Below are 223,684 nucleotides of genomic sequence, written 5' to 3'. Positions count from 1 at the left end.
TCCAAGTTACTTACTTTGATTGTGGAGCTAATATGCTTTGTATGGTGGAAACAACAAAAAAAAACAAAATTTAATTTTTGTACAAACTCACTACAGTAACAATTCCTTTGAGCATAGTTAGAAAGCTACAGTCGGTTTCCAATGTATAGTGACTTTAAGCAGGTCTTTCATCTTGAGAACTTTATATAGCATAGGATGTGTGACTTTGACTCAAATATTTATACAAAATGCCGCATTTTTCTAGGTAGTCATTATGTCCCCTTTCCAAATATACTAGACTTTGAATTCAAAGCTACATTCAGCTCATAAGAACTCAGCTCTCACTGTTGCACTACTCACCGTGGTCATCTTGCAGTTCATAAAATCAAAGCTGCATAAAGGTTGTAATTTTGCAGACATAATTTTCATATTTAAATTTACAGCTAAAGGTTAAGCGCTTCGTGTAAGACTATGCATGAGTTAACTTGAGAAATGCAGTGGAAACATTTCAAACACTTTGGTTTGGAGAGGCATAAAAATTCTTCAGCAGCTGGGTTTAAACACAATTACAAGAACTGATTTATTAGTTTTGTTTTTTGAGATTTTAAAATATTTACATTCAGAGAGTTTATTTCTGATGCTTTTTTAAAAGGTTTTTGCTTTGTCCTTTGTTTTTTTTCACCCAGAAAACCTCAGTAATGAGCTTGCATGTTTGCATTTAGGCTGCATCTTAGCAAAAGTAGAAGTAACATTTTTTGTCTCTTATCCACCTAAGCAGGGCTTAAAGAAGATCAGCTGGGATGAATAACACACTTGTGCTCTGTTGAAACCTGCATTTGTCAGCGGATTGTCAAATCTTAAAAATGCAAAGTAATATATTTGTGGAGTGGAACATGTGTGTCAGGTTTATAATATTTAGATAGCAGACACCTTTAAGAAAGACCTACATTCATCCACCATTTCCAAGACCTTAAACCACTACATTCAGAGTTAGCAAAGTGAAGTCAGTACTTAGTTAGGTCTTTGTGATCGGTCTGTGTTGAATTTCAAGGGTTTAAAGCAGAAATCTTCTTTTAAACTAAACTAAACAAAACAAAGAAATAAGTCTTTAAAAACGCCTAAGATTAAGGGTTTTATTAAGTATTCATATTATTCATATCGGTGCCATGGTTGAGGGAAAACCCATTGATTACTGATGAATTCTTATGTTCTCCAGACTCAAAAACCTCACCCTTTCTACATTAACAAACCGCTTGTCTGTCACCAGCGAACACTAGATTGGAAAATCAGCACACATGCCTGCACATGAGACTGGGTTTTATGCCTCAGGTCTGTACGCCAGGCGACCCCACAAATCCCTCTCATCTGCCAATCATCAAACATGGTTTAAAGAAGGGGAGGGTTAGAGATTAAAGAGACCAGATATCAAAACCTGCTTACATCAATCCCTGCAAGGTGTTCTCCAATCACGAAAAGCCTCCCTCTGCATGGCACTACTGCAGATGAAACAGTTGATTGACAGGTTCTCATGCTAAGAGTTTAGGTACATATGTCAGAAATAAGAAGAGCTGAGGATTAGTTTGCAAGCAAATTGTGGCACAAAGGCATAATAATTGAGAGAAGCAAATGATTTTCGTCGTGGTAGATCTCAGTGATCCAAACGCATGAATCTGAATGGATTGCTGCTTAATTAAGAGCTACTTTTAACACAAGACTGACAAAATATTTACACTGAGTGCAATCGAAAAACGTCCAAATTAAATGAGCCAGCAATGGTCCCTGTTAACACCTTTAACACTATAACATATATCCTTGTCAACTAATCACATTATTTTTAGCCATAATAGCTGTAAAACTGTCAGGAAGGAAATGTCTCTCCACTGGGCTGCTACCAACAAACAGCTACTAAATGAGCTGTCATGTACTTTCTTTGACCAAACACCCACATAAGAAAAGACATCAACTTTAGCTCTACTTTGTATTTAGTGCCAATTGACAAATGCTGGAACGCTAACAGGCTCATTTAGGACCTGGAAAACATCAGCCTGTTTCCACTGCCATTGTGAGAGCAATAGCATATGTAAAGGTTAAATTACACTTGCAAATTACGACCTCACTGGGTTAACACTTTTTATTGTTGTAATTAGGCACTGATTTAGCTTACAGAAGTTTACTATGCTCAAATTTCGACCAACGCTTTGTTTAAAATCTACTTGAGATATTAGAGAGGAAGTGAATCTCTGCTTCCACGCTAAAACTGATTTCTATTCCACCATCCTTCATTACTCAAAATACATGCACTGACACAAATTATAACATCAGTAATTTACCTTAATGTAAATATATTTCTAATCACAAGTGGTTGTGTTATCTTCTGATTACATGGCGGAACAAAGTGTTGATGTAGTATTTGCACATTGTTTTCTGTTAAGTCTATTGTTTCTCTTTGAGTTTTGGAATAAAGTCAGTTTATTCACTTCAGAATAAATGGAACTGAGTGCTATTTATGATTTCTTAATTTTACTGTACTTTCAAAAGCACTTTACTATACAATGTGCATTACAGGAAGAAGCCAAAGTGCCCAGGAGAAAACCTAAATAAGCACAGGGAAAACATGCAAACTGCACAGCGACAGGCCCGGAGAGCATTATTATCTGAAAGTGTTAACCATTGCACCATGATGCCATGTATCTCTGTGTTTTTGTTTGTTATAGATCATCCATAAAATAACTAGAGGACGAAGACAAACTGAAGATATTTTTAAATGCCAACATCAACAAGTAAGAAATTGTACTGTACTTCCAGCATAGCTGAAAGAACTAATTTAGAAATGCACTTTTGCAATATGACTTCAGAGTCCCTAATTTAAGCTCAAATCACAAGTCCAATGAACTTTGACAACGAGACACCATAATCAGCTGACATGTCGTTTAAGGCCTATGGGAGTGCTGCCCAAGGGGAGGGGTGGTTTCACAGTGGGTTCACCCGAAACCTTGGCCACTGTCGTTCGTCTGCTGTCCTGCAGGTGGTTCCTGCTTCTCACTGGTCCTCTTGAAGCCTTCTCTCATGGTCATGGTCTGCATCTGCACCTCAGTCAATCCTTCCATATCTCTCATGTCACGGTCTCTGCAATTTTAAAATGAAAACTTCCCTGGAAAACCCTCTTTTGCCCTCAGTCAGCTTATCACAATTGGACATGCACAATAAAGTTGTGCATAGTCTCTTAAAAATTCCCAGGGCTTCTCCCCTGGAGTAGTTTCACTCCGGGCCCTGTTGTAAGAAAAAACATTAGCCAGTGTGTCCTGCTGTAAATCATGTGATTAACCACGATTAACCCTCTGCTGTGGAAAAAGTGATGTAGATGTTAGCGCAGCGCATCTGTATGCACACTTTCTCACAGTGACCTCTGCACTGTAAACCATACAAGGTCATGAATAACACACCGCTGGTAAATTCACAAAGACACAGAAAGTGGTAATTAAAAGGTTAAGTCAGCACGGCCCAAAAGCTCATGCAACCTGTTGCTGTCACCTTTCTGCTCCTGTAAGTAAGTAAGTAAAATTTATTTATATAGTGCTTTTCACAGATAAAAATCACAAAGTGCTTTACAACACAGAAAATGGGAATATACAGTGGGGCAAAAAAGTATTTAGTCAGCCACCGATTGTGCAAGTTCCCCCACCTAAAATGATGACAGAGGTCAGTAATTTGCACCAGAGGTACACTTCAACTGTGAGAGACAGAATGTGAAAAAAGAATCCATGAATCCACATGGTAGGATTTGTAAAGAATTTATTCGTAAATCAGGGTGGAAAATAAGTATTTGGTCAATAACAAAAATACAACTCAATACTTTGTAACATAACCTTTGTTGGCAATAACAGAGATCAAACGTTTACTATAGGTCTTTACCAGGTTTGCACACACAGTAGCTGGTATTTTGGCCCATTCCTCCATGCAGATCTTCTCGAGAGCAGTGATGTTTTGGGACTGTCGCTGAGCAACACGGACTTTCAACTCCCGCCACAGATTTTCTATGGGGTTGAGGTCTGGAGACTGGCTAGGCCACTCCAGGACTTTCAAATGCTTCTTACGGAGCCACTCCTTTGTTGCCCGGGCGGTGTGTTTTGGATCATTGTCATGTTGGAAGACCCAGCCTCGTTTCATCTTCAAAGTTCTCACTGATGGAAGGAGGTTTTGGCTCAAAATCTCACGATACATGGCCCCATTCATTCTGTCCTTAACACGGCTCAGTCGTCCTGTCCCCTTGGCAGAAAAACAGCCCCATAGCATGATGTTTCCACCCCCATGCTTCACAGTAGGTATGGTGTTCTTGGGATGCAACTCATTATTCTTCTTCCTCCAAACACGACGAGTTGAGTTTATACCAAAAAGTTCTACTTTGGTTTCATCTGACCACATGACATTCTCCCAATCCTCTGCTGTATCATCCATGTGCTCTCTGGCAAACTTCAGACGGGCCTGGACATGCACTGGCTTCAGCAGCGGAGCACGTCTGGCACTGCGGGATTTGATTCCCTGCCGTTGTAGCGTGTTACTGGTCCCAGCTCTCTGCAGGTCATTCACCAGGTCCCCCCGTGTGGTTCTGGGATCTTTGCTCACCGTTCTCATGATCATTTTGACCCCACGGGATGAGATCTTGCGTGGAGCCCCAGATCGAGGGAGATTATCAGTGGTCTTGTATGTCTTCCATTTTCTGATGATTGCTCCCACAGTTGATTTTTTCACACCAAGCTGCTTGCCTATTGTAGATTCACTCTTCCCAGTCTGGTGCAGGTCTACAATACTTTTCCTGGTGTCCTTCGAAAGCTCTTTGGTCTTGGCCATGGCGGAGTTTGGAGTCTGACTGTTTGAGGCTGTGGACAGGTGTCTTTTATACAGATGATGAGTTCAAACAGGTGCCATTCATACAGGTAACGAGTGGGGGACAGAAAAGCTTCTTACAGAAGACGTTACAGGTCTGTGAGAGCCAGAGATTTTCCTTGTTTGAGGTGACCAAATACTTATTTTCCACCCTAATTTACGAATAAATTCTTTACAAATCCTACCATGTGGATTCATGGATTCTTTTTTCACATTCTGTCTCTCACAGTTGAAGTGTACCTCTGGTGAAAATTACTGACCTCTGTCATCATTTTAAGTGGGGGAACTTGCACAATCGGTGGCTGACTAAATACTTTTTTGCCCCACTGTAAAAACAATATATCAGTAAAAAGAAACATACATACATCCACCCTTTTGTCACTGTCTAGGTGGAGGTGCAATCTTGCATACTGGTGTCCAGTCAGTCAACAGTCAGTCCCCTTTTTTTATTTGCTGACAGTAGAACCTCTCGTGACGCAATACGTTTCTACTGCCAGCAATGACGTCATTTCAAAAAAAAAGAAAAAAGAATTTAGACGGGATTACCTCGCTGAATCCTTTTTGACAGGGACTTGTTTTCTGATTGTCCCAAATAAGTGGCTTTCTCCCGAGCCCATTTTAATTTTGGAGAAGCTCACTTGCGATTGTTCAACATGTTGTGTAGCGCTTTCGATTCCGATCTTGCAGGCCTGCTTGAAAAAGAGAAAATTGCCAAACAAAAAATCTCAGTGCACTGTTAAAATCAAAAAATATGAAGGCCTCTTTTTAGAAGTTGTCTAAGCATACTCTTTTAGAATAATAGATCTGGTTCAAAGTGGTACCAAAGGAAAATGCATCAGTAAATCTCCAAAACTTTCATCCACCAGTCACACCTTGCACAACAGCAATATTCTATTAGATAATGAGTGTTTGGTTTCCCCCATGTACCCAGATGTGTGTCATGATAAGACCTCCCTCACACATCAGAAACAAGAAACTCAATCTATTTGGTCTCCACTCATCTGACCCCCCTGCAGCATTCTGTTCACCCCTGCAATGATTCAATCATCCCTCCCCAAAAATAATACTAGTTCACTAGTCTATGTATCACTTCTTAACCCACTAAGTGAACCGGACAAGATGATGGTAACAGAAATGCTTAAAATGCTATTTGGTCTTCATGAGCTTCATTGCATGTGTGTTTGTAAATGGTAAATGGCCTGCATTTGTATAGCGCTTTTCTAGTCCATAGGACCCCAAAGCGCTTTACACTACATTCAGTCATTCACCCATTCACACACACATTCACACACTGGCGATAGCAAGCTACATTGTAGCCACAGCTGCCCTGGGGCACACTGACAGAGGCGAGGCTGCCGGACACTACTGTGTTAGTAGGATTAATGCATTTTTCTGTTTGTGTAATTTTTGTGTACCTCTCCTCTTTGCGGTGCTCCAGACACTTTTCAATTCTCCATGCAAGGCAGTCGTTTTTACTCCCAGTTTCCTAAACCCAAATTTCATTCCCACACAGCCTTCCTCCATGTTCTCCCCTGCTCCTTCCACTGTGGTCTCATCTCATCTCCCCCCTTGCAGCAGTCTAGTGAGAGTCAGTTGCCTTTCAGCTTTGTCCTGTGTCTTTAACACTCTCATCTTGCCATTTTTGCACTGAAAGTGGCAAATGTCCAACTCAGGCAGTCTTTTCAAAGGTCCATTCACACACAGTGAAGGTGCAGCTCGTTGGAAATGCACATCCATCCACCCAGTCATGATGATGCCATTTTTCTCCTTGCTGTCGCCGTCTTGCACAGCTGCTGCTGCTGAACCTTTTCTTCACTGCTCAGGATACTGCTGTGAGCTCTTGAGATCCATCTCGTTGGTCTGGAACTGCATTTCTTGTCTTCAGGGAGAGATTCTTGGAGCTTGTGTTCTCAGGGTGACAAACACATGGAAGTTAAGCTGTAAAATAATTCAGCCAAACTTGGCTTGAGTGTTTCTAATCAAGTTAACCTATAATTTTCTTCCGACTGCTGCACGTGGAAAATTGATCCGGGTCTGCTCTTCACCTGCAAGTGACACACTGAGACATTTTGATCATTCTTCTCACTGCTTGAAACAACACATCTCCCCTCTCTGGTTCTGAACTCCCCTTTCTTAAAATCCCAGAGAGATTTTAGTTGTTCTACGTTGAAAAACACCAAACCCTCTTCCTATTTTTATTGCCTATTTTTTATCAACAATTCTGCTAAAAAGAAATTTTTCGTGTGTCCACCCTAGAGGAGCTGGTGGCCTGCAGTACCACCTTCTCCCTCTAGTTGGAAACAACTTTTACACACATTTCTACACTCCTCTCTCTTTTTTTTTTTTTTGTTCCCCATTTTCAACATTTTGTAACCCCATTTCTCACTGTTTTTACACACACATCAACTTTTCCCACACAACCATTCTCTGCAATCTTACACACCACACATTTACTCAATTCTTACCATACAGTCACGCATTGAGTTTTGTCTCTGGCCGCCCGGTGGAGCGCTGCTACTGGATCTAGATCCCATATTTACATTCAGAGCGTCCCCTGCAATGGCCTTCTTCCCTTCTCGGCAGAAAAGTGCTAAAATACCGTCACTCCACACACTGTATTGTGCAGACGTGATTATCAACGGTGGACTCGAACCACCGTTCCCTGTGATGGACCGGTGTTTTTGCAATTACTCTGGCAGACGACTGCTTTTCTTTTGCACAACACCGGAACCGAACACAAGCCTGGGGACTCGAACCCCAGGATTTTCCTTCCGGAGACTCGAACTCCGGAGCAGCAAGCACTTCACTGCTCGGCCAGACAGAAAAACTCCTCATAACTGTATACAAAGTTAGCTACAACTCACCCATCTGCAGGGGTCCCCTCAAAATGGTCTCGGTGGTGACTGAAACACACGGCTCTGTGACTCCTCCATTTCCTTTGCTTCAACAGCCGGTAGGACAAAGGTACCTTTTCCCTCAGGGGTGATCAGCCCGTCCACGGAACCGTTGTTCAGCAACCACACGGACCGTCCCATCTGGGTCGCCATTTTGTTGTGGAAGTTTTCTATTTAAATAAAGCCTGCAGACGAGTGGTGAGCGGTAGCTAACATTCTTTAATCCAAACACACAAAGACAACAGACAACCAAGCTTGATGGAGCGCCTACATGACCACGGGGCAGGGTCAGCAGAGTCTCACTGAGCCTAGCATGGCTCTCAGTTAAATACCTTCTCCAGGAACAAAAGGCAGTACACAGCTGTTTCACACCGTAAGGTTCACACTCCCTTGCTACTTCCCAGAGTCCTCGAAGAGACAAAAGACTCTGGTCTGCTTCCCCCAACTTCCTTACTACACCCCCACCATTTGTCTTCAGTATGGGTGTCAGACATGTTAAAATCCAGTGGCACCAAGGCATTATACAAAAATAATGCGATTAATACATAAATGAAAGAAATTCCTATACATGACCCACACCCATTTTCACACCTTGGCTCGTATGATTAGGTAGGGCTTAAAATCTGGGACTCTTCACCAGTTGGTCTTAGAACTGAAGAAGCTTCTCGGATGAGAGGTGAAACATCTTCAAGAAAATTAAAGAAGTCCGGACGCTTTTCTTTCCAAGCTCCTAAGACTATACTGAAATATAATTTTTCATTCCTATTGAATGGCTGCTTCCAGCCTTCCACCCTTTTCTCCAGCTCCTCTAAACTAAACACATTTTCCTTTGGCAGCCCACACTCACTGCCTGAATTACTCAGCCTCAAAATCAGATACCGTCAAGAGTATATACTTTAGGGAGTATTCAAAAGCTCACACTTATCCTATTTCAAGAAGTTGATTCTGACAAACTCTTCCCAGTGAGCCTCTTCATTATCCACATGTCCATCTACACCCACTTTTCTCCACTGATGCATCTCCCATGTCAGTTTCTGTGTTCTTGAGGGTGATCTAGCATCTCTCTGAAGTGACTGCTATTGCTCTGCAATGATGCAATGGTGTAAACACCTATAACTGCACTGTGCATTTTTAGTGTTAGATTAATGTGTATCTAGTACTTTTCATATAAACAAGCCAAAGCACAATAGACTCATACCAGACTGATACTGTTTTTTCAGGTAATATGAAAAAATAAATAAATAATGTTTTAATTTACAACTCCTAGCACGCTGTAATGCTATTCAGCATAGGGTTAAAGGTTTAATTATGTTTATTTTTATTGCATTACACAGACATGACCAAACACAAAAAATATATGTCTTGGTAAAGGGAGTTGCGAAATGGAAAGAAGCAGATAAAAAAGAGACTTAAGAAACAACTCAATTCATAATGAGCGATATCATATGTGAGTAACGAGGCTTTGATAAACATATAGACCTCTACGTGCAAACAGTATTTGCAGAGAAGCTGTCAAAGTTTGAGGAGCTCAGCGGATGAGTCATTTGCTGTATGGAAATGAAATGGAGCAAAAATGGGTCCCTGCTCTACCTTCTAAAACCTCCTACAATAAAAATTAGCATCTGAAAAAAGCAAACACTGTAACTTGGCTGTCCATGAAGAGCTTTAAAACTAACATTTGAGTTTTACTAGAGGGACATAATAGCCTGGGTGGAATATTAAATCTGATGCATTTGGTGACTGGTGAGAAGGATCTCACATTACGAGCAGAGCATGGCTATAGGGAGCGTTTGGAAGCCAGGCTGTCCTCACTGCCTCTGACGTTCTTTAACCTCTTTTTGTGGCTTTGAAACCTCATGTCTTTGGCCTGCAGTCACTCTCTATTTATGCAAGAAAATAAAGAAGAGAACGCTGCCCCTCCTAAATCTGTAAACTGCAATTAAGCTAAATTCCAAGTTTATTTCCAAAATGCCGTCCTTGCTCCAGACCATGTGAGAGACTAGAGTCTAAAATTATCACACTTTTGGTCAGAAGGCCAAGATGAAGCCAAAGCTAGGACTGTCTTCTCACAGGCCACAGGATCACAAAGACGATTTGTGGCTGAAACTACTGTAATAAAAATTTGTATGGATATGATTCAGAAATATATATCTATCACATAAAACTAACGTTGCATGGATGAAAATGTGCAGACTGAAGTGTTCCTGCTTTTACCAAGGGGACAAATGAAAAGAAAATTTGATGGCATCTGGCTAAAATGAATGAGCTATGCCTATTGTTTAATAATCCACTCAAGCTCTGAGAAACCAGTCTCGTGCAGTGAGACAGCTTAAGTAAAGGCATCCAGCTCTTCTAACCATCTACATTCAAACAAAAAGCAGTCCACGTGCAGCAGCACATCTCTTTTCTGTCTCCCTGTGTCCCTCTCTCTGTCTCTTTCGCTCTGTGTCTCTCCATCATGTGTTTACACATTGGTAGAGTAAGTGCCAGGGCTGTAATCGGAAGTCTACAACCGTGTCATTTGGAAGACTGTTGTCTTTTCCTGGGATCGTGGTGGTCAGCAGAGAAAAACAAGATTTACATCTCACAGGGAGGGGCAAAGCATCAACCATGCATTATCCCCTATTGGCTGTGGTCAAAGATGGGCGTTAACATGTGGGAGAGGTAGACGAAAAGACGAAAAGTCAAAATTTACCCATGGGAGAAATTTTTATATCAAACGCTGCAGAATCTCGTGAAAAAAAACGGGGTTTGTGTCACACTACTACTACTGAGCATATCCAGAGCACACATTTTCTTCTTGAGTCATCAAACAAGGTATGTGGTAGCACTTACTGGCATCATATGCTGTCAGGCTTCAAGAGACACCACTACCTATAAACAAAAGAGAGAGTCGAGTGTAAATACAGTTCATAAAATGCCAATCTGTGGTCTTGGAAAAGAATGAGGGTATTTCTATTTTTATTCATTTTTTTGTTTTCCATTGTGATTGCCTTTGATATCAGAGCAGCTTTCCACTTTCATTTGGAAATAAAAAAAAATAACAACCAGTGCTTAATTAAAGCTTCCTCTACAGCACTTTTATTACAGTTTTGTTTACTTCTTCACAGTGTTTACTGTTTATTTCTTCTAAAATCATGAAAGATTCACCAAGAAAGGCCTTCTTTCACCTTCTGGAAAGAATTAAACAAAGATGCTTAGAGGGAGCTATATTTTTCAGCATGATTGTCTAAACCTGGCAACATGGTTAAAGACAGGAAGATTATAAGATATAGAAGCCTGAATGAAACCGATATACCTTTTTCATCCATATCCAGCATACTAAATATTTTAACAATAATGCTTAATTCATAGGGAATAATCTACTCAACTCCACAGTTGAATTTTCTTTACCAGTTATCACATATTTACACAAAAATGTTCATGATGTGGAAATGTTACTGAAAAGCTGATAATACTGTGTTCATTACATTAATATATGGAAAAACTGTGTTCTGACTGAAAAGCAGCAAAAGTCAGATGCCCCAGCAGTGCTATGCCCTGCTTTCAGATGACTCCAGCCAGACAGACACGCTTAATCCTACACAGGTTCAAAGCTACGCCACATGTGGCATCAACCTGACAAGAATAAAAGAAAAAGACTCAAAGAACAAAGAGACAACTGTGAGTAATGTACTCACGTCTGTTTTTCCCAGCTATGTGTGCGCGTATGTGTCTATTTATACAGATAATATAATTCACATTTCATTGGTGGGTGTGGGTTCTCTCAGCAACCCCACAGAGAATAATATGTTCTTTTTCTTGTCTGTGATTGCTGACTAAGTTTGGGAAACCATGCTTTTTTTTGTAAACATGACTCACAAAGCTGTATCCCCCACCCCATGAAACACAGAGTTGATCATCCAACAATGCAGGGTGCTTACTAAGACCAAACATTCAAAGAGCAGGCGCTCACATATTGAGAAAAAGCAGACATGAATATGATGACACATAAACATTCCTTCCCTTAGATAAATAAAAAGTATTGGTTGTTTAAAGCATTTTGTTCAGTGTGCGTGGAGCTCAACACGTTTACTCGTTCGGCTCCTTCATTTAAAGGACCTCTTAGTTTCTTTTACCATTTCAGCCAAAGATGAGATGAGTAACTATTTTTCAAAACTAGTTTCAAAGAGCACAGACAATCCTAAGGTGTTATTTAACACCATTCACCTGCCGTGCCATTTTTTATTTTCAAAAGAAGATTCAGAAAATGTTGCAAATTTCCTGTGTAGAAAAAAGTGTCCTTCAGTTAGCCTGTTATTTTAAAAGGTAATTATTATTCTTTTTTTTTTTAAACCAGTTTCTTTACATGAACTGATCAAATTAGTTGACTCAATGAAAGTATCCACATGCCTTCTTGACATGTTACCTGCATCTTTATTGAAAAATGTCTTTCAGTCTGTCTGCAATTTCTGTTTCTGGCACATTTGCTCCATGTTCAGCACATTTTGAGACAGTTTAAAGACATTTGTTATCACTGCTATGCAGATGACATTAAATTGTATATCTTTTTTAAGCCTCAAGATGTTTCTAAGTCCTCGTATAGGTATGTAGATTCTATTAACCTTGAAGTAATTTTTTACTCAACTCCCTCTTTGCTCTTCTGCAACTGCGCTCTGCTTCGCTCTTGCTTTTATCACTTTATTGCAAGTTGAGTTCCACACTGTTAAATGGAAATTATTATTCATGCCTTTATTTCATAACACCTGGATACATTTAAATCATTATTTACTCATCTTACCAAAGATTATGCTGGACCTCTACAGGTTGTTCAGAATGCTGCTGTAAGGCTCCTGATTAAGTCTTCTAAGTAGTCACATACAGTCCAAATCAAAAGTTTAAGACCACTTGTAAAATGGCCAGAAAATCTTATTTTTCATGCATTATTCAACCATTTTTCAACCATTTTTCATGGTTGGATCTTAAGAAGGTTCCAAGTAGAGCTTCAAGATGCAACAAAAAGAAATGGGAGTGAGACAAAACATTTTTTTAGCATGCAATTTACTGAAAACAACGCTTAAACTGAAACAGGCTGTTTTACAGCTGATCAACAGTTTAGGACCACATGTCTTTAAAAGGCCAAATCTGTACAAAAATGTGAATTCATTATCATTTTCTGTCAGGTAGCCAGACTGTCATGATGTTCTGATGGCAAAGGCAAAAAAACTTTCCGTTTTTGAACGTGGTCGGGTTATTGCATAAGCGGGGACTCTCGCAGTGCTATCGCTGCTGAGGTGGGACGCAGTAAGACAGTCATTTGGAATTTCTTAAATGATCTTCAGGGTCACGGAACAAAACAGTCAAGTGGAAGATCCCCAAAAAATTCACCAGCACTGAGCCAGATGATCCAATTGGCTGTCTGTCAAGACACTGGGCGATCCTCAACCCAAATTAAGGTCGTAACTGGTGCCACCTGCATAACCATCAGACAGCATCTGAGCCTAAAGGGCTTTAAAAACAAAAAACGTCTTCAAAGGCCTCATCTGACACAGAACTGACTGTTTGGATTTTGCAAGAGAGCACCAAACAGAGGAATTTGAAAGGTAGAAGAAAGTTTTATTCTCTGATGAAAAAAATATTGTAACCTTGATGGTCCTGATGGTTTCCAATGTTACTGGGATGACAAGAATATCCCACCTGAGATGTTTTCAATAATGCTCTACAGTGGAAGGGGGCGCCATAATGGTCTGGGGGGCTTTTTCCTTCAGTGGAACAATGGAGCTCCAGGAGGTGCAGGTGCATCAAACGGTCGCTAGCTATGTCCAGGTGTTGCAGAGAGCATCCATCATGACTGAGGGCACCGTCTGTGTGGTAATGACTAGGTTTTTCAACAGGACAATACAATACACAATACACAAGGACAAGGGACTTCTTCCAGGAGAATAGCATCACTCTCTTGGACCATCCTGCATGTTCCCCTGATCTAAATCCAATTGAGAACCTTTGGGGATGGATAACAAGGGAAGTTGCCCTTCGTGTGGCCCTGTTCACCATTTGGAGAAACATTTCCCTTTACCTCGTGGAAACGCTTGCATCAAGCATGCCACATCTGGGGCTCTTCTCAGCTCTTCCCAGGAGGGTGGCACGGATGCCCCTTCGATGGTCCTCCTTGGGCTCTCGCACTCTGGGGCCTCTGGATGTCTGGGGCCTGGATCTCCTCCATGCCTGCTTCATGCCCTGGGGGACAGGGCTATGGCTCTCTACATCCTCTAGCAGACCATTACATGGGGAAACCTTTTGAATACAAGCGCGCTGATCCACACAGGTGTGCACACGGGTGTTCACTGTTCATAGACATACACTACACCTCTATTGGCTGCTATTTCCAAGCACATTGTGCGCTGTCGGTCCTGCTTGCTACACAACAACATTCAATATTTAGTATTTACTGCTGTTTACACTTAGCTACATTAACGTGATGGTGTTGTGCTTTGTATGTTGCTCAGTTTTTTTTTGCTTGTTTTCTCTTCTTTTTCTCTCAACAGGTGATCCAGGAGATTTTTTTTTCTTCTTTCTCTTTTTAAGTGCCCTTTCTCACTGTCCCTCTTCCCTTCTGTTTTTCTTTTCCTTCCTCTTTCTTTCTCCCTTTCCTATCCCTCAGTCATGTCTGTCCCGTCTGTAACATCTGAAAATAAAATAAAATAAATAATAACAACAAAGGTCGATCAAATGGACCAATACGGCAAGGCCGTGATGATCCATTTGGCAAAGTAAATCCATTGGGTATCCTTGACAACAATTCTGACGGCTAAAGAACCAAATGGGACAGGCAAAAAAAAAAAAAAAAAAAAAAAAGCATGCCACAACGAATTTTTGAAGTGATGAACAATAACAGTGGAGCTACTCATTACTGAGTTCATGGAACAGGTTTTTTTGGAGGTGTGGTCCTAAACTTTTGATAAGCTGTAAAGCAGCCTGTTGCAGTTTAAGCATTGTTTTCCATAAATTGCATGCTCAAAAAAATGTTTTGTCTCACTCCCATTTTTTCTTGTTGCACGTTAAAGCTGGGGTTTTTTTTTGCCATTTTTCAAGTGGTCTTAAACTTTTAATCGCGACTGCAACACTGTTGCTAATTCAGTTGCATATTACCTTGTCAAGGGTCCTTGGCATACAAGAAAAGAACAAAAGGAGACTAAAGGTTTTGCAACAGTGGCTAGCATATTTTATAAATAAAATTTTACTTACTTAATTACCTTTACTTTATGTTGAAAATTAAACAGGTCAACCAGCTCTCGCTGGTCATTCAATAAATGCAAGATGAGCTTAAAGTACATATGAAATGATCCTCATAATCAATTGCCTATTAAAACGTGTCAAAAATGCATGCTTAGCAAGATCACAATGTGGAATATTTGAGGCTAGAGTTTCTCTTCTGCTGTAATAACATTCAGAAGTTTATTAATGCTGTTTTTTGAATTAGATAAATACCACATATAGACTAAGGATCATAGACTAATTGAAGGTGTGACCCAGTTAACTGTCTTTGGGTAAGAGGACCCAAGCAGGCCCTAAAAAGGCTTGTAGTGAGTGATCAAACTTGTAAGGTACCCCTTTTTCCAAGTGCTTGACTATATCATATAAAAAAGAGAGCAGTTTGTAAAAATAAATAAATTTACAAGTACAATAAAAGAGTGAATAAAAAAAAAAGATTTATTCTGAGAATTAGGCTCAGGCACATTCTCAGAAATACTATCCAAACATTCATAGACAGTGAGCCATAATAAATGGATTTGAACACGTCTAGTGGGAGTTCATGAACATCTGTGCCACATACTGCATCACAAAACAGCAGTTCTATTTGAATTATGACCATCTTCACTGTAGAAGGTAACACAGCACTCAGCTATTTTAAATATAATTTTGGATTTCTGCCACATTAATATTGTCATTATTGTTTTCTGCACATTACCAGTGCTGGACATATGAATGTGCTACCACATCCCTGCACTTCTGTGTTTTTGTGTTTACATCTGAATATACACACAGCTGGGCGCTTGCAATTTATGCCCATTAACCTTGTGCTCTGGGACCACCCCAGCATGTTGGAGTGTGAAGGTAAACATTTACCAGTGAATTCAGGAGGGGGAAGCTCTACTGGAGTGTTGCTGTATTATGAAGGCCAAATACTGCTATATTCAATCCAAACAGTCAATGTGAGAGCCAGGGGACTTAGAGGCCATGGTTTAAAAAAAGAGATGTTAAAAAACAAATCTGTATTTTTAACAACTGCACATATTTCATTTTGACCTAGTTTATATCACACAAAGATAATTTGCATATATCCACGCGTCTAGTGTGATTGTTAGATAAAAAGCACTTTGCTGTAGAACGTGCTTGTGTGAATGAGACATGCTGTATAAAGCACTTTAAGTTCTCAAGTAGAGTTGAAACACACTATTTGCCTTTTACTCTGTGAGGAAACACAATCACATCATAAAAGAGCATGATATATGAAACTCAAACATAATGTTTTAGAGAGACACTATGCAAACATGTTTTTCCGCCACAACAGGATTATGTGACTTAATGCATGAGACATTCTGGCATGTCACAGCAAGAAAAGCACAGGTGTAGAAAATATATAAATAATGGCCACACTTGATTTAGGAGTGTCAGGATTCTGAATCTCTGTAAGCCAGCAAACTATCATAAATAACTGAGACACCAGAATGGATCCATTATGTTATTTGTCCACCCATGTTTTTCTCCTCTGTGATAACTCAAAATTATCTGCACATACCATAATTTGTCACGTAGGCTATATCCCAAATATATATCCCAGTCACATTCTGGCTTGTTCCCATTTCCTTGTTGGTATTTGTTAAGCATGACAATAATGCTCACAAACCAAGCACCGACTGGTTGACTGATTTTCTAGCCGGGGTCAAATCAAGTAATGTGAATTTTCTGAAAATATGTGGTATGTGGGCAGAAAATCTGAGGTTTGGAACCAAGCTTTGATTACAGTAGGTAAAGCAACTGTAATAAGAGGGCCAGGGTAAATGTAAAATTATACTAAATTTCATGTTCATGTTAGTTAGGCACAGATGTCCATGTGCAGCCAACGATTTATGACTGCACAAGTGCACTGCGGAGGCACACAATGTAGCATAAACAGAACCGCATGTGTGTCCACATCCATGACTGTTTCTGAGTGTATCAGGGTCTTTAAAAACTGGAGTGCTAACCTTACTGGTTTATGACCTCCTTATGAACTTGTGACACCATACTGCATGTCTGTGATTGATGTTTGCTTTAATCCTTCATTCCCCAGGTTTTCTTTTTCTATTTCTTTAGGACTTCTAACATCCAGAGTAAGAACAACTGTTTAAGGTAACTAAAAATAAAATTAAGGAATCCATATATATAATCCACATATTTCTTACATTTCGTTTGTCATTTTTTTCAAGTAGGAAAGTCTGCACCAGAACCAAAGACACAGACAGCACATCCTAGTCGTATCCAGGCAGCACAGACACCCAACAAGAGGAGGCCACAGCACTGCACAAGCCAAGAAACAGATCCAAAGCACAGGAAGGACACTAGGCGGCATAACCAGGGTGCTGGGGCACACGCTCAGTGGCACAAGATCACCCAGACCTGTATGGCGTTATTTTTGTGCCACTATTCTGAGCGCACTTAAAAATAATTTGCAGGTACAAGTGTTGCATTTTGAGAAGAAATTTATTTTGAGCGAAGAAAAGCTAAATTTGAGTGAACAAAATTCATTGCTGCGTGCAAAAAATGTATTTCAGTGTTTGCTATCATCCATACACACACACAATAGCAGCCCCTCTCGCTCAGTTTTTGCATTTGCGCTTGCTCGAAATATGTTGCTTGCGCTCTCAACTTTTCTGCCCGTGCGCGTTTAACTCTTTCTGTACACCGTTATATTTGTGCCACAAAACCAGCCAATCACAGACTTGGATGCAAACAAAATCTGATTGGCTGTTTTGGTCTCCAATCAACTCAAAATGACGAAATGCAATATCCCAGAATGCATTTCGTCCAAAACAGCCAATCAGAGTTTTTTTCCATCCAAGTCTGTGATTGGCTGGTTTTGTAGCACAGTTGAACGCACTTGGGCAGAAATGTTGAGAGCGGAAGCAACACATTGCGAGCAAGCGCAAATGCAAAAACTGAGCAAGAGGGGCTGCTATACGGCTTTGGAGCGTGATGTCACGGGGGTGGGCGTGGAAAGGATTTTGGCCTGATGCGCCATTTTCTGGGTCCAAACAAAGCGCAACCCACAAAGGAGCGAAAGCACACACAACAGCCATGGTTCGTACTTGCTGTGTGGTCGGCTGCAATGTTCGACCGCACAGCCGACACAGGAACAAGCTTAAAAAGGGTTTGTCTTTTTATTCTTTCCCAACCTGGAAGCAACATGAGGGAGCTCATATGGCAGACCTTACCAAACAAAGGCGTCTAGCCTGAATAGCAGCCGTGAGACGAGTTGATATCCAGTTCACTTCCATCTCTAGATATCACTTAACTTACCGGACATTTTCATTCCGGTAAGTTCTATATTATCGTTGGTGGTCTCGGAGGTTATAGAAATTGCGAACAAACATCGAATGGAGTGACTTTGCAGACATACGTGCTATGTAACGATTTGCTAATTCTTTCGCACAACTGTAGGGAAGCCTGCCTATGAAATGTATCTTGCCCGATTATCAATGTGGTAATTTGCATCAACTTTACAATTATGGGCACATAATATGACAACGAGATTTTAGCAGTTCATTGATAAATGTATAACATCAACTGTAGTAGGGTGTGAACCATGGCTATTACACTCGATGCACTCCAGCTGACTTACCTTGGTTTGAATGACAACGTACTCACAGTGAAAATAGCCAAATCTTGCACCCAGCCGTTTGTAAATTGGATGTAAATAAATAAATTTCTTCTCAAAATGCAACACTTGCACCTGCAATGTTTTTTTACGTGCGCTCAGAATAGTGGCACAAAAATAACACCGTAGACCTGTCCCCTCACCATCCCAGGACAGAGCAAAAGGTTACCCCAAGCGAAAGAGAAGGAAAGGAGAAAGAGAGAGGCCGTAACAGATTTTCTCCCAACACCAAACAATGCCACCCAAGTCAGGGAAGCATAGGTGCGGCCCTCAGATGAAGGAAAGAAATACCTTTTCATATGACTACAACTGCAGTTCAGGCAGCCCAAAGGCCCATAAAGCCAAGCTGACGGGAACCATATTTCTTGCATTACTGTTAAACAAAAACTGAGAACATTTCAGAGGTAGATCCTACAATAATACATACAGAGAAAAACCCAACAATCATACAATCCCTCATGAGCAAGCACTTTGGTGACAGAGGGAAGGAAAAACTCCTTTTTAACAGGAAGAAAACTACCGCAGAATCAGGCTCAGGGAGGGGCGCCATCTGCCGTGACCAACAGGACATCTGCCAGGTGTGGGGTATCATTTCTAGGCACAATTTAGGCTGCTTTGTAGCAACTGAGCTTTTTTAAAATGCCATAGCCTGCTTGAATATTCTTGCTTACTATGTCCAAACCTTGTTTGCAAAAGCGCATTTGTTGCATGTCACAAAGCTTAAATCATCTCAAACAGATTTCTTGAATATGAAGTAATTTCTCAGTACTCAAATGGCCTCCACAGACACCAGATCTCAATCAAATTGAGCTCCTTAGGGATTTAGCTTGCATGATGGATGTGCAAATGTGCAAAAGTATATCCAACACTTTGTTGAATCTATGAAATGAAGAACTCGTCTGTTTTGTCCTGAAAACAAAACAGGGTCCAACCAAGTACTAGCACGGTGTACTCATGAGTATCAGTGTGCTAATATAACTTATAAAGAAAGGTGATGTGTATTTTCCAGTAGATTTGAACTCAAACATATAATGGTACCCACAGTAATGACTGCCTGTGGAAAATCTTCACTCACTTTCTGTTATGATTTGGTAATGAATCAGAGTCATAAAGGATGCAGACAGACACACCACCCACTGTGAACACTACACTTTCAAACACCTTCACCTCAGTATTGTACAGTCAACCTGCTGCTGATTCAGACATTACATGGCTTTCATCTAATTAAAAGATATCAGGCGTTTGACTCATCTCTGATGAGAACTGATTCATTAAACCTTATGATATTTTTATTAATAGCGTGATACAGCTGTTGTAATCTCTCGACAGACTGTCTGACTCTGCACTGTTTCCATATAGTATGTGTTCAGCATTCAAGTTCCATCTGGCAATAAAATGGCAAATGAGAGTGGAAAAAATAAAAAGCTAATAGTGGTTCAAAGAAGCAGGGATGGTATAAAAGTATTGATTGAACAAAATAAACTAGTAAAGTCAACAGAGGAAAGGATAAAGTAGTTTGTCACTTCCTTGCAATGTAAATAAACAACCACAACAGATGTCCCTGCTTCATATTTACCATGCCAGCTTGGTTCTCTTATTGTGAGCAGAAAGCAAACCCAGTGTAGTCAGTGCCTTTCCCAGTCAAATCAGCATAAAAAACAAATGTCCACTTGTCATCACCGTGAGCAATGCTGAATCACAAAAAATGCCACAAAGGGACGTATCAAAAGGAAGAAAGTACCACAAACTGTGCAGACCTTCCAAACAACTCTATCACATTAACAAAATCTCACTCGAAGCCAAATTTGTTTGAGTCACAAGGACTGGTTACTGTTAAGCTTCAACTCTATCACCAGTGACTCACCACTGTCTGGAGAACTGTAGACTTTTAATTGCCTTCAGGTTTCCCATCACAACGGCCTAATGATGACCTGTAGGTTGCATTAGCACCCACTATAGACCACTAGAATCATTTGCATGGGCTATTGGTGCCATTCTCAATTTCTTTCATTACTCTCTCTGGAAAGCTTCGTCTCACAGACAATTTAATGCAGTTGCCTTTTACGCATTTTTACGCCACTGCATGTCTGTTTCTGTTTGCTGGTGTGCAGAACAAAAACAGATGGGGGTCTAAGAAGTTCCAGGAGGGTGCTTGACTAAGGTTTGCAGTGTTTTCATGTTCACCCAACACCTTTTAACTGTCCCTGACACTTCCCCATGTCATATACATAAGGCAAACAGGCCTCGCGGCACACACATCTCTCAGCCCCCCGAGGGTTACATCTCATGAGCTTTTGGGTTGTCAGTCCAGATAACACAAACCATCATAACACTTTACTCCACAAACCCAGACTCTATCCCTCTGGCTATACTTTGGTTAACCTCTCTATCACGCTCAAGCCTCTGGGTCCTGCTGTTATCCAGACACAAACACACAACCCACACAGCCAAAATCATAAACAGAGAGTAAAAGCCAGACTGCACAGCAACTCCAGCCAGGCACAGACCAGAACAGAAATACTAATCTTGTCTTTTCTTCACTGGTCAGTCCCTCGATGTTATTAACCATCTATCTCTGTACTAACCATTCCCCAAGACAAAAGCAGACATCCATGTATCTAAACAGATGTGTGTGACTGCTTCAGACTCCAATACAGCTGAACTATCCTAAGCTGAGAATCAGGCAGAGATCTTCTGTCTGTCAGACAACTAACAAAACAGATGGATCTCAAAGGGCACTTGAGAATGAAAACCTCTTTCCTGAGCAAAAAATATACACACCAAAAACATTATCGCCCTCCAGTGCCAAAGAAAATGTCTGCCCATAAATAGAAGTTTAAAAAATGCTAACCAACAAGTGGGTCACAAAAGGGCCTTTTCTATGAATGAGCATTTGGCTGGACTGCATAACTGCAAAACACAGACAGGGCTGGACTGGGACAAAAAATCGGCCTGGGCATTTTGACTAGAGACCGGCCCACCAAAAATGTGACGTCATTCAGGGGTAAGACCACAAAGGATTCTGGGAACTTGTGGCAAGAGGTACTAGCACATGCAGGCTTTCAATTGAACTCAGTTACACAGCGATAAAAAGAAACACAAAAAATGGCAAGAAGCTGTTGTATTATTAACTGCAATAGCCGGTGTTGTGCCAAAAAGTGATTGTCTGCCAAAAAGTGATTTCCGGTATTTGCCAAAAACTGATTGCTCGTATTAAAATAGCTATAAGTAACTTGTTGGGCTATAATATGTGAAACATTTGTCAAATGCATCCCTCATGGATGACATAAAGTCATCTCTCCATCTCCATCTCTCTCTGCTGCTCTTCTGTCTCCTCTGTCAGAGACTTCTCCACTTTTGATGATAAATCAGCCTGGTGCAACATGTAAGGATTGGCACAATTTGTTAAGATTTTGAGGAGTTTGAAAAACTAACCTTAAGCATAAAATAAAATTTACTATCAGTAACTTCATAGCACCCGCCCAGCAGTATATAAGAGAGACACGTATGTGAGAATGCTGTTTGTAGATTACAGCTCAACATTCAATACCATCGTTCCCTCGAAGCTGGACAGGAAACTGCAGGATCTAGGACTGAGCAGCTCCCTCTGCAGCTGAATCCTTAACTTCCTGTCTGACAGACGCCAAGTGGTCAGACTGGGCAGCATCACCTCATCCCCCATCACACTGAACACTGGTGCTCCACAGGGGTGTGTACTGAGCCCTCTCCTATACTCACTCTACACCTACGACTGCACAGCCACTAACAACTCCAACATCATTGTGAAGTTTGCGGACGACACTACAGTGGTGGGTCTTATCACCAATGGTGATGAGATGGCTTACAGGGAGGAGGTCAGCGCCCTGACCCACTGGTGTCAAGACAACCATCTCACCCTCAACGTCGCAAAGACAAAGGAGTTGATAGTGGACTTCCGGAGGTGCAGAGAAGTACACACCCCCATCACCATCAACGGCGCTGCTGTGGAGAGAGTGAGCAGCTTCCGGTTCCTTGGTGTACATCTGGCTGAGGATCTTACGTGGTCAGTACACACAAACAAAACAGTGAAGAAGGCGCAGCAGCGCCTCTTCTTTCTCAGGAGACTGAAAAGATTCGGCATGAGCCCCCGCATCCTCAGGACCTTCTATCACTGTGCCATTGAGAGCATCCTCACTCGATGCATCACCACCTGGTACGGCAACAGCACTGCTTACAACCGCAAAGCTCTCCAGCGAGTAGTGCGGTGCTCTGAACGGATAATTGGAGGTGAGCTTCCCTCCCTCCAAGACATCTACAGGAAGCGGTGCCTGAGGAAAGCGGGGAGGATCATCAAGGACTCCAGTCACCCCAGCCATAAACTGTTCAGACTACTTCCATCAGGAAGGAGGTTCTGCAGCATCTGGTCCCGTACCAGCAGACTGAGAGACAGCTTCTTCCACCAGGCCATCAGACTGCTGAACACGTCATAGACACCTCAGCTTCACTACTGGAACTTTAACATTATGCACTCCATACTGTACAGTAATGCCACTGTTTTGCACATGTCTCAACTCTGTATATTTTTATATATTTTATTTATTGTTTACTCTATTTAATTTGTAAAATATGTGTATACACACACACACACACACACACACACACACACACACGTAGAAAAATATTTAGTATACACATCCAGAAATGCATATACTATTATATATTGTACATATATTTATTAGTTTCAGATGTAGCCATTCTTGTATTTTGCTTGTTTACATTATTGTATTTTGCACAACTCTGTTGCTTGTGAAGCTCGCACACAAGAATTTCACTCACATGTGCTGTACCAATGTACCTGCACATGTGATGTGACAATAAAAGTGATTTGATTTGATTTGATATAAACTCTGTCATGCTAGCTAGTACGCAGTACCAGTTATTCTAAGCGACTGTAAAAAGTCAGCACAACGAAAACAAACTGCAACTAAACTTGGTTTATATCTGGCACAGATAGACAGCAGGTCATAACTTCTTACCTGAAGTTCAGTTGCTCTGCCACTATGAGCGGTGTTGTGCCAAAAAGTGATTGTCTGCCAAAAAGTGATTTCCGGTATTTGCCAAAAACTTTATATAACCTTTATTTATGCAGTTAAAAAATCTCATTAACATTAAAAATGTCTTTTGTAAGAGTAAGTTGGCCAAGAGGACAGCAGAAATGGCAGCAAATAGGACAATAGTTCTGTAAAAATATTTTAAGTGAGGATAAAGGACCGGATTGGTTATAATGTAAGTACAATAACACAGAGCTGTAAAGATACTTGAAAAAACAGATAATTTTTTAATTCTATATATAATCCCTTTGTAAACGCTGTTCACCGAAGTCTATTTACCAACATACATAAAGATATTACACATAAAAAAAATACACGGAAACATTGGAAATCAGTTTTTGGCAGGCAATCACTTTTTGGCACAACACTGGCGGCCGCCTCTGTCTCTCCTCCTCTTGCCTCCCCTTTCCCTTATCCACCTGCTGGCCTCCACCACTTGCTGATGTTGCTAAATCTGTGGAAGCTATGCCATAGCTTCCACAGATTTATGGCCATAGCCATAAACTGTTCAGACTGCTTCCATCAGGAAGGAGGTTCTGCAGCATCTGGTCCCGTACCAGCAGACTGAGAGACAGCTTTTTCCATCAGGCCATCAGACTGCTGAACACTTCATAGACACCTCAGCTTCACTACTAGAACTTTAACATTATGCACTCCATACTGTACAGTAACGCCACTGTTTTGCACGTCTCACTCTGTATATTTTATTTTATATATTTTATTTATTGTTTACTCTATTTAATTTGTAAAATGTGTGTACACACACACACACACACACACACACACACACACACACACACACACACACACACACACACACACACGTACGTAGAAAAATATTTAGTATACACATCCAGAAATGCATATACTATTATATATTGTACATATATTTATTAGTTTCAGATGTAGCCATTCTTGTATTTTGCTTGTTTACATTATTGTATTTTGCACAACTCTGTTGCTTGTGAAGCTCGCACACAAGAATTTCACTCACATGTGCTGTACCAATGTACCTGCACATGTGATGTGACAATAAAAGTGATTTGATTTGATTTGATTTAGCTACCGCCAAACAATTCAGTTATTTTTACACATTTGGCAGCGTCTGCCTGAAGGGCTTGTTTCTTTTTGGCCCTAAGTTTTTCTGCACCTCCTTTCCTTTTTTTGTTCTCCATTTTCTTTAGTTCGTCTATAAGATTGCTAAACAAGGGGGAGGGTGCATCCGACCTCCTCGGCTGTAATTGGTCCAGCCCAGAGTCGATCATGACCAACTGGCCAATCCAACACCTTTAATTATTTATACCCTTCCAAGTGACAGCTCCCAGAAAACAAAGGACTTTTCAGAACAAGAGGGAGGAGAGTCTCTATTGAGTGGCAGTTGGCCTATGGGGCATAATCATTTTGCTATCTTCTGAGAGGGCCAGAGCCCTTTAATTAAGTTGGAAAATATTTTTGCTGGTTGTTTAAAAGTCACATCCTGTTGGCCAGCCATCCTGCTGGTCTCACCACTAACATCAAACCCAAACCACACAAACCCCTATTTGAATATCTACACGAAAGTTGATGATCATTTCAAGAACGATCCTACATCTCTCTCTTTCAGTAATTTTCTTTTTGTCTCTTTTAAATATGCCTTGTGATCTTTACCCTCACTGCTCTCTCTTACTCGCACTGCTTCATCAGCTGCGTTGATTAGCTGTTCCACAACAGGGCTGTTAGAGAGTCTAGACGATTGTAGACTAAGGTGGGAGTACATACACACCCCGCAACCACACTCGCACTAATGTGTAATCTCTGAGCGCACTGTGCCCCGAGCCGTTATGCCGGGCGAGTTTTGTCAAGGTGGCTGTGGTATTTCCATCACTCTGTGTCATTACAGCAGAGCTAATACCACTTTGCATGCCCTCGGTGTCCCACCAAAAGAATTTATATATACACAGATGCAATCACATCTCAAACCGCAAGCATTCATTTTCATTTAAGCTCATCTGTCTTGTTACGATGCACAGAACAGGAAAGATTTGAACTTTCTGATCCCATTTTACCATTTAGCGCACACAACACACATTTCTATACTTTTGAGGACACTCTTCACACTCTGTAGCTCTAAATCCTAACCTGAAACTATACACCTGGCATTTACCATTGGCCTTAAATTAATACTACCTTTATTCTAACCTAGTCTCACCGTCACATTCACAAAGACCTCAGACCACACCTCAAATGATTCAAGCTAATATGACCCCAGAGACCGCGGACCACTATTAGTAAGGCACTGTGATGTTATCTGAAATCCATAAAAGTGTTCCTTGTTAGCACTCAATCAAGTCCTCATAGGACCCAGGGAAAAGGGGAAAAAAAACACCCCTCTGGGCCTTGAGCAGACAAGCAGTGAATGCAGACCTTTAGACAGCTTAATTCATTACCCCGGGGGTTAAGGGAAGGGCTAAGCAGAGGGCACGATGTGACTTTGAAAAGAAGGAGAAGCCAAACTGAACCACAGCTGCATGCTAAAATATGGGCTTTGTTTCAAGAAATAGTGGCATTATCAAAGAGAAAGACAGTATGTGAACACACACACACACGCACACACACACACACAATACACATGTAATCATAACCACAAGAAACAGTCCCGTGTTTATCCGTCTTTGGCAGCAGTGACTTCCTGAGGATACGGACGATTTTTGTTTGACTTCAAACAGTGCCTCCCTCTTTCTTGCCCTGTCCTGTTTCCTCCTGTCTATCCCCCTGTCTCACTCTCTGTTTTTAGTATATTCTTCTTTTTTTTTTTTGCTCTATTTCCTCCTCATTTCCCCTTTTCCTCCACAGAAAATCAGAAGACAAACTAAAACATGGAGACAGAAAGAAAGACAAGTGGAGGAAATGGCAAAGCTTATCGGCAGTCAGAGAGAGGGACAAAGCTACTGTTCCCTGCTGCTGACTCCGCCTAGTCAAACCAGCACCAGCCATAACTTATATCCTTACCCCAATACTAACCGCAGACTCAACCCAAAATTACCATCTGCCAAGCATGACAATCTTGCAAGCCCACCCACAATTCCAGTGAAGCTGCTACCTCAAAGCAGGACAAAGACCAACAACTACTATCTCTGCCACATTCAGCGCACTGTAATCAACCAGGTCTCTGGGAATTATTGAGTGTGTGTGTGTTCAGATAAGGCTGAGAGTGCATACGCAGGTGCGTCTGTTCATTTATCAAACCAAGGGTGTTAAAATAAATCATGAGCAGGTGTGAGTGTAAAAGAGATACCGGACATGCTGCATGAACGCGCACCACATATCATGTCAACCTCTGCCAAAGCATAGAGTCTTTTTAACCGCAGCACCTGATAGCATCACTGCCTCTGGTTACACTATCAAGCTCCCTTAGAAGCTGTGGCAGAAGCTACACGATCATATCTGTGTTGTTAGGGTCTGCCAAATTTGTTATGAAGCACTGATATAAGTATGTGTGGTAAGAAATCAAGAAAGGAAACAGATCGAGAAAATACTCAACGATCATTGAATCAGCTCATCAATCAGTGTGTTTAAGCAAATAAGGGCAGACTTTATGCTGTTTATGGTGTACTGCTACTGTGCATCATGCCAAGTCATAATTAAGATGATTTATAGGTTGTTAAATACATTCATTCTCACTGAGCACCGTGCCAGCATGTGACAAGATAAGCCAGTCTTTTTGATAGTGAATCTGGTGAGATTAATTTCCCGTGGTATCTTAACTGTTGTTATAAGCGATTGGACCATTGTCATCAATGTACAATGTACATCAAACTTAAGAAAACAGCTTGACAGTTGATTGGCTGTAATGTGGAAACTAACTAACAATGATAGACTGTCAAATTTCCTCCTGCAACTGAAAGTAAACAGAGTTACAGCTTTACTTACTTTGTCTGACTGTTTCAGTAAAGCACCTGCTTCTTTTTATTCAATAGATTGAGGTTTTACATTTCACCACTGATAAAAAAAAAACAAAAAAACAAAAACAAAGTGCAACATTAATGTAACATAATCTGCAATTCAAGTTGCTAGCTGTCACACCTTTAGACATTTTTATGATAGTACTAGATGAGACGTGCCCTATCAATTTGATTTCTGCAGCTGCAAAATTAGAGCTGGGCGATATGAGATTTTTTCATATCACGATATGTTTTTTTCATTTCAGGCGATAACGATATCTATCACGATATAAGCCAAATAACTATATTTGTAAGATTTAAATGTGCCGTTGCTCACAAGTAAAATGTGAAATAATCAGCAGCTTGTTTTTAAATATTTATTTCCCATAATAAGTTCAACAGGGTAGATGTACTTAAGGAACATGAGACTTTTTCAGATAAATAAAGGCAAATATTGCAAACTACACAAAAGGCAGCCGCTAAAGCGTTTAAGTTTCAAAATAGAACAAACAAAACAGACTAAATTGTCAATTCCACTTAGAAACAAAATATTAATTCTAAAAATAAATCTTAGTTTGTTTTACAGAAGAACAGACAAAACTGACTAACTTTTGTCAATATCAAATAAACTGAGAACTAAAAGGAAATTCTCAATTTCTCCTTGTTGTATAGCTTAACTTTTCAAACAGTTTTAACAGTTACTTTAGTCTGACAAAAGCCGAATGACGAATTAGCGCTTCCAGTCAGAGACTGAGGCTACGTCCACACGTACACGGGTATTTTTGAAAACGGAGATTTTCCGTTTTCGTTTTAAAAAAATAATCCCGTCCACACATAAAGGCAGAAATGAAGGAAAACGCTGCTATGAACATGCCAAAGCAGCAGGTGGCGCTAGATTCCTAACCGTGCAGAAATGTTGGCCAATCAGAAGTCTAGAAGCCTCGGTGGGAAAAAGTAAACAAAGCTGGGGCATAGAAGCAGAACCGAGTCGTATGTGTGGACGGACAGTAACTGTGTGTATATGTAAGCATTTAAACACTGCAGAGAGTACAATTAACAGTAACAGTATTGTAGAAATTCATTTCACCGAAACAATAACGCGGCGCAGTGTGACGCATGCACCAGTTTATTGTATTTCCAGACTTGCTTTCAGCACAATTTACAATTTACAGTGCACGCTACTCTGTTTTTTGTCAGACTTGAAATAGCCGAAATACCTTCACACTACGGAACTTCTATGGCTCTTCCGTTCGACAATCTCTCCGGCATTGGAACCATCATCGGTTTTCTCTTCGGTCACGCTCGGTTGATTTTTCTAGTCGGCACACTCATTTCCTCCATTATGCGCTGGCTCCATTACCCGCTGGCTGCTTCCCAAACAAACACACGTGCGGCTTGGCACTTGTGCTGTACGTAGCAAGTCACGCGACGTGACTGCGGCTGTGATTGGTTCGGCTCTGCGCTACTGAATTTGGATTGGCTGACCTTTTTTTTTTTTTTTTTTTTTTTAAAGAGGACAAGAGCGGCGAGGTCTATCGCGATAGCTTAATTTCTCTATCGAGTAAAAGTTATATCGCGATACATATCGTTATCGTTCTATCGCCCAGCTCTATGCAAAATACTTTGTGCAAGATGTAATTTTCTGCTGCAAAAACACCAGAAGTAGGATAGAAGTAGGTTGTAATGGTTGCTGTATCAAGGTCATTTTGACATTTATCTACTTCAGGGCTTCAAGTCCTATTACTGTGCATGATGATTCACTATAACACTATAACACATGGTTTCATGTGCTAACATCCCACTGTTGACGCTGAGTGCATGGTAATGTTGCCATTACCTCCACATCAGTGACAAGCTGTGCTATGGATCGTGTCTGTACAACAGTGGTGTTGGACAGCAGCCCACATTCTGCCTTGTGTAGGATTTTCATGTGACACGTGCACACAGAAACAAGGCTTACTGGCTTTTCTTTTGGCCTGTCAAGCAAGCGAATGGATTTTAATGCCAAACAATCACAAATAGGCTATAACACTTTCATGGCTTAAACCTTCACATAGGAAAAAGTGAATGGTAACTACTAATAACATTTTTGCTTTTTAATCAACAGCAAGTCAGTATGTTGGTGTGATAATGGTTACATACACATAAAACCCTATAAAACAAACAAAAAAAAAATTAAAATTTTTATTTAGATGCAGTGGTAACACTGTATCACACTTTCTTCACATTTTGAATGTTACTTGTCAGCTGTAGTCTCCCTGTGTGAAATTTCCTGGGCACTATGCCTTCAAAGACATACATATTGCAAATATTGGTTGTCATTAATTGGCCGTAGCTATGAAGCTCAGCGTGGATGGTTGTCTGTCTCTCTGTGCAAGCTCTTTGATAAACTGGCAACCCATCTAAGATGTAACTTGCCTCTCGCCCTGTTGTTGGGTGATGGGTGGAAGATTTACATTTCTTTATCTCCAAATCATATGACACTCAGCAGTTAAACAGCTGACTGACTTGCAAGACGCATGACTTTGTTGCTCTGTAATGACATACAGTTTCCTAAACTATGAAAAAGTGCATCTCTGCACACAGTTAAAAGATTTTCTTCATTCGAGCATTGCCTAAAGAATCAATTGCAACTGTACTCAAACGGAGAAAAACACCAGCTTCTCCTGCAGAGAGGTTGTGATGCTTTGTACTTTATCATTATGTTAATGATTTTAGATTGCTTCCACTTTTGTCTATTTGTCTGACTTTGATTTTTTTTTTTTTTTTTTTTTTTGGGGGGGGGGGGGGGGGGGGGGTTGTTTTTGTTTTTTTTACAAGAGCTCTTTGTTTAATAGTGCATCTGCACACAATTATACCTGCACCACAACCTCATGCAGAGAGATAAATAATTGTAATTTTCTGAATAAGCAAACCATCCCCTCATTTTAAACTTGTGCAGCTTGTGAGGCCTTCCTTGCAAAGCCTCAGAGAGCTTCAGCTCAGGAAAAGTTGAGCTGACAACTGCACTCTTGGTGTTTAGGATTGTAAACGTAGAAATACCTATCTGTTCTCTACAAAAGACACCAGTCTCAGTCCCACTGTGGCCACTGCTCTCAAAAATAACAAGCACGACCTCTTCCATTGTGACACGGAGTTTCACCACCTACGCATGGCCCTCTGGCAAGTTTGCATTAGTAGGAGGGCCTTGATGATGTGTTGGTTGTATGTGATATTTTACCTCTGTTTACAAGAAATCAAGATAAAAAAAAAACAAACTGCAAACAATACTTTCATCTTAGAGGCGTGGACTATTTAAAAAAAAAAGTTTGTTCAAAATTGCATCCAAACAGAATGGAAATGAATTTGGTTATTTTTCATAGTTTTCCAGGAGTGCAAGAACTCTGGTGGTGCACTCAGCTCTGGGTGGATTTCTTATTCAGTTAGTCACATGGGCTCATGTGTGTGTCTTGGCTCTACCTGCAGTGAAATCGAGATGAAAAATGAGCAGAGACAGCAGGCTACCTGTTATCACTTCAAATATTTTCTTTCCACATACCCAGAGTTTAACTTCAACAAATAACTGCAAATTAGATTAAATGCAGCTAATGCCATTTAAATCTCTCTCTATTCAGATATGATGATCTACATGTCACTGCTCAGCTGAGCAGTAAAAGCGCTATAGCTCACTGACGAATTTAAACATCTGACAGTAATTAATACAAAAATATATCATGTGATTGATATTTCATAATTAATTCCATGTTTCCATTTAACAAGGTCTGCCAGTGTTCAACAGATGTTACCATACTTATTAACACAAGTTAATGAAAACGTAGCTGAAGTCGCAGCAGAGAATCATTTAAACATTGCTTCCAGTCTAATAATTATCTTTGCCTCAATTGTCTTGACCATGGGCCACGATACACTTACAAACTGTCCAGGGTGCACCAGCGTGCACCAGTGTGCCCCATGCGTCTCACTCAGTAACAACCCCCCAGAACCCAGAGTTGGATGAGAAGTTAAGAAAATAAATGGTTGGATGTGTCAACAATGGTGAAATGGAGAAAAAGCAAAGACATAGTGGCAACTTGAACACAACCATCTGCTAATATCCCATTGTTGAGCCTGAGTATGTGGTAATGTTGTCATTACCTCCTCATCAGTGGCAAGATGTGCCATAGATCACGTCTATACAACAGTGGTGTGGGACAGCTGCCCACATTCTGCCTTGTTTAGGATTTTCATGTGTCATATGCACCCAGAAACAAGGCTTACTGGCTTTTTTTGCCTGTCAAGCGAGTGAATGGATTTTAATGCCAAACAATCAGAAACAGGCCGCATCCTGCACAGAGGAATTAACCTGCCAAAATCTCTGCCAAAACAAACAACTGCAACACACCATGAAGTGATGCCACAACTGATGCACTGCAATGCTTTGCATAGAAAATGGATAACAGCATGCAGTAGATCACCTCAGACTCTCACAACCCTGATAATCAGAAGCTATCTTGCTGCCATGTGATTAACAGAAGCATGGGGCCCTATTCATAAGAGTGTTAAACCACAGGCAATGGTGATGACAAGACGCCAGCCAATCAGAACAGAGGCTCAAACAGGGTTATGCAGTATGTTTTATAAGAGATGGTTTCTAGCACTGTTAGTGATTCCTGCTAATAAAAAGCCACCAGGGGCCTTCCTGTTTTGTCTTCACTGTGCTGTAAGAGCTGACAATCATTCAGGACTAAAACATTCTTCAGTGTGTTTTCTTTACCTAGGCAATAACTCCTGTAACCTGACCTCTGCACACAACTTAGAATATACCTCTCCAAGGGCTCCAATAAGGAGTTAAAATTCAAGCCATAAATTGGAAGTTTTTGCTCAGTGAGTGTGGAAGACCAGGAGTGACAGATGACCTTTAGCGTCCAAAGAGCTGAAAAATAGATTATAGCGAGCATGCAAGTAAAAGCTTTATGAAGGCTGGAGATGATATGTAGATGTAAAACATCTGAAAGCAATTTTAAGAACCTTTAAAGCTCGACACCTTGCAGGAAAGCCAAAATGAACCATCTAAAATTTAATAGTACTATATTTTCAAGCGAAAAATAAATCTATAACGGCAGCATAACGTATCTGTTATATTAACAACAACAACAAAAGAAAAAAGAAATAGAATGTCATGGCTGAAAGAATCTGTAATTAAGCAAGCTCAACTAATTTTGCAGCGACAATCTTATTTTATTAACCTTGCTTTGAAATAATTGTAAGTGGGAAGTGTCATGGATACCAAAAATATTTTCCCCCATTGTTTTTCCCCACATGGAATTGTACTTTTTATTACAGCCACAATACTATTGAGCCCTAAATCTCCTGAAAAAATGCACAGCGCTACAGGGTTATGCCTGTAAACGTTTTAGCGTCTTTTTTGGGAAAATATGTTTTTCTGTCCATTCAATATGCCAAAACAGCACATTTACAAGTTAAATTGCCCCCGAGCCTCAAAAGAGTTTCTGGACCCCAGGGTTCCAATCAAGAACTCTGTGTGGCGCATAAAGGAAAATAGCAATTTTTAGAAACACTAGACCCTTTTTCAAGTACGTAATATTGAAAACAAGTGATAGGTTTCAATTAAAAACAGACTTTTGAAAGTCCTGTTTTAGAGATGCACTTGGAAGTAGACAAAGCAACAAATAAGTGTGGGTGCTTTAGTTTAACTGTTTATTTCAGCTTTGCAGTACCAAAAAAAGCCATTTCAAAGTTTCTGTCTGTTAATGAATTCCTTGCATTAGTGTGAATGATACCATCACAATAATCACTGTGAAAACAATTCCTTTATTTACTTAAACATTACGTGGGAGAGCATCAAAACATTTAGAAATATGTAAAATGGCCTTTACGATTAAAATCTGGAGAAAAAAATGTTTATCTGAACAATTTACTGTTATTTACAATATTTACTGTATGCATAAAATAGATGTTTACACAATTTGCAATTGGTACTGTCACATTGTTTGACGGAATAGAATCAGACAGCATGTAACAGCATTAAAAATCCAGGTGGAAATGCATTCAAGCATTGATGCACAGATGGTTATTGCTTGAACAATTGGAAGAATTGCCACAAAGTCCCAGAGGCTGAAATTAAGCTATTTCCATTTAGAATTTAAAGTAACTGAGGAGACAAACGTATAACAGACGGCATGTGGATCTTTTTCAGCTGTAAGCAGCATCAATGACAGCAGTCAGAACTCAACATGGACTTAAAGTAATAGTTGAGACTGATAAATATTATAGCAAAGTCATATCTGGTTAGCTCAGCACAAAGGGTTAGGGTTAAAAATAAATACCTATTTTATACAGATGCTGATTTGAAGCACGAAGGTGCCAAAAATCTGGCACTGTCTAGATTTTTAATGCCCAACATTGCCACCACTGGCAACACTGTCTGTTGGCTGTTGCAAGAAATATCATGCAATCTTATGATACAGTTTTTAACTGGCATCCAAGAGATTTACACAAGACATTTTACTGTTAGTATTTTTAAACTATAGCTGCTCTTGTAGTGGATTATAAGAATAAACGGTCTAGTTTTAAACAGCATTAAGACGGGAGCTTGATTTGGATGACATCTGAGTACACAGTGAATCCATCGTCATGTTCAAAGAAAGAATGAGCCTTGCAAAGTGACAAATTATCATACCTGAAGCAGCCATCAAAAGATGGGTAGACTGTGGATATGAAGAGATGGACATAGTCAGGCAGACTTTGGTGTTTAAATGATGCTTAAATATGGGAAGAAAATATCCCCCAACACCCTTACACCACCACCACCAGCAGCAGCCTGTGAAAATTGCAGCCTTGGTTTTCTGTTCTTAGCTGACAGGAGTGGCAGCTGGTGAGAGCTTCTCGCTTCTCCTGGTGTAGCTCACCAGCTTCAAGGATCAATGTGTTGAGCATTTAGAGATGCTCTTCTGCATATCTTGGTGGCAACAACAGTTATTTGAGTTATCGATACCTTCCTATCATCTCAACAGTCCGACTGCTCACAATAACGAGGCATCTTCACCGAGAGAACAACTGAACTACTGCTCCTCTGAGGATATTTTACTTGCTTCAAGCCATTCTCTATAAACTCAAGAGATGTTTGTGCAGCATCGTGTTGGCACCCACAACCATACCATGTTTAAAGTCACTTAAATCCCCTTTCTTCCCTATTCTGCTATTTGATCTTCTGCAGGTCATCTTGACCATGCCTACATGCCTAAATTCTTTGACTTGTCATGTAATTGGCCTGAGAGTAACTTGTTCCTAAGTGAGGAAAAAGTTCTGCTGCTTTGAACAATGCTTGTCAGCAAAATCTGCTACTGTAGTGACTCACCTACAAAATTTGAGAACATAATGACATTAGAATATAAAATTAGGAGACATGTATATTTCACTGTTGACAAGTTGACAGCCACAAAGTGGACATTTAAAATGGTCACAAAAGCTTACCAAGTTGGATAGCTACGCATAAAGAACAACAAAGGCTTTCTAGAAATATCAACAGAAACATATTACTGTCTGACAGGTTTAACTCTGAAAACACACTATGAGAAACACACCACATCAATAAATACTTCAACCCAAACCACAGGAGAGATAAATAGGGAGCAACAACAAAGCTCACACATAAAAATAACCCAACTCAGGATGAGTACAGAGCCAAAATAAGTACTGTTACTTAACAGAAAAAGGCTAGTGTTAAAATATGCTACATGTAGCTTTACCCATTTAAATATACATAAAACTGATTTTCTGCAAGATAAACAAAAGTGTAAAGTGTGCATTTGTGTCCCGATTAAACTGGAGGACAGTTAACAGGGTGTTAAACAGTTTCTGGAATATTTATGCAGAATAGAAAGAGAAACAAGGTAAATCATACTCATATCATTGTGGTGGTTTTAGGTCAGACCATCTCTCATTTCTCCACTACTGTTTTCAGAACTGTGACTCTAACTGTGCCAAGGTCATGGGTGAGGGCCCAGCATCTGATTTGGTTGTGCTGACATTCACTTACTTTCCCTCACCAGTGCCTTTGTTTCTCTTGCTCACCAGCTCTGTCTTTTCCTAACCCATTTCCAGTCGCCCGTTGAATTACTGCCTCTCATCACTCTTCGCATTAGCCACCGCTGTTTTGAAGTTAATGGCACTGGAAGAGTAGTTAATGTACAAAACAAGTTAAAGGCAGCATAGCGGTATTATTTAAATATTGTTCACAATCAGAGAATTAATACAAACAGCCGTTCACAAATGATTAGGCACATTCTACAATACTACACCGCTGCCCTGCATCTCATGCTGACATCTTAATACTTTACAGAAATAAATAAACAAGCAATGTGCCTTAGAAAGGTTTATTTACTGATTTCATTCAATTCCAGTGTGACCCAACAAGTCTCTCTGAAAAGCCCCGTAGGTATTGGTTTGTGAAAGAGTTCAGAGATAATCCCAGAGTATTAGTTTATATTTACTAATTAGGGATGTGGGATGTTTATGTGTTATTCTACTGGCGATGGCGTTTTTGTGTTTCAGGCAGGCTAATCCTTAAAATAACAAACAATTTGTCCACAGCAAATGATATTCCAAGAAAAGCGTGCTCAGATAATATTCCCTGTGTGGCTGCATATGTCTTATGCATACGTCAACAGTGTGTTTGATTTTCAAAGATTTATTACAGTGGTTTCTTTCATATGACAGAACTGGTGTTACCGAGAGGATTAGATGTTTCTGACAAGATTTGTTCTGACTAAGCAATCCACCGATTTTACAACACTATAATTCTGCCTGTCACTCATACACAGACACACACGCACATATATATACAGAGAAGCTGACAACACTACACTAACTACTAAGAATTCTGCATCTCTTAATCACTTAACAAAGATTTTTGTGAAACTAAATACAAAGGCTGAGAGAAAACACATGATCAGGTAGTGATTGAAGAGAAAAAATAAAAAGGAAAACACCGTTATTGTAAGTTGTGTCACTGGATACTTTTTAACCATAATATCAGTCATACAAATAAACCTTTGGTCGCAGATTACAAGAAAGCAACTGGACTACATATAAAAACATGTCATCTCATTACAAATGCACAACATATAATGCTAAACAAAATATGAAATATGCCAACATAATTCATACAGTTAATTAAATCTGGATATCCTCCTTTCAGCATTTGAGGTAGGCAAAGTAGGTTTGCTTGCTAGTCGGGTAACAGATTTTATTTATGTAATATTTTACATCACATTTAAAAACAAAACTGCTGGTAAGGACAAATACCATCAACTGTTTGAGACTGAAGAGGAGACTGAGGATATAATACTGTTTAGAATTGTATTAGTAAAGAAACAGAGGACAATGAATTATTATAAACAATTCTGAGAATACTGTTTGACGTTCAGTGAAAGCTTTAATAAGTGAGGTGTAGCAGGGTTGAGAGAGTTGGAATGGTTGGTGTTAAATTAGGTTGAACATGTTAAGCATTCCCTGTCACCCTACGTTTCACACCCTCTTACAGAGCTGTCTCTACGCTGAGATAATACTCTAAACACGAGGTCTTTTTTACACTGTTAATGAGCCATGGCCTGTCTCTCTAACATCTGCTTAGACACAGCTCAAAACTGATGGGCTGTGAGCATTAAATCTCCATTGCATCACAGTTGTTTGGGCTCAGGAACAAAATAAAATGCAAATTGCCACAAAGCATTAACTGTTCCAAAACACAGTCTACAGATTGAAAGCAAGCACGGAGCAAAAGCCAGACAAACAACAGCACTGCCTTCAAATCTCCACGCGAGGACCAAGGTCGGCAAACCACCAAAACACAATGAATTGGACCACAGAGTGACCTCGTGGCCATTTGGATAGTAATAGGTCCAGAATCTCACCACAGGTTAAATAAGAATGTGACCAGACTCCAACAGACAGATCCCAAAACTCAGAGCCAAAGTCCCCAAGACACGATCTTGCCTTGGCTCTAAAGATGGTGTCAAGGCCATGGAAAAGACTACAGCAAAATGTTTTTGAGAAAACCACAAAAGAAGGGGAGATGAATTATATTACAATTACATTGTCTTTTCTACTCACACTCACGGGGCTTCCTTTGGTCATCCTTATTAAAATCTCTATTGTGCAGAAGCAGGTTTAGGTTTAGTAAAATTTTATATATATAAATTTATATATATATAGCTCCTGAAGCTCAGTGAATTATTATTATTACTTTGAATTCTATGGAAATGTTACTTTAACATCATCAAATGGCAAAGACAGGATCATTACTGGACTGCGTTTAAGCCAAAACATCCACAGAGTGTGACTATAGCTGGGAGGCTCAGTGCCAAAAGGACGTCCGGCTGGTGGCATGGGGGTACGCTGTGGCTGGATAATGGCGGACCAGAGGCTTGGAGCTTATCCAGGATATAGTATGAGGTTCTGGATTAAATCCAAGACAGCTGTAGAGCAGCAGAGTCAAGTCCTACAGTAACCTGGATCTGTGCAACCAGACCGCACTGCTGACAGATTTATCAACCTGGACCTGACTTGCCAGGCTGCATAAACTGAAACATATCTACAACTACATCTAACTCGCACATGACACCCTCATCTTGGCCTTCTCTCTGCATTAACTGCTTTGGTTTAGTGTTTTTTAAACTTATTTCTCCCAGACGTTTTACCTTTTTGAAGCAAAGTATACTGTGCTCATTTCCTTCCCTTTGTGACTGTTCTATTTCAATGCAAAAAAAGTTCACTACATATTAACATGTGCAAAATTGAGAACGGTTATGCACTCAGCACCAGTCCATTAATTTCCATGACAGTATGAGTCAATGCTACACCTCATGCTCAATTGATACCTCATGCTGGAGCATATTTTCCAATAACACTGACTTTTATTTTGTAATCCACCAATATTAAAGTACACTTAATATTGCTAGCCATGACTGCAGGCACTCTAAACTGCAGAAATAAGGCTGCATGAGGGGAATGATGGCTGGGAAAGAAGGCAAGAAGTCAAGAAGCAGCTGTGCTGCTGTGGTGAGGCGAACGCTGGGCGGTACACCTGCATGCCTGATTAAGCCATAAACAATAAGGGCTCTGTTTCCACCTGTCCACCTGTCTACAAAGTGGAGCACCTCAGCTCTGTCCAGCAGTCCTGAATTCCTCTCTGCCCCTCCCAAGCTTCTGTCCACTCTGTTCCACTCGATACTAATGCCTCCACATTCTTACACATGCACAAACCTTAGCGGAGAAAATATGTTTGCAAGACTGAAATGATCTTTCATGAAACCTCCCAGGACAGCCAATGATGTCCTTCAGACATGGCGGTTTCAGTCATGTCATGGCCAGTGGGTCACACAATCCTTTTCTCTAAGCTAAACTAGCCTATCTGAATTCCTTATTCACCAAGTCATTCACTCACTAATCACTGAGGGTCACTGAGCTCTGGTGTGCTTCATTAATCCTTTGTTTGTTTGTTTTAGGCATATACACTCATTTATTTTCTAGCTAAATCGCTTCCAGCCCACCCTCACATGAATCACAGGCTCTCGTTGGCCATACTCAACAAGAGAAGCAGCTTCCAAGTCACATAAAGGTGCAAATCAACTAGTCTGCATTGGTAATGTAAAGGATTCTCATCCATCCAAAGAAAGGTTCATCTGTAAATGAATCTGAAGAGGACTTTTGTTACTTGCACTCTGCTCTTTCTGAGACACTGCGCATGTACAGAACGTGTTCTCCAAGCAGACTCCAAACGGATAATAAGCACAACTGTGTGTTTGTGGTGCTGCAGCTGTCCGTGCGTGCCTCATTATAATTGAGGTTTTAGCCATTTTTTTTCTACAACTCCTGCTGAATGTCTACATTAAGTGTCTCATTATGTGGATATTGACTTTAATTAACATTTTCTTCTTTGTTTTCTCTCTTTCACTCTCTCTTTTTTCCATGAAGTTTTAGGCCCTGTTTTTCCTGCCTTATCGTATAAAGTCTTGTTCCTTTTTTCTCCAAACACTCCTTTCCCAGTTATCCCAGTCCTAGTACACAAAATACCTTTCTTTAAGATATCATAATAATAATAAATAAAATGTGGGGGGTTCTTTCTGAGTTATCTACAAGCCAAAACAAAGTTATAGTTTGCTACTGTGATGCAAAATCATTATCTTTTGTCTGTTCCCAACCCATCACTGAACCCACTGAGCCCCCCACATGTCTGGATCCCAGCCTGTGTTACATGAAGAATGTACACAGCACCACAGACATAAATGATGAATGATGTGAATGTGACATTAATGGTTCAAAGTCTTCCTGAGTATGATACAAAGGAGTTTCCCCATATTTCCCCATAAAAGTGCAGCTTGTATGCATTTCTGTCCTATGCAGTTTTATATTTAATGTTTTTCTCATCAAAGATTAAACAGCAGCTATCTCCTTTGTAGTTTTCCTTATCAGTTTTTGTTTGTTAAACATCTGTTTATTATTAAGAAAAAAAGAACAATGGCAGAAGTTCACAAACAGAAGAAATGACATTATTAAATACATTACAAATGCTCAGAATAGATGTTGTTGATTTGTTAGACAGTTAGAGGTTCTCGTCAATGTTTCAATCAGACTGGGATTGTTAATCAAATATCCTGCAAGGTGAATCTAATTTCAAATTTCTTTTCGCATACACTCAGTAGACAGTTTATTAGGTACACCTTGCAAATACTGGATTGAACCTAGTTTTTTTCTTCAGCCTCAGTTTCAGCCTGCTGCTGCTGTAGCCCATCTATTGACATGTGCAACCTTGGTTGCAATAAGTGGTTATTTGAGTTACTGATACCTTCCTGTCAGCTTGAAGCAGTCTGGACTGGTAGTAGATGGTAAATGGCCTGATCCTTATATAGCACACTATACAACATGAGTCATTCACCCATTCGCTTTTCAATGATTGATTGCTTCACGTATCCACACTCTGATGAATGCATCAGAGAGATAAAGCCACAATTTCTGAAATACCCAGACCAGCCATGTTCAAAGTAACTTGAATTACCTTTCTTCCCCATTCTGATTCTCAGTTTGAACTTCTGCAGATCATCTTAACTATGTCTAAATGCACTGGATTGCTGTCACGTGAGTGCAGAGTTAACAGGCAGTTGAACGGGTGTACCTAATGAAGTGGATGGTGAGTGTAGAGAACACACTAGATCAGACCTTTCAGACTTTAAGGAGTCTTGAAGTGTATGGTTATTCCTGTGTAAGTCTTTTTTACTCCTCACTGGGATATTCCTTACTGCATGGATAGATGTGTGCCTATAGGAAATGTGCTTAATCTGTAGCCACACAGGCTTTTCCTCCATGTTAGTACCAAGGAAGCAGCCATGCCAGAAGAGGAAAACATTTAAATGAATCATCAGAAGGTAAAGTTTAAACTGGGAAAAATCTACCCTCCCTGCTATACCTACTTAAATTCTTCTTTGTTTTTACAGCTGTCCAGTTTTAACAGCGAATAGGTAACGAAGTAGAACGTGTTACAGTTTTTGAAATCCGGGGTTCCAGACACAACCCTTTTACTTTCACCATTTTTGCGCCTACACCCAAGCAAGGCTTGTCCACACCATTATTTGAGTTAACGAGCAGCAACAACGCTCGTTGTTGCTGCTCGTTAACTTGCATCATAAACTTGAGTTTTGCAATAGTGTCTTGAAATGACTTTGAAAGTCAGACAAAAAAGATTAATCAAAGTTTTTCATCAGTTTTAATCAATTTCCTCATTCTTTTGGTCAGATTTGGTCACATATAAGGATTTCATTGCAGTCTTATCTGCACTGAATGTCTCAAAACTCTTTAGTGCATAAAGATACCCAAAATGGAGCTTGTAATCTACAGCAATAAGTTCATTCATTCAGCATGCTTAGAATGAAATTTCTCTCACAGAAATTAATAGCAGTGTCATCCGCTGAGGTGGTCTTATCTCTGCCTGAGAAGCCCACATCCTCAACATTAATAGTAAAATATACAATGTGGCCATTAGCAAGGCCAATTTACCCTTGTAAACTCAGTCCCCTGCTGTGTGAGATTGAGACACTTTGCCATTATTTTTACACTCCAGGAGAAAAGTACTCTAATGTAAATGTGCTGTATGTTTATTGGTTGCTCATCAAGCAGGAACCATTGTGTTTATTTTACTTAAACTACTTGCAGATGCAGGATTTAAATCTCTAAGATGACACTGGTAATTTTTGCTAAATTTAGCAACACAAAGAAAAGCAACGGTGGTATAGTAACAAAGACCTGCAATGTTCCTCGATTTTCCCTTTCCAGTTTCCAAAACCATGAAATATATTTTAAAGAAAAACAGATAGTAGCCCATCTATGACTGTAATAATGTGATAGTTTCCAATGCACTTAACATAATCGCTGACATTCTTCCCCAGCAAATTTGCTGAAAACGATTTGCCACATTTTTCCAAAGCAGACTAATGAAAACCTTTCTGGAGAGTGTCTAAGGCTGTATTGTTAAACGCACGCTTTTAAAGCCCTCCTGGCTGTGTACTGTCCCCCTGCCAACCGTATCCACTAGAGAAAAAAAAAGCTTCTAGGGTTCCAACTTGTATTGTTTTATGTGAATCTAATACCCAATGTTAAGCTTATATGGTCCCCAGCTTCCAAGTTCACCATGAACAAAGCATCAAAAACTTGTGTGGTTGGAAACTTTATTATGGCCCAGACTGAAAGAAAGACAGATGAAAGTGGCTGTTTATTCCAATCAGTGATAATCCACTTTCCCACCATTCTCCTTGTTGTTTAAGTCTTTGAGACACACTTTAGACAGACAGACACTTTGTGTGGTCATGGCCCTGTGAGGAGTTAAAGTTGAAGACAGAGTTAGCAGATGTAGTTCAAAAGCAATAAAATTGAAACACAGTTTATAAACCAACTACTTATTTATACTTTATTTGTAGGTTTGCAAAAGCCAGCTACGTAAAGTGCAAAATTCTCATTACCATGTGTGCTTGCCTGCCCTAAAAATACTGCTTAGGTGAGCATTTTTAAAATAAGTACTTAATCCAAAGCTGGAACAAGGAAGATCATTTAGATTGGAGACTGAAGAAGTCACTTGGATGAGCGACGAAACGTTTTCCCACTGAAAACGCTACGTTCAGATGAACAGGATCAACCTTTTCGGATTTATTTACCTGGATGATTGAGCATGCATCAAAACAAGGAAGATCAGTTCGGCACAAAAAATAGTCCGAGGCATCTATAGTGACCTATTCCAGTATTAAGTTACATATACTGCTTCAACTGTCTGCAAAAAAAGACATCCACGATAGAGGGGATTAATTACACAATGAGTTCTTGTAGCTGCTGTACGACTTAATATCACATGACATTAACTGCAATGTAATTTTTAGAACTGAAAAGACAACATGCAACACAGATGTTGGAAAAAATGTAAATATACTCTGCGTTCAGAATAAAATGTACCGAGGCAAAAAGTTCATTCTGCTCTTTGATATCAACAGCACCCCACATCACATGTTCTCCATGAACAAAAAGTGCTTTGGACTCAGAGATCCCCAGTGAAACTTGGAAGGAAAAGCCTCGACTGTTTCTTTATTTGACTTTTTCCAGTCTCTTAGAGAGGAAAAAAAAGAGGGAGACAGCAGAGAGAGCCACTACCTGCTCCATGCACTACACTTCATAGCAGATCTGTCCAGCAGAGAGCAGACTCACTGCGAGCCACATCACGGGCAGCACCACAGACCATCCCTAACTATTTCAGCATTGTGTGTCTGTGTGTGCGGTACAAGCATTTCTCATATTGTGGGGACCTAAATCTCTTCACGGTGATATGGTGAAGAATTTTTGTTTGATGAGGGTGAGGTAAGGTCTGGTTTAGTTTAAATAGTACAGGTCAAGGCTGTGCAACTGGTAGCAGTTAGGCTTGGAGCAATAAAACGAATGTAAGTTGTGCAGAGTGTGTACACATACTGACAGGTGTTTACTTGTCACATAATTGGATTATTGATTAGTGCAGAATGTACGGCATGCTTGTGATCTCAGAGGGTAACTTTGATCGACTCAGTTTCATTAATAGCCCCACTAATACCTGTGATTAAAATCCAATCTTTCCTCCCACACACATTTCAGGTTTCTGGGATAATTATTTGGTTTATTTATCTGTATGTGGAAAAAAACAAACACACAGTCAATATATAACAGTATATGTCTCTACTTTTAAACCTTTTAGTCTAAAAAAAAGGATGTGGAGGAGGAAGAAAAGAGTTGTTGTTCAAAAAAACCCCAAAACAATAATATGTCCCCTGCAAATGTCTCTACCTCTCTCTCTCTTGCTCTTATTCTTTCCTTAATCTGCATTCAGATTAAGGAATGTATCACTCTGTATGCTTTGGCAGCTGATCAGGACTGCCTGGCTAAGCAATGTGAGCGTGGCTGCAGATGACTATCAGCCTTATCTGGTGCTTATTAATCTCCAAAAGGAAGTTCAAGGCTCTTATAGCTAGACTAAACTCAGTGCCTAACCATCTATCCATCACTCAGCACATTAACCACTCCCCCAGCAACCCAGACTACCCAGTTTTCTCTTACGAAGACTGGTATTTTTCATTAAGATCAAAGCTGATTAGCGGGCTCTCTAATGCTCATCTTGTCAAGAGGGGCCTCAGAAGTTTTAATTTTCAGTCTGCAGTTTACAGTAAAAAGGCAACAATCAAAACTCTGTAAACCACATATAGTACACTGTATAGTCTGTGGTCTTTCTGAGTGCAGTCAAAATTACAAAGACAAAAATAGAGAATGGTCGATCATATAGTCTACAGTCATTTTACTGTTATAGTTTCAGAGAGCGTTTAATATGCTTGGCATTAGTTCAGAAGATTGATGGAGCTCAGAAATCACATGTCAGCATCCACAAGTTTTAACTATATGATATATGTTATGTATATTCATTAGCCTGTTTTATTATAAGGAAACAATGATGCTCTTCAAGTAAATTCACATGTTTATTGTCTGAAAACATGGAGATGTCTTCACAGACATTTTCAGAGATGGGTGTTATGGGTCTCACATTAGGGCATAATGTGAAGGAGCTTCCATGTCGTGTGTTTCATGCAAGTTGTCTGACTGATTTAATTGTTGCCAGTGTAGAGTTAAATGGATTTTCAAAAAATAGTGCTGCAGAGATAAACTGGCATAAAACTGTGCCCATGTGCAGCTTATAAATGTGTTCATTCCATAATCCACACATAACCAAAAATATTTAAAGGACTTGTTAAGTTATAACATGTACGAAACCTCCCTAGACTAATTTTTGGCTGTGTGCAAAAACTCAAACTCTTACTAGTTAAGGAAGAGTTCAAATTGTCATTTCTTAATTGCGCAGTGATTTTGAACAAATTTATGTAATTGCTAGTTTAAGAGTTTTTTATATTTTGCATATGTGTTGTTTTAAGGGAACAGATGAGAGTTACTTGTTAGAAAAGGAACATCTGCTCTCCAAATAATGCAATGATTATCTGGAATCAACTGACCATTGCCTTCTGACCATACTATGCACTGTGATTTAGACCAGATTTACACACAGTTCTATCCAGACATCGCCTTATCTGCAATTCCGCACAAGATGGGCTTAAAAACACTTTTGTCCTTTTAGCCCATATCACATAATGGGAAACCACTGGATGAAGAGTCAGCTGAGGTACGACCAGTGAAAATATTCATACTGCCGCAATGTCTCCCCAATCCAAGCCCAACATCTGTTCCAGACAGAAAGCAAGCCACTGCCAGAAGCATGTTCAAAAATGAAATAGCTTAAAACCAATGGAGTAAAAGAGAAATACAAGAAAAGCGAGCCACGAAAAGGGAAAACAAGACAGTCTGTATTTCCATTTGATATCCAGTGCTTTCTTTCTTTTCTTTTCTTTTTTGGCATGGTTATTTTCCAATTGGTTGGGCTCCTATATGGTTCTGAATTCTGAGCCCTGGATATTTTCTACTAGGTGATAAAATCACATTGACATTATAAGGTGCTAATTGCCAGAAGTTGAAGTGAAATTAATGGAAAGAGAAAGCATAAATAACATGTAAATTTACGGGAATGAACATGAATATTTACACAGCAGAAAGTGTGCGTGCATGCGTGCATGTAAAGAGAGAGTATAGCACACTACATAGTACATGCAAAGTATCAAAAAGAAGAATCTGAAGGTTCTTGAACAGGGATCAGTTGGAAAAATAAATATATCTTACATATCTAAAGGTTGCTTTGTGCAAATCTGCTTTTTTGTGTGGGAGGAAACGAGGCTCCTACACCTTATCTGGGCCCTGTGACGAGAGGCTTTGGCCAATCACAGGTCAGATTCATAGAGCATTTTTAAACAGAGAAAAGGCTTGGCGTTAAAGAGAGGACGTTTACCTCGGAGTGCAAGGCAAAAAGTCAGGAACCATTTAGCAGAAATGAAGCACGCTTTGTGAGCTGGTGGCATGGGCAGTTTTCCCATCTTAGAGAAAGATGGCTTTCAGATTCTGGTACCTTTAATCTTATTATTATTATAATCATTTTTCCAGCCTATTTACACTTTTATTTAAAATTTCTTAACTCTCGTTTCAGGAACACTTGGAATTTTGTTTTCAAACACTAATTAGATATGGAAATCGCTTCAAATGATTACAATGATTCTGAAAAAAGTAAGGCAAAAGCATTCGGTGAAAAGCATATTTATTTTAATATTCATTCCACCTCAAGGTTTATTTTTGCTGGGGGTTTTTTTTTTTTTCAATACTTTGCGTTTGCAGAATTTTATAGCTTCATTGTTTCCCCTCTAAAAGGAACTGGACCTTTTAAATAGTTCAGCCACAGGCAAAACATCCAGAAAACTCTAAAGCACGAGTCGCAGTTTGACAGACGAAGCTATAAGTTTCCAACTTACAGAGTCTTTTCTCACACTTGGCAGCAAAAGTTAAAGCCAATTAAAATAGATAAACAAACAATTTCTTAAGGCAGGCATGTAAAGGAGGCTGTTAAAAGTCAGGGCTGGTGTCAACCTTCTAATCTGTTACATCTGTACATAACGACTGCCAGAGACTGGGGAAAGACAACACTCAAACCTATTATTTTCATCCATTAATTGTGGTGCTTTCTGATTTTAAGAAATTGCATAAGATTAGAACTAAAGTCTTCCTTTTTTGTGGACCCCAGTATCAAAAAAACCTTCAATTGAGAGATCCGTGCATCAACTAGATTGTAAGACTGAAACATTTTCACAAAGATAACATTCTTTTTGTCCTACTACTGCTGTAAGGCAACTACACAATAATAAGCAAAATAACAAAAAGATCATCTTAGGAGTAAAACCTCCCTGATAATAAAAGAGAAATATTAAAAGTTGATATAAATCCATTATGGATTTGTTGCACCAGTGTAAACAAGGCAAAATGGTTGCACTGCAAATGTATTTTAATACAAGTGGTCCTCTTGAGCACCCTTAGCATTTTTATTGCCATTGGCCAATAGCCAGCTTGTTAACGACTTCTGATGAATCTAGAATAATGACTCATAGAGTGTGCATATACAGTTTGAGTGCAATTGGACAACCACAGAGTGCACTTAAGGACACATGGCTATTGTTAAGACGCTGGCTGTGATCGCATGGATGGGTGCTTGGAGGTTTGGAGACAGGCAACTGAACCAACTCTGGATAGTGGAACAATTACATGCAGATGGGGTTGGATGCATTACCAGACTCCTGGCTACTAAAATTCTGAATTTCTTTGCAATCAGGTGTTTTGCAGGACTTATATTTAAAGAAAATAAAGAACAGAAAGCTTAACAAAGGGCGAAGAGAAATGACAACTGGAGTTTGGACTGAAATAATAACCTACCACACCCACTCTTTGGCTACCTGCACCTTCCAGAAATTTATCAAGACAGTGATTCAATTCTTTGTCCCCGGGGTGTCACATTAAGAGCAGAAAAAGCAAAAGTTTTTCTTCTGCTTCAAAGGACAGTCCAGGTGAATTTGAGTGTGATGAAACCATGGCTTGAGGCTTGAGGTAACAGGGATGATATGTGTGTTTATTTGTCGGGGTTATGGTGAGTGCATGCTTGAGAAATTATGAGTGCTACACACACACATAGCTTCATACAGCAAGTCATAGCAGGAAAGAAAAGCTCAGATGAACAGAATGTCTGCAAGTGGAAGCAAAGTTCGAACATACCAAGACAAAAAAAATCCCTTAAATATGCTGTATAATAGAAGGAAAATGGAATTTAAATTAAATATGAGCATATATACTGTTCTCCATTACCACCACTGCATATAGTGCTTCTCGTGGGATTTGTCACCCACTGCCAACAGCTTACATAGCTGGGTCATGCCCCATCTCTTCAAAGGCCTTCTGATCTGTAGTGCTTATTATTAGTCTTTGCTTCCCACAGGAGGGCCTGCTGTCATCTGCCCAGTAGCCTCTGTTGACCACCATCCATCTACACACCCTCTCACCAGCAGACCTTTCAGCACAGTCATAAAGGTTCAGGATCTACAGCACCAACACCACGAAAGACAAAGGTCTCCACATCCAATCAAACGTGACCCTCTCTGACCTTTTTTTTCTTAAATTTAACTAAATATTCAGAAACATGTTGATAAATTCTCAAATCATTAGTTGTTTTGACTTTGCTTACAATAGCTGTGCACACTGCAAAGTCTGCATCAGAGCCCACATGACAGAGAGAGAAATAGAAAGTACTTTTAGGGTAAATGTGACTGTTTAATAAAGCATATGTCTCCTAAGAATCTTGTGAGGTATGACATTGGACTTTCATATCCATCTACATTTTTCTCAAAGTACAGAAAAGTATCAAGTGTGAAACTATTATAATTTCCATATATGAACTGCGATGCATGCTTATAAAAAAACATGTGTTGTACACTAAGGTAAACCTAGAGTCTAAAGGGGTTGGGTATATGTGTTTAAGGCCTTTTAAAGGTCTCAGTAATATCTGAGGCGCAAAAGCTCCGCTCAAAGTTTGAAAGCCTCTCTTCTTAGAAAAGAAAACTGACCTATAGTAACTCTGTAGCCTAATGGAAACACGTGATATTTCGCCAAATAGCAAAGAAGTCATAAAGAGGAAAAACTAAGATGAAAATACTGCTTTGGAAAATTTGTTCCTGTGCTGTAACCTGAGAGCCCGAGGTGGATAGTCATCTGGAAGCTCCGTTTACCTTTTTCTCTCTGTTCTACGTGCACGTTCCTGCAAGTGTGTGCATGTTGCCTTTGAGTGTGACCCAATGCTTTCCATGTGTGCACAGGAAAGGCAACTGTCATTTTGTTTTGATGGGACCAGATAGATCACCCATATGTTAGGACCAGAGAGCAGCACCACTGCCTGGTGATGACGCCATCCCTTCCCACAAAGCCCAACATCAACAAAGCAGGGACAGTAACCAAAAGAAGTTGTGTTTTTGACATTTGATTTTCCACTATCTTTCCTTTTTTTCAGGAAAATGCTTGCAAAGTATATTCCCCTTCTGTCTACGATTAATCTTCTAAATACTGGAGGCTGGACAAACTCCAAAAACTGTTGCTTTGATCTTGGAAATTGAGCCTAACTGAAGGAAGGAAAATTTTGAGGCAGCAGATAAGCAAATAAATTACTTAAAATCAAAGACCTAATCTTTAAAATCAGTACACTATGTTTCCAGATCAGTATTACAACATCATATGTAAAGATCCCCCATATGTATGCTATGGAATTGCTTGTTGATTGCTTAGTTTAAAACCTAGTTTTCTAAAAAGGAAATTTTGGCTTAAAGTCTAGAGGTACATAATGGAAAATGAAAAGTTGTCTGTCTATTATAAGCTGTAAAAGATAAACACAGCTGACTTACTAACGACTTCTTTATAAAATTAATGTGGCTCCTGCAAAGAAAAGAGTATAAAGTCTTTATAGTGATAGATTCGTTGCTTGGTTAAGACTAAACAAATAGCGTCAAACTTGTCAATTTTAACATTGTGGTTTCCATGTTATTTTAAATATATTCATAATTTTCTGATCATCAGTTGATCTTGAAAGCCGTTCTCCTGCGTGTCATACACACCCTTAAAAAACACACACACACGCCCTTCACCTTCCCCAAAATAATCCACACGCGGAAACAGTAGTGAGGCCGATGCTATGGCTAAGGGATCCTGGGGCTGTGTGATGTGGAAGCTAAACGTCTACTGTTTCAGAAAATAAACATAACAGGATTGTCCCAGAGTAACACACGTTCGCCAGCAGACAGACTCATAATATTTCCCCCATCTGATGACAGCAGGGAGAGTTTTCCATAGTGATAACAGGAATGTTTTCACACCCTTTAGACACATACAGTCTTCCTCATTGTGGTCAATCTCAAACAGAGAACCTATTTTGGGGCCAACGCACATACAGTTAAACGTAAATGAAGCACGGTCACCCACTGCAGACAGTGACAGAGGATACGCCTGCTGGCCTGGCTGTGATTTTCTCTCAGTCTCCTGGAGGGACTTATCTTGAATTCTTCTTTGCTCTGTTTTAGATCAGCTTGTAATCCCTCTTCTCCATCACTGGAGTCATTCCTGACTTTTTATTTCTCTTTGTGAGCCTAAAAGATCTTTGGGCAAGTGCAAACACCCACATACTGCAACACATAAGCATATGAAATATGGTGATGTACTGTTTTAGAGCAAAGTGCCAGAAACTACAGTTCCCTGAATGGATTGACTCCACAGACTCCCTTGTTAAACTGTCCAAGTTTACAGCAGACATAAACATGTGTTCAAAAAACAGTTTTGGTCTCTACGGCTAATTTCCCCCCTTCAAAGCAACTGCACCTCTTTTGTCAATGTTCATACAAAAGAGTCAAATGTTTGTCCACTAAGCCTGTTTTAGCTGTTGTAGCCGAAAATAACATCAGACTTAATATCACAGTGAACTGCAGGTGCACCTTGGTAACAAACTTATCTGCCCATCTCTGGTGTTGGCTGATAACTTCCAAGCTTTACTCTCACATCTAAATATGTTCAGTATCTTCTTAGCTATACTGTGTGGTGCTTTAGGGCACTGCTGACCAGAAACCAATTAATTTCAATAAATAACAAGCATGCACCTTTAAAAAAAATCCACACAAACTGGCAATGGTCGCAATGCACCGCTGAAGGTTTTAACACATAGTCCACAAAGCAATGAGTGACACTGCGGTGGCTACATCCATCTCAAACATTTTGAGGCTGTATGTTTCTTACAGCTGTGATGAATAGCACAGACTGGCACAGCGGCAGCCATTGATAATTCTTGGAATAACACAGACCAGCCTTCCTCTACATCCCCTGTCAAGCCCAGGCTCTAGTATCACACATACACAGATGTATGCTGTGTAATACACAGACACCGTTCAAAACCACAGTTTCACAATACCACTATGTACATTCAACAGTGAAGCGAGAAGCTGCTACCTGCCAATTTCTTTTTTTCTTGGACTCCGTCTAAGAATATTAAGCTTCCTTTTCTTCACTCTTCCAGCATTAGCATTTGATTAAGTACAGTGACTTGCCCAGAAATGCAAATACAACATCGCGCTAATCCAAGAGCTCAGTAACTGAAACCTTTTGAGATGAGGCCAACAGTGATCAAACAGAACACTGTGCTCCTCTGAGCATTCATGAAGATCTAAATATGCAATTAAGACCCCTGGGGTTCACCTGGCTTTCTGTGCGTTCCACCAGCCCATGTCCCAACAGGTTTAGAGCAGGTGGGAGGGTGATGTTATTCACACCTGACTGGCTTTTTTTTACTCTTATCCTGATACACTGCAAAAACTCAGAATCCTAGCAAGTATATTTGTCTTGTTTCTAGTCAAAATAATGTCTGTGAAGGTTCTCAGTCATCCAGGTCATCGTAGTCAAAGGAGCTTGCAAAGAAAAGCGTCTGGACTTCTTTAAGTTGCTTGAAGACGTTTCACCTCTCATCCGAGAAGCTTCTTCAGTTCTAAGGTCAAATGGTGGAGAGTCCCAGATATAAACCTAGTGGGAGTATCCCCCCACAGAGGGACAAAAGGACCCCCTGATGATCCTCTAATCGCCTGAGCCAAGGTGTGAAACTGGGCGTGGGTCCCAATCAGACAGAGTTTCGGGTGTGTTCATTGTGAAACCTGGCCCCACCTTATCATGCGAATTCCTGAGGTCAGATGGCCCAGGATGTGAGTGGGCATTAAGGCGTCTGGGAAGGGATCTCAAAACTGGATTATAGATGGCAGAGAGTTGGTGTCGTAAACCCCCGCCTCTGTTCAAAGATGGTCGCTCACAGTGGACATAGATGGCTTCTTTCACTCCTCTTTCAAACCATCTGTCCTCTCTGTCCAAAATGTGAACATTGCCATCCTCAAAAGAGTGTCCTTTATCCTTAAGATGCAGATGGACTGCTGAGTCTTGTCCTGTGGAGGTGGCTCTTCTGTGTTGTGCCATGCGCTTGTGAAGTGGCTGTTTGGTCTCTCCAATGTAGAGGTCTGAGCATTCCTCGCTGCACTGTACAGCATACACCACATTGTTAAGTTTGTGTTTTGGCGTTTTGTCTTTTGGGTGAACCAGTTTCTGTCTGAGCGTGTTGCTGGGTCTGAAATACACTGGGATGTCATGCTTGGAGAAAACTCTCCTGAGTTTCTCTGATACACCGGCTACATAGGGGATGACAATGTTGTTGCGTCTGTCCTTCTTATCCTCCCTCGCTGGTGTCTGGTCTTCTTTTCTGTGCCTCTTTGCTGACTTTAAGAACGCCCATTTAGGATAGCCGCACGTTTTGAGTGCTTCCTTTACATGTGTGTGTTCCTTCTTTTTTCCTTCAGGCTTAGAGGGAACATGTTCTGCCCGGTGGTGTAGGGTCCTAATTACTCCAAGTTTGTGTTCCAAAGGGTGATGGGAGTCAAAGAGGAGGTACTGGTCCGTGTGTGTGGGCTTCCGGTAAACTTCGATGTTGAGTTTGCCGTTCTCTTCAATGTGCACGGCGCAGTCCAGGAAAGGCAAACAGTTGTCCTTTGTGTCTTCCCTGGTGAACTTGATGTTAGAGGCCGTGATATTAACGCACATTAACGCTGTGGATAAAAACATCAAGTTCACCAGGGAAGACACAAAGGACAACTGTTTGCCTTTCCTGGACTGCGCCGTGCACATTGAAGAGAACGGCAAACTCAACATCGAAGTTTACCGGAAGCCCACACACACGGACCAGTACCTCCTCTTTGACTCCCATCACCCTTTGGAACACAAACTTGGAGTAATTAGGACCCTACACCACCGGGCAGAACATGTTCCCTCTAAGCCTGAAGGAAAAAAGAAGGAACACACACATGTAAAGGAACCATTAAAAACGTGCGGCTATCCTAAATGGGCGTTCTTAAAGTCAGCAAAGAGGCACAGAAAAGAAGACCAGACACCAGCGAGGGAGGATAAGAAGGACAGACGCAACAACATTGTCATCCCCTATGTAGCCGGTGTATCAGAGAAACTCAGGAGAGTTTTCTCCAAGCATGACATCCCAGTGTATTTCAGACCCAGCAACATGCTCAGACAGAAACTGGTTCACCCAAAAGACAAAACACCAAAACACAAACTTAACAATGTGGTGTATGCTGTACAGTGCAGCGAGGAATGCTCAGACCTCTACATTGGAGAGACCAAACAGCCACTTCACAAGCGCATGGCACAACACAGAAGAGCCACCTCCACAGGACAAGACTCAGCAGTCCATCTGCATCTTAAGGATAAAGGACACTCTTTCGAGGATGCCAATGTTCACATTTTGGACAGAGAGGACAGATGGTTTGAAAGAGAAGTGAAAGAAGCCATCTATGTCCACTGTGAGCGACCATCTTTGAACAGAGGCGGGGGTTTACGACACCAACTCTCTGCCATCTATAATCCAGTTTTGAGATCCCTTCCCAGACGCCTTAACGCCCACTCACATCCTGGGCCATCTGACCTCAGGAATTCGCATGATAAGGTGGGGCCAGGTTTCACAATGAACACACCCGAAACTCTGTCTGATTGGGACCCACGCCCAGTTTCACACCTTGGCTCAGGCGATTAGAGGATCATCAGGGGGTCCTTTTGTCCCTCTGTGGGGGGTTACTCCCACTAGGTTTATATCTGGGACTCTCCACCATTTGACCTTAGAACTGAAGAAGCTTCTCGGATGAGAGGTGAAACGTCTTCAAGCAACTTAAAGAAGTCCAGACGCTTTTCTTTCCAAGCTCCTTTGACTAGTCAAGATAATCTTATCACACTTAAAACAAGACAAAATGAACTAAAGAGTAACATCCCAGTAAGATATGTTAACTTGTTTTTAGACCGTGGATCTTGAAACAAAAATTTTTTCACTCGTTCCATTGGCAGATTTTTCCTCTTATTTTAAGCAAAAATATCTTGTATTAAGTGAAAAAAATCAAGTGAAAAAATCAAGATCCACTGTAGGTGAACAAAGCATTGCCACATATTAAGACACCTGAGAGAGCATGCAAATGTGCATGCATGCTAACATTTTATGAATGCACACAATTAAAACCTCACTGTAAACACAATTTTGAAATATCGTGTTTAACAGCAGGTAACCAACATCTAAAGATTAAAAAGGTTCTGTTATCGTGTGATAATAATTGTTTCTATCACATAAAATTACAAGATAAAAGGAGACAAACAGGTTATTATTAACCTTTTTACATGAGAAAAAACTGCCTGCTGAAAAAAAAAATTGGATGGGAAAGTGTTAGTTGCCATGTGAGAACAAAGTTTATACATATGAATGGTAGAAAAAATGCTGGAAAGAATTGTATTAGATAAAAAGCTAAAAGGTAGCACATGATTGGCTGATTAATTATATGCAAGAAAAAGTTAGAGCAGAGAAATACTGGAGGTTACTGACCAGTGAAGGTTTGGTTTCCAGGTTGTCCTCAGGACATACTATGCCAGCTCTTATTCTGACGTATAACAAATAAGGATTTAATTTACACGTGGCAGTACTGACAATGACTAGAACCAACAAGCTGATAGAATAACAAGACAGCAGTGTGCCCTTGTGTTTCTCTCCAAGAAACACTGAGAAACACATGTCTCTGTTATAGCTTTGCAGGGTTTTCAAACTAAGTTAAAAATATCAGTGCTCAATACAGATGCTATTACTAAAATCAAAAGAAACAATATTTGGCTTACGTAATTTGGTCACAACATTAAAATCATTAAGAGTAAATAACACTGACCATTTCATTGGAGTGCACTGTTCTGTAGAGAAACCTTACTGATGTGAGGCTGTTACTTTAACATTTACCACCTGCCTAAACAATGCTGTAGACCAAGTACTTGTCTATGGCCTCGAACAAGCAATGCACATTAGCACACTACAGATCATGCTCAGAAATGACTCAGTAAACATAATAAATAAGGCACAAAGTCATCTAAGCTTCCCAAATCCAAATCTGCTCCATTGGGGTGGCTGTAGCTCAGGTGGCAGAGCAGGTCAGCCACTAATCAGAATCCGGTTCGATCCCAGGCTGCCTCCTGGCTGCATGCCAAATATCCTTGGGCAAGATACTAACCCCATGTTTGCCTGGTGGTGGTGCCAGTGTCCGGCAGCCTCGCCTCTGTCAGTGCGCCCCAGGGCAGCTGTGGCTACAATGTAGCTTGCCATCACCAGTGTGTGAATGTGTGTGTGAATGACTAAGTGTAAAGCACTTTGGGGTCCTTAGGGACTAAGTAAAGTGCAGGCCATTTACTATTTATCCACAGGATGCCCTAGAGCAAGCCCTATCCATCGAGTCTCGATAACAGAAACAATTGGACAGATGTGCATGCTGCTAATTCCATAGGCACTTACCCCATACCATCAGAGATTCAGGCTTCTGAACAAAGAGCTGATAGCAAGCCAAAGGTTCCCGCTCCTCTTCAGTGTGGGGGATCCAATGTCCATGTTTTTCAAAACACCATGAACTGTGCCAAATCATGTTATCTAATTAGCTGCTAAATGTTCCTCCAGTTGTTTCTTCAACGCACATATTAAACAAATATGTAAGACTGCTTTCTTCCATTTGCGCAACATCTCTAAAATTAGAAATATCCTGTCTCAGAATGATGCTGAAAAACTAGTTCATGCATTCATTACTTCCAGGCTGGACTACTGTAATTCATTATTATCAGGATGTCCTAAAAACTTGCTGAAAAGTCTTCAGCTAACCCAAAATGCTGCAGCAAGAGTACTGACAGGGACTAGAAAGAGAGAGCAGATTTCTCCTGTTTTGGCTTCCTGTTAAATCCAGAATTGAATTCAAAATCCTGCTCCTCACATACAAGGTCTTAAATAATCAGGCCCCATCTTATCTTAATGACCTTGTAGTACCACATCACCCTATTAGAGCACTTCGCTCTCGGTCTGCAGGCCTACTTGTTGTTCCTAGAGTATTTAAAAGTAGAATGGGAGGCAGAGCCTTCAGTTTTCAGGCCCCTCTTCTGTGGAACCAGCTTCCAGTTTGGATTTGGGAGACAGACACTATCTCTACTTTTAAGATTAGGCTTAAAACTTTCCTTTTTGCTAAAGCATATAGTTAGGGCTGGACCAGGTGACCCTGAATCCTCCCTTAGTTACGCTGCAATAGACGTAGGCTGCCGGGGATTCCCATGATGCATTGAGTTTTTCCTTTCCAGTCACCTTTCTCACTCACTATGTGTTAATAGACGTCTCAGCATTGAATCGTATCTGTTATTAACCTCTGTCTCTCTTCCACAGCATGTCTTTTATCCTGTCTTCCTTCTCTCACCCCAACCGGTCGCAGCAGATGGCCCCGCCCCTCCCTGAGCCTGGTTCTGCCAGAGGTTTCTTCCTGTTAAAAGGGAGTTTTTCCTCCCCACTGTCGCCAAAGTGCTTGCTCATAGGGGGTCATATGATTGTTGGGTTTTCTCTGTATCTATTATTGTGCGATCTACTGTAGAATATAAAGCGCCTTGAGGCGACGTTTTTTGTGATTTGGCGCTATATAATTAAAATTGAATTTAAAAATCATTTTTAATACCACTTACTTTTCCAGGCTTTTGTTGCCTCATCCCATTTTTTTTTAATTTTCCTCAAATTCAAAATGAGCTACTATTTTTCATGAAATACACAAATGTCTAATTTTACGCACTTGATATGTTTTCTGTTGTGAATAAAATAAGGGCTTATGAGATTATGAGCAAATTATTGCACTTTGTTTTACCCACATTTTATACACATCCCAACATTTTTTGGAATTGGGGTTGTAGTTATTTTAATGGAAAAATAATGAAATGCAGCTTGTTTACCAAATGTGAAGATTTACTTACATTTTTTTGTATAAAGAAAGCCAATGCTAGTAAAGTTAAACAACACATTTACACTGCGCTGATGCGCACACACACTCTTCATGACGGTTTACATTGTAGGGAAGGGATCAAAACTATAAATGAACACATATGGAATTGTGTAGTAAACAAAAACGTGTGAAATAACACACAAAACATGTTTTATATTTTAGATTCTTCAAAACAGCCACCCCTTGCTTTGATTACTCCTTTGCACACTCTCAATGAGCTTCATGAGGTAGTGAAATGGTTCCCACAGATGCTGAGCACTTGTTGGCCCTTTTGCCTTCAATCTGCGTGTTACGGTCCTGGGTCATTTTGACCCAGCATTTTCAGTTCTTACATATTATGGTAATGGTATTCTGATCCTTTTGTTATGCTTTGTTTATTAGTATTATTCTATGTTCTTTGTGAGGGGTTAGTTCCTGGGTTGTGTCTCGTGTTTAGTATAGGTTCACTTCAGTGTCAAGTGTCTGTTTCTTGTTTCCTGTTTTATTGTGAAAGGTTGTGCCTCATGTCAATGTGTCTAGCTTTGCTCCCCGTGTCTCGTTAGCCCAAACCCTCTCAGCTGTGTCTCCCTCCTGTTTCTCATTCCTTGATGACTCACTCAGTGTATTTACGTCCAGTGTGTCCTTGTGTCAGTGTCGTTAATGTCTACTCACCCTCAGCCTATACTCTGTGTTTTGGTCCCTGATTATCTGTCTGCCAGTTTATATTTTCCCAGTATAGTTTGTCCCCTGTTCAATCTGCAACCTGCAAATAAAGCTGTTTACTTTGAGTTCAACTTCGCCTCACTGAATCCTGCATTTTTGGTCCTTCCTCCCTGCTGGGTTTACGTCAGGTGACTGTGGCAGCCAGGCTATCTGGCTCAGCATTCCATCACTCTCCTTCTTGGCCCTTGCACACCCTAGAGGTGTATTTGATGGGATGGCGTGTCACTGCAGGATGCTGTGGTAGCCATGCTGTTTCAGTGTGCCTTCAATTTTGAATGAATCTCCAACGGTGTCACCAGCAAATCACCCCCACACCTCCTCCTCCATGCTTAACGGCGGGAACCATGCATGTAGAGACCATCTGTTCACCTTTTCTGTGTCGCACAAAGATCTCAAATTTGGACCCATCAGACCAAAGCACAGATTTCCACTGGTCTAATGTCCATTCCTTGGTTTTCCAAGGAATGGACATTAACTTCATTAAGAAGGCAAGACATTCCACAAATGAGCCCTGACAAGGCACACCTGTGAAGTGAAAACTATTTTAGGTGACTACATCATGAAAATCATTGAGATAAGGCCAAGGGTTTGCAGCACTCTCAACAAAGCAAAGAGCAGCTAAAATATTAAACATATTTAGAGTTATTTATCATTTTTTCTTTCTACATAATTCCATATAACTTGCTTCATATATTTGATGTCTTCAGTATGTATCTGCAATGTAGAAAGTAGTAAAATAAAGAAAAAAACATCAAATGAGAAGGTGTGTCCAAGAGATACAGTTTCACTGCAGACAAACTTTAAAAAGTTTTAAAAAGTTTCTTTCAAAAAAATATTTTAAAAACTCCCAATGACTCATTTAATAGTAAAATTACTACATACCTATTCCATCACTATCTGGAAGCACTGTGGTATTCAGTGCAAACAGATCTAACACAAAGCTGACAGCTCCAAAATGTTCTGCATGTACATCATTCATGAGCACACACTCCTAATGTCACTACAATGAGCTGACTTACAGCAGATCACCCAGTGTCTGTTCAGTCACAATGATGGCAGCTAAGTGCACGGACACGGTTGAGCAAAGGCCTCATTGTGGAATAAAATGCATGGTCTAAGCTGTAAGAGAAGAGCTTGCCACATTTCATTAACCTCACATTGAACTGAGCAGATCTGATGAAGTCATAAAGTCCAAACCTCATTTTGCTTTCATTGAAAAGACTTTCACTACAGCGCACAAGTCATCAATCATGTCCGCACTCAGGCTGCCCAGGGGCCAGTATGCGGATACAGCTACACACACAAGCATCCACTGAGACATATGTATATACTCAAGGGCACAAATACTCATTTAGAAGCACTGTAGATTCAGCCATTCTCTATATCACCCTTACCCACCTTTTTTTCTCATACACGCACAGACACACACACGCACACAAACCCATGCACACATCTGTGAGGCAACATGCTTTAATCAGTCAAGCCAAATGGGTTTAAACAAAAACAGTGATAAAGCTTTTCCTTTGTGCTGCAGGCTCTAGAGTGCCATGCACAGTCATCTGCTGAGAAATAAGGAGCCTTAGAGACAAAAATAACCAGTGATGCCTGACGCTGTCTAATCACTTTCTACCAAGGCCTGAAGAAGAAGAGGTTTGAGGACAGACAGACAGGCAGCAATACATACTTAGCAAAAAAAAGAAAAAGGAGGAAATGGAGGAGGACAAAGTAAAAGACAGCTTAGTGTTTATTGTTAAGGTCATATATTATTTATCCATCTATATGAACACAAGAAGAAAACTGCAGAGCTCTGTTGACTATTTTTGGCATAGTTTAAGTAACAGTTTTGCTGAATTTGATAATAATCTCTATTTCCAGCCTTTTTGTAAAAGTGCTGAAAGAGAAAACAGGAAAGAACTAGAGGGGATTTCAAAATATTAATGTGGGAATAAACCCCTGCTTCTTAATGAGGACTGTACAGCTGTGGTTTCAACTTGCAGCCAACTGAGCCTGTTGAGTACATGGAAAAAAGCAAGATAACTGCAGGATTTAACAATCTTAAGATACAGCAGAGTGGAGAAGCTTGTTGGGCCTTTTAAAACCCCCACATCACTCATGCTAACCAGTCTGTCCGTTTCAAGGAAATACCTCCTTACAGCAATTCATTTTGATACATCCACTGGACTTGTCCACTTATTAAAGTGTACAATCTGCGGCCAGCTCTGGACGACTTTCATCATAATTTCCTTCCTTCAACGTCCCAAAAGAACTTAATAATAACTCTGACTATGAGGCCAAGAGCAAAGATAAATATTGTCCATTACTTCGGTTCTCTGGTAAAAGAGAACAAATGTTGCAGCTGAAGTAGCGAGCCACTCTCTATTATACTTTACAGCCTCCACCACAGTGCCCTCTTTAGTGCTACAGCTTCTCAGCATGAGCTGGATGACCTCCCAGAAACTTAGGAGAAGCTTTACATTCATAACCGCAACAAAATATATTGTAAGACAAGCTGGTTTATCATAGATACATTAGTCAAAGGAGCTTGCAAAGAAAAGCGTCTGGACTTCTTTAAGTTGCTTGAAGACGTTTCACCTCTCATCCAAGAAGCTTCTTCAGTTCTAAGATCAAATGGTGGGGAGTCCCAGATTTAAACCTAGTGGGAGTTTCCCCCCACAGAGGGACAAAAGGACCCCCTGATGATCCTCTAATCGCCTGAGCCAAGGTGTGAAACTGGGTGTGGGTCTCAATCTGCCAGGGTTTCGGGTGAGCTCATTGTGAAACCTGGCCCCACCTTATCTATCTTATCTATCACCTTATCACCTTATCTAAGGTGGGGCCAGGTTTCACAAATAGAACTGAAGAAGCTTCTCGGATGAGAGGTGAAACATCTTCAAGCAACTTAAAGAAGTCCAGACGCTTTTCTTTGCAAGCTCCTTTGACTACGATGACCTGGATGACTGAGAACCTTCACAGACATAGATATATTACTTCAGGGTTGGCTAGATTTATGGTAGCTCTCCCGATTAAACTTGAAATTCTCCTCTTCAAACAAGCACTCTGTATTACATCAAGTCTTGGCAAACATTTATGTTTATAATACATTGACTGATTTCATCACTATTCTCTTTACACTACTCATCGCCACGATTGTTTTTAATATAAGTGAACTATGACTAAAGAGACGCAAACGCGTAGGCTGGGAGAGCGCGGTCGCTGGCAGTATGGTGCTCTCGAGCCAAAATCCATTATTCTGTTCTTCAACCGAGACCCATAAACATTTTCCTGTGTTTTCATTTCCGACAGGAAAAGCAGTTTTTAGCAGACATTTGGCATCTCTGACAGACATGGTCAAAGGGTTACTAAAATATTCCACTATTTATACGTTTACATATATAACCAGTACAAGGTTACAAGGTTTATATTGGTCAAGGGTAATCCTCTAGTATGCATAAAATGATATTTTTAATATTAACATATAATATTTATTGATTGACAGTGCATGAATCAGAAGCAGAAAAAATAATAAAGCACATTAGTATTATTTGATTAAGATGCCAGCAGTTGTTTACTTGCATTCCTGAATAAAAAACTTGTTTTACTGGTTGAATGCTATGTTTAATTCATTTCTGACTTCTCAGAGAAATCCACTTTGTAAAAACAGGAATTTAGTTTGTTTTTGCCACAAGTTTTTGCCAGATTTCTAAAATATTTCTGTTTTCTTGTCACGTGGTCTATAAAAATGTGTTAGGCACTAAATATTCTTGCAAAAATATAAATCCACCTGGCAAGTTATTGATTACTGCAGCACTACATTGCATACAATTACGACATATCCAGACATAATAAAAATAATCTGGTCCTTGCAGGTATAGTTCATGTCAGGCTCTATGGACCTCATTTTAAGGCCTGCTGAGGACCAGGTTACTTTTATTACTTGCTGATACAGAAAACCTTAATTTAAATAGGTTGTACTTTCTTTTTACCACAACAGTATAAGAAATTATTCCATGTGCTTGTGTATGATGAAAGTTTATTTGAAAAAAGGCAATAAAAGCCCTTCCTTCTTTCATAAAAAGATCTTTGGAAGTGCTGAGAGGAAAAAGAGCAGGTCCAAGTGCTTTTACCAAACTAAGTGGGTGCTAACAACGTTCCTTGATTGTTATTGTAGTAAACTTTCTCATAAATGCCACACAGCAGAATGGTATATATCTGCATACACAAGTACAACACCTCAAAGTGGCAAGCAGAAACCCTCAGTGGGCAAGTCCTGAATTTTCTTTCTATATGAAACAGTCGCGTTTATTACAGCTCTTGATGTGCAACTGTAGGAGGCTGGGGACAAAACACATCGAGAGGCCATGTGTGTTAGAACAGAATAAAATATGAACGCAAATACAGATGTAGGCCAGCCACTTGCGGCCATGTTTAGACTTCCACGTGGCTGTTTGAGTTGTGTGAAACTGTCGAGTGAGGGTTGTACTGTTGTCACAGAGTTTACATATACCAAAAGTAGTTTTCGTGAGAGTAAAAAAAGCCAGACAAGTATAAGCATAAAGGGGATAAAAAAAAGGGCTGAATCTGGTTTGGTTTACTGCACACTTTTACAATTAGTTCCATTGAGAAGCTGGAACCCAGTACCAAAATTGAACAGGTTCTAATTTCTGGTTTAAATTGCAGGAGACAAAAGTATGATGTTGGTGCTCTTATAAAACACAGACGGACACAGTTGAGAAACTTGGAAGACGAGTCAAAGTTATTGCTGAAAGTCGATATCAAGCAGTTCATATTATACAAGGAGATGAGACAAGCAAGAGTCAAAAGACAGCCTTGGGGGAAGAGGAGGGATTTGGGGATAGAAAAAAGAAAACAACTGATTTGGCTCATTCGCATACGTAACAAAAGAGCCTCTATAAATCTTTCCAAAAGAATATTAGCTGCATTCCTTAACTGTCAACTACTGGCTTTGTGGACAGTTGAAAACACAATTGCAGATCAATAAAAACTACTGAAGTCTTTTCCTTGTGGAGACATGGATTAAGACCCAAGAAAGGATGTAAGATGAATATGGGATGCTAAAGGATAGAGCTCAGTGAGTCTTGATGCCACAGGGAAGGAATCCAACCTGGCCAACAGGCTCTAGAGGATATAGTTCTTTCCCTCTTACTAACCATCATCAGGGAGAGTGCAATCAGCTGTGGTCCTGGAGGAAAATTAAGATGAAGGGGAAAAAACCCAGCACCCCACACCAGGCGCCCCTATGTTTTCCCCTTCTAATTCCCCCGAATCAGTGGTGCCAACTGTTCATTTGGAGAGATGAATAAAACTAACATGGTTGTTCCGGGCAAAGGGACAAAGACAGACATGCCAGTGGTCGAGGCAACTGGCAAGGCACGAGACACCACAGCATCCATCTGAAACCTTTCCTTCTGTTTCTTCTTCTAAACCCAGAGAAGAGATCTGATTACTTTCTACTGCTGCCAGTGGACATAAACACTGCTATACCTCGAGCTATATATGCCATAAATGCCCACGGTGAGAAATAGAACTGCTTTTACAGCAATTTATGTTTAAATGTCATCACAAATTTGCCTACTATGCTGCCCCAAAACCTATGATAACGAGGTTTTAAGTTAGAGTGTTGAAAACCTTTAGAAGTGAGAAAAGTGTGGCTTATGGGCACTTTGAATCAAATCTGCCAGCATTTAGATCAAAGATCACACTGCTGTTAAAAAACACTCTTACGCCCACAAACAGACACAATCCCAACCACTAACACAGTCTGCGACACATCCTTGGCAAGAGAGCACATGCTAAATTATACCCCGTCCCCGCGTACACAGTTAATGCAGATCCATTAATGATTATCTTTACAGACAAGGATCTGTGTCCTCTGGCATTTCTGCATCTTTACTAGTGCAGTATATTTTCTGTACCCTGTTTGAGCAGCACAGTTTCCACTTTGGAGCAACTTTCAGAAAGATTGAAAATAAACATCGAGTGCTACCGAACCTCTGTAATGGTGCTTTCCTCTGAGAGTGTGTGGATGACGGAGCTCTGCTATTTGTCTCTTTTTTATAACCACTAGAAAAGCACCCGCAGATTCAGCTAGATGTTTTGGAAACCATTGAGTTATGGTTTTACCACACTGATGTCACTGTTTAATAGCAATGGTTGTGCTGAATTCTGGACTTTCCTTAAGTGCTTGAATCATCTCATCAAAACCAAAAATGAGGACAGATCGTACTTGCTGTTCCTCGCTGGCCTTCTGCTTTCTACACAATCAACAGGCCATTTATCGAAATTAACTTGTGGGCCAGAACTTCGACTGTGGGTAATGAGTAAATACAAACCAGAGATGTATGGTTGGTCTATGGTTTTTCTGTCACAGTGTTTGTGTTGAGAAACACTAACCTCAACCAGACACATGCACACTCAGCCATTTTTATTCATGAAAATGAACTAAAATAAATTACAGCCTCAGACCTAAAACTATGAACTATGAGTACATAAAAAGCAGAACTATATGGCCTGCCTGTCTGACAGGGTTTGTGTTGACTAAGAAACCCCTGATCTCTCCCTCAGTCTCACTCCATCCATTTCTTCTTCATGTTCTTTCTCTTCAGCTCTGACTCATTCTCCATTACAAGTCCCAGGTCTGGCGTCAGACGAAACACCAAGTCAAAGTTCCTTAATCAAATAAGTAATTTAAAGTCCTGCCTCTTAGTCTCCATGGTCTCCTATTCTGTTGGACTTTTACCATGGTTGCCTCCACTGGAAAGTTAACCACTGGAATACAAGTCTTTAACAATGTGGGTTGTGCACAGTATTGTTATGTTTATGCATACATGGTTTTAATCTTACAGTGGGGGGAGAGAAGCATTATCTCATATTTAGTTTTGTATAAATAAGAAAAGAGCATGTGTGTTAAATTCATTGTTTATGAAAAACCAAATGAAGACGCATAGAGTCAATTAGAGTGCACAAACACACAATCAGGAGATATATCCATAATGACATCATGGACTGAACCATGACATCGTATTACCCATCCAAAGCCTTTCCCTCTTCCTTTGAGTGATGCCAGAGAGAAAAACACAAATTATAAATATTGCATTGGAAGCAGACACTCCTAATCTGTTATCAACAATCGTCTTCGGGCCGGCTGTAAAAACAATACTGGCAGAATTCTTACTTTCCCAATACTCGACAAAGATATATATATTAATATTAAGGATATAAACAAAAACTAACAGCTTGCTTAACCTTTCCATGACACGGGGAAGGCAGTTTACATAATCCGTCTTCTCCCATTTGGACTCAGCCCCGAGGCCATCTGTCCATATTCTAACCTTCTTCCTCCTGCTGCTGCTCTCTCTGACCACTTCAACTGCCACAGCTACTTCAGTATGCAGCAGATCTAACGTGAAACTACCTTTACATTACCATACTTTCTAATTGCTGACATTTTTCAATCTGACAGTTGCGGAGATGAGAGGGGAGTGTAGATTGTTCTGGTTTAGCTCGCTGCTTTCAAGGCTCACTGGGTTGTCTATTATTTCCCTGATGGCCTTTTAAAAGAGGCTCATCCATCACTCCCTGACAGCATCTGTCTCTCTCTAACCTCTCTGGCCTGATATGAAATAATATTTTTAAAAAGTCAAGTCTGTCACAGTAATGGACAGCTCCTCCCACTGGGTGGCAGGAAGTCAGAGCTGTGAAGCGTGTCACTCAAGTAATTCGTCTGTGTGGGTGGTGGGTGTTTGTGTGTGTGTGTGTGTGTATAATAGAAGAAAATGTCCAGGGCATCACAGCAAGAATGACAAGGAGAGACATGAGAAAAGACCCACAGAAAAACTGAGACGTCTTTAACTGAGACTAGAGCTGGGCGATAGAACGATAACGATATGTATCGCGATATAACTTTTACTCGATAGAGAAATTACGCTATCGCGATAGACCTCGCCGCTCTTGTCCTCAAAAAAAAAAAAAAAGTCAGCCAATCCAAATTAAGTAGCGCAGAGCCGAACCAATCACAGCCGCAGCGTCACGTAGCGTGACTTGTTACGTACAGCACAAGTGCCAAGCCGCACGTGTGTTTGTTTGGGAAGCAGCCAGCGGGTAATGGAGCCAGCGCGTAATGGAGGAAATGAGTGTGCCGACTAGAAAAATCAACCGAGCGTGACCGAAGAGAAAACAGATGATGGTTCCAATGCCGGAGAGATTGTCAAACGGAAGAGCCATAGAAGTTCCGTAGTGTGAAGGTATTTCGGCTATTTCAAGTCTGACAAAAACAGAGTAGCGTGCACTGTAAATTGTGCCGAAAGCAAGTCTGGAAATACAATAAACTGGTGCATGCGTCACACTGTGCGCCACGTTATTGTTTCGGTGAAATGAATTTCTACAATACTGTTACTGTTAATTCTACTCTCTGCAGTGTTTAAATGCTTACATATACACACAGTTACTGTCGGTCCACACATACGACTCGGTTCTGCTTCTATGCCCCAGCTTTGTTTACTTTTTCCCACCGAGGCTTCTAGACTTCTGATTGGCCAACATTTCGGCACGGTTAGGAATCTAGCGCCACCTGCTGCTTTGGCATGTTCATAGCAGCGTTTTCCTTCATTTCTGCCTTTATGTGTGGACGGGATTATTTTTTAAAACGGAAAATCTCCGTTTTCAAAAATACCCGTGTACGTGTGGACGTAGCCTCAGTCTCTGACTGGAAGCGCTAATTCGTCATTCGGCTTTTGTCAGACTAAAGTAACTGTTAAAACTGTTTGAAAAGCTCAGCTATACAACAAGGAGAGATTGAGAATTTCCTTTTAGTTCTCAGTTTATTTGATATTGACAAAAGTTAGTCAGTTTTGTCTGTTCTTCTGTAAAACAAACTAAGATTTATTTTTAGAATTAATATTTTGTTTCTAAGTGGAATTGACAATTTAGTCTGTTTCGTTTGTTCTATTTTGAAACTTAAACGCTTTAGCGGCTGCCTTGTGTGTAGTTTGCAATATTTGCCTTTATTTATCTGAAAAAGTCTCATGTTCCTTAAGTACATCTACCCTGTTGAACTTATTATGGGAAATAAATATTTAAATAAAAACAAGCTGCTGATTATTTCACATTTTACTTGTGAGCAACGGCACATTTAAATCTTAGAAATATAGTTATTTGGCTTATATCGTGATAGATATCGTTATCGCCTGAAATGAAAAAAACATATCGTGATATGAAAAAATCTCATATCGCCCAGCTCTACTGAGACTACTTTATAAAAACAAATTTTTATTGGTTAGTGGCTTAACCAAGCTGATGATTACCTCTTTAGATTGAATGATGGGGAGTGATGAAAGCTCTGAAGAGGAAAGCCTCGATAATGAGGACATGCAGCCGTGTGGTACTCAATGCCATGTGTGGTGCCTACTGTAGGGCCCACACAGACCCTGCTTTCAGTCTAATTAATGCCTTTAGGGGCCATATTGCAGCTCCTTTACTGCCTAATGAAAGAAAGATGGCTTTTTGCAGTATTAAGTCTGCGGCTAATAATCCCTCTGTACGTTATTCATCTCTGTCACAATACCCCACTATTATATTCAAATGGTCCATGGAGTTCATATGTACGCATGTGTGTGTATGTCCATGTGCACTGTAGTATTTGTTTGCTCTTGAAGACTTTTACTTGCTATGACAGCACAAGCACATGCACATGTTCTGGCCTGCGCTGTTGTGTAGTTCAACCCACGTGCATCCTGTTCATGCAGATTTATCTTTGTGTTTGTCCATGTGCACATTGCATGTTTGTGTCAGTATAGGCACGCACACATGTACTGTACAGTTGCCGGCAGGGCCTCTACTGTCTCACTAGGTTCCTGTTAAAAACAGACAAGCAGGGCTCACAGTATGCCAAGCTGGCATGCTCCCTGGGATAATGAGAGACTATGGTTTGGTTTGGATTGTTGATTAAGGATTATTCAGCAACACAAACAAGCTACTGTTCAGCCATGTGTGCACACGTGAAGCACACTGGCCAGATTCTTAGAGTACAAAGAAATGTGAAGGGAAAATGTCCTGTGAACATAGAGAAAAAAAGGTAACACTGTAAATATGTAATGCTTATGTCTATATAAGCAGTGGATCAGAGGATTTGGATTTCCAACATTTAAAAACTCTTTATTTCTTTCTATTTGCTGGCATAAGTAATGCCAAACGATTATGCTGTAAAGCCATTGAAAGCAATAGGCTGTTTGGCTAAATGTTACTGTACAATGTAGATATACAAGGCTTACAAAGAGTAGTTTGGGCAAATTTTATCAGAATATTCGATAAAGCTAACAAAACAAAAACGGTAACATTTTACATCAACTTTAAAGAGATACACAGACACCAACTGAAAAAGAAAAAGCAGTTTCTTCACAGCAAAGACCTGAAAATGAACATTTTAGAAACTTGACACATGCTCGAATCACGTCAAGAGTCCCCAGAAGAGCGAAGAGGCAGCGGTCCAAATTCAATTCAAATTTTGTGCTATTCATTAGATGCATTGCTATGATGTGGTAGTAGTGTATAAACGTCCTAAACAGTGTTTCAGCTGAAGCTGTGTAAAAACAACACAAATCACTGCATGAAGGCACCACCCAGAGGAAAAAAAATAAACCGTGACCGATCATTAATTGTGAGTGGAGAAAGAGTTACAGTTAGTTATGTTTGCTACTGACAAATAGTGTATGAAGAGTGAGAATGATTGTGTAGTTACATTAAATGCAGACTAAATTTTGCCAAGGAGCAGTGTCTCAGAAACTGTTTGAGTAAGGAGCCTACAGTTTGTCCAGTTGCAGAATCAGATTTAATTAACAGGAAAAATAAAACATTCCAAGAAAGCTGCTGAAGGCTAAATATACTGTGCAGTTTGTAATTTTTTTGTAATTTTTAAGTTGTAAGTTTGTAATTTTTCTAAATCTGTTCACACAGGATTCACACTTTGAGTTACAGTATTAGTGAAAGCTACTTTCAGCTACTCCCTTTTCATAAGGAGTTGTCACAGCACGTAACTGTGCATGTTCGATTTGCTTGAGTATTACACTGGATGCTCTTGCTCATCGAACCCCGAAGGGGATTTGCGTTTTTGGCTAGAATCAAACCAGTAACCTGTCTCTTAGTTAAAGGACTCACAGCTGGGATAGCTTCTTGCTCCCCCAGAATCCTCAACTGGATGAACTGAAAACAAAAAAGCAGCATGGTATGAAGTGGATTTTGGCATAAGGACTTTATGAATCTATAATAATGACTCTATTTAAGCCACAGCAGAATCTTGGATGTGTCAAAATGTTTATTTAGATATTTAGACTCAGCTGTGTTAAATACCTGAAAGCAACTGCAGGCTTGGGAGGATTCTCAGCTCAAAGTTTTGCTACCACACTGTTGCCTTGTGCATTCCATCTTGCTGTCTGTTTTGGCTGTGCAGAAGGTTACTCAGCTAATGATGTCAAAATTACTCCAGCAGCATATTTGCTGTAGTAAAACACACCTGGCACAGAAGTTGCAACCATGGGCAAATGCACTTCCAGTTCCAGCTTTTTAGTTGGTCAGTGTTTACTTTCCAGTTTTGAAAAATGCTGGTTTGAAAGAGCTTTTTGACAAAATCTGACTTTTGTTAATGTTATAAAAATCAGATTTTCATTTCTATGAAAATAAAATGGTATTTTTTACCCTCCAAGCATCTGTCCAACACACAAGTCTATGAAGCCTGTCAAAGCTTAACTTTTAAAGAGAGCATGTGTGCCAATCAAGTGATTATACTGGGAATTTCAAACCAAGAGGGACGACAGTGACCTCTGAAAGTTCATTAAACAGCTCTGTGTATAAATGAAAGCGAAAAGCTTTCACATGTTTAAAACTCAACTCAAAAAAGTTATTTTAAAAAAAAGAAAAACATAAACAAAAATCATTTATTGCTCAATTTAATCCATATCTAACTGCCAAATAAAAGTTATGAGAGCATGTGACAACGAGTATAAGTGTTTAATAGAAGAAGAATTTGCATATTAGTATCGCTGCTCCGTGTTTATTTTGAGGTTTTTCTGACAGGAAACATTTTTTCATCTCATCGCAGAAAAAGCACAAGTGAGAATAATATTTGTACTGGCAGTCTGTCTATTCAGCTGTGCCAGTTTCAGGGCTGTATTATTGTGCTTTGTTATTTGGCATAGCTTACCGGTACTAGATGGAGGAATCATTAATGTGTTTGGTTTCACTGTTGTGATTACTCAGAAAGTTTGCTGCATTGTATCCACAGATACAGCAAAGCCAGCGAGTGCTAACACTGCGATACTGTACTTTGGTGCAATAGTGCTTTGACATAAACGTTAACTTTAGCAAACTAATATGCTGAAGATGAAAATTTTGCATTGCATTGCAAAGATTTCCTAATCTAATCTGCCAGACAGACCTCAAAGAAATGCTAAAAATTAAAAGTAAAATTTTATTTATATAGCACCTTTCAAGATAAAATCACAAAGTGTTTCACAGAAGCTAAAAACATAAAAACAAAAATCAACCGAAAGCAAGTTTAAAAAGTTATGCTATTACTTTCAATCACCAATGAGATTAGAGTTCACCTAGAGTTCACCGAAGGACATGGGAGAAGTCTGGCTGCATGGCTTTATGCCAGACAAACCATGATATTTTCCTAAATCTGTTGCCTAACCCTCACCAAACGAGTACAAACAAAAACTGGAAAAAAAAAAATATAAAAGGAACCTTTCTGGCAGAGGATCCTGAAAGCAAGCATCAATCACTGACATGACTATTTTAAATTTCATTCATCTTCTTAATAATTCTCATGCCACTTAAATCAAATCTGTAGTGACTATGGCACACATGCAACAGTTGTTAAGATTACTGAGTACTGGAGTACTTGTGATAAAAGAACTCAGACACAGAAAATGCTGACCCGGAGCCTTGCCAAGAACGTGGCGCCTAAGTTTTTTTTAAATTATAATCAAAATCTGTGTTGCAGTTTTACATCATTACACTGCTAATATTGTTTTGTCCTCCAGTCAAGAACTGTGTCTTTAAAGTTCTCGGTTTGATGAACTACAGTAAACAAATTGATTACCCAATTATATTTCCTCTGTGAAGAGGAATACCATGAAGGAAAACTAATCACTCCACACCATGTAGGGTTACTAGACAGTTGTAACTATATATTCACACATTTTATCCAACATTTCTGGTGGAAGCAGCAGAGGGAACCTGTCAGACACAGCAACCTTGTAGAAGTGTAAGGATATAGATGTCTCAGGGACGGGGACAGCAGCATCATTATATGAGCCCCAAGGAAAAATAACCCAGTGCTATTATGCAACATGGCAGAGCCTGGCCAGTGTTTGCCAAAGTTTGTCAAATGGGCTTCAGATAGCAAATCCCACTACGTCCAGCATCTCCACAAGTATACAGGAAATCCAGATAAATACATAAATAAATACGAGTGTTGTATTTGGCAGTCCCATGGTGTTTGAGAATACTACTGTGCATTTGGATTGCTACTTGAAGCTCCCTGCACTGCTGGCCTTTGAGTGTCTATATGGCTCTTTCACAGCATAGAGCAAGACTGAATGTGGGGTTTGATGATCAGGAATGCGATTTAAATGTACCACGCTTGAGGTGTTGAATGTTGAGCTTGTGAAAATATAGCTTTAATATGTTCTCAACATCATTATGCATCATTAATGTTAATGGTGGCAATGCTACAAAGGTCCTCTATTAACACGTGCTTTCATTTACAGGAACACACAACATATATATACCTGGGCATGCAGGAAACCACCACAGATTAAAAGCATGTGAAAATAAGAGTGTCACCTTACTTGTGTCATGCCTACAGTATAGTTTTAGCCATGGGTGAACTGGCCAATAAAAGGCCAGTTCACCCAGTCTCTGGCCATATACACTAAAGCTAGCAAGTGTTTTTTTTAATCTGCGACAATCATACACGTTGTAAAAGACTATTTTTGATTAGACTTGTCAATTATTAACATAGCTTTACCTTTAATGGATAATATAGGCCTCTAGGTGTACAGAGGCCTACTTTCACTAATCTTCATGCCTGTGTGTCCCGGGGAACACCTAATGCAGGTTTACCATGTCGAAAGTCAAATTAAAAGACGAACGAATAATGTTGATCTTTGTCCGCCGTTTAGAACATCTGCGATCGATCACGTTAAATTAGATAAAAACAAATGTGGTTTTGTTTCAGAAAGAAGAGAAGTGAAATGAGAGTTGCTGTTTAAGTTTTCAAAGTCATTTTTTTAAAAGTCTGAGAACCACAAATGAAATTCACATTCAGTGGTGCTTGGGGGCAGCTGAAATCTCAGAGATAGATGCCTCAAAAACCCAATTGGTTTAACCAAAAACATCAGCATGAATACATAATAGCTGAGCTGAGTTTCAATGCAGCATTTGTGTATTTGCAATTTGCAAAAGCCAACCCTTTATAAGATACCAGATTTATGTAATAAAGTAATCACATTCCCCTCTTTGCTTTTTCATTGTCTGTCACCCCCTGAATCTTATATTCTCTGCACTTATTCATTATGCTGTTCAATCTTTAACCGTCGTGGGGGAAAAACAATGCTGATGCTTCAGACTAATAAAGTCTGTATGTTGGGAACGTGCAGCCTGCCAGTTCCCCTCTCCTTTGTTGTGTTATTCTTTGTCCCTGCCAAAGCTCTGGAGAAGAGAAGGGGTGTTGGGTGGGGGGTAGGGGGGCAAGAAATCCTATTGCGAGCGACAGCTGAGACCTGGGACATGTTTTAAATTTGGACACTAATGTTGGCTCTTTTTATGACCCTTCTGTAGTATGTTTTATGTGCCTCCCAAACACTGGAAGGGAGTTTGCATCTCTCTCCCCCTCTCTATCCATCTCATACATCACAATGGAAGCTGGATGTCAGCGCGCCCTGGGTCCCCTGCAACTTTCTCCTGCTCGCAGCAAGTCACAGAGCTCAAAGAGGCAGCAAAGAAGCAGAAACAGAAATCCTCAGATTTATTCCTTGTTAGCAACAATAGGAGCAAAGGGCAACAATAACGTCATCAGCTTCAAAACGGGCCCAACATGCCAAAGCTTTTGCTGACCCTAGCAACAAATTGCTTGGCCTTTAATTAAAAACAGTGCATATTTGTGGACATGAAATTGGATATCTAATCTGCAGCTGTGGCTGGAAAGAAGAGTAAAGACTCAACCACTTCTATTTACCAGTAATACATTTAAGATTATTTCAACTGAAAACTGTTCTTCATCTTGGTTTGTCCTCAGAGGCCTCCAATACATCTACAATCACGACAATAAATATTCTATATTAAATAATAGTCTCAAATGATGTGTTGCTCACCAGAAAAAAAGCGTGATAAAAATCAGATGATGCGTTTCCAGCTAATTGGTTACGCAAATAAGGACCAGTTGCTCCTTAGTCTTATCATTCTCTCCTGGTGAAAACAGGCTCTCACCACAGCTAGATTAATTGTAAACATATGTTAGGAAGAGGTCACCATCTTCCAGTGGCTGCAATTTGGGATTAGTGGAAAGAGTCAAATGGAAAGAGCTTAGCTCCCAATCCACCTTTCACTTAACCACCTCCTTTCCCCAAGCCCTCCCCTTATTTTAAACCCCCTCATTCATTCCCTCAAATCACCAGCTGAATTGTAGACCTTGCACTCGTTCCTACAAGGTCATCGTGGTTTCTCTCTGAGGAGGAACATAAACAAGACAGACAGACACATGAGGGAGAGGGAGGAAAGATGAGTCTCTAGATGCTGGAGACCAAAGCACCGTGGCAAGGAAATGCACTGGCAGTCAAACACTTGGCTCCAACATTAACAATGAAAGGTTGTATTGCACACATAAATGAATACCCATAAGTTTTCTATCCTCTAGGCAAGTACTATTGCAGAGGCATTAATGCAAACAGCTAGAGGGACACCCATGTGCACATGATAATCTCTCACAATCCAGGCTACTGTCATGGTGGTATGAAATCCTGCCAAGGACATGTGAGAACCAACACCAAACCAGAATAAATAAACCACACCGTAAGATTTTCCCTCACTGCAGGAACTCGGAGAAAAAGGGAGGAAAAAAGAAAAATGGAGTGAGTGAAGAGAGACGCTACAGAGGTTTAAAGGGGGGCAAAGCCCACAGCACGCGGCCCAGAGTGTGCCTCGCATGCAACTGCCTCCCACCCACTGAGCAAGTCTCCAACACGCTGTGCTGGCTGGCTCAGACAGAGAAAGTTGGAGTGTACACTGAATGACTAGCACAACTAGAAAGGTGATAAATAAAAAGAAATGATGATAAAAGAGACCCACTCTAGAGCGCATAACACAGGTGGACAGCAGAGATCGGGGCTGCTGATTTAAGAACAAAGGAAGGTGAAGAAGACAGGAAAATGCCAGGGAAAAGTTTCTATTAAGAGGAAATAAAGATAAATGACAAAAACAACAGAGCGCCAAGTATTTCCCTCAGACACTGATGGAAAAAGAAAAAAGAAACAAAAAATCAAGTGAATATTAAGCCTAGTGTGATTACATCAGTTATTTCTAACTGAGAAAACAATCACTGATTCCCTTTACCCAACTGATATTCAGAACAATAGCGATGATTACTGTTAATCAGCACAAATGACTCTTCTTCTCTACTTAAAGAAACTTGTCATCCTGGAAAGTGCATTGTGCAGCCTCAGAGAAAAGCATAACGCCATTAGTTGTGTAACCACATGATAACATCAAAGCTTCTTTTGCAAATTTTGACTATCCAATCATTGGCTATTCTTTCTGATCAGTGTTTAGGCATACTTAAAGGTACAACGATGATTTATAGTACATTATCACATCATCTCTACATCTGTCTTCCAGTCTTACTGCATTTAGAAAATTTAAATTGCTTTCTGCATCGGTATGTTTACATATGTGTATGTGTATATAGCAGTCATTAGGTTATGGTTAAGAGTCTTTTTAGGACAAGGGGACAGAGGACAGTACGTATGGCCAAAAGTTGAGGCAAACCGAGAAAGCAAAGAAAAAACTATATTAAAAAGCATTTTATGGTGATGGGAGGAAGGACAAATGAGGGGCTCTGACTGTATGTGTGCTTTGTGGACAGCGGGGAAGGAGGCCCATGCCTGACCTCAGCTGCCGCTATGGAAATTATCCCACCAATTATCCAGGACGTATTCCCCTACAGCTCCAAACACTCAGCGGCCAGCCTTTATGACCTTAGGAAACTTTCTGTGTTGTTTTACTGTGGTGACCTCACTACAGTTAGCGTGTACTACGGCTCTGCTGGGAAGAGGGACTGCTACAACCTAAAAGCATGACCTCAGGGGAAAGAGACTTTAAAGACCTTTCCAACCTCTATACAGTAGTCAGCAAGCCCTGCAATAAGAACGTCTGCAGGAGGTAAACGATGAGCAGAAAATGTGTTAAAAGTGAAACACTTGTGAGCATTGAAAGGAAAACAGGTAGTCTGTACGGGTGAGTGATTAAGCCTTCGATTATGTATTAACATACAATCAATTTGCAGAAACCAAACTGTTTCTTCCTACTGTTTTTAATCACGTGTTTGTCCTGTGAAACTATTAAAGAGAAGCACAAAAAAAACGGTCAAGTTATCTAAACACACAATGTTGGGAGAAAAATGTGGGAGGTCAACCCCACAATAAGGTTGGACGTAAAGAGCTGTTGAGGAGAAATGAGGTAACAAGACATCACTGATGTGGCTTTACTTTGGCTTATTACAAACTTCTTTGGTCACGAAATAGATGAGATAGCCTCAAATGGGCGACTTAAATCCTGAAACTGATTTGCCAATTGTTCCCAAAAGTGCCAAAAGCCAATGCTTTTAGTCAGGAAGCAGAAGCAGTAACAAAATTCACATGTGAAGGAAAGGGGTGAGGTTGATGGCATGCCTTTAAACTAATACAGTCACACAGAACATGCACAGGGCCATGACAACCAAGCAGTGGAACGGTTAATGGCTCTTAGGAAGCTTTAAGTCATGCTTCTCAGACTGTGGACCAATCACAGTAAAGCAAATGGGTCATCTAAGCCAATGAAATACCATAGCGCCAGAACCAAGGATCTATAACAGAATTCCAGTTTTGTTCACAGAAATGCTGAGAGGCATACTGGAATCAGGCACAGATGATGTTAGTTGCGATTAAAATGGTGACCACACTTACTTTAAATAGTTAATTCATCTGTTAATTTGGCTGTTTGCAAGTAAAACAAGTGCAATTCAAGCTTTGCTTTGCTAGGACTGTGAAGAAATTCTGTTAGTATTTCTCCACAAAAACATCCAGAATATCACCTGTTGACACTGTCATTCAAACAAAGTGTTTAAGACATTTTGCCCAACAGACCCTGTTGTAACACAATAGTTTCACATTCATTTTTCACAGGCAACAGAGCACGATTAATAGTCATCATCCATCCCAGTGAAACCATATGGGCTTATAGGACAGGATCCAGCAATTAAATTACTAACATCAGTCCTTCCATACCTACAGTAGAGGAAACGCTGTAGAAGGCCACTGGGTGGATTTGCTGTGGCAGAGAAATCGAAAACACTGAAATGTGCCAATGGGATCCAGACAAAATGTGACATAAACATCTAGACGTCTGTTTTTGACAATGCGCATGCAAAAGAATAACTGGCCAACAAAGCATGGAAGTGGAAACTTAAAAACAGCTCAAGTTAACAAAGACTTCAGGTCCCACGCAAGAGCCCAAACAAGATAATACAATCAAAGATATACCACTTCCAATGTTCCCTCTAAGCTGCGCGCGTGCACAATTGCGCACTGCTGCGCACAGAAAAACTGTGTTGCGCACAAAAAAAATCCAACCTGAATTAAAATTAAAATTAAAACTTTAATTCTGTTAAGCTCTGATTCTGTTTTGCAGTGTTAGTCAGTAAGTGACTGGCTGCTCCCGTATGGGATTAGAACGATGCCACTTTATCCCATAGTCCAGCCAATCACGCGATTCATATTCGTATATACGCAGCTAATCAACGTTGACAGGCTATGACAGCGTCCTTATGTGTCGACACCGGTGTTTTAGCTAGCAAAGTGGCATGGTTGATGTGGAGTGAAGCCACGTTAATGACAACGTGTACAACCATTGGAGATGTGAGCAGGACAGACGGAACAATTGACGGGAAAAGTGTGGACTTTATACCAGTTTTTAAATTGTGTTGATCGGCCACGTAAAACCAGAGTTATGATAAAATGATATGCAATGTTTGGTTTTCTTCCTGAATACTATAATTTATATTTACTGCAGGAAGAAATGGTAAAAACTTCATTTTATAAGGAAAATGCTCTAAAGCACTCTCCGTCCGTGGAACCAAAAAACCCACCCTTTCCTATTCGTCGAAAAAAGTACCATGTCGACCAATCAAAAAATGATATGGCAACATGGCATTTAGTTGTTTAGGAAGGGGGAAGTTTTAGGGGTGACGGCGGTGTTTTGAGATGTGAGAGATTTGCGACGTTTAGCGCAAATCTTGTGTAGTTAGTGTGTAGTGTAGTCAATAGTTTTGTTGTGTGTGTCAGAACAATGAGGCGACTGCTGAATGTTACAGGTGTTACAGCAGTGATACATCTCCTGTTGTCAGGCCTGCAGGTATCAGGCTGTTGTTCTCCTTAGTGGACAGAAATTCTTTTTTGGAGTAGCACAAATAATTGGTGTGGCATCAGATTTGATGCAGAACACCTGATTGTTCTGTAAATAGTTTGAAATGTTTATTTAAAAAAACGCCTTGGCTGCATTTTTAGGTAAACAGCTGCAAAGAACTTTGCTGCTTGCATAATTCAGTTACTTTTTTGAAGAAGTAACTATATAATTAATTGCCCAACATTGGTCATTATTTACTGTATTTTGCAGACAGAGAGTTACAGGACTCTCTCCCAGACCACAGACTCATAATACAAGTCAGAGCTTTATTTAAAAAAAAGAAGAAAAAAAAGAAAAGAAAGTTGTGTTTTCAAAATTGGAGTTCAAGTTATTTTTGCTTCCAATAGTGTTAACATACTACACAGGCCATGAACAAGATTTTTTTAAATTTTCATTGTAAGTGGGCTAAAGCAGTTAATTAAAAGTAGTCTATCATAAATGTAAATGCTGTAATTTGATTATTTTAATAAACCATGTAACTTGGATGGATTCGATGCTGGCGTGACCACAGTGCACACGTCTGCTGTTGCTCACAGTGGTCCAAGGGACCGCTCAGGGAGTTTGTGTGTTCGCTCAGACACATCAAAAATTAGAGGGAACCTTGACCACTTCTTATCAGCTCAATAGTTGGACTTTCCCCAAACAGTACTGCAATGAAACAGGGCAGTGATGCACTATTTACAAAGTGTTACATCCACCTTAGTATTCCAAGAAGACAGATCCCTTGTGACCACTGAGTAATGACGTCATTACATTAAGAACAACATCAGACATAATGTCATAATCCTTATTGCTCTAACCTTGGCAAACACGGTAGTAGCCACAATTTCTAGTAGCTTGATACAATTAAATATCATGTAAAAAAAACTTGCACCTCATTCATTAGGTCTGTGAATCCAAACATTAGTGAGAACAAAAACAAAGCGCTACACAACTTCCAGTGGTGGCACCCAGAAAAGTATTATGTAATATTTACAGCTAAAGCATAAAGCACAAATCATGTGATGTGATATCAAACACGTGGCGACAAACATCCCTAATATTGACTGAATGATATTCTGAGGAAGTTCATTCATTTCATCATTCATATGGGTTATCGCCATAGCAACACTAACCAACTGCTAACCAATTTCACTAGTTAGGATCACAGCAGTTTTCATGCAATCTGATTGGCTAGTAACTGCCCTGGAACAGTTGTGTAAATTCCATTTGATTGGCTGGGGCTTGTGTTTACATCTCGAAGCAAAAAGCATAATCTACAGTGATCCACAAGTGGAGCAGTGCTGCAGGTCACCCAGTTTCAAGTAAAGCATAAGCATCTGAGACTAGCTAAAATGTCAGGAATGGTTAAATGTGATTGCACTTGTTGCAGAAATTATTCTTTCTTTTGTTTTGTTTTTTTCAACTTTCTGTAATTCTGAGTATAAAAATATGGTAAAAATGGTAAATGGCCTGCATTTGTATAGCGCTTTTCTAGTCCCACCATCATTGATATGATGTTAGTTAGCTGTGGCAACAATTCAAGCCCTGTTTGTTTAAACTTCTATTTGTCTGAAATAATTCCAAATTAGAAATGTACCCATGGAAATGTAAGCAAACACCAGTGGACCGTGTTTCTTTTTCTATTATTTCTAATCAAATTTAGAAAGGTTTTTGTAAGGAACATCAGAGATAATTATATTGGGAAGTCCAAGCTACAAATCCTAAAACCATGTGCATTCAGTTATGACACAGATGAGTATGGGTGCAAACAGTTATATGTGTCCAGTATGGCCTGCATTTGTATAGCGCTTTTCTAGTCCCTAAGGACCCCAAAGCGCTTCACACTACATTCAGCCATTCACACACACATTCACACACTGGCGATGGCAAGCTACATTGTAGCCACAGCTGCCCTGGGGCGCACTGACAGAGGCGAGGCTGCCGGACACTGGCACCACCAGGCCCTCTGACCACCACCAGTAGGCAAACATGGGGTTAGTATCTTGCCCAAGGATATTTGGCATGCAGCCAGGAGGCAGCCTGGGATCGAACCACCGACCTTCTGATTAGTGGCTGACCTGCTCTGCCACCTGAGCTACAGCCAGTATGGGGTTATAAAGAAATTACTGTCACTTTAAAAATAAATAAAATGAAATGAAATAAATAAAGGCATTATGCACTGAAGCAGTCAGTGTAGTGACACTTGGAGCAAAAATGTAACACTTTAATCCCCAAAGACAGAATCCCACCCGCACCAGCACTGTTTGTTTTCCATTGCTATTCAATTTCAGTCAACATGGCAGAAGAGATGAGTAAAAAGTGAAAGGAAGGTAGAAAATAGCTTCAAAATAAATCTCTTTTGGCGTATTATTATATTGGCATGACAGTTCAAGTGATATCAATGTCATAAGCAAGATCTAGTGCAGGAAATGGATAGGGATAAAACTGGCAGTGATTTATTGTTTTTTACTCCTGTCCTCATCACTTACAATACTCAAATATTGTAAATCACTAATAACTTTTTTTACTCTATACACCCTTTTCTTTTTGCCAATGCACTGTTTACACACAGCACCAACTGATGCTGCTAAACCTATGGAGCTGATGGAGCTGATGGAGCTGATGGAGCTGCAGAGCTGGAGCGAGGGAAAGAGCTAAAAGGAGGAAATATAAACTGTCCATTCCTGCTACCAGGATGTAGAACACAAGATTTTAGAACATTATGATGTACAGGCTTAGAGCACTGAGTTCAAGTTCAAGTTCGAGTTAAAATTTTATTCACCACATGCAGTGGTAGGTTGCCCTGCAGTGGAATGAACCCGCCCCCCGACCTTACACACACAACACAGACATCACATGGGGATACAAGTCAGAGAACGGTTGCATTACAGAAAAACCACTGAAATTTACACTACAATGGGAAAGTACGTTGTAGAATTCTGCTCTGTTATTGTTGTTACGGTTTGCATTCGACCATCAGCTGATGCAGAGGGACTGCGTGACATCACGCAGTCCACTGTAGCATGCCTGCTAATCCAACATTTTAGTGGTTTTAAGGTTATGACTGGTGATTTTACAGAACATTACCACCTTTTGAACAGTATTCTAATTGTCTTGGCCTGCTGTATGGAAATTGTGCTAGACACAGACTGTCTGTGTCTATGCCTGTGTCACATACCATACCATACCACCTTTATTTATAAAGCACTTTAACATAAAACCAGAGTTCACAAAGTGCTGTACATGCTAAAAGCATAAGTAAAGAAAATTAAAATGAGATAAGATAAAATAAATAACTAAAAAACTAAAATAAATTGAAACATGTCAAAACAAATTGAGTCAACCCCTCTAATCAATGCCAAAGGCTTCAGCGAATAAATATGTTTTAAGAAGACTTTTAAATTCAGAGAGAGAAGAGGCCTACCTAACATGCAAGGGTAGATCATTCCACAACTTTGGAGCAACTACAGCAAAAGCACGATCACCTTTAGATTTATACTTAGTTTTTGGTACCTTAAGGAGCTGCTGATTGGCGGACCTAAGGGAACGGGGAGGTGTATATGGTTGTAGTAGCTCCGAGAGGTAGGGGGGGGGCAGGCCATTAAGAGATTTAAAAGCAAATAAGAGAATTTTAAAAACAATCCTAAAATGTACAGGTAGCCAGTGGAGTGAAATTAAAATTGGGGTAATGTGCTCAAACTTTTTTGTTCCAGTTAAAAGACGTGCTGCAGCATTTTGCACAACCTGCAGCCGCCTAATGGACGCATCACTAACCCCAAAATAAAGTGCGTTACAATAATCGAGCCTAGAAGTAACAAAGGCGTGGATTACTGTCTCAAAATGCTGTTTCGATAAGATGGGCTTTATTTTGGCTAATTCCCTCAAATGAAAAAAGCTAGATCTTACAACAGCTCTGACCTGGCTTTCAAGTTTAAGATTTGCCTTCTACAACTTGGCATTGAGGAGATATCGGCATTGAGGAAAACATCCTGTCGGTTTCCTGTATCAAAGAAGTTGACACCATCAGAGCTTAACAGCTAATGACTAGTTGCCTTCATATTACTTATGATAAGGTTGCTAAAGAACTGAATCTTGGCCCACCAGAGGCCGTAGGTTAAAAAAAATATATCTTGAACTCCTGGAATCCACATATCAACAAAAAACTGGGAGCAGGTGATATAATCATCTACATGCTGCAGACAGCATGTAGATGATTATATCTGTCTATTCCCATGTAGACAGTAGGCTGCATGGTGATGTGCACCTCTTTGATTTCTTTAGTGTGTTTAAGGTAATTCAGCCACTGCTGTTGAAGGAGAAATGTTGGGAAAAACAAACTGGACCGGTCAGCTAATACAGGTGTACTTTATAGGAAGGGACAGAGCAGGATGTACTTCACAAGAAGACTGAGTTCATTTAAATCTGCAATAAATGCCTGCCGATGTTCTACCAGTCAGTAGCTGCCAGTGTTCTCTTCTACACAGTGGTTTGCTGGTGAGGCAGCATTAAGAATAGGGATGGACTGACTGGTTAAGAGAGCAGGCTCTGGTGTTGGCATGGAGCTGGAGCCCCTTACATCAGTGGCAGAGAAAAGAACCCTCAATAAAATGCTTTCAATCATGGATAACAACAGGAACCCTCTGCACAAAGTATTCCTGAGGCCGAAGAGCATGTTTACCAACAGACTACTGTCATTGTCCTGGACCACTGACTGAGGAACTCTATTGTACCCTAGGCTATAAGGCCCTTCAATGTATCACAGAAAGCAGGAGAGACACTGAGTTTTAAGCATAACTCTCTGCAAACCACAATCAAGACTCTTGATACAGCCTTTATTAGCTCAATGCACATGCACATCTACATTTACTTTCTTCTCCTTAACTTAGTTTTTATTAACAGCTTATTTCAGTTTAGTCAATAGTAGTAACAACTCTTGCACTGTGAATGGATCTTGTTTTGTTTGCCCCTTTTTCTTTTGATTGCCTACTGTTTATTGTGTTTTATATTCTGTTTTTATCTGTCTGTCTGTCTGTCCAGAGTATGTGAGATTTGCTATGACTCTGTCTTATTGGATGATTTGTGCAGTGGTCTGGGAAAAATCATCTGCTTCTGTATATGAATAAGAGCAGTGAGATGGTTGATGTCCACTGAGGATAGCTGCATGGACTAAGTCTTTCTTGGGACAGGGTATGTTGATATGATGGAGGAATGCAAGTACCTGGGCATCCCCATCAACAATAGGCTGAATTGGAACACATGGAGTTGAGCAGGCTGTGTTTTGTGTTTTGGAGATCTGTTTTATCACTCTGTTGTGCAAGTGCAGTGACCTTTGTTGTGGTCTCCTGGGAGAGCAGCATAGCTGATGACACCAACAGAATGAATACATTTATCAGGAACTCTGGGTCTCTGATTGGCTGCAAAGTGGACACATCTGAAGCCGTGGTGGAGAGGTCATTGAACAAACTGTTATCCATCTCGAGCTGTCATGAGCCGAGAAGCAGGGTACACACTGGACAGGTTGCTAATTTGTCGTAGACAGACATCCATTCGGGGAAAACTGGAGTACCTGGAAAGAACATGCAAACTCTAGAGGTGGCCAGATAGGGAATTCGAACCTCTGGTCTTCTGTAATACTACTACTACTACTACTACTACTACTACTACTACTACTACTACTACTAATAATAATAATAATAATAATAATATAGCTGTGGCAAAGCTGTTTCCCAAATTTATGAATCAAAGATTCATCACTATAGATTTATAAATGGCTTGTGCCTGAGTTCTGCTCAGCTGTCAAAGGCTTTTGGGTGGTGTAGCTGTTTTATGTAAGCTGTGTAAAACCAAATAATATAATGGTAATTTTTACTATAGTACATGGGTCTTTTTATTGCTCAAGGTGTATGATTTACATGTTAAATGTTTTACTGCATGTCCATTTTTGCTGTCTAAAAGTATAATCTACATCCAAATATCAATCAGACATGTTGCAGTTTGAGCAAACTAAATTGAAAACACCCTAGGAAAATAAAGTAATAAAACACATAGGCATTTATGAGCTGCTTTAATAATGTATGCATAAAGAGTTCGTTCACAGCATTGGACTGTTGTCCATATAACATTTTCTTTTTCCACAGTTCTATTGACAATAACCCACGGTAATGAGAAACTAAGTGATTCATTGCTTTACTGTTAGAGGTGCACTCTGTCTCTGTATTTCTTTTTAATGGCCTGTTTGATAGATGGCCCAATGCTGTATGAGTATTTCCCACAAAGAGGCAGAGGGTGGAGAAGAGGGTGATGAAGCAATGGGTAGTAAGAAGAGGAAGCAGATATGAAAATCATGAAAGTTAAGGAAAGCTGGTGAAGAGATGTCCATTTATAAAGCCGTCCAGTAAGTTCCAGCATGGGGCCACATAGTGGCTGACCAGTGAAAGTGCCCCAATGAAGGGGGGTACAGTTCAGAGTCAGAAGGGTCAGTCCAGGAGGGGTAAATGGACGTGTACAAGTTCCCTCCAGAACTCTGATTCTTAGAAAAACACGAATAGACCTTTCATTTTTCTTCTTCTCCCAATGCTTCAGCCTTCACTCACTTAGCCAAGGAAATGATCAGTGACTGCTGTTTAAGTGAAAGCAGAGGCAATCCCCATCTTGTACACATATTCATTTGACTACACAGCACAGGGCTGGTCAGTTAATCAAATTTTATTTTCCAACAAAAAGTTTGGCTCTAGTCAATACTGGAAACTCAACATGAAACGATCATTGTGCCACAATTCATGTCACAGAGATAATGTAGCAAAAAAAGCAGCAAGAGCAAAGCCTCATGGGGCTCTTCATATTAAAGTATAAGGTGTTAATTTTATAGTCTGATGTTGTCTTAGTACCGGTACTTAACTTTTGTTCATGTGTGATTTGATTTCCAGTTTAGCTAGCAGCAGGCCATCATGACTGAGGCTATGGTTGCGTTTCAGGAACTCTGGCTACAGTTTTATATCTTAATGCTAAAGAAAGCTGCAGCAGCTGTGCAGGTTAAGGAACACAAGAACTACAAGCAAGAACTGAGAAATCCATTGGTGTACCTGGATCCTACTTTGAGAACCACTGAACTAGAGGAAGTGAATGCCATAACAAGGTTTCTTTTCGTGAACTTTCAATGGAAAGCATTCAGCATGCCCTAAAACTGCTGAGGATATTAAGGTTAATGTGAACTCATTATAGAACATTCATATTTGATAAGTTAGATAATTTTCCAGGTCTAAATCCTCATATTCCCCAAGTAAGCTTCCCTTCCACATTTTTCCACATTAGAATCAGTGTAAAAGAACATGAATGAAAGCTTGACAGGGAAATTCCATATCATTGTGTTTTCCATGCTGATTGCTGCTGCTGAAGCATTCCAGATGAATGCATGCTTGCCTAATTCCACATTAGTCTCTATTACCGAGGCAACAGATTATTTCTCCAAATTAAGCTACCACTTTTTCCCTCTTTCACACTCTTATAGTTGGATATGTGTGCTCTAAAACAAACAAACTTAAATAAATAAGCACATGCATCGGTTCATGCTTGGTTCTCTCTTTGAGAATCACTCCTTAAGCCATTCAAAGCATGGGGACTTTGAATAGCCAATAATGTACAGCTTTCAATGTATGACCTATAATGAAAGTCTCATATGACATGCATTTCACTGGGTGATTTAATGGTTTACAGTTCCTGTTAAAAGCATCCAGCATAACAGAAGGAATAAAATCTAAACATAAATCAGGTCATGGGGTTACCCTGTAAGGTAAGACCCCGCTTGGGGAATTGGGACTATGCACACTCATGCAAACACACACATACTTCAACTTAGACTAAGGATGGATATGCTGCAGAAAAGACACGTCTTGCCAGATATACTGCGGCCTTTACTGCTGTTGGGTTGTGTTCCACTTAACGCCCTTCACTTTTACACACACAATATATCACTCAGCTGCCTCTCACAATGCTAAGCTAGTGGGCCACTTAGCCAATCGATCACTGCGGAAGTCCCGAATGCCACCGGAGGAGGTGTAAGCAGTCAGATCAAACAGACTTTTGGATGACAATAGGGAAAAATCACACGTAACTTGTTCACTTTTAAAATCATGTGCTTACATTGTGTGTGCTGCATATTTAAACAGAAACACCTGTGCCTTATGCATACAGTGCACAACTAATAAGTTCATAAAACTATGGATTAGTATTCTTTGACATTTCCCAGAATATTTGGAATTAACAGTGAGTCTTTGAAGAGATTTGAAGAAATTATTTATTCTCATTAAGTCTGGTTAACAAATCATGTATCTGTCAGCCATTTGATTTGTTGAACTACTTTTGTAACGTATCAGCATCAGCTGTTTATTTTAATATTTGACTTTGATTGAATGTTGAATGCAGATCCAACAGAATACTCTCAAACTTTTTATATAAATCTGGAGCACAGACTCAAACTATACAAGGAAAACATCGGACAAATGCCAGCTTTCAGTAGTGTTACAGAAACATTTGGCTCAACACCAATACGTACCCTGCCCAACATAAAACCCTACAAGTCAGAATACTAGTCTATAAATATGCACATACGTATCAACACCACATTAACACTAAGCTATATCATGTGCTGTGCAGCACATTAGGTCTCTCTGCTGCCATACATAAAACAGATGAAAAAACAGATGAAAGTGATCTATGTATGACGTAACCCGTTTAATTCACACAAACCTCAACAGTGATTCACATATGTGGACTGAGCAGACGCCACAACAGTAGTGAAAGTTTGAAAGCTTGGTGGCACATCCAGAGGGGCAGCAGCTGACTGAACCCCAGCAGACCTCTGAGTCATCCGGCTGAGCAAACAGATGAGGCAGGAGTTTCAATAACGCTGGGCTCTCAGCAAACACGTGGACTTTTGCAGTCCAAAATGCACACTCCTGACAAAGGATTGTGGGTACCACAATAACACTGAAGTCAGAATTCATCAACACTGAATAGCGATGAAGTTTTCTACACAGCATCTAGAGGGAAAACGAAATCAAATTCTTTTAGACCATGTTGAGGAGACAAATGTGTTCCCGTGACCTCTCCAGTGCAGAGCCTTTGTAATTGTTTGTGCATTTAGACGTGATGGTATTCAAGAAAATTGCTTTGTTTTCCAAAGATTATGCCATTGTGCAAACCAGTTTCTCTTAGGAATAAATTCTAATTCTCCACAAATGCAAAAATGTCTGTCTCCTTATTAATGAAAGCTTACCCAGGCTGCAGAAAACAAACCTTAACACCACAGGGTTAGTCACACTTTAGGCACACATCAGGAAAAACACACAACTGGATAACTGTGGTCTTATTCAGACTAGTTTGCCTTTTCTGGCATAGGATTCTGTTAGACAGACATCTTCAGTTAGACCTTCTTTTTGTAGCTCCAAGGCATGGTGGATTAGTCATAATTTAAAACATCGCACCTTCCAGCTAAAATGTAACACATGGCTGAGCACATAACACACAAAATATGCTCACACACTGTGCAAGATCTGTGACATGGGCCTTATGTAACACTATGTGGTTATGAAAGTTCTGTCAATACAATGGCTCCTCTGAGCTTATGACCATTTCTGCTGTGCTCCAGAGGATCAACATGGCAGCTTAGAGACCAAGAGTGCTGTCAGTGATGGATTGTGCGTGTGTGTATGTTTGTAGGTGTACCACTAATATTAGAGTGGTGATTGGTTCTAGCCCATGGAACTATCTCAACTAAGAAGAATATTTTCCTTGTTTAATGAAAAATAAATCCTCAAGGCTGAATAGGAAACTAAATGACTTATTGAAGCAATCACCATCAGTCCTGGAAAATCTGTTTGGAGAATGTTTTAGTGTTTAATCGGTTGGAGGTTTGAATCGGCCGAAAGGGCCTTTATGCATCAACCATCTTAGAGGTGAAGGTGATAAAGGGTAAAAACATTTCACAAAAGGTGGAGTTGTTGGACAGAATAAGATATTAAAAGAATATAACAAAATAAAGTATTGCCAGACTAGTATTAAAAATAAGTATTGCCAGACTAACAGCTCAAACCCCTTAGTCTCAGAACTTCCACAGCTCTTGCCTGACAGAAGAAATGTGAGAAAAGACGTGCTCCCCTAAGATATCTCAGAATCTCCTTGGTAGCAAATAAGCCATAAAATGTAGCAGCAAAAATCTCCGGCATCTGCTTTTCAAAAGGGCCATAAGGGAGTCTTGACTTTCTCTTAGTTACATAAACAATGGAGCTCTAAAGTCTAAATGCCTTTAACAGCAAAGCTACTGCCTGGCCACTGCTTCCTCCTTCCCTCATTGCACAAACCTGTGCAAAAGGTCATACTGACCAAGTAAAACAGAGTCCTACAATCACAGAGAGCGAACATCCCAAACAGATGCATGCACTTCCCAGGGATACACATTGGTGCCATTATTTCAAGAAAGAAAAAAAAACAAGAAAGATGTGAGTTTTCTATATCACCTCATCAACCGCAAACAAGGTTGAAAGCCTAGAGGGAAGGAAAACTGTCATGGTCTACGGTGGGTGGCTGGAGTTTCCATTAGGCTCCTGAACTGACCTGGGATCCGCCCCTGGGCAGGGCCAACTCCAGCTCCTGCACACCTGGAGCCTATTGCAGGCTATCAAGCCAGAGGGATTTAAACCACACATCGATGTTCACTCACTGCCAGTTCGTCATCAACCCATGTTGGTAACAGGTCTTGTGTTTCAAATTCTCGCTGTGATTTATCTTACTAACAAAGACTCTTTTGTACTACAGTTGCTGTACCCACCCTGGCTCACTCCACCTCCGGACTCGGGATACCTAGTGATCATTTTGGAAATCCCTCTGTGCCTCATCTGCCTGCCCTCCTGCCATCACACTCCATCTGGAGCCCCGGATCTCAGGTCAGCCTTTCCACGCCACTCAGCCTCCCCTGGATCTTCATCATCCCCCTCTCAAACACTCCAGGTCCCTAACTGCAAGTAAGAATTGCTGCTCTTATACTGGCCACTTCTGAGCTGCCTTCACTACCTGCCTAACTCCTATATCCTCTCCCCTCAGTGTGACTGTTCCCCACTCAGCTCCGTTCCACTTCTCAGGCCTCGTTCCCTCGCCCTAGCCACGTTCCCCTGGGCACGCCACACCAAGGCTCCACGTCTCGTCATTTTCTGTCTTTGCCACGTTTCCCTCTTTTTTTTTTTTTCCCCCTTGCACTTAACCGTAATAAACTGTTAAATCTACTGTCTCCGCTCTGGGTTTCTGCACCTGAGTCCTATTCAGTACCGGCCATCCGTCGCCGTGACAAAAACAGCCCAGAAAACAAATTAACGTTTGCAGGAAACACTAAATAACATTAAATATCGAAGAAAGAGAGAGGGGAAGGACAATGTCACGCTCCCTTGAACATTCCCAGCTTGAGAACAGACACCACTAGCTCTTGTTAAATTTGTTTGCATCTTTCAAGCAACTCATTGTTTTTAACAAGGCCAAACACTTTCTCAAAAGCAAAAGAATCTGCTTTGTTTTTCATTGAAAGAAAATGGGATTATGAGCGTTTCCCTCTATGGGAGCCAGCAAGCATTTTATTAGAACTGACAGGACATGTCTCTGACTGTGTCTGGGTGGGAGAGTTTGCGTGTGTGTGTGTGTGTGTGTCTGTCTGTGTGTATGTTTGTGTGTGTGTTTACACAGCTGGAAGTAGATAGCAGAACCGCTTCACCTGGCGGTGGTTCCTGGAGTGTCTGCTGTGATCCCATTAAAAAGCAGACAGGCTCTGGAACCATCTCTTCAAAACAAGAGGACTTCACTTACCAAAATATCCCTGCATTAGAGCCCAAAAAGCAAGCCAAATCCCTACAAACCCCTAGTGAATTTACTTAGGGGGGTAAATGGTTCCCTCTCTAAACTTCTGATAGCTGATTGCTCTGGCAGGGTTCAGGTGGATCTGCTGAGTGGCCTCCAGCCCAGTTTCCCCTCCATTCAAGTTTCCACTCAGACCCAGACTTGTCTCCACACCTCTTTCTCATCTCTCTTGCTCCCCTCCCTCCTGACATCCTTCTCCTCAGGCTCAGTCCAAATGCCAAAAACTTTCATGCCAGATTTAGTGCAACTTCCATATCAGTAGGTGCTTAAGCCTCTGTCTGTTCTGTTGTCTCTTCCTCTTTTCTCCGTTTCTCCTTCTCTACTTCCCATCATTACATTAAACCATGGCTGCGCCTGATATTCTCTGCTAGATGTAACTTGTCTTTGAGAAGATATCACACTGCACACAGTTAAAGTGGAGACCAAACCAAAAACAACTTCTCATTTTGATTAATCCTATTCTGCAGAATCTGACTCATTACAAGACAGAGAGGTCCAGAAGTACCAGCTGCCTGCACCTCACCTCACCTGGCCTGCCTGCACACATGCCCGTTTTCTAGGAAGGCAGAAAGGCCTTATGAACTGCTCTAATACAAAGACATGGGAACTGACAAGCCTCCAGGGCTCACTCACTTTTCTAAACAAGACCCTTTCACTATACACGCTCGCTTAGGCAAGCATGCCTGCCCTGAGTCACACTGTGTATGCATGCTTACAAACAGCCACATATCAAAACACACAAGCCATGAGTAGTAGATTAAACATCAATAATATTCTGGTTAATGTCTTGCTCTGTCTTGCAGAAAACAGGAATAAAGTTTATAGAGCATAACCATAATTAGCTTTGAGGGTGAAGTGGATAGGTGCGGTCAGTGAAGACGTCTGAGACACTGAGGCAAGCTGAAGTCCAGCAGGGCCTGCAATGTGGATCAAAGTGGCAGAAAGTGGGACAGTCTCTGTTTTATTAGCCTGCTGCAGCACGCCCTGCTCTGTTTACAGGCCTGATTCAGCTGCACTAAAACCAGACCACTGACTGCTCACTTATCATTTGTGCACCACACAGACAAGAAAAGCTTATATCCATGCATAAATATACAGTGCTAGCTCTTGAAAGCAAAACATGTGTCATAGCTAACAAAGTGAAGCCCCCTTGCATGTATGTAAGTAAATAATAAGAGCTTGAAATCACAGGTTTGAATGAAAACACTGTGTTAGTGGACAGGAGGAGATTGAAGAAATGATAACGACAGAGGTTGAATACAGAAGTATAAGCCTATATCTGCTTTATTTCATTTACCTGTGTGGTCTTGAGTCTTCAGCAAAGATCAAAACTGCAACCTGGGGAACACAAAAAGAAAATATGTTATGCAGATGTAGACATCGACTACCAATAAAATACAGTAGGTCAACCTCGGGCTATTCACAGAACTCTGCAGTGAGTTCAGCAGCTATAAAGTGCGATTAACCTCATCCATTACTGATACACATGCACAATGAGCTGAGATTTACTGTGAAGAATACTGTGAATACTGGTCTACACACAAGATGGTGGTATCATTTTTTTCCTTTTAATAAGAGTGATAAAGCTTCAGTCCTCCTGGGCTCATTTTCCTGCCCAGATCAAACTATGTCATATCTCTTATCTCAAAAAGAGTTTCATGTGCATGCGGACAAAAGGTGCAAAGTGCATAGAAAGTACTTTGCAACAAAGATTCATATGTTTTTTTCCAAGTGCAATATCAATGTGTAAATTAGGGCTGCCACAAACGATTATTTTGATAGTCGACTAGTCACCGATTATTTATGCGATTAGTCGACTAATCAGATCATCATCCACTGGACGTAAAACTACAGCTTATTGCACCAGCAGCATCTGCTCTTATATAACTATCATTAGCTTACAGCTTTAAGCTTTTAAGGTGCTAACTAAAAATAAAGACAAGATGATAGTTTATTCAATTTTAATGAAATTTGCAGATTGTTTCGGTAAAGTTTAATAAACTCCTTGCTATCTAAAATATAACAGGACACCGGAGTATATTCTCCAGCATCTCACACTTCTGATAATCAGCTGTCTGCTTGACGTTTATTCAGCTGTGTAAAAACTATAACTTTAATCTCAGCCAAACCGATTTACTCAGGAACAAATAAAATACAAAAAAAAAAAGCCAAACAACAACATTTTTAATTTATCTAAGTGACTCATATATATTTAACCTGAGTCGCGAAAGACGGCGGTGGGTTTGAAAACAATTTGCCGGGAGTCCGGTGTTCTCACGGCGCTAGTGACCTAGCCCCCGGCTAGCTATCGAGCTAGTGGGTAACAGACGTCTCCGAAAACGTCGGAGCGCTTTTGAAAATATGTGGTGTCCTGATAAACTGAGCCCATATTTGAGGTTTACACAGCTACATTCTCGCCTGAAAATATGTTAAACGTTTATTTTGTGACCCAGAAAGAATAATAAGAGTAATATTAAAACTAACTAGCTACCGCCATTGTTGGAAACTAAGCTGGGCCGCGCTATGAATTCTGGGACACAGCTGCTTCTTCTTCTTCGGGGTTTAACGGCAGCTGGCATCCTTGTACATGCTGTGCTGCCATCTTCTGTTTCAGTCCGTTATTACACTCTTAAATCCTGCTATTATTCCTGCGTCTTTTGCGATCTTACAAAGCTTCAAACGACACGTCGACTATTAAATCAGTCGTCGACGATTTTGATAGTCGACGTAATCGTGACTAGTCGACAAATCGTGGCAGCCCTAGTGTAAATTATAGAGATTCAGAAGATGTCTGGCAATAAAAGCATCAGCGGGGTAAATCTCTTTTGCCCCTTTGAGCCAATCTACTTTACAGTCAGTAGCCGTAGACACGATGTAAACAAACAAGTAAATCAGCAGCATCGACAATTTCAGACACCTCAGAGCAAGTTTTGACTCCTCCAGTGCAAGAGATTTATGGCCCGTTAGTAAAGTGATGCAGTCAAAAACAATTTTAGCTCTGATTTAGCGATTAATGGCTAACAAAATGTAGTGAACAGAAAAAAAAAAACAATGCAAAATTAAAGTAATATTTGATGCGACTGCTTTGCATCATCACTAGTTTCCCTAAGTGCACTTGCACAGTATCGTTAGCAAGTAGGTCATTCCAACCATCCTGGAGAACTTGCTACAGTTCTCCTGTGAATTCAGGCTGTCTCAGTTACTGTTTACTCTTTAATGAATGATTGTGTAATATCGATGTCGGAGATGTCCCTCTGCTCCAGGACTCTTATCTTGGATGATCCTGGGTGTGTGCTACAGACCTAAATGGACTTGAGCGGATTTTTACTATTTGGAAAACAAATGTCAGAAGTGTTATAACCTCACAGTTGTGTTTGACATTACCATGATTCTTAGTTATTAAATTGCCTGAATATATTTCCACCACTGCAATTTGGTTAATCCACTGCAATAGTAAATCTGTCTACAGGCAGACATCTGTATCCAAACACATTGCTGTTTGGTGCAGGCATGCCATGACAATCAAATTGGCTTTCCAGATCACAACGGTACATGTGTTTACCTGCACTTACATATACCCTTAAGAAAAATAAAGTAAATTAGAGCCACAAAACCTGTGAAACCCTTTTATTCCAGATTTACTATGATTCTGAACTTTAAAGCAAGCTGTTAATGAACTTCTGTGCTTGATTTTTGCTTATTCCAGACAAACTTTATACTTTTTACAATTGCATTGGGATATGTGCCACAAACACCTGCACACATTCCACTGATTTACGGCGTTGGGAAATCTGTAGTTAATAGTCAGAGCAGTCAGATGTAGAGAGGCCAAAGAACGGGCACATGCTTAACTGTATGTTTTGAGAAACACACTTTCAATACACTGATCACACGTACATTGTACAGATGCAGCAGAACATGGATGCACACACGTGCCGGACAAACCCTTTGCAATCCTGTTTTGACAGGCAACAGGACTGAGTGTTGGAGATGAGGATGTGTGTGAAAGACTGGGCTTGCTCGCTGTGGATGAAGCTTTGGAACGCACACATGGAACACGTAATTGAATGAGAAATGGTCTCTCGTTGGATCGAGACAGTTTTCTGGCACAGTAATAAAAGCATGAGGTCGGTACAGCCTTTTTGCTGCCTTCATTCTGTTTGCAGCACTTTTATTTGGTTAGCCCCCTTAAGTGCTCCGTCTCTTTCCTCCCGGTGCCAAAGCATGCACAATATCATGAACCTGTGTTGTTCAATACGTTGCAAAAAGTATAAATCAAATCTAATAAAGAATGGAAAAGACTTGTTTCCAGGAGTGAGTGAGACATCGTGATTAGCAGAATGGTTGGCTGTTGCGCTGCTGTTGCTACTCTCCCTCTCCAGTGTCACATTTCTCCTGCCAAAATGGACAAGTGTTGTGCTCCTGGTTTCAGAATTTTATCACAACCATACAGCCACACACAAGCCAGTCTTCTCTGCTTGGCTTCCCAACCCACACCCTGACACCAGTGCTGCCATTCTCACTAACATAAACCACAGGTTGCTAAGAGGAATGAGTCAGTGTCACACTGATGAGAATCCCCATGATATGTGCAGCAGTTGGATGCAAACAAAAATAAATGATAATGAGCATACCACACAAGCATGACACGGGCAAATTGATTTACAATCCATCGCCACAGAGAAATAAACCATATGTGTCAACAAGCTTTTAGCTCTACATGCAACTGGCTGCCACCATCAACAGCACATTTCTCATTTCACTGGCACTCTGGGAAGGTTTTAAAGATCTCTGAAAGGAACCAAAATAATGGCCTATATTATGGTAAAAATAAAGGACACCCTCTGTTAATTCTCATGTCTTCAGGATGTGATTAAAAAATACTGGGGGCAACCAGTGCTACCCCTCAGCCTCCTAGTAGATGCACCTATCATATAAATGTGAAAATCCTATGTAACTTCCTTCTTGAATTCTTCTCAGTCATAAAATTTTCATAAAACTTGACCTCTGACCTTTACCTTGAGGTTAAGGTCACTGAAATTCAAACTCTGAGTTTTTTAATTGATATAGTTATGGTATTAGTTTGAAAATCATAGGCGATATCTTTCTTGACTTATCAAGTTCACAAACTTGGGTATCCACGCCATCTGCCCACTCACCCCCACAGTGGGGTGACCAAAATGTCAAAATCAGCCTTTTATGGCTGAGGGGTAAGAATGATCTAGTCTTAAAATTATGTCAATTAAACCAAAGAGGATCGTTGACAAATACATGACATATTACTGAGCACCATTATATCTTTAACAAAAAGTAGTCCTATTAAAAACTAAGCACACCTCGGTCCCATTAGCTCACAGAATCACCTTTAGATTCTTTTCTTTCAGCAATTCCGTTGCAGATTTGCTGCTGTGATCATTATCCTGTTTCATGACCCAGTTTCAGCCAAGCTTTAGCTGTCAGACAGATGGCCTTACATTGGACTCTAAAATATTTTGGAGTTCATGGTTGCTTGAATATATTCCACTTGTGAATAATCTTTCTCTCTGCATGATGATGGATATCAAATTGTTTGGAAATGACCTTAAAACCTTTCCCAAACAGATGAGGAGAAGACAACTGCTTTTTTATGTTCACTGACGATGTCTTTCCTCCTCAGCATTGAGTTAACAGGCACCTGAATTGCAAAAACATGTGCTTTTAGAGGTGGTCAAATGTGCTGATGATCAGTTAATCAAGTACGCTTGATTATCAGTTTATGTTCTTGATTCCTATGGAAACAGTAAGGATTGACTTTTTCACAGACTGCTTTTGCACTGTGGCTTATTTTTTGTGAAACAAATAATAATTTTCCAATACAATCATCATTTGTGTGGGACTGACATAACATGAAGGAGAAAACTTCCCTCTAACTTACATGGCATGTAAAGTATGATCATGAAATTCCCTAGACAGTTTCAGAGGCGTCATAATGTGAGAAGATTTAAAACACACACCATGTACTAACATTTCGTTTCCGACAAACAGAAACAGCCTCGAAGGGATGAAAATGAGTGGTGAATCATGTGGCCACTACCAGAAAGTGCATCATCCACATGCTTCTGGTTCCAATTCACACCCCACAGACTCCCATTAAAACTGCCGTGGGATTTTCTGACCAGCCAAGTCATCTGTGCTTCAGTTTTGGTGAGAGAAATTCTAGTATTTTATACTAATAACATAGTTCTACATAGTTAGCAAATGTATAGTATATGTTAACCAAAGTTGCCTTTCATGGCTGATAACTTGGCTGACAACTGTTGCCTTCCAACTGGTTTGGGCAGCTCTGCCTGGTAGTGGAGCCTTCCCAGGACCATGATGAGCCACAACTCTATGCCAGACTGTCTTCACTGAGTGTGGTAATCAGCTCAGTGTGTTTAACTATTTATGCTAATAAATATGCATAATACTTCTTCTTTTCTATCTTTGAAGCTTCTTCTAAACTGGAATCCTATCTGCCTCCAATGAAAGTCTTCCCCAGGATTCCAAGCTGTTCTACACTCTCTGTGAAGGAATATGAGGAAGTTTTTGTCTGCTGTAAAACCCTCCACCAGTCCGATCTCTCCGGGGAAGCCTGCTCAGTCAATTCCCCTCCTGCCATGCAACCTCACAATAGCTCTGGTTTCTACTGACCTCTACGCTCCCAACAAAATAGCTTCTTGAACTGAGCCCAGAAAAATTCTAGTTATTTCCCCAGCCATTGGTGCTTACTTTGAGACTACTGTGGATAGGTTGAAAGGTACACTGTCAGCTGTTGGATTGTGCTTTAGCGTCCAAAACCTTACTCACCAACTTTGGCTCACGACACTCCTACTTGCTTTTATACCTCCCATCTAAATATGGTCACCTCTGGCTCCAAAGACACCAACACTGTGGTGGCCAAAACACTAATGCTGAGGCCTCAAAACAGTCCAAGGTGCTTGTTTGTTTTTGATTCACTGAAGTTTTTGCCACTAAATGCTGAGCTGGTTTCCCTTCACTCTGCTCTACTTTTAAAACCTCAGCACAATCAGTATGTTTACATGAACGTAATGCAGTCTGGTCTTCAGTGATTCATAAGAAAAAGTGATTCCGCTTCTTAGTGGAAATAGAGTTGGCACAATGTCAGACTGAAGATGAAAATTGTGGGTGCATATGAGTCAATATCAGGGTAATCACATCACGCAGAAACATTGACTAAGAAGCGCAAAGACAAGTAATATTAATGTTATGTGTACATGGACTATAATATCGTAACTGAAATACACACATGGCATCTTTTTACATCTTGTCATTCAGTTCTCTGTCAAAAGTATGTAATATGCCAACAAAAGCTGCATTAATGTTATTTCAGTCAACATAGATTCACTATCTTGGTTAATGCTAATCTTTACCAGAACGATAATGGCAGAAAATGTTTCAAGTGGGGACTGGGGTTAACAAAAAACAAGAATCAAGGTTACATAAGGTTACATTTTCTGTGATGTCATTTTCCATTACAAACACTGAGAACCACAAACACCAAGGCGCATTTCTTCGATTTGGTTGTTGGTGTAGACCAATTTTGCAGTGCTGACATGAGACCCGAACTCACGAGTGTTGAGAAGGTAATAGTAGTTCTTGGTTTCTTGGCTGCGTGCTTCTTTGTAAATTCTAATTCTGGTATTTTCAGACCCTTTTGCAATCTTTATACTCAATCACTGCCTTTCTTCTCTCATTTGTCTGTAGTTATTGCCAGGCTTTTTATAGATCAAATACTGCCTTGGATGGTCAATTGAATGTTTTCACACATCTAGTGGAGCCATGTGCTGTTTATATGGAAGGAGGTTTCCAGTCTATCTCAAATTCCAACTCTTCTGGCGTTGAATGAGTATACCACATTTCTGCATGTGGTGAAAATCTCAGTATCAAGAATCTTTTCAGATGTCTGTGCTCTCTATACGACTACAGAGCAGAAACACAAGAGTTGGTTGATAACTTTTCTAAACAATGAGAGAATTTCTGTCTCTAAGCTGCAGAATGGAGACAAATGCATTTTCACAAAAATTCATATCAACAAGTTAGCAGATCTCACATCATGTTCATTTTCTTATCAACTGTCTTTGCAGCCGCGAGTCACGTGACACGAGCCTTCTGCTACTTAGACATAGCTGCAAACAAAAGATTATTGATGTGTTTCCCAACCTTAGACCACACATGTAGAGAATTAATATTTACAGGGAAGGAAATGATGGCGGTGTTTACCAGCTTTTATGGAGAGAAGCAAATGGTTCTTGCTTAGGATCCAAAGGTAATGAGTGGTAGCTGTCTGTACTTCCAGGGCACAACTGTGACAGTTGGTTTTACTCACAGGTTTATATCAAGACAGTAAGGTGACAGATAGTGGATTTAAACTGAAAATGAAAAGCAGACCGTAGTTCACTGAGAAAGTTTTTTAATTAACTCCACATTTTTTTCTGGCACACCCAGATGCTCTTTGCTTTTAATGCTATCCATCTATTCTCTCATGTACACACAAAAGCACACAAACACTGAGTCTTTACACTCAAAGCCCAGAACAAGTGTCATCCTAGCAACAGTTTTAGGACTTTGTGTTACAAAAGTAACAACAAAAGCAGGAGTAATGCCATCAATGTTAACTCAATAAGCTAAGGTTTTACTTAAGGTATTACTGTGTGCGCATAGCCTGAAATATTACCAAGACTTCATAGCTCAGGGCATAAATATTGTCCCTTTTAGATCATTGTCACAAATACCTGTGATGCGTATCAGCCTGAAGGGGAAAAAAGCCAAGGTAACAACCACATGCTCTTTAAGTTAGCTCTAAGTCGGAAAAAAAAAATCCAACTGGATAATTCCAGTTCTGCAACTTGCTGCAATAATGACTAAACCAGTATGAATTATTGTTATTCCTGTTTCTAATTAGGTTAGACTCCAGCTTTTTATTGTTATTATTCATCAGATTCTGCAGTTCCACCTGCATTAAAAATACCATTCCAAGACCTAGTGGTGACCCGCAAATGTTTAACACTGCTTCAAGTTCAAGTATTTCTTTAAAGCATAGAAATATAATTGCAAACACATTGAAAAAAAGTTTCTGGTAGATAAGAAAACCTTTATAAAAACTACGTGTTTTGTAGAAAGACCACATTTTAGTTGTTTCACCAAGTAATTCATGTTAATCACGATAAAGAGCTTATTATTCACTCTCAGGCTAAAAGAAGTTTTTTTACAAATGTTATTTTGCCTTTGACATAGCTCATTAAACAATCTCTCTACAGACTACAATCTTGACAGAAGGTTTATGGGAAAATGAGATCAGCATCTGTCTCTGGATGATGATCATGACTGTGGATTTACGCCATGAAGTTCACATAAGGATACTAGCAACAAGTAAGTTTCTGACATGTTTTTAACTGTGTTTTTCCAACAGCATTCTTCTAGATTCAATTATTCGAGCTTCCATCATTCAACTGCAATCCAGATGATAAGTCAAAGACGTGAGTCAGAACAAATTACTAATCTAATCTACAGTTAATAAATAGCAGCTTCACTCATAGCTGGACTGGCCATCGGGCATACCGGGCATTTGCCCGGAGGGCCACTGGCGATTTTTGGTTTTTATGGGCCGATCGTTTTTTTTTTTTTTTGGAAGGGTATAAATAATGAAAGGTGTTGGATTGGCCAATTGGTCATGATCGACTCTGGGCTGGACCAATTACAGCCGAGGAGGTCGGATGCACCCTCCCCCCTTGTTTAGCAATCTTATAGACGAACTAAAGAAAATGGAGAAGAAAAAAAAAAACAAGCGCGTCCATGCTCACAGGTGTACACACGGGTGATCACACCCACAAACTACACCCTTTTTGGCTCCTACTTCAAAGCACACTGTGTTCTGTTGATCTTATGTGCTGCACAATAATGTTTAATATTTAGCTTGTCTGACATTAAGACTTGGATGACTCTTAACTTCTTACACCTTAATGAAAGCAAAACTGAAGTCATTGTGTTTGGGCTTCCTAAAGATCCCAACTTCTCTCTTGACTTTTTGGGACCCCTAACCTGCGATTGCACTTCTTCCATTAAGAGTCTTGGAGTTATTTTTGACAATGCTTTTAAACTTGATAAACAAATCAGCTCTGTAGTTAAGGGATCTTTTTATCATTTACGGATTTTAGCCAAAGTCAAGTCTTACCTTTGCAGGAACGATCTAGAAAGAGTGGTCCATGCTTTTATTACTTCACGGCTGGACTACTGTAATTCCCTCTATGCCGGCCTAGATCGTTCCTGTCTACATCGCCTTCAACTGGTGCAGAACGCTGCCGCTCGCCTGTTGACCGGTTCAAAAAAAAGAGACCACATCACTCCGGTTCTCTGCTCTCTCCACTGGCTCCCAGTTGCTTTTAGGATTGATTTTAAAATCTTACTGCTGGCTTTTAAGGTTTTAAATGGCACTGTACCTTCTTACCTGTCAGAATTCCTTAGTACTTATCGCCCCAGGAGATCTTTGAGGTCAGCCGATCTGATGCTTTTAGATGTTCCCAGGTATAAATTAAAGACAAAGGGAGAGAGGGCGTTTGCTGTGGCTGCACCCAGACTGTGGAACAGTTTACCTCCTCACGTCAGATTCTCCAAAAGCCTAGAAACTTTTAAAACTGCTCTTAAAACTCACCTCTTTTCATTGGCTTTTAGAAAGGTTTAATTTATTTGTTTATTTATTTTTTATTTGATCAGCGAGGTGTTTTACGAAATTGTGTTCTATTGTATTTTTATCTGTATTTACTGTACAGCACTTTGGTCAGCCTTGGTTGTTTTTAAATGTGCTCTATAAATAAACTTGACTTGACTTGACTTGACTAGTATTTACTGTCATATTCCCATATATCATTGTGATGTTGTTTATTCTATTACTCTTGGTCTCTTCTGCTTGTTTTCTTTTTTCTTTCTCAGCAGGTGACCCAGGTGATTGATATATGCATTTTTTTTTCTTCTTTTTTTTTCTGCTCATTCTGTTGGTTTTTGTCTTTTGCCCTTCTCCCCCGTCCCTCTTCTCAGCTGTTTCTCTTTCCCTCTTTCTTTCTCCCCTTCTTTCCCCCAGTCAAGTCTGTCCCGTATTCAGTAAGTGAAAATAAAATGAACAATAAAAGGTGAATCAAATAGACCATTACGGCAAGGCTGGGATGGTCAGTTTGGTAAAGTAAATCCGTTGGGCATCTTTCTTTGCCTTTAGACAACAATTCTGATGGCAAAAGAGCCAAACGGGACAGGCAAAAAAAAAAGAAAAAGAAAATGGAGAACAAAAAAAGGAAAGGAGGTGCAGAAAAAATTAGGGCCAAAAAGAAACAAGCGCTTCAGGCAGACGCTGCCAAATGTGTAAAAATAACTGAATTGTTTGGCGGTAGCTATGGCATAGCTTCCACAGATTTAGCAACATCAGCAAGTGGTGGAGGCCAGCAGGGGGATAAGGGAAAGGGGAGGCAAGAGGAGGAGAGACAGAGGCGGCCGCGCCAGTGTTGTGCCAAAAAGTGATTGCCTGCCAAAAACTGATTTCCAATGTTTCCGTGTATTTTTTTTATGTGTAATATCTTTATGTATGTTGGTAAATAGACTTCGGTGAACAGCGTTTACAAAGGGATTATATATAGAATTAAAAAATTATCTGTTTTTTCAAGTATCTTTACAGCTCTGTGTTATTGTACTTACATTATAACCAATCCGGTCCTTTATCCTCACTTAAAATATTTTTACAGAACTATTGTCATATTTGCTGCCATTTCTGCTGTCCTCTTGGCCAACTTACTCTTACAAAAGACATTTTTAATGTTAATGAGATTTTTTTAACTGCATAAATAAAGGTTATATAAAGTTTTTGGCAAATACCGGAAATCACTTTTTGGCAGACAATCACTTTTTGGCACAACACCGCTCATAGTGGCAGAGCAACTGAACTTCAGGTAAGAAGTTATGACCTGCTGTCTATCTGTGCCAGATATAAACCAAGTTTAGTTGTAGTTTGTTTTCATTATGCTGACTTTTTACAGTTGCTTAGAATAACTGGTACTGCGTACTAGCTAGCATGACAGAGTTTATATACTGCTGGGCGGGTGCTATGAAGTTACTGATAGTAAATTTTATTTTATGCTTAAGGTTAGTTTCTCAAACTCCTCAAAATCTTAACAAATTGTGCCAATCCTTTCATGTTGCACCAGGCTGATTTATCATCAAAAGTGGAGAAGTCTGTGACAGAGGAGACAGAAGAGCAGCAGAGAGAGATGGAGATGGAGAGATGACTTTATGTCATCCATGAGGGATGCATTTGACAAATGTTTCACATATTATAGCCCAACAAGTTACTTATAGCAATTTTAATACGAGCAATCAGTTTTTGGCAAATACCGGAAATCACTTTTTGGCAGACAATCACTTTTTGGCACAACACCGGCTATTGCAGTTAATAATACAACAGCTTCTTGCCATTTTTTGTGTTCCTTTTTATCGCTGTGTAACTGAGTTCAATTGAAAGCCTGCATGTGCTAGTACCTCTTGCCACAAGTTCCCAGAATCCTTTGCGGTTTTACCCCTGAATGACGTCACATTTTTGGTGGGCCGGTATCTAGTCAAAATGCCCGGGCCGATTTTTTGTCCCAGTCCAGCCCTGGCTTCACTCCTACAGGGTGCAAGGGCTCTGAAATCCAGTTTGATGTTGTACTGTTTATGTTTACAGTGAACGTGCAGGATACGTAAATGTCTTAAATCAAAACCATACTGTAATCCAAACCGACATGCCACTTGAAACCACTAGCCTTGACAGCCTGAGGTCAAGTCACACTTATGCAGGAACAAAAACATCACAGCAGTCAGCTTGGAAACACAAACACCATCAACAGCGACACCACAACCCATCCTATCATATATCCCTCCACTAGCAGAACTAGCACGTCCAGGAACCTACACTAAACCACAGGTCCCATAGGAGCTGGGGGCAGAATAAATGAAAAACCAGACACGTCCAACACTACTGTTTGCCTACATAAGACTGAAGCACACATATGTAAAATCAGTACTACTGGATGTGTTTTGACTAAGTTGTAGACATAAAAGTGTATGAGATCATTCTAATATTTATTCATTATTAAAATAATTAATATTTGATCTCACAAAATGAGTCCTTTTGCAGTCCAAACTGCTAGAGCAAAGCAGCATCATATTCATGTTTGTCAACAGCACTTTCTATCATCACTGATCACTACTTAAACCCAAAGGTGCAAGCACCCATCATCTACCTCTAACACTTTCCAGCCTTCCCTTGGCTACTGGACATAATGACTAACCCCCACCAAGTCAGGACTGTTTGTCAGGCACTAAAAAATGAAAAACAAGCACACTAAAAGTGGAGGTTCATTTTTAGATGCAATTGGTTCTGCCAAGAAGTTAAATTTATTAGAAGGTTTGTCCACAATAACACATTAAAACCCTATGAGAGGGTGCATGTTTTTATTCTGCCTACAGTAGGAGTTTTCAATGGAAAGTGGAGGAGGGGAATAGCTCCGGTAAGAGTCAAAGTACACTGCAAAAGTACTCAAGTGGTTATTTACTGTAGCAAGAGTGTGTGCTGGAATTGGACAGAGTCGTGTTCTGTATCTCCGAGGGAGTTTAAGGCATTCGGTGTAGTGGTCAGGCTGGATCACGAGCCAATCTTAAGAGTGTGCCTCGTGTCTCAAACAATGCTTTTGAGTTACAGCACAGTGTTTGAGGTTAGGACATGTGGTTGAGGATTGGTCCAGAGCACATACTGAACTGAACTGTCTGTAGAGGAAAAAAAAAAAACACATAGTTGCTTTGAAGACAAGCATTGAATGGGCTTTACCTTGTGTCTTCTGGTGATGATGTGCACTTGTGTGTTTTTACCATGTCTATCATGATTTCCTCTCATGCACACACCAAAGATGTAGACATGCATGTAAAGGTTAACTTCAGAACCTCACCAATCAACTCAAGTTAACTAGCATACGCTTCAGAGAATCCTGACCACCGGAAAAGGATATGTAGGTATAAAATATAGATATGATTGCATGAAATAGTATGGAAAATATAAAAATCAACTAGCGCTGATGTAGCATTTGTTTTACTGTATTTTCCTGGATGATTGTCAGCCTTTTAGGCCATTTGGTGAAAGTTACTAGGGATGTGTAAATTCTCAGCCATATAGATCTCAGTCGTCTTAATCACTTCCGCTGAAGACAAATGGGTTTCTTTAGCAAGTACGATTTTTTTTTCAAGATTATTTGTTTTAACCTCTCTGAGCTGCCTTCAAGTATTTAAGACTTATGAATGTGCTGTTATCATAGAAGAGTGTCAGATAAGAAAAATCACAGCTTTTTAAATGTACTTAAGCGTGAAATATACAACAAGATTGAGCGTTTCAGTTTACTCTTTGGTGCAAACGCCAAAGAAATGTGTTGCAATGTACGAGAGAGAGCTGGACAATAGATAAAGTTAGCACGCATACACTATAGGCTGAAAATGAGAGCAGCGTTGCTGACTAGAGAAATTAACTATTCTAACTATATCTACTACATACTATATAACTATATCAGAGCATAGTATCTGCTGACTGGCTGACTGGTTCATTGCAAGAACCAACATCACTGAGGAACACTGGCAAAAGTTACGGCAGGACTGGAAATGTTGTTGAGTTATACTTGTTATACGACTCCAACAGGATTGGTTACAGGCCACCTACTGAAGAAATTGTGCTTTTTCTTAGTGTCTCATAAATCTAGGAGAAACTGAAACATAAAATATCAATTTTCAGCTTCAGTGGGCAATTTCAGTGATAGATAGGAACTTATTTAGGCCCCACCTGCTATTTGGAAAGGGGGATACTGCAATAGGTTAGCAGAATAACATTCTCCAGCTCTGCTAATTGGCATACTTTCACATGGGCTGGAATGCTATGATAACATCCACCTCTATTCCCTGAGGGAGCCTTGATCCTGTAGGCGTTTACTGGCTCAAGGGAACATTAACATGTGGATAAAAGCAAGACAGAAGGACTCCTTTATGAATATACAGAGTGGGGGCTGGTCTCTCACTCTTGGACACACATGTGGTATTTGGGTATATCGGCATGCTGATGTTTCTAGCACTGCTGTTTTGATGCACTGGGGTATAGAAGGGGGCTGTGAATGCAATTTCTGTCATTTAGGGGCCTCTACTGTCAGGTAGCTGTCACGCCCCATGCACAGTAGGAGGGGCTATGGGGCAGGGAGACTAGAGGGGAAATGGGGTGGATTTTGGGACAAAGTGTGGCCCTGTCTCTGCGGGGATGGTCACATAGGCACAGGATTGATGGGGTGGTGATGAAAGATGAAGATGTCAGGGAACAGACATGCATTGAGAGTGGGACCAATAAGAGAGGCCTACTGAGTAACTTGGGGGCCCATCATCACCTCCACTCTTTGGCCTGTGCTAAGTAGAAGAAAGTGGGGGAGGCAAGAACGGAGAAAAAGGGTAACTGTCCAGTAGGGTCCACACGCACACGCACATCAAACCACTGTAGGTTTATTATTCTAGAGTGTGACCTGAGCCAGCTGCCCCAGAATCTACAGGTCCCACAGTATGCGTGCAAGCAAGATGCTGTGAATCAATTACTTCTCTATGCTACCAAAGAAAAAAACAACTTCACAGTCTGCTTACGTGTTTCATGCTGGTGGACTGTGGAAAAGAAACAGCAAACATCGCTTCTTTTCCCGTTTGAAGGCCATGACATTTCGTGCCAGAGCTCCATTGCTTGGCTTCATAGATATTTCTGCTACACAGAAACGTGAGACTGATAAGAATCAGTCCACCAAGGTCACACCGTGTACACAGAAACAGAACTTTTTTTTCCCACCTCAGTTCCAGTACCTCAACTCGGGATATTAACCAATACTTATTAGCAATCCAGTACCACTGTTTTTGGTTTATGCATGCAACTTACTGGAAGTCAGTATATTTTATAAAGTATTTGTCATGAATCTGGTCTAAACGACCTTTTTTCTTGCAGTTTAGACAACTATGATTCTCCAAAATTATTCTCACTTAGGGGAGAGTTGAGGTGTTTTTCATTCCTGGCAGCATGGTCTGGCTGTATTCACGGACAGACAGTGAGATGGATGAATTGACTATTGTTTAGGGAGCATGTGGCATTTATGTCAAGGGACAGAGTAACCAGAGACAGACCCTCTCCACATCCCCACCAGGAAGCCGAGCCAGAGAAACTCTAGTCACGTTAAAATAAATTCTTTCCTGTCCAAATTGACACCCTTCTGTTGCCACGGTGTGGCTCTGGTTTAGTTTACAGTAATTTGGAGTCTGGGTGGCACAGGAATGTGGTGAGGGACGGAGACTTGTGGGGCATTTAAGATTACTAACATGCTCAAATTATGGGCTGGGATTCAAACACTTATCGCATTACACATACTCAAGGAGGAACCTGCTTCTAAGATTAATTCTTTTAAAACTGGTGAAATCATCAGCAAAACATTATCCTTTTTCCGTGTGTTTTTTTTGCTCTGACATCTTTTAGATACTGTTGGACTAAAGGAGCATAAAATTAACCATTTTAAGGTAGGGTTAAATGAAGGTGCAAACCTCATGTGAAACATACTGGGCTGTGTCCAAAATGCTTCCTTCTGAAGCTCCCCTTTAAGCTCAGTCAAACCAAATCTCAGCCAATGCATCTGCTCTTAATAAAAAACAATAATCAACCCCACCAAACCAAAAACATCAAGCAGTGCATGTATAGTTTGCAGCAGGTATAGGCTTCTATAGACTGGCCCACCGCAGGAGAGACATTTCACATGCTTGTGAGCAGTTATAGCGGTGGAGTCTGTTCAGGTCAATTTCAAGCCAAGCTAGGTCTACGTGTTATGTAGTCTTCATTTTCTACAGGCAAGATCTAATAAAAGTTTTCCATGTACACAGGGAAGACAGACACATGGTGTTCATAAGGGACATAATGCTCTCCCTGCTAAAATGTAATGAAATCCTCTCAGCGGTGAAAAATTAAAAACACACCAAAGGATAAATGCACACATACACATATAGAGAGCATCTCTCTCACACTCACCGTCTCCGTTTCCTTGTCTGTTCCACTTTTCACCTTTCATCTTGTCCTAATCTAAATTGTCAGCACTCTTTTGGAATTCCATCCATAATCTGAAAACCTGTATTCAAATTAAAGAAGTCTGGAATATAGTTTTTACTTAGCACACTGTCCATCTCTCCTTCTGTGGTTAAGACAAAACAAGCAGGGACAATCAGCAACCCTACAAATCTTATAAATCACTTATACACCAGTGTGAACCCTTTACATAGTGGGGAGAAAGGGTGTAGGTCAGAGAATAAGTCTTAAAACCAAGTTGTATGTAAAAAACAAACAAAAAACAAAACAAACAAAAATGAGAAAACACAAACAGTTGTCACTGAACATTAGCTGGAGTTTAGCAGAATTGTGTAGCGTTAACACCGAACCCAGACAGAAACAAACACAAAGACAGTTGTGCAGTACAATACAGCCAAGCAGTATAAAGCTGATGTTGAGCTATGTAGGTACATATTAATATGAAGGAGTAACAGGCTAACCAAGGTTTATATATAGCAGAAGAACAAACAGAGGGCAGCCAGGCTTCAGGCTGCCACTAAGAACAAACTGTTTCCAATTGCTGAAGTAGACTCTCAATGGAACCCCCCCCCCCCAAAAAAAAAGTCTACATCTCAAAAACCATCCTCCTTCTCCAACTGTGGGGTGCTGATGATGTCTGCAACATGGGCCACTGGGGTTCCTATTCATTTTGATGGGAGACCATGCCAAATGTCAGTGTTTATAAAGGAGGCCTATTATCATTATTACCATTGCGCACTTCCATATGTAGCTGCCCCGGCCATGACCGCATGCAATCTGATTATTACAATAAATCTCTCCAGAAAAAAGGACACAGAGCAGTTCGTTTCTTTATGGCCACAAATCCTCTTTCCAAGGCTGATCAACACATAGAAACTAAAGATCAAATGTGCAGCAAGCGCAAGGACGGGACAGTTAATCTCTCTATTTGAAAGACAGAAACACATCTCAAGTCCATGAAATAGTAAAGGACTGAAGTGTAAGAGTTCACAGACTGCAAGTGGAACAATCTGCACTAACAGTGTGTGACAACAAGGCCAGGTTAGGCCCACAACAGTCATAATGTTGATGCTGGAGCATGAAGTAACCCTGGATGACTCTTAATATATACATGCAGAAATAAAAATACAGAGTGCTTACTGGCTGCTGGGAGATGAGTGAGGAGTACTGGAGTTAAAACACTGTTGTTTTTGTGACGACAGTCTTGAAGAAAAAGAGAGCTAAGATCCAAACACATGTGGAAACTTGCTGTTTTACTTCATTCTTCTGCAGCGTCCTTTTTTACATAAACGGGCAGCTTAATGCAAGCTGCATACAGTTCCAGGTGGAGACACCCAACACAGAAATTCCAAGATAGCGGCATTAAATCACCTGTCAAAATGTACGTATGCACAGGGTATTCAGAGTTCATGTGAGAGAATCCTTCTCTTTTATGATAGCCCAGAGTTTAAAAAATCCAAATAACAAATCCCTTCCTTACTTAAGCCTTATAATTTTTTTTTATAAACTTTAGTAAGTTTATGAAAATAAACTTTGAATGAAATATAAGCTCTATTCTTCAATTTGTGTCTATTTCTCCTGTTTTAAGTACTGAAAATGACTTTTTTTGGACTTGGGTAGACTAGAAAATGCACCTGCTACCGTATGGGGGGTAGCAAAGGTATTTTAATGGAACACAAAAGAACACTAGACGCAGCCTTGGAAAAGATTTATGAAGTCTCTGCTCTCCATCACAGAAGTAAAGGACCAACACCAACATGTCACAAGTCCAAGAGTGTGTGCAATCAGTTTTGAACACATCTGCATTTTTGCACACGGTTCGAGTTAATGACAATGTGTGTATCATTTGTATCTTGAGGCATTGCTCGAGTCTTTTGTGATAGTGGGTGGAAGCCAAGGCCTGGCTCTATTGCTCCATGTTGGATCTGGCTCTGTTTACCTAGTGCTGATGGAGTCCAGATGGGCTTCCTATTACTCGCCTCTCCTTCACAGTCTTGCTCATTCTGGACCAGCAATTCCAGCAGGACAGCTGGACAGCTGGTTCTTAATTGGGAGGCAAGAGATGGCTGATGTTTTATCATGGCAAAGCTGGAAATTGATTTAACTGCTATGTCCTTCAAGGGATGGAAAGGTGGTGTGAACAGGAAGTGACAGACACCAACTGACTTCACCCTTAGGAATGAAATTACTTTAGTGGTAATAATACAACGGACTCCCTTCTGATACACGGCATTTGTAAAATAATTCTACACCACATCTTGTCATAGATCCTATAGTGCCATTTTCTTTTAAGAGAATTTCTTGGGGGCAGGTTTCACACTGATTATGATAAGTCTCGAAAGGAAACTAAGCCTTCCCCTCTGCTACGGAGAAGACGGGGGGCTTCGGGGAAAAATGAGCCCTGGGCATAATGCGTAGATGGTCTCCATCCCCCCCCCCCCCGCTTTTCTCTATGGAAAAGCACTCCTAAGCCCTCAGGGTAATAGCTTCCATGTGCTGAGCCCCTATACTCCAAACAAAACTGTAATAACAACACGGAAAAAAAATCTACGTTACTGCACTGCTTGTCATAGTCTTCAAAGAATGACACTTCAGCTTGACTGAAAGATGTACCTCTGATGACAGCTGAGGCCATAATGTAAGGCCTGGTTAGATATGTCACCGAAAGCCCATCATCACTCTCGTGTGCAGACACCTGACTACATACATATAAGCACATATGTCTCACACACTTATAAGTAATACACTCCAAAGAGGATGTATAGTATATATGAAGCTATGAAAACATTTTACCAGCATGTATGATAAAGTGTATCCAATAGACATACACTGCATTTGATCCGGAGGATTAGAGACAGGTTACAGAAACAGTTTCAGTGACCATTTCAAACAAAAGGAGGAGACACTTCAAACCTTTCTGAGAGTGTTGTTTATGGCATTAACAGGCTACTGTTCTGTCCAACTATAATGTGTCTTTTTGCAGATTTGCAGAATCAAATAACTTCAGTAAAAATAAAACACTATGCAAACGTCTCGAGCCGCTCATTTCTTTATATTTTTCTTCCTAGGAGCCAGACTTTCTTGTAATTTTTTAAACTGCTCTTGTTGACTAGGTCTCCAACTTTTCTAAAGATTTTTCAACTTTTTTCTTTGGGCATATTTTTCCACCCATTTCTGATCCAGTTCTTGTATCTGACCATTTTCAGGAGAACGTTTTTTTCACTTGCATTTAACAAACAGAATCAATAATAAATTGTATCTTTATGTCTGCCATATAGACACAAAATTTAATCCCAGTTATTGAGATCAATACACAAAAAGCCAAAGAGACATTGCTTTACTTGCATTAAAAGGTCTGAATCAACAAGATGATTCCCAGAGTCATTAGCTGGAAACATATCTTGGCATGATGTGCAGTGGACAAAAGAAGTGTCAGGCCAAAGAACTCTTTACAGCAGATAAACAGTATGGGAAAGTTGTGTCCTTAAGAAATAGAGGGGGGAAAAGTCTAGCAAAGACCTGATACAGGACCTGAGAGACGCATTTGGCCCTTGATCCTTTAAATTCAGTTGAAGCCTCAGCCGAAATGGTCTCAGTGGAAGGTCAAGGAGCCACTTTTAAGACATAGGGAAATGGAGAGAAAAGGCTGATATACACTAGATTACTCAAGAAGTGGACATATGTTTATTTGTTTATTTGTTTATTTATAAGGAACCCCATTAGCTTCCACAACAGTGGTTGCTAGTCTTCCTGGGGCCCAAACCCTCAAATACCATCGAATAAAATGTTACACAATGAAGTGGATGCAAAATATCCACATAATTTGCCTCTTACATCCACAAAAAGGTTTTACAATTCTGAAAATATAAGCATGTAAATAGAAAAAAATATATATAAAAAACACTCAAACAAAATACACAATTTCCATTACAAGTGACATTACCCTCTTACAATATTTACAAATAAATTAAAAACTGCCTAAATAGGCTTTTAGGTGATTTTTAAAAATATGAATAGAAGCCAATTCTCTAATTGCATAAGGCAACGTATTCCACTGAAAAGATGCTCTAAATATAACAGAGTTTTTCAAAAAGTTACTTTTAACTCGAGGAGTTACTAAATTGTGGTTAGTTGAGAATCGTGTAGCATGATTATGTATTTCACCTGGATACTGCAACTGAGCATAAAAAAAGTGTGGTGTGTTTACCAGTATTGCTTTCTTTAAAAATACAAGTAAGCCATAGTATAATTTAGCTTGTACAGAAAGACAAGAAAGTTTATCGTGCATTTTATCAATATTTGTATAATATGAACACCTTAACACTAATCTGGCCGCCCTATTTTGAACTAACTGAAGTCTGTTCAGATCTGTCTTATTAGCTGCTGACCAAATGATTGAGCAGTAGTCTAGATGAGCTAATACTGGTGCATTAATGACATCTTTCATAATTGAAGAAGTAATATAAAAGGAGCATTTCCTAGCTATAGCTATGCCCTGTCCCATTTCCTTAATAACAGAGTTGATGTGCTGAGACCATGAAAGGTGGTGGTTTATGGTAACACCAAGTAATTTAATCTGGGTGACCTGTTCCAATACCGATCCAGCTATGGAAAGATTTAGTTGTGGGCTGTTGACTAAGCGTCCTATACTTCCTAATAACATGGATTTGGATTTAGACACGTTTAAAATCATGTTGTTTTTACTTATCCAGTCAAACACATTCAGCAAATCTAGTTGTAACACGCTTGTCAATTCAGAGTAGCTACTGGCTGAATAAAACATGGTGGAATCATCAGCATACATTACGAGATGAGATTTATCCGGGACGTACGGCAAATCATTCGTGAAGACTGAATAGAGAAGTGGACCGAGGCAGCTGCCTTGGGGTAGACCACAGTTCATTTCACAGCCCTCCGAGAAATAACCATTATAATAAACCTTTTGCCTTCTTCCAGACAAATAACTTTCCGTCCAGCACAAAGCAGCTGGTGAAAATCCATAACATTTTAGTTTATCTATCAAAAAATCATGATTTATCAAATCAAATGCAACACTAAAATCCCAAAATACCACCCCGGCCAAATTCCCATTATCTAGATATTTATACCAGTTATCTGTCATGTGAATGAGAGCTGAACTGGTGGAAAAACCAGGTTTGTAAGCATGTTGAAACTGAGTGAGTAACTGATTTTCTGTTAGGTAAATTTGAATTTGTTCATAGACAATCCTCTCCATAATTCAAGGTTCAAGGTTCTTTATTCACATGCATAGCCTGACACGCTCCTCGATATGTGCAAAAATGAGGGGGGGGGGGGGGGGGGGGGGGGGGGGTAGAGGAAGAACATATATATATATATATATATATATATATATATATATATATATATATATAGATAGATAGATAGATAGATAGATATAGATAGATAGATATATAGATATATATAGATATATATATATAGATATATAGATATATATCTATAGATATATATAGATATAGATATATAGTATATACATTGGGTGAATGTGCAGTAGTAGCAGCAAGCAGGTGAATTCTGTACATTAATATGAATAGACATCTGACTATTTTACAGGATAGACAATATAAACATATTTAAAATTAAAGGAATTTGGAATGTACATTGTGCCTTGGTTTAGAGTGTCTGAAAGAGAGTTTAATTTTACTTAGAATGGGGAGTAGACTAATAGGGCTGCTATTGACACCATTAAAAACGTCATTCTTGTTTTTAGGAATGGGAATTATTTTCGATTCTTTCCACTGCAATGGAAATAAGCTGCATGCCAAAGATCTATTAAATATGTGACATATAGGAAGGGACACAAACTTGGCTGCAACTTTGAGCAGTTTACTGTCTATGTTATCAGAGCCAGAGGATGTATCGTCAGGAAGTGATATCAATAAGCGCTCTACCATCTCCACATTCACTGCCTCAAACTTAAATTGGCATTGCTTATTATTCATGATAACATCCCGTATAAGACGACGTGATAAGGTGGGATCGCCTCTGCTCATATTAGATTTTAAATTTGTTATTTTATTGCTGTAGTAATTCACAAAATAATTGTCCTTAGCTTTACTTATAAACATACCACCCGTGTAGATGTGAGCCACCACCGGAGCAAGCTCTCTACCCATTATATTATTTAAAACTTTCCACACCTTCTTGCCGTCCTTATTGGCCTCCTTGAGCTTGGGTTGATAATATTCTTTCTTCTTGCGCCTATTCAATTTAGTTACTTGATTTCTTAACTCGCGATATCTTGCCCACTCTTGTGGACTGACAGACTTATGTGCTTTTGCTATATCCCTTTCTGACATTGCAGCCCTAAGTTCATTATCTAGCCAAGGTGCGTATTTCTTTTTAACAGTAAATCTTTTTAAGGGGGCATGTTTGTCAGCCAGGTAGCAAAAGTTTTCAATAAACATAGATAATGCCATATCAGGGTCACGCTCGAGGCAGATGTCAATCCAATGAATTTCTTTTACATCATTAATATACTTATCTGCATTAAAATTTTTGTATGATCTATGAAAAATAATCTTTTGTGAAGTTTTCAGTGGTTTCATTTTCTTGGTCAAACCTACAAGATTATGGTCACTATAACCAACTGGAATAGAAACAATATTAGAGCAATGCTCAGGAACATTTGTATATATGTGATCAATACATGATGATGACCTATGACCTCCTGCGTTGACTGTGACCTGGGTGGGAATGGTGATCATCTGAGACAGGCAACAAGCCGACGCTGATGAACTTATCTTTTTCCTTAAAGGACAAGAAGGAGCCGACCAATTGATATTAAAGTCTCCTAATAAGAACATGTCTTTGTTTTCCTCAGTTACTCTTTCCAGCATTTCACAGATTCGTTCTACATACAACATATTACTACTTGGGGGTCTATAGCAGCAACCTACTAATGCAGGCCTGCCATAGAGCGGGTGTAACTGAACCCACACAATTTCCAGATCGTCAAGCGTTAAGTCCATACGTAGTTTGCTTGCCATATTATCATTAATGTATAGGGCTACGCCCCCCTCCAAATCTGTTTCTGTCCTTCCTATACAATTTATAACCTTTTATTTCAAATTCATTATTCTTAAAGGCATCGTCTAAATGAGTCTCGGAAATAGCCAGCACACTTATCGTATTTGTTGACAACAGTGACTGAATTTCCTGAATCTTATATTTAAGGCTACAAATATTGACATGAGCTACTGAAAAATCTTTACCGGAGAATCCGGGAATAAGTATAGGGTCAGACATCTGCAGACCGATCGATCTCAACAGCTACAGATGACAACATTGCTGAAGTCTAAATATTAATTCCGGAGTTCTGTGACCTTGGTTTAACCAATAATTTGTCATATTTCAGGACGGCAATATCACCTCTGTCTCTGGCCGCTCTCAGCTGTGGTAACAGTTCTTTCCTCCTCTTCCTGATGGACTCTGAAAAATCCTCATTGATGCAAAGATTGATACCTTTCAGTTTTTTGGCAGATGAGAAAATTAATTGTTTATCTTTAAATCGTTGTAGTCTGACCACAATCTGCCTGGCTCGTCCATTTTCCTTGTATGGACCGACTCTGTGAGCGCGTTCAATTTGAATGCTGTCACTATCCAGGCCCAGCTTGTTCTTCAGCATATGTCGGACTTTCTTCTCTGATCCTTCCCACGTTTCTGCTTTTTCATCTATTAATCCATCCACCACAATGTTGTTCCTTCTCAATTGATTTCCTAAATAATCCATCTTGGTTGCTAATTCTCTGTGTTCCTCACGAAGGTGCTGACCACCGATTCAAACTCTTTTAGTTTGCTTTTAATGCACCTCTCTTCAGTTTGCAGCTCGGTGACAACCCCATCCGTGAATTGCAGGCTGGATTTAACATCATGTACATCCCTCAGAATGCTGTCCAACCTTTTGTTAGTTCCATCCATGATTAATTGGACAAATGTCTTAAAGTTATCTTGCTGTTGGTGAATTAGATCTTTGTAAAACTCCCGTTGCTGTTCCAGCATAGCGTTCAGCGTGCTAACACTGACATAGCGTCATCCTCTGCCGGTAGCACCTTAACGGCCTTCAGGGGCGTATCGACCAGATCGTTTTGCCCCCCCACCCATGAAGATCGCTTCGTGTACAATGGAGTTCACAAAAACGTATATGTGAATCAAATTATACGTGATACGGTGCGATAGGGCTGAACAATTATGGAAAATAATCTAATTGCGATTTTTTGCCCCAATATTGCGATTGCGATGCGATATGCGATTATTTTTTAAGGTCTTTGTCTTCTGTATTATTAAACAAAGACAAGCAATACATCATATAGTATGGCCAATACTATATTACATTAATTTTAAACTGTTCTTTCCTGGAAGACAGACCTCTGTTATGATGACATGAGGTGATGCATGAATTGATGACTGACATTTTTATTTAACTTCTTCAATCACAACAGTATATTTGAACATACACAATAGTTTATTTTTAGCTTACAAACATCTGAGCATAAAGTGCTGACAAGGAACCCTGGTGTAAACATTAAAATGAAAGTCAGTACAATGTGCAGATTGCAGAAATATACATAAACAAAATCAGTGGCTTTACCACACTCAGTTTTTCGACATCTGTGAACTACTAGACAGTCATTCAATTAAAAAATAATATTAAATAAATAAAACTAATAAATAAAAAATACACACATCTTACTGATCTCTGCAGTCAGTAACATTACACATAAAGTGCAAACATAATAGCAATTGTATAAACACACACACAAACACGCCTTTAAAATTTAAAGGCGTGAAATTGGACGGTCTAGTTCTGATTAGCGTCACCGCTGTCTCGGTGGAGTTTAATAAACTCGGCCGTCTGCTTCTTGCTATCTAAAATATAACCAGACACTGGTGTAAATTCTCGACTGTCTCATACTTCTGTTTAATAAGTTTTCTGTTTGACGTTTAGTCAGCTGTGTGAAAACCAAGGAGGAACCCACCCGGGGGATTAATAAAGTTTTATTTTATCTAATCTAATAACTTTAATCTCAGCCAAACCGATTTACTCACGAACAAACAAAACACTGAAAAAAGCCCAACAATAACATTTTTAGGTTGTCTAAGTGACTTATATATTACGTTTAACCCGAGCAGCGAAACTCCGCGGTGATCTGAAAATGATGTGCCGGGAGTTGTGCCGTTCTCGGCCGCATCAGTAATCCTCGAGCTCCCGGCTAGCTGTCGAGCTGGTGGGTAGCCTCTGAAAACGTCGAAGCACTTTTGCAAATATGGGATATCTTGATAAACCGAGCAGATATTTGATGTTTACACAACTACTTTCTCGCCTGAAAATATGTTAAAAGTTTATTTTGTGACCCAGAAAGATTAGTATGAGTAATTTTAAAACTTAGTAGCGGCCGCCATTGCTGGAAACTGGAGTTTGGCTGGGCCGCGCTATGAATTCTGGGATATGGTAGTAATTTGGACAGCCTTCGGCACGTCGCTGTGACGTAATTGGTCTACAAATGCGGCCTCAGGAGGATGCAGCCCATGAATTTGGACATGTCCAGAGTATAATCGCAGCCTTTGCGGTTAGAAAATTGCACTTGATCATGTCGCGATATTATCGCAAATGCGATATATCGTTCAGCCCTACGGTGCGACGTTCTTTCCACACTCGCTGCAGTGAACTCGACGTGTCATGCAAACTATGTCTTATGGAGTGAAATGATTTTCAGTTCAAGTTATCATTAATATGTTAGGAGATCAGAGGAGCAGCACAACACTGCAAGTCTACAGCCATCTGTAAAACATGGCAGAGGCTCTGTCATGGTTTGGGGCACATTTCACCCAATGGTGTTAGGGGAGGGGGTCTTATCAAAATGGATGATTTATGAACACAGAAAAAGATATCAATCCACTATCAGGAAAGCATCTGACTGACAACGGCTTCATTTTTGGTGCAACAATGATCCCAAGCCCACAACCAATGCCGTTTAAGCCTGCCTGGAAACAAAAACACACAAGTGGAGCACTATCAGTCATGGATTGGCCTCCCCAAAGCTCGGATGTCAGCATTATGAAGACTACTTAAAGGAATTACAAGAAAACTGCCCAAGAGAGTTCAGGCTGCGTTGAAGAATAAAGGTAGTCATACTAAATGTGGAATATCAAGCGTGTTAGAACTGTTTGAGCTCTGGGGTTTTGGGGGAGTTTTGTTTTGCCTTATATACTGTATATCCATTGCACATGTTTCAATAAATCACTACACCTATTCCCTATTTACCTAGCAAAATATAAAGAAATGAGGCCAATTCAAGATTTTGCACAGTTCTGCAAAATAACTAATTAATTAATCTCTTTTTTCTATTGTATCCAATTTTACTGTTACCTCTTACCACATTACTAATATCATCCCTATTTGAATTTTGGACTGATTTTCTTCGCTCTGTGTCAAAACACTACTTCTTAATAAAAGCTGGAATGGATGCAGCAGCTCTCTAACAGATACATGTTTAATGTGTGACAGATGGAATTGAAAAGCATCCAAAATAAATGAAAACACACCATTACTTTGATACTACAAGTCCTTATTTTCCACTCAACCAGTGATTTTGCCACAGGCTGTTAGTGCAGTAGATGTCAGCTTAACCAACTATGGATACCAGAGATAAAACAGACTTCCATGAACATATGGATACGGTAATTGTATCCATGGGGTAGCAGCTGTGCAAATATAGAGAGAAAAAGATTCACCAATGAGAAATTAGATGAAATTGAACTAGCTCGGGCTTGCAACTTTGGATCACTGGTCACAATCACTTCAAGAGGGCAAGAAAACAACTATAAATATGTACTTGTATGTGTGCTTTAACAAAAATCACTGCTTTCTCAGTGAATGGGCCCTAAGAACACCCCTCTGTTCAGTATGATTTATTCACACTTGAAATAGCCAAGAAGCCTGAATTTCACCAGACCACAATGACAAAGCCTATGCTGACAGTAATCCAGATCACATTGGCTCAGTCACATATATATAAAGGTTTCTCAGTGGAGTTCTTGAGTTGTGTTCACTACTTCCTCTTACAGGTGGACATTACATATTACCCCACTAATGTACACATATGTTAAACCTCCTCATCCATGTACAAAAGAAGGGGGTGGGGGAATAATGACATTACTGACACAACACTGTGATCAATAGAGAGTAAGTCAAAATTATTGATGGTCTGTGTATCTGATTCAATTATAATAAAAAGACATTCTGTGGTTGTTGTCATTGATTTTCCTGAACAGATGATGTCAGAGTGTAAGACTAGATTTCACTGTTCAGCCAAACCCACATCTGTGACAGAATAAGGGACCCACTTCCATTTTAGACATTTCCCTCATCACTCCTCTCCTCTGTTTTCCCCAAAACACACTTTCCTTACCAACCCTGTCGCTCTGCAGTCAAACTGACAGTCAGTCTGAGCACAAGTCGTGCCCCAGACTAAAGGAAAGGACAAAACGGATAAATCAAAGTGAAATGGCATTTCAGTTTAATTGCATACACAGACATTTATATGCATCAGCATTTACGCCAGCTGGACAATGAAGGCAAGCAATGCTGAGTTAAATTACATTTTCCATTGCTTCATTACTTAACACCCGTGCGCGGAGATTTTTACCCCGAACTCACTCAACGGGACTGCAGCAGAGACAGGAGAAGCTGCCCAAGTCTTTAGACTCCACTCCTTTAAACTCCACTCCTAATTCTAAACGGTTACACACGAAAACACGTGTCCTCCATCTGTTTTGGTCCCCATCCCCTTCTTTCCACTCTCCTAACTCTGCTCAATGTAAAAAGGCCCTTTTGGCATGAAAGTGCTCCACATATTTGCTCCAGTGAAGTCGATTATTATTCCAAATTCTGACAGATGACAAACATACTGCACTCACTCGCCCAACCAGCCTCAGCATTATGGCATGAATATTTTCACACTGGTAGATATTGATCCCTTGTGGCTAACTCTACCTCTTACGTAACTCACTGTCATATTGGTCCAGGAATATTTGAAAAAGGCAGTCGGCCACTGAACTACTGCAGCTAGGGACTCACTCACTTTTGTCCAGGTGCACTCAGTCCCCCTTGTGTCTTCAAGGACAACTAAATCACCAACCTTCTTCTAGATAACAATGGAATGACTGGATCTTCCTGAGCCACCAGCCTGACTCCAAATTCCATCTGTAGGAGAATAGAGAAATGATTGTTCCTTTACCACTCCAAAACAAACACAGTAGGTAACTTGCATTCTCTGCAAGATTATGTCTGCAGATGGTCAGTGATCACCAATGGTCACTCTATTTAATTATTCTCAACAAAGCCAGCAGGTTTACTTTTTCCCTACTCTTATTTTTTTCTTTCGTCTGCCCTGTCAGCCTCTTTCTGTCTTCTTTTAAACACCACTCCCTCATATCTCTGCTTGCCTTTGGCTCTCAAACAACATCAGAGTTTTACACACCCGGTCAAGGTCAACCAACACCCACCATTCACTGATAACCTTCGCAGCTGTTGCTGCAAATGTGCTGACTGTTTAACCTCAGCTATCGCTGAAAAACAAATACATATACACATTGTTTATATATATATATGCTTATGCATAGAAATCGACATGTCAAATAATTTGTGTTTATCTGGGACAGACAGAGAAACAAAATAGTGATAGTGATGGACAAATGAGGGCGTCACAGCCTCAATCTCTAAAAATATACATCGCACGACTCCTGGTTTTTAACAGGTCGTAGGAGGTCCAAGGAAGAACATGAAAAATGATTGTTTTTTTACCTAACTGAGATGTCGTTATAAAAGCAGCTTATAATGGGGACCATGAATGGAAAACCTGACTGAATTAGAAATGGCACATGTCCAGGGCTTCTGACGTGTGAATCAGTGGAGCTTGAATCTGAAAATGGAGTTCAGCAAGTTCAAACACAGATGAAGATGGATTGGGCCTATTACAAACATACCAGCAAGTCTTTTCTGTGATAATGCAAACTCAGACAAGTATGATGCACTGGTATGTATCTTTCAACAGCTACAACATTTTCCTTGAGAATATGAAATCACCAAATCTAGGGGTCTGGTGCCAAAAAGTCCACAGTCTGTATTTAAAAGTGAGCACTTGATTCATTTGAAACCTAAACCCTAATGATGTCATGAGGAACAGGTCAAAGAAGATCACCTCTTTTTTGAGTGACACTGGTTGGCAGGGGAGAAATTAATAGGATATATGAATGTTTGATTGCACTGATCAGAGCTGAACCTGAATATTCAATTATTTTGATATTGTTCTTTTCAAATGCTTAAATGCTTAACTCAGACTCTCAACATCTTTCCTGCTCAGAGTAGTAATCTGATTCCCATGTCCAATCTCCCATACATATGCGTGTATTTATTTGGTGTCCACAGCAATCTTCTCTATTCATCATTCAGAAAAAGTAATGTTCTGAAAAAAAAAGGAAAGGTGAAGTGTGGGAAAGAATGAAAAATTTAAATGCCCTTTGCTAAATGTTGCGAAAAACCCAAGAGACACAAGTAAGGGATCAGGATCTGGATAACTTCCCTTCCAGATGAACACAGGGGCCAAATTTATAACTAGTCTGCCACATACTAACAAATACGGTTACAAAATTGGCAGTCTGGTGGTTTACGTGAATAGTGTGGCCTGAGATGGAGTCAAAATCCCAGCCTTAAGTATTTTTATAGGCCATTCCTCTTTCACTTCACCTCATTGTTATTAACTTAGCAACACTGTCACTAAATTTAGCAACAGCTGACACCCGGTTAACGGCATTCCAGCAGGAAAAAAGGGCTCCTGACTACAAATATGGTGACTTTTCAGTATATTTTGTCACCAATCAGAACTACCAAATACCTTTAACTAAATGGTGTTTGACACAATGCTGCCTTGAGCAAAGCAGATGATATGTGACATTAAATATAACACGTGAAGGTGTGTGAACCACAGTTTGTTTTGCTAATTTCTTGGAAAATGCACCACCATGCTAATGTGAAAACAGCAAGTCAGACAAGATAATCCAAGATTTTCTAACATCTGTTCTCAGCTTTTGCAACAGTTTATAAAAGGGGCCCATTAAATCTTTTCTGCTTTTGTGTGCATGCATCTGTGTGCACATGTTTCCATTAAGTGGGATATTAAACACAAACTGATTAGAAAATGCATCCTGAGAGTATACAAGCATAAAGCTTATTGCAAAATTACATAAATATCTCCCGCTATTAAAGCTCATTCATCAGCTTAGGATGTTTACTTCACATTATTTATCAGTATCACCAAATCACTCCACAGTTTGTGCTCATATAATGCGGTAACCAGCCGAAGCAGAACACAATTTATGGGTTTAAATGAACAAAAGAGATGTTAAAGTTCTTGATGATGGCCATGATGGCTGATGCATGCACAGACAAAAGTAATTAGATCAAGAAAAAAAAAAGTCACAACTCTTGATGTATGACATTGTGAAATTCCAGCATAATCCTAACTGCACTTTCTTCTGTTGATTGTGGCGCTGCAAGCTTGACCTTTTTTCACTGGAATTTAATTTTCCAATGTTATTCTGGCACATTTGTCACTCTCTTTTCTTTTTCCAAATATATGAATCACAGCCTGTCTGTCTATAACATAACAGCTTAGAAGTGAAGCTACTGAGGAAATAACAAACAACAACTTGGCGGTGATGAGGTAATAACGAGGTCTTCACAGTTAACTGCTGGATCCTCATGAGTTTTAAGTCTTTTCTTTCACACTGTGTTAAGATGAAGTGCAGTTTAAGAATGAAAATGGGTACATTTTGTGTGTGAATCTTGCTTTTCTGTCAGAGCTGAGGCGGGAATGAAAGCAGAACACAACAAGAGCCAGCTAAAATACCCTCAGATAAGATTTTGTGTGTCCCCGGTCACTTGGTTAAAATTGATCCAAGCAAGTCTATGGCACGGAAGAAAACACCATGTGTGCCGAATGTCTACCCCCTTGTGGACGCAAGACATATTACTCAGTCTTTTTTTTTCTTCGAGTTTCATGCAGGACAATCTAACATAAGAATAAATATATTAAAACCCCACACAAATAAAAACTGGCAGACTGGGTGCAGTTGGATTAGCACAGCTGTTATTGTGGAGGTATGTGAATCCTCAAGTGCTCACTGTCCTTGTGAATACAACTGTCAGGTTAATCTCCATTAACTGGAGACAAACATGTGGTTTTACTATTTATGCCAAGCAACGTCAAAAACCTGTAGAGGCTGCCAACTCTGAGCCCTACAGGCTTTTAATGAACGCAAAGCAGTGTGCAATTAACCTGCAAGCTGATGAAAAATCACACTATTGTCTCATCTGTTCCAGCTTTACACTAATAAACCAAAATATAGCAATGGCCCACATCCTCTTTACACACACTGCATTGCTCATTCAGCTCTCACTTCCTCTTCCCATCTGTCTAGTGAGAGTGAGGTTGGCACTCAAAGCACCCGGGAAAAGGATACAGGAAAGGAGATTTTTCTGAAACTGATCCTGAACTCTGATAGGTCTTTCCGCACAGACGGTGAATGACTCGGTTTCTTGGAGGCACGACTGCAGAGAGACATAGGCAGTTTACATCCCAGCAGTTGCAGAACTGTTTTGGGTGCCTTCTGGCAGCATGGCTAATCTCTGGCACTGATCTCAGAACTATTGCTCAGACAGTCATTCGATATGGCACAGTCTTGGCTTTGTGCTGTCGATTAATCAAAGAATTTTCTTGGCATATAACAACAGCTGGGACAAAGAGCAGTTTGAGTATTCAACAGAAGTAGCTGTGCATAAAGATAATTCAAAATAGACACCACATTGCAAACAGCCATCTTGTGCTTCAGCATCTTGCTTTAATCAGACACAGACAGATTCCATTCACTGGCAATTAAAACCCTCTCTCAAGACGGATACAAATAGTGCCATTCATCACAAACTGGGCAAACTCTTTTTGTATTTCACTTCCTAAGTCTGTCTAAAGCAATTTTTTGTCAATGATTATCTTCCCCGTATGCAACAAGCCAATGTACAACAGTCAAAAAATGCACAAGCACACAGAAAATATGATCTTGCGTGGGATAAAAGATCATTTTAACGATAATTAATATCAACTTGAGCCACATAAAAACGAGATTCCAAGTACAATACAACTGTATTCACAAACTACAGGTTTGTTCAGAACCTTTGAGGGAAATTAACACTGATAGTGAAATCAGCATTTGTGTGAGTAATTCAGGCTGTGTAATAAAATGGATACATGTCATCCAGCGCCAGTGTTGTGAAGGGGTTTTAATACACTCGAGGGAAACTGGCCCCAATCTGAGGTTACAGCAACTCCAAATCCACTGATAACAACAAGAATAATTACCATCACTATCCACAGTTTACAGCACAGAGAGAGTGGCAGGGCATTTGCCATCTGCCTTGAAACCAACGTGACTCCCCAGCTGTATTATGGATATTATTGTTGGCTGTGGGAAAGGTACTTCTTCTCAGCAGGGATAAATGGCATCCACATGACATTTATGAGGAGCATTTGTGTTGATAATTTCATAACAGCTCGTGCAGGTGGAGCCCTTTTCTCCTCAAAGGCTTTATGTCACCCACCAAATGATGAAGCCACTGCTTCAGATCATGCACAGCATTCTCCCATCAAATACACACAAAGAAAGCCACTAGCTGTCAATCATTTTAACTGACCCAGTCTCTCATATCCCACAAAAAGAATCATCAGTGATTGCCAGGCAGCAGGTCTATAAAGCCTAGTGTTTAAACCGTCTAGACAGACTGGGGGACTGGCAGCCCTGGGCATCTGAGCAGTACGCTGCACCCTTGTTTAACCACAACGATTGCTCCACTGTCATTTAACACCATAAATCAACTTCTTGCATATAAACAGCCTATAAGTGTTTTATACTTTTAAAAGCTCAGTGAAGGAATTTCCTTTTGATTAAACACATTAGCAGACTTGATTATGACACTAAACACGGCAGTATAATAAATCACAGTAAAACTACCATATAGATTCTTAGGTTCCAAAACAATGTGCACCGCACGTGTCTGGGTTGATTTTGCAGCTCGGTGGGGAAAAGTGAGACAAAGCACAATTGTCTTTGAGACTGAACTGAAACACTGTTTGAAATGCATGCACAGTAAGCAACACCGCACTGAGGTGTGCAAGTCTAACATTTCACACAGTTATCAGGGCAAATAAGAATAGCTGGGACCCTGGGCAAAGTTTTCTTCTTGCCAAAAAACAAATATTATTTCCCCTCTTTAACTGGCCAAAGACTGACAGAGACATACTGTACTAGGCCTCTCCTCAGTGTTTCCAGCTGAAACCTCACATAGCCCTCAATTTAACATGGCTTGCAGTGATGGCTGGAAAAAATTAAACCGCTGCTCACATTATCATATTAATTACCACAGCGTATTTTCGCTCACCGGGAGGTGAGAGAATGACAGAATGAAGAATCACAAAAATGAAAGTGCTGTCTAACCAGAGGAATTTGTTTACACGGAAGTCAAGGGGCAAAAAAAGAAAAGTAGAGAAACATTCGTAAACAGTAAGAGAAGACTTGCAGAAGAGGCTTTTTTTTTAAAAAGAAGCTAATTGCAACATCAGGCTCAGATCTCACACTGAGGCAATTAGCACACTGAGCTATGTTGGTGCTTTTCAAGATCCCCAGACTTCCTCGAACTAAATACAAGTCTGTGACTGTATATTTAGGAATCTGCAAATGTAGATTAAAAAAACACTGAGAGTGGGAATAACTTATGCACAGCTTTGACAAGACCACCAAACAGTCGGGCTGCTGCGATGTGAACTGATAGTGTCTAGCCCTTGTACGAGCCCCGCAATATCATTGGAAGGAAGTGGACCTGTTATTGTTATGACCTCAAAGGCTTTGGGTGGTCCACACACGCACAAAGAGACAACCAGAGAAAGACAACAGACAGCAGGCACACGCAAACACAGCTATGGGGAAATATTTTGATACAAGCTCTCCAAACACCTGCCATTTCTGTGCACCGTTCCACTGACCTACAAGGGCATGCAGCGCATTCACCACAGATGGTATTTAATCTCTGGAAGGATATTTTTCTGTGTAACTAATGCAAACTGTTTCCAATAACACATCTGCACAGACAAGCTCATCCAGTGATGAATCATAATATTCCAAACAGTATTTGAACTTAACAATATATCTATAAACAAATGCACACACGCGCACATGGAAAGAGATATGCATCAGTCACAGCGTAATATAGTTTCCACAGTCTGTCAGTGAATGAGAGCCGATACTGGCAGAGGTTCATCGTGGCTAAAGTACAACGCAGACCTGTCCAAACAACATGTTCAGCCTCGCCCAAAATAAGCAGGAGAGAGCTAATCTCCACACAAAAGACACGATGCTGAACGCATTAGCACGACAAATCCGAGAAAATACCAAGGTGTTATGCCAAGCAGGGCTTTACTCATCCATTGGTTAGTTATTTTCTTTTCGCACAGTGGATCTAAAATTAGGTCCACTAACAGCCTAACGTAAGGTAACGTGTGCGCGGTGTGCTTTTCTTCTGATGAACACTTGAACCTGTTTGGATTTAGGGGTCACATCAATCTGTTTAAATACATTTCATCAGCACCCAGCAGAGTGAAACATTACTGTATCCTCTTACAGGAAAGAAGCCTGAGCCCTGGCAGGGCGCAGGTCAGATAGCCACCTTCAGACAGACTCAAAAAGATATGCTCATGCTGGCTTTAACAAACCTTTGCAACAGCTCTGTCATGCTCACCTAACACACAAAAATTACACGTACACTCAGAAAAATAGAGACAATCAGTAAGTGGATGTCAAGTGTTCCATTTGTAATATGGTGTTTAAATCATGATTTTGATCCACTGAAAAAGAGGTGAAACTCACCTCCAAAGTCCCTTCAGCCTTTAAAAGGTCCATCTCCTGGCTGATAATGCTGTCACAAACATGCTTAGCAATGTGCACAGCTTTAACCAAACCTCATCACACAGAATCAAAGTAAAAATTTACTGGACAAAAGTTGTAACATCAGAGGCTTTGTGAGCGGTTGTGAACAGGTGAGGTAGAGTAAATGGGTCAGGGTGTGCATTAGCAAAAAGCAAAGACACAAGTCAAAAAAGTGAAACGTTACTTTCTTATTGTTTCACATGAGTAGTGTTTTAGTGCCATATTGTGGGGTTTTCTGAATGCAGCTGAACTACATCCTGCACCCAACCTGCAGCTTTTTATGATTCACTATGTTTTATAGAGTAATGCCCTAAATTAGATGCAATTCTGTTGGCTCGGGGCTACAACGGTACTGCAAAAAGCTTGGAACACACACACATGATGAACACAGCAAAATAAATTACATTTAAAAAAATTGTGTATTTATTAAAACACCTTCAGACTGCTCCTATTTATCACCATTCCCTTTAATTTTTAAGAGAGGAATAAAGTCTTCTTTTTTTATTGAAGGTATGGTTGAGTTATTCAAATAAGCATCTGTGGGGGTTTTCTTGTCTTAAAAAGCTGCCCTGTTGACTGGTAGGGAAAGTACAATACATAATGGAAGGTATTTTCTGTGTTTTTGCATCACTGTTAAAAAGATTTCTGCACTGAATTACAGACATTAAGCAATTCCTTAATTCGCTTCAGGGAAGAACAGAGACCACACATCTTTTTTTCTAAATCTTGATAACTTGTGAGGAAAATATTTTCTCAAGATGCTTTATACTGAGCTGGGGGCTGTTGTTAATAATGTGTTCTATAAGCTGGATTCACAGGCCATTGCATGACCAGGAATGCTCTGCTCCAGTGGTTCCACATTTTACCACTCTCTGCTCCACAGAGTGCTCTGGAGAGCTGGAGAACAGTTGCACCGACACTGTGTGAAGCTTCCTGCTGACAAAACCGAATAATTTTCCAGTGACACTGGAAAAGTAGACTTGCATTCAAGACAAGAGCGCAACCAAAAAATGCAGAACACAGTATTTTTCAGCATGTACTTACTCTTCTAATACCCCTCAACTCAAAGAACTTATATATAGCACAACTGTAGCTTAAATCTGGACTTTTAACTACTGAACCTTAAGATATACAATGTTTGAACTCACTGACACTTCAGGGAAAGTGCTGATAATAGTCTTAACACCTTCCCATTGTAGATTTATGTTGCATTTTGAAGCAGCTGGAACGTTCTGGGTCGTGTTATGCAAAACGAAGCTTTAAAAATAAGCCTATTCCATGCAGTTGTCAACACTGTGTTGCTAGCACTGACAGTTCTTACAGTACATCCAGCAGTTTTGATCAGGCATTTTTAGCCTGACAATGAAGGAATCCAGTGGGGTTACTGTTAATACAAGTCAAAGACCGCCACAATCTTCCACAAAGTAGAAAAAACATTTGCAAAATTTGTCACCCTTTAATATTATGCTATGTGAATGCTTTTTTCCTGCATTTATAAAATAAATCTACTACACTGAAAATTGTGACCTTGTATTTCTGGTAAAAGGCCTAAAAGTTTTGCAATTAAATGTTTACCTTTACAGAAGGATGTTAATGTGTTTGTTTGTTTGTTTGTTTTTTACCACGGATGGTCATGAAAGACAGACAAATTGAATACATTATACAATACTTACATTAATTGAATCTGTATGTTATACTGTGTAACATTAGAAGGTCACATACATGGCATTTGGCACTAAAGATACATACAATCACATACAGTTGGTATACATGCATTACAAAACAATAATTGGCTATTAATTCATCCATCCATTCACTTCCGCTTATCCTTTTCAGGGTTGCTGGAGCCTATCCCAGCTGCCATAGGGCGAGAGGCGGGGTACACCCTGGACAGGTCGCCAGTCTGCCGCAGGGCTAACACACAGAGACAGACAACATTCATGCTCACATTCACACCTATGGCCAATTTAGACTGATCAATTAACCTGTCCTCACTAACTGCATGTCTTTGGACTGTGGGAGGAAGCCGGAGTACCCGGGTAGAATCCACGCAAACACGGGGAGAACATGCAAACTCCACACAGAAAGGCCCCGGCCTGATGGGGAATTAAACTCATTTTTGCTGTGTAGTAACAGCGCTAACCACCGTTCCACCGTGCAGCAGCAAAAGTAATTTCTCACTTAACTGTTTGAGTTCCTGTTGGAGATGTACCTCTTTGAGCTCTCTGTTGCTTGGTCCCACCCTCCTGTGAGAGACCAGAGGAACAGTGTGTTACATACACAGAGTTATGTAAAATAAGATTCAGATCAGAACCAAAAAAGTCTGATATATCACAAAGAACATGCAGAAGAGCTAAGGCACACATCGATCTTGATGAAAGACAAATACGCACAACAGGATGTTGCCAACAAAATCAGGAAAAATAAATGCTTAGTGCACAGAAGTCAGACTCCTTTTAGTACATGTAAACTCTCCGAGCACATGTGGGCTGCATAAGAAAAGCCATTAAAAAAAGCAATTAAGAAACAAACAAACAAGCAAACACATAAAAAACACCTGCAAATTTCCCACTCTGTCTTTCAACATACAGAAGTAAAAGTAAATGTTTAAGACATTCACTTTTGATGAGCCAAACATTTACAGAACATATGCTGAAGAGGAATTAGTGCGTTTTCAACAATGTGTCTCACTTTTTCCACATTCAATCAGTCGACTGACATTACAAAGAAATACAGCAGTCATAAATCAAAGAAATGTGTTGGCATAGCCTGTTGGCATAGCCACCTTCCTTGAGTTTGCTAAGACGGGCCATGGTTAATGTCTTAGTCAGTAACACTGCTATAAAACAGACAATGATGATAAACCTCTGGCAAAGTTGAAGTTACCAATCTGAACAACCATTCTCATGTTGTGATCCATTCTTAATTTGCAACACAATGCCTTTCAATTCAAAATACAAGAAAAGATTTCAAAGCTATCCAGCAGCCCTAATTGGACACTTGGCAGGCCAGCTTTTGTCCGCGGGCCATATTTTTGACCTGCCAGCCTCATGCTTACTGGAGCCAAATAAAAGTGACTCTTCAGAGTCACAGCATTGTTTCCCAACTCTTTCAGAAAGCCAACAATGAAACAGTAGGATTGCTTCAGCTGTTGAAAAGGAAAAAAAAACAGCCCTGGCAAACTAAACAGTGCAAACAATACTAATCAATCAGAAGAATGACAACAGAACGACCCAACCCAAACACTGCAGTGGTAAAAACGGAATGTCAAACACTGGGATCACATATTTTTTGGTAAGACACAAAAGAGGTTCATGTGTGCTGCATGCACAGCAACAGCTAATGGAATATGATTTCTCCAGGTTCAACAGCAACATAAAAGCAAAAAAGATAGGAATGATTTTGGAATGGCGCATAAAGCAATGGTAACAATGATACTCAGTGAAAACACAGCGGCTTTACTGTTTATCCAGAGTCTGTGCCCACAGGAACATGTGTTTTTATAAACGTCTCCAATTACTGTTTTCATTTATTCACAAATTTACTTCAGGACAATAACATACCCAGCAGAGCAATAAAAATATGTATGACAATGGATGCCAGCATTTTACAGCTTGCTTTAAATAAAATAAATAAATATTCGGCAAAACTTAACTAAATAAAACACGAGTCTGAGATATAGAGGCCTGCCAGAACAGCACAGACAGTTGCTTGTGAGAACATGCTAGGTCCTTTAAAATCAGCTTAGGGTTGAGGAACATTGAAAGTATGTTTTCCTGGTAGCCTCCAGCACAAAGTGGAAATGCTGACAATGAGTCATTTTAGAGAACAGCTTGGCACGCGGTCCTATTTCCAGCTGAACTCAGCCCAGCTGGATAGTGACAATCTGTAATTTATATCTGGTGGTGTTTGAAAAAAGATGCAAAACAAGAACGAGAAAAAAAACACCCCAAAAACTTTTACTTTCAAAACTTGATTTTCAAAGCTTGTTGCCAGACTGGAACTATGATTACTGTACCCCACTTTCGAGAGGGACTTAAATTATATTAAGCACTGTTTTGTTAAAGTGCAACACGAGCATGACCTGCACTTTTTTTCAGAAATAAATACGACAAATTTTATGGTTGAAAAGTCAAGGATAAAGTTAGAAGTCTATATAATTTCCTCCTAAGCAATATCACGTGCTAGTTATGGAGATTGATCCTCTCTGTGGACTAGACACTAAGTAAAAACAACACTACCCAGTCGTGATTCTCTTTTTCATGACAGAAGTCACGGGTATATCCGTTACCCATCTCTCAAACACCATCATAAAGTTCGCGGATGACACCACAGTGGTTGGACTCATCTCAAGGGGGGATGAGTCGGACTACAGAGATGAGGTCAACAGACTGACTGAGTGGTGTTCAGTTAACAACCTCCAACTGAACACTACGAAAACTAAAGAACTTATCTTGGACTTCAGGAAGGGCAGAGCAGACCCGGCCCCACTTTACATTCACGGGAGCTGTGTGGAGAGGGTACACTCCATGAGGTTTCTGGGCGTGCAGATATCTGATGACCTCTCCTGGACTGCAAATACTACAGCGGTGGTTAAAAAGGCCCAGCAGCGTCTCCACTTTCTGAGAGTGCTCAAGAGGAACAACCTGGAGGAGAGGCTGCTGGTGACATTTTACAGAGCCACCATAGAGAGCATCCTAACGTACGGCATAACAACATGGTATGCAGGGTGCTCAGCTGCAGACAGGAAAGTACTGCAGAGGGTCATCAACACAGCCCAGAAGATCACTGGCTGCTCTCTGCCCAGCCTGGAGGTCACTGCAAACTCTCGGTACCTCAGCAGAGCTGGCAATATCATCAAGGACCACTCTCACCCCAGCAACCAACTGTTTGAACTATTACCGTCAGGCCGACGGTACAGGTCACATAAAACCAGGACAAACAGATTCAGGGATAGCTTCTTTCCCAGAGCTATCACCGTAGTAAATAAGCACAAAAACAATTGAACCTATTCCATACCGTCACTGTCATTATATTATGCTGCTATTCATACTGTCATTATATTAATGCTGCTATCCTGTATATATTGTACATACTATTGTTTGAGTACTTACGATTGTTTTTTTTGTACTTTTTATATTTTACATTTATATTTATTATTGAAACTTGCACCAAGGGAGTGGCACTCCAATTTCGTTGTACTCTGTACAATGACAATAAAGGCTATTCTATTCTAAAGGCTATTCTATTCTCAACCCTGTGGCGAAAGTTAGACTTGTAGAGCACAGCCGCATGTGGAAGTCATTGAGAGCAATTAGAATACAGTAGTTGAGACACTTATACAAACTGTGCAATATGTACACAGAAAAAAGCCACAGTGTGCATCTAGGTCTAATGTACAAGAGGTTTGTATGCAGGCTAGCAAACATGGGTTAGAGCACCATATGGTTCTCTGGGCTAATAGCCAGGGCTGATTAGCCTCAGAGACACGTGAGATACATAAAGCAGATCACTAACAGGTGATGAAGAGGAAACAACAAAGGCATGCTAAACAGAGTGTTTGTTGTTTTAGCAGTTTACTGACCTTACAAACAATACCAAAGAACAATGGCTGCTAATAGAATTTACTGGGAATAGTGTGTGACAGACAGAAATGACAAGACAACTGTACTGCCACAGTATAGTTTTGATATTACACTGAGGGAGGGGGGGAAGGATTATCCTGTTTTATGCACAAGAATTGAATCAAGGTGGGCTGACTGTGCTTAGTGTGTAATACTGGAAAGCTGTTAACTATAAGCCCACTTTTTTCTTCAAGGACCACGAAGTACACAGTGTACCTTTTCTAGGCCAAACACTGAGATGTATCAGTAACAGACAGAAATGACTGGCACAAACACTGGCTGCACATGAGGATGTAATCTGTTCTTATCAAATCATTGCAAACATGTCTCTCAGGTTACAATGAATCATAGAGGCAGAAAGACAGCGCTCTAGCGTTTTTGTTTCACGCTCTAGAAATCAGATATTGGCTTCAAACTTTGGTGATAGCGTTCACATGCTCATTTTAGCTGGCTAGATGGTTGCTAAGCATTGTTATCTGGGAATGGAGTCATTCTCTCAGCAGCTCCTTCAAGATCCCAGTCAAAAACGTAGGAGTTTCCCAGGATTAACTGTTTAACCTGCCAAAATACTAACTTTTTTTGTTGTTTACTATCACTCAGAGAAGAAATGACTACGAAAAGATAAAGTCAAATGCCCAGTTGGCTTAGGCAGGCTGAGGTCTCATCTTCCTTTTTCTCTCTAAAGTTACGGATTTCCTTCACCGCTGATGCCTCTGGCTTCCCACCATCATCACGAGAGCTAGCCAGAAAGATGAGCTAAATAAACTGTATCACACTGCAACCCCTTTTTCAGTGGAAAATTGTGTTTTCTTGTGTGTTCGAGAACACCCACAGCTGTTTTTGCCACTTCTTCTGTGCTTTTCCTGACATAGATCATTTAGGCAGATGTACACTCCACCTGGGAGTTTGGTTGGGAACAGCCAAACCTCTCGTGTTTATTATGGATATGAAGCACGTCCTGTCTTAAAGAATTATCAATGAATCGCTATTCTGAATTGACCCTGAGCTTCTTGCCATTAAATAGATCCTAACCAATGAATGATCCATTCTTCCCAGAAGCTAAACACAAATGCAGAAGAAAGTAGAGACCTGCAATGCCTTCAGAGAACACAGAAAATGCGTGCATAGAGATGTATGTACTTTGGCTGGAAGCGCCATAGAAAGCCTAACATCAAACATGTTATTCTAACAGTCATTTTACATTTGAAATATTTCCGAACAACATTTATGAAAATGTAGTGCAATCAACCAAAATTCTTAAGTTGAAAACACTTCAGATAACCGTTCGTAAATTATCCAAGGTAACTAAGGCCACTGTGTATGCGTAGGTGTTAGTTCTCAAGGATTGGAAGTACTCATTCCAACTCTGAGAACTGCCAAGTGCACCAGTCTTGCCAAGATGTTGATGAAATGATCCAAGAAATTAAAGAAACAATTTGGTGTAAAGAATGTAAGCTGACATGGCCCTGCACCATGGTGCTTGGAGTAATTAGGAACAAATCACATTTTAGTGAGGGAACTAAATGTATTTGCTCACTTATACACATGGCAAGTGTAAAATTCACCTAATTTATGTCAGAAACGATGGTCAGCCATTGCACTGCACTAATTTTATAAAGTTATATTTTGCATTTGTGTGTTAAAATATGGATCCACTGTCCTTACATGTGGTAATGATGGTCAGTTATGCACCCTGGGATCACCAGATCCAAACTCACCCGTATGAGAACATGAGCAGATCTGAGTACCAAATTGGACAAACTTAATGTTGCTAACCTAAGTTGACACAAAACATCCCTTATTTTAAAAAATCCTCTGCAGCTGGTTGGTTTTTTCCATGTATGTTTTTTTTTTCTTTGTTCCGTTTCAGTTTTTACAGTAGATCTATACATACATGGTCCAAATTTCTGTCAGCAGTACTGAACAAGCCCATGGATGTGTCTTCGAAAATCTCCTAAATCTGCCCAGCATGTTCCTCTATTCCCCCTTCACAGTCTCAACCCCCTCATCATCTTCCTCATCATCTTCATCTGATTCCAGGGAACTCTAAGGCCATTTAAGCTCCTCGAGACTTATGAGCCCCTAACACAACAGCAGATGCTATAGCCCTGTGTGGGCCTAAAATGTGAAAGCATGCATAGCAGAAAGAGCAGAATTGATATATTGAACTAATACACACGCACGCACACACACACACACACACACACACGCGCAGCAACAGTTCTGTCAGAACTGAAACAATAATGACCGAGATCTGTCTAATCAAAATGCAATCACTCAGCACAAGCAGTGACTTCTGATTTTAAGCCCCGGAGTGGAGGTCCTAGTCAATAATGACCTAGATCAGATGTCTTATCATAAGATATAAATGTGAATACCTCTGTTGTACAGTAATATTAAATATAATCCAGAACTACTGTTTACACAGTAATTCAGTTCTACAATGATGTAATGTGGCTAAATTTATAAACAAAACATAGATCAATGAATAAGACGAACAAAGATAAAATGCTGCTTTTTAGAATCTAATAAACCATTACGATCACATGGACTGCTCTGAGTCTATATGAAGAATCCAGCAGACCCATTTTTTGATTTCGTTTTAGAATGACACCATTGTTTGCACTATAATCTGTTTGATATTACTGTCGGTTACTGCATTTTCCGCAAAACTGCAAAATGTCTAATAAAATACATAATGCATTTGCTTCCAAACCAACCAAACCAAACCTGCCAACTTCAAATAATAAACAATAAAATAGAAACAATCATCAGAAATTCTTAAGCCCACAGTTTTAGAAGCAAGTATGCAAAACAGCATATTGAATTTGGGTGCAGGACACAGTGAAAGAGTTTAGAAAAACAGTCACTGAGTCTCCGTTCAATTTACTTCGTTTATATTACATAATTACAGTTAGGTCCATAATTTGCTGAGCAATGACACAAAGTTTTCAAATTTTCCTCTGTACAAAAAAACAGATGTGTTTTGGGTGTTTCAATAATCAATAATAAAGAAGTGGTGGATGTGCAGATTTTCACCTTTGATTCAAGGGGTGTAGCAAATGTTTTCATTACAGAAATTATTTTACATAGTATCAAATTTTCAAGAGGCTCAAAATTAACTGGACAATGAACTGTCAGTTTCAAGGCATTTCAGGAGAAATTCATCAGGGAAAAGATTTGGATTTGATCCAGGCACTTAACTTGAATCCGGTAGCTGTTCTCTGGAAATCTCAATATGTGGTCCATAGAGATATTGAAAATGAAGGACTGCACTGGCCAGCTCAGCAACACCAAAATGCCTGGGACTCCACAGAAGCCACTGAATTCTTTCCTTGGTTAAGAAAATTAACATCACAATCTAACTAAGCCAAGAAGACATTTAAGAAGGTAGGCATATCACTGTCAAATTGTACAACTAAGAGAAGCATTCATGAATACAAACACAGAGGATTTACAAAAATGTGCAAAACAAATCAAATGTATTTGGACTGAAAATTAACTTGTATGTAGAATGTACAGAGAAGGAAAGAAAGAGCTCATGATCCAACGCGTATCACATTTTCTGTCAAACATGGTGGGCGCAGGGATACCAGTGGGGATTGGGCAGTAATGTCCTTTGATGATGTGACTGCTAATAGAAGCATCAAGATCAGGCTATACTCTTTAGTCAGATTTAAACAAATGCTGTTAAAAGAATACAAATGAATAATGACCTAAAGCTTACTAGCTTCTCAAGTCAAAGAAACTAGATGTTCTTCAATACCCAAGTCAGTCACCTCATCTCAGAAGAACAGAGCTTTTCAGGTACTGAAGACAGAACTGAAGACAAAGAGATCCACAAATGAGCAGCAACTGAAGTTGAATGCAGTAAAGCGCAAGAAAAGCATAATCCTCAAATGCAGGTGGTTTTTTAGGCTTCAGGTTTATTTATTTAAAGTTATATTATATTATATTATTACTTTTGAGCCTCTAACATCGGGAGGTTGTGCAGAAAAATGACTGTAATTCCAAAATATTTATTACAACAGTTTCGTTAAAGCTGAAAGCCTGCACTGACAATTGTCTCATTGTTGTCCCTGAAGTGTACCTGTGCTATTTAACCGCCCAGATCAATATCCCACACTTGACTAACAGAAAGCCAAAAGACATAGCTCACAAATAATGCCATTATTTTATATTAAAATATAAAGATAATGTAAAAAGACACAGGAGAGTAATATAAACTGGCACCCCTGTCAGGCACTCATACACAGACAGTACAGCTAGCACACATTCTCAGGAATCCACTGTCATGTTTCTGTCAATATTTCTTCAGGTAGCACTCGCTGCATTGTCGCTAGGAATGTTTCAAAGGCAAAGAGAGAGCCAGTTCACTAACGCTCACTTCTCGTTCATTCCTCTAATTCACATCTGCTATCTCTGACGGCAAATTGATCTCAACACAACATCAATAACCGCTTTGTGACCTAATTGTAATGAATGACTCCAGCAATTACATCCTGAAAGTGTAATTAATCCCCTCCTGATTTCACTGCAGGGTGTATCTATCATAACTTTAACAGCAAGCTATTAATCACTGAGGTTTTTGTGCATTTGTACAAAGCATTATTGGGAAGTAGAGATGAAGAAGGCAGGATAAGGATCGACAAATACACTAGGCTCTATGTGGTGCATTCAATTTGGTTAATTTAATACTGGTTTAGCATATGAAGATTAGCTTAGAGGACCTACATATCGATGACTGATTATCTTAGATGAACCCTTACTGGAAGTTAGAAAGGTCAGGGGGGAAAAAAACACATAACCTGTGAGAATGTGCAATTGTGTTTTTCTCATGAGAGTCTAGCTAGTCCCAATAATCATTAAATTATGGTAGACAAACTTGGAGTAAAGTTAGGTTTAGGTTTTAAGTCAGGCAACTAGTCATTTGGGCTGTGGATAGGGGAAGATGCCAGGAAATGAATATAAGTCAATGTAATGTCCCACAACATGAATAAAACAGATGTGTCGGTGCGTGTGCTTGCACCAAACTATTTTACCCACAGATCACATGATCATGAAGAGCTGAACCAGATGCTGGAGAATCACTTTCATAACAAATGACCATCCAACACACAAACCAACAACTTCAGTGCTAATTGTATCATACACTGCAAAATGTCACTGTTACTACATTGATCTTTGATAATCATAACATTATCAGTGACGATCAAACATTATTATGCATGTCATTGTGCAATGACCTCGTGCCACCTTTTTTCCTTGCAAGAAATGACTGATGTCATGTGAAGTGTTCTTTAAAGCAAGATCAGAAGTTTTTGGTTTTCATTTTTTCTTTTATTCCTCCTTGTTAACATTTGATTCATCCCTCGGTCTTCTGGGGTCCACTACCATCCATACTCACTTCATCACGTTGCTCAGCAGTGACAGCACAGCCTTTGGGTGTTTCCTGATCTTGTCTCTTACTTTGTAATTGCACTAAACTATTGCTGATCCAAGGCACAGCTGGGTGCAACAGCATTCACCTAATTCTCTTCGGCTGTGCTGAGCTATTCAGGCAGGGCGCATCCCTAAAATGAAAAGGTTCTTGTTCAGCACTGATTGCATACATAACTGTCAGAGTTGGAAAGTTACCCCCCTCCGCCCTGCCCCTCCACTTCCACCATAATCATCAAGAATGCACAAAACCCCCGATTGGACCTGAACACCAACACTTGAGCCAATAAACAGTCTGAGCAAAGAAGTTCACATCACATCCGCTTTCCTCTGTTCCTAAATAAAACCAAGCATGTGATATACTTGACTGTGAGTGATTTAATGAGGATCTGTTTCTAGTTCTTTTCAATTTTGCCACACACCTTCTGGAGGTTGTTAGGGAAAATTAATAGAGCAACGTGATGTGACAGGAAGCAGATCAGAGGATGATTATAGATGAACAGTGTGTACTAATCATGACCAATAAGTGAAGAAAACCAGATTTTGGGAATGACTTAGAGTTAAAAAATGTTCCCAATAAACAATGTTATACAAATAAATTTTGAGAAAAAATAAATAAAAGCTGAAAAAACATCAAATTTAGTCGGTCTTTCTGAGGAACAGTCACTTGGTGTGAAAAGGTTCCCAACTGTAGACCAACCAAAGCCATGAACACTGAGGGTGTTTTCACACCTGAGTTGTTTAGTACGTTTAAATTAAACTCTGCTTCAATTTCCCACTTGATGCAGTTCATTTATAGAGATGTAAAACACTGTAAAAACACCCTTTGGAACCCTTTGGAGAAGGCAGTCTCAATCCAGTTCCAATCAAAAGAGGTTTGCAAGTTTGCAAGCCAGGTATGCTTTGGCGTGCAGGAGAGTAAGACAGACACATAGAGTACACAAACTGTAGCAATTAGACATAAAAAGAACAAAATTGCCTAGATAAATACGAATATTGGAAGTAGGGCTGCCACGATTAGTCGACTAGTCACGATTACGTCGACTATCAAAATCGTCGACGACTGATTTAATAGTCGACGTGTCGTTTGAAGCTTTGTAAGATCCTGAAAGACGCAGGAATAAGTAGCAGGATTTAAGAGTGTAATAACAGACTGAAACAGAAGATGGCAGCACTGCATGTACAAGGATGCCAACTGCCGTTAAAACCCGAAGAAGAAGAAGCTGTGTCCCAGAATTCATAGCGCGGCCCAGCTCAGTTTCCAACAATGGTGGCAGCTAGTTGGTTTTACTCTTATTATTCTTTCTGGGTCACAAAATAAATGTTTAACATATTTTTAGGCGAGAATGTAGCTGTGTAAACCTCAAATATCTGCTCAGTTTATCAAGACACCACATATTTTCAAAAGTGCTCCGACGTTTTCAGAGACGTCTGTTACCCACTAGCTCGATAGCTAGCCGGAGGCTAGGCTAGGCTAACTAGAGCCGTGAGAACACCGGACTCCCGGCAAATCGTTTTCAAACCGACCGCCGTCTTTCGCTACTCAGGTTAAATATATATATAAGTCACTTAGATAACTTCAAAATGTTATTGTTTGGCTTTTTTTAGTATTTTATTTGTTCCTGAGTAAATCGGTTTGGCTGAGATTAAAGTTTTTACACAGCTGAATAAATGTCAAGCAGACAGCTGATTATCAGAAGTGTGAGATGCTCAAGAATTTACTCCGGTGTCCTGTTATATTTTAGATAGCAAGGAGTTTATTAAACCACAACAATCTGCAGATTTCATTAAAATTTAATAAACTATCATCTTGTCTTTATTTTTAGTTAGCACATACCTTAAACACTTAAAGCTGTAAGCTAATGATAGTTATATAAGAGCAGATGCTGCTGGTGCGATAAGCTGTATGTCCAATGGATGATGATCTGATTAGTCGACTAATCGCAAAAATAATCGGTGACTAGTCGACTATCAAAATAATCGTTTGTGGCAGCCCTAATTGGAAGTAAATTCTCCAGTGTTGTCCACTAATCCAGAGCATAAAACTTTGCCTTCACCCAAGACAACTTTGGCCAATAGGCAAACTGAACATTCTCACATGATTTCTAGGGATGCGTTTTAGATCTTTGGTGGTAAACAAATCATACTTTGTGAAAAGCTACAAGTTTACAAACTTATCAAGGGATATGGACCAAAGTAATGTGAGAAAACATTCTGCGATGCATGACTATGCCTGTGTTATGACTGATGTTGTAGGGTTATTGTTCAGTATGCAAATTTCAGTGTGCGGGTGCCTCTCCGTGAGAAACGTTTAGCGCCTCTTTGAACTGGAAGTTGATGCCAGTTCATTTGGTGCAGGAGCTGTTCTCTTGCAAGAAAATAAACAAGGTATAGATCACAAGGCTCTTGCCTTGTTATTTGCTTCACAGAACTTTGAAGTTTACGTTGGATTGAGTGTGCTGCCTGTACGAGCGTTTACCGATCAGAATCCATTAGTGTTCCTTTTCCAAATGCGCAACTCAAACCAAAGACTTAGGTGCTAGTCTTTATTGCTGTGTGATTTTAATACTGGTTTAGCATATGAAGATTAGCTTAGAGGACCTACATATTGATGACTGATTATCTTAGATGAACCCTTACTGGAAGTTAGAAAGGTCGGGGGGGGGGGGGGGGGACACATAACCTGTGAGAATGTGCAATTGTGTTTTTCTCATGAGAGTCTAGCTAGTCCCAATAATCATTAAATTATGGTAGACAAACTTGGAGTAAAGTTAGGTTTAGGTTTTAAGTCAGGCAACTAGTCATTTGGGCTGTGGATAGGGGAAGACTTGCAGATCAACTGGGCAAAAGACCTGCAACTGACAAATAAAGGCTATCTCATCTCATCTCAACTACAAAAATAGTAAGAATAATGTGTTGGCTGATGCCTTGTCTAGATCTTTGGAACTTGCTTTTTGAATTAAACATTTAGAGGAATGTTAATTCTTGTGAAAGGAGGTGCTACGACTGATGTCATAGGGTTGTTGTTCAGCATGTAAATCTCAGTGTGCAGGTGCCTCTCCGTGATTGGTGGATCCAGAAGATGGATTGGTTATCTAGCTGGAGATGACATATGTTGAAGCTGCCATGGACTGCCATTCATTCATCCTCAGCTCATCCCAACAAAGAGTTCGTAGGGGTGGACTGCCTTTTATTTTCATTATAGCTTTCTTTTGTTTGTGTATTTTGATTAGGTAAGTTTGGTAAATCCTTAATATAGACTCACTTTGTTTGTTGTTTTGGCACCCTGAAGTTATAACCAGCTAATGAAATAACATATTGTAAATAAATCATTGTAGAGTCGTACCAATTGTGTGATGTGGCAGCTTGAGGTCTGACGAGGATGGATCATGTTGTGGTCTGGCCACCCTTAGACGGGCCATAACAGATAGAGTACAGAAACATCCTTGCCATGAATGGATAAGGATCTTCAAAGTCCCACTGGGAAACAAACCCATGCAGAAGTGACCAAGAGCAGCAGAGCTAAGAGCCTGTCGACAAAAACAGCTGTTGGCTAGCCATCTAAATATAGTGGTGGTTGACAAGAAGCAGAATATATGACAATTGTACCTCATAGTACCATCAAAAAGAAGCAGCATAAGACGACTGACAAGTACAAGAGGATGAAAGAACAACTGGAAAATATGTGAAAAGTGAAGTCTAGACTGTTCCCAGTGATAATAAGAGTTGAGAGAATGGCTCCAGCAGATTCCAGAAATAACATCTGAGGTCTATGTCAAAGAGTGCAGTCCTAGGAATAGTTAAGATACCGCAGAACTCTCTGTCAGTGAATACACAACATTTGGCTACTTTATAATAGTAGGATAGCTAATATAATTCTCATGGAAATTAACCAAACTTCAAAGGTTTTCTTGCCAAGACAGAATATTTTGAATATTGAATATTTTTGAATATTGTCCACAGCTGTAATGGTATATTAACTAGATATTGTCAAAAAAAATTTATTTTTCATTAAACTTAGTGTCTTGTTAATAATAACATGCATTCCACCTAAGTGAAGTAATTCAAGGGCCCTGGTATTGTGCCTGTTGGGTCACTTACATAATGGACACATGATGCAGTGACAGCCCATGATGCAACAGCCTTTTAAACAAACATGGTCACTTGTAAAATGAGGGCCAAGCCTCTCTCCGTTAATAAATATCTCACTCCTTAGAACACTCTCAAATAATCTCCTAAATAAATCCAGTTGTCCTCTCTTCAAGCTCTAGACTAACGTGACCTGGATGGTCTCGAGAACCCACACAGACACTCTATTTCCACCCTAAAACACAGACACATTTTTACGGTGAGCCCAATCTGAAAAATATAATTACGTCTAAGTTAAAACTCTTACTCCCCCTTTCTCCCCCTATTAAGTAGCTGACCATAACTTCTTGTAAGAACTTCGTAAATTGTAATGCTCATTAGTTATTACAAGATGATTTCTATACTAAACATCTGCCAGCTGTTTTGAAAACATCTGCCATTACTTGTAAACATGTAGGCTTTGTTATGGTAAGATGTCTTATTGTACTATTTTTCTTATATAGCAAACATGCTGCAGTGTAGCTGTTCTCTTCCTTTTCCCTGTCTCTTTCCCAAAACTCATATCTGTCTTAATCTTTTATCCCAAGATCCTCTCTGTCTCGTCTCCCCTCTACACTTAAGTAACACATGCAGATTCTGTTGATCGCTCCATTTCTGCATTATCTTTGAATGTGAAATCTCTATGCTCATTCTAGCCTGGAATATGTTCAAATACTGAACAAGGCTTTCCTTTATCTCAACTTTTAGTGACTCTGGTGGCAAGCTGTTTTGTGCAAACTGGGATCAAGTAAGCTAACAAATGACTCGGCCTTGGGCTCGAAGCTTGTAGCACATCCGCAGAATACCAAAAGGAACGTTTCTGGTCGACATTAATGCTCGGATAGGAGGCAAGTAGCTCAATTTATTAAGCCTCATAAACACTCTTGCCCCTGGATACACACTAACACACTGTAAATTCATGCGAGCCAGCCACATACACTCACACATACAGAGTGACATTATAGGACTCGTGGTGGGTTGATGGGTGATTTTAACCAGAGATGGTGGGATGAAGGATCAGAGATGGGTGTTCAACTGTCCCCGAAACCTCTGAGTCCCTGTTTTCCTGGCCTGACCTTTTGAATCAGTCGAACCCAAGAAAATCATGCTCTGAGACATCAGCCAATTGTGGCTCCAGACAAATCCATGTACTGCATGCCATCTTTGGCATAATCATATTTGTAACCATAACAAAGATAAGAGAAGGGAAATCAAACGGGTCATCTCAGAGTACTTACATTTGTGTTCAATGAAAAGGGTACATTCAGTTTTCCCTTTCATCACATGAGAGGGCTTTCTGGTGTTAACAAACAAGCAGTCGTTCTCCCATGGGATTAGAGTTGGGCTTTTTCCAAACTAGACAACCTCTCTCAGTCCCTAATGTCTGTGGAAACAGATGATTATTCTGGCATGTTAAAACTCACAAAGTGTAAATTTTCTTATCCTGATCCACAAGAGTGCCAGAGTCACAGCATTAGATTCAACGTTCCAGATTTTTCACTGTACTGGATGCAAATATAATAGAACAGCCTAGGCTATTCATATTAATCCATAAAAATAGTTTGCTGAATGAAAGTCTTTCCATAAATCTTGTTACGTGGAATGAGGCAATGTTGATCTTATTAAGTTCCCTGCAGCTTAAGTTAAACAGTAGGCCCTCCATAACTAACATAATGCAATTTTACTATGATGCCATTCAGTGCTAATAAAAATGTTAAAGTAACTTGCTCAAACGAACCGCAGACCTTACAGAATAAATTAATCCGGCTGAGACGTTTAATATATGCAAGAAAGGTTTGATGGTTATGGCACTGTAGCTCATAAAACAGGCAAAGCTTCTGAGTCAACTCTGATGATTTCTTGCAACCAGCTCACCCATACTAACAGCACAAAAACACACATAAAACAATGCTAATATCACATTAAATGTGATCTCTTTTATGCGAGTATTTAAAAAAAAAAAAAACAAAAAACTTACAAAAACAACAACAACTTGTCAGTTGTGTATATGTAGTTGATTACTGACAGTACAACGAAACTGCCTCCACTTTAACGCGTTTAAATCACTGCTGTTAAAGCTCATTACAGCTTTGTTTGTCTATTTTTAGGTGACATGGCGCACCTGCTGCGCACTCCTAGACGTTAACAGTCTGTATCTGATGACTGCACACTGTGCCAAAGTGCTATGACGCGCCACAACATTTGCGCTCGTTTTTGGAATTACTGCTTTTGAATGAATGTAGGCGGTCAAGTAGAAGCAACTACCATAAAGAGAACAGCAGAAAAGCAGCTCAGACATCATACACCCTGGGTCTGTCAAAAGCAGTTACCCCCTCACGTCATCACGTCCTCGGTTAACCTTCAGGGCAACGACGTAATGCGCATTTCAGTAATCAATACAAACGGCCGTGGAATTATCTAACTTACCTCTGAAGCTGATATCAGATGCGTGCGTTCAGCCGAAGGTCTGAGCTGCCAACTTATGCAGTTTGTTTAGAGAAACTAGGAAGTATTTTGTAGCTGTTGTCTGGTTGCCTCTGTACCCCTCCTCTCTCACACATCTGGTCCCCAAACTAAAGGAGGACCTCCCATTCAGGCAGCTTCGGCTGGACTCTGCGGCACCCACTTCTCCTCAAAGGTTTGACTATTTTTCACGATTCAGGGAGTTCCCTATGCTGTCTCAATAAAATACCATCCAGTCTTTGAAACTGAACAATCTTTACATGGTTCTTAATCCTTGCGGGCTTTTTTCTTTTCTTTTCTCTCTCTCTCTCTGTGATTTACCAACGGCACCTGAACTTCTCGTGGCCATTTTAACCCTTACAAACTGTTCTGGTCAGATTTGACTCTTTTTGGCTTTTGACAACATCAAAAATGTCAGTCTGGTGCCTGAAATTTGATTGATTGTTCTTGAGTGACCCATTAACATTAATTCTAGACGCACATGTGTGGGTTACTTGAATCAAGGAAAATTGTGGTTTTGTGCAGTCTTGAAAGTATGAAACTGTACGTGCTGACAGAAGTCAGACTTTTGGAAGTTCTAAAACTCTACATACTGGTCTTTGAATGATCAGGGGGGTCTCGAGAGAGTGAAATAGTAAAATAGCATGTAGGACTGATCATATATGATACACATGAGGAACAGACACAATATAGAAGTCAGAGGGTGCCTTAAAGAGATATAGGGTGACTATATAGTTGGTTAGCATTGCTGTCACTTCACAAGGTTTATTTAGTTGTTATTCTGTGTTTGCTCAGATTTCGCAATCAGCATTCCAAAATTGGAGGTATTTGTCTTTGATGTATGGATGTAAAATTATGGAATTGTAAAAACTATACACAACTGTATTTTGTATTTCACATAGTGTCTAAATTCTTTGCACTAATAAATATTTATGTTGTTGTTTTTGAGGTTTATATCAATAAGAAAGCTGGATAAATAATAACTTATAAGTTTGCACTTCTTCCCACTTTGTATGTGTAAACTAAAGCAGCAAATGTGAAGCTATATTGTTGTGTATTTTTGCTTTATTTTTGTGTATTTCTTTCTAAATTACTTTCTGTATACTGTTTACATATTCTAAACGAATGCAACAGAACAATGCATTTGTGCTCGTAGACATGAGCGAGATGATCTGCTTAAGTTCAAGCTAAGCAACAGAGTGGAAATTTTAAAAAAAATGAAAAAAGTGATGTTGACCATCTCATGATGTTTGGTGTCAGATGGTCTGGTTGGAGCATTCCAGAAATTGCTGACTACTGAAAATTTCCCACACAAACATATCTAGGATTTAAAGAAGATGTTACAAAAACATTGATGTCAGAGGATAGGAAGGTAACTTAAATAGTTACAATCAAAATATGCACAAGTGCATCTCTGAACGCACAACATCTTGGACCTTGAAGCAGATGGGCTCTGGCAGAAGATCATCCTGGATGGCACACCTGTCAGCTAAGAACAGGAAACTGATGCTCCAATTTGGATTAAACAACAGATAATTTAAAAACTATAGCCTGGTCTGATGAGTCTTAATTTCTGCTGTAACATTCAGATGTGGTATTTAGAAGTTGGTGCAAAAACATGAAAGTGTGGATCTATCCTCAGTGGCTCAGGCTGCTGCTGGTGGTGTAATAGTGTAGTGGTTATTTTCTTAGCAGGCTTTGGATGTTTTAGTACCATCTGAGCACTGTTTAAGCACCACGATGTACCTAAATATTATTGCTGATCATGTTCATCCATTTATGACCATTTGTTCACCACCTTGTTAAATATGCGCAACAAAGAATTAAGACTGTCCTGAAGGTAAAAGGGGAATAAAACCCAGCACTAGAAACCTGCAACTTATAAAACGGCAGTGAGTGTATGTGGATCCCTTTCTTTTATATTACGATATATTGCGGATAATACCTACTGCAAGCCTGTCAAACAGCTCTTATTAGCAACTTCTCTTTTTATATAGTCTGTTTAAATAATGAATAAAGCTTCAATTTTTAGACCTTCAACCAATAAAAATGGACATTTAGAAGCTCGTGCTGTTTTATGATGCATATAACAGCAGCCATGCTCCTGACTCTGGTCCAACACAGTGATACATCCATCCAGAATCCCCACAATTTCATCTATAAAAATATTTTTTCTCTGTTCATGCGTAACAGAAACCAATTCAAAGGACTGAGATGTTTCTAAAAGCCTTACCTGTGACCTTTTGGAGTAGAGTGAATGTGAGACAGATTTACATCTGCATTTGTCATTAACACACATGGTTTAGAAATTTTTGATCCAAATATGATCTTCACTCATTGCTGAACATCCTAAGGGACGCCTGCCTGTGGATGATGTAGACAAAGAGCAGATGCCAGCAGACCCACTGTCTCTGCAGGTGAACACAGAGCTGCTGAGAAAAAAGGGAAAGATACACGCCTGCTCTCTGCCTGTCACTCCTCTCCTCCTCTCTAAACACACATTCCCTTTCCAGACAATCGCATCTCTCCATCTATCATTTGCTTCAGTTGTCAGCAGGTTATCTTAGAGGCAGCCCATGAGAGAGCCCATAGTTATGGTACCAATTCCAGCTCCTGAATAGAGTCCATAGTTGTAAAAGTGAAGAGCAAGGTCTATCCCGTTCCAAGTCCAAGATTTAATGGAGGGCTCACTGTGAGCAGGGGGTTGTGCCAGCATTTCAACTCAGCTATGGCAAGGGATGCACTCACCTGACTATCCCATGAAATTTTAGCCCAGCTTAGTGCATAACTTCAATGCAACTTCCAAAAGGAAAAGAAAACACAAGTTGAGTGGGAGAAGAGCAAGACGTGGGAGAAGCAGTGAGGGGAATGTACAAGATGAAGAGGCTGTGTGAAAGGACTCAAACACAGCAACAGACTGAAAGGAAACAAAAGGAAGCAGCCAAGACTATGAATGTTGTTTTATCGAGTTCATTTTGTCGCCTAACTCTTTTCCCCACTCCAAAATACACTATTACATCATGCTGACCATGGGAAACATATCCCAACACAGTTGAGTGTCTTGCTCATCTTTTTTTTTCTTAGTCATTTCTTGAGGATCATTCTAAATAATAAGAGTCCTTTGTCTTTACTTAAAGAAAGGCATAGACACGCAGTGGGCACAAAAAATGCAGTCACAGTTTAAAAATTATAATGAGGACTAAACATAAATTTATAGTCTCCTGACAAAAACCCTGTCGAGTGTATGGAAAAGCTTATGTTTGCTCTGTATTTTGTTAAGGTTCCTGACAGTACAGTAGCCTAATCCTACACTTATTGATGTTGACATGATACAGATTTACTTCAAAAATAGCTAATAAATTAGCTCAACATGAAACAAGACCTCAAACCCCAACTATTATTTCAGACTCATTTCGATTGTCTGTTTGTAGTAGATCAAAGCGAAGTCATGTCTTGGAGCTATTTTGATGACCATGTCTGATGAAAAAAAGAGAGAGAGAGAGAAACTAGAGGGGGAAAGCTAAACAAAAGCACACTTTAATGGCAACCACAAACATGTTTTATTCACATGAATGGATGTCACAGAGACAAAACTGGGGGATATAAACAACTTCAGGGTTTCCCTGGCTGTCTATAAGCAACTTGTACTGTCTACCATTGACCCGGTCTCTTCCATTTCATGGCCTTCTACCTCTGGAATTAAATCTCCCCCAATATTTCAACATGTTACAATTAGATAAACCAAAAACAAACAAAGCTGTATGGCTGAAGCAACATTAAAACAAGTTGAACAAAATAAAGTGTCTCACAGCCAGGAGAGATAATATGGACCAGATCCAGGTGAGTGTTGGGAAATCAAATCAATTAGGACAAAGAGCAGCTGTCCACAGCAAATTCTACTTTCTCCTTCAGATCATCAGACAAGAAGGGACGAAAAAAGGAGTGCAGTGCTGGTTGTTTTGAGGAATTTTCAGGGATTTTTGCAAACCCTCTGCGGCATCTCAGGGTTAGTCAAACAGCTGAAGTCCAAATAACCCACTATTTTCCAAAGCTGATGTAAACAAGTACTGGTGCTGATGAAGTGGCAGGGTGATGGTGTCCAGGAGCAGCACCCTCCTTGAAGAGACAATAATCCCGCTGTGTATTCTTCGGCCTGTCAGGTCATTATAGTGATGAAACCACCAGAAGGGGCCACAGTTGATTTTGAAGCATCTTGGTCTTTTCACAATCTCTGAGCATTTCCACATTGCGACATCTGGCTAACAATGAATTAAGCAGTTTGCAAGGGGAAAACAGAAAAAAGGCTCCTCTTTGTTTTATCCATGACCTTCAATATTTGTTAAAAGACTATCTAACTTGAGTGCTTGTCAGACTGTATGCATTTGTTGACCCCCAATCTTCCATAGACTCTTCAGGTCCTGCTGTAGGGAAAGATTCTAATCTTTGTCAAACCAGATGGACTCTCAAGTGGCCACAGATGTCACAATCTGGACGATCTCGCCATTGTCTCCATGGATAGCACCCTGGATGGCCTCTTTCACTTCCATGTCTGCCTGCAGGGCTGGTGCCAGCTCAGCAGCCTGAGATAAAGAAAAGAGAAGAGATGAAATAGGTGACAAGAAAGGTGAAAATACAATAAACGTTCAGTACTTTTACTGAATGTTCACCAGGTAAGGGGGACTGAGGACCAGTCTTAAACCAGTCTTAAGTTCTCTGAAGAGCGGAGTATATCAAAGGGTTATTTCAGATGATTTGGGAGGCTCCAGAGAGTATTCTAACTGTTTATTTTTTCCTGTCAGACAGTCTATTCTCTTGTGTAACTGTAGCTGTTGTGTTGCTCTCATAAAAACCACCAAAATCCGTTCACAAAAACAATTTTACGTGACAGAACGTTGCAGCTGATCATCAGCTGCTGTGACTTTAGTGTTTAAACACAAACATTTGGATCATAACTAACATGTTAAAAGATCAAAAGACATGCAATAACACAAACTAACCAACTGAAACATAGTTGACTAAAAAGTACCCTGATCTCAAAGGAATATGTTTCCCCTCAGTTGAGGCTGGGACTTTCTTTGTCAAAAGTTTATGCCTTACTGTGGGAGTGGATCAAGTCTCCACTCATTGCTGCATCACATCCACCCTCTGTCTCACCACTTCCCTGCCTTTCTTAATCCATTCCTACCAAATGAAGGTACAAGAAGCCAAAAGTTAAATCTTTTTTGGTTTCTTATATAATGAATCTTGCCCTCAATTTAGCTTCTTTGTTGGAATTAGCCCTTGAAATCGGATCACTTTGCCAGTAGGGGTACAAGCAGTTAGAAGCTGGGATTATAGGCACTTTTAGGTTAACACAAAGTAGTTATCCATTTCTGACATGGCAAGTGGAAAAAGTGCTGGCTTGTAAAGCTGCCAGGAGGTCCAGTTGTAGGGAAGCTAGACAAAATGATGTTGGTAAGCAGCTATACGCTTTAAACCTCATATATAAACATCCCAAAATGTGACGAACATTCATTTTCACGATATGGGAGCATTTTCTCTGCGTACTAGTCAAATATAGTCACACAATATCATTGCCTCGCTACAAAAGTCAAGTGAGATTGACACAAAAAGCTGTCTGCATTTCATAAAGCCCATCCTAAAATCCCAAATGTGTAAATGGAAGTGGTCAGAACCCAACTTCCAGGGAGTGATCTTAAATTAGCAGGACCACAAAGGCACACAAGGAGACAACTCTGGAAAAAAAAAAATAGGGTGAATTTACATCTTTTAATGGCTGGAGTCCCAAAACTTTGCGGTCACACCTTGTAAAAGCCTAATGACACCTATCACAAACAGATTGACAAGTGGAGAAAAACAAGAGGCTAGCCATTTGGATTTAAATGCTTCCCTGACTGTCTCTATAGTCGATGTCAGATGTATCGAGTTATTGTGTGTCTAAAAGCCCTGTAAAAGAGGAGGTTCATGACTCAGTTCTGGACGATGACCATGAGGAGTGACTCATTTGTTCCTCAAACACACATCCAAGGTTCCCTCAAACACACCTGCAGCGTTTAATTCTCTCTCCAGCCCAACGTGCTGTCACAAGACAACAGCATTGACTGTAGCACAGCTGTACCATAGCAGCACACACAACACAAACATGAGACACAGCGGCAGTAAAAATGGCAAGTTCAGCACCTTTGATTCCAAGTTTGTTTGTTTTGTTTTTTAAATGAGAACTGAAAGACTCTTAAGCTATCATAGCACAGACCTAGCTCTACCCTTGCAAATAACAAATGGAAGAACGAAAATATGTAACATGTGTACTAAAACCAGGCTGCCGGTGCTTTGCAGTCTCAGCTTTAAACTGTGTCACAGTTTAGCCAGAAGTTAGAAATGCTATGCATTCTTTAGATAAAAAATATATCGCCTTGCATTGCGCACCACTTCATATGTCTAATGGAAACTATTAAATAAGAAAAAGAAGAAAATGCAGAGAAAACTAAATGCAAAATCTGGAGTAATTTTCCAGCATGTTGCATGAATGCTTCCACATGTGTGTAAACAGATGAGAGCCAGTGTCTTGACTTAGCAGACTGCAGAAAAGCAGGAAAAGAAATAACCTTTCTATGAACTCTGAAGAGAAAGTTAACAACGTTTAAACTAGGATATCAAAACAATACAGCCTACATGTCCTTTGTTTTATTAGGTCCTTTCGGGTAAAGTTTTTCATTTAAACCTGGAAAAATATCAATGTTAGCATACAGATGTGTTTTAAAACATCTTAGAATGGGAGCTTAAAGTCTACTCGGTTAATAAACACACCGCTGTTTATGAGCAGTTTCAGTCTGTTGTTGAGCATGTCCACATGCTCTTGGTGAACCCCAGCTCTACTCAACATCAACATCACACTTGTGACTGATCAGACTTCTGTCAACTTTGTTGATATCTGTCAAGATCTGTGTACAATCCAACATTAGGAAAAAAATGAGCTCATTTTAGATTTAAAGGTTCATTCAAACAAATCACTTGTGTAAACAAACAGCTTGAATTCTCACTGCGCACAGAAATATAAAGTACAGATTCTGAAATACAGTACATTGAGTGGCAAAAACTTTGTGGGCTCAGTACACAAATAAATTGTATAACAAGGCCATCAGTATGTGTATAATCCACACCCAAAAAATGTAATCAGTATAAAATGCTCTAACTACTTTCGTGTTCAAATCGGCAAGGAACAGATTATTGAGACAACTATGGACAGCAATTCCTTACTCAAAAGGCAAAATCTTTTTTTTTTCCCTTTCAAATCCACTGCTGTATGGCTGGTCAGCACATTTGCTCTGCATTTCTTACAGGGAGATGAATAAGCCTGTCCTGATTCATATCAGGACAGGACTGGAACCAGAAGTAGGCTGAAATTCCGCCTATTTACATTATCACACCACAAAAACCTGACTCGTAGCACACGCGTCAAGGAAAAAAGTAGGAAAAAAAGGACTAAATATTCATCATATCTGGGGAAAAGAAAAGATGACAGAACAAAGGAGACGTGCATTTTTTGAAGGGTTAAAGTGACCACTTCAAAGACTACAAAGGCAAGTGTCTGCACAACATCCTGATTCCACATGTGGCTGTTGCTCAGCAAGCTCACTCATTGAAGGATTTTAGAAATATCTACTAATTACTACTTTCTCCCCTCTTGTAACATTCCACCTCAACTTGATTATGTTTAATTACTGTTTGTCCAAACACCTGTCATAATGACAGAAAGCAGAATGTATGCCATTTAAGCGATGGTATAAGAAAAGGAGAAAAGCAGATTTGGTGTACCTACAAGTACTTTAGCTAAATTTTTGAAGCAATATTTGAACAGCATAATGAAAATATACAGTACATTTACTGCCTCTTCATGAATGGTAAAGCAGTTCAATAAATACATTTAAAGGTAGAAGACTGTACATTTCCTTTTCGAGCAATAACTGCAAGCTCCAAGATGCATCCTAGCTCAAGAAAATGAAACCAGCCCCATTTGGATTTATATACATTCTTGATTCTTGAGGTAATTTGGCATCTTAATGTTTGTTTGTTTTGTTTACGGAGTCTGACTGGCATCGTTTTAACAGAAAACAGATTATATTTACAGTTTATTTACAAACTAGACAAAAGTGATCAACATCAAAACAGACATGACATGTTTTCTTACAGTATTCTGAAATGCAATATTTATTGTGGAATAACTAAAAGCAAGCAATAAAATTGCAAGATTACTACTGGGGGATCTGTTCCATGAGGCTACTCAGTTACACTCAATGTGCTCTTTGCGGAGTTTGCCTTTTTTTGGAGGGTGTGTGTGTTTGTGTTTTACCTGTACAGCAGCCGTGTGATCTGCAACAGGAGCTAGTTGGACATACTGCACTTGGATGTCAGGTGGGAGTGGGGAGCCCTCCACTGCTGTGGCTCCTCCATCAGCTGAAGCGACAGCTATCAACTGAGCTCCACGAAGCACCTAGAGCAGAAAAAGAGTGGCGATGAAAGCGGAAAGGTCAAACACAACTGGGATTTTTAGTCCTTTCTCTGATTTTTCATGAATCAGTTAGAAAAACTGAGCTGAATAAAACATATTCAATACGTTTCCCCACTGCCAAGTGTAAAAATCCATCATAAGAAAACTCATTATTTTACAGCAAACGCAATAAGAAACAACCACAGGAATATTTTATTGATGTCCTATCTGATGTTTTTTATGTCTTTAATGATTAGTCATCACTGAGTACAAGCATGATGACACACAAATGCAGCAAGAAACTTGGCAACTAGGAACGAGTCATGTGGTGGCATAAATAAACATTTCATCCCCACTGTTCTCACTTCTCCGCATCCCACTCTTGGGTTATACATCACATCTAAGAGAAACTTTATGATCCAGTCATTTCAATTAAGTTCTGTTTTCCTGGGTTCTATAATGTGTTATGCTCACCAGCAATGTTTTTTATTTGGGTTCAAATTTAGAAAAAGAAAGGAAACTGTTGGAGAATGGTTAGTGAGACATCGCAAGGGGATCCTAATCTCCCACGGCGCTGAAAGTCAGCCAGACAACATTAGAGATCTGCGGTTTTGATGCTCTAATTACAGAGCAGTGCAGTGCAGCTGGAGTGTTGTTGAGTAGAGCTTTAGTTCGTTGACGTGGTTCCTATAGATAGACTGCAACCACCAACAGAGAGGATTGCATTGCATGTATACACTTGCAGAGCACTGCTGTTAATTTGGACAACAAATCTTTCATGTGACAACAGACATACAAATTAACATACAATCATCCTGTCAACACAAGCATACAAAAAGAGAGATGGAGGGAAATATTCACTAAGCTTTGTGCTTGTGCATGGTTTGAAGAAATGCATTTCAACATGACCTGACAGCAGGATCTTATTGATATTTTTTTTCCTTATTTCAGTGATGCCTGGAAAGCTTTTAGTTATGAGAGCTCTATACTTCGGTCCTATTCAAGGTGCCCTTAGTGCTGAGATAATCTTGCATATGCTTAACACACACACACACACACACACACACACACACACACACACACACACACACACACACACACACACACACACACACACACACACAAAAATAGGGCCAAAAATGCAAGCTGGCAAAAAAAAAAAAAAAAAAAAGGAAGGAAAAAAAAAAACTCATTACAGATGATGTTTGCTGCCCTGTAACATCCCACACTGCTTCCCAACCCCCCAGCCCAGCCATTACTTTAAAGTTCTGAGCTTGTGATGTGCCCCAAAGGTTCAGTTAACCACCCCAGTACCCTCCGGCAAGAAGTTCTGCCAATCTGACCACAAAATGTGCTGCTTCACCACCACAGTATGTTAGGCCAAGCCAGCCCGATGGAAGCTATTAGTGTAAGAAATCAGTCTGACTCACTCAATGAGATAATTAGGACGCTTCAAGGACAGGAGTGGATCGAGGCTAAGTGGGCTGACCTAGTATATTTCCTAATGTTGTAAACCTCAACATCTGGCAATAAACCCATTCTGATTCTGATTCTGATTCTGATAATCTAGTCATCTGTTAGATCTGGGTCAAAGGAATCACACTGAGTGAGAACCTATAAAACACTGAAATATTTAGAGCCTTAGCCTGGAGTTTTGGTGTAAAGACGACTCATACGTTTTAAAAAAAAATGGATTTCATGTTCATACTCAACATGTTAAGATATTACACTTTTATATCTTTACTATAAATCTGAAACTGAGGCCAGCAGCCAGCCAACTTAGCATTAAGACTAAAAAATCCTGATAGAGCTAGTCGTCTTCTTCCAATCTTCAAACTCAGTTTAAATTAAAGCTCCCTGCCTTCTGTCTCCAGTTATATGTTTATTTAGCATACAGAAACGGTGTATAATGCTAACAATTCTGGGAAACATTTGCATTTCCTTCTGTGTCAAACGACGTTTACATTCTTGAAACAGCCATCATATTTTAGAAACTATATGCTAAAAGTGTTCAGACAGACAGCTCGGTGAGAAACTAAGAGGAAAGATCCACCTGCTTAATGGTTTCATTATGGCAGACATCCATTGCATCTCTACAGTCTCTACTCTTCTATTAGGGATCAAAACTGGCTTCTTTCAAGTGCTTGTCTGTCTGAAATCGTACATTGAGTATGTGTGCCTGTGTGCATAAACTCAAGCATGATCATACGTCAGTACTTACTGTATCTAAGTGTACAATTACCGGGGTTTAAGGGATGCTATGGTTGACACATGAGATTGTAAACACTTGTCTCACTCAATTAACGTCTGAACCTCCATTTGAGAGCAGTTTGCATTCTCAGCTGTGAGGAGCAGCCCACAGACTCACAAAAGCATTTACAAAGTTGGAACAGTGTGTGAGATCTCTGCAGCGATTACACACGAACTTCTCGGGTCCATATCCTGTCCCACGACTTTCTTTGTCAGAACAACTCGTCTCCAGTATTTGAGGATAATACTGTCATGCTTGGCTCTAAAGTATAAAGTCAGTCTAAAACAGCAAGACAAAATGCTCTCGCTCATAACAACTAAATCTAATCAGGGGATAAATTGTGGTTTTCTTTATCTTTCTCCCCCATTAGCATAAATTATAGTTTTGTTGTCTATAATTACCTCAAGGTTGGAAGTTTATATAAAGCACTATAAAGCAATTCTTTGAGTACTGATGATAATTACCGCTCATTCAGCTAATAGAACATAATCATCATTAGGCTGGTTGGCAATGATGCAAAAACAAAGATCACTTTAATATATCAAGAAAAGTTTTCACGAGGTAAAAAGTTATGATTTTTGTAAATTAGGCTGAATCAACAAATAGACTGTAAGTAGAAACAAATTATACATTATACAAGGTGAGAAGTGTTTGTACTTGGAACACACGAGTCTCCTGACACTGAAAAAATTTACTTGGCCTGATTGCATAATAACATCGGTTTTCAACTACGATTTGGAAGAAGTCACTTAAAACGTTGCCCAACATATTAGATTTGATCTAGGGGGCTTAATTTGTCAGACATAGGGGCCACCAGTGGATCTTAAGAGAATAAGTTACTGTTGACCTCAAGGTTTTGGGGATTTGAAGTCTTAAATAATCAGTTTGAATGGCCGGCCACCTTCATGACCAAGTGCCAAAGAGAAGAGCAGCCAGGGAGCATTAAAAGCTATGGTACTGCCCCACAGTACTGGAGAGAAGAGCAATTCTCTGTAGGCTTTGTTAGCTATCACGGTCTTGAGAGAAAAAGGGAAGAAAAGAATAAATCTTTTGCTGATGCTGTAATGCTTTCAGTAATGGATCCAGGACGCTAAAGAAATACAGCAATGGGAGAGGAAAGACAAGTGAACAACAACAGCAGCCTGATGCAGAAAACATTCGCAACTCCAACAGCGAAGGAAAATAACGAAAAGGATAAACAAAGTTCTTTACCAAGTCTTCATTTACTTGCTTTAATTCAATTTAAATTTTTTCTGCATTCACTTCATATGAAAGTAGTTACACTTGATTTACACAAAGGTAATGGGTGTTAAGAAAAAAGACACCTCTGAATACCCATCCTCATCCTCAGTCACCATCCAAGAGTAATGCAACAGTGAGACAACCAGCATTCACAAGGCATGAGCCAGATGCAAGCTGGCATTAATTCCCAGTCTTTCAGGAGGTCTCACTTAAACTCAGCTGTGGATCGGGTGATGCTATGAGTCACCCTGTTAGCGTGCGTGTGTGTCTAAGTTTCTAAATATTGTGCTTCCCTTGCTAAAATTACACTGGGAATCAAATATAGCGGCATAGAAACATACCCTCTATTTATCAGGAAACAAAATTCATACCGACTATATTGTAGCAAAAGAGACCAATAAAAATCTGGTTCCTATCACTCCCGTAGGAATACCGCCTCTTCTTTCAGATCTGGAGAAAAAAAAACTAAACCAAAACAGGGAAATGAAAAAAGAAACATTTGGACTTTGGAGTGCCTGGAACTTCCTCTCTGCTTAATAGCCGTCAACAACATCTGCAACAGCCATTCCTGAACAGATGTCCAAGCAGAAACACTAGCTCCGGGTGGGTAGGTGCGGTCAAAGTGGAGGAGTGGGGGGCAGGGGGAGGGAGTAAGGCCTGGGTTCAACTTGGCCATAAAGATGGCCATAGACACAGAAGTGCTCTAAGTGATTGTTTTGTGTGAACTGGGGAAATGATCACACCGACTGTAAAATGTCTCACTGCAGTCATTACCGCTTTGTTACATATGCCTTTTATTTTACTGCTGAGTCTTACGCTGGCTATTCTGATTTCAGCTGGACCTCAGATTGTAATGTGACTCAATGAAGTCAAAACACTGAAATTAAAAACTATAGTATTGATTTTTCCCCTCTATGTTTTGAGAATTACTCCACTCATTTGTTGATGCATCTTTACCATATATTTCTGACAGATATATCTCCTAGCTAAATATACTTCTTTGAAACTTGTTATGTATGCTATACATGAACTTGTGACCTGAACCAAAGCTTCCCATTTCCACCCACACCATCAAAGTGTTTCTACACTAGAGCTCAACACCTGCAAAGAATCAAGCCCTCCCTTGCATCCTTTGCTTCACAACTCCCACCAGCAGACTGGGAGTCGGATTCAGGCAGGGCTCAGAAAAGTTTTATGATAAAACCAACTTCACTTGAGTTCTGATCCAGAGCAGAAAATCAAAAGGGAACTGATGACAAAAATAACAGCTGTAATTAAGAATAAGGCCCCTTAAACATGAAAGAGAAGTACATTTCATTGACGGTTTTCACTGTTCTCTAGCATAAATCCAAACTTGGCTTGCCTAATTGACCACGCCATTTTTATAGCGTCAGTAAATTTCATGATTTAAAAGGATGCCTTTATCATGTTTCCAATTATTCTGTTTAATTCAATGGAGCCAGGGAAGATGATAAATACAGGTTGTAAAATTCAATGAAGAAAATACAGCACTGCCCAAACTACCCATCGCAACAAGATCCTTTATCTAGTTAGATTTGCAAACACGCATTATTGAGGCCAAGACGCTTCTTCAATCAAATGTAATTTTCCTCAGTTGTCTAAAGCAATGCATCTTATGTTTGTTTTCAATTGTGCCACTGTCCTTTTAATACATAAATACAAAAAAAAGAAAATTGCAGTGAAAATTAGATCTCACGTACTGACATGTCCAAATTACCTCTGGCTGACCCTTTAGGCTTCCAAAGCACTTCCATAACTGAAAACCTTAAATGCACTCGGCGCCTTTGACACACACCAGCCAAGAATCCAACAAATTCAAATCTCAGATTTGTTGCGAAAGACATCTGTCATCTTTCATCAGCGTGTAGCTTATTGGGAGTCTTTAACTCACTGATGCATCACATCAACTATGAATCTATCAGAATTACTTTTACTGCTTCCTGTAGATTTTCCAGTTTCAGTGAAATAAAGCTTGGGTACTTCTACCTCATCCTTTCTCTGGAGTTTTTATTTATCCAACACACACAGATTAACAGAAAGCATTTACACTGGTAACCCCATTTTGGAGGTTAATTTTAAATCAGGGAAGTTGTTTTGCTAAAATTGCCATTCTTTACTGTAGTAACAGTAAAATCAGGGTCTGCTGTAAATATGTCAAGAATAATTCGAAAGACTGTTGAACGTTAGTCTCAAAATTATGACTCATGTGTGATAAATTCACTAATTAAGAAATTTACATGACAACGGTGCTTCATGGACTTGGTTACAGAGGTTGCAGCATTGAATGATGATGATGGAGCCATCTATGCCTGACACTGGTAAGGCAGATATGCACCAGGCCTGTGCTGAGGGTGACTCATACTGAAATGCATCTAAGACATCTGGTCTCTCTTACTCACACAGCCAGCGACCCAGACTTTGCCCACACAGACGAAAGAAAACACCACTGGGGGTATCCTCCTCTGAACAACTCTGAAAAGCTCACTTACAAATACCCCCTCCCTCCCACACACACACACACACACACACACACACACACACACACACAAAGAACTAGGATTCCCCGATCTGTGTCCCTTTATCTCTGCCCCATGATGCCACAAGACATGAAGCAGACCACTTCTTTGAAACGTGATCCACCACTAGTCTTCCAAATCCTTGAAGGCTTACGTACAATCCACTTATACTAAACCCTGGTCATAAAACATTTTGTTTGTATCTTTTAATTGTTATCCTGGCCCAACATTGTCAATCACAGGAATTTCAACATCCCCTTAAATACCAGAAACCACATTTCGGAAAACAACTTGGGCCATGAGCCAGCAGTCTGATTCCATCACACCTTGATTCTGTGAGGTTAAGCCTACTTATTGTTCAAACATTTGCCTTTTGTGTAGAAAGGAACAAAAACACATTGTCCTCACACAGCAGACCTGCAACAACCCTAACCAACAACAGGCAACAAAAGTGCTTACAATATCATAAGTTCACAAAGCTCGAGTCAAACATAGTAATCCCCATTTCCTCTTAAACTCTACTTTCACTGTCTTCCTGTACTCTTCCTTTCCTTTCCTTTCCTTTATCCCTATCTTGTCCAGTAACACTGTGTGCTTCCCTCACCATCACCCTAAAACTATTTGTATCTGCTCTATGTTTGAATGTCCTGGCAGAAAAGACTGGAGGGACCAGTGCAGAGCTGGACTCAGTTCTATGACCCAGTTCTCATACCGGCCATGAACATTGTTATTTGGGATGTTTCAACAGATGCACCAAAACATGCGATGACAGAAAAGGATGGCAAACTTTCAACTGAGGGAAAATGAGGTGGGGTGAGAGAACAACATGTTTAAAACCCCAGATGGGAGGTAATCAGGTCCATCATCGATAAATGATGCAGGCAGATGATGGGATCAGTAAATTTCGTAAAGCTTTATAGTAGTCTCTTGAGATGTGCTGCATTTACAGACTGACATAGCTTAGGTTTAAAGCCATCTGACTGGAAGAGTCCTCTAATAACCCGAACTGCATGTTTTAATATGAGATTCTTTGTGTTTGCGATTCACGTTCAGTGGAATCAGGCAATGTTTGGAGCTGATTCGCTTCATGTTCTATTTATTGACATTATTGCAAACATACGAAAATTAAAAATAAAAACAATGAAATCTCTTCTATAAAGTATCCACTTGACTGAAGTCCAAATGTGTCAAAGAGTATCAGTTGGACATACACAGAATCCACAATGGATTTAAAGACAAAAACAAAACAACCCCCACCCACACAAAGCAATGCATACAGTCTTACTAGGAGTAAAGTAGGTTGTTAACTGTGAAGTTTGTACCGTTGGCTAAACTGCCAAAACAAAATAACTGAGCAGGAAGAGCCTTGGTCATGAAGACCCACCTGCCGCTCTAGCAGAACCTCAAGAATTCTAATTTAAAGATGGCAGCTCTCCATCATTCAGGCCTTTATGGCGAGATGGCAAGAGTCAATCTTGCCCGCAGACCGCTTCGACTTTGCTCAACATAAATGAAAGACTGCAGAGCTTTCAGAAAAAGATTTGCAAGCAAGATGTGACGAGCATTCGTCTGCTTCCAAAAACCAGTTTAGCTGAAGTTTACTGACTTGTCTATTCAGAGATATAGATTACATGCAGTGAAGATTCGAGCACATCAAATAACATTAGATCAAATAAAAGTTTAATAAAGTAAAATAAAAGTATTTTTGGCCAGTATTGCTAAGAATGTTTTGCATTTGAATATCAGCTCAAAAGCACAAAAGATGCAGTTATTACAGTTTTGCAGCGGGTATCCAAGAAAAAAAATAACACCTGCACGTAGAACTGTCAGCAGCCATTGTGAGCATACTGTATTTGCCTGAGCCAGGCAATAGTCCAGCAGAGGGCACAATCTCCTCCTGTGTTTTTAACCAGTTATACCTGGTACATTGCATTTGTATTACAGAGTGTGCTTTTGTTCACCAGCTCAGCTGGTGTCTGTTTTTAAATCATCAGCATTACAAAACATGTCTTTCAGGCATTTTTTAAATGCCTTTCCCTCCCCATATTTTCTCTTTTCTCCTGTTCTCATCAGTCACTCCTTTCATCTTCTAATCCTCCATTTGGTCTGCATCAGTGCAGGATAAGATCACAGCAGAGATACAGAAGGACATAAGATAAGAGGCTATGGCAGACAGGCAGTGCAGTAAAAGGCTAGTTATTTTATAGCTTCATGGTCTGCCTTCTCTTCCGTCCGCATGAGAGGGTTTTATGAGCAATTTGGGAACTTTGGATCGCTCTAAACCAGTTTTGCTCAGACTTTCAGCTGGCACAGTGGCACCAAGTTCATGGCTGAGTTGGCACAGACTCCCATGGTAGAAGTAACAAAAACATCTGCATCCATAATGCACAAATGTATACTATAGTGTAGATGCAAAAAAAACAAAAAAAACAACCCTCTACAGTCATCTGTACTACACAATGGCTCAATCACACTAGCATGCAAAAAATGGGACTTGCCTCACTGTGACTAAATTGGTGGTTGTCCAGTGATAGCATTGAATTTTTTCATATTCAGTGCCCAACTTGAAGTAGCTGCAGTGACCAAGTGATTGCTCAAGGGGCTGATCGTGCAGCACTCAACTTGTGGCTGCATGTGATCCAAATGGTCTGACTTATACTGACAGCAGTCACTCTCGGACGACCTAGCAAAGGTTTCCAAATAACTCCCCTTACTGTATTTGGGTTATATTCCTATATAGAAGTTAAAATCCATATGTTAGCAGTTAAATTGCTGTCCTGCAATAACCATGAAAGAGGAATTTCTGTTTCAAATCTATGAAGTACATGCTGGGCTCTGAATATAAGTAGTTAGTGTGAATTTCCGAGTATGCATATGGCAGCAGATTTATCAAAGTTAATCACTCAGTCGATCAGGTTGTAACTGCCAACTTCACCCCATTCAGTTTCAAACTGAAAGCAGACCGTCTCTGTGTTATAGATATTTTATTGCTGTCTTAACGCACTAAAGTCCCTTTGGCAACTGACTGCAATTGGTTGCACACCTGGTTAGAAGCATTTCAAGCACCATTTCAAAGGTAACAAGATCAGAAAATCATTGCACACAGTAACAATCATTTTGGTCATGCAGTTGTCTCCTGGACTGTTTTCCCTAATGTGGCTGTAGCATTAGACAAACGTGCAAAACTAAGATGTGTGCCGCACATTTCTCTTCTCACTGCATGGACATAGTCTCTAGTAGCAATACAAAAGATGATAGATGGATAGACGGTAGACTGCCAGCAAAGCATGTTCTGTATAGGTATATACTGCAAATGTATTAATAATCCAACAAAACTTAGCCTTACTTAAAGGAGAAAGGACACTCTTTTGAGGATGCCACATTTTAGATAGAGAAGACAGATGTTTTTAGAGACTAGTAAAGGAGGCCATCTATATCCACTGTGAATTACCATTTTTAAACATAGGTGGTGGCTTATGGCACCAGCTATCAGCCGTGTTGGGGCAATGTTTCATAGAAGTTTCACCTCTCAGCCCCAGCGACAGGAGTAACCCACAACTTGACTCGTGTGATGACTCAGATCTATAGGTGTTTAGCAACTCTAAGGAACACCTTGATTGAGACAGCCCCAGTAGGGGTTTAGTACCCGGGACTCTCCACCATTGTTCTAAAACCAAAGAATCCAAAACTAGAATATCAATATGTTTCTGTGAACAGGCAGTATTGTCTGTTTAGAACATAAAGGTAGATTTGAACTCACAAAACATGCTATTTAGTAAAAACGTGTTAATATGAGAGTTTAAAAAAAGATCGATTTGGCAAAAACTCCAAAATTAACCTGTCCACTATCTTTAACAGTCCCTGGTAAAGAGACAAGGATATAAATCAACAGAAGAAGTTATTTAACATCTTTCATGATAAAGCTTGTAAAGCCAGATTCAGACTCATCATCCCAATGAAAGATGACATCGTAATTTGAAACTTTAGGAGTGATTATTCAGACTATACAGACTGTGACCAGATATGACTCATATAAAGTCTACTCGCATAACAGACTGATGAGACAGAATAATGCAAGCCAGACCACCTTATAAAAAGGAAATAAACATGGATTAGAAGTCCCCAAAAGAGCTATACAGTTATTTAGAAAAAAAAATAAAAATCAGTGCTGAGCTGAAAATTTGACTTTATTTTGATGTGGGTATCAGGTCCAAATATAGCTCAAATAGTACCACAGAGTGTAAATATCTAACAGAAAATGGATGTGGCAGGTAGCTTTTAAAAGACAACCATAGCCACAACTACACTACATAAGTGTAGTGAAAGTTAAATAAAGAAGAAGTGGTCCCAGAGTGAGATAAAAAGATGGCTTTTCTGTGATGAATTGCGTAGGCTAGGTTACACCAACATAGCCTCAGCACTAGTCTGCCAGATTACAAAAACACTGACATCATTCATAGTCCATTTTTTTTTTTTTTTTTTTTTTTTTTTTTTTGCATTCATAGTCCATTTGATGTAAGGCTCTCTGTAAACAGACAAATTACACATTTAAGAAAATACACATCAGGATCAAGTGTGATCTTTACTGTGTGTCTGAGGTTCTTAACAAATGACGTTCCAAGACACACTGCAGCAATCATAATATAGCTATAATCTGTCATTTTCCTGAGTAAGTGCTATTACTACTAACATACTTGTGGAAGCACCGTTTCTTTTAAATGGCTCAGTGATTTAACTGCATGTTATCAAGATTTAAGAGTTGACCCAAGATTTGCTCTCCCTCCAGTGCATGAGAATATGAGAATTTGTAATTGAAGAGATACTGCCATTGTCGCATGTAACTGGATGTGTGTGAACAACTCGACCTACAACATGAGGTCTAGCAGAGTAAGTCACTTGGTGTTTGTTTTGGAACAATTCTGATATCTTTTTACAAACCCAACAAAAATATGAGCTTTAAAAAAGGGAGTGATAAGAAAAAAAATAAAGGAGCTTTTCATTGGAATAGACTCTCAGATACCCCCTGAGGAATACAGAGCTTTTAGTTCCTCTATCTTGGGATGCAACACACATGAAAATCCCCCACAAAAAATACAGTTTCAAAAGTTACATTTTTTTTAATCTATGCCATGCAAATCATGGTGTATACCACAAAGAAGAGCTAACCCCAATGGCAATCTGCAAGAGTAGTTCATGCACTCTTTGAACTCATATGAATAACTGCTGGAAATGTGTGTAATGGGACAAAATCTAAACCACACTCTAGCCAAAACTCCTTCTAAGATCTTAGAGAGAGACGGAGAGGAATGCTGCTGTCAGGCTCACCAAACAGGTCATCTGAGGACATGAACACGCATGTGTGAAGAGAAGGAGCATATGGATGTGTGCTGACTACCTTAATCAATTGACAACACGCACCAAGCTTAACAGTCAATAAAGGAATACAAACAACAGTAACAACAACAAAAATCTGATATAAAGCAGATGCATTCATGCAACCCAAATGTATGCACATCCAGAGTAAATGGCATCTTGAACCTATGAGGGAACTGAGTGATGGGATCATAATCAGACTATAAAATGAAGAACTGACCAGCTGGAAACAAGTGGTTTCAGCTGCTGGCTGTGGTGTAACTCCTTCTTTGCTCCAGATTTTGAGATATTATTGATGAGTGTATCTGTCAGACTCCACAACAAAGACTTTAACTGAACAAACACACACATCCACACATGTGCAATAACACTAAGTGCAATAATCTTTTCTGGCATCGTTGTATTTTTACTCAGTTGTATATAGCATTCGTATTCTATTTTTATCTTATTGTATATTTTTATTCTATTTTATTCTACTGTATATAGTATATTATTTTATTCTATTCTGTACAGCTGTGTACTGTATTTATTCTTATTGTATTCGAATTTTTGCGTCATAACTTTTGCACTGTCCACTTCCTGCTGTGACAAAACAAATTTCCCACGTGTGGGACTAATAAAGGTTATCTTATCTTATCTTATCTTACCATATTGGAAAAAGCAATTACCATACTGACTGCATAGATGGGTTGTTACATTACATTCTTTACCCTGGTTACTGGCATAATGTGTACAGAGAAAGCCTTGTTTTATTGTTTCCTCAGTTTATGATAAAAACAAAATTATGACCAGACTTTATAAGACAACAAAATTTACGACCACGAAAGCCTGAATTTTAGGCTACAGATTATTTTTGACTTTTTTCATAACAAACCCTGGAAGAAACCAGTAAATCGACAGTGCTTTCAAACACAATAGCTTTTGTTTATGTGCAGAATGAACTGCTGAGACACCGAAATAAAATCCAAAAAGGCTGGCCTGAGTCACCATTTTATAGCTCTACCAAAAATTACCATGCTTTCATTTTATGCTAGTAGAAAAGTATGCTTGCACATATTTGACTACCCCATAGTGTGCCGTACCTACGGGTGACATCAGATTGTTTGGTAAAAACGTTTTGCAGATGACAGCATGCTTTTTTTGTGCTAGGTTGGCAACCAAAGTGTACAAACCCAGCAGCCATGTGATGCACCATAAGATAAGTTAAAGATGGGTCTGTGACGCACCCATCTCTTAATTGCCTTTAAAAAAAAAAGGTAAGTAAACAATCTCCTTTTGATGATCCCAGGAGGGAGTTTGTGTAGCCTCCATTCAGGAAGAAAAGGCCCTCTGAGGCTGTTACATAATCACACCTGTGGTAACAAAATAGTATAACCACCAGATGGAGCGTGAGAAGGCACTTCCTTCCCTAAAGCCTAGCTTCTAGACAAACATGATGAAATAATGAATGTGAAATGGTGGTTGTCTTCAGGCATCCATATGTGGCATGTATCGGTGATACACAGCCAACGCTGCTTTGATCGAGACTCCCTTGGATCTCAGAGGAAAGAATAAAGGAACAGGAAGGGCTCTCAGTCCAGTGACATAGAAGGAAAGAAGGGAGTGGTATGAACAAAGACACGGACACCAAGAGCACAAAAGACATCTTGCTCTGTGTGTGTGTGTGTGTGTGTGTGTGTGTGTGTGTGTGTGTGTGTGTGTGTGTGTGTGTGTGTGTGTGTGTGTGTGTGTCTAATTAGTCTATCCTGAAACATACTGTGTTGAAACATAAATGGGACACAAGCTTTTGTTATTTGACACCTTACCTGGTTCATTGATCACATTTACATTATATATGAATGCCAACAGAAAATATCTCCTCAAAGTCATAATGACCTGCTCCATCCTTTAACCTCTAATCAGACAGTGTAATTGCAAACATAATCCACGAAGTATGAAAATATGAGATATATATATTTTAAAATCTACAGCAAAGATCAGTTAGTGTTTTATAACATCTTTTGAGTTGCTGTCAGTCTGAGAACCCAACCCAAAAGCCTCTGGATTTAGCCTTGCCTGGCAACTGTCAATTTTTCAGGACTTTAATCAATTATCAGTTGCTGGCTTTTCAGATATCCTAGATATACTTAGGACTTCCTATTCCATCTGCATTTTCCCCCCCACATATGTCAAGACTGCATTGCAGTGCCTCAAAAACCAGAAAGCTTCCAATACCAAAACTCGTGTCCCTTGCTTACACATTCTGCATATTCATACAGAAATCTTGCTTAAACGTGTTCTTACCTGTCCATCCTGGCCAACATGCACCTGGTGGATTTGGAGATTTCCCTGAAATTGAGAAATGTCATGTCAGTCAGCAGCCCTATGTTTTAATATAAAGACTTTGGTTTAACTACTTTAAGAAGCTGAAATCACATTAAGTTAAACAAGTCATTAAACTATCTAAGCCAATCAGATATGCAGTGTGAAAAGGTCAGCATGATAAGTTCCTGCCAGTGTTTGTACTTGAGAGGAGGTGAATGGAACATCCATGTATTTTCATTTCTGGATAGAGTTCGACTCCCTGTTAACATAAAAAGAAATCTGTTTGCTCTGACATAAGTGCATGATTGTCTCAGATCGAGATATAGTGGCTATTAGAAAATCTCTAAACACCCACAGTGATATCAACAGGACCATTTTGCAAAAGGATATTATACAAGACACATTTAGCTATCCTCAGGTCTCAGCTGTTTCTGCTCTAGCTAATTTTATCTCATGTATATATGCAATACTGTCTGAGCTGCCATATGGCCAGAGAGCAGTGTAATCTCTCAAACAGCTCATTTCCTTTTTAAGCACACTAAAACCAATCCCTTTGATGAAAGGGGCCCGTTCCTAATGAAAACATATTCTGTGAGTGGCAGTTGGGAGAAGTGGGATTTTGTTGCTAAGCTTTGAACTCCAAAAAACAAACAATAGCATGGAATACGAAAGAGAAAAGACAGGGGAAAAAAATCTGGGCTCAGCCACAAAGTGCAGGAAAGGCTTTAGTGTTTTCTGCCTCCAATTTACTCAGTCTCTCTCCTTCAATTGTGCATTTCTTCCTCTAAGTGTCCTCTAGGAGTAGAACCGAATAGGAAATTAGAAAAACACTTGCTTAAGGTGTCAATTGCTTTTGCAAAAATGCCGAGCTGTCAAGCATGTGTGGCCTGAATCATATACAGTATGTGATTACATGTATATATGTGTACACAGACTGGCGCCTTGAAATAAATCTCTCTCCCACATCCTTTAAAATCATTAGCAAAGATGTTGATGCGGAAATTCCTCTTTAAAAGTCGGGGTGGTTTGGAGTTAGAGTTTGATTTCAACTGACAGGCTGTGTGCGCGCATGCAAGGATGTGTGGTGGGGAAAATAAGCCACCTGGGCATTACATGAAAACAAAATTCAAAACCTTGTGCATAATCTGGCAGATAGCATATATAAACAATAAGACGTTCACTGAAAAAACTTTACTTTGGCTAAAATTCACTAATGTCTAAAACGTCTAGCGCAACACCAGACAAGCAGCTAGCTGCCAGCTAATTGTGTGAGCAAAACAAACATACAGGTTCTTGATAAACTTGTTTAAATTGCTTTGTAGAAGTAGACTAGTTTAGAGACTACAATAAGCTGCTTGTGAGATTACAAAATTAAACAGCCATTGTAAAATCAATGTAATCAGGACAATTATTCCACACTTATGCTTTCTTATAAGACATTGTATATTATGCTAATCAGCAGTTCTCTTGCCGTAAGAAGTTGGCACTGAATAGATGTAATGTCGTGCAAAAAATTCTTTTTTCAAGTATTCCTTTGTTTATAGTTAAACAAATGCAGTGGAAATCATACCAGTCCTACCATTGACTAGCTAAAATGAATAGAAGTGGTTGTTTTTGGTTGTTAATCAAAACAGGAGATTCTTCCAGCTCTAACAAATATTGTGGATAATTTCAGATAGCTGTTTAAACAATTCAAATCACAAACATTAACTAAATTCAAACAATACAAATTAACATTGTGAACTTCCCCCACAATAACATACACAGAATTGATTTTCTACCCCCGAAACTTAACTCTGCTTAAATTTGACTTAACTATAAACAATAAAGAAAGGTAGGTATCAGCAGACGGCTGACTACAACCACTGGTGCCATCGTTCTACATAACAGTCATATTCTTTTTAGATACATGTTTAGTGAAGTGAATTTAATAAATCTAGAGAAGTGACTCAGGGTGATTGTTTATTTTTCTTTTCTATTTTACAACCCCTCTTTCACGGGCGCACTTGCACACTAACCTCACTGTCCTGTGTGATCTGCACCTCCTCTCCTTGTGGTACCTGGGCTATGTGCAACTGCCCCTGTGGAATCTGAGACACACAGATGAAGATGAGGTATAGCTGAAGCTAGAACAATTTCATGAATATGATTAAAAAAAAAAAAAAAAGTTAAAAGGTATGTTTATATAATCTTCATAACCCACAATAACAAAATTGCACACAGTGGTTAGAAAGTCTTTTTAAGTTAATTCATCCTCTTTGGGTTTTCCCAGTCATCATTACTGTAGAGCAGGGATGTTGGACTCCAGGCCTCGAGGACCGGTGTCCTGCAGGTTTTAGATCTCACCTTGGGTCAACACACCTGACTCACATGATCGTTACCAGTCCTCTGGAGAACTTCAAGACATGTTGAGGAGGTAATTTAGCCATTTAAATCAGCTGTGATGGATCAAGGACACATCTAAAACCTGCAGGACACCAGCCCTCGAGGCCTGGAGTGCAACACCTGTGCTGTAGAGTGATAACAAAAAATGTAAAAAAGAAAAAGAAAGAAAAAAAAAAAAGGAAAAAAAACCCAGTTGTGACTAAAGCTTTCAAACCTAATGTTAAAGCTAAAGAAAAATAAGGAATTGACCTTCGATCCAAGATCAAGATCTACTGGAGATCACAGCCCGGGTTTGATTAGTAGTACGAAGGTTGAACAAGCGACGACTTTTAAGTATTTCTGTGTTCATGATGGGTGTGTGCATGATTTAGCGCTTGCATTTTTTAAGAAGGCTTAGGGTCCATGGAGTGAATAATAGCCTTATGTTACTATTTTATAGGACAATTGTTGAATCTATTATCTGTTACAGCATCTCTACATGGTTTGGCAACCTTTCCATCAAACTCTGACCCAAAATTCAAAATGTGAAAAAAAGGGATGGAAAAAAGGTACGGGGTACCAAACTGTAAGTTAAATAGCTTTAAATTTTCTCTACTGCCATTATTGATCAAATTACTGAATGCTAATAGATGGAATTGTAAATGAGAGTTTGTATGCATCTGCTAGCTTACATGACGTGTTTCCCTGGCTTGTCCAAGGTAAATTTCTCCCAAGGGAGACACAATAAAGGCTAATCTAATGTAATCTAATCAAATTATTTGCTAAACAACTAAGCTGCTCTATTTTGGGAAATATAATTTGATGATGATAAATTACATTGAGTTACTATGGAATGATGGTTGCAATGCTCAATCACTCTTTGCAAGTATTAATTTCTCCTACTGCATTAGGAGTACTAATAAATTTTAGGCTCAACTGTAGTCTTTAATACTCAGATGTAAGGTTGGATGGTCTTCCCTACAGGACTAAGTTATCATATTGAGAAGGTGTTGCAATCCCTCTCTCACTCAACAATGTGAATCCTTGAGACCATTACTTGCACAATCCTACTCAGGCAGGCAAGTAGGGAGAACTCCTGACAATCTTTCTCACCCACCTTTCCCTGAAAGCACTTCCTGCCTGTCTACCCTGTATTTTTTATCATCTATCTGTTCCCTTCCCAGGGAAGTGGTCTGTCACGAGTACTGCCAAAACTATGCATCATGTATAGTATGATGTAAACCAGAAACAGCAGAAATACTCATCACATTGTATCCACATAGGCTTATCAAACCTGTACAAATGAAGTTTTAACACTAGAAAAAGAAAATATAAATTAGTTCCTTCTTGAATAACCCATCAGGACTCTGAATATATTGACATTGTGACTCTTGGTATCTAACTCTGATCATCTATTCTGGGTGATTTCAGAGCTGAGGGAACTAAAAGATCCAGTCACTTCCTCTATCCGCCTACCTATAACACTGTACTGGGCCTGAACGCAACCTCTGACCATAGCATCTGTTCATGTACATCCCATGAGTCACTGGTTCACTGACATAATTTGCACTATTCCTCCAGAATGCTGTAAGGGTAATTGTAGTGGGTGGTGTGACCCATTCTAGTACACTATGAACTCAGCTCTGAGGGCCTCTTAGATAAAGTACACACATGACAAAGAAAAGAACAGAGATATGAGCAGAAAGATTTTCTTCTGTTGTGTTTGCCAATCAATAAAAATGTTTTCTTATGAATTTAAAGAGAGTTGGAAATAAAAAAAATCTGACACTCACCACCTGAACTTGTCCATCTTCACCAATACGGTGAAACTGGACCTGCTGATTGGCCAATGTATAGTGCAAGGTTTGTTGAGTGGCAGTCTCAATGTGAGCCGTTTCTTCTGTGATTCCTTCCTCTAGATAAGAAAAGCAATAAGATTAGTGATGCACTCATGTACACAGTAAAAACAGGTGAGAAATAGCTTTCAATGGATTCCAGGATACATAACCAAATTCTAATAAGAAATTCTGGATCATCCTAGGCCATCCACAGAATATTACGGTTTTTAAAATGTATCAGACACTTAAATATACATTAAAGACTCCAGAGAATCATCAAACAGATTCATGGTGTAGCAGCCAAACTCAGGGTCTGGGGTTTGTTATCAGAACAGCAGTCTGAAAGCCTGACCAGACCTGGCCATCATCCCACGGAAATGCACAACAGCATCTACAGAGATGTCAAATAGATATCAGTACCCTCATCCAAAGTGGAGCCTGGCCGCAAAATAAAATATCACTTTCTCGTTTTCAATGTTTAAATATAAAGTAATAAAAGACCTATTTACAAGAAGTGACATTAATGAGAAAAGTAGTCGGATTGCTTTTTTAAGCATGAAAACAAAGAAATTTGCAACATGAGGAAGAACTCTTGCTTGGTAAATTTTGGACTCTATATGATAATTGATTATTAAATATTCCGGTTCTGATTTATGCAAAATGACTAATTTGTGTTTGTGATTTATGTTATTGGATGCATTTGCAACTAATATTTTGCATTGTACATTCTGGGGTGTTTGTGGCTCATAAAGGCGGGGCCTGACAACCCACACCTAATTTGTGCTCATGGGTTATTTGGGTTTCCCCTGCAGTCTTACATTTCTCTGGTCAGAGGTGAGAGGTTTTGACTCACAGGGAGGGAAGGACTGCAGGCATTGTGTGCAGATTACAACCATCTGCAGAAACTGCTTTTGGGTTCCGGTCTTGAAATAGCTTTCATGTAGCTGAAAATAACTAGCTAATAAATAGCTAAAATAAGATGAAGCAAAGTACTCTGTGTCTCTGTGGTTGTTGACTGTTTTCACTCCTGCCAAAAAGCAGTTTTAAAAAAAAACGTGGAAATTGATTTAATTCACCCTTTGCTGCAAATAAGGCTATCTATCCCAAACCATTATAATAGTAGTGTTTTTTTCAATTCTCAATTTTGGATTCCCAAATTTGCCTACTAATATTTGCTCCTGCAAAACACTGAAGTGGGATTCATGGTCCTATATAGTCATCCGTTTGCATTGCCCTTAACCAGTGCACTCGCTGGTTGATGGCATTGGCTGTTGTGATGGCAACCCCCAAACCACACGGTGGACATGATTTGGAGCAGTCAAGCTGAAGGGGCCATATGAGGCTTCATTAGTCTTTTGGACTCCAACCACTGCCGACAGGTACCGACAGGCCAAGGAGAGTGTGGCTCTGGCAGCAGCTGAAGCAAAAACTTCAGTAAGAGGGGAGTTTGATGAGGCCATGGAAGAAGTCTTTCAGTCGGCCTTGAATTGATTCTGGCAAACCATGAGGTGAGTCAAAAGGAGAAAACACTGCTCTATCGTTCCCTAGGAAAGTCTATGCCAGCGTACTAGAAAGGAGAGTCCATCAGTTAGTCAAACCTTGGATTCAGGAAGAACAAACCAGTTTTCCTCCTGGTCAAAGAACTCTTTATCCTTTGGAGGTTATTGGAGGGTGTAAAGGATGCAAAGGAGTCTATAAGTCTATACGAGTTCTGGGTAGTGAACAAAATAACAAGATCACAGATAAAAGTGACAAAAATAAAAGTTCCCCTAAAGAGTGGCTGGCCCCTTAGCCAGTCACTCAGGTTGAGAAGTTCAGTCACTTCAAATCAAATCAAATCAAATCACTTTTTATTGTCACATCACATGTGCAGGCACACTGGCACAGCACATGCGAGTGAAATTCTTGTGTGCGAGCCCCACAAGCAACACTTTGGACAGACTCAGAGTAAAGTACTCTACACACTGAAAGGATAGATCGAAACTCCAGTAGAGGTGGTTTAGGAATGTGATAAGTATGTCTACTCGCTGGAACAATGGGGTGATTACACCTCTTGGCTGGCCTAGGAAAGCCTTGAATGAACTGGAGGAGATGGCTGGGGAGAAGGAGACTGGGCTTCTCTGCTTAGACTGCTACCCCTGGTTGGATGGATGGATATAGAGATGCACTTTGTGCAGTCCTACAAAAAGTCAACATTGCCTGAATGCAATAACGCTAAGAGTAGGTAAAATGGTGATTAGTTAAAAAGCTGGATTGAACAGAAAAGAGAACGGAAGATTCACTTCCAAGAGAAAGACACACAAGAAAATCACAGATTAGAAAAAACAAAACAGAGACGATGTCCCCATTAGGAGTTTGGACACCGTTACAAAATGTAGCCAAGGACCTGCAAAATGTCTAGCATCTACATATTGCCATTCCAGGAACTTGGTGAAAATCCTGAATATTAGCAGGTGCAATTAATTTCAAACATTTTGAAAATAAGGTAGGTGTGCCCAAATGAACTATTTGATGTGATCTAAATAATAGCAACCATATAAAACGTGCCAAGCATCATCCAGAATCTGCATGGAGAATGTGCGTGGCACAAGACACAGAGGGTGGGTTTATTACTCACCAAATAAAAATGCATGCATATTTACAGAGAACAACTGGTTTAGTCCATCTGTTGACCCATCCTCAAACCAAACGTGACCTCATACTTTTGCTCAGACATACTGTGGCCATCACCAGTATTTACAAATCGAGATTGTGTGACTGCAGAGCTCTTTTAAAGATGAATCCAGTGGTTTCACTTTCTGCTCCACTGACACTGACAAACAGAAAACTAGTTTTCTAACTGGCCTATAAATAAAAACAAAGAGTGTGCAACAGATGTCTCCTTCTGCTGCAGTTTACTTTTACAATTTTGCCTCTACTTTGATCAGAGAATAATTACAGAAAACTAGCTAAATTTATCTCCACATTAAGACAAATGAACGTGTACCAGTGATGTTAGAAACATTTATACTTATGTAACAAGCCTCTGGTAAAAAAAAAACAAAAAACAACCTGTACTTTACCTGTGACTGTGTTGCGAGGTGTTCGTTTAGAGAAGCTCTTGACAGCCAGACTCTGACCACGTTGCTTGCGTCTCCAAGCAGTGCGACACTTTGAGTCAATGCTCTGCTTGATCCGGTACCAGTCTGATTCGGTGATGCCAAATTTGTGGAATAAGTGGCCTGTGGGAGCATGAAGAGGTCAATGTTACCTAAGGTTTAAATCAACAACCTAAAATTAGTGAAATATTCCTTACTTCATTTGTCTCGTTCAGTCTCTTTCAGTACTGATGGGAATAAAATATTTTGCTTTTAGCTTTGGTGACTTTCTATACACTTAAATATTAACACATTCAACTGGTGGCAAGAGCATGAGCAGATTGCTCATTACTTAAGGCTTAATTCTTAACATTTTTAGAAGAATACAGTCATATAGCTTATACTTTAAAAAAAACACATTAGGAATTTTTCAGATCCACATGCAGAAAGGGGGGGGGGGGGGGGGGGGGGGGTAATAAATACCTAAATAAATAAAATCGCACTTGATCCAAAACATGTAATACTGCAGATTCATCCTGCTGAAATTGTGTGCTCGATGTGAACGGCACACCATATTCGTACACATTTTACACATCAGGTGTGTAAAGGCCCCTGATTTGCAATTGGTAGTTACTCTGTAGGTAACGTAAATTGTCCTTTCTTTTTTGTTGTTCTCCTCTGAATGGGAACCATACATAGAACAAATAATGGCTCATACTTCAGTGACATCACTCTTCCTCATTAGCAAATGAACACACCCTGGAAATCCTCCCTATTTTAGATAACACTTTATATAGCTCAAAATGACTGAGCAAGTCTATAAACTTCTCAGAGAAGTGTTAACAGAGATCAGGGCAGAGGGTCATTTCCCCAAAGACTTTCGTAGAATGGGAGCCACATATATCGCCCCCTGGCAGCCCAAAGATAGAATGCAGGTTTAAGACACTGGGTTTGGTTTGACTTTTTCATTTTCCCAGAAGCAACATTTACCTTTTACACTCTCTTTGGCCTGAACAAATCTACATGTAACTACACACCCATGCTGTTGAGAGGAAATAGAGTCTGACCGGCCAAACTACAAGGCAGCAAAAAGGCATGATGGTGTGTGCTGTGGGGATACTTCTTTCTTACCTCAGCACAGCTGGCCAGTCATGGTGTGACTAGGTTGTGATTGTTGGATCTTTTTTGTTTTGCCTTGTCCAGACACTTACAGCAAAAGGTTACCAAGACATCCCTTAGCCAAGTGGACAAGGTGTGGGAGGAGGGGATTTCTGACTATTTGACCATCTTACATGCAGTTCACAAAGAATATTAATTCTGCTTATGTCTACTTGCACCAATGGGGGATACAGTGGGTACATCAGAACTCTGGAGCATAGGTTACAGATAACTGAGACCCTTTTAACACTGTAAGAAGGGCCTATAGTTATATAAATAAATACACTACCAGTGTAACCCTGACTCCACTTAATCAAGAATCAAAGAGTTTTTTGCACTGAGAGTGACTCCATTAAGATCTTTCTACCAGACATGTGCTTGTCGTTTAGAGTCTGGTATGTTCTGAAATGTGTTGCACATTAATGCATGTGTGCAATGATGAATGGATGTTGTTGTAACCCGTCTTGGGAATACAGAGTGCAGTCTATTTTCTGTGTTTTACTCAGTGCCGCTTTGTACGAAATGCGGGATGAAACGTGGAAAGGTCTCAGAGAGTTCATTTATTACTTAAAATCAAAAACTGAAAAAGTCAAACCCTGACAGAGTGAAATTATTAGTATATAAGAAACCATGAGGTAAATAGTAGTTACCAGATGCTCTCTGTGCACTTGACAGGGGCTAACTTTACAAACACTCCCAAAGAACATATTCCAAAGCCCATGGTAGCATGAAGCCCTAAACTCCTAATACTTTCTGAAAATGTATCAGTACCAGCAGCCTACAAATAAAATGTTACGGTATCTCTACATGGTTTGGCAACCTTTCCATCAAACTCTGCATGACAAATAGCATGTCAATCAGCTTGTCATGGAAGTATGTTCACTACCAGACCTACCACTGCTCTGTCAAAAACAAATAGTCCCCCAAAAATTACCAGTATTAGATGGTTATGTTATCAAGACTCACAGCGGATGCCGTAGATCATAAGTGGGTCCAGCTGCTTCTTTCCATGTTTGCCCTGCCCAGAGAGATTTGACATGGCCTGGACCTCACGGTGGAATAGGTAGTCCAGCAGCGTCAGCGCCATTTTCTCTGCTGTGCGACAGTTTGTGCTGATATGAAGCATATCAGCTGCAGATATTGGACAGCGAACTCGCATCTCTGGGTTGTTCTCATCTCCTAACCAGGTGCCGGCTGGATAATCATCTAAAGAACAGAGGAGGAACGGCTCTTCAAAGAGTTGCACAGATTGAGAAATATTTTACAGCAACAGCCACTGAGATAATTGATATAATATGACAGCACCCCCATGTGGCAGTAAAAAGGAAGTGAGTGAATTTGTGTAAAACTTAGTATAACTGTTATAAAAAAACAGAATATGTGGTTTGGTCACAGTGTATGCTAGCTATTAAGTAAACCACATGACCAATGCATTAGGCATATGGTAACATCTAACTTGCTGACTAACAGAAATTTTTATAATGGTAACCCAAAGTTGCAAATGAATGAATAATAGTTTGCCTTTGAAGGTAACCAAGAAATTCAGATCCAATAAAAATTATCCAACCAGCAAGCACAACAATGGGACAATGTGGACTTCGTTTAAGTTTGCATAGTTAACTATTTTCTCTTGGTTTCAGACAGAAAAACACAGTAATGCAACTCAAGGCATGAATAATGCCTAACAGCATCTGAGGCAGAAAAACAGGGAAATTAACACATCAGCACAGTTTGCCATCTATTTAATATGGAGATTAGCTGAAAGAGTCACGTTAGACACATTAAACAACTAAAAACTGAACAAAACATTCAAAATCAATTACTGAAAGGTCTAAAAATGTCAGGGGGTAATTTACTGCAAGTGACTTTTCCTTAGAGTTGATGCAGATGAACATTTTGAGCACTGTGTACTTTTAGTGCATAAGTGTTTTTGCTATTAGTGGGATTGCAGATGGGACATTGTTGAGGCTTGTTGCTGTGAAGTCGCCAAAGATCAGGAAGTCATTTTGAAAGAAAAAAAAAAAGGCTGAAAAACCCCTAGCTTTTTCCCCCCCTGCCACAATCAGTAATGGTAGTGCTCACCATATGTGACTGTCACTTTCTACTGTAGAAAAATTGTGATACAGAAATTTTGAACACATGGCAGAACTAAGTTTGAAAATGAGTAACATGGGCATTAAAAACAACCTATGGCTCTATGTAAGTAATATACTTGTCCTTTTCTAATTTTAAGAAGAAACTAAAGATATGTGCCTTGCTGTGCCTCTTCACCAGCGTGGTCATACCTTCTGCATTGAGTGTGATGAGAGTGACATTTTGGCCTTTCTGTGCATTGCTTGATTGACCACCGTTGGAAACACAATCACTGGCCTCTGAGCCACTCTCCTGTTCCTCTTGACTCTCTTCTGGGCCAGGGACCTTTACTAGGATGGTGTTGTGTCGCCTCCTGGTCACTGTGCTGCAAAGAAACACAATGCATTGACAGATCTTGTTTGGCCAGAAAAACAAAATAGGTACACTCAGACTATTAGCTCAACTGAAAAATTGTTATAAGGCAGTAACTTGACATAACTTGTGTGGTGGTGTGTTTGGACAGATATAACATACAGTATAATAAGTGTGCCACTCACTTGCTAAGCAGGTTCTCCAGAGGAGTGTCTTCTGGACTTGAGGGCTTCGGCGGTTCACTGCTCACAATAACATTTGTTTGTGGGACAACACTGAGAGCAAAACAAATAGTTTTCATTTTCATTGAACTTTTAACCTGCCTGACTGACTGGTGGCCAATATGGCACCAACATTTAGAGCTTACCATCGCACTTTGTTCCAAGTCTGAGTGGCCCCTTGAGGGGATCCTGCAACCATAGGAACCTGAATGGGACTTCTGGCACATGGTGCCATGCTATCCAGTTTGCGTGCAAGGTTTTTGCATGCAGCATCCAGAGACTGTAGCTTTGACTCAATTCCCTCCAGCCGCTGGCTGATTGACCCAGTGAATGATACCAACAAGTTCTGAAAAAAATTCAAAAGCAAAATTAAGCTCTACCAACTACATATAAATGTATGACCAGTAAACAGTATATGGTTTATAAAGAGCTGCTACCTTAATAAGAGCGATATCTTGATTGCTATTGTTATTCTCCTGGCCGTTGCTTAATTTCCTTCTTTTCTTCTGAGACCTTTCTTCATCATCTTCATGATTGTCCATCATGTCTGCCATGAATCAAAGGAAAAGACACCCTCAAAACAACACACCAAACCATCCTGTTAGATTTTACTTCAAGAGTGAAGGTGTGCTTCTACACAGGAGAAAAGTACTAACTGTCTGCTTAATCCTAACCTTATATTATAAAAAGAGTCTAATGACCTTTTTTTTTGCAAAGGAATCTTACCAGTACGATTTTCCTGGTTAAAGTCCTCCACTGTTATTTGCACAATTTCATTCAGCTCTTGTTCAGACATTGTTCACCGCTGAAATGCAGGAAGAACATGTTCAACTTAAAAAGACATTAAAATATTCATTTACTGATATGTTTATATAAATTAAAATATCTTTTTGCTGTCTGTTTCTATTTACACATTAGCAGTGGGCAATATGATTGTAGGGAATTTCTGTTTTCTTTGTATTATTGTATAGAATAGAATACAATAGAATAGAATAGAATAGAATAGTCCTTAATTGTCATTGTACATGTACATCGAAAATATGGGTGCTCCATGCCAACTGCGCAGGAATAAAATATAAATAATAAGACAACAGGAATAAATAGTAAAAAGGAGAGATAAACCAATTAGAGGAATATATACAAATATAAGAGAAAGGCACACATTGGAGAACAGAGTGCTTGGAAGTAGTTTAAAGGAATTGGTCTGAGTATAGAGTCCTTATGTGAGTGGCCTGAGTGATGAGAGTTACTCGGACAATGGTTCAGATTGGTGAGGTGCGGGGGGATAGTTTTTGTTAACAGTCTGAATAGCCCAGGAGAAGAAGCTGTTTGTGAATCCGGAGGTGTGGGACCTGATTCAACTGAGGCACGGACCAGAGGGCAGCAGGTCAAACAGGTTTCTCAGTAGTGGCCCCCTGCGTACCAAACATCCAGGCAGTAGGAGGGCACGCTCTCCACTGAAGAGTGGTAGAAGGCCAGCAGCAGGTTCTGGTTCAGGTTATTCTGCCTCAGGACACAGAGAAAGTGCAGCCACTCTTGGGCCTTCTTTACCAGGGCATTTGTGTTGTGGTCCAGGTGAGATCAGTGGACATAAAGTGCTGTGAGGCAACTGTTGTTGTGATATGGTACCATTTTAAATAACGCTCAATTGAATTGGATTGAAACTCTTTTGTGCCATGTAATAGTGCCGTGCAGAGATAAACCAACATTAGGTATATTAAAAAAAATCATGCACAGACACCTGTGGCTGCAGGAAGAATGCTACTGTGTGTGTATTTCCCTTCACTGTAAGCAGCAGTGAAGCTGCCTTTGACATTCTACTCACATTTTAGGCATAACAACAGCCCTGGGCACCTTCTTCAGTTTGAAGTCTATTTTCTTCTGTTTTGCATGCAAGAGAAGTATCGTGTATTGGACTCTTAAAGTAGCCAAAATGTAGGTAACCACAAAACAGTGGGTGAAGACAATGACCGAGGCCTGCAGCTGCAGCTGCATGCACACTGCTTCCACTAAATACACTAAATAACATGTGTAGCAGAGTGTGAGAAACAATTTAACTAAAGAGGCAGTGTTCTTCTCAAGACTGTTAAAACAGTACCGGAATAAACAACCCACTTTCTAAAGGTTTACGAACTGATGATTAGGTAATAATGCTACATAAATAACAACCATATTCCTTTAGTCTCAAAAGCTGACTTTGTGTTGGCTGCTAAAGAACTACTACCCCTGGCAGAGAAGAAATGCAAAACCAAAAAAAATGATTTGAGCATACAGTGTGCCTCAGCTTTTCAGATCAATCCATCATTTGAAACATTCAGTTACAATTTACTGGCAGTGGTCAACATCCTCAAGTCAAGTATTCATGACAGGATTTCCGAAAAAGGCATTCGTGCCATTTATCTTTTACATGAAGTCTCAAGTTTTCATGACACATACTGTGCTTGTATCTGATGTTCTACAATTTATGCTCAAATACTTGGTTGGGTACGTTTGTGTGTGTGCAGTTAATCATTATTTTTGAAAAAATTAATATAATGTTATTAAAGTATTCGAATACCTTAGCAGTATTCGTGTTGTGTGCACCACAAGGTTTACTTATGTAATCTCAAAGGTCCTCTTCCATTAAGTGTAGCTTTATATAATAACCACTATATTATCAATAGTACAACAATAAAGGTTCTCTCCTTCAGTACAAATGTTTGACATGTTTAGTTAAGTTTTATCTTTTCTTGTCCTCACACAGGAACTCCATATTCTTAAACCAAGTACAACTCTGGGCTCTATAACAAAAGATAGATCTCTACAAAAATGCCTGTGTCCTGAGTAACACTTCAAAGTGGCAGTTACTACGACGGAATATTAGGAGCACATTAAAAGAAAAGCAATACTGTTGATCGTTTTAATAATAAAGTAGTGGAAACGTGGAGATCATCATTGTTGTGTCAAGACAAACTGCCATATTTTCTATACCTGTACAAAAATCCTTTGTTTAGATGAATTAGTGAAACAAATTAATTAGCCTTTCTGTGATACAACATACATCCTCTTCATTGGACAAGAGTGGAACCATCAACAACCTTGCATCTGTCCATTACCAGCCATTTAATTTTGTACAAACCCACTCTTCTTAATTTGTGTTTTTGTCTATCTGACCAGATGCATCTTTCTGCAGCATATTTTTGACTTATCACTTTATACTTATCAAGAGATGAGAAATCATATGCTTCCTTGTTACTAAAACCGATTCTGAAGTACGGTTTCCCTAACCCAGAGACTATGGCAACTGTGGCAGTTTGTTTTGTGTAATCGCCACATATAATTTTTCTCCCCCTTATAATAGTATTTTGACTTTAATCTCAAAATGATCGATAATATTTTTTTCTTAATGTGGTCCTAATACTCATACATACTCATACAGTTAGGGTTACACTTTTAATAAGCTACCTTTACACAACAAATATATGACAAAGTAACTCCCACAAAACTGTCAAATTCAGTAACCCAAGAAAGATCTAGCACTTACACACTCCAAACTAATTTATTTTTGCAAGTTGCAGTAGAGTATTTGCAACTTCTGAGCCGTGTATCAGTTCACTTGAATACATGTTATAAGTTGTCCTGTTTTGAGCCTTTATGTATTGCCAAATATTGAAAAGAAAAATCCTGTATAATTCATCTAATTTTAGCTGCTGCTTTTCATTTGTTGCATTGCTTTGTTTGCCTACTTTCAAGGTTTCCTTGGTCTTTGTGTCATAACTGCACAATTGCTTTAGTGATTTGCCTACATTTTGGAAACAAAATGTTGGAGCTGTAATGCAAATGCTAACACCAACACATTTTTAGCGCAGTTGTGGAACAAATTATTAAAAACAAAAGTATTACTCCAGAAATGCACAGCACCTCAATTAAAATGTGTGAGAGAAGGATCCATCTATTGTAAATACAAGGCTTATATCCTCATAACAGCCACGAATAAACTAACAATCATGTTGTGTGTATGAGAAATGATATCCAGAGTCATGATCTCGCAGCTTTGTCTTCCTGAGTCATTTCCTCGTTTCCCAAACATGGCAAAAAAGCATAGATGCATAAGGGAAAATTACAATAATCAAAGTATGACATTTTTATGTGGGCCCGTCTCTACGTAACTAACAAAAGCATGGATTGCAGCTTAAGAGTAATAGTTTGCGCCATTACTTTACATTTAAAAAAAGAATAATAAATGTGTGTTTTGTCCTTAAACTTACACAAAGGAAACTTTGTTACTGAAGACACACACCATTTATGTAAGAGGGTTTATTTGAATGCTATGCCCAACATAAAATGAGCGAAAATCAGTTTTAGAGTAGCTCAACTAAATTAAGCCCTATGTAAAACGGTCTGAAATTGCAAAAAGCTCCTGGCGCTTTTTTTTAAAGCAGGCTACCGTTACCTGTGATAGTGGCTAGCTATAAGGAAACGCGGTCGTACACAGCTGTTTCAGGCTATTTTCTTTAGACTTTAGCTGCTTAGCCTAGATTACTACAGTTTAGCTTACAAATATAAAGAAATGGCACGGAGCTGGTACACGTCTACTAGCCAAACTAACGAGCTTTAGATTGGTTAGTTAACTGGGCGGGGGTCTGACGATGCTAAACACAGGCGAATAAACGGAGGAAAACTAACTTGGAGCATCTATTTGTTATGTATCTATGTAATGCGACTAGACATACGGTTCAAAACTACTGTACTTCAGATATTTTATTTATTTTTCATTAGTTAATTAGCGTCAGCAGAATCATAACTAGCACCTAATGTTAGCTGCCGCTACAAAATCGGATTTGAAAGCTTGCATGCTAACTTAAAGGAGACGCTATTTAAGCTAGCGTGGTAGTTAGCATGCTAGTTGGGCCTAAAGGCCTTTGGAGCGTAATGCAAAATTCGTTTAATGCTGAAGCAATCGCTAAATTAAATGTGATTTTGATGCAGCTTCTCTCCTCATTCTCGCACACAACACATGTACCGTGTAAGATTGGGTTATATTACCGTGTGAATGGTGAATTCTCGTGTTGTTTGTAGAGCTTCCGATAATGGCGTCGTTCCTCGCGAGAGATGAGACCTTGCCTTCGTGTGCTTCACACGGAGGTTTCCTCAACGCTCATTCAAGGGAGCTCAGTCTGCAGGAGACCGCTTGTCACCGCTGTAGACGCCACTCACAGACTGCACGATTGCTTCTTTTCAAGCTGTTTTATCTGAATCTGAAAAAAGCCGAGTTCCATTAAATTGTACAGTTTATTCGACTACTCATCATGATACCCCATGAAAATAAAGCACAGTATCTTAATACAACCTCTGTGGCAAGCACTGAGATTGGATAAAGGGATAACATGTTTGTTTAACCCTGTAATTTTTAAACGTCCACAAAACGTTTCTTACATCCATGGTAATCCAACTCCTCAGGATTGTTTGTTATCTTGATTTAATCCTAGTCTTTGTTTGCATCAGTAGGTACCTTATAGAGTATATATTACTGTATTTTACTATTTTGGTTTCCCAGTGATTGGAGTAAATGGGTTTATTTTCCTCTACATTGTTTGCCCTTTTATGTAGATGATTTGGCACAAGAAATTAAGCAGGCCACTAACTATTGTTCACAATGTAGATGACTCTGATGTTTATTTCTGAGACAGATAATCAGCAAAAATGATAAAAAACAACAACAAAAACAAAGCAAATTCAGTTGAAACATTACAAAATTCAAGGTCAGCTGAAGCGCAAGTGTATTTTTATCAAGCGTTTTACATTTACTTGTTTGGTCTTCAGTGTACATATAAAGGTGTTTATTATATTCAAATAAACACGTTAACTATAGAGCAAGAATAATACGTGCAAAATGTTGCAGGATAGAGAAGAATAACTTATACAAACAATATATTTTATTTTATATATTAATATCATAGAATATGCCAATATCTAGTATAGAGCATATTGCTTTGCACTAAAATGTAACTCTCTCAACAACTGTGGTGAAGAGGTGGTGAGTGCTACAAGTAAAAGCAGCAAATGACCAGCAGATGGAGCGACTGGCAGGCTCAGTCCATCTTTCAGCTAGGCAGGGATTTGACACACTGTTTTTAGACATTTTTCTGTTCCTCTGGGTGATACAAGAATAAGAAAATGCAGCAGATATTAGGTTATTACAATCACTATATTAAGTGTCTATTAACTCTCCACATAGCAGTGGTTGCACTTTTCATCATTAAGAGCTGTATAGGTAGAGCTAGATAGCATTGTTTAAAAGGACTCAGATCTGCAGATGAGGCTCAAGGTTCAGTTCATAGTGCGAATGGTGATGCAGAAGGGCTGTTCCTGGTTGGAATACATGTCTGTAAATAAAAATATTTTTAAAATAACATATTCTTATATGCACACCAGTGTGCTACCATGGGAGAATTTTCTGCCATACATCTCAGAATCAGAATCAGAAAGGGTTTTATTGCCAAATGTTGAGCAGGTTTACAACATTAGGAAATTGCTGCGGTAATTAGTGCAAACATACTGTCATATAACGCTTAAATAGACATAAAAATAAGAATTAAAAGTGCTAAGTAGATAGATATATACATGAGTGCAGGTGGTGATCAGTGCCAAACATGGAATGATGCAGTGAACACAGTGTAGGGTCATGTGTTAGTGGTGGGAACAGTCATACGGTTATTGTTCATGAGTCCAACAGCAGAGGGGAAGAAACTGTTCTTATGGCGAGAGGTTCTGGTGCGACTGGACCCTCCTGCCTGAGGGGAGCAGGTCAAACAGACTGTGTCCAGGGTGAGAAGGGTCAGCTGTGATCCGAGCTGCACGCCCCAGTGTCCTGGAGGTGTACAGGTCCTGCAGAGATGGAAGTCTGCAGCCAATCACCTTCTCAGCAGAGCGCACAACACGCTGCAGTCTCTGTTTGTCCCTGATAGTGGCTCCAGCGTACCACACGGTGATGGAGGAGGTGAGGATGGACTCAATGATTGCAGTGTAGAATTGCATCATTGTCCGTGTTGGCAGGTTGAATTTCTTCAGCTGCCTCAGGAAGTACATCCTTCCTCCCACTCCCACTTCAGGTCCTGGGTGATGGTGGTACCCAGGAAGCGGAATGAGTCCACAGTGGTGATGAGGGTGTCAGTCAGGATGATGGGGGGGAGTGGGGCTGTGTGCTTCCTGAAGTTCACAATAATCTCCACTGTCTTCTGGGCATTCAGCACCAGGTTGTTGTGGCTGCACCAGGACAACAGACGTTCAACCTCCCTCCTGTAGGCAGACTCATCCCCGTCTGAGATGAGTCCAATAATGGTGGTGTCATCTGCAAACTTGATTAGCTTGACAGACTGATGGGTGGAGGTGCAGCAGTTGGTGTACAGGGAGAAGAGCAGAGGAGAAAGAACACAGCCCTGTGGGGAGCCGGTGCTGATGGTCCGGGAGTCCAAGACATTCTTTCCCAGCCTCACATGCTGCTTCCTGTCCGTCAGGAAGTCAGTGATCCACCGGCAGATGGGATCAGGCACATTCATCTGGGAAAGCTTGCCTTGGGGAAAATCTCCTCTGATATGTCTAAAAAATACTTTCCTCATTCAACCTGGTAAGTTTAGATTCATATGCCTAGAAAAAGGTGTCAGTTTCCAGTGGTCACGATGAAAAATGTTAGATCTTTCATACTGCATACATGGCTCGCTCATTTCCTTTCCCTTTTCTTATTTTATTTTTAAATGTCTACTGTTTGTTTGTTTGTTATTTAATTTCTGGGTTATTTTATGAATATAATCCTTTGTTTGATTCATTGTTCGGGCCTCCTCGATTTTCCTCATCATGTCCTAGTCCATTTAGAGAATGACAACATTTCAGATTGTCATCCAGGGTTAGAAAGAGAACAGGAAACAGATTTAGTGTATGAGCAAGTACTCCTTTGTGTTGCAGTTGTCTCCAGTGATTACTATTATGAGTGTTGCTGCCAGAATGTTTATTGTTTAGCCTTCATTAAATGTGGAGACACTCACCCGTCTTTCTTAGAAAAAACAAGTGTCTTCTCAGCTGTGTCATTTTTTCCCTTTTTTCTTTTTTGGCCTTTCTTGTTTTCGGAGTAATCCTTGGTGGCGATATCTGTTGGGTGTAGGTATTTCAGAGCTCCGGCTGTTGAGGTTTAACCTTTCAAAATGCCTCTAATCCAGCAAGCGCTAGAAGATGGGAATATAAAGCTCAGTTTAGGCAGGATCAGGGGAAGTTTGTAGATTGTGGCCAAAAGGATTCAAATTATACTCGCCTGCATACATCAAGTGGCTAAGTGGCAGATGTCTAGTTAATGGTGTTTTGAATATGGCAGCATCTGAAGGAAGTGTTTGCTGGTATTAGATGAGTCTATATTAGATACAAACTGCAGGAATGATGACTTATGCTGCATTATTCCTAGAAACAAGTGATCAGAAACATCTCAGTCCTTTCTTCTGATTAACCTCGTATTGTGGTTTATCCTTTAGTTTAGCTTTTACTAAATAAATACAGGACTTTCTTTGAAACATGTGCTTTCATTCATAGTTTGACCTCACTGACATCCCTGAAAGTGAATGGCAGAGAATGGCACCAAAAAGGGCACTAGAGATATTATTTTATTAGTGGATATTATCACATGCTGTTCACCATTGTCTTGTTCATGTATATATGAAGACAGCATGACCACCAGTGTTAAACATTTTCTACAAGGGCGGCAATGCAGTTGGTTGCTCCCAAGATAGTGTGAGATGAATATCTGCTTTTAAGGTTATTATGAGAATGAGAACCTCTTGAATTCTTGAATTTCTGATCTTAAGCATACTACAGGACATGAATAGAATAGTAATGATCTTTAATAATAGGTATATAATAATAATAATAATAATAATAATAATAATAATAATAATAATAATAATAATAATAATAATAATAATAATAACAACAATAATAATAATAATAATAATAATAATAATATGTTAATCTGCCTGTAGCAGACTGGTTCCTGCTATATATTAATGTGAAAAAAGGACAACTATGGAAAACATCCTGACTAAACATTCCCCTTCCACTCAAAAGTGGAAACTGCTTAAGGTGCAAGAAGATTAAAATTTCAGTTTTTGGAATTCAGGGTGGCATTTGATTGGTAGATAATAGAAATTTCTTTTTCCCTCACACAAATGGACGGCTAAATCAAAACTGACACCCCGTGTGAAGATGAAAAGTGCCAGTGAGTGAAAGGAAGGGCAGTCCTTAAATAATGTTTGACAGAAAAATGAGTAAAGGACAAAATAACTCAAAAGGCAATCATTGGCGGGGATATGAAGTGAGCTGGGGAAAAGTGAGAAAAGAAATAAAAATAGAAATCTTAGTGATTCGAATCTAACTGGACAGAAATAGTTAATTTTGTCTCTTTTTCACTTAGGAGTGTGAACAACACATTGTACATAACTGCTTTACATAAACTAACTCACAGAAAATATTGTGTTTTACAAAACTATAGTAGAATAACAAGCAATCAATGTTAAATTAGCATTAGAAATAGGTCTTGGTTTAGCAATGCCTGTCTTATAAAGATTGCTGTTTGATCCCTAGTTGAGTGCATGTTGCACAGAGAACAAAAACACCTCCCACCTCGACAAATATACAACCTAAAACATAAATGTTAAAATGCAATTATTGGCTATCAGTTTGGATATTATTCTGCACGGATTCATGCTTATTTTGAATGAAAGCATTTAATAAAGACTAATGTTACTATTTTAAATAACAGTAAACTGATCTTTTAGAGGGTGACTTTCTAAGCTTTTCTCCTAACTTAAAAAGGAACCATGTCGCTGCAAACTCTGCAGCTGTGTGACACGAGCTGATCCGTGACCTTTAAACCCTGTGTTAGTAAGCGGTTACAAAGAGCATTGTCTTTCAGGCATAGGCTACCCTTATAAACTTGCGTAACTGCAGGAGATACTGCACACTACCGTCGCTTTATGTTCAAAAGCAACAAACTACGCACTGTACGGGAACATTGTGACGTCAGATGAAATGCCTTTGCCCATGCTCGCGAGGACGAGGAAGGATCAGGCACACTGCAGCTGATGGATGTGTTGTAGTGATGTAATGTTGCCTGTTTGGTAACTACGGATGGCTGTTTGCGCCAGGCTCTGCGGAGTTGGTCAGTCTCGGAGGTGCCGAAGGCGACAGAGGCATAACCAGCAGGATCAAGGCAGCGATTCCGACATGGACGAGGAGGAAGAGGAGCGGATCGTGGGCAAAGGGAGATTCGACGCAGGTGCTTGCGGAGGCCCAGAGCGCGGCGTAGCAGCCACTGCAGGGCCGAGTGACGCTTGCGAATATGGCAGCGGTCGTGTCAACACAGGGGGCTTTCTGGATCGCACGAGCACGGGACCTCCACACCCCCAGTCCTTAGCGGAATTACCACCGGAGCTTTTAGTGGAAATATTCTCCTTGCTCCCAGGAACAATTCTATCAAATGTTGCCCTCGTTTGTAAGAAATTCAGACAACTCCTCAAGACGGAAACCATCTGGAGAAGGCGATGCATTGAAGGTAAATGTAGCAGCCCTGGACGTTTATTGCAATTTAAACATAGAGCGATAACGTAAGACCGAAATATAAAGCTCGGGTCTCTGATCAGAGTGTCCGAGCTTCTTTCTTGTCGTAAGAATTTATGTATCAGCTGATTTCGCGGAAACGAGTTCCCTTAAAAGCATTTCAATTGATCTCTGCGGGAAATATGAAGGAAATTACCCCACCATATCCCAGCTGCTGGCTCTGTAAACACAGCTGCTTAAGAATAGACCAAGGCCTGTGACTCTCATTAGGGCCATGTCAGCCATTCTGTCTGGCGGTTTAGACTTTTGATGCAGGCCCTGACCAAGCCCTCTGCGATTATCTTAGGTGACTGCAGATGACAGGGTTCAACAAAGGCGGTTCAGTCACAGCCCATGTAATCATGACGAGCATAAATTGGTAGAGCTGAAGATTCACTTCCGGGTTTCCCAGCTCATTTTCAGTGTTTTGAAACATGCAACGTGCAAAGTTTAAAAATTAATGGACAATAAAAGGCAATTGCAAATGATTAGAAAATTGCAAATTATAAAATAACCCTTTAAATCAGTTGGCTGATTAGGTAAAAAAAATGAGCCACTTAAACATATTTGTGCAATAAGCATTTATTATTTTCTGTCTTTTTTGGGGGTGTGTGTGTTACCAATCTATTAACTAGGAAAATGCAATATAGTAGTGCATCAGTAATAGCCTAATTAAGTCTTAGATGAAACATGAGTGTTGGAATTTCAAAACATCAGCGCGTGAGATAACCTTCTAGTCCTGACTTGACACACATTCAGAATACCAGCTGTTTAAACTAGGAGACATCTTCTTAAATGTCTGGCAGAGAATAACAAAGAGAATAAACATGTCTGTACAGCATCAAAGACAGTAACATGATGACTTTTGGAAAGCGCTTTATAAGCAAGTCATCATTTCAGTGGCCCTGAGAGACATTACTTGCTGCTCAATAAGAGCAATTAATATCAGCAACAGATGCCACCACTAGTACTTTTACTACACACATACACACATTCTCTTTTAAGGTCTTACTCTATTTATATCTCTCTTTAGTACAAACAGAATTTAGACATCAGAGCAATCTCCAAAAGCATTTCCACTGTCTTATTTTTGGATTTCTGTTGAAACTGTTGCTCATGCTTTTGGCTCTGTGTGCCTGAGAATTTGTGCAATTCAGATCTGGTCAGGTCTGTGTCTGATGACTGGGGTTTAACTTTGCCCTATAAAGTCTTTATTTCGCTGATCTCAATTTAAAGGGGAAAAGACACCAGGAATATCGGAATTGTTCTCACCTCACTGCTTTTTCTCAATTAGATAAATACCAAGGTTATTTATCACATTAATTATAAGTGTGATTATCTTTATAATCAAAGTCATAATCAAACTAAGTTTTGTTTTGTCTTGTTCTTTTTTTCCTTGCAGAGTTTGGCATGAGGGAGGATCTGAGGAAGGTGGAAGCACGAGGAGTGACTAGCCAGGATCTCTATGTTAAACGTTAGTTTCTCAGCTCTCATGTCACATATTCATCCTTCTTTGTCTAAATATAACACAATATAAGACATATAAGAGAAGTAAATACTTTGATAACATAATAAATTCGAACTAAGATAATCTATTTATCGATTTAGTGAAGCAGGTTCATTCCTGCTCATTTAGGTTATTCTGTAAACGGACACTCATATTTTGATGGATTTAATATTTACTGGTTCAAAAAGGAAAAAAAATCTGACAGTCTTTTATATATATATATATATATATATATATATATATATATATATATATATATATATATATATATATATATATATATATATATATATGTGTGTGTGTGTATATGTATGTGTATGTATATATATATATATATATATATATATATATATATATATATATATATATATATATATATATATATATATATATATAGCAGCTGGATAGCGTAGTGGTTAGACTACACGCCTTGTGTATATATATATATATATTAGGGGTGCAACGATATTCGTATCGATATTGAACCGTTCGATACAGTGCTTTCGGTTCGGTACGCATATGTGTCGAACAATACAAAATTTGTAATTTATTTTATCAACTTTCCTTCTGACGATGCTGTCTGTGTTGAGCGCTCAGTGAATCTGCGTTCGACTGCTCCGCCTAGGGTCGACAGTGCAGCCTAGGCGGAGTAGTCGAACGCAGATTCACTGAGCGCTCAACACAGACAGCATCGTCAGAAGGAAGAGCGCAGGGCAAGCTAGCGAGACAGAAGTTAAGCTCCCCTTACAACATGGACCTCCCCCATGGACCACCCTCATTCAGATCTGGCCTTTGGAATTATTTTGGTTTTCATGTGAGGTATGACCCTGAAGGTAAGCGAGTCATGGACTAAAGTAAAACAGTATGTTGAATGTGCCATGCAATGCTCAATTACATGGGTGGGAACTAGTGTGTTAGCGCAGTTAGCTCGTTAACGTGTTGGCCGTCTAGCCCCATGCACGGGGCAATCGGCGGTAGCTCGTTAACGGAGATTTGCCGTGCTGTGGCGTTAAGGTCATTTCAACGAGATTAACCTGAAAGCACTAGTGGGAACACAACGAATATGACTGCACATTTACGCCGACATCATCCTAGTGCAAAGACAAGTGGAAGCAGAAAAAAAACAAGCAAGCATGCTACTAACTTTAGCCGAGTCATTTAGACAGCTGTTTAATATGCTGCTGAGAATATAGCCCAGAAGAAGCGGATAGTATAGCTTTTATTTTGGAAAGAGACATTTCTCTGTAATAAACTCTCTTTTCCAAAGATGAGTGATTCCTCAATCAGATACAGGGCTTGCAATATCGCTAGCCCGACATCCCGGAGCTAGCGATTTTTTTCAGTCGGGGTACCAAAATCTATCTCTTCCCTGCCCGTCGGGCTTTTGTAGGAAGGAAAAATATATGTCAATGCTTTTGCATTCTTTCGGAAATGTAGCTGGGTAATTATGTCATTGGCATCGGTGAGCCACTGTCAATATGTGACATATTGAAATCGCGTTTGAATTTGCGCTTGTTTTTTTGCTTTCACTTTGTATAGAGAGCGACAGCACTGATCTGTGAGTGATGATAATTTGTGCACCAATTCCTCTGACATCGTCTTATTAATTGTTAGCTTACTATGCAAACATGACAAGTGAAATCTCCCGCAGCAAGCTTAAACATGTGAGAGGTTGATCGCGCAGAGAATCGCTGAGCTTATGTGAGTGCGTGTGTAAAAGCAGCAGGATATATATTTGACTACGATGACCTGGATGACTGAGAACCTTCACAGACAGATATATATTTTAGTTCTGCTGAGCCAAATAAGACAGGTCAGGGTGAAGAAGTGACAGCCAAAGAAAAGCTTACCACAAAAAGGAGAAGTTATGACAAATCAGACTATAAGGCAAAAAGAAAGTGCAGCTTTATGGTTTCATGGACAAAAGAATTTCTGTGGCTGCAATATGACGAGCTAAATAACCAGGGCTGCACATAAGTGGTCCGCAGGTGCGTATTCGCCACGCACAAGGGTTAGGGTTAGAGCTGGGCGATAGAACGATAACGATATCTATCGCGATATAACTTTTACTCGATAGAGAAATTAAGCTATCGCGATAGACCTCGCCGCTCTTGTCCTCTTAAAAAAAAAAAAAAAAAAAAAAAAAAAAAAAGGTCGGCCGATCCAAATTAAGTAGCGCAGAGCCGAACCAATCACAGCCGCAGCTTCACGTCGCGTGACTTGTTACGTACAGCACAAGTGCCAAGCCGCACGTGTGTTTGTTTGGGAAGCAGCCAGCGGGTAATGGAGGAAATGAGTGTACCGACTAGAAAAATCAACCGAGCGTGACCGAAGAGAAAACAGATGATGGTTCCAATGCCGGAGAGATTGTCGAACGGAAGAGCCATAGAAGTTCCGTAGTGTGAAGGTATTTCGGCTATTTCAAGTCTGACAAAAAACAGAGTAGCGTGCACTGTAAATTGTGCCGAAAGCAAGTCTGGAAATACAATGAACTGGTGCATGCGTCACACTGTGCGCCACGTTATTGTTTCGGTGAAATGAATTTCTACAATACTGTTAATTCTACTCTCTGCAGTGTTTAAATGCTTACATATACACACAGTTACTGTCGGTCCACACATACGACTCTGTTCTGCTTCTATGCCCCAGCTTTGTTTACTTTTTCCCACCGAGGCTTCTAGACTTCTGATTGGCCAATATTTCTGCACGGTTAGGAATCTAGCGCCACCTGCTGCTTTGGCATGTTCATAGCACCGTTTTCCTTCATTTCTGCCTTTACGTGTGAACGGGATTATTTTTTTAAAACGAAAACGGAAAATCTCTGTTTTCAAAAATACCCGTGTACGTGTGGACATAGCCTCAGTCTCTGACTGGAAGCGCTAATTCGTCTTTCGGCTTTTGTCAGACTAAAGTAACTGTAAAAACTGTTTGAAAAGCTAAGCTATACAACAAGGAGAGATTGAGAATTTCCTTTTAGTTCTCAGTTTATTTGATATTGACAAAAGTTAGTCAGTTTTGTCTGTTCTTCTGTAAAACAAACTAAGATTTATTTTTAGAATTAATACTTTGTTTCTAAGTGGAATTGACAATTTAGTCTGTTTCGTTTGTTCTATTTTGAAACTTAAACACTTTAGCGGCTGTCTTTTGTGTAGTTTGCAATATTTGCCTTTATTTATCTGAAAAAGTCTCATGTTCCTTAAGTACATCTACCCTGTTGAACTTATTATGGGAAATAAATATTTAAATAAAAACAAGCTGCTGATTATTTCACATTTTACTTGTGAGCAACAGCACATTTAAATCTTACAAATATAGTTATTTGGCTTATATCGTGATAGATATCGTTATCGCCTGAAATGAAAAAAACATATTGTGATATGAAAAAATCTCATATCGCCCAGCTCTAGTTAGGGTTAAATTTAAAAACTGTACTTTTGAGTTAAAATATATATTTATAATTTTAATAAATGACAAATTAAAAAGGCATGAACATTTTTTTTGTATCGAAAAAATATCGAACCGTGACACCAAAGTACCGAACCGAACCGTGAATTTTGTGTATCGTTGCACCCCTAGTATATGTGTGTGTGTGTGTGTATGTGTATATATATATATATATATATATATATATATATATATATATATATATATATATATATATATATATATATATATATATATATATATATATATATATTGTTGTTGAATTGTGCTATACAAATAAACTTGCCTTGCCTATATATATATATGACTATAAAGACGTGTACACACACTGTATGTACATGGGCCTCTACGTGGAGGCTGCAGCATGATGGGTTACGTGTGGGGTGACTTCTATTGACTTAATCTGCAAGCCACAGTCATAGCAGTGCAATGTAGTCTGCGTTATGGTTATTAAAAAATATCCCCTGAGCTTCTTGTGTGAGTATTGAAAATGAAATGGAAAGACAGGTGTGCTGTGTGTGTTGTTCAGAAACTTGGTTGGCAGGAACACCATCAGTTTACACATTTCTTCCCTTTGGCTCATAAACCAAAAGTTGAGTGTTTTTTAACATCAACTGGTGTTTGTTTGTTTTTGTCAACCAGACAGTGAGCTAATGTTAAACCTCAAGTGAAGCAGTGCATATAATGATTTGTATGGTGTGTTATTATGCTCTTGTTTTACAGTACTTTACCCATACAGGCATATTTTGGGCCTATGGCAGCCTGACATTGGCCCTTATGGTGGATTGCTCAATGTTGTGGTAGGTAGTTTTCCTCTTTTGCACAAAACTGCTACATATAGTAAATATTGGTATAAAGGAACATATAATTTAGGTAGTGCAGGTAAATTCTTCAAAATATGTTTCATTCAGGTGGACGGGTTGTTCATCATTGGCTGGATGTATTTGCCACCTCACGACCCCCGCGTGGAGGACCCCATGAGAAGGCGTCCACTCTTCCAGATCCACATGATGGAGAGCAACAAGGCCACTGTGGAGTGCATGTATGGACACAAAGGTCCTCACAAAGGAGACATACAGGTAAGGGTTTACACATTTGAAAAAGCGGAGTGATACTGTCTTTTTTGACACAAATAGATGATGTTAGTTTGAGTTTAATATCTTATCAAAGTATGTAATTCTCTTATATGTCTTATATTCTGTTATATATAGACAGTAAAGAAGGATGAATTTTCAACAAAGTGTAACCAGACTGACCATCACCGCATGCCAGGAGGCAGACAGGAGGTGGGTCAAATACCTTTACTACCTTTACAGTGTATGCTATCTTTTAAAGCCCATGCATGCTGATGATGGTGAAATTCAGGGACTGTTATCAACTTTTTACGATGTGTGTGTCTGTGCAGGAGTTCAGGACATGGTTGGAGGAAGAATGGGGGAGGACACTGGAAGAAATATTTCATGAGCACATGCAGGAGCTTATCCTAATGAAGTTCATTTATACTAGTCAATATGAGTATGCATTTTTTGTATTTATTTTTTGCTTACGTGCATTTTCTCTGTTGTACTTCCATGTTAAAATGATAATGATTGTAATATGCCTAAATAAACCTGTATGCTTTCATCTATTTTCCTATGACAGTAACTGCTTGACATACCGAAGGATCTACCTGCCACCTGCAAAGCCCTCTGATCTGCTGCAGCCAGGCCTTTTCAAAGGCACCTATGGTAGTCATGGCTTGGAGATTGTCATGCTTAGTTTCCATGGAATGTCTGCAAGAGCAACCAAACTCACTGTAAGTAATAATCATTATTAGTGGTTGTACTCATTTTAAATGAAAGTGATTCTTAAATGTGGGCCCTGCAGCTTAAAATCCCTCAATCTGTTCATGCATTCTTAGAGGAGCAACAAGATATAACATGTTACATTGTGTCTTTTATCTCTTTAATTAAAACTAAGCCAAAATTCTGGAAGTGTGTGAAAAATTAAGTGCACACTTAATGCTTTTGTAGCAACTAAGACGGTAAGTAGTAACCACGTGCTGCTAATTAAAAGCACTTGATTAACTGATCACCAGTGAGTGTGAGCAGCAATCTGCAAAGTAAAATAAGCCATTTCCAAACAATTTCAAGTCCATCATTCTACAATAAGAGAGATCATTCAGAAGTTGAAGACAACAAATCTTTGCAGGAGTCGACATCCTAGCAAATTTACCCTAAGATCAGACCCTGCAGTACTTGCAAGTAAAAATTGCAAGAAACCCAAGAGCTACATCTCAGACTCTGCATGCTTTAGTTAGCATGTTAAATGTTAAAATTCATTACAGCACAACTAGAAAATGACTTAACAAGTATGGCTCTGATTCTAATTCTGATTCTGATGGCATATTTGCAAGGGGTGACAGGAGAATGCCTCTTCTCTCTAAAAAGAACATGTCAGCACAGCTTAGGTCTCCAAAGTATAATTTGAACAAACCACAAGACTTCTGCAACAGTGGGCCTCACTTACTTATATTTGTGTGGAAATGTTTTTGCCATACGCAAAAAATACTTTCACTCTCAAAAGTTCTCACCCTCACCCTCACCTAGGGTCATGAATGTTGGTTAGTGACTGAAAGGATATGAACAGCGGAAATGAGTTTCCTCCGAACAGTGGCTGTGCTTTTCCTTAGTGATAGTATTTTGTTTTCTTTACATCCCTTTTTTGTAATTCTGAGCACTTTGTGTCCAACCAAAAGCCAATATTAATAATAACTATAAGTGTTATTGTTATTATTAGTATCACTAGTAGTAGTGTGCATTTTAAAGACCTTTGTTTAAATTCCTTAGGTGTAGTGCATGGTCAGAGGGACTTCTAAATTTATTCCTAAAGTACCAACAAATTCAGGCACAAAAATTTTCTAAAATCACAGATTTGTGCCTGAAACATTCGTGTGCACAATTTATGCACAGATTTGTGCATGCACACTGTAGTAAATGAGGCCCAATACCCTGTTTGGCCATAATGCACAGCACCAGTTTCAGCAAACACATTCAGCATATCCAGGGTATGAGTTGTCATACATAAGTCATACAGAAACAGTTACTTGAAGTTAATGCTGCTAACATTGGTTTCTGTTGAATCTAGTGTACACTTATTTTTTCACACGCCACTTCTGTATTTTTGTTAAATAAATAAGATGCTGTGTAATGGTATCATGTGGTATTGTTAATCTGAGATAGTCTTTAAATAACATTCAGACCTGGTTAAGACTTGGTGGTTTTTTTTGTTTATATATCTATATTATGGCTAAAGCACTTCTGGATGGATGCAAACTGCATTTCATTGCCTTGTACCTCTGACATGTGCAATGACAATAAAGTTGAATTCTATTCTATTCTATTGTTTCCCAATTATGTTGTGATACATAAAACCTTAGAACTGAAAATGGGTTTTTCTTTTTCAAGACTGTGGATTTAAATTGCATGTAAATCTACTCATGGTGCATACTCTGATTTTATGGTTTCCTGCAGGGAGATCCCAATGTTCCTGCAGGGCAGCTCACACTGGATGTTAACCTGTGTCGGCCTGTGGTCCTCCCAGACTTGGAGCAACAGTGTAACATTGAGGAGCTGTCACGGCTAGTAATGGGAGTGCATGAGGAAGTACAGAGGGAGCAGGAACAAAAGGAAAATGGCACTTCTGCCACAGGTAGATGTGCAGCTGAAGGGGCCTGTGGTGGTTCCAGCGCAGCAGAGGAGATGGAGTCAGATCACGGTGCTTGTTCAGACAGCTGTGACTCTAGTCACAGTAGCAGATCCAATCCTGAAACACAGCCTTTTGTCTTGCCTATGGGGGTCATGGCTCGCAACGAGGAGTACCCTCGCACCTGCAGAAAATGGTGAGGATTTGGCTAACAGGCTTTTGTTACAGAATTCAAAATATTTTGAAAGGCATTTACCATAAAGGGCAATGATATTAAGGTAATGGTCACAATTAATTCATCAATGAAGGAAAATACTGGTCTTCACTATTGTCTCCAAAAAGTTCATTCTGTTCATCTGGACATAGCATTTTGTGGGAGAAACGTTTCGTCACTCATCCAAGTGACTTCTTCAGTCGAGACTGAACGCTACGTCCACAAAACGCTACGTCCAGATGAACAGAATCAACTTTTTGGAGATTTACTTTCCTGGATGATTGAGAATGCATCAAGACGTCTTCACTATTGCTTTTAATATCCTGTGCATAGTGTACGTTTATGAACCAGTCAATATATGTAACAAAATGTATTAATCGATGAGGACACGTATCTCTCTTTCAGCTTCTATGGGACAGGCCTGATTGCTGGGCATGGCTTTACAAGTCCGGAGCGCACCCCGGGGCTCTTTGTGCTGTTTGATAAGGACCGGTTTGGTTTCATCTGGCTGGAGTTGAAGTCTTTCAGTCTGTACAGTCGCCTGACGGACAACTTACCTCACGCTCATGCCCCCGACTTGGAGCGATTTGAGGCCATGCTGCGCAACATGCAGTCCTGGACATCCTGATGCACCAAGCTTTAAGTCTCCTCCCACAGTAATAGCCATCATAACAACCATTCTACACAATTACACCTCTGTCTTCTGCTGGCAACGATACTATCATGATTAACTTAAGAGTTTGAAAGGCATTAGGTGTTACCATCTAACTTTAGCTTGTTCCAATCCAAACTCTTTGAAAGGCTGCCCGTGTCACTGTTTGTCTTCACCTAACGTATGACTTTAATCCTCCAGTGCAGCATGATAACAGGTCACAAATTGATTTATTCACTGTAGGACAAAAAAAACAAAAAAAAAAAAGAACAAAGGAATGACACCATTTATTATAGATCAAACTGTATGTGCCTCTGATTCTAAATCCATGTCTGTACTTGGCAGTGCTTGAAGAAGACAAAGGTGTCCAATGTATTCTACTATATAATATAGTATTATACTGAGTTCAGTGCCCAACATATTAAACTGCATGCTGCATTTATTTACACTCATAACCACTATCTGAACCAGTTTTGTTTTCAATAAAGCAGCATGCCTTTTTCCCCCTCAGTTTTTTCCTTTAGAGACATCCAGACTTTAGAAAAGACAGCATCTCAGGTGTTTCTCTTTGCCCGACATTAGTGATACAAGGACAGACGAGTATTAAGTACAACAAACGTGTTTTAAGTTTCATTCATTGTATGGTGTCAAATAGAATTGCTGAATATGTTTTACAAGCGGGCAATTTTCTAACTGTTCACCCGCCGTCTTATCAAACACGGTACTTACATCAACCAGCGTTGGTCAGACGTTTATGTCCTTCAGCAACATCAGACATGCTTACTATCACCACACCTGAATTATTATGTAAGATGGAAAAAGGAATTGTAATGTGACAACGATAACAGATACATAATCTGGATTTATTCAAAGTATCAGCGTTAGACAGTTTGTGCTTCTGTAACTATGGTATGAAACTGAAGCTTCACTTACCTTTGAAATGTATTGAGTTTGTTCGTTTAATGGCTGACACAGTGTTTGCCTGGCTTTATACCTGCAAAGTTATTCCCTACAGGTTTCCCAGTTGTTTTAAATTCTAGACCTAGTAGCTGAACATTATACGATCTAACAGCGCAGTACCAAGTAAGTGTCTGTATGTCTCATTATGGCCTGATGGTGATGCCCAGTAGCTTTCCTACTCCAAGTGCACTTTTCTGGGCAATATATTGAATCATTTGAAAACCACTGGCCAGCACTTTTATATCAGACTGCAGCTTTACTAATATTTGCAAAAAATAGATATCTGCTAAAGCGTTGTTGTGTTTCCTTTTTGTCCCTCCATTAAATTCCATCTCAACTTTAGTGAATTTGTTTGATAAGTTATTTTCTCTGTAACCCAGCTGTTTGAATAATTTGCCTTTTAAAAGTGTTGCTTTGTACTATTTTAAATGCCATATGCCTGAATTTGTGGAAAACTAAGTTTGACCTATTGAACTGCTCACATCAGACTTCAGGGAGCTTTTCAGCTTAAGCGCTCTTCTCAGTAATGAATAAACAAAAGAGGGAAAAAAAAAAAAAAAAAAAAAAAAAAATGAAAAGAACCAGGTTGTCACATCTGTTTATTTCACACCGTTTTGCATGTGTATTGTCATCTACTCTCACCCCCAGCCGATCCAGCAAATAGTCACTCCTGCCTGAGCCATTGTTCTGCCAGAAGTTTCTTCCTGTTACAAGGGATTTTCCTTTCCACTGTCACCAAAGTGCTTGCTCATAAGGTGATCATCTGGCTATCTGATTACTCTGAGGCATTTACTTTGCATTATAAAGCACCTTGAGAAAACTGTTCTGATTTGGTGCTATGAAAATGAAATTAATTAAAACACTTTAAACCCCGATTACAAGCAGCAGAACTGAATCGCACATCTATTAACCATAGTTTACTGGCTAGTATGAGTTGTGTGAATGTAGAATGGAAAGGCAGGCAATTAAGTCATAAGTGATTAATTTATGCATTTTATTATTTGGTAATGATATCAAAAACTGACGTAACAGAAGAGATGCGAGTTTTCTACAGCTCGCTGCGTTTTGCATTTTCCTCATGCTGTTTGATCTTCTCTGGCACGGTCTGAGTCAGGAAGACAAAGCGCTCCTTCTTCAGGTGCTGAGCAGTTACCTGCGTTGTTAAACCAATCGCCAGGTACTTTTCATCTGCTTCATACTTTGGCCAGTGGACAAGGTCGTGCCCATTAGGAGACCTACACGCAGACAGATATACATGATATAACAATGTGGTATTATCTCCCAGTATACTAAAATATGTAAGCTTACCCTGTGCGAGCAAAGTTGCCCCAGTAGCTCATCATGGTTCTGCTCAACTGTTCCTCCTCCACAAAGCATGGATCTAAAGTGATAATCTTGTAAAAAATCCTGCACTCCAACCCCAGAAAACCCCAAAAACTAACAAACCAAATATCTCATGCTCAGATTAAACTTTTTAGGTTTCACTCACGAGGCAGTTTAACGTGGGTAGTTGTGAAGCAAAATCCCATCACTGTAAAAATTTCATCTGTATGATCACTCCCAACAAAGCTCGGTCTTCTTTTCTGCACCATTTTCAAGGAATGCTGGTACTCATACAGGTATACAGGAGCACCCGCTTCTAGAATTAGACAAACAAGTGTCACTTAGTAAGAGCGGTAAATATGAAATAATTGTTTCTAGATAAATGTGCATTAATCTATAAAAGTTACCTCTGTGCGCATTAGCAGTTTTAATGACTGGAATATTGAATATAATATCTGCAGTAACCTCAGAGAACCCATCTCGGTTTTTCACACGGTTGGCACCGTTTCCAATATATTCATCAATTATCAAATTTTTGATGAATGCATCTTTAGGCTTAAGGAAATAAAGAACACATCAGTGAAAGATGCTTGAGCAGGTTGGGTTCATTTTGTGATATCAGGCAGTGTGTGCTTTACATTGGGATAGAAGAAGGCCATTGCATTGATGACTTGTGCCCGATCCATTCCTTCTGCCCAATTTTGTGGAACACTAATGAATAACTAAAAGAAAGAATAAAAACCTTGCTGCACTTAACATTGCCGGTTTAAACAAAAATAAGATATCAAATTTTGATGGGCACTTACATTTTTTAGCATCCATCCCGCTTCATCATTATTCACACCCATCATGAATGGTACAGTGAGGAGTTCATGTTTACGAAACAGCTCATCCACAGGTTTTGTCAGGAAATGCCCATCAACATTTACAGGACATCTTAACCGTCGGTCCTTGTGAATAAAATGCACAAAAGTAAAAATTCCAATAGCGTAAAACAGTAAAAGATAAGTAAATAAGTAAAAATAGTTCCCTTGAGTTATTTAAGAGACATCATGAGACTGTTCAGCCAATCAGAAATCCACATCAGGTTTCCACCCAGTAATTTACCTTGGTAAAATCCACTATGGTATCAATATCAAGGCTTCTTATGCAATCAGCAAACGTCTTTGTGCTTTTAAGGCTGCAGCCAGATGCATTTGAAACCTCCTGGTGAAAAGATATCAATTTAGAAAAGCAAACCTGTTGCATTATTCTTACTGTTTTACAATGAAAAATGATTAACATCCCCCAGAATAACATAATAAACCTGTGCCTTTAGTAGAGGATAATTTTCTACAAGTAAATCCATTGCAGCTGTGCCGCTCTCAGCAATTGCATGATGAAACAGCCCATCAGACAGTGGTGACAGGAGCTGGTGATTCAAGTAACACATCACATATTAAAGGTTGGTTTCCACAGCAAAAGTTTATATAAAGTTCCTCTAACTGTAGATTCTTACCAGAAGAGACACGCTCACTCCACCAGCAGACTCTCCAAATATAGTAACTAATCCTGGGTCTCCTCCAAAGCTGTGAATGTGCTGCTGGATCCACCTGAGAGCTTCAATCTGATCGAGCAGGCCAAAGTTCCCCGAAATGTGCTCATCTCCGGTGCTGATAAAACAAAGAGTTGAATGGCATACTAAGCTAAATTTAGAGTTGGTGAAGGTGAGCAGTCTTTGAAAATGGAAAAGAACAGGACAACAGTATGTTCTAATTTGGTAACTTAAGTTTATTTACCTGAGAAAACCCAGAAGTCCTAAGCGATACTGGATCAGAACCACAACCACGTCCTGGTAAGCAGCCAGGGCAGATCCATCATATGTTGAAGCTGATCCTACTGTGAGGCCTCCACCATGGATCCAGACCATGACCTGGAAAAAAAAAAAAAAAATCAAAGATATTTTTGATTCTTCATTCTTATTTTTCCTTCAAAGCAATTTTTGTGCCTGCTAAGCACACTGCATGAGTCTCAATTAATAAGTATTAAATTAATGTTTAAGATAAACAAAAAATATTTGGGTTTAAAGGCAAACCCATTGCAACTGGCTCTAAAAGGGGGTGTTTTTTTGTCATATGAAAATCCTTAAAAGGAAACCAACTGTCACTGAAAATTTCTTCAGCAATGACCAGCAAGGCTCAAAACCTACAGCAAAAGGTTCTTACTGGGAGCTGGGCATCATCAGCTCTTTTAGCAGGAGTGTAAATGTTGAGGTAAAGGCAATCTTCAGAGATGTCTGGGATATCAGCCAACAAGAAACCGAGTTTATCAAGCAGTGCCAAAGCAAATCGCTCAGGTTGTATGCACCTGAAAAATAAAAACATTTAATAAATGCTGGATGTTTTTCAAACTGTGTTTTACAACAACTGAAGCACATGTTTCTTACATTGGTGGCTGTTTAGTGGCATATCTTACTCCTTCCCATCTTTCTGCAGGCTGAGGTGGAGCCAGTCTCAAGGAAGGGCCGAGGGGTGGTTTAGCAAATGGGACACCCAGGTAGGCATGGACGCCAGTCTCCTTCCCTTTCACACTCACATACTCACCTTTCAGGCTCCCGAGCTTTGTGTGGACTACAGGCGCTGTCAGGATATTAGAAATCAGTGAGAATCATAACATAAAGCTTCATGATTTATGAAATCTAATATTTCAGATTTCAAAAATACTTATAGTTGTAAAAAGCAGGGGGAAAAAAGAACTACTTATTTATTTGTAGCTTCCATCAAATTACAGTCACCCAGCTATGTGAAGATCAGTAATGAAATACTAGAGCCAGTTAATATAAACCATGTGTGTCCTTGATCCAGTTATGGACATACAGCTGGAGGTGCACGGTCCAGAGATAAACACAAGGGCACAGATGTCATTGTTCATAGAAGCGTTTCACTTTAACTTACCTCTCAGCTGTGTAGCAACACAGAGAAATAAAACGGACATTGAAAACCAGAAATTCAGCTTTGCATTGGACTTCATTGTGGTCTTGATACACATTACAACAATCGGCGACTTTGCAAAAACTAAGTGCCAGGAGAGGCAGTCCCTCCTCATGCAGATTCCTCCGCGTAACTTAAGACTTAATATAGCGTGCAGGGTGTCACGTGATTCCACCAATTTTAATCGACAGAAAAACAATCTCACTTCTTCCATTTAGGATGAGTTAAACGCGGAAATTGTTTTTACTACCTGGATAAATCTATGTTTTTTTTTTTGCGAGGGTGATCACTTTTCATAAAGGTATTTATGAGCAAAAAAAAGGTCGACAGGGGTGGGCAATCTCAGTCCACGAGGGCCGGAGTCCCTGCAGGTTTTAGATCTCACCTTGGGTCAACACACCTGAATCACATGATCGTTACCAGGCCTCTGGAGAACTTCGGGACACGTTGAGGAGCTAATTTAGCCATTTAAATCAGCTGTGTTGGTTCGAGGACGCATCTAAAACCTGCAGGGACACCATGCCCACCCCTGCACTGTAAAAAAATATTCCGTAGAAAAACGGAAAATGTCCTGGTAATTTTCTGCCAGTACATTTTCTGTTTTTTTACGGAAGTTTGACGGACTTTTCTGTAAACGATAAAACGGAAAATTCTGTAGATTTACAGTATACTCTCTGTACTATTTACGGACATTTCCTTCAGCTATAAAACGGAAGATTCCGTTTATTCACAGTATATTTTCTGTATCATTAACTGATATTTTCCGTAAATAGAAAATTTGAAATTTCTGTTTATATTACTATTTCCAAGCACTTCTTTTCACTGTAACTCATTAAATATAGTTCTTTATATCCTTAAACGTACATTTCTATGCAATTACAACCTAGTACACCATGTACTCAAAAATTCATAAATTAAAACTTAAATTAATTTGTGCTTCGTACACAACAACATTGGTACAATTAATGTTAAATATTCTTTTATTCTCCTCAACTCTAAAACTATACTAAAATATAATGACAGCATCCATCTTGTCATAAAACTACTAAACAGCTGATACATGAACAAAATAACTCACAAGCTTTCAAATTTGAGCATTTTTATTTCCTTAAAATCAGGTTGCCCTCATGTAAATGTGTTTATTTACATTCATTCAAGTGGCTACCAAGTGTTTTCTTCAAACAGGACACCTGACAAACAAAAAATGTCATATTTAACTATATGTTCACATTTAATAATATCCATAGTACCTTTTAGTTAGAATCACTGCCTTGTGGTAGTTTTGCCTCAGCCAAATGGTTAAGGTGTGGCTTACATCCATGTCTGTCCACTTATGATACAGTATACACATGTAGTCAGTTATAGCCAAACACCTTTGATTACTGAATTACATTCACTTCATTAATGAAGTGAATGTCATTCACATTTGTGTGAACATTTGTCTGAGAACAACTCTTTACCTTAAAATATAACATACTTGAGTCAAAATTTGTTGACTGTTTAAGTGGTGCCACATGAATAAAACTGAACAGATCTAAAGAAGATGTTCCTGAACTTTGGGTTTATTCGAACAGGACGGATGGATAACCACAGGACTTTTCACCATATGATAACTAAAACACAAAATAAATTAAGACAGATCACTGTCCCAAACTTAAAGATAAAAGTGTATTTACTGGACTTGTTTTGTCAGTGAGGAGCAAAGTACAATTAGAAGTGCTTGTTCTGATGAAAAGTTAAACTGTAAACAGCAGCGTAGTGAATAAGGATCTGTGTCATCCTCAGCAGTGACAACACTTAAACATCATAGTTCAAAATCCTTAATGCACACCTTTTTCTCCATGGTGTTCAAATGCTCTTAGCTGTTTAAGTAGAGGAAAAAGTCTGACATATTTCATGACCATTAAATGTTAGACAAGGCTCTGAAAACAAGGTTACGGTTACAAACAAAAACCTCTGCTTGTGCGCACAGACCCTAAATCACAACAAATAAGACAATAGTAAGGCAAATTACTACAAAGTCTTGTTACCACTCTTCATATACCAGTGTGACAAAGTCCTGAATCCAGCCTGCATGTTAGTCCATCAAGGTCCATCTGAGCTTTAAGTAAAATACACTCAGCTTTTCCTTGGATTTTCAGAGTTGCTCAGTTCATACAGGAACTGCAGCAGTCGGGATTAACGTGTCGCTGTGTTGCTCCTCCAAGTCAGCCATTGAGACTAGTCGCAATTTATTCTGAGAAAAAAAAGAGAAACAACAAGTCATTTTTAAAAAGTTTGTATTTTTATTTTATTTTTTACCTAGAACATAAACAACATAAACAAAAAAGGATTAGGGCTGTGCGATATGACGATTTATATCAGATGACAATATAAAAATGTGTATGTTTCATATTATACACTATTGTTTGTTATGTGGTGTTGCAAAATAAACTGTTTATGGCAATATATTTTTCATGATTTTGATGGTCACTGTAGTGGCTATATTAATTTCTTAAAGTTCTCTCTTTCTCTTATACTTAAAATAACCACACTATGGATGGACAAGTGACTGTTTTTACGTGTACTTTCGTTACCAACAATGACGGTAAAACCATTGCGTGGCTCCGCCGTCCGCTTGTTTATTTTCCACATAAACCTTTCACAATAAAGCTCAAATGATGTACATTATTCCCAAACATCAAATTTCAGAATATGCATCAAACAAATGACCTCAAATAAAAACATGAAGTGACTATAAATGGCGCTTACAGTCACCACGCAGATGAAGGCACAGAGAATACCAGCATGACCAGCGAGGATGAGGCAGAACCAGCTAGCTCCATCAGAAGGACCAGACAAAAGAAATCGAGGACCTTATTGTTAAACGAGGGGCTACCTCTGTAGCATGGACATGGTTTGGTTATGAAAAGTCTGACACGCCCCAGAAAGCTATACTATGCAAATTATGCCACAAACTGGTCCCCACCACCACTCAAACACGACAAACCTCTTTAACCACCTACACAAGAATCACATGAAAGAGTATGGAGAGAGTTTACGAATGAAAAGCAAAAAAGAGCCGTCAGGTGCTCAAAATAATCCTTAGACTCAAACGTTAGAACAGGCTTTTCCTCGCAGCACGCCGTGAAATAAATACTCAGAAAGAAAATGGCAGCCGTTTAAACTCATGTCTAAAAATGTATAGTTTCATGCATCGGTCAAAACACTCGACTCCAGGTACACGACGCCCAACTGAAAACACTTCACATAAGTCGAGTTGCCCGAGAATCACAGAATTTACAGAAAATGCACTATTTTGTGATATATATCGTTATCAGGAGAGAAATGTCTTATATTGGGATGTGAGATTTTGGTCATATCACACAGCCCTACAAAGGATTATAATTCACGTAGAGTTGCATACACATAACACCATTCTGTTGCAACAAAAGCAGTTTATAATTAAAGTAACATACATACCTTGAAAAACGAAATCAACCACAACATTAAACTCACCTTGTGTTTGTAGAGAAGGTGGTCAGGGTTTTTCTTCATTTCCTGAGACCAGCTGCTCTGGATTATTACCAGCTTGTATCTTCATCTTTTTTTTCACTTGGTGAAGTCTTTCATTGCTCTGCACTGGAAAACCAAAGTGTGTGATCAAAGGTGAAATAAGGGATATTTTTCCACTGCAGGACTTAGAGTCAAGTAGTGATAGCTGTTGAACCATTTCTCAAATAATCTGTAAGGATGCACTTACATTATAGTTCAACATTATAGTTCAATCAAGAAATAGTTATTATTGATTTATTATTGAATTTTTTTTAGTAATAATTATTAGTATTTAATCATATTTGCACAGTGGGGTGACAAAAATATTCCACATACTAGAAATGCTGCTCAACATTTCATAAATTACATTTTCAACAAATGCTGGAGTAAAAACACAGTTACAGGGAAAATGTATCTGTCTATAAATATTAACTAAACATTTCTATGTGCTACAAAATAGACATGTGGTGAGGTGAAACTATACTTTCAATAATATTACCACTACAGTCTGTTAACCACCGAAATAATCTATGCTGGTCAGCTAGCTAAAAGTATTTACTTTAGCAGCCCAAATCAGAGTGCTGCTAAAGTATCATCAGCAAAAGCTAATGCTACATTAGCATTTGCTAGCGTCAGCCGGGAAGGTCTGAGGGTTAAACTAGGGTTAGTGTAACTTTGCCCGAAACCCTTTAAAGTGTACAGTAGAGCCAACTGTAAAACACGGGTATTGATACAGTACTTATGAGAGTCCTAGAATAATTTCTAGGACCATAAGTTCTCACTTTCCCCAGTTATCCACATCGCTGACTTTCGCTAATTAGCTAGTTAGCAGTCACAGCTGTGTAATACCCAGAGAGACACAGACAGCTAACTATAATATTTATGAAAACTGGTTCAGCCACTGAAGGGCAAAACTGGTGGTATCACAGTAAAAATTATTTTAACATTAACTAAAATAAAGCTTAAGTCATGTTAAACCTAAATAACAATTATTTTTTTAAAAATGAGTCAGCAAAATATTCCTGACTTGTCTGGAGACAGCCGAAACCAGTTAACAAATAAATTAACAATTCTTTCTAAATAAAAACGCAGTCTTTTAAAAATTATTATTTTGATAAAAGGAAACATGAGTTTTAATACTTACCACAGAAATTTGAAGGCAGTTTCTCCAACTTCAGAGTCCAAAATCCAGATGAAGCCTGAAAGAAGCCTAATGGCTGCTCTTGCGCTTACTTTTCCCTCCTTTTTGGGTTCTTTTTCCCACAATGCATTGCAGTAGTTGAGAAATACAGAAAAATACCTGTAAATGACTAATACGGAAAATTCCTTCACGTTTATACAGTAGATAGTACTGTATTTTTACGGATTTTTTTTACAGTGTGGTATAGATGCAGTGGCGGTCCTAGCCTGCTTACCTGCATCTTTTGCTCGTTTCTCCTCCTCCTCTTTTCTCTTTTTTCTAAACTGGGGACTTGATGGCTTTGAACTTTTCTTGTCCATCTTCCATTGCTTTTAATTTTGAACTCCAGTATGAACACAAATCCCCCAACCCGACGATCACCACAACATAACCTAACAGACCTACACCTTAGTTCACAGATTCACTTTGTCTAAGGTGTATTTCTAGGATTTCGCACAACCCAGGATTCAAATCATGAATACATGATGGGCTTGGATTTACATCATTATGAATGAAATGTGCTCTATAGATCAACAAACGCAAAAGCACGAATGTCAATGTTCAAAGAAGTGTTTCCTCTTACTCACCGTCCAGGTCTGCAGCAACACAGAGAAATAAAACTGGCATTAGAGAGCAAAAAGTCTGCCTGGCATGGCACGTCATGGTGGTGTTGGGGCAGATTACGACACACGATTGTGCAAAAAGTGAGAGAAAAGCCAAGAGAAGTAGGGCTTCCTCATATGAAGCAGTCTCCTTGTAAGCGCATGTACTGTATCCTGCGGGGTGTAACTGGATTGCACTGATTTTAAGGCACAGCAAAAAGCGATCAAAGTACAGCAAACTGTCTGTCCCACTGCTGTCAAGTCAGTCAGTGTCGTTGCCTGTAGGTTACGCAGACGGCTGCGTGTTGAGGGAAGCAGTATCCAAAAGCAGACGCGTGGAGGCAGATTGAGCTGTATCAATACCAATACTTTTAACCAATAAAGTGAGGTTATGTAGACGAGAGCAGCGAATCATTATCCGTTTGCCAAATTTTGAAACCAGTTTAATGACCATTAAATCACTGTGATTTTTACTTTTCGCAGCAAAACACATCTTTCAGTTTTTCACGTAAATACATTGTAATGTAAATGTGCCGGTCTTTAAAACACTTTGGGTCAACCTCTGCTGTTTAAATGTGCTATAAAATATATAAAATATGTACAGAAAAGACATGACAGCCAACACAAAAATATTCAGACATTTTTCATAGTGCACGTTTGAGGTATATATTTTTAAATTAGTACCAATACCAACCCAAAAGATTAACATATTTTAAGAGATGGAATGCTAAGTTATCAGGTAACACTAGAAATACGCATAAAATCCCCATAGCTAAACAACTGCTCAGATTTCTTAAATGGACTACTGAAATATATTTCATTCCAGACAATTTTATCAAAAATACACATAAAATACAAACACTGTTAGTAGAGGTAATGCCTAACAGGCGACCTGCCAGCATCACCATTCACCAATCATAGTGCTTAATGTTAATCACTAGCACAATCACTGTGCTGTGTAAAAGAAACATCCACTCCTATATGAGTAGGATAGGTGTAAAGATGAAAAGCAGTTTTGCATCAGCCATGAAAACATGTAAGCTAATCACAACACCTAAAGTTTTATCAAGGCATGAAGTTAAGATGAGTACTGCAGTAGAATAATATACCTAAACTATAGGGCATATAATCCAGATTTCATCAAGGGGCACAAAATTTATAGAGTGCATGTTGGCCTACAATTACAATGCAGCTTTACTAATAGGAGGCTCTTTTTGGCTGGTGTCACAAAGGGTCATCACAGCAGTTAACTTAAACACCTCTTATGAGAAAAAAATAAAAACTGAAAAGAACCAGGATGTCACATCTGTTTATTTTAACAAGGTTTTTTTTTATGTTATGACAGCTGCTCTCAACTAGCAACCTTTTATCTACTATTTTCTTTCACTTCCACAATTACACTTTGATTATAGTGAAGTAAAAACAGTTGCATTCGTTTATCGATGATCAATGTCTTAAACTATACAAAAACTGCTCTTGTCATTAACGAGGATTATTTGACATACCCTATGTTTACAGTGCTGGTTATAAACGGGAGACGTGGGTTTTGTGGAAAGGTGAGAATAGCGCTTTTAAAGAACACAATCATGGATTCTAAAAAAAATATATGTTAGAATGGAAATGATCAAGGTAACACCAAATGTTTTACCAAAAAGTGTTGTTCACTGTAACTAATATTTCATGTGTAAAGAATGGTCGCTAAATGAATTATGATTTATTCTAATTATTTTAAAAAATTGATGGAGCAGAGACCAGATGTGAGTTTTCTACAGCTCGCTGCGTTCTGCATTTTCCTCATGCTGTTTGATCTTCTCTGGGACGGTCTGAGTCAGGAAGACAAAGCGCTCCTTCTTCAGGTGCTGAGCAGTTACCTGCTTTTTTAAACCAATCGCCAGGTACTTTTCTTCTGCTCCATACTTTGGCCAGTGGACAAGGTTGTGCCCATTAGGAGATCTAAACACACATACATTTGTTATTCAGTTATTAAATATTCATCAGCTATCACATCTCTGATAAATGCTGCTTTAGGCTTAAAGAAATAAGCAGCACATCAATCAAAGAAGCTCGAGCAGGTCGGGGACAGTAATATTGTAACATCAAGTGGTGTCTGCCTTACGTCGGGGTAGAAGAAGGAAACCATGTTCAAAACAAATTCCCGATCTAGTCCTTCTGTCCAGTTTTGGGGAGCAAAAAACTAAGGAAATACCAAGCCAAATTACTTTTTTTTCAACATTACAAAACAACAACAAACTACATTGAGATCATGGAGCTTTTTATTTACATGTTCCTGTGACACTTACTGATGCAAGCATCCATCCACCTTCATCATTATTGACACCAGTCATGAATGGAACAGCATGGAGTTCATGTTTACGAAACAGCTCATCCACAGGTTTAGTCAGGAAATGTCCATCAACATTTACTTTAATTCTCAAATTTGGATCCTTGAGAGAATTAAATATACAAAAGTAAAAGATGTGATAGCATGAACAGAGCTGAGGGAGAAATCAAAGGCTTCAAAGAAATATTGTAGAAGACATAATAATCATTCTCTATCATGTTTGCACCCATTACCTCACCTGTGTAAAACCCACTATAGTATCAATATCAAGGTTTCTCATGCAGTCACTGATCTTCTTTGTGCTTTCGAGACTGCAGCCAGATGCGTTTGCAATTGCCTGAGGTGAAATGGCAAATATTCTTCAAAAAAAAAATCCATTTTAATATTCTCATTATTCTGCAACAAAAATGTTTAACCCTCCAAAAAAGGAAGAATATGGATAATTAACCTGCGCCATTGGTAGAGGATTATTTGCCACAAATACATTCATTGCAGCTGTGCCACTCTCAGCAATAGCACGGTGAAACAGCCCATCAGACAGTGGTGACAGGAGCTGATGATTCAAGTAACACATCAAATATTAATTTTTGTTCTAGAGTGAAAAGGTTTATTTAAAGTTCATTTAAGCTGTAGATTACCAGAAGAGACACGCTCACTCCACCAGCAGACACTCCAAATATGGTAACTAATCCTGGGTCTCCTCCAAAGTTGTGAATGTGCTGCTGGATCCACTTGAGAGCTTCAACCTGGTCCAGCAGGCCAAAGTTCCCTGAAATGTGCTAATCTCCAGTGCTGATAGAACAAAATGTTATTTTTATAATGTATTTTTCCTTATTGAAACATCTTTTTACAAGACACTTCTATTCATGTGTTATTGACAGGGCTAATAGAGCCAGGATTCTGAAAACCACTCTTGCATTCTATTTGTCCAGTTGGACAGTAGCTGCATATGCCACTTCCACACATTTGCTGAAGCTGAGTGATATGGTAAGGTAGTAAAAAATTTACCAAGCTATGTTTATACCTATAAACATAGCTTTAGGCCAACATGCACTCTATACCGGCTTCCTCCCACCGGCCAAAGACATGCAGTTTGTGGGGATAGGTTAATTGGATAATCCAAATTGCCACTAGGTGTGAATGTGCAAGTGAATGTGAGCATGAATGGTTGTCTGTCCCTGTGTGTTAGCCCTGCAATAGACTGGTGACCTGTCCAGGGGGTACCCCGCCTCTCGCCCTATGACAGCTGGGATAGGCTCCAGCACCCCCCGCGACCCTGAAAAGGATAAGCGGAAGCGAATGGATGGATGGATGTTTGTACCTCGTGATAAATAAAGCCAACTTTCAATTTTTTATCTTATAAAATCAGATAAAAAAAGAAGAAAAACAAAACCATAGTATGTTCTACTTTGATAACTTGAGTTCATTTACATTTCCATGGGTCCAACATCGAGGGAACAATTTACCAGACCTGGGAAGACTGGGGCCCTACTGCCTGAACAAGGGACATGGGAGGCACCGTAGGGGTTGGTTACAGTGTGTGCCAAGGATGGAGACCCTGGGAGACTGATGCCCACTACTGAAGCTGGTGATAGAGACATGGAATGTCACCTTTCTGGTGGGGAAGAAGTTTCAGCTAGTGTGGGAGGTTGAGAGGTACTGGCTAGATATAGTCAGGCTCACCTGAAGGCGTGTCTTTGGCTCTAGAACCAGTCTCCTGGAGAGGGGCTGGAGTCTTTCCCAGTCTGGACATGCCCTTGGTGAGAAGCTTCGGGCTGGGGTGGGTATCCTGGTATCCCCTTGGCTTGCTGCCTGCACGTTGAGGATTTCCCGGTGGATGAAATGGTTTGTTCCCTGCACATTTGGGTTGGGGAATGGGTACTGTCTATCATCTGCCCCCATGCGCTGAACAACATTTCAGAGTACCTGGCATTATTGGAGTCCCTGGGTGGGGTGCTTGAGAGTGCTCCAACTGGGGGACTCTGTCATACTACTGGGAGACCTCAACACGTGTGTCTACTAACACCTGGAGGGACGTGAGTGGGAGAAACAGCCTGCCTAACACAAAACCAAGTGGTGTTCTGTTACTGGACCACAGTTTCTCCATAATGAACACCATCTTCAAATATAAGAGTGTATGTAATTACAGGTTGCACCAGGAAAGCCTAGACTGCAGGTCAATGATCGAATTTGTAATCATATCATCAGATATGCGGGCGAATGTTCTCGGCACTTTGGTAAAGGGAGGTGCTTAACTGTCAAATGATCACTATCTCGTGGTGAGTTGGATCACATGGGGATGACGGTGGACAGACCTGAACCACCCAAATGTATAGTGAGGGTGCGCTGGGAACACCTGACAAGGCCCCGGTCCCGTACCAGCAGACTGAGAGACAGCTTTTTCCACCAGGCCATCAGACTGCTGAACACGTCATAGACACCTCAGCTTCACTACTGGAACTTTAACATTATGCACTCCATACTGTACAGTAATGCCACTGTTTTGCACATGTCTCAACTCTGTATATTTTTATATATTTTATTTATTGTTTACTCTATTTAATTTGTAAAATATGTGTATACACACACACACACACACACACACACACACACACACACACACACACACACACACACAGAAAAATATTTAGTATACACATCCAGAAATGCATATACTATTATATATTGTACATATATTTATTAGTTTCAGATGTAGCCATTCTTGTATTTTGCTTGTTTACATTATTGTATTTTGCACAACTCTGTTGCTTGTGAAGCTCGCACACAAGAATTTCACTCACATGTACTGTACCAATGTACCTGCACATGTGATGTGACAATAAAAGTGATTTGATTTGATTTGATTTGAAGGGGCTTGGTGCCTGTCATGGTGCTAACCCCAGAACTAGACAGTGTTTACCAGAGTTGAAGGGAGTCATCGCGCTGAAGAAGTCCTATTAGGTTTTGTTAGCCTCTGGAACACTATCAGGCAGCTCAGGAGGGGAAAGGGGTGCGTTACCGACACTGTGTAAATTGCAGGTGGAGTGCTGCTGACTTCAACTGACGATATTGTCGGGGGTGAAAGGAATACTGACAAGTCGTCCATAGCAGAAGTAAAGTCTGGGGACAAGTGGGGCACTGAGGCAGTTAAACATGTCCTTGGTGGCAGGACCCCTGGAATGGATGAGGGTCGTCCTGAGTTCCTTACGGCTATGGATATTGTAGGACTGTCTTAGTTGAGACGCCTCTACAATGCTGCGTGGAGATCAGGGGCTGTACCTCTGGATTGGCAGACTGGAATTGTGCTTCCCATCTTCCATAAGGGGGACTGGAGTGTGCTCCAGCTACTGTATATAGGGATCAAACTACTCGGCCTTCAGAGGAAATTCAATGCCAGGGTACTGGAATAGAGAGTTTGTCAGCTAGTTGAACTGCTAGAACTGTAGGAACAATGTGGTTTTTCTACTGGGTGCGGAACACAGCTCTCTATCGTCTCGAGGATATTTGAGGGTCTATCGCAGTTCGCCCAACCAGCCTACATTGGTTGTGTTGACTTGGAGAAGGCCTTCAGTTAAGTCCTTCAGAGTATTCTTCTGTGAGATGCTTCAGTAGTATGGGGGCGTGAGGCCCATTGTCATGGTTCATTCTGTCCTTATAGAACTGTTGCAAGAGCTTGGTTTGCATTGCTGACAATAAATCGTAATTGTTCCTCGGGGGTGCTGGACTCCACCAGGGTTGCCCTTTATCACAGATTCTGTTCATAATTTTTATGGACAGATTGGTGCTGTGGCAATGAGCTTTCTCCCAAGGGTGGCTGCCCTCTCTCTTAGAGATGGCATGAGGAGTTTGGCCATTCAGGATGGACTAGGAGCACTCTTCTTCCAGATCAAAAGGAGCCAGTTAAGGTGGTTTAGGCATTTGACTAGATGCCTCCTGGACACCTCCTTGGTGAGGAGTTCTGGGCTCCCAGTGTTCCACTGGAAGAAGGCAGCTGGGGGCAACCCGTTGGAGAGATTATGAATGGATGGAGTTTATTTACCTGAGAAAACCCAGAATTCCCAAGCGATACTGGATCAGAACCACAACCACGTCCTGGTAAGCAGCCAAGGCAGAGCCATCATATGTTGAAGCTGATCCCAGCGTAAAGCCCCCACCATGGATTGAGACCATGACCTAGAAAGAATAATAAAAGAGCTTTCCATCAAAGATAAGAGGATCTTTTGGAGTCTCAGTCAAGCTACAATAACTAATCTTTAAGAATTTAAACTTTAAACGGACAAGAACATTTAAGTTTACATTTTAGATGATAAAATGTACAATTGAGTTCTAAAGATGGGTGTCTTTACTGAGATTGTGTTTAGGCATCCCTCAAAACCTACAGCAAAAGATTCTTACTGGGAGCTTGGCATTTTTAGCTCTGTTTGCAGGAGTGTAAATGTTGAGGTAAAGACAGTCTTCAGAGATGTCTGGTATTTCTGCCAGCAGTCCACCGAGTTTATCAACCAGATCCAAAACAGCTTCTTTAGACTGAATGCACCTTAAAGAGAGACAATGCTAATTTTACAAATAAAGCCAATAATTCCTCCAAGTATGTTGAAGTTCACATTTCTTACATTGGTGGCTGTTTAGTGGCATCTCTTACTCCTTCCCATCTTTCTGCAGGCTGAGGTGGAGCCAGTCTCAAGGAAGGGCCAAGGGGTGGCTTGGCAAATGGGACACCCAGGTATGCATGGACGCCAGTCTCCTTCCCTTTCACACTCACATACTCACCTTTCAGGCTCCCGAGCTTTGTGTGGACTGCAGGTGCTGTCAGGATATTAGAAATGACTGAAAATCTTCACATAAAACTTTATATTTAAATAAAATTTCCCGTGAAAAGTACTTTTCTCAAAACATGCAATATCTGATTGCTGTCTACAGCTTGTTGTCAAAAACAAACAATAAAAAGTCACATTTTGCTGTGGACTATGTAATTCCTGTCATTATTGATTATTTAAATTCTGATTTTTACATTTTTGATGCACACCATTTGGTGGATTATGTTAATCGAGCTCAAGCTACAGAGACATGCCTGTTACTTTGATAGTCTGGTGTCTGGTGTTCAGTGTTTTCATTTTGCTTGCCCTTTGTCTCATTATGTTTGATTAGTTCAAGCTGGGTGTCCCTCCTGTTGTCAGTTCCCTTATTACTCCCTTGTGTATTTTAGCCCTGTTTTTTCCTCTGTCCGTTTTTGCGTCGTACACACTCTTTGCTGTGTGTTACACCAATGCTCCTAGGAAATTCCTAGTTCTCTGTTTGCTGCTTTAAGCCATTAGTTTCCTTGTTCCTTAGTTTTTTGGTTTTATTTTCTTATTTCTGATTCCTTGTTTTCAGTTTGGTTTTCTGTAAAAGCATAGAATTATATCCAGCAATAAAGCTGCCGTTTTCAGTTAACATCTTGTGCTTGAGTGCTGTGTTTAGGTCCTACATCCTGACACACAGCTGTACATTGGCATTTAAACTACATGACCATTTTTATTACTATTATTTTTTGTTTGTTTAAGTGGTTTAAATGATCTGACCAAGTGTGATACTTCATCATTTATTATTTTTTTAAAAAAGCTACTTGCTCACACGGCTCTGGTTTTTTGTTTTGCCATAGACTTCCTTTGATGTGTGTTGTGTCTACAGTGACCCTGGTAAAGAAGCAGAGTTGAAATCTGCAGAAATCTGTTTCTGTTTATTCACAATCACAGCAATACTCCATTTACTCCTTATCGGCATAAAGTTAGCAAAAAATATTGTTTGTTTGTTTTTAAACAGCTTTTTTTGCCAAAGAAAAATAATAAAAATAAAATTAAAAATTGTACGGTCCAATTTAAACAAAACAAAGTCTGATTAATTGCAACCTGTCCTTCTAAAACATTTGACCTACAATCGTCTCACATGCTTGGTTCTTTGCTATCATTCACCTTTGAACAGAGTGAATAGCCTTTGCAGGTAAGAAGTCACCTGGACTTAGAACACAAAAGTTGATGTTTAATTATCAGCTTTTAAAATGACTATTACTGCCATAATACCGTTGATTACTGATTGATTAATATTGTCAGATTTAAACACCGGTTTTACAAAAAGCGACTTGTGCAAAAAAAGGAAAAGAAAAACATGTACTACATGTAAGTTTAAGGAACACACACATTACACAGAAATTAGGTGATGTCACAAAGACCGTTTTGCTAAGAACTGTTTTATCCTACTTACCCTGAAGATCTGCAACAACATAGATGAATAAAAATGATATTAAGAAGAAGAAAGACTGCTTTGCATGCAGCTTCATGGTTGGCTCTGTGGATTGCGAAACTCTGCAGATTTCCCAATAATTGAGCGCAGAGCCAAGAAGAGGAAGTATGTCCGCTTATGAAGTTTTCTCCTTTTCTCTTTCACAAAGAGGAAAGGGTAGTTTCTGCAGCAGATATGACGTTATTCAGCCAAACCATCACAGGACTAAAGTCCATTCTAGAGTCTAAACTTTAGGTTCACTCCAGGTCTCACTCCAGAACACTTTCTGCTTCGGATGTCCTGCGTACTTTGCCACTATCGTAATTCACAAATTCACAACTTTTTCTTGCAATCCTTTTTTTTCGTCGGCCTGTCTGAAAAGCTCAAAATGTGAATTTGGTTACAAGTTTACTGATTTGAGCACATGTTGTGCACAGGCTCTTGAACTATGATACAGTAATTAATACAAGTGCAGTTGTTTTTGTTTGCATTGCATTTCTCATGACCCACACAGATACAGAGGTGTTGACACAGTTGCTTAAGAGGACTTCGGAAGGTTGAATGTACACAACATGAAATGTTAGAATTAAAACATGAAAAAAAGGCATGTTGCATCTGAAAGTATATTCTAGGGAATGGAGTGCTAAGTTTGCAGTTAATACTAGCACAGGTCACAGACAAACAAAATGCTGCAAAATTGGTTAATCAAATCTTTTTATTTTATAAATGTTTTACAAAACCTATGTTTACAGCGCTTGATTTAAAATATCCTGATACCCTGGATTCAACTAAAAGAAACAAAAGAAAAAAACAAAATATTAATTTAATATTAGAATATGGATAATCTTCACAAGACCTTTAGATAAGGGAATTATGGTTTAGTGTAATTACTTTAAAATTGATGGAGCAGAGACCAGATGTGAGTTTTCTACAGCTCGCTGCGTTCTGCATTTTCCTCATGCTGTTTGATCTTCTCTGGGACGGTCTGAGTCAGGAAGACAAAGCGCTCCTTCTTCAGGTGCTGAGCAGTTACCTGCTTTTTTAAACCAATCGCCAGGTACTTTTCTTCTGCTACATACTTAACTGGCTACTACAGCCAGTTAAGGTGGTTTAGGCATCTACTAGATGCCTCCTGGATGCCTCCTTGGTGAGGAGTTCTGGGCTCCCAGTGTTCCACTGGAAGGAGGCCACGGGGCCGACCCGTTGGAGAGATTATGGATGGATGGAGTTTATTTACCTGAGAAAACCCAGAAGTCCCAAGCGATACTGGATCAGAACCACAACCACGTCCTGGTAAGCAGCCAAGGCAGAGCCATCATATGTTGAAGCTGATCCCAGCGTAAAGCCCCCACCATGAATCCAGACCATGACCTGGACAGAACAATAAAAGAGCATTCCATCAAAGATTAGAGGATCTTTTGGAGTCTCAGTCAAGCTACAAAAACTAATCTTTAAGAATTTAAACTTTAAACAGAGAAAACTGTAATGTAAACTTAAGTTTACATTTTAGATGATAAAATGTGCAATTGAGTTCTAAAGATGGGTGTCTTTACTGAGATTGTGTTTTGGCATCCCTCATAATCTACAGCAAAAGATTCTTACTGGGAGCTTGGCATTATTAGCTCTTTTTGCAGGAGTGTAAATGTTGAGGTAAAGACAGTCTTCAGAGATGTCTGGTATTTCTGCCAGCAGTCCACCGAGTTTATCAACCAGATCCAAAACAGCTTCTTTAGACTGAATGCACCTTAAAGAGAGACAATGCTAATTTTACAAATAAAGCCAATAATTCCTCCAAGTATGTTGAAGTTCACATTTCTTACATTGGTGGCTGTTTAGTGGCATCTCTTACTCCTTCCCATCTTTCTGCAGGCTGAGGTGGAGCCAGTCTCAAGGAAGGGCCAAGGGGTGGCTTGGCAAATGGGACACCCAGGTAGGCATGGACGCCAGTCTCCTTCCCTTTCACACTCACATACTCACCTTTCAGGCTCCCGAGCCCCGTGTGGACTGCAGGTGCTGTCAGGATATTAGAAATGACTGAAAATCTTAACCTAAAACTTTATATTTAAAAAGAATTGTTGATCGAGCTACAGCTACAGAGACATGCCTGTTATAATGCACATTTACTGTCATGGCAGTGTTTGGTTTTTTTTGGTTTAACATTACTTGTTTATTATTGTTCTTGGTTTTGGTTATCCTTTTTCTCAAGCTCTCAGTAATTTTAGTTCTCCCTCCATCAGTTTTCATCTTAACCTGTGTTTAGTTTCTGTTCCCGTGTCCCATGTTCCCTGTCTCTTCCCAGTCAGCTGTGCCACCTTGTCAAGTCTGTGTCTTCTTGCCTGTCTTGTGTTTCCTGTTTTACTTTAATAGTCTCATTGTTTTGAGCTTTGCTTGCCCTTTGTCTCATTATATCTGATTAGTTCCAGATGTGTGTCCCTCCTGTTTCCCATTCACTCGTTACTCCCTTGTGTATTTTAACCCTGTGTTTTCCTCTGTCCGTTGTCGCGTTGTACACCCTCTTTGCTTTTTGTTACCGCAGTGCGCCTAGGAAATTCCTAGTTTTCTTATTTCTTGTTTTCAATTGGCTTTTCTGTAAACCTGTAGAATTATTTCCTAAGGGCTCAAATTGTGGTCATAAATATTTTGTATTTTTAAATCAGATGCATAGTTGTGAACTGAGTTTTGTAACCTTGTAAACAAAAATATCTGAAATTTTTATGTTTTTGCATCTATACATGAGAATTTGTGTGTATGTAAAAAAGATTTACACAAGTTACAAATTTTTTATGTTAAGGTCTGGTTACAGATACAAAGCCATAAGCTATGTGTAGAACTCTGTGCTCAAGTTCTTTGGCTGTGTGAGTTTCAACTTACTAGTTTGAATTTTGACTTTATTTTTCTTTCTTTCAGCTGATTGGTCAATGTCATGTCAATCACAAATTTAACATTCCAATCAGAGAACAGATTGTGTTTGAAGGGGTGCTTTACTGAGCTTCAGGTCCTGGAAGGGTAATACAGTTTGAAGCTGGAGGATCTCTATATGAATATCCCATAAGGTTCATACAAGCTAGGTCTCTTAACTTTCAATAACTGTTGAAAGGATAATTTTGTGCTATACCAGAAATATCTGGTATAGCACCAGATATTTTACTTTAGTATGACTTTAACACAAAGTCAGGGCTGACCAGGGACCATTGCTGTGAGTCACACTGAGCAGAATAAAGACCCTTTCACAACGGAGGCACTCATGGCTAACTAAAGCTGGGCACACACTGTACAATTTCTGGCCCATTTTGAGCAGTTTTTCAGTCGTGCGACCGTTTTGGGGATGGGCCTGAATTTCGCCTTAATCGTGTGTTGTGTAGTATACATTTGGTAACGAGAAGCGACTAACACCTCACAACCAGGTCCCGATCATCAATGGTCACAAGAAAATCAAACCTGTTCGAAATCCTGTCGCCCCTCGTGAGGGTGTCAACGCAGCCTCTCACACTGCACACGCACAAACAGAAACGAAAGTGGAAAGACGTAGTAGCACGACAGTGCAGCGTGTGATCTGGACACGGGCGATAGAGGCACAACTTGAAAAACTTTGGCAAGCTCATCTGAGCATTTCAATATGGCCTCACAAAATTATCACGACCACAACAACTGTGAAAAGAGTTGGATGGACATTGCTGCTCAATTGCAGCCTGGTCGATGTTTTTCATTAGTAATTTAGCAAAGTTGATGGTGGTGGTGTACATGTACAAACCCCGAAGCACGTAAAAACTCCATAACACGTAAAAACTCCATAGCACGTACAATCTCCGAAGCACATACAAACACAACAGAAGTGCTCCAGGATGCTAGGCGCAGTGTTGAGCTTTTGTTACCTACTGGCTACATAAGTCAGGAAGTACCGACGACCGGATTTGGTGTGTGGTAGTAACAGGTAAATGAAATTTACTTTTCAATTATTTGAATATATATGAGTGCCTGTGTATAAATACACAAACAATACACATATGCTTTCAATTGTGTAATTTTAGTGATCTAGGTAGCTCTGTTTTGGAAGTTCAGTTAACGCTAGAAATGCATTTTGGAGTTTGTACGTGCTTTGTCTCTAGGGGCCACCGTATATATTTATTTATAAACATATATAAATAAAACCGCGTTGTTTTTTTTTTTTACATTAGTAATTCATTCTGTGCATAATTTTATATTGTTGTTAATAACAAATTAATTTAAGCAACAAAACAATCTGAAGATCCGGTTGGGAGTCGAAAGACCCGGCTCTTTTTAGTGAGCCGAGCCGAAAGAGCCGGTTCTCTAAAAAGAGCCGGAAATCCCATCACTAGAACCTGCTTGTCTTTTCAAAACATGTTTCTCTCTGACATTATAACCTCTACAAGAGTTTGTGTTGTATTATCTTCAAATGTTCAATAAAAACATGAATCGCTCATTCATAAAAAAGAAAGCTTTGTAACTATCCCAACTAGTGAAGAGTGTGTCATTTCCACAACACTACTCCCCCCCCCAAGGTCCACTGGGTATTTGAATATTTGAAAAGGCTCTGAAGCTCCCCGTATTAGCATGAAGACCTGTGACAAAAAATTCACCAAACTCAGACACGCATAGCATGTTTTCCTTCGTGGTGCGAAGACCTGGAGGTCAGTAAAGCACCCCTCCACAGCCAAACCCATCTGTTCTCTGATTGGATTGTTAAGTTTGTGATTGACACAACATTGACCAATCAGCTGAAAGGAAGAAAAAATTGGGTCAAAATTCGTACTTCTAATTTGAAAGTCACACACAAGCACGGTACATGAGCTCAGAGTTTTTTGCTTTGTATCTGTAACCAGACCTTAACCAAAAAAAAATGTAACTTGTGTAAATCTTCTTTTACACACACACAAATTCTAATCTATAGATGCACAAACATAAAAATTTCAGATATTTTTGTTTACAAGGTTACAAAACTCAGTTCACAACTACGCATTTCATTTACAAGTACAAAATATTTATGACCACAATTTGAGCCCATATATTTCCAGGAATAAAGCTGCCGTTTTCGGTTAACATCCCGTGTTTGAGTGCCTTGTTTAGGTCCAACATCCTGCCACACAGGTGTACATTGCCATTTACACTACACGAGCATTTTTATTATGATTATTTTGTTTGTTGGTATAAGTGGTTTAAATAATCTGACCAAGTGTGATACTTCATCCACCCATCCATCCATCCATTCGCTTCCGCTTATCCTTTTCAGGGTCGCGGGGGGCGCTGGAGCCTATCCCAGCTGTCATAGGGCGAGAGGCAGGGTACACCCTGGACAGGTCACCAGTCTGTCGCAGGGCTGTGATACTTAATCATTTTTTTTATTTTTATTTTTTTTTAAAAAAGCTACTGGCTCACATGGCTCTGTATTTTTTTTTTTTTTGCCATAAACTTCCTTTGTTGTGTATTGTGATCCTGAAAAAGAAGCAGAGTTGACCATGAAATCTGTTTCTGTTTATTCACCGTCGCTGCAATACTCAATTTATTCCTTATCAGCATGAAGTCAGCAGAAAGATTTTTTTTAAAAACAGCCTTTTTTGCAAAATGAAAATAATAACAATAATTAAAATTTGCACGGTCCAGTCTTTTAAAACCGTCGTCTCACATGCTTGGTTCTTTGCTATCGTTCACCTTTGAACAGAGTGAATAGCCTTTGCAGGTAAAATGTCACCTGGACTTAGAACACAAAAGTTGATGTTTAATTATCAGCTTTTAAAATGCCTATTGCTGCCATAATACCGTTGATTACTGATTGATTAATATTGTCAGATTTAAACACTAGTTTTTCAAAAAGCAACTCGTGCAAAAAAAGGAAAAGAAAAACATGTACTACATGTAGGTTTAAGGAACATACGCATTACACAGAAATTAGGAGATGTCACAAAGACCATTTTGCTAAGAACTGTTTTATCCTACTTACCCTGAAGATCTGCAACAACAACAGCACAGAGGAATGAAGCGGATACCAAGAAGAAGAAATTGTGCTTTGCATGCAACTCCATGGTCAGCTCTGTGGATTGCGAAACTCCGCGGATTTTTCAAGAAGCGCAGAACAAAGAGACAGAGGAAGTGCGTCCTCATATGAAGGTTTCTTCTTTTCTCTTTGACAAAGAGGAAAGGGTAGTGTCTCCAGCAAGATATGACGTTGTTGTGTGGTGTTAGTTCAGCAAGTATTACACACACACGCAGGTAGGAACAGAGGATTACCGGAGTTGACTCCTTTCTTTATTTTTCTTTTTTTCTTCTCCAAAACCACAACCAGAACAACATACTCACTAGCGCCCTCTAGCGCTTCTGGTAAATGCATCTACAGAACAAATGCAATAGTATGTGTGGACACAACATCTCCCCCTTTGAACAAGGACTTCTTATGTGAACCTGACTTCATCATTCTGATGTATGTCACCTAATACACTTTTAACATATTTCACATTACTCAGTAACATTCACTTTCCCATGACAAAGTCTTGGGTCCAGCAAGGTGGGTTCCTCATCCTGGTGGGCCTAAGCCTACTATCAGACTCAGAGTTAGATGCTAGATCAGTTCCTGGTTTATGACAGTCCATTGTTGTGTCAGAATCAGTACCTGCGTTCAGCTCTGACAGAGCCGATAAGTGTGAGGCGTTCCAGGTCCGTCCATCATCCAGCAAATAAGTGTTTGGTCCTTTCCTTGTCATGACAGTCCTTGGTTTGGAAAACTTTAACTCGCCTTTCTTTACCTTCCACGGCTTCCTAACCCGTACCTTGTCACCAGGCTGAAAGTTGGATGGTTTGGCGTGTCTGCGAGCATCAGTGTATTCTTTCATTTTCATTTGCTTATTCTTAACTCTTTCGCACATGGTATGCCTCTCTGTCTGAGGAACAGGCATATCCATTACCTGTAACTTTGTTCTCATTCGTCGTCCATGGAGCAGTTCTGAAGGGGAAACTCCAGTTGTTGAATGAGGGGTTGCTCTGTAGTCCATCAGGTAAGTTCTCAGGAACGATTTCCAGGGTTGTCCTTGAATCGAGGCAGTCTGTAGGCAGTCTTTAATGCATCTATTGAATCTCTCAACTTCCCCATTAGCTCTTGGGTAATACACTGAGGATCTCAGGTGTTGGATTCCCCTGCTTTTCAGGAAGTCATTGAACTCAGCAGAGAGAAATTGAGAGCCATTGTCACTTATCAGTGTCTTTGGATTCCCTTCACGAGAGAAAACTACAGAAAGGAATTGAATGATAGTAGCTGCATCAGCTCGGGGAGCAAAAGCTACTTCAGGCCACTTGCTAAAGTAGTCTACCAATGTGATGGCAAATCTACAGTCAGAAGGGGCTATTTCAAAAGGGCCTATGATGTCCACAGACACCTTTTCCCAAGCAGCAGCTGGTAAAGGAATGGGTTGGAGTGGAGCATCATGGGTGACAGCGGACTTGTCATTCTGTCTGCACGTTGCACAGTTCTTTATCAGTGTCTCTATATGACAATCCATTTTGGGCCACCAGTACATTTCCCTCAGGCGTTGTTTGGTACGGACGATGCCTTGGTGAGTTTCATGAGCTATATCAGTGAGTTTTTTCTGCAACGACTCAGGCACTAGCAATCGATGTGTACCTCTGATGATGCACTCGTTCAAGACCGCGAGTTCATGGCGGATTGGGAAGTACGGCTGTAAGTCAGGATCCAGTGACGTCTTCCTAGCAGGCCAGCCTTTCTGTATCTGCACACGGAGCTTTGTGAACACTGGACAGTCTTTGCACCCTGACTGGAAGTCATCCTCAGAC

At 39.7% G+C, this 223,684-nt stretch overlaps 4 protein-coding genes and 2 long non-coding RNA genes across 10 annotated transcripts; 1 reads left to right on the top strand and 5 right to left on the bottom strand.

The window, feature by feature from the left end:
* Nucleotides 1–10,015: 10,015 nt before the first annotated feature.
* On the bottom strand, nt 10,016–144,719 carry LOC146664664 (uncharacterized). Its single transcript, XR_014912367.1, has 4 exons — nt 143,269–144,719; nt 127,837–127,896; nt 90,695–90,735; nt 10,016–10,631 (listed from the first exon to the last, which is right to left on the bottom strand). It is a non-coding gene; the product is annotated as an uncharacterized LOC146664664 (long non-coding RNA).
* Nucleotides 144,720–146,811: 2,092 nt separating this feature from the next.
* On the bottom strand, nt 146,812–181,788 carry banp (BTG3 associated nuclear protein). 2 transcript variants are annotated; one of them, XM_085411873.1, is made up of 13 exons: nt 181,628–181,788; nt 177,329–177,407; nt 177,040–177,149; nt 176,749–176,948; nt 176,567–176,656; nt 176,222–176,394; nt 174,903–175,142; nt 172,764–172,922; nt 169,657–169,778; nt 167,518–167,589; nt 165,479–165,523; nt 151,655–151,795; nt 146,812–147,884 (listed from the first exon to the last, which is right to left on the bottom strand). In XM_085411873.1, the coding sequence occupies exons 2-13, from the start codon at nt 177,396–177,398 to the stop codon at nt 147,768–147,770; spliced, it is 1,539 nt and encodes a 512-aa protein (XP_085267999.1). In that variant the 5' UTR covers nt 177,399–177,407; nt 181,628–181,788; the 3' UTR covers nt 146,812–147,767. The 2 variants fall into 2 exon arrangements, with proteins under 2 accessions (XP_085267999.1, XP_085268000.1); XM_085411874.1 differs by having other exon boundaries at nt 176,567–176,623.
* Nucleotides 181,789–186,610: 4,822 nt separating this feature from the next.
* Nucleotides 186,611–197,559, top strand: fbxo31 (F-box protein 31). The gene is made up of 9 exons (XM_085411870.1): nt 186,611–187,175; nt 188,622–188,693; nt 192,894–192,970; nt 193,082–193,249; nt 193,382–193,456; nt 193,576–193,685; nt 193,812–193,965; nt 195,683–196,050; nt 196,474–197,559. The coding sequence occupies exons 1-9, from the start codon at nt 186,752–186,754 to the stop codon at nt 196,694–196,696; spliced, it is 1,671 nt and encodes a 556-aa protein (XP_085267996.1). The 5' UTR covers nt 186,611–186,751; the 3' UTR covers nt 196,697–197,559.
* A 648-nt stretch (nt 197,560–198,207) lies between these two features.
* On the bottom strand, nt 198,208–207,599 carry LOC146664660 (cocaine esterase-like). Of its 4 annotated transcripts, none has more exons than XM_085411862.1 (13): nt 201,937–202,165; nt 201,429–201,621; nt 201,208–201,349; nt 200,782–200,915; nt 200,502–200,655; nt 200,310–200,414; nt 200,111–200,209; nt 199,810–199,953; nt 199,642–199,725; nt 199,411–199,558; nt 199,170–199,319; nt 198,989–199,061; nt 198,208–198,915 (listed from the first exon to the last, which is right to left on the bottom strand). In XM_085411862.1, the coding sequence occupies exons 1-13, from the start codon at nt 202,085–202,087 to the stop codon at nt 198,729–198,731; spliced, it is 1,764 nt and encodes a 587-aa protein (XP_085267988.1). In that variant the 5' UTR covers nt 202,088–202,165; the 3' UTR covers nt 198,208–198,728. The 4 variants fall into 4 exon arrangements, with proteins under 4 accessions (XP_085267988.1, XP_085267989.1, XP_085267990.1 ...); XM_085411863.1 differs by having other exon boundaries at nt 198,209–198,915; nt 200,316–200,414; nt 201,937–202,162; XM_085411864.1 differs by lacking the exon at nt 201,937–202,165 and adding an exon at nt 207,274–207,599 and having other exon boundaries at nt 198,213–198,915.
* On the bottom strand, nt 203,075–206,801 carry LOC146664661 (uncharacterized). The gene is made up of 3 exons (XR_014912508.1): nt 206,651–206,801; nt 205,471–205,593; nt 203,075–204,208 (listed from the first exon to the last, which is right to left on the bottom strand). It is a non-coding gene; the product is annotated as an uncharacterized LOC146664661 (long non-coding RNA).
* Nucleotides 207,600–209,142: 1,543 nt separating the features above from the next.
* LOC146664659 (fatty acyl-CoA hydrolase precursor, medium chain-like) lies at nt 209,143–217,117 on the bottom strand. The gene is given in 10 exon segments (XM_085411871.1): nt 209,143–209,241; nt 209,405–209,482; nt 209,589–209,732; nt 209,868–209,966; nt 210,078–210,182; nt 210,268–210,421; nt 213,669–213,802; nt 214,025–214,166; nt 214,243–214,435; nt 215,870–217,117. Coding segments are annotated over 10 exon segments (1,134 nt in total). The 5' UTR covers nt 215,946–217,117; the 3' UTR covers nt 209,143–209,232.
* Nucleotides 217,118–223,684: the final 6,567 nt, after the last annotated feature.

The sequence above is a fragment of the Rhamphochromis longiceps genome, linkage group LG7 (assembly GCF_057381845.1).
Source record: "Rhamphochromis longiceps isolate RC_006_pf linkage group LG7, R_longiceps_female_GT1.1, whole genome shotgun sequence".
Classification (NCBI taxonomy): Eukaryota; Metazoa; Chordata; class Actinopteri; order Cichliformes; family Cichlidae; genus Rhamphochromis; species Rhamphochromis longiceps.
The sequence above is the reverse complement of the archived record's forward strand: the minus strand, read 5'-3'. Positions and strand labels throughout refer to the sequence as shown.

What these genes read in the sequence shown, in the direction of transcription:
- banp (XM_085411873.1), bottom strand. Translation starts at nt 177,398, where the DNA reads ATGTCTGAACAAGAGCTGAATGAAATTGTGCAAATAACAGTGGAGGAC. An exon ending in CTGGAGAACCTGCTTAGCAA is followed by an intron (nt 176,395 to 176,566) that starts GTGAGTGGCACA and finishes GTTTCTTTGCAG; the next exon opens with CACAGTGACCAGGAGGCGAC. An exon ending in TATGATCTACGGCATCCGCT is followed by an intron (nt 172,923 to 174,902) that starts GTGAGTCTTGAT and finishes ATGCTCCCACAG; the next exon opens with GCCACTTATTCCACAAATTT.
- fbxo31 (XM_085411870.1), top strand. Translation starts at nt 186,752, where the DNA reads ATGGCTGTTTGCGCCAGGCTCTGCGGAGTTGGTCAGTCTCGGAGGTGC. An exon ending in CCAGGATCTCTATGTTAAAC is followed by an intron (nt 188,694 to 192,893) that starts GTTAGTTTCTCA and finishes CTTGTTTTACAG; the next exon opens with TACTTTACCCATACAGGCAT. An exon ending in CCTCGCACCTGCAGAAAATG is followed by an intron (nt 196,051 to 196,473) that starts GTGAGGATTTGG and finishes TCTCTCTTTCAG; the next exon opens with CTTCTATGGGACAGGCCTGA.
- LOC146664660 (XM_085411862.1), bottom strand. Translation starts at nt 202,087, where the DNA reads ATGAGGAGGGACTGCCTCTCCTGGCACTTAGTTTTTGCAAAGTCGCCG. An exon ending in CTGATGATGCCCAGCTCCCA is followed by an intron (nt 200,916 to 201,207) that starts GTAAGAACCTTT and finishes TTTTTTTTCCAG; the next exon opens with GTCATGGTCTGGATCCATGG. An exon ending in AACTGCTAATGCGCACAGAG is followed by an intron (nt 199,320 to 199,410) that starts GTAACTTTTATA and finishes GTCTAATTCTAG; the next exon opens with AAGCGGGTGCTCCTGTATAC.